This window comes from Schistocerca serialis, chromosome 4, assembly GCF_023864345.2.
Source record: "Schistocerca serialis cubense isolate TAMUIC-IGC-003099 chromosome 4, iqSchSeri2.2, whole genome shotgun sequence".
Taxonomy (NCBI): Eukaryota; Metazoa; Arthropoda; class Insecta; order Orthoptera; family Acrididae; genus Schistocerca; species Schistocerca serialis.
The window spans coordinates 230,598,005-230,886,362 of record NC_064641.1 but is presented as its reverse complement, the minus strand read 5'-3'; the positions used below and the strand labels follow the sequence as shown (position 1 = coordinate 230,886,362).

Sequence of the window (288,358 nt, the reverse complement as noted above, 5' to 3'; positions counted from 1 at the left end):
CAAAATTGATATTTGCACCTTTGTCTACTTGCACATTGTGAATTTCTTTTTGGTAGTAATTATATTGCAACATGATCAATCTGAAATTTTCCCAACTAATGGATGGATGATCGTCATGTTTTTTGTTTTTGAAGAGAGGTTGACATAATTTTTAGCTTGTTTTGTTGGCATAGTTCAATGAGTTTTTTATTATTATTATTGTTATTGTTTTTTCCATTATGATGAAGATCAGTCAAACTCAGGAATAATAGGTATTGTACAGTAGAGTAGTTTAAATTATGCCACTGGTCTTTAACACTTGTGGCATGGAAATGTACTTGGTGATCATGTAGTGAATAGTTTACTAATTAACTCATCATGGAACCACAGTAACACCACACTACACTACTACAAACCCAGTCCTATACAAGAAATTTCTTTTATGCTAATTTATGCATTTTATAAGACGAGCTTTTGTTGTTATAATTGTCTTAATTAACAACTAAAAATATTGGCATTGGACACATTATTAATTGTTAACATTTTGGCTGATGTAACAATTATTGTAATCAGAGAATGTAAACCCATGTCTATGGGAAGTCCGGGTACTGTGCAGGTGGTGTTTGGAGTCAACATGTATGGAATGTGCGCTGGCAGTTGGACTGCTGCGGCCGGGTGTCCTTGTGAAACTATCATTGCCATCACTGGTGCATGAATTGTGACCAGAATAGGGGAGCAGAGATAAAATATAATATATAATGGAAACTGATTAAGTCACTGCTGCTTGAATAATTTTTAAAAAAATGTAAAAAATAATTGAAAGAAAGTGGAAGGTACGCATATCCTTAGTGAACTTTAACTGGCACTAATATCAACAGACCTTTAAAGTCAATACACTTTTAGATTATCCTTTGTATTTAAATGTACATATCTCTTTTTCCTGTTACCGCTATTGTGCATAGAGCTCGGTATGACAATACTGGTTGCGGATCACCCCTCCTTTGTTCATGCAAATTCTTCTTGTCTGCTTCAATCCTCTTGATGCAGGATTCTCGATGCAGGTGAAATAATGAACAGATGTGGTTATTAATGCAGCTCATCTCGATAATAGCTTTTATAACACTTCTTTACTGTATGGTTAGAATACACATTTTTTAACAATGTTAATGCGGTGGAACGCTTCATACGTTCACCCACTACCACTTATAGAGATGAAGAGGTGAAGATGTAGAAATTAATCAATTGAAGGACATATCTCTACTTGTTTTGTCTGTATGCCAAGATTATCACTGGTACATAATAACTTATTATTTTTTTCATATATATAGATTACATACTGGTAAGACAGAGATTTAGGAACCAGGTTTTAAATTGTAAGACATTTCCAGGGGCAGATATGGATTCTGACCACAATCTATTGGTTATGAACTGCAGATTGAATCTGAAGAAACTGCAAAAAGGCGGGAATTTAAGGAGATGGGACCTGGATAAACTGAAAGAACCAGAGGTTGTACAGAGTTTCAGGGAGAGCATAAGGATATGGGTTTAGCGTGGTAGGGTTGCCGATTCCAATGATGCACGCTACACCACATGTAATAAACACTATTTTTATTTCTCGTAAGCACACATATACAGTTGTTTACATTCTGTATTCTCGGTACACGTCCGTACACTTTCACGCGCGACCACAGACTGGGGCAAAGAGCTTGCCAAAAACAAAGATATTACCCGCGACTTGGTCGATAGTCGCCACATTAGCCCCCCCCCCCCCCCCCCCCCCTAGAGTGTGGAGCACAAACATAAATATTGGGGCATACATGTAAAGGGAACACCCAGGGAGGAGGGAGAGGGTGTTTAATCAGAAACCATACCTTACATTACATTACATTAGTAATTGAAGTCTTTGAGCCAGCGAGGGGGGCGGATGGTCCTGCCTGACCGGGTGAATCCTCGTACAGCAGTTAAGGGATCTGGGGAGGGGATGGTGGGTTGTGAGGGGCCAGGATAGCGGATCTGAATGCCTGTGGCGGTACGTAGGACTTTGACCGTTGATGGGTCAGTACCAACAGGCAAGGGGACAGACTGGAGGAGATGAATGTGAGTTAAGTTGTCACTGGGGAAGCTGGCTTGTTCATAGAAGATGTACACATTACCCGGCTGCATAACAAAAAACACATTAGAGCTGCAAATAAGATCTGTGTTGACATTCACTACCACTTCCTTATACGGGTTGACAGAATCTCCACATGAGTCGTCATCGGTGACATCACACGCTCTGAGGTTGGTCCCTGATACATCACTGAATCCTAACAGGGGAGAGGCGAGGGGCTGCCTGTAGGAGGGTAAGTCATCACACGCATCACTCTGCATAGGAATGTCACACGCACCTGTAGCACTGTCACACGACTGGGAGTGGGGAACGTCACACGTGTGGGAATGGGCGTCGCTCATCCATGGACTGTCGGTAGATGCCTCATGCGAGGTGGGTGCAGCAGGGGATGGGGTCTGACTGGGTGGGGTATCGGGCAGTTCTCCCAGAGTCCATGCAGGTTTGAGGCGGCAGACGGATACCGTTTGAGGCGTGCTGTTAATGAGCACTTCGAACGTGTTGGTACGCCGTGATATGACTCTGTGCGGGCCCGTATATGGAGGTCTGAGTGCCGGTCGGATGGTGTCATCACGCACCATGACATGAGTGCACGACGCCAAGTCCTTATGCAGAAATACGGGAGGGGGCGTGTGTGGTCGAGGAGGCGGCACGCGGATGTTAGCAATTAGCTCCTTGACCTGCCCGACGAATGTCGAGTCGCAGATTTGATCTGGAGGAAGTGAAGGCTCGACTAACTCTGCTGGGAGTGTGAGGGGTTCTCCATACAGTACCTCTGCCAGGGATGCGCCAAGGTCCTCTTTGTACGCGGCCCGAACGCTTAACATTACCCATGGTAAGGCATCGGCCCACTCACCTCCGTGGCACATCAGGGCAGCTTTAAGCGTTCGGTGCCAGCGTTCCACAAGCCCATTGCTCTGGGGGTGGTATGCTGTAGTCCTAAATCGTTTCACCCCACACAGTTCACAAAGCTGTCGGAAGAGGGCAGACTCGAACTGGCGGCCCTGGTCGGTGGTGACAGAGACTGGGCAGCCGAAGCGCGAGATCCACATTAACAGCAGGGCTCGGGCCACTGCATCGGCTGTGATAGTAGTGAGAGGAATTACCTCTACCCAGCGGGTAAACCTGTCAATTGCGGACAGTATGTAACGGAAGGGGCCTGAGGGGGGTAAGGGCCCGACGATATCGATGTGTATGTGCTGGAATCTTCTTTTTGCCACATCGAACGTACCCATGGGGGGCTGTGCATGACGTCCTACTTTTGCACGCTGACAAGCCACACATGCTCGTGCCCAACTGCGACATTGTTTTATCACCCCGGGCCAAACAAAACGTTCAGATACCAGACGTGCGGAGGAGCGAATGCCAGGGTGTGCCAAGTCATGGATACTATTAAATATGTCCCGGCGGAGAGGTGCAGGAATCACCGGGCGTATGCGTCCTGTTGAAATGTCGCACCAGATGGGTGATGAAAACCCAGGAAGTGTCCGTAACTCTAGTTTGAGTCCTGTTTTGATATCGGAACGCAATGCTGCGAGTTCAGTATCCTCTGTCTGCAATTTAGGGAGCTCACTGAGGTCCAGTTGTGAAGATAAAACCGACACCCGAGACAGAAAATCAGCGACAACATTGTCTGCGCCTCTGACGTAACGTATGTCATTCATAAACTGACATATAAGGTCCATATGCCTAAAACGTCTCGGGGATGAGTCCTTACTTGGGTTACGGAAAGCGTAAACCAATGGCTCGTGGTCGGTAAATACCACGAGATGGCGACCTTCGATATCGTCTTGGAAATATTTGATAGCAGCGTAAATAGCAAACAGTTCCCGGTCGAAGGTCGACCATTTACGTTGGGAAGCGGTCAGTTTGTGGGAGAAAGATCTGAGCGGCTGTACAACAGAACCCACGGATTGCTGAAGTACTGCCCCCACTGCTGTATCACTTGCGTCTGTAGTAAGCGAGATGGGAGCATCAGGAATGGGGTGAGCAAGCGTAACAGCTGTCTGTAAGGCTGACTTTAGATTATCAAATGCGCGACGCATATCTGGAGTCCACGTGACCGCCCGAGACCCTGATGTGTTTTTTCCTGCGAGGGCACCCGTCAGTGGGGCTTGTATGTCGGCGGCGCGGGGAATATGTTTACGGTAGGCCCTGAAAATCTTTGGGCAAAGGCACCGTACTAATGGCCTCCACCCGTTCAGTTAGGGGGCGGATGCCGTCGCCAGAAACTCTGTGGCCCAGAAAAGTGACACTGGTGCGGCGGAGTTGTGACTTAGTATTGTTCACTGCGATACCGTTTGCTTTTAATAGTTGGAACACTGTATTTAAATGTTGTTCATGTTCCTCGAGGGAGGAAGAAAAAATTAACAAGTCGTCCAGGTACGCATATGCAAAGTCCAGTTTTCCAACCAGCGAGTCGATGAACCGTTGCCACGTCTGTGCAGCATTTTTAAGGCCGAATGGCATAAACAAATACTCGAACAACCCGAACGGGGTGATGATAGCGGTCTTTTCAACGTCCTCAGGTGCCATTGGCAGTTGGTGGTACGCCTTATGACAATCGACTACACTGAAAATTTGTGCCCCATGCAGCTGGGAAGCAAAGTCTTGAATATTTGGGATGGGATAATTATCTAAAATTGTTCTGGCGTTAAGCGCCCGTTAGTCACCGCAGAGGCGGAAAGTGTCATCTTTCTTGGGCACCAAATGAATGGGTGACGACCAACAACTAGAAGAAGGGCGGATAGTCTTATTATCTAAAAGTTCCTGAACAATAGCTTTAGCGTGTTTAAGTTTTTCCGGATTTAAACGCCTAGCCTTTGCACGTACCGGTGGGCCTTCTGTGGTATTTATTCTGTGGACAGTACCGTTATTGATCGCGAACACCGATGGGGATGCTGGACCAGCACCCGTTGCACTGGGACTAACCTGTAATGCACACGTGTGTGTGTCCAAGGCCGGCAGTTCAGCAGCAGTGGCGGTGATCCACTGGTAGTCCTTGTCGAAGAGCTCGGTGGGGTACCTGGTAGCGTCGCGGGTACAGCTTCCGTCCGGCAGTAGAAATGTCACGCGGCGTCGGCTGCAGGTGCGAGGAAGTGGTGCGGGAGTTGGGGGCGTGGCCGTGTGCGACAGCTGGGCGGTCTGCTTACGCGCGTCCGTGAGCTTGGCTTGCACGGCGGCGATGCGTAAGCGGAGGGCCCCATTGCTGTCCCGAAGTTCGTCGTTGTGTGATCTAAGAGAAAGCACTGCAACAGCAGTTTCCGCTAGCTCACACAGCAGAATGGCGCTTTCGGATGAGAGGGTAAGATATCTGAACCGGTGGTACGGTCTCCTGAGTTAAAGGTTAGTGTACCTCGTTGTAGGTTGGGTGACAGTGCGTGGGCTAAGAGAAAATCTACCCCAAGCACGGGTTCATCCACATCCGCGATAACGAAAGTCCACTGTAAGGGCGTATTAATGTCCTGCAGTTTAAGGCTTAAATTCGTTATTCCATGAGAGCGGATCAGGGAATTATTGGCGGCTCGAAGCGGGGGGCAAGGCTGAAGCTCGAATTTAATACCTGCGGACAAAGGTATCACACTAACCTCGGCCCCCGTGTCGACTAGAAATGAAAGGCAAGACACTGCATCTTTCACGTACAAGCGTCCTGGCACGTGAGGAGAAGAAGTATTTAGTGATAGGCGTCTGTGCGGTGCAACGCGGCCCGTAGCGCCTGAATTAGGTCGCGTTATTAGTTTGGGAACGCGCATGGAGAACGACATTTCTTAGCCGCGTCGCCAAAGCGGGAGTGGAAATAACACCAAGCGGGGCGGCGCGTGGCGTCGCCCGTCGCGCTGGTTGAGGTCGAAGCGGCAGTGGAGGGGGACTTGTTTGTAGTTCCCTCCGATGGCGACGCTGCAGTAGTGCTGGTAGGAGAGGAGTTACTGCGGCGGTTGCCAGGCGGCGTTGGCTCTGCGCGCATGCGTGGAGCGAGTCGTGCGCACTCTGTACTGCAGGATGGGAACTGCCGCGCAGGTGTGCCAACCCCTGAGGCCTGAGGGCACCCTGGGGGGGTATGCGGGGGGGGCAGAATGTTGTAAACCTGGTCTGCGATCTTCAGTTTGGCATCTAGTGGGGCCGAAGTTACATGTAGAAGGTGAAGTTGAACTTGCGGGGGAAGTTTCAGCAACCAGATGGTCCAAAGTGTAATGTCCGGCATGTGATGCGTGTCAATCATAGCGCGGAGATGACGCCAGAGTTGCGACATGGAACCTGGATCCCAGCGATTCCTGACTGATGAGGCGGATAGCTTCCTCTGTCGATGTGGATAGTCGCTCGAGGATGGTGCGTCGGGCGAACGCATATTTGTCCGTAGCGGGGGGCGAAGCCACAATGTCGCAGATCAGCTCCAGTTCGTCATGGAGGTGACACAGTAAGCATAGGAACTTCAAATTGTCGTCGGCGACGCCGTGTAGCTGCAGGACGTGGTCGACCAAGGCAAACCATGTGCGTGGGTGATCCTTGCGAAGGGGTGGTAGCTTCGGCCAACGGGTGGGAAAGTCTTGACATAAATGTTTATCAGAAACTGTCTCTCCCTATCCATAGTTCTGCAACATAATTGTCTCGGGTGCAGTAGCGGTGCACCAGCTTCCGCCACTGTCAGTGGCACGCGGCACGGTAGGCGCGGCTGGCTCGACCTTGGTCGAGAAATCAACTAATCGAGCGGTCGACGGAGTAACGCCGACGGGCGTAGAATGGACCGGCGCGGTAGAATCGACCGTAGTCGACCGATGTGCAGCGAACGACGGAATACAGTTTCCGGGCCCCTCCCCTACAGGTGCCTTAAAATAGTTAAAATCACCTAATGTTTGTGGAACACACGCGGCAGGAATGGCGTGTGCCGTCGGAAACACTCGTAAAGCGGACGCTGGTGGTGTAGGGGGGGTTGGTGCAAAATCCAGAGTTCCGGCAGAAATATGAACTCTCCTGTCTTGAGCGTCCGGCTCGATTTGTACAGTCACTGATTCGGGTGGAAAATTCACACTTGCACTTGGGAAACCAGTAAACATAGTCACTGGGGTTTGAGCACATTGCGTCGGCTGTTGAGCACTCGGAACACGTGGCTGTGGAATTGTATAAACACTGTCCTGTTGAGTACAGCTAGTCGATGTGTTCGGAACCTGCGTAGAACTATTGCGGACGCCCGGTGAATAATTGTAAAACCATGCCGAAGCGTCCGTTGGAACACTTAGTTGGCACGTGTTCGGTGTAGCAGGCGGCAAGCGATCCATTGTGTACTGCTCGATGGTATAAGATTTTGTTGTAGCACTCGCGAACAAAATTCGGGGTCACCAGTATGGGTTTAGCGTGGTAGGGGTGCCGATTCCAATGATGCACGCTACACCACATGTAATAAACACTATTTTTATTTCTCGTAAGCACACATATACAGTTGTTTACATTCTGTATTCTCGGTACACGTCCGTACACTTTCACGCGCGACCACAGACTGGGGCAAAGAGCTTGCCAAAAACAAAGATATTACCCGCGACTTGGTCGATAGTCGCCACAGGACAGGAATTGACAGGAATGGGGAAAAGAAATACAGTAGAAGCAGAATGGGTAGCTCTGAGGGATGAAGTAGTGAAGGCAGCAGAGGATCAAGTAGGTAAAAAGACGAGGGCTAATAGAAATCCTTGGGTAACAGAAGATATATTGAATTTAATTGATGAAAGGAGAAAATATAAAAATGCAGTAAATGAAGTAGGCAAAAAGCAATACAAACGTCTCAAAAATGAGATCGACAGGAAGTGCAAAATGGCTAAGCAGGGATGGCTAGAGGACAAATGTTAGGATGTAGAGGCTTGTCTCACTAGGGGTAAGATAGATACTGCCTACAGGAAAATCAAAGAGACCTTTGGAGAGAAGAGAACCACTTGTATGAATATCAAGAGCTCAGATGGCAACCCAGTTCTAAGCAAAGAAGGGAAGGCAGAATGGTGGAAGGAGTATATAGAGGGTTTATGCAAGGGCGATGTACTTGAGGACAATATTATGGAAATGGAAGAGGATGTAGATGAAGATGAAATGGGAGATAAGATACTGCGTGAAGAGTTTGACAGAGCACTGAAAGACCTGAGTCGAAACAAGGCCCTGGGAGTAGACAACATTCCATTAGAACTACTGATGGCCTTGGGAGAGCCAGTCATGACAAAACTCTACCATCTGGTGAGCAAGGTGTATGAGACAGGCGAAATACCCACAGACTTCAAGAAGAATATAATAATTCCAATCCCAAAGAAAGCAGGTGTGGACAGATGTGAAAATTACTGAACTATCAGTTTAATAAGTCACAGCTGCAAAATACTAACGCGAATTCTTTACAGACGAATGGAAAAACTGGTAGAAGCGGACCTCGGGGAAGATCAGTTTGGATTCCGTAGAAATGTTGGACCACGTGAAGAAGAGAAATTTGTTAACATCGAGTATAGATTTAAGTGTCAGGAAGTCGTTTCTGAAAGTATTTGTATGGAGTGTAGCCATGTATGGAAGTGAAACATGGGCGATAAATAGTTTGGACAAGAAGAGAATAGAAGGTTTAGAAATGTGGTGCTACAGAAGGATGCTGAAGATAAGGTGGGTAGATCACGTAACTAATGAGGAGGTATTGAATAGGATTGGGGAGAAGAGAAGTTTGTGGCACAACTTGACTAGAAGAAGGGATCGGTTGGTAGGACATGTTTTGAGGCATCAAGGGATCACAAATTTAGCATTGGAGGGCAGCGTGGAGGGTAAAAATCGTAGAGGGAGACCAAGAGATCAATACACTAAGCAGATTCAGAAGGATGTAGGTTGCAGTAGGTACTGGGAGATAAAGAAGCTTGCACAGGATAGAGTAGCATGGAGAGCTGCATCAAACCAGTCTCAGGACTGAAGACCACAACAACAACAAATGTAAAGAAAAGAATGAGAGAACAAAATAATAATATGATTCGTTATAATTCTGCCCTGCCCCCCCCTCCCCCCTCCTCGACTGCGGACTGACAACATACAGAGATTTAGTGGTTGATGACCCTGGCCGGTATCAGCATAGCCTTATATTTTGGCCATGGAAGTTATCCTTTATGGTTATCAATTTATATGGGCATGTCAGTTTCCCTTAACACATACATACATAAGTTTTCTTTCATAACAAAGTGCTTGCTGTAACCACATGCTCCCATTATTGTCAGTCAGTATATACACAGTGTTTAGCTTGTAAAGCATGTGTTCGCAGCTTGATGTCCATTACCATCCTAGCTCGCACTCACATGTTTAATACAAAGTTAGAGTGACTGTGTCGTGCATTCACGGTAGCCTTCACTGCACCAATATGTGAAGCTTGTGTCCAGCGGCTTGATCCTTTGTGAAATCTTCGATGGAGTGACAAATGGTTTCCATATCAGTGGCCTGAGGAATTTATTTCACCTCACCCCTCTCACTTATTCAGTGGGGACACCAGCCATACATCTGACATCCGTCGACAAGGTAAGTTTTTTGCCACTTTTATGGCAATGTCCAGCAGAGAAAATTCATGTTACATGAAGTATTGTCATTACTAGTTTATCAAGTGCACATTCACATATCTCACATGCACACTTAACACTTTGCAGGCAGGTTTAGTATTTTTTGCACTTTGTTTTTGAGCATCTTTCATACTGTTGCATCACACAAAATTTCTGTAGTGTCCTTTCCACATACTATACATATAATAAAATAAAATACAAATAGAACTACAAAAATAAACTGATCCTATTCACTTGCTGACATGCCATTATCATTGCTTATATACATTATAATCTGATTGTAATTTTGTTTTATTATATTTTGTTGAATTATAATTTTGTTACATTGTTCAATTCCAGTTATATAAGTACAGTTTTTACTCTCATTTGGTTTTACATTCTTTACATAACATTCATACAATAATAGATTCTGTTTTCCCTTATGTCATAAATTGACATACATTTCATTCCAGTTCACAGTGGCTTCTTGTTGAAGCATATTTATCAGCTTCAAAGCTGAAGTAAGCAATAGTCACTACAATATATTCTATGTGCTATGTGCTGCTCAAATAACTATGCATGGCCTCACGTCTCTAGCATTCTCCAGGAAGGAGGTTGAGGAAATTTCATGGAAAGGCATTTATGTGCTCAGTTAGGTCTTAGTACAAGTCTTAACTGTGATCCCAAGAACAAAATAGTTTGTTGCTTATAAACACAATGCAAACTTGACTATACCCACCATGTCAAATAATTATTCAGTGTTTAAAGTGCAACTCAGTATTTACTTATTATGTTCATTGTATAAGGAAACTATTTCATACACTAGGATATACAGAGTTGTATCATCAGTACTATATGTTATGTACAATGAGTGTAAAAAAGTGTTTATATAAGTATCAAACATGTATGAAAATTTCAATGAAAATCAGGCTTTTGACGCTTTCATGGGTATTCAATGCTCACCGTAGTTTGATTCCGACTCCCTGATTATTTAGTAGTGCTCAGCCTTACCTCAGCATTGTGATATGTGGCCCACACAACTGTTTTCTTCTACCGATACTTTCACTCTATCACATTCTCGTGTATCATAAACTTATAACTATATTTGTCTTGTGGTGCGGTCCTTCTTATGGCACCTGACACTCCACATCTTCTTCACTTTAGGATGTGTTGATGCATCATTCCCTGGAAGAAACAACACTAACTTACAACTAAATCTTCATAAATAACTATACAGTGACTCGATGGCTACTAATACCTCTTTCATATATTTAACCATGTACTCATTTACTTCAGTGTTCAGTCATGCTGTCACAGACTTGTTTAATGTCATATGTGCAACTCTACTTACCTTATAAATCTGAAAGATAAAGTGTATTATAAGCGTGGTGTGACCTCTTATTCAGTTTGCCACTTATATTTTACTTGCTTGTTTACTTCCAGCAAGAGTTTTCTGCTCCCTAAATTATAATTAGTGCGTGTACTTTCACTACTTAAATTTGTGGATATTGACAAGTAAAGATATAAGGTATATAGTAGCGTAATTTAAGTAAATATCTCATAGTTTAGGGGCCCTTTTCATGTACATAATCCCTTAGCTTATCTTTGTTTGTGAGTATTGTGTAGATAGTTGTAGTACAGACTCTCCCTTAATTTTCTTTGTCCCTGTTTATTCCACAGGCTTTACAAGTGCTAGTGTATGCTGTCGCTCATAGGATTTGTTTGCTTTGGGTGGTCCAACACTTTCATCCATGCCTAGCACACACGCACTTGTGATTTGTTGACTAGCTTTCTCTCCAATGTGCATGTGCTGCGTTGCTCTGTTACCACTAAAATCATGGCGAGTTGTGTATTGCATTGCATGCTAGCGTGCATTTCACAAGTTTGTTTATTCATTTACCACTGGAGTACGTGCAAGGCGAAGCATTGTATTTAAAGTATTGTTGTCTCTAGACACATAAAAGTAAAATTCTTCCTTATCATTTACACATTTGACATATAAGAAAAAATACAAACAAAAATTTTCCTTATCAACTAACAACATAAATTCCAGAACGTGATTTTCCAGCATCCTAAATCTAATATTATTATACATATATACAACTTAAGGGGTATACAGCCCTTCTTCAGTATACAAATGTTCTCAAGTCGTTATGTGGGTAAAGGCCCTTGTCTTTATCCATGTTTGTGTGCGCCAATCTGTTTGCTACTGCATAGGGGATTTTAGTAATTATGTATGGTCCAATCTACAGTAATTACCACTTATGGTTCAGTTTTCCCATTTTTGTGGATTTAGGATGTGTTATAAATAACACCTTTTGTCCTATACAAAATTGTGTTGTACGTTTCAGCTTTCTGTCATATATTCCTTTCCTGTATTTAGCCCAGGTTTCAAGGGTGATTACTGCTTGTTGTCGGTTTACTTCCCATGTCAAATTTGGATAAAACCCCAAGCTTTTGATGACTACCTCTGTCATCTTTATCAGGCATAAAACTGACTGTCGTGGACCGGTGAGGCTTCCACTTTTATAAGCAGTGGATGGCTTCTCATTGGCTGGATGATGTCACGGTGAAAACAGAGCATACCAAGGTGGCGGCCTCTATATCCATAGATTTTGTTTGTGTTGCTTGCAGTGCCATCCATCGCAACAGGTGGAGAACTGCGAGGAATTTAAAGTCTCCCTCTGCGCTCTTTCTTTATCAATTGCATGCTTCCATGCATTGCTGAGTGCATAACCAGAGTTTCTGTTGAAATTATTTTCACAGAGTCTAATTTCAACTACTTCCCTGATGACAGAGTCTGAATAGTTTGAAGCGTGAGCAAGTAGTCTTGTTTCATCGAATAGAATCTTATGTTTATTTAACAAACTGTGGTCAGCCACCTGTATTTCAGGTGACGCTGATGTTCCACCCAGCGATCGGCAGCAGTTCTTATAGACTGGCCCACATAATTTTTGCCACACTCGCAAGGAATGCTGTAAATTCCCAGTACTCTCAGGCCAAGATTATCTTTCACAGGTTGCAACATTTCCTTAATCTTCCTGGGTGGCCAGAAGACTGGACTGATTCCTTGCCGGCTCAGGACTCTGCCGATCTTGCTGGAAGTTGCACCGCAGAATGGGGGCCGTACGATGTGTTGGTCCTCTTGATCTGTTCGAACAGCGTCCTTCCTAGGTTTCTCCGCCAGAGTAGATCTGATATCACGATCAGAATATCCATTTTTTCTCAGTACCATCGTCAGATGGTTAACCTCAGAGCCGAGATGATCCTTGTCCGAAATAGTCCTTGCTCTGTGTACCAAGGTATTCAGCATAGCTCTCTTCTGAGCTGGGTGGTGAAAACTACATGTGTTTAGATATAAATCTGTATGCATCGGTTTTCTGTACACAGAATGTCCGAGACATCCATCTGATTTTCGCTCCATCAACACATCTAAGAAGGGTAACTTCCCATCCTTCTCCACCTCCACTGAAAATCTTATGTTCTGATGTATACTATTCAAATGATCAACAGACTGCTGCAGTGCCTCATTGCCATGTGGCCAGATTAAAAATGTATCGTCAACATACCTGAAGAAGCAGGATGGACGTAAGAGAGCACTGTTCAACGCTCGTTCTTCGAAATCCTCCATGAAGAAGTTACCTATGGCTGGTGACAGTGACGAACCCATGGCTGTTCCATCAGTCATTTCATAACATTTTCCACCATACAAAAAATAGGTGGTCATCAAAGTGTGTCGAAATAACTTCAGTATTTCAGGAGAGAAATGAGCAGCCAACAGTTTTAACGTATCTTCCACTGGTACCTTTGTAGGCTGATCATGATGTCATTCGGACCTATCCTCATCTGCTTTATGACGTCAACAAACATTTTTGAGTTATTAATATGATGACTACAGTGGCCGACAATAGGTGCTAATAATTTGGTTAAGTATTTTGCCAACCGATATGTGGGAGACCCAATAACACTAACAATGGGTCTCAACGGGATCCCATCCTTATGGACTTTGGGTAGACCATATAACCTGGGTGGCCTTGGTGCTCTTGGCCATAGATTCTTGACTAGTTCTTCTGGGAGGCCAGAGTTCTTCAGTAGCTCTCCTGTCTTCCTACTAAGTGCTGCTGTGGGATCCCGTTTAAGAATCTGGTACGTGGCATCTTCCAATAATAGGGCCACTTTCTTATGATTATCAGTAGCATTGAGGATAACTGCAGCATTCCCTTTGTTGGCTGGTAGTACAACTAACTCTTCATGACTTGATGACGCCACCATCTCAGTTCTCAGTAAGGGACTGAACTTTTCTCCAGCTCCACAAAAGCTATCAGTGGCCCAGATTATCAGTGGAGTAGAACAAGCAGTTCGGCACCTTCCTGAAGAGGCAGCAGATGAGGTAAGGCTTGCAACTAGTCAGATTTTAGCAACGGCCAAGCCTCCTAAGTCCAATGTAAGCAGAGTGGAGAAACTGGCATTGAAATCGTTGGGGAAGGATGAAGAGTTAGTTGTGCCATTGATTGTCTGGCTAAGGACAGCGCCAATGGTAGTATCGCTTGTGTCTGTGGTTATGAAAAGCTGCGCTTTGGGATGAGGATGCATGACGGTGCAGGCCTCGGCAAGAAGATTTTTGAGGGCAGTGAAAGAGTCAGTCATAGCAGGGGTCCATGGAATGGGCCGAGATCCAGAAGTGTTGGTGCCTGTCAAGGCATCTGTCAGTGGAGCCTGAATCTCCTCAGCCCGATGTAGATATCGGTGATAATAATTAACCACCCCAGAAAGTGCCGGTGCTCTTTGAATGACGAAGGTCTGGGTAGGTTTAGTATTGTTTGTACTTTCTCAGGAGGTGCTGAAATGCCATCGGCAGAGACCCGAAAACCAAGAAAAGTGACAGCGGGTTGATGTAGGTGCAATTTGTCCTGCTGCTGCGAGAGTGTTCATAACAGTTTGTGCATGTTGAATGTTGTCCTCGACGGAGGTGCTGAACACAAGAATGTCATCAAGATAAGCAAAGCAGAATTTTAGGTCGAATAGCACTTCGTTGATGAAGTGTTGCCAGGTCTGGGTTTTGTTTTCCAGACTGAAGGGCATGAATCAAAATTGAAATAACCTGATCAGGATGGTGATTGTTGTCTTCTCGATGTCTTCAGGTGCCATGGGGATCTGGTGGTAGGCCCATTGCAATCAATGACAGAGAACGTGGTCGCACCTGTGAGGGAGCTGTTAAAGTCAGCAATGTTGGGTATGGGGTAGGTGTCCATAATTGTTTGCGCATTTAGTCGACGGTAGTCTCCACACATGCGCCAGGACCCGTCTTTCTTGGGTGCCATATGTATGGGCATAGACCAGCTACTGGCAGAGGGTTCAATGACGCCGGAGCTTAGTAGTTCAGAAATCTGATTTTTAAGGTTGAAGAGGCGCTCGGGACAAAGTCGACGTGGTTTACTGGAGATCGGGGGACCTGGCGTGAGGCGAAGCTTTGTGAATCTTGCCGTTGATGATGATGAAAACGTTGCCGGTGGTACGGGAGGCGGTTTGTTTACAATGTGTGGTGGGCGGGGCAGGCGAGGCGTGGTCGTGGTGTTCGGAGCCACTCGGCGGATCTGATGGGAGCCGAGGTGGCAAAGTGTCCCAGAAGCCAACGTGACAAGATGGCCGCTGACCTGAAGCAGTGGCACCATGGTCAGGTGAGCTTGTGAGCCGTTAATGAGTCCATTGTCCGAGGTCGCAGCCTGTGGCAGCATGGTCGCAGGCGAAATGCTTGGCGCGAGTCCACTGTTTGTGTTGTCAGTGGCGGTCGCATGGTGGCACGCAGGAGCCAAAGTTGCATAGTTTAAGGTGGTGTCCGCGACGGGCGGGGTAGGAGCCGTCAATTCGGGAACACGTGACACTCATCACACATGCGCACTTGTGTCCGGCTGAGTGTCAAACGCTGCCGTGTTAGGAGGGTGTGGCCCTGTGGAACTGTCAGTACACGTTATGGCAGTCTTGATAGCACAGTTGCGAGGGGTAGCGGGAGGTAAACACACGGAGGCTCGATTACTGGGATTGCAAGCAGATTCGGCACACTTACTGACCTTGCTTTGTCCTTGCTGTAGTGTCTGTAATTTCTTTGCTGCATCGGAGAGCTGGAGCTGTGTTTCGTGGAGCCGGAGGGAGAGCTCGAAGTTTTCCTTGTGTAAGCGAGTGACGTGTTCAAGCTTGGCAAGGCACATATGCATGGTTTCTTGTAACGTCGTCAACAGAGATAAGCATGTACGGATGAGATGAGCCCGGACGAATGTGTCACGGGAGGAGGGCTGCTCGACGGAGCACAGGGGAAGTGAGTCTTGGACAGATGATGAAACAAGGTGTTTTGCACTAGGTCCGGTGAAAGTTTGTGGTGTCGCAAGAAGTCAATGCCTAGTATAGGTTTTTCAATTTCACATACTAAAAAAGTCCACTCGAGTTTGCAGTTTGCGGAGAGTGAGACGATGTGGGAAGCTGAACCTGAGCATTGTAGTTTAGAATTCATGGCTTGCAGTGAAGTATGATAAGGGTGGATGTTTGACGACGCTAAGAACGTAGGCAGCAACGAAACATCGGCGCCTGTGTCCACTAGGAAAAGGTTGTTGTTGTTGTGGTCTTCAGTCCTGAGACTGGTTTGATGCAGCTCTCCATGCTACTCTATCCTGTGCAAGCTTCTTCATCTCCCAGTACCTACTGCAACCTACATCTTTCTGAATCTGCTTAGTGTATTCATCTCTTGGTCTCCCTCTACAATTTTTACCCTCCACGCTGCCCTCCAATGCTAAATTTGTGATCCCTTGATGCCTCAAAACATGTCCTACCAACCGATCCCTTCTTCTAGTCAAGTTGTGCCACAAACTTCTCTTCTCCCCAATTCTATTCAATACCTCCTCATTAGTTATGTGATCTACCCACCTTACCTTCAGCATTCTTCTGTAGCACCGCATTTCGAAAGCTTCTATTCTCTTCTTGTACAAACTAGTTATCGTCCATGTTTCACTTCCATACATGGCTACACTCCATACAAATACTTTCAGAAACGACTTCCTGACACTTAAATCTATACTCGATGTTAACAAATTTCTCTTCTTCAGAAACGCTTTCCTTCCCATTGCCAGTCTACATTTTATATCCTCTCTACTTCGACCATCATCAGTTATTTTGCTCCCCAAATAGCAAAACTCCTTTACTACTTTAAGTGTCTCATTTCCTAATCTAATTCCCTCAGCATCACCCGATTTAATTTGACTACATTCCATTATCCTCATTTTGCTTTTGTTGATGTTCATCTTATATCCTCCTTTCAAGACACTGTCCATTCCGTTCAACTGCTCTTCCAAGTCCTTTGGTGTCTCTGACAGAATTACAATGTGATCGGCGAACCTCAAAGTTTTTACTTCTTCTCCATGAATTTTAATACCTACTCCGAATTTTTCTTTTGTTTCCTTTACTGCTTGCTCAATAAACAGATTGAATAACATCGGGGAGAGGCTACAACCCTGTCTCACTCCTTTCCCAACCACTGCCTCCCTTTCATACCCCTCGACTCTTATAACTGCCATCTGGTTTCTGTACAAATTGTAAATAGCCTTTCGCTCCCTGTATTTTACCCCTGCCACCTTCAGAATTTGAAAGAGAGTATTCCAGTTAACATTGTCAAAAGCTTTCTCTAAGTCTACAAATGCTAGAAACGTAGGTTTGCCTTTTCTTAATCTTTCTTCTAAGATAAGTCGTAAGGTTAGTATTGCCTCACGTGTTCCAACATTTCTACGGAATCCAAACTGATCTTCCCAGAGGTCTGCTTCTACCAGAGTTTCCATTCGTCTGTAAAGAATTCGCGTTATTATTTTGCAGCTGTGACTTATTAAACTGATAGTTTGGTAATTTTCACATCTGTCAACACCTGCTTTCTTTGGGATTGGAATTATTATATTCTTCTTGAAGTCTGTGGGTATTTCGCCTGTCTCATACATCTTGCTCACCAGATGGTAGAGTTTTGTCATGAATGGCTCTCTCAAGGCCATCAATAGTTCTAATGGAATGTTGTCTACTCCCGGGGCCTTATTTCGACTCAGGTCTTTCAGTGCTCTGTCAAACTCTTCACGCAGTATCTTATCTCCCATTTTGTCTTCATCTACATCCTCTTCCATTTCCATAATATTGTTCTCAAGTACATTGCCCTTGTATAAACCCTCTATATACTTCTTCCACCTTTCTGCCTTCCCTTCTTTGCTTAGAACTGGGTTGCCATCTGAGCTCTTGATATTCATGCAAGTGGTTCTCTTCTCTCCAAAGGTCTCTTTGATTTTCCTGTAGGCAGTATCTATCTTACCCCTAGTGAGACAAGCCTCTACATCCTTACATTTGTCCTCTAGCCATCCCTGCTTAGCCATTTTGCACTTCCTGTCGATCTCATTTTTGAGACATTTGTATTCCTTTTTGCCTGCCTCATTTACTGCATTTTTATATTTTCTCCTTTCATCAATTAAATTCAATATTTCTTCTGTTACCCAAGGATTTCTATTAGCCCTCATCTTTTTACCTACCTGATCGTCTGCTGCCTTCACTACTTCATCCCTCAGAGCTGCCCATTCTGCTTCTACTGTATTTCTTTCCCCCATTCCTGTCAATTGTTCCCTTATGCTCTCCCTGAAACTCTCTACAACCTCTGGTTCTTTCAGCTTATCCAGGTCCCATCTCCTTAAATTCCCACCTTTTTGCAGTTTCTTCAGTTTCAATCTGCAGTTCATAACCAATAGATTGTGGTCAGAATCCACATCTGCCCCTGGAAATGTCTTACAATTTAAAACCTGGTTCCTAATTCTCTGTCTTACCATTATATAATTTATCTGATACTTTTTAGTATCTCCAGGATTCTTCCAGGTATACAACCTTCTTTTATGATACTTGAACCAAGTATTAGCTATGATTAAGTTATGCTCTGTGCAAAATTCTACAAGGCGGCTTCCTCTTTCATTTCTTCCCCCCAATCCATATTCACCTACTATGTTTCCTTCTCTCCCTTTTCCTACTGACGAATTCCAGTCACCCATGACTATTAAATTTTAATCTCCCTTCACTACCTGAAAAATTTCGTTTATCTCATCATACATTTCATCAATTTCTTCATCATCTGTGGAGCTAGTTGGCATATAAACTTGTACTACTGTAGTAGGCATGGGCTTTGTGTCTATCTTGGCCACAATAATGCGTTCACTATGCTGTTTGTAGTAGCTAACCCGCACTCCTATTTTTTTATTCATTATTAAACCTACTCCTGCATTACCCCTATTTGATTTTGTATTTATAACCCTGTAATCACCTGACCAAAAGTCTTGTTCCTCCTGCCACCGAACTTCACTAATTCCCACTATATCTAACTTTAACCTATCCAGTTCCCTTTGTAAATTATCTAACCTACCTACCCGATTAAGGGATCTGACATTCCATGCTCTGATCCGTAGAACGCCAGTTTTCTTTCTCCTGATAACGACGTCCTCTTGAGGAAAAGGTATCCCGACAAAATGTCTTTAATGTAAAGTTGTCCACAATTATCCGGTTGTTCCCAGACAGAATGGAGCACTGAGGGGTGCCTGTCATGTTGTGCACAGGAGGTGGCACCTGGACCTACGTGCCATTGGCGTTTGGGAAGTAGCAGAGTGGTCTGCAGTTCCGTGCCACCTCACCAAACTGTGTGTGGAAGTAACAGTTCGGGTAGTGCGGGTGCATTTCCTGCGGAAAGTTTGTTGCCAGTGGCAGTGGGCAAGGTTCGGTGGCCGCAGCAGGTTTGGTTGCAGGAGAGGGCATGACTGTGGGCAGAGTCAGTGACATCCCAGTTGCTTGTTTACTGCTTTCCGGAGCGAGCGTAACAGTCGGCACAGTACGGCCCCGGCCGCGTCAGCCCACAGCGTGATGAGCCTGAACCTGAGACTTGTCAGGTAGGCAGTGGCTGGCGAAATAGAGCAGTGATGCATCGAGTAGCTTGTCAGCAATTGTCATTCTTTGCTCAACACATTCAGGAAACCTTTGAGCCAGAGCAAAGCAGATGTGAGGAGATAGTTTATCTGACCAGATGGCGAGGAGAGCTGTGTCAGAGAATAGATCGGCGCTGACCAGAGCAGGTAGCCGTCTCCAGAGCTGGGAAAGTTTGTTGTTGCCTAGTTGCTCAACGTGGAGCACTTGCCGTATTGCTCCCTCAGTTGAGTGTGCAAGCCGACGTAGAACTGTCTTTTTGGCTAGAGTGTACCAGGTAGATGAGTCCGGAGTGTCGACCAGGTCAGCAATCAAGTCCTCCTGGTCGTGCAGGTGGGTGATGAGGCACAGAAACCTGGTTGACTCGTCAAGTTTGTAATGGTTGAACACTTTGTCCACAATTTTGAACCAGGTTGTTGCTCTGTCGGGATTAAACGGTGGCAGCGTCGGTAAGCATTGTAGAATGTTCAGAAGAACAGGTTGAGTTGAGTTCGTTGGGGCACTGCCTGAATCAAGCTGTTGTTGCTGTAGTATTCCAGGAGAGTGTGCCTCCAGGGGATGTGGCATTCAGCTGTTTGGATCGTGGCGTGAAGGTGACATGTTGTGGTTGAGCGCGATCCATCGCGACGCAGAAGGCTGATGCGGGTCGGGTGAGACACCGTAATGTGTCGATTGCGGTTGTGGGGGCTCAACAGGTTGTGGGTGTGTTCAGATTGATGTGTCATGGAAGACCGACACGGATGAGGCACCAAGATGTGCTGAGAACAGAAGCGGAAGCTCGACTGGAGTTGGTGCGGGGGGCGACAGGTGAGAAAAAATTCAAAGTTTTAGAATGCGTGTTAGTCCGTGGAAAGCTCAACGTATGACCAGAGCCGGGGCCACCTGTTTTGCAGGGAGGCTGAGTAGGTGCAGGCTGTCCAGAACCACAGTGTGGGAAATGATGTTGAATGTGGAACAGAATGTGTGAATGTTCATTGTTCATAGTCACTCCACTCAAAACGGTGTGCGGATAAGGTGAATGTCATGGCACAAAACACTGAGGTGTAGCAGTGGGATGGAGGTGGAGGTCAGGCACAGATAACAAGTTATTGTTCCTGTTGCAGGCTGAGGTATCGAAGTAGGAAGGCATGTGCTGATGCTGAACTGAGGCAGGCGCGGGCGTGGTTGGATGCTGAGGAGGTAGACCAGTGAACAAAGGAGTTCCGGCCACATGGCAGGTATCCATGTGGCACTACATGGATTGCGGCGTGGTAAATCATTGTCCTGGCGGTAGTAGGTTGTCCAACAAAGCATTTGCAGAATTCGGCATTGGTCTTGCACTGCACGGAGATTCGTAAGAGGTAACTGCACAGTCAATGAGGGAGGGCACATGTGGCGGGAACAGAGGCATTTGATAGCCGAAGTCATGCGCACTCCTAACCTCACTTATTGTTGCAGGCTTGAAAACGTCCAGCAAAATCGGCGGAATCATCAAGTGAGAGGCATCGTGTTGCAGTCCTGGCTGATGTACACCACCCGCAACATGATGCATGTCGATCACAAAATCCGGCGTTAGGCGCTGGGCCGAAGTCATTGTTCAGATTCTGTGTTGATGTAATACACGCAAAAATAACCAACGCAGAGGTCGTGGACACAGTAAAACAGCGAAAACGGAAGATGTTACAACTCGGGGTCACCAGTGAGGAGGATTACTGGGTTGGTTGCACCAATAATCACACCAATTTAGCAATAGTTCATTTAACCTTAACACATACAAGGATCACAGAGAACTGAACTGAACATGGCGGAGCAGCCAAAGATAATGCTTAGAGTCTAAAGATGAATGGATATCAATGTTGGTGTCGATTTCATCGGTGCCACATATCTATTACTGCATCTATGGTGCATTTATCTTTCTGGAAGCCAAACTGATTCTTGTTGATTCTTTCATATTTCATCATAAAAGCAACGAGTCTCTGTGCATAAGCTATTTCAAATATTTTTGATATGACTGGTAAAGGAGTTATAGGCTTATAATTTTCTGGATTGTATTCATTCCCATTTTTATGTATTGGTTTTATCAGTGCTATTTTTAAGCACTTTGGAAAAGTCCCTCCCAGGAATGATGAATTGATTAGTTGTGTAAGAGGCTTCTTGAGTTCCTGCATACAGTGTTTAATTTCTATACTTGATATTCTGTCAATTCCAAGTGACTTTGTTTGTTTTAGGTTTTTTATTATCTTTAATGTTTCTTCTTCTTGTCACTGGGGAAAGTGCAATTGTTTTTCCCTGGGGATCAATAAATGTTTTCCAGGTGTTATTGTGTTTTTTATTATTTGTTTTTTTCTTTTAGTTGTTGATCTACTGTGGCAAAATAGTCATTCAGGAGATTTATGATTTTATTCTGCTCAGTTATAGTTTTTTTGCTGATCATGAACCGTATTTTGCTATGTTCCTGTGAATTGGGGGGGTTTGTGATTTGTATTTATAATAGACCAGCAAGCCTTGCTCTTATTAACAGTACTATTTAGGTACTTTTTCGCTTCTAGTCATTTTGCTGCTAGCAGTACTTAAGCATACATTCTTTTATATTTTCTGTAGTACTCTTTAAAGTTTTCATCAATGCTAGTTATATATATTCTGTGCATCATTTTTATCTTGTTACTAGAGACCAAAATGCCTTTTGCTATCCATTTTTTGTTTTTATTTGTGGTTTTGGCTCTGGTTTTTATTACTGCGCATGTAATTTGAGATGGTAGGAAAGTGTGTCAATAAAATGAGTCACTTTATGATCCACTGATGGAGAGTCTTTTTCCAGTATTTCCCATCCTTCTTTTTCAAGTTTTATCCTAAGGGCTGTTAAGTTTTGTTCATTTTAGCTTCTTTTTTCCCATATTTTTTGTGTCTTTTTATTTGTGGTGATATGATTTATGCATATTTTTATTGCATCATGGTCTGACAGGGCTGTTTCTATAACTTCACTTTTGTGCTGAAAGTCCCTTAAATTTGTGAAGATGTGATCTATTTGACTACAGGTGTTTGCAGTTATACATGTTTGAGTAGCTATAGCATTGTATAACCCATATGTTTTCATTGTGTTTAGGAGCTGTTCCTCTAAATTGTCTGGATGTGTTTGGAGGGGTACAATAATCTTATTAATGCTACGTGCATTGAGGACCAAGCGCACCTTGCTATCTGGCTTACTCATGGCCAAAATAGGTCTACAATAAGGGGAAAATGATGGTTGTATTATGCCGCATTCAAGCATCCTGTTAATCTTTTCTTACTGCTTTCTTCTTTATACATAGTACAGGGTTATGAGGTAGAACAAAAAGTTTTGTGAAGATATACTTTCATTTTGTAAATGAAATTCTGAGAATGATCCCTGGTCTTTTTTCAAATATATATATATAAGCAAGTATCAGTTCCCTAAGTTCCACTTGCTGTTCTTGAGACAAGCACTTTGATTCACTTACCTTTGTGCTTACTATGTCGATGTTTACTTCTAGTGCTGCTGACTGTTCATTATTTATGTGGTGACAAACATAACTATGGGATTTCCCAACTGAACTTCAAAGTCATGTCTAACTTCAGTTTTACATTGATTAGTACTTCCCCCAATTCTGATTAAACAATCACCTATTAATTCCTCTACTATCACAAAATTGCATTGTTCAGAAAACTGTCCTAATTGTATGGGAATTAAGGCTTGTATCTTGACTTCTTTCGATTTCTGACCAGTGGCAGTTTGTACTTTGTGATTTTGCACTGGCAGTGTGGGTATACGCCCACCTTTCTTCAATTCTTGAAAGAAACCCTGTGACATCAAATTAGTCATAGCACCTGTGTCAGGCACAATTGGTACATCAGGGTCAAAGAATTTGGCTTCAATAGCAGCTTGTACCTTGTACCCTGTTAAGTTTTTCTGTGTACCCTCATTACCTCGATACAGATCATCTCTCACATCCCTACCATGATCATACCTGATAAAGCAAGTGTCGATCAAGCTCGTGCCTCCACTCTTGTCCAGGGTCACAGAATGGGGGCCTACTGTGACTGGTTCAAGTTTTCCGGCATCAGGTGGCATCTGTCTCTGAGTTACTGAGTTAGGCACAACTTCCACTATGCGGACTGTTCATGTTTGATTATGCTAGTGTCCTGAGAGGCTCTCAATCTAAGTTCTCTTTGCCTCTGAGCATTGTTCAGCATATGTGCATTACTTTTGTGGCCAAATTCCACTGTCTGTTGGTTATTTGGTTGTCTAGTATTGTTTTGTGTTTGCCAAGTGATCAGCTGATTATTGCCGGTAGCTTGTGTTTGTACCTATTGCACAGGATGGTCATATGGTACTCACCAGTTGTAGTTGTTTTTGCTAAATTTTTGCCCATATCTTTTATATCCATCTTTGAACTTATGACTTTCTCCATTGCCATTGTGATTACCATTACCATTACCATTGGTCTGTGTGGGGTAAGGTTGCTTGCTATCCGTGTCCTGCTACAAATCCATTGTTTACTTGTTGGTCCATAAATCTCTGTGGTGCTATCAGCATATTAACAGTCTTGGGTTGTACTGGTCTCTCTTCGAATATTAAATCTATTGAGTCCAGTACAGATAGAAAGTATTCAGTGTCATGTCCCAGAATGGTAATGAGTTTTCCCTAATGTGGGCAGGGAGAGGGCTTGTTAAAATTTTCAGCACATATTCTTGAGGTACCAGGTTCATCCAGTGTCTGGTTTTATTCAAGTATTTTTCAAAATAGCCCCTTAGGCTTTTATACTTATTATTGAATGGAGCTGGGTTGAATACTTCACATCTGAGCTTCTCTTGTGCGGCCTCAGAGCAGTACTTATCCAGAAACGTTCCACCATGTCCGTAGTCCATAGCAGAACATCACCTCATGTGTATCCAACAACAAATCTAATTTTCTGGGCTCTGGTCCAAGTATGAGGTAAAACATTTCGAAATGCTCTATTAAAGACCACAGGGTGTATTCTTTTCCCTTCAGAGGTAAATACCAGAAATTGTTGATGCCTAAGTAATCCCTCATCCTCAAGTAATGTTAACAAACATGCCACACTGTCAGTGACAGGTACAACTGCTAGCAAGTTTGTTGCAATGTGTAACCTTCGCTATTTTCCTTCAATGGGCTAGCCCTGTATTGTGGGTAACCAGTGATGGTATCTAACTTCTCTAAAAGCATGCGTTTGTTTTCTGTCATATGTTGTTTTGGAATGTCATTAGTGTTAGCAACACTGCCTTGTAACCTTTCCTCTGCTTCCTTTAAACCTGAATCTGTTTTAGCTGGAAGTTGACTTTCTTTCCCTTTTAGAGCTTCTTCTACAGTATCTACATAAATTTTGCATTCTGACACTACCTTTTCAGCAAGGGTGTTGCCCTTATCCAGCATCCCGGCTTCACCTTTTTCAGTTATTTCCTTTACATCTCCACATAACTTATCTCTCTGTTTTTTGGGCAAATTCTGACTTTAAACTTAACTGGTCTACTCTTAGACTCAACTTGTGTATTTCTGTAGGCAGGTTTTCGCTGCATATGTCTTGCAGCTTGCTGACTGCATTCATCACATTTTTTACAGATGCATCCACTTGGGATTGTGTCTCCTGAATTTGAGAATATGCTTCCCTAACGTTTTATAGCTCATTTTCAAGTTGTTCCTGCAGGACATGTTGGTAATTATTTCTTGTTTTAGTTGTTTACTGAGCTCTGTGAACTTCCCAGATAATTCAGTGCATATAGTTTTGCTCACCTCACTCAACTGTTGACTAATACTATTCTTGAAATCATTAAATGCTTGATTTTGCTGTGTAAACTGTTCTGTTATTAGTTGCATGAGTTGTGTCAAATTGTGTCTCTTGCTAGTATTTACATTGCTTTTATGAACTGTTTCCTGTTCTTGCGCTCACGACATTGCGAGCAACTAATCAAAGGAATTTTTGCTGTCAGGTGCATCAGTTTCACTGTTTGAAAAAATGTTGCCAAGTGAGAACTGAGAAACTGTCTCATCAAACATCATAAAAGTGACATCATGATTACTTGCTTTACCAGTGTCATCATTTTTTAATAGTTGGATGCCAACCTGGTTGTTTTGGTAGCCATTGACCAGTTCACAAGTTGGCACATTATTTTAAACTAGTGCCAAGCTTGGATTTCTGACATCTTGGCATATTGCATTTTGTAATGTGTTTTCAACAACGGCCATTTCCTTTGACTCCATTGTGAACAATATTTAACAAAATTACGAAAACAAATTTCAAATAAGAAATTTTGTTTGTATTGGTACTTTTGAATCAAAGCAGTTTTATGTGCGTATTCATTAATGAACCTAATTATTCTCTGATACAGTTTTACAGAATTTGAGTGAATTATTTTGCACTTTAATGTTGACTTTATACAGATTTTTGTCTTTCTATAGAAATGCACATTCTGTAAAGTATATTAATTGGAAGGAAAAGAGATTATCTACTGCGAGAGGACAGTGCCAAGCATAACAGCTTCCTACCTTAACCGCTGAAATCAGCATTCCTGGCGCATGTCGTTTGCAGGCAGAATTTGATTTTAACTTACTCCAAGTTTTTATTGGTCCCAATCTCATGGACAGGGAACAAATGCAACAAAGGTCTCATTAGTTCCTCGTAACAATTTATCTGAAAAAAATTGTTTTATCTCAACAATTGAAAGATTTATACATATTCCGCTTGGCGCCATCCTGTCTCGGTCAACACTGAATTGTGGCTAGAATGGGGGGGAGGGGGGGGGGGTGTGGCAAAGATAAAATATAATGCATAATGGAAACTGATTAAATAATTGCTGCTTGAATAATTAAAAAAAGATTGGAAAGAATAATAAAAGAAATTGGAAGGTACACATATACTGAGTGAAATTTAACTGGTGCTAATGTCAACAGACCTTTAAAATTAATACATTTTTAGATTATCCTTCTTCATTTAAATGTGCATACTTCTTTTTCTGTTTCCATTGTTGTACCTAGATCTTTGTATGACAATACTGGTTCCAGATCACCCCTCCTCTGCTCATGCAAATTTTTCTTGTCTGCTTCGATCCTCTTGATGCAGGATTCTTGGCGCAGGCGATATGATGAACAGATGTGGTTATTAATAAACTTTATCTTGCTAATAACTTTTATAACACTTCTTTAATGTATGGTTAGAATGCAAATTTTTGAACAATGTTAATGCGGTGCAACTCCTCATATGTCCACCCGCTACCAGTTATAGAGACAAGGAGGTGAATATACAGAAAGTAATCAGTTGAAAAGCGTATCTCTTCTTGTATTGTTTGTATACCAAGATTATCACTGGTAAAAATTATAAATGTAAAGAATGAGGGAAAAAATGATAATAATATGATTCATTACAGGCACACACTGTGGTCAGCTGACCAGACATCAGGGATTGTTTACTCTCCTTGGTGAATGGAGGTGAGCAGCTGGCAGCCGGTCAGGCATGGGGCTCACACCTGCTGTGGGCTACCTGGGAGCACAGACAATGGGGAACATGGAAGCAGCAACTCCCCAGAGGTGGCCTATGATATCAAGCAAGGCTTTCTCGAGCAGCACAGTGGTGGATTAGTACACAGAGGGCATCAACATCCCATTTCCTCCAGTGGCAACAGGGAAGGGTTTCAATACTGCCTGGGCTGTTAGTGGCTCTTATCCAATGATGCAAGGGATTGTCTCACATCCATATTATACCTCCTCTATCGACTCTCTAATCTTCTTGATTTCTGAGTTTGAAACTCACGTTAAACACAGACTGTGCACACTTGCAGTCCTGTATTAGTTCCAGTTTTGCTGCCATACCAGCTTGTTCCTCACAGAGGACATTCTTTTTGATCACCCATAAAAAACAGACTCAGTCTGAATTTAACTCTCCTGTATGGCTACTGAATAGCAATGAGCTGCTCCATTTTCTACAAAACATCCACCTTTACATTGAGCAAAACAAATCCACAACAATCTGTTTCAACAATTAACCAAACAATGGAAAATCCAGAATGGAATGTAATAATATTATGAAAAGAAGAGCTGCTACTCACCATATAGGTGAGATGCTGGATCGCAGAGAGGCACAACAAAAAGACTGTCAGAAAGTTAGCTTTCTGACAGTCTTTTTGTTGTGTCTATCTGTGACTCAGCATCTCTGCTATATGGTGAGTAGCAACTATCCTTTTCGTAATGTTGTCAACAAATAATCAGATGGACACATACCTAGTTGCATGTACCTTACTAAGCCAACCATACCACTCCATGACAGTTGCAACTATGAGATGAAAAGGAGATCTTCTCAGGCCTAATGGTCTGACATGCCAGTGGTATGGGAAGATGTCACATCTGCCCACAATGACTTCAGCTTCTATGTGATGTCTCTGCCCCAGCATCAATGTACTTTGCCCACATTTGGGATGCGATGCCAGTTCCACCCAGTTCTGTATTTTTGCTGTGTGAATTGCTGAAATTGTTACTTTTGTGAGTGTGTGATTGAAAAGTATTCAATTAAAAAAATTCACTACCAGTGCTTCAAGAAACAAGAAGTGACTTCCTGTAAAATACTGTTGTAACAAGAGTTTAAAAAAAAACTTTGTTTTTCTAAACATATTTATCTCATTTTTCTGTTTTCCTTAATGTATTTATATGTTTCTAAGTTTAATCTGTGTTCACATTTACACCTGTTGTTTGAAAAGTTACCCAAGGCTGGGTAAATACTTGAATGTCAATTAATGCATTGTACTTAATAAAGTTACTGAATTTAGTGAAGCTGTAATAAAGATTCTTGAAGTTGTCAGTTAATTATCAGCATCTGCAGAAAATGAATTGGTGGGTGAACATATTGAACATATAATTGTTTATCTTGATATAACAATGAAGGACCTTAACAAGCAAATTGCTCACATTAATTCATGCCACATGATTCTGAGTTTCAATATAATTTATTTCTGTCTTGAAGTCATTGAGTAACAAAACAAGCTATGGTACAACTGAACTAAATTGGCACATTGTGTGCCTCCAAGAATCGATTACATATTTAAAAACCACATCGGCACAGATGCTACCTCAAAAGATTGAGCAAAAACTGACATACAACAGTGGTCCTGCATGGGCCTTATATGCATTTTAATACAATGTCAGTGATGTTTAAAACAGAAAATTAATGAAATACAATGAATTTTGACACATATTATAACAGAAAGTAACAAATATAAATCATAAGATAAAATGTCATTATGCAGCATATGAATCTCGCTATACAACAGTTTCATTCGTAATGAATATAGTCAGATACATTATGTAAATATATCAACATGTATTTTGTTTTAGTGGATTACATGAAAGATATTGAATATAATTTCTTCCTAGTTTGTTTCCTAGCTTCATTAAAAATGTCCTTCATTTTGGTAATAACAGTCTTTCGAGAAATAGTCTGCAACTTTCTTAAAGTAGTTTGTTTACATTATTTGCAATTATTGTTCCTGTTAATTACAATAATTATATTTCACAAAGACAGGCTACTGGTTTACCATTATATAATAAGACTTATATTTTAATTTAATTATTATTATTATAATATTTTTTTTTAAATTTCAAATATCATCAGATTTGAAATATATGGCCTAGACAATGACCGTAACCATATTTTAGTGATTGTAACTAAATATTATGTGAATATAATAGAGGGAAACATTCCACGTGGGAAAAATATATCTAAAAACAAAGATGATGTGACTTACCAAACGAAAGTGCTGGCAGGTCGATAGACACACAAACAAACACAAATATACACACAAAATTCAAGCTTTCACAACAAACGGTTGCTTCATCAGGAAAGAGGGAAGGAGAGGGAAAGACAAAATTATGTGGGTTTTAAGGGAGAGGGTGAGGAGTCATTCCAATCCTGGGAGCGGAAAGACTTACCTTAGGGGGAAAAAAGGACAGGTATACACTCGCACACACACACATATCCATCCGCACATACACAGACACAAGCAGGGTCTAAAAAATACTTTTTACTGGTTTATTTCAGCATAACAGTTCCCAAAGTGTGATATTACTTACATTGACTGTATCTGGCCAAGCTTAGGATTGTTATTGATATGTTATTAGCTTTTCAATTTATTAATGTGAGTACCTAAGGGTAACAAACTTTAAAGAAAAGGAAACGTCCAAGCTGTTATTTTTCATCTACCCTGAGATTAATGATTATTTACATTCACTTACACACTGCTGGACTCACATTGAGTGAATGGTCTGCAAAGATTGATTAATTAATTGTTTTCCTTTAATCAAATTTTGATGTTGTTCACAAATTGCAACACCTTATAAATTTTCATGCTAATTAAGGCCTTAGAAACATGGGCTTTCCCTAATGTACTTATGCCAACAATAAATAAATAAATAAGAAATCTGTTAGCTTAAGTTCTAGGATTTTGTTAATCTTGCCTTTCACTTTCTTGTGGTGATGTTTCCATAGAAACTTTAAAGTTTTATTGGTTTATACAGTATCTAACAGATAAGTGAAATTCCAGTTTTCATAGATTTAGCTTTAATTTTTTTAATGTAACTAAATATTTTCTTAAAAATTTTCATTCCCTATTTCACTCTCTTAGGGGTTGAATTTCCAAAAACAGGAAATTGTATTTTTCCCTAACAAAGTAGCCAAATACAAACTTTCATACATTTAGCTTTGAAAATACTTTCATAATCAAATAATTTCATAAAGCTTTTCATCTCCCATTTCACTCCCCATGGGGTTAAATTTCCAAGAACACTGAAACAATTTTTTTTTTTTTTTTTTTTTTAATTTCTTTCTGAGAAGTCAAATACCAATTTTCAATGAGATAGCTTTAAAAAAAGCTTTAGATGTCCTTTAATAATAACTTATGTTTAAAAAAACTTTCACCCATTATTTCACTCTCATAATCTAAATTTCCAAAAATGCTGAAACACGTATTTTCTTGTTTCTGACCGAGAAACCACATACAAATTTTTGAAGATCTGGCTTCAAAATTGCCTTATGTCAAACGTCAGTTCTTACCATTTTTGTCTTACACATAAAAATACTACCTTATTTGTTTCAAGACACACTAACCTAGAACTAGATATCACCATAATTTTTCATTGTAGACAGTGTCATGTACAAAAAATATTCTAAATATGACATTCTTGAAATTGTACACCTACACACAGTGTTTGTCACATGTTTTTTTCCAAACACATTAATTTAGGAAATAGTTGTCACAATAATTTTTATCACACACAATATGTTAAGTAGTTATTGAAATTATACATCTACACTCAGTTTTACCATGCATTGCCTGCTGATAGGATGTATGTGTGAATGGTAGTGTGTATGGTTGTTGTTGTCATCATTCGTAAAAGTCATAAAATTCAATTTATTTTACTTACTTTGCAATTCAATTTGTATGCAGAGACATGAAAACTCTTGAGGATCAATAGATATAAAATGACCTTGGTAACAGCATGAGTGAGTTGTCTGCCAGCCATATTTGGATCTTTGAGGAAGGCTGTGATGCTTGCATAGACCAGGTGTTTCAATCTTTATGAACAACATTCAGCCCTGTCTCCTGACTACAAGAAGCCAGTAAGTGTGACTGTGAATGGACGAATATCTCCCCGAAGTGTGTGTGTGTGTGTGTTTATTGTGGAGTAGTTTAGCCATTTTAAGTTTGCAAAGGCTTCCCTTCTATTTCCATATTCTTATTTTTGTCCATCAGACTCTACACATTTTGAAAATTGTTGCTGATATGTGTCACACTCTTTATCAGTTATGTGTGACACTTCCCGCACAACACTGTAAACATAGCTGGAGGGTTGTGAAAAGTGGCTGTTCTTTCAAACAGCCTCTGTTTCACATCTCAGACTTTATTTGCGGTATTTTTTTATGCAATTAGTAATCAATCAATATGTCCTCACAGAAGGGTAATAACACTGTATTTTAGTATCTGCATGAGTTAATTTTCTGGCTGGGAATAGTTTTTGTCTGCTCCGAGTCAGTGGTGGATACAGAAAAACTTCAAGGAGAGGGGCACTAAAGATATCTTGAGCTACCTTTATTTTTACCATAATAAAAAATAATCAAGTCACATGCAAAGTTTAAGAAAGTTTTATTTAAACTTATTATACACACAACAAGACAATGCCTGCCATCTGATGATATAAAAAAAGTGCAATTGTGGTTCTCTTCCTTAAATGATGAATTCTATGCACCTATTTTTCCTGGCAAATTGGTTAACTACATTGTCAATAGGACAATCGATGTCAGGGTGAGTGTACAACAGAGCCAAGCCATTAAGTCGATCCTCGATAACTCGATTCAGTTGAGCCGACTGACAAAATGAATGAATAGCGTGCGGGCTGACTGGCGGTGGTGGCAATGCGGGATGCTCCACAAGAGGGGGGGGGTCACACCCCATGCACTCCTCATATGTATCCGCCACTGCTCTGAGTTGAGGCTGACTGTAAATGTGTAAATGGATGGTATCCTACCACAAAGACAGCTTTTCAGAGAACTGCTGTGCTGGAGGTAAGGCTGTATAATAACCTCACCTCACATATGCCACACCAGCACTGCACCCCTCAGGAGCAACAAACTTGTGAAGGTACGCCACTGGTCATGCCAGCAGTGGTGAAGCTTATTTTCTGCGAGCCAGTCCATGGCATTGACAATCGAAGAAAGTGGTGTAGGTGACACCACGATGGCTTGGGCAGAACACTGGCTCCCATGACAGAGCAGCAGTAGATTTCTTTTACATCACACAGCATGCATTTGCTGCTGCAAACAGTGAAACTCATCTTGATTGGATGTGCGGTTGATGACATAAGTAATAATCGTAGAGTTGTGTCATTTTTGTGGGCAAACCTCTGACCGGCTGAATTTATGTTGTATAGATGATGGAGGGAGTGTGCGTAAGTGTTAATGTAAGATGATTCAATTGGTGCTGAAAAAGCATGGAGTCACTCTGATTTGATGAAGGCCTTTTTGGTGCAATCCTGATGGTGCTTCACAGCACTTACACTGGCAAATAAGTCAGATGGGTGCAGTGCTAAGTACGAAAATTCCATAATCGGAAGGGCACAGCGCACTGAGCAGGGAAGTTTGTTAGGACGATGACATGAGGTGCCAAACAAGAGAGTTTGATTCATTTGGGCTTTGGACCCTATACTATTAGTTTCCCTTTAGGTGTGGCAAGCATGGGTAGTTGCCAGCACTGTGAAGAGACATAAATTTCATGTGTTTGATACAGCACCATTTACTGCAGATGGCTGTTTCTTTTGGTAAGACTATTTGCAGCTTTGCAGTTAGAGAAGGTCAAGTGTTAGTTCATTGTCTGTGGAGGGCTTATTTTCAGCATTTTTGAGTTGAACAGACAATTATTGCTAGGACATTTTGTTGGTTCTCAATCGTAGTCAACTTCTGAATTCTATTTACAATGAGATTGTCTTATCCAAAATTTCTATCCATGGGAAGTAAGGAGATTCATTTGTATTCCTATCATATTTTTGCCAACTATAGTTTGTGATGTTTGTTATACGCAGAGTTTATTCTCACCCACTGTATTTCTTACTAACTGTTTGTGTTGTGTATTCTGATCTTTGGAGTAATAAAGACTTTCATTACCTGGTAACTAATGTTTGATTTCAGTAGTTTAAAACCTTTGATTCATTATTTTGGATGGGTTTTGTTGGGTCTCGCCCACTCATCTCATATAGAGGGTGCTAAGGGGCTGTGTTCTCAGAATGCTATACAACAATTCAAGCAAATAACATTAGTAGTTTTATTCCTATAAAGTGGATTGACAATACTTAACTTTAACGTACAAAGGTCGCAGCAATGGGTGACATGCAACATAATTCAGAGTACAAAATTTTTAAGGCTTTCGTGGCCACTTGTTGACAACCCGCCTATTGGCTTCTGTCTCGGGTTCTTCAGCCGATCCTTGGCTGTGTGCAATGTTCCTGCAAGTTTGACAGATGTCACTAATAACTGATCTGCGAGTGCCGGTCTACAACTGTGGTGCTTATAGTCACTATGGCTTGAAGGTGCTCCTGTTATGGTGCAGTCTTATTCCACAAACCACTGGCCAACATCGTTGCACCACCTTCTCTGGTCTTGTGTTCTTCATCTTCGTTCCTGCACTTGTGGTTATGTCAGAACAGGTTTAATATTTTGCTCATTGATCACCACTACTGGTGCAAGTTCACAGTTACTTACTGGGAGGGATAATCTCTAGTTAGGATAATCCTTGGGTTTAGATCTCAGTAGATGTCTGTAGGGTGTTTCTCTGTGCCAAAGATAAATTCTGGGGCAGAAAATGGTAGTAGGTGTGCACAGGTTATCATTACAACACCGCACTCTGCAAAGAATGAGGAGCCATTGGCAATGTCATGCCTGACGGTGCTTATAAGAGAAAAGGTATCGATCCTGAGCAGGTTAGTCCACTTACATTTTCTCTGTGCACCAGGAGTTTGAATAGCTAATAGTGGACACCCTCTTCAAAATCACAAGGACTTTTATTTCATAAAAAATACTCAAACAAACAAATGTTTATTAGACATTCCTAGAAAAAGTATCAACATAATAATATGGTACCTATGTCGAAGGTACACACATTTCAGAAAAAAGAAACTTTTTGCGAATGAGGAAATTTTATTATTTCAAATATATGTCCATGGAGGTTAAAAGGATACTTAGGTCATGTAACATGTGGCATGTGCCAGACAGTAAAATCAAATAACGGAAAATCCAGGATGAAATGTAACAGCATTCTGAAAAGGATAGTTGCTACCTCACCATATAGTGGAGATGCCGAGTTGTAGATAGGTGCAACAAAAAAGACTGTCTTTTTGTTGTGCCTATCTGTGACTCAGCATCTCCACTATATGGTGAGTAGCAACTACCCTTTTCATAATACTGTTTCATTCCATCCTGGATTTTCCACTGTCTGATTTTTCCTGATGGCTTTTCTTCCAGCCTGTAAGCTAGTGCTGTTTTCCTTTGCTACTATTTTCTAATGCATTTCTATACTCAGTGTTCTTCCTTCTTTCTTGTGTTTCTCTCACTTTCTGACAGTCTTTTTGTTGTGCTTATCTGCAGCCCAACATCTCCGCTATATGGTGAGAGGCAACTATTCTTTTCATAATATTGTTGGAGAATAAAATTATAAAGTTTAAAATTACACACCAGACTATACCCATTAATACCAAGAGTTTTATGTGATTTCATAGCCATAGGTTTTTATAGTCCACTGTGTAGAGGGACGGAAGGTGTGGCATACATCATCTTAATTTTAGAGTGCTGGTCAAAGTTAATGAGATTGTATCCTTGAAAAAGAGCTATGATCAAGAATATAGCATTTAAACTGGACAATGATTACTTCCAACATGTAGGAAGGTGTAAGAACCTGCTTTCAAATAATAGCACACAATTTACTGCCAATCAGTTTAAGGAGTTCCTTGCCTGGAAGTGCCTGGAAGAATATCTACCACATATTAATATCCAAATACCATCCGCTGGTCAAATCAGCTGAAAGGGTTATGCGTGAATTAGGAAGGTTGTGTCAGACCTATTGTGCAAACAAGCATTCTAAATGGGTAAAAATGATGATGGATTTTGAGAAAGTGAGAAATGAACTCCATTCAACAACCCAAGTTTCCCCAGTAGAAGTAATATGAAGACTGATAGAGGGAACCATTACAAAAATATATTGAATGGCAAAAAGTAACTATCAGAGACTAATACCAAAGAGCCATTAATCAGAGAAGAGGATGGAAAGAACATGAAGGGGTACCTTGATACAATATAGCATAGGATAGGAGCCTGGGTCCTAGTTAAGATCCACAAATGGAGTTCAAAGAATGAAAAGTTAACAAGTTCCACCAATTGTATGAAGGAACTTTTGTGATTAAAAAGATGTCACGCCCAAAAACAACAGTTTTAATTGATCCCATATCAGAGAAGGGGAAAGTTATAAGGTGCGCTAAGAGTTTTGTTAAAGGAATATTATCAAGTCAGTGGGACTTTAATTGGAGAGTAAACCTAGAAGTTATATGATGGGATGGTGCTCTGCAGAAGTGTGTGCTATGTTGGTGCTCAGTGAAAGGTGATTATATTTTGATTGCAGGTTTCATTTGTTCGGTGTGAGATAGACAAGGTTGTCCTTCACAACAGAGATTTCCTCCTCCTTGTTGAAACTGGATGTTGAAGGTGATATTTTGGGCAATAATTATTGGGATGGCTTCTTGAGCTCATAAGGTTTGTATACAACCATCCATTATAAAAGGCACATTTGTATTGGAGTAGTTAATCTATTATCAGTATTGCAATGCTTGGGTTAATACAACAGTAGCAAGGATAGATGGTTAAGATACTACACCCATCCTGTATTTACTGGTAAGAATCTTTTATGGGGTGAAGGATTTTTATTTTTCACAGAATTGGGTTTATACAGTTTTCTAGGGGGTGTAAGTTAGACTTACCATTCGGTTAGTTAAAAGCTTATTTAGTACAGGCTATGGTATACATATCATAGTGTAGTTGTTCACAAAGATAAATAGAGAGTAAGTGATGAACATGCAACACACTGTAAGCATTATAGGCTGGAACAATTAGTTAAGGGGTACCAATAAATAAATGGCAAAATTGATTAGATTTTATTCCTTAGCAGACATTGACCTGAGTTTATGTCAGTATTTAAAGACCTTAACACCTGTGATGAGTTACTGTTTTGGGGACGTTACTCTCCTATGTGAAGAGATCGTATGAATTTCTCCAGAGAGAAGTACAGTTGTTGAAATCATATTGTCGATACAATAATTACTCTCTAAGAATCTGAATAGATTAGTTACAGATTACCATGATTATTCAATTAAAGGTGTAGCAAATGTACAGTTAAGGATATGTTGGTTAATATTTCAGGGGTTTCATGAAACACCTGGGTCTGTAGCAGTTAGTACAATTGAATAATCATTGATAACTGGCATTCAGCTAAGGTTAAGCAGCGTTATCATCATCAGTTAAGATACTGAGACAACTCATAGTTTTTTAGCACTGAATTTTTATGTATGAGGTGCTTCTAGGACATCATGTGTTGGCGAAAGACATCCTTTTGATGAGTTTCAATCAGCACAAGTAGTCACTCAGAGTCTGCAGAGCTGTGGTTTGTGCTATGGAGCTCCTCCCTGACGAAGTTCCACAGTTTTTGTCAACACAGATCTAGAAATGCCGCACAGAGACAGGAATTTGTCAAACTAGATGTTCTTGTGAAATGACTAAGTTATAATATGAGCTGTAAACTGAGTCTGAACTGTAATCTGGTCAATAAACCAGATTGTGTGCAGAGTACATAGCCTGCTCTTCTTCATACTAAAAGTAACCTTACAGGAAGAATAGCTGGAAGAATTGGTGCTTCTATCTGGTACAATGTAGAAGCATACTTCATGAGAGCAGAAAACCTCACAAATTCCATTTCGTAATTTTTAATTTAAAAAGGTGCAATTTAGCAAAAAATGCTGGTACAGTTTTCCTTTAGCAGTGAACAAGCACATAAAGTCAATAAAATAGTTGAAGAATACACAAAAAGAATGTATTCTCTTTCTAGTTTAACAATGCTGTACGTCATTTATAAAGATAAAAGAATGTGCTCTTAAAGTCCCTGGAAGGTTGTTTATGCTAGTTCAGAACAATAATAGACTCAGCACCAACTTTTAAGGGGCCAACCAAGTCCTTTTTAAAACAATTTAGGAAAACCACAGGAAATCTAAATCTGGATGAGTGACGGGATTTGGAACCTGGTGCTCCCAAACGCCAGTCCAGTGTTTTACCACAGCAACCCCTCAATCGGTCTAGTTTACGCAAGATGAATGTGATTAATGTTGTAACTTTTTGTTTCACAAGTAGGATTTTATGATATACAGCCTGAATGCTTTGGCAAGTCACAGAAAGCAGTAGTGTTATTCATGTTTATTTCTAAGAGAATATGAATAGCGATGTCCTGTATTGTTATTTTCTCACAGAAGTTTGAAAATCCTGGAATGAAAAAATTGAATATGTAGCTAAATATGGTTTTATCATCTCAGTTGGTGCACATGAGTGTTGTAACTATATATTTTACTGTGATAGGAAATGTGTCTTTGAGTCATTAATTGAATACAAATATAGCTAATGGAGACCATATCAATTTAACACAAGATTTTAACAGTTTAGTGGAATCACCATCACAGCCAGACTAACTGATTTTTTTAACAAATTGGTAACATATGTAACCTCTGATTGCTATCCTTTTTTGAAACTGTCTGCTGGAGTAAATGTAATACACATACATTTTGTTGCTTAAGTAGGTGTAACGATTTCTGGCACCAATAAAAAGTAATTACTGAAGATGGTGGTCAATAAATCGTGTGCGTTTAAAATTCTCGACAAATAATGTCTACAGTAGGGTGTGTACAGCCTTAGTTAGGGCACTAAGTGATTTGTTGATGGTAGTTTGTACACTGTCAATATAACTAGTTTTTATGTTTCCAGATCCAGTATTGAGGCACAGCATCTGAGGAGCGTTTTAACACAATGTTCGCTAATATGTAGTGTCAAGCACTTAGCTTAAACTTTGTGTACAGTCACTATCATTTCTGTTCCTTTTTACTAGTTATGACAACAAAACTGCTCATACTGACCAGTTTAATTACTATAATTTCCATGTGGCATCCTAATACGCATAACACATCTGTTGAGAGATAACATCACATTTCTTGACATATTAGTTAACCACTTATTATCCTGTATTGAAGTTACATGTTATCATTTTTTTTGTATAGGCTCCTGTGTTCTGATGTAATACAGATACTGTTCTGAAACAATGGAAACCACTGGGATTTGATATATATCACTGAATACATCCAATAATTAGCTTCTTACTGGAAGCCGATCAGGTATTGTCCATAATATGTACCATATAACCAAGTACCGTGTAATGTGTCAGTCACATTCATGTATGAACCTCTCCCCCCCACCCCTCCCCCCACCCACCCCCCTCAGACTGCTGCCCTCCTTCCCTATTCTCCATTAAATTATTCACACTGCTTCTCACAGGACTTGTCATAGTGCTCAAAGTGCTACATGATCTTTGCATCAAAGTGCCTGGTGTAGTCCACATTTTTGTAATGGTGGGTGTGACCTAAATTATTGTCTATACACCCAACCATCCTTACATAATTGTCTTTAGCAACATCCTTCACCCCATAAAACCCAAATCCCAGTTGACATTGCTTGTCAAAAACAGAACACGGATCAAGCATGAAAACAGGAAGGTTTACTATGCTGTGAAAAAAAGAAGCAAAATAAAAACAGTGAATGATCTAAGGTCAAGGTATGCAACATCAAGCAAATTGTAAGAACCATGGTGTTGTGGTTGTGTGGTCATGGTGTTCGAATGCAAGGTGGGCAACAATCCGTGTTCAAATCTCCCTCATGCCCCCCCCCCCCCCCCCCCCCCCCGCTTTTTCACAAAATTATGAATTATCTGTTCAGTCACTGACATGACTGTTCTCCTTCTGCAGTCCTGGAAACTGTCATACTACAAATTTGTTATAGAATATGAGTCATGTGGTAAGAATACATTACCATCACAAGTAAATATGATGAACAGTGAGAGCCTGCGAGATGCCACAACGACCTCTCACAGAAATGAAAACAATAAATAAACGGGTGTGAACTATGTTACAACAAACGAAATCATGAGTCAAAACTTCCAAACTGGAACACAAGAGTCATAACATGTGGCAATTGTGTAGAATAAATAGGAGACATCTGGAAGACCCTTCCTTACACCTCACTGTTGCAGACAGACATTACACCATGACATGGACACAAATTTGAAAACAACAAACAGAACGTGAATGATCGAAAGGCCCATTCATAATTTTAAAAAAGGTCTTGAGGGAGAGTTGAAGATGGATCTCCTCCTTCACAGTCCAACACTGTGGCCACATAACTATGAAACTGTGGCCACTCAAGTTCGCTTGATGTTGCACATCATGAGTGTGGCCAACCGTCGTTTTTATTTTGCTTCTTTTTTTACAGTTCAGTACACCACCTTCCTGTTTTCATGCTTGATCTTTATTCAGTTTTTGACATGTTATCCACTGGGTCATCTTACCAATAAATCTGAGGGGTTGCAATGAGGAGTTTCCCTTGTTGATAATAATATGTTCTTTGACTTCGTGACCCTTTCCTTTCCTATATTCTCAGCACTTTAAGTGTTAAGAAATAAGTGTTAAGAAAATGCAATGGCGTCACTCAATGTTATCCTGGAAACAAGTAGCTGATGCAACATTACTGTCAAATACTGGGGTGTCACTACTCAGGTGGCCTTTGTCATCCCGAGTGCACTTTGATGAGACCAGAACAGATTCCAGAATATAACCCAGTCTGAGTCAGTCATGATGTGGCCCATGGAGTGCAGTAAGTGTGTGTTACTGGTTTGATTAAGGTGTTACAATTTGTCAGTCACAGCTGGGGAATGTGGACTTAAGATATCTTGCAATGTCTGAGTAGCACTCTGTGTATAGCTCTTGTGAATAAATTGGGGCAAGCCCCTGCTAGTTTTGTGTGTAAGCCACCATTTACAGAAGTGGTGATGAGGAGCAGATCTGTGGTGTGTGCATATCAGACTTTCAAGCGTTATTGTAATTAGGCAAGAGTAGGTTTTTCAACCATGGAGAAATTACAATTACTAAGACAAAGAGAACATGCTTATCAGGAGCTAATGACAGGCATATTATAGGTAGCACAAGAGTTAGCAAACACAGCAGGAACATTTCCCACACCACCCACGTTTATGACTTTTCCACCATTCAATGAAAGTGTGAAGAGTGGAACACTTATCAATAACAATTATCATTACATTTTGGACTGTCAAATTTCCAATACAGAAGGACTCAAGACAAAGTCCTTATCAGGAAATATTACACTGAAGTGCCAAAGAAACTGGTATAGGCATGCATCTTCAAATACAGAGATATGTAAACAGGCAGAATGCGGCACTGCAGTCGGCAACGCCTTCATAAGACAAGTGTCTGATACAGTTGTTAGATCAGTTACTGCCGCTACAATGGCAGGCTATCAAGATTTAAATAAGTTTGAACATGGTGTTATAGTCAGCACACAATCAACAGGACACAGCATCTCCCAGATAGTGATGAATTGGGGATTTTCCCGTCCAACCATTTCACGGGTATACCATGAATATAAGGAATCCAGTAAAACATCAAATTTCTGGCATTGGTGCGACCGGAAAGAGATCCTACAAGAATGGGACCAACGAGAACTGAAGAGAATTGTTCGAGACTGAAGTGCAACCCTTCTGCAAATTTCTACAGATTTCAATGCTGGGCCATCAACAAGTGTCAGCATGTGAACCATTCAACAAAACATCATCGATAATGGGCTTTCAGAGCTGAAGGACCATCCATGTACCCTTGATGACTGCATGACAGAAAGTATTATGCCTCGCCTGGGCCCGTCAAACCGACATTGGACTGTTGATTACTGGAAACATGTTGCCTGGTCAGACGAGTCTCGTTTCAAATTGTATCGAGCGGATGGATGTGTACAGGTATGGAGACAATTTCATGAATCCAAGGACCCTGCATATCAGCAGGGGACTGTTCAAGCTGGTGGAGGCTCTGTGAAATGAAATTAAATATTGTGTGGCGAGGGCCTCCTGCAGGTAGACCTGATCACCTGGTGCAAGTCTTTTGAGGTGGTGCTACTTCGGCAACATGCAGGTTGATGAAGATAAAATGATGACAATGATGTTGATTATAATGAAGACACAAACATCCACTCCCTGAGAAGAGAAAATCCCCGACCCAATTGGGAATCAAATCCGAGCCCCATGGCATGACAAGCCAGAGCGCTGTCCATTCAGCTATGGTGGTAAACGAGGCTCTGTAATGGTGTGGGGCATGTGCAGTTGGAGTGATATGCGACCCCTGACAATCTAGATACAACTCTGACAGGTAACAATATTATGAGAAGGAAAGTTGCTATTTATCTTACAGCAGAGATGCTGAGTCACAGAATCTCCGCTGTATGGTGAGTAGCAACTTTCCTTCTCATATTATTATTATTACATTCCATCCTGGATGTTTCCTTGTTTGACTCTGACAGGTAATACATACATAAGCATCCTGCCTGATCACCTGCATCCATTCCTGGCCATTGTGCATTCCGATGGACTTGGGCAATTCCAGCTGGACAATGCTACAGTCCACATGTCCAGAAATGCTACAGAGTGGCTCCAGGAATACTCTTCAGAGTTTAAACACTTCTGCTGGCCACCAAACTCCCCAAACATGAACACTATTGAGAATATCTGGGATGCCTTGCAACATGCTGGTCAGGAGAAATTTCTACCCCTTCGTACTCTATGGATTCATGGTATCAGTTCCCTCAAGAACAACTTCAGACGTTAATTGAGTCCCTGCCACGTCATGTTGTGGCACTTCTGTGTACTTGTGGGGCCTCTACTCTAATTTAGACAGGTGTACCAGTTTCTTTGGCTCTTCAGTGTAAATTGTATCACATAATGAAGATGCTGGAGCTGTTAATGAATTGTCAGAACTTGAGTTACCAGGAATGGTTTCTTCATTTCGAGAACACTTTTTGACAAAGAAACACATTGTTGCACCCAGGTTAGAATTTTGGCAGTGGAAAACAGGCCATATTACTCAAACTGGACTGCTGACTTTCAGGATTTAAGTAGGAATTGAAAATTTGTGTGTTTGTGCAGGCAGACACTGTCAGTGACATTATAGTGGGTCTTACCCCACATTTTGAAGTGAGGAATCACATACTGAGGAAACTGGACACTTCTACGAAAGAAACCAAGCGTGAAGCCTATGAAACTCCCCATGCAGCCAAGAGTTTGTTTATGATGGAAGAAGACGTAATGGCTGTCAGCTCTTCACCACTGATCATATAGAACATCTCACCAAATCCAGGAGGGCCCCCACCTGCTCCACAACCCAGGCGATCTCATAAAAAGCAACACCTGTGGTGACAGGTGACATCAGCAGCAGCTGCACCACTGCCCAGTTGTAAACATAGTTCCCTTCCCCCCATATGCACTCTGCATTTCCAACAGTATGCTGGAACATGTCACAGATGCATCAAAAAGTGCCAGCTGCCAAAAGTATGCATTTATAGCAATTCCAACGCAGATATGCCCCAACCTATGTAGATGTGTCAAGTGAGTGTTAAATAATCTTTAGAAGTACAATTTCTGAGGAAGCAATCCAGGAAGTGTACTTGAAGTGTTCTTTGGCAGATTCCTGTGAGATTTCTCTTTGATACAGCATCTTGTGTGTTCCCGCTAAACTGGTCTACTTACTTTAAGTTTTGTAGTCACAGCCTTTGCCGGTGTCTGGGCCATTTTGGGCCTGTGGAGTTCATCTTGATAGGACCTCTCCAGAGGACACTGCCTTGTTGAAGTACTGACTGTGCAGGTAGAGAGGCTTGCATGTTACATAAAGCTAAGGGATATGCCAGCTGTAATGTAGATACTGGCAGGTTTTCCCATGCTGGACAGGCTTCACCGGAGCACAGAGTACGTGAAGGAACTTGCCCCCCTTCTTGCAGAGCGTAGCGTTCCAAAGGATTGGAAAAGGGCACAGGTCATCCCCGTTTTCAAGAAGGGACGTCGAACAGATGTGCAGAACTATAGATCTATATCTCTAACGTCGATCAGATGTAGAATTTTGGAACAAGTATTATGTTCGAGTATAATGACTTTTCTGGAGACTAGAAATCTACTCTGTAGGAATCAGCATGGGTTTCAAAAAAGACGGTCGTGTGAAACCCAGCTCGCGCTATTCGCCCACGAGACTCAGAGGGCCATAGACACGGGTTCACAGGTAGATGCCGTGTTTCTTGACTTCCACAAGGCGTTCGATACAGTTCCCCACAGTCATTTAATGAACAAAGTAAGAGCATATGGACTATCAGACCAATTGTGTGATTGGATTGAAGAGTTCCTACATAACAGAACGCAGCATGTCATTCTCAATGGAGATAAGTCTTCTGAAGTAAGAGTGATTTCAGGTGTGCCGCAGGGGAGTGTCGTAGGACCACTGCTGTTCACAATATACACTCCTGGAAATGGAAAAAAGAACACATTGACACCGGTGTGTCAGACCCACCATACTTGCTCCGGACACTGCGAGAGGGCTGTACAAGCAATGATCACACGCACGGCACAGCGGACACACCAGGAACCGCGGTGTTGGCCGTCGAATGGCGCTAGCTGCGCAGCATTTGTGCACCGCCGCCATCAGTGTCAGCCAGTTTGCCGTGGCATACGGAGCTCCATCGCAGTCTTTAACACTGGTAGCATGCCGCGACAGCGTGGACGTGAACCGTATGTGCAGTTGACGGACTTTGCGCGAGGGCGTATAGTGGGCATGCGGGAGGCCGGGTGGACGTACCGCCGAATTGCTCAACACGTGGGGCGTGAGGTCTCCACAGTACATCGATGTTGTCGCCAGTGGTCGGCGGAAGGTGCACGTGCCCGTCGACCTGGGACCGGACCGCAGCGACGCACGGATGCACGCCAAGACCGTAGGATCCTACGCAGTGCCGTAGGGGACCGCACCGCCACTTCCCAGCAAATTAGGGACACTGTTGTTCCTGGGGTATCGGCGAGGACCATTCGCAACCGTCTCCATGAAGCTGGGCTACGGTCCCGCACAGCGTTAGGCCGTCTTCCGCTCACGCCCCAACATCGTGCAGCCCGCCTCCAGTGGTGTCGCGACAGGCGTGAATGGAGGGACGAATGGAGACGTGTCGTCTTCAGCGATGAGAGTCGCTTCTGCCTTGGTGCCAATGATGGTCGTATGCGTGTTTGGCGCCGTGCAGGTGAGCGCCACAATCAGGACTGCATACGACCGAGGCACACAGGGCCAACACCCGGCATCATGGTGTGGGGAGCGATCTCCTACACTGGCCATACACCACTGGTGATCGTCGAGGGGACACTGAATAGTGCACAGTACATCCAAACCGTCATCGAACCCATCGTTCTACCATTCCTAGACCGGCAAGGGAACTTGCTGTTCCAACAGGACAATGCACGTCCGCATGTATCCCGTGCCACCCAACGTGCTCTAGAAGGTGTAAGTCAACTACCCTGGCCAGCAAGATCTCCAGATCTGTCCCCCATTGAGCATGTTTGGGACTGGATGAAGCGTCGTCTCACGCGGTCTGCACGTCCAGCATGAACGCTGGTCCAACTGAGGCGCCAGGTGGAAATAGCATGGCAAGCCGTTCCACAGGACTACATCCAGCATCTCTACAATCGTCTCCATGTGAGAATAGCAGCCTGCATTGCTGCGAAAGGTGGATATACACTGTACTAGTGCCGACATTGTGCATGCTCTGTTGCCTGTGTCTACGTGCCTGTGGTTCTGTCAGTGTGATCATGTGATGTATCTGACCCCAGGAATGTGTCAATAAAGTTTCCCCTTCCTGGGACAATGAATTCACGGTGTTCTTATTTCAATTTCCAGGAGTGTACATAAATGACCTTGTGGATGATATCGGAAGTTCACTGAGGCTTTTTGCGGATGATGCTGTAGTATATCGAGAGGTTGTAACATTGGAAAATTGTACTGAAATGCAGGAGGATCTGCAGTGAATTTACGCATGGTGCAGGGAAAGGCAATTGAATCTCAATGTAGACAAGTGTAATGTGCTGCAAATACATAGAAAGATAGATCACTTATCATTTAGCTACAATATAGCAGGTCAGCAACTGGAAGCAGTTAATTCCATAAATTATCTGGGAGTAAGCATTAGGAGTGATTTAAAATGGAATGATCATATAAAGTTGATCATCAGTAAAGCAGATGCCAGACTGAGATTCATTGGAAGAATCCTAAGGAAATGCAATCCGAAAACAAAGTAAGTAGGTTACAGTACGCTTGTTCGCCCACTGCTTGAATACTGCTCAGCAGTGTGGAATCCGTACCAGATAGGGTTGATAGAAGAGATAGAGAAGATCCAACGGAGAGCAGCGCGCTTCGTTACAGGATCATTTAGTAATCACGTAAGCGTTACGGATATGATAGATAAACTCCAGTGGAAGACTCTGCAGGAGAGACGCTCAGTAGCTCGCTACAGGCTTTTGTTAAAGTTTTGAGAACATACCTTCACCGAGAAGTCAAGCAGTATATTGCTCCCTCCTACGTATATCTCGCGAAGAGACCATGAGGATAAAATCAGAGAGATTAGAGCCCACATAGAAGCATACCGACAATCCTTCTTTCCACAATCAATACGAGACTGGAATAGAAGGGAGAACCGATAGAGTTACTCAAGGTACCCTCTGCCACACGCCGTCAGGTGGCTTGCGGAGTATGAATATAGATGTAGATGTAGATGAAACAGATGCAGAGTGTCGCACAATGCTCCGTCTCTCCCATTTCCCCAGATACTCAACTCAAGGTGTGTTGCAATTTGTGAATTGGATGTTTGGTACATAAGAAGATGCGTTATTAGTGGAGCCTCAAGGATACTGTGGAACCTCCCTGAGTAATTAGCTTTGCATCACATGGGGCTCCATGGTTTTGACCTACTGAATCCCCAATTCTCATGGTACCAAAAGGGAGAACACAAAACAAAACAAAAACCCATGGCCTTGATGAGACCTCAACACCTTAGTATTAGGTTGGAACTAATTGAAGCTGTTTTCACAACTGGATTGGGCAATAGACCAGCCCAAGGAGTGGAAATTTCCTCTGACAAATTGAACCAGGTCAAGATCAAATGCATGGATACTAGCATATGCACTAGGGATAACGAGGTGTAAGTGCAGTAGCAAGCCGTGCTGCTGACATCAGAGTGAACCCAACCAGCATTCACTAGCCTGCAACTGCCACAACATATTGTCTTGCTATTATGTTTACAAGTGAAAACAATGCTCCGGGCTTGCAGCCGGATCACGTTGACATCTTGGCACGATATTTCGGCTAACAAACATGCAGCCATCTTCAGGTGAGTACGAGACTGAAGATTCCTGGTGCGTGTCGTTCTGTATATATCGAAAATTGGCGCGGCGGCCTGCGCAGTGGAGAAGGCTAATACCGCGCCCTCTATCTAATTTGGCGCGCTCTGCAGCAGAAGCAGGCCGCGCATACGTAGTGGTGTACCTACATTTGCGCTATCTGTCGTAAAGCGCCTCTGCGCAGCTGAGGCGCGGTAGTCGAAAGTATAAAATCAATTTTCGTCAGCCGTCGCACTAGATGCAGACCCATGTCTCTGTGAAGCAATTAAAGAAATTACAGGATCCCATGCTTTATCCATCTGAAAGCCGCCGTCTCGATTAATAAGATCTTTTGCCAATCGTATCTCCACGGACTCCCTGATAATGGATTCCCAAAAAGATCTAGTTGTCGCTAAAATTTTTGTTCCACAATAATCCATGGAGTGTCCCATCGAAATACAGTGTTCTGCTATGGCTGATTTGTTGGGCTGTAGTTGACGTGTGTGGCGCTCATGCTCCGCGCATCTTTCCCGTACTGTGCGAGTAGTTTGGCCAATGTAGGATTTGCCACATTGATAAGGGATCTTATAAATACCCGCCTTCCTCAGACCCAGATCATCCTTCACAGAGCCAAGCAAAGCCGATATTTTCGTAGGTGGTCGGAAGATCACTTTAACACAATGCTTCTTTAAAGTCCTTCCTATTTTAGAGGAGAGGTTACCCACATAGGAAAGAAACGCCCTGGACCTGACCACCTCTTTGTCTTCTCCTTCTTGTTTCTCTTTACATTTCTTCTTTGTTACAGCTGTGCGGATTTGGCGTGTAGAATATCCATTCTCCCTGAAGACGGATTGCAAATGTTCTAATTCTTTAGGAAGGCTGTCCTTATCAGAGATCACATGTGCCCGGTGCACCAGAGTACGCAGCAAACCCATGGTTTGTGCAGGGTGGTGGCAGCTTGTCGCCTGCAAATACAGATCTGTGTGTGTGGGCTTACGGTAGATGGAGTGCCCCAAAGATCCATCGGTTCTACGATTGACAAGGACATCCAGAAATGGCAGACATCTATCTTTTTCGACCTCCATGGTAAACTGAATATTCTTGTGAATGGAATTCAGATGTTTTAAGAATCCTGCCAGTTTTTCTTCTCCATGGGGCCAAACTACAAATGTGTCATCCACGTAATGCCAGAAGACTTTCGGTTTAAATTCAGCCGACTCTAGTGCCTTCTCCTCAAAGTCCTCCATAAAAAGGTTTGCTACCAAAGGGGACAAAGGACTGCCCATGGCAACATCGTCAACTTGTTCAAAATATTCATTATTGAATAAGAAATAAGTTATTAGTGAGTTTTGATGTCGTCTCTTTATTTACTAAGGTTCCATTGATGGATTCACTAGTACTCATTAGCAGAAGGTTCAAAGCCGACATAACAGCATTATTTCATCATTGCCTGTCCTCAACTTATTTCTTATTCAATAATGAATATTTTGAACAAGTTGACGGTGTTGCCATGGGCAGTCCTTTGTCCCCTCTGGTAGCAAACCTTTTTATGGAGGACTTTGAGGAGAAGGCACTCGAGTCGGCTGAATTTAAACCGAAAGTCTTCTGGCGTTACGTAGATGACACATTTGTAGTTTGGCCCCATGGAGAAGAAAAACTGGCAGGATTCTTAAAACATCTGAATTCCATTCACAAGAATATTCAATTTACCATGGAGGTCGAAAAAGATAGATGTCTGCCATTTCTGGATGTCCTTGTCAATCGTAGAACCGATGGATCTTTGGGGCACTCCGTCTACCGGAAGCCCACACACACAGATCTGTATTTGCAGGCGACAAGCTGCCACCACCCTGCACAAACCATGGGTTTGCTGCGTACTCTGGTGCACCGGGCACATGTGATCTCTGATAAGGACAGCCTTCCTAAAGAATTAGAACATTTGCAATCCGTCTTCAGGGAGAATGGATATTCTACACGCCAAATCCGCACAGCTGTAACAAAGAAGAAATGTAAAGAGAAACAAGAAGGAGAAGACAAAGAGGTGGTCAGGTCCAGGGCGTTTCTTCCCTATGTGGGTAGCCTCTCCTCTAAAATAGGAAGGACTTTAAAGAAGCATTGTGTTAAAGTGATCTTCCGACCACCTACGAAAATATCGGCTTTGCTTGGCTCTGTGAAGGATGATCTGGGTCTGAGGAAGGCGGGTATTTATAAGATCCCTTATCAATGTGGCAAATCCTACATTGGCCAAACTACTCGCAAAGTACGGGAAAGATGCGCGGAGCATGAGCGCCACACACGTCTACTACAGCCCAACAAATCAGCCATAGCAGAACACTGTATTTCGACGGGACACTCCATGGATTATTGTGGAACAAAAATTTTAGCGACAACTAGATCTTTTTGGGAATCCATTATCAGGGAGTCTGTGGAGATTGTTGTTGTTGTGGTCTTCAGTCCTGAGACTGGTTTGATGCAGCTCTCCATGCTACTCTATCCTGTGCAAGGTTCTTCATCTCCCAGTACCTACTGCAACCTACATCCTTCTGAATCTGCTTAGTGTATTCATCTCTTGGTCTCCCTCTACGATTTTTACCCTCCACGCTGCCCTCCAGTGCTAAATTTGTGATCCCTTGATGCCTCAAAACATGTCCTACCAACCGATCCCTTCTTCTAGTCACGTTGTGCCACAAACTTCTCTTCTCCCCAATCCTATTCAATACCTCCTCATTAGTTACGTGATCTACCCACCTTATCTTCAGCATTCTTCTGTAGCACCACATTTCGAAAGCTTCTATTCTCTTCTTGTCCAAACTGGTTATCGCCCATGGTTATCGCCCATGTTTCACTTCCTTACATGGCTACACTCCATACAAATACTTTCAGAAACGACTTCCTGACACTTAAATCTATACTCGATGTCAACAAATTTCTCTTCTTCAGAAACGATTTCCTTGCCATTGCCAGTCTACATTTTATATCCTCTCTACTTCGACCATCATCAGTTATTTTGCTCCCTAAATAGCAAAACTCCTTTACTACTTTAAGTGTCTCATTTCCTAATCTAATCCCCTCAGCATTACCCGATTTAATTTGACTACATTCCATTATCCTCGTTTTGCTTTTGTTGATGTTTATCTTATATCCTCCTTTCAAGACACTGTCCATTTCGTTCAACTGCTCTTCCAAGTCCTTTGCTGTCTCCGACAGAATTACAATGTCATCGGCGAACCTCAAAGTTTTTACTTCTTCTCCATGAATTTTAATACCTACTCCGAACTTTTCTTTTGTTTCCTTTACTGCTTGCTCAATATACAGATTGAATAACATCGGGGAGAGGCTACAACCCTGTCTCACTCCTTTCCCAACCACTGCTTCCCTTTCATGCCCCTCGACTCTTATAACTGCCATCTGGTTTCTGTACAAATTGTAAATAGCCTTTCGCTCCCTGTATTTTACCCCTGCCACCTTCAGAATTTGAAAGAGAGTATTCCAGTTAACATTGTCAAAAGCTTTCTCTAAGTCTACAAATGCTAGAAACGTAGGTTTGCCTTTTCTTAATCTTTCTTCTAAGATAAGTCGTAAGGTTAGTATTGCCTCACGTGTTCCAACATTTCTACGGAATCCAAACTGATCCTCCCCGAGGTCTGCTTCTACCAGTTTTTCCATTCGTCTGTAAAGAATTCGTGTTAGTATTTTGCAGCTGTGACTTATTAAACTGATAGTTCTGTAATTTTCACATCTGTCAACACCTGCTTTCTTTGGGATTGGAATTATTATATTCTTCTTGAAGTCTGTGGGTATTTCGCCTGTCTCATACATCTTGCTCACCAGATGGTAGAGTTTTGTCATGACTGGCTCTCCCAAGGCCATCAGTAGTTCTAATGGAATATTGTCTACTCCCGGGGCCTTGTTTCGACTCAGGTCTTTCAGTGCTCTGTCAAACTCTTCACACAGTATCTTATCTCCCATTTCATCTTCATCTACATCCTCTTCCATTTCCATAATATTGTCTTCAAGTACATCGCCCTTGTATAAACCCTCTATACACTCCTTCCACCTTTCTGCCTTCCTTTCTTTGCTTAGAACTGGGTTGCCATCTGAGCTCTTGATATTCATACAGGTGGTTCTCTTCTCTCCAAAGGCCTCTTTAATTTTCCTGTAGGCAGTATCTATCTTACCCCTAGTGAGACAAGCCTCTACATCCTTACATTTGTACTCTAGCCATCCCTGCTTAGCCATTTTGCACTTCCTGTCAATCTCATTTTTGAGACGTTTGTATTCCTTTTTGCCTGCTTCATTTACTGCATTTTTATATTTTCTCCTTTCATCAATTAAATTCAATATTTCTTCTGTTACCCAAGGATTTCTATTAGCCCTCGTCTTTTTACCTACCTGATCGTCTGCTGCCTTCACTACTTCATCCCTCAGAGCTGCCCATTCTTCTTCTACTGTATTTCTTTCCCCCATTCCTGTCAATTGTTCCCTTATGCTCTCCCTGAAACTCTGTACAACCTCTGGTTCTTTCAGTTTATCCAGGTCCCATCTCCTTAAATTCCCACCTTTTTGCAGTTTCTTCAGTTTCAATCTGCAGTTCATAACCAATAGATTGTGGTCAGAATCCACATCTGCCCCTGGAAATGTCTTACAATTTAAAACCTGGTTCCTAAATCTCTGTCTTACCATTATGTAATCTACCTGATACCTTTTAGTATCTCCAGGATTCTTCCAGGTATACAACCTTCTTTCATGATTCTTGAACCAAGTGTTAGCTATGATTAAGTTATGCTCTGTGCAAAATTCTACAGGGCGGCTTCCTCTTTCATTTCTTCCCCCCAATCCATATTCACCTACTATGTTTCCTTCTCTCCCTTTTCCTACTGACGAATTCCAGTCACCCATGACTATTAAATTTTCGTCTCCCTTCACTACCTGAATAATTTCTTTTATCTCGTCATACATTTCATCAATTTCTTCATCATCTGTGGAGCTAGTTGGCATATAAACTTGTACTACTGTAGTAGGCATGGGCTTTGTGTCTATCTTGGCCACAATAATGCGTTCACTATGCTGTTTGTAGTAGCTAACCCACACTCCTACTTTTTTATTCATTATTAAACCTACTCCGGCATTACCCTTATTTGATTTTGTATTTATAACCCTGTAATCACCTGACCAAAAGTCTTGTTCCTCCTGCCACCGGACTTCACTAATTCCCACTATATCTAACTTTAACCTATCCATTTCCCTTTTTAAATTTTCTAACCTACCTGCCCGATTAAGGGATCTGACATTCCACGCTCCGATCCGTAGAATGCCAGTTTTCTTTCTCCTGATAACGACGTCCTCTTGAGTAGTCCCCGCCCGGAGATCCGAATGGGGGACTATTTTACCTCCGGAATATTTTACCCAAGAGGACGCCATCATCATTTAATCATACAGTAAAGCTGCATGTCCTCGGGAAAAATTACGGCTGTAGTTTCCCCTTGCTTTCAGCCGTGGAGATACGACTGGCAAAAGATCTTATTAATCGAGACGGTGGCTTTCAGATGGATAAAGCATGGGATCCTGTAATTTCTTTAATCGCTTCACAGAGACATGGGTCTGCATCTAGTGCGACGGCTGACGAAAATTGATTTTATACTTTCGACTACCGCGCCTCAGCTGTGCAAAGGCGCTTTACGACAGATAGCGCAAATGTAGGTACACCACTACGCATGCGCGGTCCGCTTCTGCTGCAGAGCGCGCCAAATTAGATAGGGGGCGCGGTATTAGCCTTCTCCACTGCGCAGGCCGCCGCGCCTATTTTCGGTATATACAGAACGACGCGCACCAGTAATCTTCAGTCTCGTACTCGCCTGAAGATGGCTGCATGTTTGTTAGCCAAAATATCGTGCCAAGATGTCAACGTGATCCGGCTGCAAGCCCGAAATATGATGGACCAATCAATACGCCGGAAAACTTCAAGATACACGAAAACAATGCTGTTTACAGTAGTGTTAATTGTTATTAGTGACAGGCGACTTGATTACATAATACACCATAATTATCTGCATATTCAGGATTTTTTTTGGAGTAAGTCTGTAAGTGCCCGTCCAGTTAGCCGTGCGGTCTATCACACTGCTTTCCGGATGGGTAGGCGTGCTGGTCCCTGGCATGAATCCACCCGGCAGATTAGTGTTGAGGTCGAGTGTGCCAGCCAGTCTGTGGATAGTTTTTAAGGTGGTTTTCCGTCTGTCTGGGCGAATGCGGGCTGGTTCCCATTATTCCACCTCAGTTACACTATGTCAGCGATTGGTGCGCAAACACTGTCTCCATGTATGCGTACACCATAATTACTCTACCATGCAAACATTTGGGGTAACACTTGTCCGGTGTGAGACATTCCTGGGGTGAGAGGGAGTGTCCATTGGGGGCCAAACTGCACAATAATCCTGGGTTCGGTGTGGGGCGACGGTGGGGTGAGTGGACCGCTGTAGTCTGTTATGGAGTTGTGTACCACTGAGGGCTACGGCGGGTACGAAGACTCTCCGTCATTTCTAGGTCCCCAGTTCAATACAATACAATACAAGTCTGTAAGTGATAAATAATGGTTTGTTGTATGATCAACAGTTGTATTACCCACAGCAGACAAGTAAGTAAGTTAGGAATTAAGAGTCATACATGTCCTAGAAATGATGAGACAAAACAAAAATTTATACATACTAGTAAATGTGCAGATTTGTTTTCAGTTGAAAATGTGAAGTTTGCTCAATATAGCTTACTGATTCAGATTATGACAGATTTGAAAAGTGAACAATATTCTTTAAAAATACAAGTTGAAGACTGATACTGTTCCAACTCTAAATCTATCCACATCCAGTACTGAGTTAAGAGTGTAGTAATGAGCCTAATAATGAGAGAAATATTTGGGCACAAAAACCGGATCTACCCTAAAGTAGAACATAATTCACAAAGAAATATATTACCAATTAATGAAAAAATTTGCACTATAAAAACGTTAACCATGAAAACAAACACTGCTGTGAATGCGACAATGCATCCTTACACCAACCATTAGAAATTGTGGAAACAGAAATAAAAGACCCTGGGCTAAAGAATGCAAATTTACAGGATTGTTTCTCTCAATGTAGCACAGAGTTACTGAAATTAAAACCTGTTCAAAAAGTAATTCAGTGCTCTATTCTGAGTGCCAACAAGTAGCTATGAAAGGACTGTGTCCTAAGTGGTCATCTGAAGATATTGCAAAGGCTGTGACTCCATGTTGCCTATCTATGACCACTCTTTGCCAACCACCATTCCCCAAAGAAATGTCTTTGCTTTGGAGCCATATGTGACTAAAATGCTATCAGATAGTACATGCAAGAATGAGAAAAAATTTGATTTGTTACTTGCTAATATACTGGCAGAAACTTGGCATATGACTGTAGAACTGTTGTCTTCTGAGAAGCAAGACATTATTCTCTGCAGTAAAATGAATGAGACAACAAGGAAGTTGAAAAGATTGTGGGAGAAATTTTTGAGAAGTGCACCGAACATGAAGGGGAAAATGTTGAGCTGTTGCAGATGACTGAAGGATATGTTGCTTATAGAGTTAAAGGTAAACACCCTGAATTAGCATATTTGTGTTATAAATGTAAATGTTTCAGGAAAGAACTGGCAACAATCAATTTCAAGTGAATCTTAAATGAAGCAAACTGAAAGTTTTATCAAAATCACTTTGAAAATGGAAAGAAAACCCCAAAATCCCAGGGAAACTTCATTGACCTTAACTCAAAAGCTTTTGTATCATTAAAGGACATTATAAATGAGAAGTATCAATGAGTGGAGGCCTTTGATATAATGTGTTCTGTAAGAACATGCACCTTAATCAGAAGGAAAGCTATCCAAAAGGGAAACAGAGTGAACAAAGATAAAAACTGAAAAAAATGAAAAAGTTGTAACATCAACTTTCCATAATAGAAAGAGAGAACCTGTTAATACACTTAAGAGTTTAAAATGAAATTATAAGGGGTTCCTCCGTACCACAGATCTATATGGTCTTGGTCTGTGTGAGCCTCTTCACCCATAAAAAGCAGTACCCTCCAAGATGGCGAAAGAGGTTGTGTCCTTCACAGACTTTACATTGGCATATAAAAAAGTAGTTTAACTAATATGAAGCTTAATAATAATAACGACAACACATTAAAACATGGATATCTCGAGTACATCATACCTGTGTATAAGTTAAACGTGTGTGCCTTGTGCCTCTAAGCTTCAATACAGTGCGGTGAGGTGAAAAGATGCACGTTGACATCACAGCTCACAGCCTCCCTATGCATGACACCTACCTTGTATCCTAAGTGTCCAGGATCGAATCCTTATCTGGGGCACAAAGGAAAAAATTTCTCAACGAAGAAAATGAAACCAAAAGTAAAGAAAGGTTTCCTAAACATAAATGGAGAGAATTAAACATCTCATATCTCGCATCTCCTGTCCCACAGTGAAGGGGGCAAACAGACACCTTCTATCTCCAAGACAGGGAACAAGAGAACAATGGAGGAGTCTAATACTCCCACTTCTCAGGATAATCATAGCTAGAAAGAGTCAAGGCAAGAAATAGGGGAAACAGACCTGTAATATGGCAGTCTCAGTTTTCAGGATGGCAGTTATCCACTGGGGATATCCCCACTGGTCACCACCACCACCACCTTGGAGCAGGTGCTTGTTCACATGGCAGATGGCTCTCTTTGAGATTTGAAATGAGGGAAGGAGGGAGGGAATTATGGATGTCTAGGGCTCAAAAATTCAAGAGGGTCTATCTAGATAAAGGTGCTCTAATCTTTATCTGTGAGAGGTTACTTGTGGATACTCCTCCAAAGACTCTGTTCGAGAAAGTGCGGGTACATTACCATAAGGTCTCAACAGGAGAATGTAGGGTGGCCAGTCAAAAGGTTGCATCAGATGGCCAAATCCTTGTAGTGGAAGTCGGTGAAGAACTTCGAGGGCAATGCAAGAACAGGACCTCAAAACTGTACGTAGGGTTTTCCCAGGTACCTTCAGCATAATCAAAGACATTGGAAGCGACCTTGGTGGCTGCAGTGCTGCAACACTGTAACATGGTAAGAGGACAAATGCCAACTTGAGTTGCCTTCTGGGAAGATACGAGGTGGAGTGGCCTGATCTAGGAGCACTATTTACATTAAGGTGGCATTTCAGGCCTACGAGAAATTGGAGTAAGTTGGTTTATACTAGAGATCCAAAGACCTCCTGAAAACACATTTATGTCAAGAATGGAATTTCATTCATGCTGATGGTAGACTTTTGTTCCAGGCACTTTGTGACTATCAGGATGAAGCAACGAAGGGAAGGTGGCAAGAGGGAAACTGTACTGTCTCAGTTACCTTTCTTAGGAGAACAATGTTCCCCCTCCACACCAGAAGAACACAACTGTTCACATGTGAATAAACAACTCTTCACTGGTTTTGATGCTAGTGCACACAACCTGGTGTGAGGAAGCAATGACACCAACAGTAGAGGTGAGCCCCTCCTCAAATATTTACTCGAGAGTAACCGGAGATCCAGAAAAGGAACAGGAAAACTACCTTAAGGAACTTAAAGAGGAAAGAAATAACTGACATTGGTTTTGCGTCCATCTTAAAATGTGTAGCTATGTCAAACAATGGCATATGGTGTTAGATCCATCCTTATCTGAATCACGTTTGAGGTTGAAATGGATGTTAAATAGACCATCCTAGGAAAGCAGACTGGGACTCATATAGGAAATACCTAGACTCATGCCTACCAGGAGTCATAAGGAATCTACTAGCCTTGTAATTACCAACAAGTGAAACTATCATTCTGGAATGCATTCTGTCATGAATTGGAAGATAAAGCTACATGAGCCAGACTTCATAAAACCCTCACTAGAATACCAAACCAATCCAGGGGCACTCTAAAGAACGATGTTGAGTGTACATGTACAGCACAAGTCACTGGGTGTGCTCTGCAATACTCGCTTCCCTCAAATGCATTGTGGCAGATAATAGATACCAAGATTCAGTTCCTGGGAGGACTGATTAACAGGAAACCAAAGGGAGAACTCGGAATCTGGGAGACTGTGTTGATTTCAGAAAGATCCAGAGGGCTGTGGGAACATTTCAATAATTCAAATAATCAGGCCTTGACGGAATCTTTCCAGTTCCAGTGCAACAAACAGGAGAGGGACAATTAGATTCCTTCACAGACTGCAGCAGGAGTCATTCCTAGCACTTGGAGGATAGCAAAGGTTGTTTTCATTTCAAAGCCAAGGAGAATTTATCACACCAAGGCTAAGGATATGAGACCAATTAGTCAGCCCTCCTTTCTATTAATGACATTAGAAAACCTGGTAAATGTGGATGATAGGGAAAGGAGGTTCACCAAGGTTTCTTTAATTGTAGACCAACACACACATCAATCATGCAAATCATGAGGAACAGAACATATCATCTTGGTTGGGAAGGTGGAAAAAGAATTACACTTTCAGGAGACTGCTCTCTACATCTTCCAGGACATTGAAGGGGCTTTTAGCGATGTAACCTCTGAAACCATGGTTAGAGCTGCAGAAGAGCATGGCATTAGGTGGATTAAGATAATACTGAGTAAATGAAAGGTAGAAGTCACAATGTTGAATGAAGAAAACAGTGACCAACACCAGCAGATGGGTGTCTGTTAAGAGAAGTCCTGTCCACACTTCTGTGGAACCTACTGGTGAATGAACTCTTAAAAAGAGTTAAGTAGCAGAGGTTGCTTTTGCCAAGGATACACGAACGATCTAGTCATAGTAATAGTTGACAAATTTACTAGACCATTAGAGCAATTGCACTATGCTCACTTATCACCTTGAAAAGCTGGTGTGGGAAACAGGATCTAAGGATCACCCCAAGAAAACTGTTATACCATTTATGAGGAAGCATATTCAGGACACACACTGGGATCTCAAGTTCTTTGACAAAACTTTGCCAGTACAGGGGGCAGTGATGTATCTAGAGGCATTCCTAGACGTGAAACCTCACATAAAGAACGTAATGTTCCAAGACAAAAGGTGCTATTATGTGCACTACAAGGGCCTATGATAAAAACTTGGGTCTAAGCTGTAGGCACATTTACTGGATGCACACTATTATAATAGAACTTATGAAGTTATGGTGCAACAGCATGAAGGAATAAAATACTACAGAACATAGCTCTCAAGAAACCTGACAAAGAGCGGAGATTGGCCTGCCTAGTCACACCCGGTAGAATTAGCACACACCCTCTACTGGGATGAAGACTATGCAGGACATGCCCCCATTACATCTTTGGATTACAACAGAGGCAGCGGCAGGGGCATACAGGTTAAAGACTGGAAAACTTTAGGAAATCCAGAATCCCACACCACTACAGCGAATGTGGTAAATAAACGAATGGTCGGGGAAATGTTGGCTGACTAAACAACTCCCAGCTGCACCAATAGATCTTTCAAGGTAATAAGTGGAAGTATCGTGCAGTGTAAGAACAAACTTCAAACCACTCAAGAGAGAGTCTGATTTACTGATGAATCAAACACAGATGTGGTGCTGGGGCTGGTGCACAACCTAAATCAGAAAGAACAATCCCTAGGAAAGCTGACCATGGTGTTCCAAGTGGAAATATCTGCTATCCAAATGTGTGCTGTGGTTCTACCTCCCTAGGTGCTACAAGGATTGTGGCATTTATGTTCATTCAGACAGCCAAGTAGTTCTGAAATTTCTATCCGCCACTGCAACGAGATCAAACATTGTTGCATAATGCTATGAAACCCTTGTAAGTCCAGAAGAAAGCAATAGGTAAACCTGCTGTGGCTCCCTGGTTTCTCAAGAATTAGTGACAATGAACAAGCTGACAGGCTGGCCAGGAGAGGTGCGGCGATTCCATTTGCTGGATTGGAAACTATGCCAAACCACCATAAAGTGATGGTAAGAACAAAACTATGTAAGTGGATTAGGAGGCAGCATGCAGAATACTGGACAAGGATCCAGATCCAGAACCAGAAGCATGTCAAGCTGGTGATGTCGAACCCACATTTCATGAGAAGTTCCGTAATCCTGCGCTTGAACAGGAGACAGATTACACTCAGGGTAAGACTGATGACTGACCACGGAAACTTTAAAAAACACCCTACACTCAATCTGTATAGAGAAATCAGTCTGCAAGAGCAGACTATGCAATGAGGTGGATGAAATCACACCACATTCAATCTTCAAATGCAAAGCTTTGGAGGCCAAAAGACACAGAATATTAAGGTCATTAATTCCTGAAGAAATTATGTCTAATAAAGAACTACTATGAGTCCTCCTCTTACTCTTCAAAGGTACCAACTGGCTTTACCAGGGTTGCAGGGAGAGAAACTGCACAATAAACACAGTTTCAGTGCAAGCAACCATGAGCCAAGACCACTGCTGTTTCATCTTCCTGCACTAATAAATTAATCTTGCCAGAAAAATTTACATTTCTACTCATTTACAACAAAATAAATTGCCCAGTAAATTTTCTTATAATCGTTAACCCCAAAATGGACTATGTTTTTAGGTTGTTTCTTTCCACACTTACGGACTTAAATCTCATGAAATGAAGTGCACTGGGCAATCTGAAGGGCCTTGGGCCTCTTCAAAGACACACTGTGTGTGTGTGTGTGTGTGTGTGTGTGTGTGTGAGAGAGAGAGAGAGAGAGAGAGAGAGAGAGAGAGAGAGAGAGAGAGAGAGACTTAAATCTTCTCAAGTCGATTAGGGAATGCGATTGATTTTGAAGCACACATTCTTAAAGCAACAGTTGCTCCACACTTGCCTGTTGCTCCAGATTAAGATGAGTTAATACTGATTCACCATAATTAATGGACCACTCCACTTTTAACAGTACACAAACCTAATGGCATCTTACAAAAACTTTGTTGTCACTTTAAAGTCACGATCAATTCCAAAGCAGAAACCCCTCCTCTAATGACCCTAGATTATCTCTTTGCCAAATTAAGCAATGACACTTTATCCAGTAAAAATGACCTTGCAGAAGCATCCTTTGAGATTCCTTTGCATGCAGCATTGCAAGTTTACCTAGTGCTCAATATGCCATATACTACCTTTCGAAACCTCTTTGGCCCTCGCCACACCCAGCACTTTGTGGATCAATTACTATGTGGTTTTCCAAACTGAACCGCATACCTTGGTGACAGATGTGACTCAACTCCAGAGGACCAACTTTACAATCTCAAGCTTTTGTGCCAAAGGACAAGAGTGAAACCAGTACAAGTATTTGTTCATGCAGTGATCATTGACATATTTGCGGTTCAAAATTTCAGTTAATGGACATGCATCTACAAAGGCTGTCACCTATAAGTTTGTCTACCACTGCAGAGCCACTCCAATTGAAGGTTGCAGCCCCGTAGAATGTCTTTGTTGTGTCCCACCTCTGCACGCTCTTGGACATCTACCACCAGCGCATCTCATTGCCCAGACCTCTCCTTCCACGTGGTCAACCCAGCACAGGCTCGCAAGATCAGACAACACTAACCTGGATTTGTGCATCATTAATGATGTATCCTGTGACCCCCACTAATGGACTTAAGCAGAGCCACCGAAATCAACTTTGTTTCCTCCATACTGGCCAGTAGCTGGCTGTTTCTCCATCCCTGGAGGACCCTCCAAGCCTTGCAACTTCCATCAAGCTGTGTCCTACCCCAGTGTTTCGCAGTTACACCATTGGACATCATTCCACTGGCCTCTCCTGAGGCGACTCGTCCAGGCCATACAACACACACATTCTTCTACCATGGCAGTCACTGCTGCAATGGAAAGGGGACAGATGTTGGCGTAGCAACACCAGAACATTTTACTATGGAAATTTAGTTGGTGGTGCCACTAATCATGTGACACTTTTAATCAGGAGCACCCTACCATTCTGGCATATAAGCTGATCCACAGCTTGACCAAGTCATTTGTGATATGATCTGCAGAGCGCATGGGTGAGTGTACTACCGGTTGAGAGTATGGTGTAGAGAAAAGAGTCAACTGGGACATTGGGCTGCATTCTGTGGTGTTCCGCCAGATCAACAACAATGTGCCTGCAGATGACCTGATGAAAGGTCTCAGGAATCAATGATTCTCGAGACCCATACCTCTTCCAACTCATGTAAGCACGCTGTGGAGAGCTACCGAATATGACAACAGGACTGATGTGACAAATGCTGAAAGAAAATTGAATGCCAGTCAGTACATGGCAAATCCTACTGTCACAGCCCTCATGATCTGGGCAGTAACAGCGTAACATTCAGCAGCATAATGCAGGACCACATACTGAAGTCCACACCATAGACATCTTAAGGAATGTACAGGTCCTTGACTGGGATACAATGGAAGCTGTACTCTTTCATACTACCTTCCAGAAAGTAAGTAATCTTTATAAACTGACATAACCTGTTTCAGACATGCCTATAAATTCTTCAAGGAGCCATTTGGAGGCTTTTTGTTGGCATGCCAATGGGGTATCATCTTGCTGATACTGATGATGGCCATCAGTTCCAAATGGAAAGGAAGTTCAATCATTTAATATCAGTTATTGTTATTTGATGAACATCTCCCACAAAGTTTGATAAATATCAGACTGGTGCTTCATTTTGTAACACTTTGTTTCTGTCAGTGTACTATACAGGGTGTTACAAAAAGGTATGGCCAAACTTTCAGGAAACATTCCTCACACACAAATAAAGAAAAGATGTTATGTAGACATGTGTCCATAAATGCTTAATTTCCATGTTAGAGATCATTTTAGTTTCGTCAGTATGTACTGTACTTCCTCGATTCACCACCAGTTGGCCCAATTGAAGGAAGGTAATGTTGACTTCGGTGCTTGTGTTGACATGCGACTCATTGCTCTACAGTACTAGCACAAGCACATCAGTACGTAGCATCAACAGGTTAGTGTTCATCATGAACGTGGTTTTGCAGTCAGTGCAATGTTTACAAATGTGGAGTTGGCAGATGCCCATTTGATGTATGGATTAACACGGGGCAATAGCCGTGGCTCGGTACATTTGTATCGAGACAGATTTCCAGAACGAAGGTGTCCCGACAGGAAGACGTTCGAAGCAATTGATCAGCATCTTAGGGATCATGGAACATTCCAGCCTATGACCGCGACTGGGGAAGACCTAGAACAACGAGGACACCTGCAATGGACGAGGCAATTCTTCGTGCAGTTGACGATAACCCTAATGTCAGCGTCAGAGAAGTTTCTGCTGTACACGGTAACGTTGACCACGTCGCTGTATGGAGAGTGCTACGGGAGAACCAGTTGTATCCGTACCATGTACAGCGTGTGCAGGCACTATCAGCAGCTGATTGGCCTCCACGGGTACACTTCTGCGAATGGTTCATCCAACAATGTGTCAATCCTCATTTCAGTGCACATGTTCTCTTTACGGATGAGGCTTCATTCCAACGTGATCAAATTGTAAATTTTCACAATCAACATGTGTGGGCTGACGAGAATCCGCACGCAATTGTGCAGTCACGTCATCAACACAGATTTTCTGTGAACGTTTGGGCAGGCATTGTTGGTGATGTATTGATTGGGCCCCATGTTCTTCCACCTACGCTCAATGGAGCACGTTATCATGATTTCATACGGGATACTCTACCTGTGCTGCTAGAACATGTGCCTTTACAAGTAAGACACAAAATGTGGTTCATGCACGATGGAGCTCCTGCACATTTCAGTCGAAGTGTTCGTACGCTTCTCATCAACAGAATTGGTGACCGATTGATTGGTACAGGTGGACCAATTCCATGGCCTCCACGCTCTCCTGACCACAACCCTTTTGACTTTCATTTATGGGGGCATTTGAAAGCTCTTGTCTACGCAACCCCGGTACCAAATGTAGAGACTCTTTGTGCTCGTGTTGTGGACGGCTGTGATACAATGCCATTCTCCAGCGCTGCATCAGCGCATCAGGGATTCCATGCGACGGAGGATGGATGCACGTATCCTCGCTAACGGAGGACATTATGAACATTTCCTGTAACAAAGTGTTTGAAGTCATGCTGGTACGTTCTGTTGCTGTGTGTTTCCATTCCATGATTAATGTGATTTGAAGAGAAGTAATAAAATGACCTCTAACATGAAAAGTAAGCGTTTCCGGACACATGTCCACATAACATATTATCTTTCTTTGTGTGTGAGGAATGTTTCCTGAAAGTTTGGCCGTACCTTTTTGTAACACCGTGTATATTACAAATTGCCGTGTCTTACACCAGCACTATGTGATAAATGCTATATTGCTCGAGAACTGTGGTTCAACTTCAAATTAATGTACTTTATTTTTGGAGTGACTTTCAACTTGAAACAACATAATGAACTTGTTGGTACAAAGTACTGACATAATAGCTCAAGTTCTTCCCTGACCCTGCAGTCCCATATCACAGTACTTTGGCTGCAAAAAACAATGACCACCCAGATACTAAGGGAATGACTAACCCTAGTTCACACAGCATGCTTGGAAGACAATATAAAGAATATACATGTGCTAGAGAGGCAGAAGACTGAATCAATTCCTTGTGCTAGAAATTGGAAACCCACCCACTCTATACAAGTTTGACTGGAAATAAACATCAAATAAATCATCAGGCTCATCAGTTGTTCATACAATGGTGTCATTGTTGCTCGATGTAAATGGATGAATAACTGCTGTTATACTAAAAGGTTTTGTATATTCATTTCTTGGCCAAATATGTGGATTTAGATGCCTGCTCTTCACAAATAAATAGAGAACAATCTAGAAGCACAGTGTCTATGGAGTTCAAGGTTTAGGGAAGTCTTGTACTTTGAGGGACACCACTTCATAAAGTTGCCAGTCTGATTCAAAGGCAGACAGTCCACACAACTAACCATCATTCACAAATAACAACACATAGTTTTGAATTCAGTGGATAGAGAAGCAATGGAAATGAGTTACCTGTTGAGCTGAAGTGTGCTTTCCATGTAACAGAGTAAAGGGGCTCAAGTAAAATGCCTTTTCAACATCTGCACTGCATAATGCATGAAAGTAGTGACAATATTATGTTGTACTCACTTTGGCCTCACACACACACACACACACACACACACACACACACACACACACACACACACACCTGTCTGGCCGCAGAGGCCGGACTGCGCACAACTGTTCTTGATGACAGTAGTGGTCCAAAGGAGGTGGAGTTAAGGGGGAGACAGCAAGGTAGGGGTGGGGAAGGTGTAGGGACATGGCTGGGTGCAATTGAGAGGTTTTGGGGGGGGGGGGGGGGGGCAGGAGAGAAGTAGAGGAGGTGAAGAAGACTTATGAGTGCACTGCTGGAATAGAAGACTGTGTAGTGCTGGAGTAAGAGCAGTGAAAGGGATAGGTGGGTGAAGAAAAGGGACTAGCCAAGGTTGAGGTCATGGGGGTTACAAGAAGTATATAAGGTGTGAGAGAAAAGTAATGGGACTGACAACAATGTGGGCAATTTGGCAACGCTGTGTTGTTCTACTTGCGTACATCAGTGAATTCAAACCTTCCAGATGCTACATTTGAGTTTCAGCTCCGTACAGCCATCATGCAACTTTTGAGAGCTGAGAGCCCCATGCAAAAAGTTGTGTTCTTGTGTGTTACTCAAAATTGTGCTGCTCCATTTTCATAACATTATGCCATCAACTTTTGTGTTAAACTTCGGGTAAGTATCACTTTCAAAAAGTTAAAGCAGGCTTATGGGAAACATTCCTCATCAAGAGGGCAACATTTTTCGCTGTCACGATAATTTCTGGAAGGTCGAGAGCATATTGCAAGACGAATTTCACTCAAGGAGACCTTCAACTTTCAAAACCGACAAAAATGTCGAATGTGTGCATGCTCTTGTGAGATCAGACTGCTGTTTAACAAAGATGATGACGGGTGGTCTGTTGACAAACACTTTCACTGTAAATCAAATTATGACCAAGTTTTGCACTCGCACAAGATTTGTACCAGAATGCCATCGTAAAACCTCACAACTGAGTAGAAGGGCAATTGAAAAAAACATGCATTTATCATCTTGAGAGTACTGACAATGACCACAAATGGTCTGGTTGCGTGATCAGAGATGATGTGTTTTTTTTTTTTTTTTTTTTTTTTTTTTTTTTTTTTTTTTTTTTACAATTCCGAGGCAAAGCATCAAAGTGAGGAGTGGCACACCGAGACATCTCCTTGACTGAATAAAGTTCGAATGACCAAATCAAAGCTCAAAACAATGCTGATTTACTTTTTAGATAGTAGGAGTATTGTGCATCAATAATTTGTTCCTCCAGGGCAAACTGCCAACCAAGTGTTTTACAAGATGGTCTTGAAAGGCTAAGGAAAAGGAAGAATCGAGAGAGACCGGACATTGGAGACAAATGGAAGCTGTATCATGACAGCACCCCATACCACATGGACACTTCCATCACAGAATTTTTTTACCTCAAAAGGCATTCCTGTTGTCCCACAGCCCCCTTTAGTTTCCAATAATAATAATAATGCAATGTCATTGTCAACCCATTTTACTACACCATACAAAAAGTACTGGAACCACTATTAGTCAAATGTGTTCATTGAAACCCCTGCATCTATAAACAGAGGTTTCAGAATGAGATTTTGTCCACTGTCACATGCCCATTTTTTTTTTTTGGTCCAACTTCACAGTTCTTTCTATATCTCCTTCTCTAAGAGCATCACCTGTCTTCATAAGCTTGCAGCCAATTTTCACATATCCCACTTACTGATGCCAATCACGTATCTCTGTGTACTCTTACTTCCCTCTAGACAGTCTCTTGTAACACTTACCCAGGAGTTTAAAATATAGATACTGAAAGGCCTCTTAACAGCTGTCTTGTTGACTGCTCATTTTTGAAAAGAAGGTGGTAAGATGTTGATGGTGTCTCAGGACCCATTCAACATTCAGGTGGAGTGATGTGTAAAAAAAAAAAAAAAATATGCGGTTTTCGAATCAGTGTGCACTGGCCAGGATTTGAAATCTGCATTTCTGTGAACTTTCTCCAACTTTTATCTTTGAGTTAAATATTCTCATCAACTTATTACTTTATTTACAATAAATAATTAATTTTATAGAAATGTGCACTAAATTTTAAGCATTCAGATTTGCTATCATACCTCACTGTTCCTTACAATGGAGGTCATGTAAATATTCGCTTATTGCCCTTTGCTTTCTCCGCACTTGGCACCAAACTCGTAACACAACCCATAGACAAAGACAAAATTGAGGAACATACAATGGAGATTGACCAGGAAAGACCTACGCAAGTCCAGTGAAGGTACAGAAAACCAGCAAACTGAGGGCAGTGATCTGAAATTTAACATGGATGGGAACAGAGAGAAATGAAACAGAAAAGATTATAATATTTCAATTACTAAATTCCACTTGCATATGAGCAAAGGATCTGACTGTGGAATCATACATCTATCATCTTTCCCTTTGAAGTTTTTCAGCCATTTTTAAAACTAGTGTTTGATGTAGATTGGTTGGTTGGTTTGGGGAACGGGACCAGACAGCTTGGTCATCGGTCTCATCGGATTAGGGAAGGATGGGGAAGGAAGTTGGCCGTGCCCTTTCAGAGGAACCATCCCGGCATTTGCCTGGACTGATTTAGGGAAATCACGGAAAACCTAAATCAGGATGGCCGGACGCAGGATTGATCCGTCGTCCTTCCGAATGCGAGTCCAGTGTCTAACCACTGCGCCACCTCGCTCGGTGTTTGATGTAGAAATCTAACATTAACATAATGAGGAAAAAAGAGAGTTAACCCTAGTGTAACTAAAATACTCTCTCTTATCCCCGAGATACACATTTTATCGATTTAACAGCATGCTTCCTTAATAAAGGAAATTGGAAATTCATTACACCGTCATTAGCTCAGTAGCAAGGAAGCGCCTAAAAAGTTTTTTGTTAGTGTGCTGTGTAAATTTTGAAGTGAAAAATCAACTAGGAACCATATTAAAAAAAAAAAAAAAAAAGGAAATCAGCACCAGCTAAGGGAACAGAAATACAACCATAACCCGTACAATTGAGACAGTGTTGCCAGAAGCACAGCTACTGTGTTTCATGCAAGACAGCTGTAAACCAAATTAATGTAAACCATTTAACTGACAATGAATAATACTTGCAAAAGCAACAAATTATGGTTTAGCAAAATTCAAAGACAATAAAACAGGAACTCTTAAGTCATTATGCTGCAAGATCTGCAGAAGTATAGTGCAGAGCAGTGAATATTCATATTATACGCAATTATAGATGACAACTGCGGTATAAACAAGTTTCAATGAGAATTCTGCCCTGGTGGACTAAGAATTGACCCTTTATCTCAGAATATCACAGTCTCTTAGATTGCACCAAGAGAAGAATTATCTATAAGGCATTAGTGAAAACAGTAAATGTTTTCACTTATAGAATAAGCTGCTATACATTAATGAAGAACATTAAATCAGCCAACTGCTAACTTCTGTGCAGAAATTATTCTCAAATAATTTAAACAAATCAACAAACGATCATTGATAAATAGCTGAAATTTATTAATTTAATAATGCATTTGTACAAATGACTTATCATACTGGAGAAACTATAATACAATGGCTATCAACCCTCATCGGATCCTGTTGTTTTCGTCTTGAAGAAATCTTGAATGATTTCTCTAAGATACTTTGAAGAACAGTACAGGAATTACTATTTACTTGGAGAGCTTTCACAGAATGATCTCAACAACCTGATCACTGATTATGTTCAAAGATAGCAACAATAAATAGAACACTTAAAATTACTACTTAAAAGAAGCAAGTGTTCCAAACAGCAAAGATAATGGGCATGCACTCTTAAACAAACATACTATTTCACATCGCAAAATTGTAGCAAAAAAGAGCAACACAATGTGGAATAAAAAGAATTCATTTAACTGAAATTTAAGCAACCGAAAGTATAATACAAAAAACAATTAATTTTCTGAATACCCCAAATGAACAAAGATAATAACCATGACATGCATGAATACCTGCAGCACACAGCTGCCTACAAACAATTACACAATGAATTCCACACTATGCTGCTCTTGCCAAGAATCAGTACATTAAATGTCAAACCTACTCTCAACTATTTTCACTGAATGTCATGTAACAGACCTTTTGCACAAATACCAGCAGAATCATACTTAAAAAATATATTAAACAGTAAGGCACTACGTGCACACTACCATACAGGAACATCAATAACATTTTGTGTCTACTGGTAACATAATACATACCAATGACAGAAATAAAAACTACTGCATCCATAAAATGCTAACACATCTGGAAACACACAAAGCAATATTTATTCCATGGCATGATTGTTCAACGCAGTTTTTTTTAGACGTATGTTTCTGAAATGGGTACAGGCAATAAATATATCAAGGACCAAGAATGCTGAGAAAAAGTGATATTTCTTTTAAATCTTTAGTACAGGATAGTTTCTTACTGTTTGTGCTACTTTTAATGACATAATCAGTATCAGATATGAAATCTCTGTAAGCCCATCAAAGAATTTTTAATGGGTAAAAAAGTCCTTTCTTTTTTTAAATATTTACAGCATTGCAAATATCTTAAAAATTTAATGCCACTGAAATACCCTTTCCAATCAAGTTGGGCATTGTTAAAGTGTTTCTGGACAGTCATTTTAATACATGGGTGGAGGGGAGATTAGGACACAATATATGTCCTTACTGCCCTATTAACATCACAACCTTGTGCCTGCTACAAATATATTTTATACTCCACCAGCAATACACTTTAAATTACATCATTTCTTTCAATAAAAATAAACAAAAATAAAAACATTAAAAATTTGAGATCTCACTTCAATTTGATTGTTGAACTTATATTGCAAGATATATGAACTGTACATAAATTAACATATGTATGCATGTATGAGATTTAGATCATTCTCACTGAAAAATCCTTCTCATTATTATACTCACAGAACTAACTATACAGTGTAGTAGGGTTACCAAAAATTTTCAATGTGTGATTTACAAAACTCTATGTAAGAGATCTCATGATCCATACACTGAATGTATATTTCAAAAATCTCTCTGTCCCATTACTGATCAATAAAAAAGAACAAAAAACAACAACAGGCATATCTGTCCCAAAAGGGCAACGTTTGCCTCCTCATGGACATGCAGGAAGTACAGAAAGTATTGGAAACAAGAAATTTCAGATTTCTCTTATTACCAGCAATTAAGGAGCTACTGTTTTTTAAACAAAACAAACATTATAAAAGTAATAATACAAGTAACAATAAAAAGTAAGAATTCTGCAGCACTTTTAAATGCACAGTACTACACAAAGTAAAAGGAGCAATACAGGAGTGAACACTGATACAAAATTTGCAACCTCATGTCCTCCCAATATATTTCTTCATGCAATTTTGCCTGGGTGTAGGGGTGGGGGTAGTAAAAAAGACAAAGCTCTTCAGAAGCCAAGAGTTGTCTTCATGCTTTGTTCATAGCACAAGCATATGCTGTAACGCAAATTACTGCATTTTTTCCAGGTACATTCCACAGAAAATGCAAGGCAATTTTTTGTTGAATGGAATGAAGTCTGCAATTTTAATCTGTGATTGTTCAAGTCACTAGAAAACAGGGAAATTGTTTCTAAAATAAATTTTCTAAGAGAGAATGTGCCAGATATACCTGGCTATGGGTTGCTGGGTAGGATGTCCTATGGATTGGGAATGCAGTTCTATATCTACTGCTCTGAACTCCAAAATCTACTTTCTTTCTTTATCACCTAACTATACAAATTTTCTTTGAATAAATTCAAATGTGATAAATGAAAACAAAAAGTATTTTACTATTACCGCCTTCTTCCTTTACAAAGGAAAAAGCATGGGCAAAGTACTGCAGCTTATATTACACAATATTTCATACCTGACTTTTACAAGATCAGCCTGACTGATGCAGTTAATGTAGATTTATAATAGCAGGAAATATTCATTTTTTTCAATTTTTATTAATGTCTCAGAAAGGTAAGATAACACTTCCTGTTTTTTTTTGTTTGTTTTGTTCATTTTGTAAAATAAAATTAACAAATTCTATTCATTTTGATGCACCAAAGTCCATTCTGTTTCATTAATTTAATTTACTAATAGTTTAAGAAGTATAGTTTCTTTCTTGCACTTTGAACATTACAGATATTTACTATTTGTTCAGATGCTTTATTATGCAACAAATCTCAGTGTTCTAATATTACACCTTTAATGTCTGCACAAAGAAAAAAAGAAACAAAACACAGCCTTGCTAAGCCAATAATTCATAGTTTACAAAGTTCACAGTGCCTCCCCCTTCCCTTCCCTGATAAACTAATTTCATTCATTGACTATTTACAACTACTGAAATATCACCACACGCAGATGGTGTCCACAGCAAGATAAACGTGAAATAGGCAGTGCTGTTTTTCCTTCCTCAGCTTTGGGATCAGTATGGTTCAAAGTCTGTTAAATAAAATAATGTAGGGTTGTGGAGGGAGGGGATGGCGCAGGTTCCACACATTGTACATTTTTATTTATACAACTACACTACACACAGGACACAGTGGATATTAGGATGCACCTGGTAATTCTCTATCTTTATACTGTAATATAATGCACCGTACGGGAACTGTACACATGAACAGTTTTCACAAAACACGTCGCGGTTACTGTGCAACCGGGATTTAATACTTTTCCCCCATCAAAAAGCTTGCCACATACTTCCAAACTTTCATGAAAGTATATGTTGCTTTTATCGTACGAAAATTGGGACACAACAAAATTTAAGTACATTTTACTACACTGGTACTACTACAACTGTTCCACAAACTTAGTAAGCTTGTCCTGAGGAGTCATTGGTGGTACTTCATTGGAGTCACTTGGACCCTGACCATTTGCACCAGCAACTGGGGAAGGGTGGTGTGTGACAGGCCCGTGTCCCTGTGTAAGCATCATTTCTCCCCCCGTTAGTTCATGAGCCGGAGAGTGTGTTGGCTGTGAATGGTGGTGGTGAGGTGAAGGCACAGGGCCACCACCACGAGGAGATGGCACTGGTTGATTTCGAGGTGATGGGACTGGCCGCGGACTAGGGTTCGGCTGAGGGGAACGAATCGGTGGAGGGGATCGCACAGCCTGCATCAACTGCACAGCTCCACCTGGTGGGCCCATAACACCTTGTGGTGATGGTGCTGGTGGAGGTGTGGGTTTCAAAGGGGGCTGCTGCTGTTGCTGTTGTTGCTGCTGCTGTTGCTGATACTGTGCTGGCTGTTGTTCGGGCACTGTGGGGAAGCCGGCACCCGCATATGCACCAACTAAATGCTGTTGCCGAGGCCTCTGCTGCTGTTGTCCATAAACAGGTGCAGGAGGCTGTGAAAAAGATTGATGTCTCTGCATGGCCAGTAACTGCTGCTGCTGCTGTTGTTGTTGCTGCTGCTGCTGCTGTTGTTGTTGCTGCTGCTGCTGTTGCTGCTTGTACCAATGGTGCGGTGTGGCTGGCGTTGTTTGGCCAAGCATGGCTTGCATCTGCTGCATTCGACCTGCAGCTGCTACCTGCTGCTGCTGTTGTTGTTGTTGTTGCTGCTGCTGCTGCTGTTGGGACATTAGATGCTGCAACTGCTGTTGCTGTCCAGTTGCAAGAACACCAGTATTTGCCCCAGTAACTGCTGCCTGTTGCTGAGCAGCTGCAGCTTGTGCTGCAGCAGCTTGTTGCTGCTGCTGGTTTTGGTATGCCTGCCGTTGTTTTATGAATGCTGCCATCAGCTGTGGATTGCTTTTGAGAATCTGGAGGATCTGTTGCTGCTGCTCTGGAGTGTTTGGTGACTTAAGTGTTTGCAACAGTTGCTGGAGGGCCTGCTTTTGTAAACCAGTTCCAGGTCCCCCAGCTGCACCCTGTGTTGCCACACCAGGAGCACTACGAATACCTAAGTGCCCCCCTGGACCAAGACCAGCCAACTGGGGTGCCTGAGGTGTGACTTGAACAACTTGTTGAGGCTGCTGCTGCTGCTGCTGGATCAACTGAGGTGATGGCTGCCTCAATCCTGGATTCTGTGGCAATCCTTGAGCCGCATATCTGAAAACCAAGTAAGAATTTCTTATTTCATTGTCTTAATGAACAGCTAGCTTCAAGAAAATAAAACTCACTTTTATGCAACTCTCTCCCTGTTTCAGTATTGATGTCACTCTATGGCACAACATTTCTCTCATTTACATAACCTTTCTGCTGTGTGATGGTTCATGATGAAACAACCAAATAGTGGAACAGGTTGGATCATCCTGATAAGCAACACTAAATATTACATTACTATTTTAGCTATTTGTTTTTGTCATACAGGATAGCCAAAATAGAACAGGTCTGCATAAACAGTTATAAGCCTGAAACAAAGTAAGTTACCCAAATCAATGAAAATGATAACTGTCCTTTAGGTAATAAATTATAAACGGCCAGTGGAATTACTGCAGCACTGTGTATAGTCTGTGAGAGACCCATATCACATTACCGTGTGTGTTTGAGCTTACTGACACTCAACGCTAAGGTTATCAGTGTCGCATCGTGTATGCCTAAGAAATGGCAGTTATCATCATCATCATCATCATCATCATCATCATCTTGTACAGTTTCCAGCCACTGGCTGGGTCTGTCGGGAACACAAGCCTCTCCATCGTGTTCTGTCTTTCCACCATTCCCCCTCTTCCACCTTGGTCCAGTTCTCTCCTCTTCTCGTCACACATTCCTTCACTCCCTTCACCCATCTATCTCTTGGTCTTCCTCTGGGCCCGTTCCCCTCCAGTTGCAGATCAAACATCCTCTTTGGAATTCTTCCCTCATCCATTCTCTTCATGTGTCCATACCACTGCAGTCTTGATTTTTCTATCCTGTCCTGTACTGGTTCCTCCTTTAGTCTTTCCCTCACATACACATTTCGCAATCTGTCTCGTCTTGTTACACTCAACCTGCTTCTCTGGAACTTCATTTCACTAGCCTGTATTCTACTTTTGTCGCTTTTGTGCATTACCCATGTCTCACTTCCGTACGCCAATATGGGGACAAAGTAGGTTCGGTATATAATTCCCTTGGATTTCTGTGGCACCTCCTTGCTCCAAATAAGCCCCCTAATGCATTTGTAGAACTGCCCTGCTTTTCTGCACCTTTCATTTATTTCCATTGCGTTTCCCCCCTTACTTTCAATCATGCTTCCCAGGTACTTGAAGTTCTCTACCACTTGTAGTTTTCCCCTCCACAAGTTATATCCACATTTGGCCTATTCTTCTTCCTTGTTGTGACAATTATTTCACTTTTCTTTGCAGAGAAATGCATTCCATATTGTGCTGCCGTTGCCTCCCATACATCTAACTGCTCTTGCACCTCCTTCTCGCAATTTCCCCATAACATCAGGTCATCGGCAAAAAGCACTGCTTTCATTTTATGATCTCCAATTGCATCTGAAACTTGCTGTAGGATTTCATCCATAACAATAATAAACAATAAAGGCGAAAGTGCACTTCCCTGTCGCAGCCCATTTTCCAGCTTGAACCATGCAGTACGTTCCCTCCCCACTTTCACACAACTCTCACTTCCCTCATACATTTTTCTGACTTTTCGTGTTATCTCTTCATCTATCCCTTTTGCGTTCAGCACATCCCAGAGCTTGTCCCTACAGATACTGTCATACGCCTTCTCAATATCTAAAAAGGCCATGATTAAGTCCTTCCCGTACTCATAGTGCCTTTCCTGCAGTTGCCTTACCACAAATATGAGGTCCGTTGTTGATCTTCCCGGTCTGAAACCATACTGCTCCTCTTGCAGTCTACTTTCAATACTGCTTCTTATTCTCTTCTCCAGGATCTTTTCATAGATTTTTCCACAGTGGCATAGCAGGGTGATTCCTCTGTAGTTCTCACATCTCCTTTTATCCTCTTTCTTGAAGATCGGGACTATAATTCCTTTCTTCCAATCCTCAGGAATTCTGTTCTCCTTCCACACCACCCTCAGCACTCTGTATAGCCACTGGGTTCCTACTTCTCCTGCTGCTCGTATCATATCCACTGTTACTTCGTCCCAACCTGGTGCCTTGCCCCCTTTCATCCTCTTTATGGCTTCTTCCACTTCATTCCAAGTTAGATCATCAATTTCCCCACTATTATAATCGTCTGCTGCCTTAGGCTCTCCAACGCTGTTAGTTACCCGCTTGGCGGCATTCAACAGATCTTCAAAGTACTCCTTCCAAATCTTTTTGAGCTCATGCATTTCCTCCACAACTCTTCCATTATTATCCATGATCTTCAGGCACTCGCTTCTGTCGTTCCTCTTATTTCTTACCATGGTGTAAAGTACTTTTTTGTTCCCTTCACTGTCCTCTTCTAACATTCTTGTCCATTTTTCCATCCACTTCTTCTTCTCCGCCCTTACTATGGTCTGTGCTGCTTTCTTGCTTTCCTTATATTTTACCCTAGCTTCCTCTGTTCGGGTCTGCAACCATTCTCTGAAGGCTTTGTTCTTTCGAAGTGCTGCCTCTTTACATATGTTGTTCCACCATGGGGTTTCCTTACTTCTCCTCTTTGTGCTAGTTCTTCCGCACACAGTCTCAGCTGCCTCAACTAGAGCCCTCTTAAAATCTCCCCATTCTTCTTCCACTGTTCTCTGATCTTCCTTTGGCAGCTTCTTCCTGATCAGTGTCTGGTACTGGGTCCTCCATTCATCCTCTTTCAGCGTCCATGTCTTCAACCTTTTCTCCCGTATATCTGTTGCCCTCCTATCTTTTTTCTCTCTCAGGGTGGCTACCAACAGCCGATGGTCACTGTCTAAGGCCTCAGATGGAATGACCTTAACATCTGTGAGGCTGCTCATCATCTGCCTATCCACTAGTACATAGTCTACTACTGAAGTTTGGGACCAGTCTCCACTGTACCAAGTTATTTTGTGGCTACTTCTCTTCTTGTACCAGGAATTTGCGATCGCCAGCCCATTCCTCTTGCAGAATTCCAGCAACAATTTTCCTTCTCTATTTCGGTTCCCCCAGCCCTCTGGTCCCATTATTTCCTCGAATCCTTTCCTGTCTGTGCCAACATGTGCATTGAGGTCCCCTATTATAATCTGATTACCTCCATTTAGCTGATTTTGCATGTCATCTTCAAATTCCTCCTTCTCCTTTTTTGTACACCCCACCTGTGGGGCATATGCTTGGATGATTTCAATGCTTTTTCCTTTTACTCGTACTCTGGCTTTTATCATTCGATCATTGATACCTTCCAATGGCAGTTATAGTGTTTTTTTATTTTCTGTTGCAGTTCTTCCAGTCAGTGGGGATTATTTGAGAATACTTGGCCCTTCTACTTGCCACATAAGTAAAAATTACAGGAAGAGAGACTGGTTGAAATTGGAGATCTGAGATTTTACTGCCTTTGCCCGGTGTCCCTCTCACTGAACAATCAAGTACATGTAATAAACAAAAAAACTGACTCCATGTGATGGTTTATCTGTACATTAATTCCCAATGGTTACTGTGTACCCTGCTGGCAATACCTGAGTTTTTATGAGACAAAAGTTTTATGGATGAGTTTTAGAGAAGTAAGAACAAAATAAAGAAGCAATGTATTCAAAGAATTAGGGAAGCTATAGCACTTAACAAATATCTTACACAAACTTTCTATGAGTTTGTATAGATTATTATTTAACAAGCAAACAACATGTGGAACTACCAAAAAGAGGTTGAGTAAATACCGTTATGTTTTAAGAACGCTTCGAGTCTAGCATGACAATGAAACTGTACCATGTATTTGCCATGCAAGTGATCATAGCCTGAATGATAATATCTTGTTACATGGTGGTGTAATGCTGTGGGGGAAAAAAACGCAAGTTTTGCAAAATAATGGTATTTCTTCACCTTCAGCAGAAATGTCAAAACTGCCAATAGACACATTTAAAATTACATAGACTATCCTATTTTCCGTGAGAACGTATCTGGATTGCCCGAGACTGTCACATACCACTTTCGTTCGACTACAAGAAACTTTTATGTTCACAATTAGTATGGCTGACTGTGGTGGTAGACAGACATACATCAGGGTTTGTGCACCATCAGTATGAAAGCATGTGTCATAAATAGACCTTGTGCAAAATAGCAGGGCCACCCTATGAAGCAGCTCTTGTAGAGCACACAGGTCCGAGTTCATTGACCTGTTGTGTGTGTAGTGGGAGGTGAAAGATTTTAATGACTGTGTATTCAGCCAGGACACAGGCTGTCGCACACACCCTCGCTTTCAAACAAAAATGATGTGAGGAGCTAATTGAAATGAAAAACAAATACAATTCTTTTCTGGGAAAAACAATCACAGATGATGAGACTTCACATTATCGATACAAACCGATCACAAAATGACAAAAATGCAAAATAGGTCTCTGATTGTTCACCAAGACTGAAGAAGGTGGGAATGTGATGCACAAGTTCAACAACATCTCTAAGAAGGTGTGAATATGACACACAGGTTGAATATCATCCCAAAGAAAGACTTTTTTTTTAACAATTTTACATGATTAATAGAATGCCATTCACATCAGTTGTAATAATTATTTAATCAATCCACGACAGGTTTTGGGATGTTAAAATCCCAGCTACAGGTGTGTGTAGTAAAATCTGTAACATACTGAAGTAGAGGAGTGGGGAAACATAGTCCAACATCCCTGGAAAAAACAGGAGAATAAACTTAGGAAACAAAGTGACTCACATACTGTACTTGTTCAATATGCATAACAAACCCTCAGGCCACTCAGTGTGAAGTCTCCAAGTTACTGCATTTTGGGTGGACAGAGAGAGAGAGAGAGAGAGAGAGAGAGAGAGAGAGAGAGAGAAGGAAAAAAGAAAAAAAAGAAGAGAAGAGAGCCTAATAATGAAACAGGCCCTAAAAAAGGAATGAACAGAAGGGTAAGACAAAATTAAAAGGAACCAAAACCAAACATTGTGCCCACACTGTCCACCATCGAGCACACTACGGAAGCTGCTAGGATTGAGCAGAGGACCATGAACAGTGCACGAGAGGAAATTAACTGACATTGGTATTAGCAAAGATATGGTAAATCAGAACTAACTTGTCTGAGCTATTGCAATGTGTTGATTAAAAGGATAATAAAAGATAAACAAGCTGTAGTAGACCGTCAAGTTAGGTAACTCACAGACATGTACAAATATGTGATGTATTAAGCAACAAGGCAAATGGTACATACACAAAATGGATGAACAGGGGATAAAAAACTGCAATAAACAATGATAAAATAAAATGGTAATAAAAATTATACTAAGCAAATCATCATAACATATGTAGGATACACAACAGGCTAAAGTGATGTAAAATCAAATGTTTAAAAGCCATTATTCAAAAACAAAGTCTAAAATGTAATTCTAATCAGAGTTGCTGAAGGTAGTGGTCATGTGTGTGAGGTGTTCTTGCTTATTTGTGTGTGTGTTTGTGAGTGTGTGTGTGTGTGTGTGTGTGTGTGTGTGTGTACCGAAATCTAATGTTTGCTCACTTAGTGTATATAGTGGATTCTGCTATTCTGGTTGAAATCCCACACATTGCCAAGTGTTTACCAGAGTAGTTGTGATGACTGCCAATGCTTTTATCTTGGACAAATAGTGTGTATATTCGTTATTTGGTTCAAAGAACATCAGGCCTTACTTAATTCAAGATCTGCATTAACTAACCACCTCAGAGCATATAAACACTCTATCCCAGACATAAATAATAACTTGTATCCTCCATCTACAGCTGAAAGGTCGTGTCCTCAATTTACGGAAAATTGAAATTTTATGTAATTTGAACCAAAAATCACTATGTACACTAAATGAACAAGCGATGTTGTAACTTGTGTTTTCGTTAAATAATATATTACATGTTCAGGCCTATTTTTCTAAGCACCCATTCGTCTGTTTTGCCTCTTAACCTCCTTTCCATATCATTACTCCTTCGTATAAAGCAAAGCACTCAGCCTGATCATGTTGTTTGTTATTTTGCTGCTCACACTGCTACACTTACATTTTAGATTTTTTTTCAAATTATAGTTTTAATACATTTTATTTTATGTCACTTGAGCCCATAACGTATCCTACATATGTTACGACAACTTACTTGGTATTTTGTTACTACTACTTTTTATCATGGTTTATCCCCTGTTCATTCATTTTGTGTGTGTACCATTGCCTTGTTACCTAATACATCACACATTTTTACATGTCTGTGAGTTACCTACCTTGATGGTCAATCACAGCTTGTTTAATGGTTAAAATGGCTCTAAGCACTATGGGACTTAACATCTGAGGTCATCAGTTCCCTAGACTTAGAACTACTTAAACCTAACTAACCTAATGACATCACACACATCCATGCCTGAGGCAGGATTCGAACCTGTGACCGTAGCAGCTGTGCGGTTCTGGACTGAAGCACCTAGAACTGCTTGGTCACAGCAGCCCTAAGTTTTATTATCCTTTTAATTAAAAGTACTGTAACCACTACGATCAGTCTGCCCTGATTTACCATATCTTTGTTAATACCAATTTCAGTCTACTTTCTCACACACAATGTTTGTACCTGCACCCCTGCGCATCTCTAGACCTACAATGTGGCATTCTGCTCTGTCCTTCCTGCTGTCCATAGCGCGGCTGCTCGATGGTGGACAATGTGAGTACAAGTTTGGTTTTGGTTCCTATTTCTTTCATCCTGCCCTTCTGAATGTTACATTTTTAGGTTGTCATGTCCTCTGCTCTTATTTTTTTCTAGTCCTGCCCAAGATGCAGTGGCTTGGAGCGTTTGCTATGGTTTTTCCAGATATGTTGTTAGATTTCTCTCCCCCTCTTCTGTATGTTACAGTTTCTTTTCATACAACATGAAATGGGATTTTAACTTCCCGAAACTGCTCATGGATTGAATAAACTGTTGTTAAAACTGAAGCATGTCATTCTATTAATCACACCTCTCAGTTGGGGATGTCCTACAAGTCAAATTTTGTGAAGTTTCACATGGCTGTACGAATGGTCTGCATATTGCACTGGCTGTACGAATGGTCTGCATATTGCACTGAAGTGGAACGAACCTGAAGCATTTGAAGCACCATCTTCACTCTTCTCTATTTTTTTATTACTCTAGTTTCCCAACTTTTTGGACAGACGAGGTATAATAAGCTTTACAATTGGACACACACACACACACACACACACACACACACACACACACACACACACACACACCTCAAATACAGTTAACCTTTATGAACCGTTTCAAAATATTAGCAACACGCCATCAATACATTTCTGTTCAATTTATTATCATCATCATCATCCTCCATCATCATCATCATCATCATCATCATCATCATCATCACAACAACAACTACTACTACTACTACTACTACTACTACAACTACATAACAATTGGATTTGCTGTTACTTGCCTCTGCAAACAACTATTTATTTAAGCAATATTATAATTTGTACTGGTATAATAATAATAATAATAATAATAATAACAGGTTTCAGCTATAAAATGAACATTACATTGCTTGAGTAAAGAAATTCATAACAGAAAACATTAACCATACATTTGGGATTTAAGTTTGTTGATGCAGCAGTATTATTTCATTACGAATAAAAAAATTATATATAAAAAAAATAAAATACCTTGGAGTCCACTGATCCATAGGCATAAGGTGAGTAGCGGGGTTAGGACCCATTTGACCCATAGCTCTTTGTATCTGAGGAGGTGGCATAACTTGAGCCATTGCCTGAGTGACAACACCTGGAGGATTTCCTTTCCCATACCCCACTTGAGCATGAGGTGCCTGTTGTCTTGCAGCCTCTTCTTGGACCTATAGTTAGAACACACCTTCAAGTAACAATCTTTTTATACTTAAAATATATACCCGTAACCTAAACAAAAAGTTAATTTGCATTTGATTTGGTATACATCATGGATAACTTCGAGCAGCAGAAACAAAAAGTGACATAGGTATGCAAATTAGAAGTTTTCTATTTTTTAATAATAAAAAAAGAAAGGATGAAGAAAATTGGGGTTATTCATTATAGCTTACCTGTTTTACAACCTGCAGGACATTGGCATTGGGAGTCTGTGCACCTGGTTTCAAACCAATGCCTGGTTGATGTGGAGGCTGCAAACCAACTACCATGCCAGCACCTGATGTTGCTGGCCCAAGAACACCCACTGGACTAACTGCTGAACCTGCACCACCAGCACCAAGCACCCCTGCTGCCCCTGAACTACCTGGTAGTGGACCAACAGGTAATGTTGTCCTAGTGTTCATTGCTGCCATGCGCCTTCGTAGCAGATGTGCTTGCTGCAATCTTTGCTGGAGTTGCTGCTGCTTCAGCTTATGTTTGATGTTCAAACAGAATGGCACCGGACATTTTGTTTCCTGTGAAGATTAATTAGAAGTACTATAGTATTTAAAGATATTTAACTTCCGTTTCTTTCATAATAATGTAAAAAGTTTGTCTTGAGAATCAAATACAATAAAAATCTCAGTAACTGGTCAATTTAAGAGAGAGAAATAATTTATACTAATGACAAAACATTACTCCTCATGAATGTGCTGTAAGACTTGTTTGTATTGTTGAAGCTTTCTACTGTAGTTCTCTGAACTTGTGTTGATGTATATTGGAGTTTTCAACTTTAGGTAAAAGAAACATGCACAAGAAAGATTTTTCCATTAGTATTTGTGAAAATGTTTTCAGCAGCAGAGGCAAATTACATGTGTGTTGGCTTCAAAATTAATACCTGTGTCAAAATGTTCCAAACAAGCATTTATACAGGTACTGCCAAATGTGCATTTTTACAGGTTTGTTGACATACTGTCTAAAGAGCTCAAAACTTGGCAGAAAAAAGATTTTTTATACAACGCAAACCTGTGAATTGTTTAAAATGCCCTCCACCCTCTCTCTTACATCCCCACAATACCATATTTTGTATCAATATCTCACATTTTCCCAATAATCTCCAAGTATGCTTTACTATGCTTCACTCTCAATTAATGAAAAAGGAACAGCAAGTAGAAGAATCTTTTCTATTATTATTATTATTATTATTATTATTATTATTATTGACTATTATAGCTATTATTCAGAACTACAGATCACTGTGGCAAGTGTTTCAGTTAATTAGTAGTAGGCTGAAAATGGGGAAAATATGCCGGGAAGGGGGTGTGGGGTGAGGATATACTAAGAAGAATAGATTCCTTGGTGACCCATACAATGTAAGGTGTGTCAGGAATAAGTTTACATTTAAGAATAAACTAGAGAAAGAAATTGAAAACAAAAGCAAATAATTAGTGATTCCATGGCTTGTAGTGAGAGTACATAAAGGAGGAACTGGAGCAAAAGTGGGGAGGAAAGGGGGATGAGAGATACAGGAAACAACTGATTTGGAAAGTCATAAAAGTATACATCTATCACTCAGTGAACAACCTGCGGCCCGTGGGTCACGTCCAGCTCTCAATTAGTTTCAGTCTGGTTCACAGAAGAAATTCCAGGCCAACTTAAAAGGAATATACTCTCAAAAGCAAGTTCTTTTAGGCATAATTTGTTGGCCTGCTGTGTCAGGTAAGGGGTGCCCTTCATATAATGGTGTTACCCCATAAACACTAACATGAAGGATGCTACAGTTTTGAGTAGACTAGGACTGCTATCATGTCCTGTGACAAGATGGCCCACAATCTTAAGTACGTATGTGAATCAGGCCCACAGGTCACCAAGAGTTGTCCATGACTGGTCTATAATAACCTGTAACAAAATACCATCTTTCTTTAATTATTAAAGAAGTTTCCCCAAAACATTGTACTTATGGACCTGGTTGTTTGCTAATACAAGGAAATGATGGATACAATGAAAGTGTTAAAGCTGCATCATGTGTTTGTAGGAGAAGTGTAGTGCTAATCTGCACCTGATGGTAAATCCTGAGCTTTCTACCATCACGGCTCATGCCGTTGGGCCACAGGTATCTATCTAGTCCTGCCACTAGACGTCACATTCAGCGAGTCGTTTAAAGAGTGAGCTACTGTACAGCAGCCATGTTTCTGCCTTGGCAGCAGCACATATGTACATATGGTAGCAGAATGCCAAACTATACTGATATAACTCTTGCACTGAGGCAAGAAATTCCAGAAAATGTGCTAGTAAACAAGTTGCGAGCTATTATATGCTTACTGGATTAACAACATATCTCCCTAGCACAATTTATACTAATAGTACATGGAGTTAAAGATAGTGTAAAAGATGTAATGTTGTGGGGGTATCCCTTCAGAAGTCATCTATTGGATTCTAGTACGTAAAAAATTCAAAAGGTTGGACTGTATTCACACAAAGATCTGATGGTCAGCTGGAAATGCATTTTCTCCTGGGTATCCTATACAACCTCTATTTACTGTTAATGCCCACTAATGTCTTCGTTCTGTGGAGAAATGCACTAGTATTATCAATGAAACTTCCTGGCACATTAATCTGGTCCGAATCTATGACAAAACTTTCATTTCAGCGGGAACTCTGCTGCAGCCAAAATTTATTCTGGATTATTACTGATTAAGTCATTTCCCATGACTGTACCAAATTTTAATTTATTTCATGTGAGCCATCACTAAACATAAAATTACATTATTTTCATTAGAAAATTATGGTTCAATATTTGTTTATTATGAATTTCACTTGGGGGTGGTGGTGGGAGAGAGAGAGAGAGAGAGAGAGAGAGAGAGAGAGAGAGAGAGAGAGAGAGAGAGAAGCTGTAATGATGGTTTGGACCTGTGACTCTTCTTTCATGAGACTTCAGTCTTACTCATTCAGCTAGGATTGTGCAAAGTCTTTTGTACTTACGAGTGCTCGGGAATTATTTCATTTTTAGAGGCATCTTTCTTGAGTATTTCTTTTTTAAAACTGTCATACTGTATTAGGATAACTAACATCTACTCTATTAATATACGGGAGAAAACTGAACAGGACCAGTCCCAAACACACACATATTGCACAACAAATACGGCACTAACTCAAATATACTGCATCTGCATTGCAGTCATTTTCACAACTGGAAATGAACAATTTGCCGAGTGTGACGTTTAGGGGAAGCCCTAGGTACTTGGCAGCATGACATCATAAGCCATGACCCTATAAATCTCAGGATTTAACGTCAAGTAATACTCACAGGAGCAATGAATCCCCATACCAAAATTATTGTAATTAATAAAATGTTGTACCTTTGCTATTCTGTTCTTTTTGTGTTAGATGCTTCTTGTGACTGACCTGGCCAGTCACAAGTAGTATATAAAAGTAATGGGACAACAATTAATTATCATTAATTAATTTGTAGACTTGGGTTTTCCTGATAACATATCTCACTAGATTTAATTTTAACTATTTCCATATTGTCGCAAATTTAACAGAACCAATTGCAGACCACATCCTGCTTCAATGGAATATTATTTAAAAAATGTATTTACCTGGCAATGCTTTGCATGGTAACAGCAAAGTGCAATAAGCTGTTTGCATATGGGGCAGCCACCATTTGTCTTCCTTTTACATATCTTTGTATGCTGCACAACTCTCTTCATCTTCTGACAGCTGGGCAGGCGACAGTTGGCATCACGGCACTGGCATGCATGTACTAATGATTGGATGCAACGCTGTATTGAAAGTTTTCGCGCCTCCTGTAAAGTTAAATTGTTATGTCTTATGTCTCAAATGTTAATGCAAACAGAATGAAACTGTTTTCCTTGCACACACAATTCTTCCATGTGACTGAAAACTATATCTGTGCCCAACTATTTCGGCCACTCTACAGCTACATTGTGGAAATTCAGTGTGGAGTGTCCTTCCCACCCATCCCACCCCCTCCAACCAAAGTATTACCTTCACAGCTCAAGAAAATATTTAATTGTTTATCTCTGCTCTTCACTGAGCCTCTTAATCAACTAACACATGGCAATATTAAGCTTACAAATCAAATATCACTTACAAATTTATATCAAAGGTAAATATACCATAATCCAGTGCTAGGCTTTTTTTGATGTTTCACCTACTCCCTACTAAATAACGAAAAAAAAAATTTACGTTATCATGAAAAAGAGTCACAATAAAACTGATAGTTGAGGAAATTTCTCTCACTGTTCAATGCAGAGTTTCGAAAGTATCAAATAACTTTCATAAATTTCTTCAATAAATAGTGATAAAAAGCACCATTTTACAGCAAAAAAGTGACGAGCAACAGATAACACCAACAACAGGTTAAAATGTTGAGCTTCCAGTTTCAGTACCTATTTATTATTAAAAATTGCTTCTACGTGATAAACAGCTACCTTTATTGACATCTCTGTTTGTACTCTATCCAGGATTTTCAATCATAATTTTTTTTTTTTAGTTCCGTGACACAGTGATACAGGACACAGACGACCCCAAGTTTAGGAAAATACAATACACTCAGGAAGATCACACTAGAAATTGTATGGAGTGAACCTCATGCTTATTCTCAAACACTGATGGCCACTGCTGTATTTAAAAGAAAAAGTAAAGCATGGAAAATGTAAGTGAAGATTGTGTGGATGGTTGATTATTGGCAAAGGATAAACCACCCACTCTGAGCAATCACCACATTTGGAACACCCCCCCCCCCCCCCCCCCCCACACACACACACACACTAGTGTTGGTTTCATGTTAAATGAATGATTTGAACCCTGAATCATAACAATGTGAAACCCGTCACTTTACATTCACATTACACAGCCACATGTAAACAATGCTACATGCTGACAATTTACAAGTATTTTTAAGTTTTTTTTAGATCCACCACTGTAATAACTGGAAGTAGGTAGTGATCAGATTTAAAAATTGCTTTATATTGCCATTTCAAAAACAAATTGCTTCTCACTACTAATCAAAGTTGATATTTAGCCAATTCCGAGTTCCAACATTCTTGTCTGTCACAATAGATCAGAATCCTGTTCTTTTGCTCAGATGGAAAAAAAAAAAAAAAATCTATGTATCAGTGATTCTTGCTACGAAGTGAACAAAATGAATGTGTGTCACTATCATACCACATTTGCTGTTTCCTACACTGCTATTGAGTTTCTTCCATTCTGTCTTGGTCAGTCAAGTCTGAATCATCATGTCACAAACTACACTATTGTCAAAGTCCTCAATCTCAACAGTTATCTATGAATTAGTCATTCAGTCTATCCTCTCAAATCGAAAGTCCTCCCCTCACACTCTCACTGCTCAGTGTGCCCAATATCCTTGATGAAACATTGGGGCTCAGAAATTGTTGACAATATTAAAACTGTAAACTAATACTGAAGTACAAAAGCAGGTTACCAGCCTCAAATCACCTTTGCATTATCTCCATACAGTAACAACACACACAAAACCCAAACAAAATGCACTATTTTGGATGCCGAAGCAGGTTTCTAAACATGTGTCACACAGAATTTCTTTTTCCCTTACTTTGGTATGTAGTGAGAAGAATATGACATAAGAAGAACTGCAGGAACATAATATGCGTAGGTAAGTGGTATCATTCAGAGCCCTGAGAGTAACTCCAAATAAGAATAAATGCAAATTAAGTCTGAATTTGAACACATTATTACAGAGTAACATCATAGCCATGTTGAAAAGATGTAAAAATGTGAATGTTGTGCAGGGAAGTGCAATAATTATGAGGCTCTAACAATGAATAGTATTAATAATTTGTAAATTTAACTTTTGTGTCCCAATTGAATAAAAAAAACAGTGAAATCTCATGGTAGTTTTCTGTGGTCAATAAAAAAGTATACAGTAGATGCTGAGCAAGGAATAAGTAAACCTTCCCAGAAAAAGCATTTTAACCAATTGTGTTACAAACGATTACAGGTAAACTCTCAGTCTCCATCAGTCAGACCCATGTGTGTGTGTGTACGTGCGCGAGTGTATACCTGTCCCTTTTTCCCCCTAAGGTAAGTCTTTCTGCTCCCGGGATTGGAATGACTCCTTACCCTCTCCCTTAAAACCCACATCCTTTCGTCTTCCCCTCTCCTTCCCTCTTTCCTGATGAGGCAACAGTTTGTTGCGAAAGCTTGAATTTTGTGTGTATGTTTGTGTGTCTGTCGACCTGCCAGCACTTTCGTTCGGTAAGTCACCTCATCTTTGTTTTTATATATATATCAATATAATGGAAGGAAACATTCCACGTGGGAAAAATTATATATAAAAACAAAGATGAGGTGACTTACCGAACAAAAGCGCTGGCAGGTCGATAGACACACAAACAAACACAAACATACACACAAAATTCAAGCTTTCGCAACAGACTGTGGCCTCATCAGGAAAGAGGGAAGGAGAGGGGAAGACGAAAGGAAGTGGGTTTTAAGGGAGAGGGTAAGGAGTCATTCCAATCCCGGGAGCGGAAAGACTTACCTTAGGGGGAAAAAAGGACAGGTATACACTCGTTAAATATGTCTGCTTGTGTCTGTATGTGTGGATGGACATGTGCGTGTGTGCGAGTGTATACCTGTCCTTTTTTCCCCCTAAGGTAAGTCTTTCCGCTCCCGGGATTGGAATGACTCCTTACCCTCTCCCTTAAAACCCACTTCCTTTCGTCTTCCCCTCTCCTTCCCTCTTTCCTGATGAGGCAACAGTCTGTTGCGAAAGCTTGAATTTTGTGTGTATGTTTGTGTTTGTTTGTGTGTCTATCGACCTGCCAGCGCTTTTGTTCGGTAAGTCACCTCATCTTTGTTTTTATATATGGTCTTTAAATATGTCTGCTTGTGTCTGTATGTGTGGATGGATATGTGCGTGTGTGCGAGTGTATACCTGTCCTTTTTTCCCCCTAAGGTAAGTCTTTCCGCTCCCGGGATTGGAATGACTCCTTACCCTCTCCTTTAAAACCCACTTCCTTTCGTCTTCCCCTCTCCTTCCCTCTTTCCTGATGAGGCAACAGTTTGTTGCGAAAGCTTGAATTTTGTGTGTATGTTTGTGTTTGTTTGTGTGTCTGTCGACCTGCCAGCACTTTCATTTGGTAAGTCACATCATCTTTGTTTTTAGATATATATTTCCTACGTGGAATGTTTCCCTCTATATATATATATATATATATATATATATATATATATATATATATATATGCCATCTTCGGCTCTTTGGACAACCCTTGATTAAAATGAACTATTTTAACACTCAAATCAAAAACATGCAAAACTGTTATCTGACTATTCTTATCATGCTCATGCATCTGAAGCAATGAAGGTCACGTGAGACGGGAGTCAATGATGATGCAAGTAGACACTGTAGACTCCGATACTTCATTTTTACACGAAGTGTCCTTTTACAATAAATTCCAAGTGACTTCTTACTGTACATCACTTGAGATGTAGGTATGCAAAAGGCTTTCATGCGTGTTCATTAAATGAAATGAAATGATCGTATGGCATTGTTGGCCGGGATGTCCCATTCGGGTTTGGCCGCCAAGTGCAAGTCTTATTTCAGTCGGCACCATATTGGGCGACTTGTGGCCGATGATGAGGATGAAATGATGATAAGGACAACACAACACCCAGTCCATGAGCGGAGAAAATCTCCAACCCAGCTGGGAATCGAAACTGAGCCCACTGCATTGGAGGCAAGCACATTACCACCCAGCTAAGCAGGCGGACATGGGTGTTCATGAAATCACTCAAACCCAATTATATAAGATACAAAAAAATTCAATCTGAAATGACATTTCAATGAAGGACATGAAAAAGAAACTCAGTACTAAGATCTGTGCAGTTCCACAGCCTCTCAGAGAGGTTACTGAGTACTACATATTCTTATTTAAAACAAGGATTTCTCAATACTACAACCACCACAGTTCGAATAAAAGATATCTGCTTAAGGCTGTTTACAGTGAATAATATCTACAATTTTTTCTGAGATAGTAGCACATTAATGTGCCTTATAAAAAACTGCTGACAAGTATTTAACACTCATACTTTCAATACATAATTTAGAGATCTGTGGCAACAGAATTAAGTGGTTTGCTGATTGTTTTCCCACCTAAAGACAAAGAGAATTTAGAAATTTATTTAGTGTTAAATTCGCTGGACAGAACCAAACTTACGTCATGGTGCTCTCTACAGGGACTGTTTCACTTACTTTGTTTCCATGAGAAGAAATTGTTTTTTGTTTAGCTTTCTGGTTTTACCCTTAATTTCATGTAAGAAGAAGAATCACACCAAGAGAAAAAGAGGCAAGAGCCTGGAAGACACACAGTTATGTTAAGACTCATTTTGTCATTAGTGTAACCACTTTAAACAATCAACAATATCATGAAAAGTGTAAATTGCTACTCACCATCTGAGGACACAGTGACTTGCAGACAGGCATAATGAAAATGCTGCAATACATTGTAGCTTTTGGCCAAAAGACCTTTTTCCGAAAGTTAAAATGTATAGTAGTCTTTTTGTTGTGCCTGTCTGCGACTCAACGTCCCCTCTACATGATGAGCAGCAATCACCTTTTTATAATATTCTTGCTATTCCACCCTGGACTTCCATTGTTTGCTTTAAGTATTCAGTGTCATAACAAAGAAAAAAAGGCCAACATTCTTTTCTTCAGTAAAATAAATTCAAGAAAGTAAAAAGAATTCTATCAGCTTTCTCTCCGTTCATAAATAACAGTTGAACAACTTTCCTTACTGGGGAGCAGAGGTGGCGGGGAAGTTTGAAAACATTAAGTTTTAAGTATCAACATTCACAATGCTACTTGTATTTACAGGTGCATTGTTTTGTTTAACACAGCAAAGAAAGCTTTTGCAGGAAGGCTCCCTCGGAATTTTTTACAAAAAACTAAGCTAGTATGTAATTGTACCTGAGGATTAGCTTGCTTCTGATCTGAAGGAGAGGAGCCATCATCCAAGTCCAAGCCAAGTTTCTCCATCCTATGAGGATGCCCATCTTTCTCATAGCACTGAACACACAGGTCAAAATCCTACGGAGAATAACAGAATTAGGCATGACGAAACTATCTGTTATAAAAAACAACAACTCTGTGCAATATAATGAAGCACTTACGTCACAAACAGTGCAATGGTAACGCGTTTCTACATGACCCTTGCAATTATTGCAAGTATATACAAATCTGTCCTGTCCTTGGTTATGGAGTTCATAAAGCATTGACATAGATGAAAACTTGGCTCTCCTCAATGATGAAAATTCATAATGGCGTTCACGTGCCATTGTTAAGAATGCATCTCTTCCATCCATAAGATCACAGTTTATAAATGGATCAGGATCCTGAATGGGCTGCAACATGAAAACAGAACAAAATTAGATATACCGATGTCTGAAATAAATGAACTCTCATATACAAAAATAAACAAATAAATAAATAAATCTGCTACTTACTGCCAAGCTGGCAGCAGATTGCGCAGAGTGCAGCCTGATTACGAAGAAAACTTCTTTATGCTTTTCCATTGTAGCAAAAATTTTTGCTGAAAGATCATTTCCGGTCTGCGGTGTATTTGACTTTTTACTGTTTTTTCGCTGATTGGCTTTAGATTTATTCGATTTTTTAGCCTTTTTTTGACCTTTCTTTTTGCCATCAGGTCCTGTTTCACTTTCTTCTTGCAGTGAAAATATCTGAAACACCAAATGGAGAATAAGATGTAATAAACACTTTAATACAGATACAGCGGAATTTCAACAACAGAATTATTAGCCCCCCCCCCCCCCCCCAAACACACATCCTACACCATTTTATTTCATCTGATGTGCAATGCATTTACACTTACAGCATTGGCAGCAGCCTCTGCAGCTTCTGCTTGTTTGCGCTTTTCCTCTTCTTCTTGATCAAGTTCTTTTATACTCTCCTCCAAAACATTTGGCCAGAAATCACCTTCAAAATATGGCAGTTCAGCTGCTGAAATTAATTTATCTTCCACTGCTTGCTTCAGAATATCCTGGAAAATAAATGCTGGATCAAAATTATTTTCTATATATCTACACATTATAGAAATCAGTTCTGGAGGCTAAGATTAAATGTAATTTACAATTCTAATCGAACACTAGAATTCCATTTTCAGGGGCTAATATGCGAAGCATCATTGAAGATAGATTATTCCTGGCAGCAAAAACTATGACATGAAGTAATGTAAAACAAATACGTTAGTGCTAGAGTAATAACTTTTGCTGTGCACCTATTTGTTACATCGCTGATGCATAAAATGATATTGAACTGCATACGAACTTTTTTTTAAAGATTATTGTTCAAAACTTTTTTTAAAAAATATGAACTAATATACTGAAATAAATTACTATCAACTGTGGTTTATACTAACTACTGGACATTATTAAATCTCCAGTGTATACATACGTTCAGACCTTTTGCTCTATCTTGTTCCTTCCCAAAATCCAGTATGAGAACCGAAAGTTGCAGTAATGTATATTGGAAAACAAAAACTTTCATAGCCACAAATGTCACAGTTAATAAAATATTCTGCGACATTATGGCATGCTTGGATGGAATTTCCCGAATCTAAGCCGCACAGAAATCTGAGACTCAAAATTCAAGAGAAGAGAAACGTTTTAGGCCGCACCTCCAAATCAAAACAAAGTTGGTCCATTGTAATATGAGAGACAATTTAGGTCAAATGAATGACGGTACAACCATAGTAGTTTGGTTCGAGTCGTAAGCTTAGCAGTTAAGCTTTACCAGGTAGCCGTTGCTATGCGTCAGGCGCTCCGTCCATATTTATACGGGTACCCTTCCTTTTTCACGTGCTTCGTCTGGTTTGAATTGATTGCTTATTTTTCTTTGATCTGATAAGTGCCGTTCTCTTTGTTATAGGTATTTACATCACTCAATCCTGAAAATGCATTACTGTACTGTGTCATGCATTGTTTGTCGCTTTCTGATAATGAGTGTTTACGACCTGTCGCCGCTTGCGGCATGGCTTGCTTTTGTGCGCACTACCGCCGCTTACAGTTTAAAGAAAAAAAGGAGAGGAATTGTCTCATTAGCGAAACAATGGCAAGAGACTGCTATTTGTTGTTACTTACACTGCCGCTTTCTTTAATAATGATCAACAAGAACCAAATAATAGACTGCGTATGATAGAAGATGTTCTGAATGAAAGTTTGGCAAAAATTTTTCTCCGTTTGAAAATCTTTGCAGACAATTAGAGTCATCTTAGATTTAAAAATCTAATCAATTGCCGTGCTTCATTTCTGACTGTATCACTATTTGGCATAAGAATAATATGAATATAAACATGGCATGATATGTATATTCTTCCGCGTTTGCTGTTGTCTCACTCTAGTTTCGTAGTTTATTAGGCAGACAGGATTTAAATGAGATAGCAGCAAACATGAAAGAATACATGGCAAAATGTTTATATTCATTATTATTATGGTGAAGAGAATACTGCATGTGATTCACAATTTATGAAAGTTCCTATTAGCAACCATCTCTTCTCACAGGTAGGAAAAAATTCAGAATGCAGAGTTGGCCATTTTGACAAACATCCCAAACAGTCTTGCCAGTCGGATTTTCGTAGTGCATTGAAATGCTGCTACATTCGAAGATGAACAATACGGAATTTGTATTTACTTCGATGGATAATGTATGAAAATGCAGTGGTCGAAACTCAGGGCGGAGAAAAAAAAGCTCGTCTTCCACCTTTTCTTTAAATTTATTTACTGACGCAACGGTTTTGGTACCAGTATTTATCTTTGTGCCTGCGAAGCACTACATATATTCGACAACAGAAGTTAGTTGTGGCGGCACCTACCAACATTTTTCAGAACTTCCGCTTTGCCCTTGATTCTAAGCCGCAGGCGGTTTTTTGGATTACAAAAACCGGAAAAAAAGTGTGGCTTAGATTCGAGTAAATACGGTAGAAGAAGCCCAACAGACTTCATTTGAAGATTTGTAGTACAAGTCTGTATTGTTAAGAATAAAGTTGGAACATGTGTTAACTAATACAAATAGGAGAAACTGAATACCAAAATGAATACAGTAAGAATATTTAAAGCATTTAACTAATCAGAATACCAAAGAAGGCAGCAAACATAATATAGGTGCAAAACGGATAACAGCAAAGGCGGTAAATAATACAAGCAGGATTACAGTAACTATTCTTTAACATTTGTTAAAGTAAGGAATACACACACACACGCGGGCGCGCACGCACACACACACACACAGAGAGAGAGAGAGAGAGAGAGAGAGAGAGAGAGAGAGAATTTTTTCGACAAAAATCCCAGAATTTGAATATAACGCAACTTCTTCACTTCTCTCAGGGAGGTGGGGTGCAGTGCAACAGATGCGGCATTCTTTATTAAATGAGAATCGAGCACCTTTCCTTTCTACCAAATAAAGACAATTCTCCCAGGAAAATTAATTGGCTTCAAGCAAATTTTCTGCAGATATCCTTCACTATCATTTTTAGTGCAACCATCTTATTCGATTCGATTCTCTCTCTCTCTCTCTCTCTCTCCAGAAGAATTATTTGAAAATTCGGGTAATAATTTGGAACCAACTTCACTCATACTGTGTAGCTAAATTTGTCAGTACACCAGAATTTGACTATTTCTTGAACTTGTTAACCAAAATATGTAGGTGACAATATTTAACATTTTATGTCTACCAGACTTACAGTCTATTAATATTTAGAAGACAATGAACTACAGATCTATTCCAAATGAAGCAAACAGATAGCACACATGTGTGAATGATAGCAAACAACTGTGTGCTTGAACATTTAAAATAATATCACTTGAAGGCAAATTATGTCATACAATACGAGAATTAATAAAAAGATATAAAGATCTTATTTATTCACATGACAGCAAACCTTTTCTATTCTTAAGGCACCCATCTTTCAAATTGTCAATATGTTCACTTTAGGGACAAAGAGAGTGGTACACACTACAAAAATATGCACTATGTGACTCCCATAAACGACTTTTATTTGGCTTCGGTATATACTAAGAAGCAACTGCTCAAAAATGTGCCATCTGCGCATGACTGTAATGAGTTGAAGATACTCATTGATTGCAACAAGACGAGGTTAAAACTGATTTGAGATAGTAAGTGTCACTGTTTGATGAAAGTATTGATGATGATGGCTGCTGCAATGTGATTATGCCGATAGCAGCAACTAATGTACTTTTTCCAAGTAAACAAGGTGCTAACTTGGCAGCACATCGGATTCACATACATTTATTTGTTTGCCGTCCACGTCACAGTTTCATTTATGGTGAGATATACTATTGTACTAATAACACATCTCTTTCCAGTAAAAGATAAATGCATATATTGAAACAAAAAGTAAGGCTTAGAAATAATCATATTTCTGTTACAAAATCAAGCTTATGGCTGTATGCACTACCAGGTTCACAATGGAACACTACAACTTTAAATCCTTCATTGAACATGAGCACTTTTCCATTTCCCATTCACCTGAATCGAAATGAAGTGCTTGTTTATTCTTTAAGGTACTGTCAAACAGGGTGATTTCGGACAGTTTTGTTGTTATTTTGATTGCAACTTTCATATATATTCTTAGATTAAAGTGATTGTTATGGAAGTGGTAGGGTATATGTGTAACGAATAAAATATCCCAGAACCAGAAAGTATATGTGTAGGTATATATATCTGAGGCTGTTAAATAAAGTGTCGAAAGCCACCTCATGGATTGGGGTGATTTCGGACACGTGTTTTTTAAATCTCTGTCCGAAGTTACAGTATTAGAGGGCGAATTCAGATAGTTACTGCGTTTTTTAAAAATTCTACATGCTTTTTATTTGATTTTGGTGACATTTTGCACATTTTAAGGTAGCCCTTTGTTACGAATAAGTGATATGGAATGATATAATGAATTTTATATATTACCGATAAGTTTTTATTTAGCAAGAATTTAAATAAAATTTTTTTACAGTTCTTCACTGAAATATTAGAAACAGACAGAAACAAACAAAGTAATTTAACTAAAAGGTCAAAATAATTTTTCTCACTCATCATTCTAAATGAAGTTGCAAGAACTTTAAATAGACGATTGTCTTCGAGTCTAAAGCACATCTTCTCAAAAAATGAACATTCCTCTTTTCTCAACTGGTGAGGGAAGTATTCTCGAAATTTGCAATTTTTGTATTCTCTCTTCATCGGGGACATTAGGAAACAACAAATATGTTTTTACTGTTCTCGTGTAGGTGCAAGAATTTCACACTTACTTCCATAGCACCAACATTTGTGGCCACTCCAACATACTGCCTTGTTTGCTCCTTGTTTCCATGTTTATATTTGTTCTCGGCAACAAGAAAAGCCTCTTCTTTCGGCAGTAAAACTTCTTTGGATGATGTGTTGTTTTCACTTTCATTATCCCTAGAAGCACTGTCACTTGTTTCAGCTCTATTTACGTTTCCTTGAAAATCTCGGCCAGTGATTGATTTTCCACGTTGAATGTCTAGTTTGCGGCAGCGAGAGCTACCAAGCTTATTTGGAGGATAACGAATTTCTTTGAGCATTTCTTCAAAAGTGGAAGACCGTGCGTCTGCGTTGCTTTGCTGGCTCTCCTCATTATCAGGCAATTTTCGTAAGACATAATCTGGATCAAAAGGGATTAGGCCCGTGGAGCGAAATACACCCTTTATGTTTTCCTTGGAGTTTGCTGAAATCTTAGTCACTGTATGTTTCAGAACAGATGGGAAGACATCCTTGGAAATGGTCCCACGAGTGTGTTTCTTCCTATCAGTTAATACAGCTTGCCACGCTGCTTTCATTGGCCTGAAGAAACTTACATCGAGCGGTTGGAGGAGGTGTGTGCTATTGGGGGGAAGGAGAATGAATGAAATATTGTTCCGCTCACACTCTTCAATAACACATAAAGACATGTGACTCGATAAGTTGTCTCCAATCATGACTGTTGACCCGTTTTGCCTCTTCAAATAGGACAAAGCGATTGTAAAGAACCAGTCTTCAAATACTGGCAGGTCAAACCATCGACTTCCGTTCCTATTGAAACGGGTTCCTTGTGGTCCACCTTCTTGCCACGTGTCCCACAAATGCTCTGATTTGTAAAGGATGTAGGAAGGAAGCAGTTTACCATCAGCACTAGCTGCGATCATTATTGAGACACTAGATTTTGATGAGTCCATCACTTTTTCAGCATGCTTACTCCCTCGTTTCGTAATTATCTGCTGCTTGCCTGGATCATCTGACATGTTGGTTTCATCATAGTTGATCACGTTGCTAGGTGGGAGATTTTCCAGCTTTTCCTCAATATTGGAGAAAAACATCTTAACAGTCTTTTTGTTCGCTTCTGCACGAGCTCGTTTAATATTTTCGCTTAAGCGAAAGGAAACATCTTCTGACTGTCGTTTGAGGCATAACTGCACCCATTCTTCTCCTGGCAAATTATTATGAAATTTCTTCTCTTTTCGGCCAGATTTATCAAGGTAGCCTTTAACTTAATATCTAATATCCACTTTAGTGAAGGGAAATCCCCAATGTGCAGCCCTCAAGATACCTTGCTTCAACATTTCTTCTTCTTCTTTATTTAGCACTGGCTGTCCACCCATTTTTTTCAGATGTACTTCCTGCACTTTATTCTGTAGGGTTGATTTAGGTATACCATTCAAATCACACATTTTTCTGTATGATAATTTACCACTCTGAATATCACGAACAGCTTCCTAAAAGTTCCGGGTCATAACTGCACCGTACTGTAGCACCTCTCCTGCTCTTATAAGTTCTTGGCATTGTCCGAAATCACCCCACACAGTACACAGTTTTACAAAAACCGTCGTTATTTTATAACCTTGCACGAGAAACTCGACAAACTTTTACAGAAATTGTCTCAATGCTGTTAGCTACTGAGTGGGTCAACAATTACGGTTACAATAACTTCCCGCTCGGCGCAACAATAGAAAGTTTCCACTTTACGATAATGCACGGATTTTTAACACTGAGACTTTGTCAATTCACCTAGGGAAACAATTGACGCAAAATAAAAGTTGTGGAAAGCTATAAATGCAATCTTGTGCTTAAAATAACTGGCGCATGGAAGTTAAAATAAGTAACTCTTGTTTTCTATGCAGTGGCAAAGAGCAAATAAGCCATACTGTCCAAATTCGCCCTGGTGTCTGTTTGAAGGTACTTAAATTACCATATTTATTCAACTATAAGACGAGGTTTTCCCCCAAATTCGCTATTCAAAATTTCTGGATGATATTACATTCACATTTATAGCATTGTATAAACTTCAATGAAGAGTCATCTTATGTTTGCATGTGACACTTTGATAAGATGTCACGAGGAGAGTTGACAATTTTGGAAGGGTGAATGGGGTGTAGTGGCACCAGCTTGGCCAGATTTGAAAAAGGTAGTGGGGAGCGAACGTTAAACTTCGTCATGCTGCCAACCATGGGGACGTGTCCTGCTTTCACTGCTTTGTGTTTTTTAACCATCTACCACATTTCGCCTGAATCTAAATGCAGTCAGAACTAAACTGACTTTACAATGGACAAATACTCAACAATAGCATACATCTTTACAGGAAACAAATTAATTCTAATAAAAATATGTTTACACAGAACACTTGTGACATGGCACAATAACTTAAACATGAGGTTCAACAACAGCACTTAAGCAACTATTGCTTGACATCAAAGGGCAGTTTATTGTACAGAGTTATCCCTATTGTATGTGGCCTGTGGTCTGCAGCCTTTTTATTACTTGTAATTATGTGAATTCTTCCTTCCATACGATTTGTAGTTAGTAAATTACTGTTCACTATATTATGTTCTGAATTTAGTTTTCAAAAACATGATTGACTGTGTGATGAACACAGCGTAGGTAATAAGTATTTTATATTTTCAGAAAGTATCTCTCTTGTTTATCTTAACTACCATTCTTGTTGTCCTTTTCTGTAGTCTAAAATGTCCATCTGCGTAGACTTCTGGTGTTCCAACCCAGATCTGGATACCATAATGCAGATGCAATTTTACCAATCAGAAATATATTTTCTTTGGGGTATCATACTTCAGTAAACACATATTTGTACTGACTTTCTTACAAATATGTTCCGTATGCTCCTTCCATAACAGGTATTTGTACACAATTGTAAGTTGAACAATAATGGAAATTCCTGAATGGTGCACCATGGAAAATAAGGGAAAGGCAGCTACTCATCTATAGCAGATTGATGAAAAGTACATAGCAGAAGACAACAGAAAACATTATTCACAACAGCTTTTGACCACTAGCTCCTTTTCCAGCAACAGTGCACATTATCACGCACACAACCGCTCACACACCCAAAAATCACAGCAAATTAAGTAGGAATTGCATTGCTGTTATCTTCGCTTTATATACAAATAGCTTACTTGCTGCATGAAAAATCCAGGATGGAATGTAACATAAAACATTGTTATTTGCTGTATGTATGATAAATTGACAGAATAATGTAGCTGATTTCACTACTATTGGCAGCAATACTTTTGACTTTTTGGAGTTCAATTAAATCATTTAAATACACAAGGAAAGTAAGTGTCATAATATGCTTCACTGAGACTCAACACATTGAATTACCCTGCACACTGCTTTAATTTTTAGCAACTGATCATTCATTCTGTTACTTTAACACACTGTTTCCTGTTTACTAAATACCAGGAACAAGTTTTAAGGCTACTCCTCTCATACTGTTTTATTCTAATTTATGTAACAAAATGGTATGATTTGCAGTATCAAAAGATTTAGTCATATCCCTCAAAGTGACTGTTACTTTGTGTCCTTTATATCATTAGATTAAAATTTTATGTATGGAAGTTGCTTCTGCTGTTACGGTAGATTTCTCTTTCTAAAGCCACATGTATGAGGTTCATTCAAGTGAAACCTGGTCAGTGCCTTTGCCTGACACGTAAGGTGGCACCATGTAACTGTGGTTATGGTAGTGCCATCAGTTGGTAGAGAGACTGATGCATGTGCACCGTTTGATGTTGCGTAGCGCCAGTGTGGTTTCATGGCAAAGAAAAGTTGGTCACACAAGTTATCGTCCACTATCAAACATGCAGGCAAGTAAGCAGGAACAACGAGGAGTGATTCGATTTTTGGCAGCGGAGGGAGTTGGAGGCCATGAAATGTATTGACAGATGAAGGCTGTGTACAGTGAGTACAGTCCGAGTCGTTCAAGTGTTACAGAATGGTGCAAACAATTCCTTGAGGGACGCAAATCACTGGAAGATGATGCTCGTCCTGGACAGGCTCATCGTGTCATCACACTGGAAATGGTTGCGCAAGTGAATGCTTTAGTCTTGGACAACCACAGAATCACCGTGGACGAGATCTATTGGTTATTGGGTATTAGCATGGGCATCACCCACACCGTAATGCATCAACACTTGAAATTTCAAAAAATCTGTACACAGTGGGTTCCCCAACAACTATATGCCGAATAGCGCAATACTTGAATGGTGGTGTCTTTGAGTCATCTGCACTGTTATCACGAGGAGGAATATGGCTTTCTGTCGCGTATTGTCACAGGTGACAAAAACATGGTGTCACCATTTTGCAGCAAGTGTCAGAGGAAGCAGTGGATACATGCGACTTCACCAACTCCAAAGAAATCAAAGGCCTTGCACACCAGTTCTGGTACGGTCATGACGTCGTCCTTTTTTGGCCACAAGGGCCCACTGCTTGTCGAGTTCCTGGTATGGAGAACCACCATCAAGCGTTATCAAGCCACTTTACAGAACCTTAGATGAGCCATCAAGCCGAAATGCCAAGGCATGTTGTCCAATGGCATTATCCTCCTGCACGATAATGCCCGCCCACACCTGGCCAATATGGTGAAGACGACATTGCAACAGTTTCGCTGGGAAATGCTGGAACATCTACCGTACAGACCTGACCTTTCACCATGTGACTTTCATGTGTTTGGATCTCTAAAACTCGATGCACAAGTCGCCGAAGTGGCATCAAATCGAAAGACTTGCACCCGACGAATGGTCTACCCAACGGAAGACCCTAGTCACATTTATTTATCTCTAAAACATGCTATTCGCAGACATCAACTCGCAACGGATGACAAAGTGTGTGACTAGGTCCAGGCTTGCCTATTAACTTCTTCAAGAATGGAATAAACCGGCTAGTGTCGCAATGGGATAAATGTGCCAACAGTTTTGGCGACTATTTTTGAGTTAATAAAATTGTTAACGTTACTTTACACTAGTGACCGAGTTTCATTTGAATGTCCCTTATAGATTGTTCAAAGGATTTTACTTGATGCACTATGCCTAGCCCTGATTTGATATTACTTTCACTGTCAAGTTCTGAAGTTAATTATATTTGTCCTAACTTTTCTGTGTCATTTGTGTGTTCATTTTTATGCATCGGTAGAATTTCAGTAATTTTCAGGAGATCATGGAGTTCTCCACGGCAGAGGGAGGTATTTATTAGGTACGTCAGAGGTATAATTAATTCTCTTCTGCATTCCTTTAGCAGCTTGGGTGAAATGTTATTCCATTTGCAAGATATTTTGGCTTGATATTTTGAGATAACTGATATGATGTCTCTCTCAGGATTACCGGGAAAAATGAGTGCCTAGTGATCAAATCAGATGCCCAGTCATGTACTTCATTTGTGTCAATTTTGCTTAACTTTTCCGTGAATTTATTACACACTTTACTGTGCTGTTTATTATTTAATTATTTTCTCTTAACTTTAAGCTTTGATGTTCAAGATACTGCTTTTCCCCCCACTTTCTTTACTAATTATTTCCCAAGCTATTTTACTCACTCAATGAGAGTTGTTTACTTGCTGAGCTTCATGGTTAGTCAAGGAGTGTTTGTATTTTTTCCCCGGGTAATTTGCATTTTCATAAAAAATACTGTAAATTAGTATCTCTAAAGCATAAATAACAATCTTCCATTTTCTCTCACAGTTAGATGATTTCAGGAATTACTTTAAAGTTTTGTTGAATAGTTTATACAACTTTTCTCATTTATCATTCATCAAGACCTACAGGGTAATAAATCTAAGCTTCTAAGTCACCGCAACAAAAATACATGGCCATTTATGTCATATATTCTGACGCTCACAAATCCGCCATCAAAACCGACAGGGCACTCCCCATTGGTCAAGAATCATGAAATTTGGCAAGATAAAAAGATTTTCACAATACGGGTTAAGAGAAAAAGTTAAAAGTGTTTATTTGTAATTATACCAGGCCGGGAAAACATTATTTGTTGACTGTCTGTCTGTATGTCCCTCCATCTATTAAGAGTCCTTTTCTCAGGAACGGATAGACATATTACCACAAAATTTAAGTCATCCACTGAGATCGATAGTCCTTTGGTGGTATAAAAATGTTAAGCTTCCAAGTCAATGCAATCAAAAGATACAGCCATTTATGTCACATATTTTGACACTAGCACACTCAATTCATTAAAACCTACAGGGTAATTCCCCTTGGTGTAGAATCATGAAATTTAGTAAGAAGGAAATGGAAAGGTTCAGAAAATTGTTAATTTACAACTGTATCATATAAAAATAAAATACCACTGTTGTTCGTTATCAGACTTTAAACTTGAAATTAACATTCTCAAAAGACTTTGAATCCATCCCAGAATGATAACTGTCTATATGCATAATTACATTTGTAAGGAACCCTACGTGCATGAGTCCTACTGGCACCTAACCATTTCCCCTTTCCCCACATGAACATGACACACTTCTATACAAGTTCCCATCCCAACTCTCATGCTGCGTATTGATACTGAAGATTGAGTACAACGAAAGTTGGGGTAGATTGTTTTCAAAAATCATAAATTTCAGTGGAAAAAGAAGGGTTGTGGAATACTGGAAGAAAAACACTTTGTTAGGCTGCTACATGCACACGAATCAGAAAGACTTTCAGTTTCGATGACACTGGGATCTTTTCCAATTCAGTTCCATCAGAAATCTATTCTTAACAAAGTAGAAATATGTGATGGAAGTAAAATGAGCACAGAAAAATTGACAGGTCTACATCAATAATTGGAAAGTGTCAAATTGGGATATCTAAGAACATGTGAATACCATTTTATACTTCAGCTTTAATAACAGTGTCTGGATGACTGCAGAAATTTGTGGTAGATTATTAGAAGATTAGATACCAAGACTAGGTGAATCGAAAAGATTATTCTTGTTACTCCACATGTGACGGCAACTTCATTTACTAGAAGTATTTATGATGTGTTCGTCCACCTATTTTAAGTGTACAGATACCGGCTCCTCTGGACCTGGGTATAATTCAATCAGTGAAAACAAAACACAAAATGGTTACTGTGCAGGGCTGAATTCATTCCTCGAGCGAAGGGCAGTATCGTATGCCAAACAGGTAGCACTAAGCTGTTGTGCAAATTCAGGCTTTGGTACAACATTATCTGCAATTGAAGCCAATTTCTGTACAGAAGAATGGAAAGTCATTACAGATGTTATTACTAGTGACACATTTCAGGACTATGCCTCATGACAACAGCTTGACTTTCAAACCCCAAACTCATGTTAAGTGATTTGCATGATACTCTTGTGAAGGAACAAACTAAAATAAATTATGGTGGATTATGATGATGATGATGATGAGGAGGAGGAGGAAGAGGAGGAGGATTCACCTGCAAGAAGTTTGTCCATACCTGTGTAAGGATTTGATACAACATGTGGAATTTTTCATAGTCCTGGAACATCAATCAGCTGCAGTGACAATACCCGCTGGTAGAATACATTGGAAAAAAGAAGCAAACTAACTTTATTGGCTTTTATTTATTTACTTTTTGCTATGAAACCAAGGTCATTACTAAGGAATTTTCTTTAACTTTCTTTCTGTGTTAAACTCTTCATTTGAATGCTTTCTTTAAATCATGATACAAATAGGGAATTTTACAGAAACTATACATTGAAAACAACCTTGATATCAAGCTAAACAACTTTAGTTTCCAGCAAGATAGCTTGTGATCAAGAATTACTTACATCATCTAAAGAGTTTGAAATTACATTCTGATCACGTCTTTGATTTAAGTGTGGTAAGCCGCCACTTATGGAAAACACTCATTTAAAGCAAACTATATTGTGCAACAGAATTAAAGGATTAATTTTTGAAACCTCTTAATTATCTTCCATTCCGATGCATGAGATTGAAATTTGGCTCAATGGTGCCTAGAACGTGGCAGCCTGCAATGTCACCCTCAGGCTCAATGATGATTTAAACACAGAAAGGTGTTGACACGTGGAAAAAAAGGCCAGACCTCTCAAGTTTAAGTGATGTAAAGCGTATTACTGATGCCATTTTGGCACAAATTTCATCACAATTTTGTCCAACGCCACCATGGAAGTGTCACATGCGAAGGTCTTCACACCCCTCTTACCTACATTTCACTGCTTCTTTTGATGCCTCTGCAATGGACGTCAGCATGTGACACCCAGAGTTGAAATCACACAGTTTTCTTATGGGTGGCCACGGAAAACATTTCAAACAAACTACCACTCAGAATCTAAATGAAAGAGCCTCAGGGAGTGGCTTAAAAGGCATCATCAATGAAACCACCCCTTTCTTGGGATGTTGATTATTCCCCAAACATTCCATGGCCGACAGTTCGCAGTACAATGAGCACTAGAAAGACATTCTTAACAACCTTTGACATTGCTGACACACTCGGACATTTCAGTCCTCCTCTGTGGACACTGTGAGGTTGCGTTCCTATTAAATGTGATCATACACCTTTGGATTGCAGCGTGAGCACAATTTTTGCTCTCTTGTACAGGTTTGAGTCACTAGAGACCGTTCACAACCATTCAACAAAATCTGAAAATGATCCAAAGTAGCAAAGGATTCCTATCCTTTACAGTGCACGGGTTTCACGTCCTCCTGTGGTGTTCACAGAGAAGTGAAACATTGACACATTTGAGAATAAGACAGCAAAGCGTTCCTCTAAGAACCCCAGTTTGGCAAAACCCTCAGTGGTAGCTATCTGCATTTACTGAGAACTTTAAAAATCTACCTTTACAGACAAAACTTGCAAAGTAGCCTAAGGTGTCTGCAGAGAGGCAACCACTTGATACGCACCTCTGAGAAAAATTGCCTGTCTGCAGATGTGTAAGAGTATTTTGCAGATTTTCCCTGTAAAAGTCACATTTATGGGCGCACTGTGAATTGTCACTTTCTACCATGAACTGTGTGGGAATCGATGTCCCAAGGAAAAGGGTGATTTCACTGATGCCCTTTATGCCACATCGAGGCCTTTTCATTTTGATTCCGAGCAGCAATGTGTCTGAAATGTTTTGCTGTCACTCATAAGGGACCTGCGTGATTTCAACATTGGACATTGCAGTTTTAACCTCCATCGCACAGGCATCGAAAGAAAGGTTAAATGTGGGTAAGAATGCCTGTGACAACCTTTCTATCATGTGACATGTCCACAGTGGTGGCGGGTAGAACTGTGATGAAATTTAGTGCTAATTTGACTTCAATAACTTTACATGTCACATGCACTTCTCAGCTCTCATCCTTTTTTTCCATATGTATCAACATCCTGCTGTCTGAAGCATTGCTGTGCCTGAGGGTGACTTAAGAGGACACAATGCTTTTGGACTATTACAGAGTAAGGTTGAAGGCACCTTTGAGCCAAATTTCAAGCTTGTGCATCAGAACATGGGACAATTACATGGTTTTGAAAAAGTGGTGCTTTAATTATGTTGCGCAGGATATAGGAGGCCCAGTAATTCATTAAAATGGGGGTTTCCTGTAACTTCTATGTCAGAGCTGGAGTACTACCTCAGCAGACAAGGACGGAAATAGAAAATGGGTCATATTTTTCCTGAACGCTACCTCAGCTTGAAAAAAAACAAACAGAAATTAGGTCATATGCATGCTGCTCCATTAAGTGATGACCACCTGCTCAGGGTACTGCAGGCCAATTTTGTGGAACGGGATGTGTTCAAGAAAGACAAGAGGCATAATCGATGACATACAGTGCTCACAGAAGCTCGTCTCGATGACATTGTATACCGCCTGGAAAATTCCCTTAAAAAGTCTCTTTGCACATCTTTCGCAGCAAATACAAATATTGTGCACCTCTGTACAAAGAGGTGCCAAGCTGCTTGGGCTACAGCATTATAAAATATCAATAGTACAGGAACTTTGACCTGGTGATCCTGTGCACAGGATTAAGTTCTGCAAATGAGTTTTAAAACAAGTACATGACAGTGAAATGGATCCTTACCTCATTCTGTTTTCAGACGAGGCTTGGTTCCATTTACACGGGTATGTTAATTCCCAAAAATGTCGACATTGGAGTGCAGACAGACCAGTTGTGTTTCATGGGGAATCCCTTCATGATCAGAAAATATGGGTGTGGCATGCAGTTAGTGGTGTCAGAATAATAGGCCCACTTTTTTTAATGACACAGTTACACATGGAAAATATGTGCAAAACATTATGCAAAATTTTTTCAACAATATTTGGCAAGGGCACATACGGCCAATGTTTCTTTGCACGCAATTCACAATGTGTTCAGTGAAAGAGTGATTAGTAACAATATCTGGCCTGCTAGAAGTCTTGATTTAACTCTGTGCGATTTTTATTTGTAGGGTATAGTGAAGGACAAAGAGTACACAATAAATCCTTACACGATAGAGGAACTCAACGATAATATCCATGATCAATTAATTCAATATCTCAGAGACAATTACACTGCGTGATTAATAAGTTCTTGAGAAGATGTCAGAAATGCATGGAAAATAATGGCAGGCAATCCCAACATCTCCTTGTGTGACATGGGTGCCTACAAAATGTATTTGCTTATATTTTAAATGTAGCCATGTTGTACCGCAGCAGTAGACAGCAACATGACATCTGACTGCCAGGCAACTGAGTGCTTGCTGCCCAGCATCTACTGTGCTGCACAGGCGGTCATCAGATAAATGGAACACCCAGTATAAGGGGCAATCAAACAGAAATGAGACAGATGGAAAAAAAAAACCAGTAAGTAAACTGTTTATTATTTCAAAGCATATTACCGTATTTTAAAATACAGTTAAATCTGCTTATAGAAATAGTGAGCAGCCAACTAATTGGCTGTTTACTATTTCTACAAGAACTATTAATACATTTATCCCACAATTAGACAAGATGGTCAGTGCCTTCAAGGAAAGTACAAGAGTCCAATCCCTACACTGATTAAGGAACTGCAATCTTTTTTGGGGTCCTCAAATTACTACAGAAAATTCGCAAAAGGTTTTGCTGACATAACACACCACGTAGTTTCTAAGGAAAGGTGTGAAATTCATATGGACAGAAGGGTGTCAGGGTGCATTTGGAGAATTGAAGAGTGATTTTGATATCCCCCCAACTCTACTACTTGCAGACTTTTGAAGGAATTAATCCTTTCACATGATGCATTTAATCATGCTTTGGGATGTGTTTTACACCAGGAGATTAATAGTGAAGAGCACCCTGTAGCCTACACATGGAGACAGCTGAATAGAGCGCAGAAGAACCATCCAACACAAAAACGTATGTTCAGCCTCATTTAGAGTGTCATGTATTTTAGATTTTATCTCTGAAGAATCAGGGAAGGGGGGGGGGGGGGATTCAAGCAGTGAGCGACCACGCATCTTTGAAGTGGTTATTTGGACTGACAGCCCAGCATGCTGACAAAACGGACCCTGAGACAGCAAATTTGACTATGAAGTGGCACCCAAGCCAGGAAGAAGCACAGGAATGCAGGGATATTAAACAGTAAAGTAACAGTGGTGAAAGTTCTGAGTCATGGTCTTGCACAGGGTCAGGAAGCACAGAACACTGACAGTTACTGTGAACATTACAGAATACAATCAAAATTTCACACTTGTGACAGACTGTTGTGGAAGGAAATGAGACTAGGGGCACGGGCAGTAGTACCAGCGAAGTTTACGGAAGAGATTTTACAGAAAGCACAGGACCACAAGTTATCTCGTAATGAAGGGTCAGAGCAATGAACCAGGGAGTGGATGAGGGATACTGGAGGAGAGGAATAAAAGTGGATTTAGATCAATATGTGAGGAAATCCACACAGTGTACACTGCAATCTGACTTGAATCACAAGCGAGTGCCATTGCAACTTTTATTGTGGTTTGTCCTGAGTTTTTATTTGAAAAAATAATAATAAAAAGCTTGTCAAATTTATTTTCAATAGAAGTAACAACAAAATCAAGTAAGGCCAAACAAAAGAGGCTCAAATCTGAACTTACAAAAACACAGAACATTGTAACCATTCCTTTTTACTCATACAGTAAGGCTTTTATAACTTTCTGCTGAAATTTAATGAGCATAAAATAATTACCTTATAATCAAGGACTATCCTCTCTATTATGCCTTTATCCAACATCTTCTTGTACCATTCTTGAAGTCTCTTCGGTTTAGGTATCTTTTGTTCAGCTGGATGACAATGAAATATATAATCATCCCCTTCTGATGGTGGGCATGCCCAGATATGGGCCATGGTATATCTAGCAAGATTAAAAAAAAAAATCATACATTTAGTAAAGGTACATATATACTACAAAATGGACGAGAATTCTGTATGCCGTTCATACATACATACTTGGTATTCATATGGCCAAGAAATTGTAAATTAAAGGAACTTCTACAGACCATTTATTTTCTGACTGAACTCGCTATTAAAGAAACAATTAGTTTCATACAAATGGGATCTACTCAGGCAATTATTAACCCAATAATCCACCCAGTGGCGGGCAGCAGAAATCAGAGAGAGGAGGAGGGCGTGGGGGTATGCACATATTTATATCTTCAGTTACCTACCAAATAGTGGCAAGCAGCCAGTCGTATGCAATTTCATTCTACTTATTATACATTCCATATAGCTAACAATACTCACAGGATGTCAGATCAAAGACGAATTCCATTTACTGTCAATCTATACAGCAGTTTCAATTAATTCCCATCATTACAACACTGAGACTAAATAATAATAATAACAACAACAACAACACATCAAACGTTGTACATCAATCGCACATAATAGTTTCATCTAACACTAACACAACTAATGAATGTGGTTGCGAAACTATTTCATCAGAATTATTGTCCGCCCCGGTAGCTGAGTGGTCAGCGTGACAGACTGTCAATCCTAAGGGCCCGGGTTCGATTCCCGGCTGGGTCGGAAATTTTCTCCGCTCAGGGACTGGGTGTTGTGTTGTCCTAATCATCATCATTTCATCCCCATCGACGCGCAGGTCGCCGAAGTGGCGTCAAATCGAAAGACCTGCACCAGGCGAACGGTCTACCCGATGGGAGGCCCTAGCCACACAACATTCCATTACATTCCATCAGAATTATTGACACGCTCTTTTGTGACATATGTTTCAGCTTCCAAACATGAATACTGATGTGCATTGCTAATGAAGATAAAAGAGGATGCAACACAAGTTGACAGCCTGGTTAACTGCCTGTTCACAGTGATATCAAACATTATAATATGAAATGTGTTAAATATATCCTACAGTTGATTTTTAAAAGGTGGTTTTGCACCTGTATAGTTCAACAATGGACTCATACTGTCTTAGAAATGTAAAATAAATTCTAAGTGGTCCACCAAAAAATTCCACAGATATTAGAAAACAGCTTTAATAAAATGATGGCAGATTTGGATTTTCTCACATACATGAATGAGAACTTAACACACTTCAAACCAATTAAATGATGAAGACAGCTGTGCTACAGAACATAAGACATGGAAATATTCCTATTCTTGAACAAATGAATACTCGAATAAGAGAACAATCATCGTTGTTAATCCCTCTGTAGAACCAACACAATAACGTAAAATATGCAATTATAGGCACAAAGTGTGTTGCAGCACACCTGATTACAGAATGGGAATTTATTGTAATGGTACACCCAACAATAATTTCATGCGAAGTTTTAACACCCAAAAATATATTTGAGATTATTTAGAGATAGACAGAGTTTTAATATTCAGAACCTTGAATAACATCAGAAAAAGCCTGACTGAATACAATGATCACCAAATAGGAAGGATGAGGGTTTTGATTAGATAATAACAGTAACTGGGACTGGTGATAAAAGATGACTGGACAGCAAAGTTGAAACAACTGGACAGCACAAGTTGGAACACAGGATAATGGTAGATTTCAACCAGCATAGAAATAATAGTATCTTGTAAATACTTTTGGAGTAAAAGCGACCACTTGCTGTGAAATACACACACACACACACACACACACACACACACACACAGAGAGAGAGAGAGAGAGAGAGAGAGAGAGAGAGAGAGAGACCACATCTATGATGCTATATTGTGCTGGCTGGGAATAGTGCCAGTGCTGTAGTTCAGCAAGTGAACTGGTTGTGGTGAGGGTAGTGTCGGGTGGAAGGAAACGATGACGGGTGGCAGGGAGAAGGATTGTGGTGGATAGCTAGTGGCTCAGAGGGAGACAGCTGTTTTTCTGGCTAGGAATGCAGAAGGAAAGGGTGCCAGGTAAACTACCTAGGTGTGTGATGGACGCAGTGTTGCAGGAGCTGGTGAGGAGCAGCACACGCTGATGGTGACTTGAATTGGGAGAGGGTGATAGGATGGAGAGAGGGGTAACTGTTGGGTATAGGGTGCAAGAACAATGTGTTACCTGAGATCGAGGCTTGTATGACTATGAGAGAAGAGGATGTGCTTTAAGGATAACTTCCATCTGCGTAGTTCAGAGAAGCTGATAGTGGAGGGGAAGATCCAGATGGCCTGGGTTGTGAAGCAGCCACAGAAATTTAGCATTTTGTGCTCAGCTGCATGTTGCACCACTGGATGGCCAACATTGTTTTTGGCAACAGTTAAACAGTTATACAGTGGCCATTCCCCCCCCCCCCCCCAAGCGGATAGCTGGTTGTCAGTTATGCTCACACAGACTATAACAACTTTGCTGAAAACATTGCATAGCTTTTTATGTCAGTATGACTACCAACCAGTTGTTTACCCGTACAAATGGCCACTGTCAAACTACTTCCAAGAACAAAAATGTTCATCCTGTCGCTCAACATCCTCAAGGTCAATGGCTGCTTCACAACCTGAGCCATCTGGATCCTTCTCTCCACCACTAGTTTCTCTGAACTAGACAGGTGGGCATTATCCCTACATACATTCTCTGCTCCCATAATATTCCTGGTCTCAATCTCACATAACCCACTGTTTCACCACTCTCCACCCCACAGTTTCCCATTCCCTCCCAGTTCATGTCATGTCATTTTCAGTGTGTGCCACTGACACCAGCTCCTACAACCCTGCATCCCATGCCTAGCTTGTTTACCTGCTACCTTCCCAAATTCCTAGGAGGCAAGCCTGCTGCCTCCCTCTGAGCCACCTCCCTTCCCTCTCCCTGCCTCCCACTCCATCTAATCACCCCACCTGACACTACCCCCACCATGACCTGTCCATCTGCTGAATTGCAGCAGTAGCACTGTTAAGTCTAGCTGGCACCATGTAGGGGCATAGGCATGTTTATAGGGGCATAGGCATATTTATGCATGTGTGCACGTTTTCTGTGAGTATTTCACTCTATCTCATAAAAGCATTATTCCAAAGGCTAACAAATTTTCTTTCTTTTTGTGTGTGGCTAATAACAGCTCAATGTTTCTGTTTTTCATTGTGTGGGCTCCTTTAATCCATACGTATTTACAATATACTACAACTTTTCTATAATAATAACAGTATCTTTTTTCAGAATCATGAAAGGACATTGGATTAAAAATGAAAACTTGTGCTAGAGAAAGCTTTTGTGATAGTCTAGCAGCAATGGTTCTTGTAATAACAGAGCCAGAAAATTACATACCTGAAGTTATACACTTATTTAGTTAGAAGGTTAAGTCCCAGTTTTGCAGTTTAACTAGTCCATGCAACAGTAAGTACATACACCAACTTTTGTATTACTAGTTGAAGAGAAAATAAGTTGACAAAATTAAGCAAAGAAATGAATCAATCAACTTGAAGACAACAAAGAATTAAGAGTATTGCAGTAAACATGGTGCAGAGAAGCTCACATGTAAGTCGCAAAACTTGTGGAATTTATCACAGAATTCGAGAGATTATTAAATTTAGAGGTCTTATCTCTGTCTGACACGATCACTGAAAATTTGTGTGTTGGCAAATAGCATATTACTCCCCCAACTGTTAACACCAGCTCTTCAAAACTGAAGCAATTACTTCTCCATTAAGTAGCACATCAACTGGCCTCATGAAGCTGGGTTCTTCCTGTCCCATCACAGAAAAATTCTCGAGAGTAATGGAAATCTAACCTGGATAACCCATATGACAGACACATTTATTTGGCAAAAATGTGAATGTGAATTTTAAGTGTCAATTTTAATTTCCAAGGTAATTCATATGTAATATAGAAACAAAGATTTAAGAAAAGAAATAAATTGAAAAGAAAATCAATTTTCCGAACAAAACCATATCACTTCATGGAGGGTGTGTCCAGTGTTTCACAAAATGCTAATCACATACAAGCATATGGAAACGTTTCAGAAATGTGGCAGAAAATGTAGCTGTGGAATGTTCAACAAATATTTACATCCAAATATACTTACAGGAAGTTTTTAGGGGCTTAACAATGAATATAAGTACTTTTCAGCAATGAATGCAACACTGTAATGAGGTTGCCACGGGTAATCATGGTATAAGTTTAAGTGTTGGCCCATGGACAGCTGTAATTCTCAACAGCACCCAGTATGCCAAGGATCAGGGCCCAGACTGGAAGGTTTTAACATTATAGAATCCAAAAAGGCCTAATAGGAGCTAAATAGGATTTTCACAGAACAAGTAGGGGCTAAAGGACTTTCGCAATAAAACCCTGTTTTTAACAGAAAAACATAAATAAATTTATACAGGGCACTAAAATCAAGAATCTATATGCACAATGACGCTGATCTTTACAATTCAATAATGTGTCAGCAAGCTGCTGCATCAATGATACTCAAGTCTAATTATTTTTATAGTCTACATCTACATTTACATCTACACTCTGAAAACCACCTTGAGGTGCATGGCAGAGGGTACGTCTCATTGTACCAGTTGTTAAGGTTTTTTTCCTGTTCCATTCATGTGTGGAGCACAGGAAAAATAATTGTTTGAATATGTCTGTGCACGCAGTAATTATTCTAATCTTATCCTTACAATCCCTATGTGAATGATACATAGGGGGTTGTTGCATATTCCTGGAGTAATCATTTAATGCTGGTTCTTGAAACTTTGTTAACAGACTTCGTCGGGATAGTTTACATCGAGTCTTCCAATTCTGTTTCCTCAATATTTCTGACACCCTCCCATGGATTAAACAAACCTGCGACCATATGTGTTGCCCTTCTCTGTGTACATTCAATATTCCCTTTTAGTCCTATCTGGTACGGGTCCCACATGCTTGAGCAATATTCTAGAACTAGCCACATGAGGGATTTGTAAGCAATCTCCTTTGTAGAGTGATTCCACTTACCCAGTATTCTACCAGTAAACCAAAGACTACCACCTGCTTTACCCACAACAGAACCTGTGGGACAATTCTATTTCATATCCCTACCAAATATTACACCCAGGTATTTTTATGAGTTGGTCGATTCCAACAGTGACTCACTGATATTTTAATCATACGATACAACATTTATTCATTTTGGACAACAGGAACAGCAAGGGTCCCAACACACTTCCCTGGGGCACACTCAAAGTTACTTCTACACCTGTCAATGACTCTCCATCCAAGGTAACATGCTTTAACCTCTCTACCAAAAAGTCCTATCCAGTCACAAATTTCACTTGATTCCCATATGACTGTACTTTTGACAATAAGCGTAGATGTGGTACTAAGTCAAATTCTTTTCAGAAATCAACAAATACGGCATCTACCCGAATGCCTTGATCCAAGTCTTTCAGTACGTCATGTGAGGAAAGTGAAAGTTGGGTTTCACATGATGCTTTAGAAATATATGCCAGTTGGCATGGAGGAGGTCATTTTCTTCAGAGATACTTCATTATATTTGAGCTCCCAAAAACGATTTAAGATTCTACAAAAAATCGATGTCAAAGATACTGGACGACAGTTTTATGGGTCACTTCTACTACCCTTCTTGTATATGGGTGTGACCCATGCCTTTTTGCAAGAACTGGGCATCATTTATTGTTTGAGGGATCTACGACAGATTATAATTAGAAGAGGGGCTACCTCAACTGCAAATTGAGTATAGAATCTGATGGGGATTATAGCGGGCCCTGGAGATTTGTTCAATTTTAACGATTTCAGCTGTTTCTCAACACCACTGACATTAATACTTATTGCATTCATATTTTCATTGGTACAAGGATTAGGTTGGGGTAGTTCCCATGGGTGTTTCTTTGTAAAGAACATCTGAAAACAGAGTTAAGCATTTCAGCTGATACTTTGCTACCCTCAATTTCAGTTCCTGCCTCATTCACTAGAAACTGGACACTAACTTTGGTATCACTAACAGCCTTTACATACACACGACCAATTCGGAAGGTAAAAGAAGTGTAGCCCGCACTGAAATCAACACTGCGTATGATGCAGATCTGTAGCATTTTTGCTTTGAGAATATGACCACATGCCGTTGTTGGACAACAGATATATATGTTAACCATTTGACTGCTGTGGATGAGTTAATCTGCCATGCTCTGCCACACCCCACGTGGGTTTTTGTTTAAGCACTACTGCTACATTTCACACACAGCAATGCATGAGCTAAAATCAACCAAACACAAAACTTATGCAATGCATTTTTACCTCTGCAAAATTCTTTAAAATCCCAGGCAATTCTTTATATAATTTGATGCAGCACAGTAACTAAGACAAATACTGAAAAGAAAGGGCCCTCTACCAAGTGAAGATGTCAAACTGTAAGATATGCAAAAGTCATTCTTTAATTTATTTTTTAACCAAACAGTATTCTTAAAATCAGATGTTAAATATTTCGTAGTGGCCAGAATGCCATCTCTTCAGCACAGGTAGCACCATTGGGCGAGCACTACAGCGACAAAGCTCCGCTCAGTATGGAATTCAGACAGCGCATCTGTTAAATGTAATTTTGTCATTACTAAACAGAAATTGTCGAAAATTAGTCTTTTCCAGCAGTGGATCGGGGAAGACCCAAATTTCACAACTGACAGCCAAGTAATTTGTTGCCATGTCTGTTAAAAATAAATAAGTAAACACAGGATTCCTCTTCTCCTTGGATCTTCAAATCAAAATTTAAAATTTATTTCCTGACTTGCCATATGTGATCCAACTAAAGCTGACATTTTACACGATCATGTTCTCATTTTTTAGTTACTGCTATCTTCTTAGTATTCGTTTCTTTTAAATTTAAGTAAACCACAACACAAAGATCCCACAGCTCTTATTATGAGCATCAATAGGAAGAATAAACATGGATTCAACTGTCATTTCCGTTATGACAAATACTGCAGGAGACAGCTTTAATCTCGATTTTTTATCAGCAGCTGCAGTATACCAGATGGGTCAACACTGCACAAAAATTCTTTAAAACAGATGAACTGTATTGAGGGTCACTGGCAATTGCGGAGATGAAATATGCGCCACTGACCTCTTGTGCTATAGACAGATCTTTCTCACCTTACAAAAATGTACTGAGAAACAGCAGAAAAAGCTCCCTTTTCCAAAACTTAGAAATGTGGTAAAAAAGAACATAATTGTAGCATCAGTAAACATCTCAATTGTTCATGCAGTTTTTCAAGTACTGATATAAGTAGTAGTTAATTGTTGACTTTTCCATAATGAATTAGAGTAACTGTGTAAAAAAAGAAAAAAAATTAATTTTTCTATATTTTTCTATGTTAATATTAGTGTTCATTGTATTTTCCATTAAAAGACTACAAGACAAACAGTTTGTTTGCACCTAAAAATCGCTATTCCAAGAAAATGAAGGACTAAACTCCATTCTATAAAACATAAAAATCTGGACCCCACTGATGGAATCATTCAGTATCATCACCAGGTAATAACAAATGATATGAACTTCTTGTGTTCTGCATGAGAAGTGTGACTGAAAATTTTCTTCTCAAATGTTAGATGATTACCCCATCGGGACTCAGCGGTAAAATGCTGGACTACAAATCCAAAGGTCTTGAGCATGATCTCCAGTCAATCCTAGGATTTTTATGTCACTTGTTACTTCTTTCACCACTGGCAATGTTCGTTGGTGTGAAAAATGCTGAGCTGCACCACAGTTCGGAACCCACATTACACAGTAGCCCCCCCCCCCCCCCCCCAATAAAGTGCTAGATAAGTTAGCTCAAAACATCAGAGGAAGGGACTCGCATACCACCCCTACCGGCATACCACGCCTACTACAGCACTGTGGTGTTCAAAGCCATCTTCTTATTGATGGCTGCTTTACTCTACTAGATGATTAGCCACACTTTGAAACAGTTAAAAACATAAAAGTTGCTAAACTTGCTAAAGAAATTTTTTCTAATCTCAGTAAGTAAAATGGAACAATTTTATTGAATTCTGTGACAGGTAATGGGACCTAAACTTACTTCATAGTTGCCTTCTTGGACATAAAGGGAACAATTATTGTGGACTTCTTGGATCAAAGTGAATATGCATGTGTAACTACAATTCTGAGCTAAAATTATAGAGAAATTTGCAAATTTTCAAAGATAGGTTTATTTGGAACACTTGGCCTGCACTGTCAAAACATTTACTGACAGACAAATGTTCCATTTTCATTCTTTCTTTAGAAAAATAAATAAATAAATACAGCAACAAAGAACTAACATAATTATAACTGCAAACCTCCTCCACATGAAAATAGTATGAAAGACTACTTGTTATGAACATTTACCTCCTTTAAGGGAAATAATGCATCATTTTAAAAGGGATGGGATTAACATCAAAACAAAAAGTCTTAACACAAGCATCAGGAATCACAGCTATAAGTTACAAAATAGACACAAGTACAATTATAATGAACCATTACTGATTGAAGAGCTGTAAACTCACCCCAACTGCTTGACGTAATCCAGGTATCCCAAGAGTATTTCATGATATACCGCAGTTCGAAACTGACGTGGCCGAAAGAAATGAACGGAGTCCAAATACGCTATGTACACTCGGCGTGTATTTGGGCTTGGGCACTCTGAACCATATTCCTGGACATGCATGCCGAAAAAGCACACATCCACTCCATCCACTTCCTCAAAAGCAAAAAGTGCTTTTGCACGGTAAGGAAACTGTTCTGGTAGCTCCCCAGCATCCACAAATCTAAAAATAAAGGTCGCAATCAAACAAAACTTAAAAATACATTGAATGCACCATTTCAGGCAACATCCTAACAGATTTTTATGTTCAAGAAATTAAACTGAGTACCTACACAATATCAGTCACCTGATATCAAGAAACATTCTTTTTCTTACTGCACATACAAGTATCAACACAGAGCACAAAGGAAATACTGTGGACATAGTTCCTAGATACGTAACCTAAATTTTCACCTACCAAGTGTGTGTATGTGTGTGTGTGTGTGTGTGTGTGTGGGGGGGGGGGGGGGGGGGTTACAAGAAGGTAAGCAGGGTGTATACACGGTCATGTACAAAAATTTTTCCAGAAACTGCATATCTTTGTATTAAAGAGGCATAAATACAAATTCCACTAAATAAAGCATGGTGCTTCCAGAGCATTGAAATTGAGACTGCGATGCACTTTTTGCTAGCCAATCATGTCAAGTTATCTTGCCAGGCGATGACACCCGATATTCAGAGCATAGGATGTGATGCAGACACCCAACAGCAACACAACTGTTGATTAGCACAAAAACACAAATATTGAAAGCAAAGTAGGCAGTGAAATAGAGAGGAAGAAGCAGCAGATCAACCCATGGTATGTAATGTATAATCAAAAATCTGTTCCAACATGTCTTATGTCAAGGAAGACCTTTATCCAACCGGCAGTACCGCAAGAAGGTTGAGCTGAGGTCTACCGCCTATATTTATGTTGGACACGCTACAAATACAAACCAGACCCCAAAGAGGGAATCTCACATGGGCAGCAACTACTTGGAGAGCACAGAATACATTAAGTATGGGAGATGCAAAATGAAAAGTAAATGTGGTTAAGTGGGGTTATTCTAAAGATGACCAGAGTGAATGTGGAGAAACTAGGACCACTGAACATTTGCTGATGTGTCAATGGATGGAATTTGTTTGTGCAGCAAAATATCAATTTTTGTGCAATGATAAGGCCATTAAAGCTGCAGAGTTTTGGAACAAGAGCATTTAGATGTTCTTGCCCAGAAAAAGAAAGGTAAATATGTAAGTAAGTATACATATAGGGAAACTGAATGGTTTAAATTAATATTCATACAGTATAGTTATACCAAAAAACCTAAGCTTTAACATATAATATTAATCATTGAACTTTTTTGCTGTTATTTCTCTGACTATTTGGTTAGGCAGAATCCTAAGGGCAAAGCTTAAATTGCAGCAGCTGAATATTTCTGACAAGCCGATTATAAATTTCATTGCTGCACACCGAACATTTCATGGGTTTATCTTGCTGAATAAAACAGAAAAGACAATTACATATGAAACTGCTCAAGAACAAACCTTGCACTTTCTTCAGATGGATAATGATACTCACTGCCATTTTTATTGCACAATTTATAATCTATGAGAGAACTAAAATAAATATGAAAATCTAACCTCGAAGCTTGGCCTTTTTTTTTTTCAGCGTGTTACCCTTAAAGATATATCAAACGCAAATGCACCAGTAAAATTTTTAATAATGGCATAAATGGTTAGATCTTCGGGCCCAAAATTTTTCAAAGTGGCTGCTCCTCAAAGTGTTAAGTTTTGAAAGAGATTCACGTGCTCCGTGATTTAAGAAATTCATCGGACATTCACACAAGTAACACAATTCACCTTGCGTACAAGGATATTTACTTCGAAAATAACGTTTCTCAAATCACCATTTGCAGTATTTTCCCATGACCTGTCTAAAATGTGAACAGTTGTAACGTCACACTAATTGAAAGCAGTTTGTTGTCACAAAGTATTGTATAATGTTCATCCTAAAGCCTTCGACACATTTTGTTGTCGGCAGGGGTGTGTGTGTGTGTGTGTGTGTGTGTGTGTGTGTGTGTGTGTGTGTGTGCGCGCGCGCGCGCACGCACTGTCTATTGTAGTTGTAAATGTCTCATTTCTTCACAAATGATGTTTTATTTTGGTGGTGTTCTCTCATTTATGTTTTATTGTTGCAGTTTCATTGTGCAGTAGCAAGCTGAGTAAAGCTCTTTGTTAGAGTATCAGTTCTTACCAATCAAAACTACAAAAATTTAACTGAAAATTAAAACAATGAAAAATTCTTGGACTTCTAAAAAATTCTTGGGATTTTCCTGCGCTTATTCCACATGAAAAAAAATCCCGAGTTTTTTCAGATTTCCAGCAGCATACACAACCTGTCAAGAGACATGAGTTGGACTGTTTGCGATCCATTTGTGATCCACAGGTAGTAAGGAGCCACCAAACTGTTCCAACTTATGAGAATGCATCTTTGTTCTGAAACGACGTGGTTATGATAAATGAGAACACATACATGTGGATTACTGTTGAAGATTCATTGGCGCCATGTGTCCACATTATCTTTGCATAATTATGGGAGGCACAGGCTTAATTATTTACAGAATAGTCAGTTATCTATCAATTCTTATGCTCACCTTGCAAAACAACATTGTACGCACACACATTTTATAATACAAATCAATACTGAGTGCACACTAATTAATTTAACATGTTTTAATGCATAGATAAATGCTACACACTTCAATGACAATTGCTGGTACTGTCCATCATTTAGTTCTGCAGTATTACAGTTGATGTAGTTCACTGAATTATCATTTCCAATTTTTAGAATTGGAACAATACTTACATGCATGCAAGCAACATCATGAAACAATTTCTTGGATTTAAGTGAAAATGACGAGGTTATGAATGTTGCACTACACATATGTATTATCTAAGAAAGAAATCTTTCAATTCAAAACCAATATTCACTGAAGAGTACACAGATGTGTGGAGTGACTGATGTATGTAGGCAATGAGTTAATATGTTGCAAAATAAAGAAGCTGTGTTCTCAACTATGAGAAATTCTGTTACTTCTAACATACCTGTTGCGCATTCCTGGTTTGACTTCGACAATTTTGTCAGAACTAGAAACCACTCTTATGAAGACTTCACCAGCTCCAGCTTCTTTCTTTTTAAGGTAGTTATTAACTCTTGTCTCAATATATGTACCCAATTTGGTAGCTGGTAATCTTTTAGCATTGAATTTATTCTCTTTCCTTTTCAGGCCTTTCTTTTTCAAACAATTGTCACAACAAAACCTAAAATGAAATACAAACATTTTATTTGCCATTTTAACTTTAACAGTAATTAGAGCAATGGAAACTCCAGGTTGGAATATCAACAATACAAGGAAAAAGGTAGATTGCTGCTCACCATAAAAATGGCACAATGAGTTGCGGACAGACACAACAAGAAGATTGTTACACATTCAATTTCCAGCCAAAGCCTTCTTCAGAAGCCACATTAAATCTCACAACCACCAACAGTACCTGCATCTGTATTTCAACAGCTGTCATCCCTTCCACACAAAAAACCAAAAAACTCCCACTCAGCTTGGCTGGAATATCTGTAGTGACAAGAACTCCCTTGCCCAGAATGTTGAGGGTCTTATCAAAGCCTTCACACTCAGGCACTACCCCCCCCCCCCCCCACCCCCCACCCCCCACCCCAGATCTGTTCCGCAAACAGACCTCCCGTGCCATTTCCCCCCACACCATCAATCCTCCCACCACCCCAAGGACCAAGGAACCAGCCACAAAAGAGTGCCCCCTTTGTCATCCAATACCACCCCAGACTGGAACAACTGAGCTAAATCCTTCATTAGGGCTTCGATTATCCATCACCATGCCTTAATGAGGGACATCCAAGATACTTCCTAGGCCATCTAAATTCGTGTTCTGTGGCCCACCCAACCTCCACATCCTATTCATCCTTATACTACTCCCAATTCCAACCCCATGCCACAGGGATTATCTCTCTGTGGAAGACCCAGGTGCAAGACCTGTGCGATCCACCCACCCAGCAGTTCCAATTCCAACGCCATCACTGGTTTATCCTAACCCCAACAGAGGCTGGGCTGCCTGTGAAAGCGGCCACATCATATACCAGATCTGCTGCAATAATTGCACAGCTTTTTATATTTATGTGACTACCAACCATTTGTCCATCGGGATGAAAACCCATTGCCAAACTGTGGCCACGAGCATAGCACACCACCCTGTGGCACAACATGCAGCTGAACGTAGGCTTGATTTAAATGGCTGCCTAACTACCCGAAACGTATAGATCCTTTCCCCCACCACCAGATTTTCTCTGAACTGTGAAGATGGAAGTTATCCTTGCAACATATTCTCCACTCCTGAAATTAGCCTGTCATCAACCTACAGTAAGCAGCTATACCCACACCTTCCACTCAATAGTTTTCATGCCCTCTGTCCTATCACCTCCTCCCTATTCACACCCACTCAACCTGTGCGTGTGCCGCCCATTCCCAATGCACCCACCCATCTTTCCCTTTCCCTGCTCCTCTCCTTTACAGTTCCCCATTCCCCTCCCCCCTTCCTACCCCACAGCCTCCCGATGCTGCACCAGCTGGCAGTCCTGTCATACCTCCTCCTAGTCCCTGCAAATTCTGCTGGACAGTGCTCTTCTCTCCCCCCAACCTGCTATCCATTCCCCTTTCCCATCCCCTCCAGACTGCTGCTTCCACTCTACATAACAGTTACATCCGTTCTGAGATGCCGGAGATGGCAGTCATGTGTGCATGAGGTGTGATTGCTTCTGTAAATCTGTGGTTCTTTTTTTCTGTAGAAGGCTTTGGCTGAAAGCTAATGTACAAGTGTCTTCATTGTGCCTCTCTGCAAATCAACGTGTCATCTTTACAATAAGTAGCACTCTGTTGTTCCCTTATATTGTTTAACAACAATCCTGTTAACAATTTAACACACTTTGAAAGTGACTACCTACTGCATGCAAAATTCTTTTTGAGAACAAGGAAGAGAAAAGCAAATACTAAATGTCTTACCCTTGTGGCCATATCTGGTCCAAATGAAGAACACATATCTGATGCAGCTTCCGTCCACAATCAGTACATTCTACAAAAGGTTCCAATTCAAGGTGATCATTCTTCATCTCCTTGAACTGATCCTTTTTGATCACACTGTAAGCAAATATAAGAGACAAAATTGTTAAGGCTTTCGTGGCCACTTGTTGACAAACTGCTTCTGTCTCGGGTTCTTCAGCCGACGTTCATCTAATGATTTTTCTGATGTTTCGCCAGCACGAGTGGCTGGCATCGTCAAAGCTTCACCCTCCATTGCCGGTGGTGAACTGGAGCCGAGCTCGCGGGCGCAGACTATATGTACCTGGCGCGCCAACGTCCGAGGGCTTCTCCGCGGTCATTTCCGGTGCGGTTCTCCTCTTGCTACCTGCGACGGTCGTTTGCTCCAGTACGGGAAGCCAGGGTCCGTTGACCTTAAGGCTTTTCTCTTTCTTGTTCAAACTGTTCGCGTGTTTTTGTATTTCTACAGCTTCTCTGAACAAGCGCGTGTGATAGTGCTTCTCTACAGCCAGGACTTCCGTGTCGGCGAATTTTATTACGTGGTCGGTCTCATTGAGTGCGTGCTCTGCCACGGCCGATTTCTCCACCTGCCCCAACCTGCAATGTCGCTTATGCTCGTTGATCCTGGTGTTGATGGATCGTCCAGTCATTCCGACATAAACTTTTCAGCATGTGCATGGTATACTGTATATTCCCGACATTGCAAGTGGGTCTCTTTTCTCCTTCGCCGATCTAAGACACTCTTTGATCTTCCTTGTCGGTTTGAAAATCGTCTTTACGCCATGTTAGCGCAATATACGGCCGATTCTGTCCGTCACTCTGGGAATGTATGGCAGAAAGGCCGTACCCGACATTTCTTTTTCTGGTTCCTTACTTCGCCGAGTGTTTGGCTCTGTTACACTTCTAATATAATTTTTGGAGTACCCATTGCTCCTCAGGACAGTTTCCAGGTGTTGCATTTCTCGTTTGAGGTGTTGAGGCTCACATATTCGTCCTGCTCTCGTTACGAGCGTACTAACCATGCCTCTTTTCTGGCTCGGGTGGTGGTTTGACAGTTTGTGCAGGTATCGGTCCATGTGTGTCGGTTTTCGATACACCCTGTGTCCCAGGTTTTCGCCGTCCCTTGTGACCAGCACATCTAGAAATGGCAGTTTCTTGTCCTTTTCTACCTCCATGGTAAATGTTATGTTGGCATGGAGGCTGTTCATGCTGTCCATGCCAACATAACATTTACCATGGAGGTAGAAAAGGACAAGAAACTGCCATTTCTAGATGTGCTGGTCACAAGGGACGGCGAAAACCTGGGACACAGGGTGTATCGAAAACCGACACACACGGACCGATACCTGCACAAACTGTCAAACCACCACCCGAGCCAGAAAAGAGGCATGGTTAGTACGCTCGTAACGAGAGCAGGACGAATATGTGAGCCTCAACACCTCAAACGAGAAATGCAACACCTGGAAACTGTCCTGAGGAGCAATGGGTACTCCAAAAATTATATTAGAAGTGTAACAGAGCCAAACACTCGGCGAAGTAAGGAACCAGAAAAAGAAATGTAGGGTACGGCCTTTCTGCCATACATTCCCAGAGTGACGGACAGAATCGGCCGTATATTGCGCAAACATGGCGTAAAGACGATTTTCAAACCGACTAGGAAGATCAAAGAATGTCTTAGATCGGCGAAGGAGAAAAGAGACCCACTTGCAATGTCGGGAATATACCGTATACCATGCACATGCGGAAAAGTTTATGTCGGAATGACTGGACGATCCATCAACACCAGGATCAACGAGCATAAGCGACATTGTAGGTTGGGGCAGGTGGAGAAATCAGCCGTGGAAGAGCACGCACTCAATGAGACCGACCACGTAATAAAATTCGCCGACACGGAAGTCCTGGCTGTAGAGAAGCACTATCACACGCACTTGTTCAGAGAAGCTGTAGAAATACAAAAACACGCGAACAGTTTGAACAAGAAAGAGGAAAGCCTTAAGGTCAACGGATCCTGGCTTCCCGTACTGGAGCGAACGACCGTCACAGGTAGCAAGAGGAGAACCGCACCGGAAATGACCGCGGAGAAGCCCTCGGACGTTGGCGCGCCAGGTACATATAGTCTGCGCCCGCGAGCTCGGCTCCAGTTCACCACCGGCAATGGAGGGTGAAGCTTTGACGATGCCAGCCACTTGTGCTGGCGAAACGTCAGAAAAATCACTAGATGAACGTCGGCCGAAGAACCCGAGACAGAAGCCAATAGGCAGTTTGTCAAATATAAGAGAATTTTTGAAAGACAGCAAATGTTACATGTCCTTAATTTAATAACACAGATCACCTAGAATTTTTAAATTTTTATATCTATGACAAAACAATCTGATCAACATCCATGTTAACTGAAGTACAAGTATAATTACCAGCAAGAGATTTATGTTGGTATTAATCACATGTTTAGTTTGTATTACAGAAATGAAGTCATTCCCTCAAACAACAATAAATCACATACTTTATTTCTCATAATACTTTTTTCTTTCACGTGACAAATTCATACAGGTTAAACACTTAAGGAAATTCACTGCAAACAATATATATATATATATATATATATATATATATATATATATATATATATATATATATATATATATATATACACACACCCCTATGTCACATAAATTTTTCAGTGTGTTTATGACTACGAATCACTCACTTTAAGGAGAGTGTCAGGTTGGTGGAAGACGAGAGAAGATCTTCCAATAAATGTCTGAAGACTTTGTACGACTTCAGATAATATTCACTTACTTCAAGTTGCTTTCAATATTAGCTTTAAATTAAGTGTGCAAAGAGTTCCATCACTGAACATATCAATAAATTTAAACCATTTAAAATTCAATTATAAATAAATAAACAAACAATGATTTGTCTGAATGCAAGTGAAGTTTTCAGTCTGGTTTGTGTGGCTCTAGAAGACTCAATGCCTCTACTATTCAGTGCGTTCTTAATGCAATACTAACCAAGACCACTCTTTGATTTATTTGTCAAATAATCAATAAGATGTTGATTATTGTTATCACAGCTGTAATCAGCTAAGAAGATTATATAAACACCTCTGTAGAGTTGGTATGCTGATCAGCCTCAACTCAAAACACTGTGACCACCTCTTTGGGCCTCTCCAATTCATGAATATCTGTGTAATGTATTCAAATCATCTGATAAAGACTTGGTAATAAGTTGAAACCGGTAATGATACCACTTAAGTGATGTAAGAATGATATATCATATTTACACAACTGTAAGAAAGGTTTTTCCCCCCAAATTCATCATTAGAAAAATACAAGGTTGTCTTACACTCACAGATTAGGTAACTGCTGCCAAGGCCAACCTTTCTAACATTGTGCAATAGATTAACAGATATATTAATTAGATAATCTTACATTTACAGATGAGGACTGAGGACATGTGCCAATTTAATTTAAAGGCTTCGAAAAGCTAGGTGGGTGTAACACCAGCTTGGCCAAGCACTAGGACAAATGTGGAGAGGGGGCTTGTGAATGAAAAGCAAATTTCATTGTGCTGCCTGTCATGGGAATTTATACCACATACCATGGCTTTTTATGAACATCTACCAGATCTGTAGGACAGCTTGCCTGAATCCTTTGCTATTTGGAACTGAATCGACTTTAAAAGTGGACAAACCGTCAACAACAGTATACATTCCCACAGGAAAAAACTAATGCTAATGAAAATATGTTCACACAGAATGTCTGAAACACAGCAGAACAAATGAAACATGAGCTTCAAAAACTGCATTAAAGTTACTACTGCTCTAAGCACTACTGATTTCCGAGGGTGGCTACAGTGTAACAATGACGATTCAGCTGCAGGAAGCCAGGAGGACAATGTATTGTTGTCTTTCAGTCTGCTAATACTGTCACTGCTGTAGGAACTGTAAAGGGTGAAGCAACCGATAATAATTGCAAATTACAGCTACAGGTCTGTTTAAAAATGTGGATCAATGAGTTGGCAGTTCACACCGACAATATGTCATATGACGCTAATTTTATGTTAATGCCTTGTTGTCATTAAGAGGTGCAAGGAGGGGTGGGGGTGGGGGGGGGGGGGGGGAGACTGTGCAGCAGGAAGAATTTGGCGATACAGTTGTAAATTTTAGTTGGTGGTGCCATTAAAAACAACAAATTAAAGAACGCCAGTTCTACACACCAAACTTCCAGGTGACTGAAGCAGGGAAGGTTTTCATAAAATGGAGCAGCAGATTATTCAATATGTGCAAGAAAAACACAACGAAGGTTTTCCATTTACTTGAGAAATAACAAATGGAAGGTATTAGAGATGAATTGAAACTTAAACATCTTCAACATTTCGCGGCCCTGTCAGCAACTGTATAAATATTAATTTTAATTTTAATAACGAACAGCCTCAGTTGCACCGTTTACCTAGAACTTACCTACGTTTCAGTCGGGATAACCCAACCCTCTTCAGAACAACAGTATCTACCGTTTGTCCATAGTGGACATCATCAAGCTAAAACCACGAATCCATAAATTATCATCAGACTGTAAAACTTATCTGGCACTGCCTCGGCCCCACTTCGCGACCGCGATGCGGCAGCCACGAGTGCTGTACTGGAACTGACCGTAGCATCATGAGGCCTGCCTAGGCGGACACAATACCTTGCGTCTGTGCATAAACTGTATGATAGTAACTTGTTGGGACAAGACGTGAACTTAACTTGTTGCGACAAGACGTGAACTTAACTCAAGTTAAGTTCACGTCTTGTCCCAACAAGTTACTATCATACAGTTTATGCACAGGCGCAAGGTATTGTGTCAGCCTAGGCAGGCCTCATGATGCTACGGTAAGTTCCATTGCAGTACTCATGGCTGCTGCATCGCGGTCGCAAAGTGGGGCCGAGGCAGTGCCAGATAAGTTTTAAAATCTGATGATAATTTATGGATTTGTAGTTTTAGCTTGATGATGTCCACTATGGACAAACGGTAGATACTGTTATTCTGAAGAAGGTTGGGTTATCCCGACTGAAACCTAGGTAAGTTCTAGGTAAACTGTGCAACTGAGGCTGTTTATTATTAAAATTAAAACTGAAGTGAAACTCCTCAACTGCATGCACCACAGAAATCAAAATGGGTAATGGCAGATGCAAGGGGTTTACATTACGATGCAGAACAACGTTACTCAGCGACTTCCTGCAGTGTCCGACAGAAAGCTACTTGTGTAACAGCGCCGTATAATCAATCTATAGACACAGCATGACTATTTGCTAGGCCATATGGGTGATGTCCATCAAATGCCTGTTATTCCAATATGGCATCAAATGTTACTGTCAATGTGTAGGATGTTAAAACATGTTCCTGTAAAAAATTGTGGCAATGAAAAGGCCAGAAAACAAGAATGTTGTGTGCTCTAACTAACAGGTGGAAGGTAGTTCCCATCACGTGATTCTTTGCAGGAAAATGATGCCTGATGGACTTATCATTAGATGCCAAGGAAAGGGATGGATAAAAATGACCTAATACTAGATTGATTTAAGGTCATTTAGAACAGAATACCAGGCTCTTTGCATAACGGAAGGAAAATGCTGGTGCTGGATTCCTTCAGGGATCACCTCACCCAAGGGTTTAAAGATGTGATAGATAACAACACAGGCCTGGTAACAATTCCTGGTGGCATGATCTCACAACTTCAAGTAAAAGGATGTTGTTGTGGGCAGACTTTTTAAAAGGTTCACCTGTGGAAGCTTTACAGTGAACGGCTTCAAGGAGACGATGCCCTCACTCCAGGGTTAAAGTTAAAGAAAACCTCAATATCTACACTGAGCCAGTGACTCCTTACTGCAGAATGGCGGGCGCAGAAAGTCAAGTGAATCTATAAAGGGCATTCAAAAAGAAACGAGCCAGATGCATAATTACAAAAACCAGTACCTGTATGTTAGAAGAATTGACCCTGGCTGTTAAGATACTTGTCCCATTGTGACACAAGGTAGTGAATGGCCGTCTCATAAAATTCCCGGGGCTGCGATGTTAACCAGTTCTACACATAAAGCCAGACGTTTTTGGAAACCCAGAATCTACTATGTAGGAATCAACATGGATTCCGGAAACAGTGATCGTGTGAGACCCAACTCGCTTTATTTGTTCACGAGACCCAGAAAATATTAGATACAGGCTCCCAGGTAGATGCCATTTTCCTTGACTTCCGGAAGGCGTTTGATACAGTTTCGCACTGTCGCCTGATAAAGTAAGAGCCTACGGAATATCAGACCAGCTGTGTGGCTGGATTGAAGAGTTTTTAGCAAACAGAACACAGCATGTTGTTACCAATGGAGAGACGTCTACAGACGTTAAAGTAACCTCTGGCCTGCCACAGGGGAGTGTTATGGGACCATTGCTTTTCACAATATATATAAATGACCTAGTAGATAGTGTCGGAAGTTCCATGCGGCTTTTCGCGGATGATGCTGTAGTATACAGAGAAGTTGCAGCATTAGAAAATTGTAGTGAAATGCAGGAAGATCTGCAGCGGATAGGCACTTGGTGCAGGGAGTGGCAACTGACCCTTAACATAGACAAATGTAATGTATTGCGAATACATAGAAAGAAGGATCCTTTATTGTATGATTATATGATAGAAACACTGGTAACAGTTACTTCTGTAAAATATCTGGGAGTATGCGTGCGGAACGATTTGAAGTGGAATGATCATATAAAATTAATTGTTGGTAAGGCGGGTACCAGGGTGAGATTCGTTGGGAGAGTCCTTAGAAAATGTAGTCCATCAACAAAGGAGGTGGCTTACAAGACACTCGTTCAACCTATACTTGAGTATTGCTCATCAGTGTGGGATCCGTACCAGATCGGGTTGACAGAGAAGATAGAGAAGATCCAAAGAAGAGCGGCGCGTTTCGTCACAGGGTTATCTGGTAACCGTGATAGCGTTACGGAGATGTTTAACAAACTCAAGTGGCAGACTCTGCAAGAGAGGCGCTCTGCATCACGGTGTAGCTTGCTCGCCAGGTTTCGAGAGGGCGCGTTTCTGGATGAGGTATTGAATATATTGCTTCCCCCTACTTATACCTCCCGAGGAGATCACGAATGTAAAATTAGAGAGATTAGAGCGCGCACGGAGGCTTTCAGACAGTCGTTCTTCCCGCGAACCATACGCGACTGGAACAGGAAAGGGAGGTAATGACAGTGGCACGTAAAGTGCCCTCCGCAACACACCGTTGGGTGGCTTGCGGAGTATAAATGTAGATGTAGATCCAAGGTGAATCGTTTGCCCCTATGCTGACCTCCTTTGACCAAGATGGCCCCCTTCTGATTCACTTCCTGCAGCACGGGACAACAATGAATGCCCAGCATTACTTGCAAACCTTGACCACCCTTCGCCAAGCTATCAAATCAAAACAACCAGGTAATCTCACCTGTGGGGTCATTCCGCTCCTTGACAATGCAAAGCCTCATGGCCAACACAGTCTAGGCACTCCCGCAGAAATTCAAATGGGAGGTTCTCAGCCACCCTCCATACAGTTAGGTGCTCTCTCCCTGTGATTACACCATTTTTGGTCCCCTTAAAAACGCTCTGATGGCCAACGATTCACCTCTGATGATGATGGTCAGCTGTACGTGCAGAACTGGCTAACATTGGAGACCCAGGAATTTTGAGACAGCCATTCACTGCCTTGTGTCACAGTGGGTCAAGTGTCAGCCAGGTTCAATACTTCTAACATACAGGTACTGGTTTCTTTTTGAATGCCCCTTATATTACAAAAAAATCAAACCTTGCTGCAAATTCAAAGCTATGGATGGCTCAGAAGATGACATATTAACAGGAAGTAAGAAATGCCAATAAGCCTACACACGAAGATGTTAATACCAGTGATGACAATAATGCTAGAGGTGGTGGTGGTGGTGGTGGTGGTGGACTATCAATAAACAGCTCAAGTTTCGGATAGGTATACTGTTAACTTTTTTAGGCATAGCTTTAACCCAATTACAAACTGTTTTATTGATGTAGTCAAAATGTTAAAATTTTCTCAAAGAAGTTCTTAAAAAATGGGGGGTCGTCTTAAAAAGTCGCGTAAATACAGTATTGAGTTTTAAAATGAATTTAATGGTTTTAAAGTTCTGTAGCGTTTATTACATGACACATGCAGTTACAAATATTATATCCAATGAAAGAGCAATTCAAATAGTTTTTCTTACAAGTATTTAATGTGAGGAACATTTTTCACATGGCAAACGTCGGGTCAACAGGCAAGTTCTTCCCAAACCTTGATCAGTGTGTCTGGAGCAATTGTTGCAATTACTTCATTTGATTCAATCCTGTTTCTTTAGTCACTAGATCAGCTGTTAGCAGAGGCACATACACACAATCCTTTATAAATCTCCAAAGGTAAAAAACCCATTGTGTCAGATCGGGAGGACGAGGAGACCATGCAAGGAAGCTCTGTCACCAGAGTCCTTGAAGCCAATACAGCAGTCATGCACAATGTCTTTTAACCAATTGCGTACCGCGTTATGCCAGTGAGGTGCCACACCATCTTGCTGTCAGATAAAGGTTTCTGTGGTTCAGTTTCTTCCGACCGAGGAAGTTAAGCGCATCAACATAAGAAACACCAGTTACAGTTGCTTTACCATAAAAGAAAGGTTCATAAACTTTTCACCTGGATGTGGCATAAAACATTCTTCTTTCTCTATTAATAGTGAAGGCATATTTGGCACTAAGGCAGACTTATTTTCACATTATTTTGAGCACAAATGTGATGTTATATGCATTCCTGGAACCCAAAGAAGCCACATACAGAACCAACTAAAAGTTTATGTAATGGGAAAAGAAAAGTTCTATAATGGGACAGAAAATCTAATGGGCAGTACGGAACTGCTTAGTCTTAACAGCAGATTACCCTGAAGAGGATGGCAGAGATACTAACTGTTCAACTTCAACATACAAATCAACCAATGTTCTCTTCAAGTTTAAGAAGACAATCAAATGGACTTCGACAATTACACAATCCAAAGTCACCATCATTCAACAGCAGAAGTCAGAATCTGGATTACTCATTGAGCAACCCTCAGTTTTGGAATGGTTCTTGGATTTGAAGTACATGTCTCATTGCTGTAAGTCAAAACTAGTAATATAGATGGACTGAAAATTTAGCTTTGAAAACTACAGTTAGTCAAGTAGTGATATGCTTGAAGAAATGGGTCTGGCTGTCAAAAGGACAATGTGTGAAATCTTCAGCTACTCCTCCTCCTACCACCACCACCACCACCACCACCACCACAGCAGAATCTTATTGAAAGTCCTCTTACATAACCACAAAGAAATTCTTGTCATATGTAAAACCTATCAGTAGCAGCAAAGTTTGTGTCTAGACGCTTGACAATGTTATGGCAACAGAAATTGAGGGCAACAAATAAATTGTTAAGGATTACGGTCTAAGTTAAATTCTTGCACAGCTGCATAGATGGGGGATATGGATATTAGTGTCGGAGGTGTAAAGGAACAGCTGAAATTCGCTAAAATTGAACAAACTCCCATGGAAAAATTAAATCTCTATCAGGTTCTATACTGATTCTGTGGCTGAGTAAGCATCTCTTAACTATAGTATACTGTAACGCAGAATCATGGAACAAGAAACTAAGCCCAGTAGTTGGAAGAAATCACTGGTCACACCAACGTGCAAGAAGGGCAGCAGAAATGTTCTACAAAACTATCACCCAATATCATTGGCTTTAATTTGCTGTAGAATCTTAGAACATATTGTGAGCTAACACTTAATGAGCTATCCCAAACAGATCATCATCCTCCACGCCATACAGGATGGATTGAAAAAACTTCTCTCCTTTGAAACCCAACTCACATTTTGCTCACTCCTGAAAGCCATGGCAATTAAATCTGTGCAGATTTCTTGGCTTCAGAAACGTATTTTAGTCAATGCCACATGAGTATTTCTTAATGAAAGTGCAATCATATGAAATATCAAACAAAATGTATGCCTGGATTAAGAATTTCTTGCAAGGGATGATGCAGCATATTATCTTGGATGGAGAGTCATTAACTGATCAAGCAATTTAAGGTGTAGTACAGGAAAAATGTGCTAGAACTTTGCTGCTCTTATTGTATATAAACGAATTGGAAGACAATATTAATAGTAATTTCTGCCTTTTAGTAGCTAACACAATTATATAATGTGAAGTATGATGGGCATTCATTAAGTACTGCTCCTCCCCCCCCCCCCCCCCCTGCTATTTCTGGTTGGAAAAATGTGAAATTTGCTGTGGGACATTGTGGAATACTCCCACTCCAGCCACAATGGTTTCATAAATTCACACACGCGGCAGCAATACACATGGCCATCAAAACCGCTTCTGTAACAGACACACATTCTACGTAGAGAGCTGTCATTGAGTTTCTTTTGCTGGAAAATTGAACATCACAGATGTTAACAGGCACTTGCAGAAAGTCTATCAAGACTTGGCAGTAAACAAAAGCATGGTGAGTCATTGAGTGAGGTGTCAGTCATCCATCGCAATATCATCGCACAAACCTGTCTGATCTCCATCATGCCGGCTGGCCACACACAACTGTGACTCCTGCAATGCTGGAACATACATACACTCTCATTCGAGATGACTGACAGCTCACAAACAAACACCTTGCTGCTTAACTGGGGATCTCTGTTGGTAATGCTGACATAATCATCCAACAGTTGGGGTACATGAAGGTGCATATCTGCGCAGAATTGCTTGCTCATTACGATGCTACTTGTGACAATTTTTTGCCGAACATCATCACAAAATGGTTCAAATGGCTCTGAACACTATGGGACTTAACATCTATGGTCATCAGTCCCCTAGAACTTAGAACTACTTAAACCTAACTAACCTAAGGACATCACACAACACCCAGTCATCACGAGGCAGAGAAAATCCCTGACCCCGCCGGGAATCGAACCCGGGAACCCGGGCGTGGGAAGCGAGAACGCTACCGCACGACCACGAGCTGCGGACGAACATCATCACAGGCTATCAAACATGGTTCACCACTTCGAATCCGAAACAAATAGCAATCCATGGAATAGCGCCACACCACTTCTCCCCCAAAGAAAGAGAAGAAGGTAAAGTCATGGTGACAGTCTTCTGTAACTCTGAAGCGGTTCCTCTATTTGATGTCCTTCCTCATGGTGCAATGATCAACTCTGAAGTTTATTGTGTTATCCTCAAGAGACTGAAGAAATAACTTCAGCACGCTTGTCACCAAAAAAATGCAAACCAACTTCCCCTTCCCCCTTGATAATGCACGGCTTCACACAAGTCTGTGCACCTGAGAGAAGCTCACGAAACTTCACTGGACTGTTATTCCTCATCTGACCTAAAGCCCAGATCTCGCACCTTCCGATTTCCATCTATTTGTCTGAGTGAAGGATGCACTCTATGCGGGAAACAGTACATTGATGATGGGGAGGTTACTGATGCAGCAAGATGTTGGCTCTGATGTCGACCAGTAGAGTGGTACCACGCGGGCATACAGACCTTCCTATTAAAGTGAGTAAGGTGGCGTAAGACTGTTGCACTGAACGGACATTATGTTGAAAAATAGGGTTTTGTAGACAGAAGAGTGGGGAATAATGTGGTGTATTGGAATCCTGAATAAAACCAACTGCTTTCAGGGAAAAAATGTGCTGCATTAGTTACTGAACATCCTTCGTATTATCTGAAAAGGCTGCACAAACATTCAGTCAAATCTTAATGAGATTTAAAAGTACTGCAAAGACTGGTGCATTCCTTTAAATGTTCAGAAATGGAAAATTTTGTACTTCACAGAACACAGAGTGCCATACGACTGCAATATCAATGAGTCACAACTGGGAAATCAATCACCCCCTGCAAACACATGGGTGTAACAATTTGTAGGAATATCAAATGAAATGATACCATAGGCTCAGTCATAGACAAAGCGGTTGGTAGGTTTCAAACTTCAGCTCATTGGTGGGATAATGGGAAACTATTGCTTACAAAGCATTCATGCACAGGAGACATTGGACATGTACAAAGAAGACCAGTACATATAGCCAAAGGTTTGCTTGGCCCATGAGAGACGATCACAGATATGCTGGAAACCTTACGTGTCTGATTCTTGAAGATGGACACCAAATATCCTGTGAAAGACTACTGACGGAATTTGAAGAAGCCATATTAAGCGAGGAATGTAAGACTCTTCAACCTCACGTGTATCACTCCTGCAAGGATTGTGAAGACTAGATTAGTCTAATTACAGTAGCTGCGCTCAACAGACAAATGGAATGGGAAGAACCCCAACAAGTGCCACCATAGTAAGTACCCTTTGCCATGTAATTCAGTAATTTGCAGAATAATGATAAACATCTACACTAAATTTTGGCTGTGTTTTGCACTGCAGCCTACAGAGTCTATCTCATCCTTCTTCAGCATTTTGTTCCTTATGTTAACGACTTCTTAAAAACACAGCCTCCCTCACTAATGGCAGCTACTTTTCGAGATAAACATTTCATTTGTCTGCTACATCAGAGGCTTGGCTTCATTTGTTGGAACTGTATAAGTACCACAGAACAATAGTGAGAATAAATGGCTTCTGACAGATTTAGATGACTGATCTAAATCTATTAACGCAATTGTGAAGTTCCTTCATTTGCTTCATTAAGAGGTTAAGCTGAAACTGCTACTGTATTAAAGTTTTTCTGGGTGCTGCCAATATGAACTTCTTTTCAGCTATCACATTTGACTTCAGTCATCTCACTGTCCCGTGAGGCTCAGGCTCTTATACATCATCACCATAGAGAGCCTTGGTACTGTTGTTGTCAATGGCATTTCCTGTAGGCAATTATAACAACTCTCCTCATTTTCCACTCCATGACAATTTCAGAGCAGCTACTTCAACAATTCAGCTCCAATTGTGAAGCTTAAACACTTTAATCCAGTTTTGAACTTTTTTAAGAGCTTAGTTGTATCTTACATGTTAATTACAAAGAACTCGCCACTCCTTGTATGAGGGGTAGTCATTAGTTTCAATCATCACCTCTAAGAAATGAAGTCATGTAATTAACTGTTTGTTTACAGGTACATGCCTGCAGTTCTGGTGCATGCCAAAATCCCTATGCCACAGTACTTTAGCACACAACTAGAGGAGCAAAAACAAAATGGCACAGCCCACTGGTGAAGTGGGGTATACTGCAGTAATTCTGCTGCAACATTACACACTTTACGCACTGAGATGGAAGTAAACAGAAACACTGCACCATCATGTGACACAGTGGTTAGGCAGTGTGGTTGTTTTTAGTGTCTCCAGATAATTCTGAATGATAAAGATCAAAATGGTACACTATCTCTCTCTGGGAAGAATCGGAAATCTCAAGAGAAGTTAAAGGCCTGTTTTTCGAACCAGAGCATCATATTTGAGGAAATAGTGGAAAAAGCGAAAATTAATAATGGATCAGTTTTAAACATATTGCACAAGATCTTGAAATGACAAAAGTCACTGCCTGCCGAACTGAGGCAGCAACAGAAATGTTTCAACTGTGTCAGGGCTAGTTCAGGTGACTTCTTTAGCAACCTTACCCCTATGGACTGCTGGGTGTCTTCTTACGATGCCGAGGTAGAGGAACAAAGTCAGCAGTGGATTAATGTTAAGATACAGGAACAGAGTCAGCAGTGGATTCAAGCTGAGGGACAGGAACACAGTCAGCAGTGGATTTATTACCACAAAAAAGCGAAGACCAAACCCTCATCGGGCAAGGTGAAGCCTAGTGTTACATGGGATTGCCATAGTTTGGTGCTGACAGACTAAGCTCATAAGGGGAAAACTGTCACAGGAACACAGCTCTGAAGTCTTCTGAAGTGGTTACAGAAGGCTGACAAGATTACGCACAACAAGAAGTTGCCAAAGAGAGATTTTTGCTCCATTCCAATACATCCTTTACAGAAAACAATCTCAAATGTTGTTTCTTTTGGAATACCCAATTAATGTCCCATATATCTCCCCCCCCCCCCCCCCCCCAAGTATTCTCCTTATTCAGATGAAGAAACCATAGTTTGGCAGGTTTTCCAAGAAAGACAATGCCATTTTTGAGCTGGAACTTTTCCTGAACAGCCACAATGCAGATTTCAACTATCAAATTCTCAGCCAAATCACCCATCATTGGGAAAAAATGTGTTGGATTGAATGGTGAATGTATGGAGAAGGAATAACACCATCACCAAATTTCATGGTCACAGCATAATTTTTTTAAAGGAACACTTAAACTTTATGACTATCCTAATATAATTTATGACTATCTTAATATAATTGAGGCATTTAGCAGTTGATGGCACATAAAAGATAGTGTGTCAATGTCCTAGTGCTGCAGTGCCAGCCCAAATTTTTTTACTCCAAAGAAACTACTCTGAAAATTAGGTGACAGTTTCAATCTTCTTCATGTGCTGCTTTGTCACCCAATGCCTCAACTATAGTACGTCTTTCCATTGGTGTATTTCACTGAAGACTTTCCAAAATCAAATATATTTAATACTCACGTTTGAGACTGGGTTGGATCATCGCCGAGGGTGACGGTGTCTCCAGGGATGTCGTTGAAGCACTTCTGACAAAAGGTGTATCTGTCAGAAAGAAGGCCACACGTCTTTATGCTGCTTGTCCAATATATGATAAACATTTCCCAGCAGGCAGCAAACAACAAGCAGGCAGAGGAAGATGCGAGGGGAAAAAGCAATGGAGGCACAATTAGCAGCAGGCAAGGGTTAGTTAAAAGCTATCCAAAAGCAATACTACGTGTAAGTGGAATAATGTAAAATTATAAAACCAGCTGGTCTGATATTATAAAAGCAGATCATTGTAGGGCAGAAATTAGCAAAAGCAAATAATCTGTTAACTAGCTATACCTCAACTTTAATGCTAACTAGGAATTCTAACTTCAATAAAAACAAGCAAATAATTCTTTTCACACTTCAATACAGATTAACTGGATGTTCTCATTTTTATTTTTGTACAACTATATAGATAAAGTTAGACAGATAACCTCTTATTACAGAATTCTCACTTTTAATGAGCATTTCATAGGCCTGAGGAATGAGGTGGTCAACTGTCACCAAACAGGTCTAATAGCTTCCACTGACATTCTTGCTGTGTGAGCTGTGATCCCGTTGTGCTGAAACCAAACTCGCCTGATAGAATTGTGTTTTCATTTTCGTTCAGATAGGAAGAATTCAGTGATCATTTGTCTATGTAACGTTCCAAAGTTAAAGATACAGTGTTTCCATTATTGTCTTGGAAAAAGTATGGACCACTAGCACCTGTACTGGTTACAACACATGAGTCACCTTGCGACTACGTAACTGTCTCTCACACATTAGTTTTAGATATCGATTCGCCCAATAATGACAGTTCTGCTGATTTACCATGCCATCCAAATGAAAATGAACTCCATCACTCATAAACAAAATAATGTTGACATTTTGATCAAGCATGGCCTCCATTTCTTGAGCAAAATTCTGCCGCTGTACATAATCTCTAGGGTTCAACTGTTGCACCATGGCCATTTCTTAGGCGAGAAATCCTAGATTAATGTGCAAAATATACCTTACTGAACGATTACTGAGGCACATTTCAGCAGAATGTCCCCTAAGAGATCGTCCAGGACTACCGAGTATGGCTTGCGAACTCTTTTCATGGCTTGCGAACTCTTTTAACATTTTCTGCAGTGCATACTGAGTGAGGAGCCCCTGGCAGTTTTCCATTCATCACTGTTCCTCATAAATGAAACTATCCAGACCAAAGTAAAATGGTGATACTAGTGGGAACACAATCATATCTCACAATACTGAAATGGTGGCAAAACTCATGCTGAACTGCGACGACAGACTCATTATTATGCAAAAAACCCTGTATATCTGACACATTAATAAGGCCCAGAAAAGAAGAAAACTAATGATTTGGCAGAAGCTGATGATTAACCATGATGTCAATAACAGACTACTTTAAAAACCACCTTTGTGTGGAATACTGAAATACACAGGCTACAGAAGTGTAAGATTCTCGTGATCTGAAAAGTAAAAATATACGTCAGCTTTTGAAGTCCTCAAAGTGTTTGTTTTTAAAAATGTTTCACGGAATGAGAGATGGTGACAATCCAGTAAGTATAAATGTTATGTGTGAGATGATCCAACAAATTGCCTCAAGATTGGTGTTAAGCACTTCAGTGAATCAAAGAGCTATAAGTTGAGAGAAAGAGGCTGTGGAAACGGAGAGTGTCTATTATTGGTGGTGCGGAAGGGAGATAGGAAGCAGGAATACTTTGCCTCAGCTGATTCAAGGTTCTTAACCTGGGAATCTTTTGAATGGTGATGAAATTAGGTTGCTTTATAGTTTACACCCAGCAAAAATTTATGCTGTAAGGAGGGAAAAATGTCACAGTGACAAAAAAGCAAAGAAAGACTTATGGCACTGGCGTGTCAACAGTGGTGGGATTGAAAAGTTGCCACCATTAATAATAGGCAAATTCAAAACTTCAAGATTTTAAGAATGTAAAGGCACTGCCCTGAGAAGATAGGTCCTATATGAAGAAAGTTTGGACTTATTACTGTCAAATGTTCTCCATATTCAAAGTTAACATTTATGTGATCATTAATGTTGTCTTTCTCCCAGTTACCCAAAAAGCCACCAGCATTGTTCAGTCTTTAAAGAGTTAAAGATAAAGTTGCTGTTGCACAAAGGTCTATTTCATTCATTAAAGAAAAAAATTTAAGAATAAAACTGTACATTTTGCAGCTTTTGCACATACAGGGCAATTCAGCTGCCACTATCTATGGGTTTTCTGCAAACCGCAATACCTTAAAAAATCATGTATGTAATTTTCATATTCTCTCGCTTGCTATGTGCAAGCTATTAGTCCTCTAGGAAAAGTGAACAGGGCCTTTTTGTAGGAAATTTAACAGAGTCAAATTTTGTGCTGGGATATGTTTTCACTGGAGGCCATGGTTTTTGAATTATTCAAGAAAAACACTTTTGAAGGTCACTTTTGTATGTTTTCCTTAAATAATTTGGAAAGTATGGCCTCTAACAAAAATGCATCCCGCTACAAAATTTAATTACTTTAAATTTTCTACAAAAAGGTCGTTTCATTATTTCTGTAAAAGTAAAAGTTTGCACATAGCAAAAGAGAGAACATGAAAATTTTGTGTGTGGTTTTTGCACACGTTGCGAGTAGGGATAACTGAATCACTCTGTATCTGTTGTTGTTCCCTGGAATTTTGTGACACAGCTGGCAATAGTGAACTGTTTCATAAAGCCTGACTGTGGTGCAACATCAGTCGTTCCACAAAGGATGGAATGCTATAGGAGATGGTGTGTAAAGCTTGTCATTTCAGGACTTATTTCCCGTGCTATTGGCATCTCAAGTTTCACATACCAGATGGATATCACTGAACAATGTGATGCAATAGTGCATAAACAAGCTGAAGTAGGTTTCGATGGTGGTGGCAAAAGCAATGATAACGATGAAATGGAGGAGGAAGAGATACCAGCACCAAGTTTTGATGCAGTAATGTGGGAAATTGACACTTGGGAACTATCTTTTCTCTTTCAGTGTGGAGAGTTCAATTCCTACATACACTAACTAGATGTAGTGTCAACTCTTGTATGTACACTGACTGGGGGGAGAGGGGGGGGATATTCTCCACAGTTCTGAGGCAACTGAAGACCCTAAAAGCTGGAAACATTTTTGCTTTGTCATCTAACACAGACAGCCTAACAATTGACTAGGTAGCAAAAGACACCTCCAGCATCTCGGGCCGGAATGCCGTCATCAGTTGTGCCACAAATTCCTTGCCTCCCCAGTTCTGTTTAATGCCTCCTCATTAGTTATGTGATGCACCTATCTAATCTTCAGCATTCTTCTGCAGCACCACACTTCAAAACCTTCTATTCTCTCCTCATCTTAGCTGTTTATCATTCATGTTTCACTTTCATACATGACTATATTCCGAACAAATACCTTCAGATAAAGACTTCATAATAAAGTCTATATTAGATGCTACCAAATTCCGCTTCTTCAGAAACCCTTTTCTTGTCATTGCCAGTGTACATTTTATATCCTTTCTACTTCAGCCAGCACCTGTTATTTTGCTGGTCAAATAGCAAAACCTATCTACTACTTCAAGTGTCTCGTTTCCCAATCTAATTCCCTCAGCACCATCTGATTTGACTATATTCGATTATCCTAATCTTGTTTTTGTTGTTATTCATCTTATATCCTCCTTTCAAGATGCTGTCCATTCGGTTCAACTACTGTTCCCAGTTCTTTGCTGTCTCTGACAGAATTACGTCATCGGCAAACCTCAAAGTTTGGAAAGGTCATGACAACATCTACAGAATGTCATGATAACATCTACAGAAAGCAATGCTCTCAAATATACGTCATTTTATGTAACTAGTCAATATCATCCATCATCATCAACTGCTAGCCCAAACATTCTTCTTATTTTTGTTCTTCTCCCGACAAATAACCAGCTTTTACAATTTGAAGTCAGATATATGTCTTGTCTACATTTTAGTGTCATACATATGTATGTAATGCGTGTCCAGCTCACTTTCTGACTTCTGTTACATTCGAATGTAGATATCCACACTTTCAAATATATTTTACTAGAAAATCAGAGAGGTACCATTACACCAGGAGAAACTGAAACAAAATATAATTCTGGATTCTTGGTGAAATGCATGCTGTATCAATGTATAAACGATATGTAAAAATTACGTTAGGCCAAATTAAAGGTCAGTACAATTAATAAAATTGCTTACTGTCGCACTATTTACATTTACCTGTACATCATTTTTTAAAGAACCTTGAAAATGGTAAATGTGCGTATTCACTGAACTTATTCCATTTTTATTTCTTTCTACTATGAATTTCTTCACCTTACTAGTACAAATCTAATGTTACGACATAGTGGATGTCTACATCTACTGAAGAGTGCAGGGGAAAGTGAGTGAGCAGGTACCAAGCTTGGGGTGTGAGGAGGAAACTGTACAGATGGCTCAAACTATACACATCAACACTGCAATGAAACTTTTTCCAACAATTATGTATTAAGGACTTGAACGGTCATGATTGAGAGGATTATTTACAATTTTTAATGTAAACACACCTGTAGGCAATACTACACCCATACAATTAGAACTTTCCTTTAAAATATCAACACCAATTAGGTTAAAGACATACACAGTTGAAGCATGCATGCAAACACACACACACACACACACACACACACACACACACACACACACACACTACACGAAGCACCATAATTAAATCACTTTCCATCAAATAAATTTAAGAAATATATGTACACAAGATCCAAAAACTTCCTATAGTTATTATGGAAGCTACTTGAATCCGCATACAAAGACTACAAATAGAACTTCTCAATGTTGTCAAAAAACAGAGTAACTGTATCGCGTACAAATATAATAGTAGCTTCTTTAACTGCAATGGTGAATTCAACTCATTACAAACTGAAAAACAGTAAATAGCATGCACACATACTTTAAACTGGAGAATATGTTGCATAGCACAGAATTAATGCCCCCTTAGTTATAACTGAGAGCTGAATTAAAAAACACACACTCTCAAGCCTATGAATAAAATCTTTTGCGTGTAGCTGGGGAACTAAAGGCTACAAAATAACATTAGTAGTTGTTTCATAGCAAAAATGCTTATAACTCTAACACAAACTGCCAACCCATTTTTCAATGGAGAAAGTTAAAACTGTGATATGTTACTATAAGTCAACCAATATTATTAATGGTTAGCAATCATCATGAATTAGAAAGCCACTTGTACAACAAAATCTGACTACTATAGTCATTACAATAATAAAGAACTCTCAGTTCCAAACAAATTAATTTAGAGGAGGACAGATATATCATTCCCAGTACTTGCACCCCCCCCCCCCCCCCTCCCCTCCCAATCACTGTCCAGAGTAAAATCTCTGTTCTAATTGGCAGTAAAAGCAGAGAAAACTGTTTAGAGTTTAACACTTTGAAAGGTGACAGTTCCATATGCATGAGCAGTTCAATGAAACTGTATTACATTTAATGAGTCTGAAACTGACGTGACAGATTGTGTGCAAATTAATATGTTCCAACTAAATAGTGCTTATAAAAGAAAAAAATATTTTTATAGTGACTATGTTGTTCTGCCAAACACAAATAAATTTTCAAATTTCTCTTACAACTTACAGTATTATGTCTATACTCTTACCTGTTCTGATATGAATAGTATTTTGCATCTCTTGGTATAGTACACAATTGTTTGCCAAAACAGCAAAGCACTTGAGGATTGAAAGTATATTTGTGACCGCAACAATAGCCCAATGCTTGCATGACAGGATCAATTTCTTGCTCAAATACTTCTGATAACTGCAAGAAGAAACACAAAACACATTACCTTCTGGAGTAACCAAAACTGCATTATTGATGTTTGATACATACGAAAACCAATTATTTGTCTCAGCAGCAAAAATGCTCTTACTGCAAGCCAACAAATAAAAAGCGTCCCAAACACCACACATTCACAATTCATACAAAATATTCACAGCTGATTCCATAAAAGCAAACTATGTACTTCCCCCTTCAATTTTTTAGCACTCTTCAATTTTTTAGCACTCCAAGATCATTCCTATATTAACAGGAGCATATACTTTCAAATTTCAGACTTTTCCTTTTCACTGATTTGTGACACCCCTCTCTATTTCCTAAACTTTCCTGCTAGATTTCCAGATATAATAGAAGCATACTTTATCTTAAGCTGAGTCTATATGAAACTTACATCGTAGAAAAATTTAGAGAATCACTCTGAATTGCGTGATGTCCTAAATAAATCTCTGTTAATAGATTGCTTACTGTGTTTATTTCCAAAAATCGATATTTATGCCACACTATTAACTTCTCACAAAACTATTTGACAATGACTATCCATTAACTTTCTCCCTTCTTAATGCTTTAAGATGGAAGTAATTATTTAAAAACCAGAAGTCTCTGTTCTTGTGTCATTATTGTCATTGCAACAATAGCCCTATGTCAATCAACATGGCGCCTTTCAAAATTATTTTCTAGTATTTATAAACCCACAGTCATGCAAATAGTACCATGAGTGGTTTCAATTTTTTTAGAATGTCATTGTCAAACATTCTGAATTCATTACAAAGTACTCATCAACTGAAAAGTCACACACACGGGACTGCAACTGATTTTGACTTCTTAGTAAAAGCATCATCACATTCAAAATATCTGATGAGTTACCAAGAAGTCGAGATTACATATAGTCATTGAGTTCCCGTTTAATGAGTATGCCTGGTCTGTGTGGTACATTATTACTCATGCGCCCCATTTTTGTTTGGGCTTCCCGCACCAACCTTCAAGTCACTATGTTACAGTTAGTCAATACACAAATGGAACATATCTAAAATAATAAGCACATCACATCCTCTATACCCATCACTTATTTCTAAACAAACAACACAGTTTCTAATGGCTTTACAGCAATATTAAAAATACAGAACTCTATGATAAGAGCAAGGATAACATATGACATTATTTCAAATACAGTTAGAAGACAATTTTTGATAATATTATGCATTGGCCTAAAACTAAGCTAAATTCAACAACGCACTATATCTCACACTACAACTGTGATTTACAAACAGATCTGGATTTTAGCCAAAAAGTACATAATATTTGTAAAATTCGGGTGTCAATTGTTTATCCTCTTTAGTGATCTTTTACTAAATTTATGGTTTCACTTATCCCCTTCACCAACTAGGGGAAAAACTAATGTTGCAATGACTTTCTTGGAGCAAACCACTAAAGTGTTCACAGTAGAAATCTTCTGGGTATTAACATTGCTGATGACCATTCTAGCACTAACAAAGTGAAGAAGATAAATCATTTTAAATAAAAATGCCTTTACACATTCTGGAAACCTCTTCAAAATTTTCAAATCAGAAATAATAGTGTTGTATGTGTCAGTAATCTGAAGACCTACCTTAGTGCAATATCTATAAACTCTAGATGTCTTCCTATTATATAGCCAAGCATTGTCAAACATCAGCCAGACATCATCTACATATTCCCAGGGATCTGAATATTGCCCAGTATCCAGTTTCCGTTTCACAGTGGACAAGTCCATTGCCTTCTTTACAATATCAAAATAGTCAGGAATCCCCAACGCTTGTGGATCAACAGGCTGACGAAATGGGAGAGACTCAGGGTCTTGTCTGTATAGTTTCTCTAGTGTTGGCATTAGGGCTTGTCGAAGTTCATCTGGCTTGAACACTGGAAAAGCAAAGTAATGCATATATATATATATATATATATATATCCAAAATAAAATTTGTATCAACAATCAATCAATCAATCTCTCTCTCTCTCTCTCTCTCTCTCTCTCTCTCTCTCTCTCTCTGCCAAGTAATGTTTACATGATGAACTCACAGCACTTTTTCTTTTTATCTGTTGCACCACTTGCACCTCCGCCCTGACTAGGCTCAGGAACAGTTGGTTTAATATCAGCTGCTGCATTTTCAATACTGGATGACGACATCGGCGTTACTGGCTCTTCCTTTGTTACAACTTCCTCTGAAATAATATGAGTGCAAATTAATATTATCCAAAATTGGGAACCAAAGGTTACCAGTACAAAATTAGAACTAAGCAGCTCTACAATATAACAATGAAAACGTCACAGAGAATTAAAGCATATATCTGCTACTAAACAATTTGGTTCTGAACACAACCAAAACACATTATAAAGAAATGAAATACAGAAGGCTACTAAATGATATTTTCTTCATAATTGTTAACTTCCTCATGTATCTTTAAGCTCTGTAATGCAACTAATAATTTGTCACTCAGTAATGACACTGCGAGAAAAACAAGATTTCTTCTCTCTTATCTCTTCCGCATTTGCACAAGTGCATTAATTCTATTGCCTTTAAATTAAAATTCTTTAGTTTACTTGTCTCCTTTAGTTATGATTACTATTCCTGTAACTTGCAAATATATGTATATGTGAACCTGAATTCTCTGCCTGATACTACTATCCATACTAACCTAAACTGTTACCTACACTCTTTTTTAGTTTTCTTTTTCAAATTATTTTTAACTTAGGTCATAAATATTTTGGCCTTTTGGCACATTCGAATATAAATAGTAACTTCCATGTCATTCCTAATTATTACAATGAACTGACAAATCACAAACTGTTCCAAAATTATCTATTGATTGATACACTAGATACAAGTAAAATCACAAGAAGATCCAGGCACATCACATGATTTCCATACTGAGGAAGGGGTACCAATTTACCATCTGGAAGTAAGCTAACTATCCTACAAATCACTCTGCCACCACAACCAAGATGTTGACGGCAGCAGGTGGCAAGAGGGGGAGAGGGGTTGCGAAGCAATATCACCTTCTAGCCAATAGTTTACATACTTTTATCTCCTTTCCCATTTTATTATTGACTACTAAATAAACCAACAGCTAATTCCAAAATCAACGGGTAGCATGTTTATGCACCACTGTCACACTTGCCGACACTTTATCACAACACATCATACTAAAATATGTATTTTGGTGAGATCTTTAACCCAGATAACCCTGATGTCCTTCTGGAAGGACAATGTCATTTAAGTGTTGAAATTATTTATTTCTGTGGATAATGCATTGTTGCAACTGACAGTGGCGCATCTTTAAATGAAGCCCGGTGAGTCAGGAATGCACTACCACAGTCATTTAGACACTATCGTTTACAGTCATTGAGAAATTGTCTCTTGAAAATAAGTCCAATTTTAGTGTGTATTACAACTGAAAGTTTTTGTCAACTGTAATTCGGTGATGTTTTGAACCATCCATACAGAAGGATTTCAGAGTAATATGTTGTCATTTTACACTAATAGAAAACGATATACACTATTGGTTCTTTTTGGACATTCAAACAAATGATGATCAAACACAAAATAGTGGTGTGGATGTAACATTACACCATCCTATAAATTCAACTGATGCCGTAATCAATCAAAATTCGGACGCTGAAGAAAATCCAAGTGTAGATAAATTACCAGCAAGTCAACACAACGCTATTGCACTTTGTGATTTGGACATTTCCGCCATCTCAATGTTGTGAATACGGCACAAAAACAATCCTTAACCTCTGATGTGGTTCCACGATCCTCCCGCAAAACAGCAGCAGCAGCAACAGCAGCAACAAAAACAAACAAAAAACCAGGAAGGCTATCCAAGAAAACATTTCAAAACTTCAATAAATATAATTTGATAAGTGGAGAAATAGGTATTATGATGCCTGATTGGCCTCTAATGTGCACAGTTGACATGAAGAAAGGGCGAACACCAATTTGATAATGAAGTGCTTCAAATAATAACCACTTACACAAATCAGTATGCAGCCAAAAGAAATAGGCCAAGTGATTGTTCAGAAAATAAGATGTTGGCATTTATTGCAATACTTCTGCAAAGCAGTTATGTAACTGTCTTTCGCAGAAAAATGCAGTGGCAATCAGATATGTCTGCTTGTGTCTGTTACGTGCGGATGGATATGTGTGTGTGTGTGTGTGTGTGTGTGTGCGCGCGCGCGCGAGTGTATACCTGTCCCTTTTTCCCCCCAAGGTAAGTCTTTCCGCCCCCGGGATTGGAATGACTCCTTATCCTCTCCCTTAAAACCCACATCCTTTCGTCTTTCCCTCTCCTGCCCTCTTTCCTGATGAAGCAACCATGGGTTGCGAAAGCTTGAATTTTGTGTGTGGGTTTGTGTGTCTATCAACATACCAACGCTTTCGTTTGGTGGGAAACATTCCACGCGGGAAAAATATATTTTAAAACAAAGATGATGTGGCGGCGAATTGAAATTAGAAATTAGCGGAGATTGAGGCCTGGTAGATAACGAGAAGTTATCCAGGCAGAAATACACATCTTTGCTATCTCGTTAAGAGTGGCTGAGCGTTTAGAAGATGGAAAAAAGATACCAATTCCTTCCAAGTTGCTGAGGAAGACCAGCACTTGCTTACTGGCTTTCAAGTCACTTTCAACAAACAAATTTAACTGATGTGCAGAGCAGTGAATAAAGTGAGAATTTTCATACATTTCTTTGTCATTTTAACTTCACTTCTGTGGACACTCCAAACACAAGTACATGTAGCACTGAGCTATCAGTCTCTTATGTGTCTCATGTACTTTCATTCTGTTTAGCTCACTGAGAACAGCTAGTTTCATTGTCTGCACTGCAACGTTTTGGCCATACAAAGGAAATAAAATCGTTCATTAATATTTCCCAGCAACTCATAGTGAATTATTAGGACAAGCTGTGACAAATTTGCAGTCATTGGTTTTATCAACTTCAACAGTAAGATAATTTGTCTTTGATAGATCATTCCTGATGAGATTGAAGCATATCACATAAAATGATTCCAGGAGTTCATTTTGAATTGTTTGGAAAGACCTAAGAACATCCAGTTCCTTGTCATCCCCACGCCGCCCCCAATGTGTTGCTTCAAGACAATATCAATTTCTGACAGAGCAATGATTCCTCAAAAAATTCCTGGGTTATAATTTTCTGTGTCGTCATGGTCCTGTAAGGTAATCTTTAATTTGCCAGAAAATTTAATGCAGTCTATCAGTTAACTCAGTGTAAACTAGTTCTTTGACATGTTTTCTTTGTAAGTCTTCATATATACTGTCCACTTTCCCTAGCACTGATTCAATAAATTTAAATGTTTTTCTCTTGAATTATGTTTTTTTCACCTTTGCATAAAAATTCTTGTAGTACGTGATACCATTCTCAGATGAAGTGCTGTCACTACAAATTGTAACAATCTTAACACCCCTTAGCTGCATTTTACATTGTTCTCTTAAGACTGTGTACATACCCTAGCCTGGATTTACACTATTTTTGTTCTTGACTGATGTTTTGATCAGGTTATCAGGTTTGTCCAGATCAAGTTCCTCCATCTTTAGTTCATGCCCCCCCCCCCCCCCAAAAAAAAAAACCCTCACTAGAATTCAGGCACAATACATCCACAAAAAGAAACTGGCTAGTAATGCACTACATCCAGTGAACACCGTCAGCAATAAGGAAACTAAAGTTACAGGAAATACACTCCTGGAAATGGAAAAAAGAACACATTGACACCGGTGTGTCAGACCCACCATACTTGCTCCGGACACTGCGAGAGGGCTGTACAAGCAGTGATCACACGCACGGCACAGCGGACACACCACGAACCGCGGTGTTGGCCGTCGAATGGCGCTAGCTGCGCAGCATTTGTGCACCGCCGCCGTCAGTGTCAGCCAGTTTGCCGTGGCATACGGAGCTCCATCGCAGTCTTTAACACTGGTAGCATGCCGCGACAGCGTGGACGTGAACCGTATATGCAGTTGACGGACTTTCAGCGAGGGCGTATAGTGGGCATGCGGGAGGCCGGGTGGACGTACCGCCGAATTGCTCAACACGTGGGGCGTGAGGTCTCCACAGTACATCGATGTTGTCGCCAGTGGTCGGCGGAAGGTGCACGTGCCCGTCGACCTGGGACCGGACCGCAGCGACGCACGGATGCACGCCAAGACCGTAGGATCCTACGCAGTGCCGTAGGGGACCGCACCGCCACTTCCCAGCAAATTATGGACACTGTTGCTCCTGGGTTATCGGCGAGGACCATTCGCAACCGTCTCCATGAAGCTGGGCTACGGTCCCGCACAGCGTTAGGCCGTCTTCCGCTCACGCCCCAACATCGTGCAGCCCGCCTCCAGTGGTGTCGCGACAGGCGTGAATGGAGGGACGAATGGAGACGTGTCGTCTTCAGCGATGAGAGTCGCTTCTGCCTTGGTGCCAATGATGGTCGTATGCGTGTTTGGCGCCGTGCAGGTGAGCGCCACAATCAGGACTGCATACGACCGAGGCACACAGGGCCAACACCCGGCATCATGGTGTGGGGAGCGATCTCCTACACTGACCGTACACCACTGGTGATCGTCGAGGGGACACTGAATAGTGCACGGTACATCCAAACCGTCATCGAACCCATCGTTCTACCATTCCTAGACCGGCAAGGGAACTTGCTGCTCCAACAGGACAATGCACGTCCGCATGTATCCCGTGCCACCCAACGTGCTCTAGAAGGTGCAAGTCAACTACCCTGGGCAGCAAGATCTCCGGATCTGTCCCCCATTGAGCATGTTTGGGACTGGATGAAGCGTCATCTCACGCGGTCTGCACGTCCAGCACGAACGCTGGTCCAACTGAGGCGCCAGGTGGAAATGGCATGGCAAGCCGTTCCACAGGACTACATCCAGCATCTGTACGATCGTCTCCATGGGAGAATAGCAGCCTGCATTGCTGCGAAAGGTGGATATACACTGTACGAGTGCCGACATTGTGCATGCTCTGTTGCCTGTGTCTATGTGCCTGTGGTTCTGTCAGTGTGATCATGTGATGTATCTGACCCCAGGAATGTGTCAATAAAGTTTCCCCTTCCTGGGACAATGAATTCACGGTGTTCTTATTTCAATTTCCAGGAGTGTATTTCATGCACTTATTTTTTCTAAGCATTGTGAAACTCTTGCTAGGTGGTCACACGTCCATTGTCCTATTGTAATGCACTCTGGCGAGACATTTACACACTTATTTCTACAGTAGATAAATTGCCAATGCCATAAACAAATAACTATTTAAAACACTATCAAAAGAATAACATTAAACAACGATTAATGGTGCATCAAAGCATAATACAGATATCCTGAGACAGGGATTCACTACTGAAGTTTCAGTCACTCTGTTTCCCTTTTGATGTAAGCAATGGAAAGCAAATAATCATGTGTAGGGTGGTAGGATACCATTAGACTGAACGAACGGAGCCTTTGGGAGGCCCATAATAGATGTACTCCACAGAAGCCATGCCCCCCATACCACTACTACATACAGTTAACCAGCACGGCCTTAATACTAGCTACACACGTTTTTTAAAAAAATCACTCAGTATAAACAGCTCCAAAAATGCCGACTTTCATTGTTTAAATTAGTGCAAGAAATATTGGAAAGACGTGCTGATAATTTAGATTTGTAAACACTGAGAAATTCATTTTAATATATATTTGAACTACAAGCCATGCCTGGGCAGCTCATTAAAATTATGAGTAAACAACTCTAAACACCTTCCTCCTACACAAAAGAAGACTGATGAAATTGTTAATAAATATATTATGCAGTCTGTATCGCACTGGGGTGTACAAGAAGAGAAAAAAAGTAACTAATGTGATAGCATGGTAACATTATAGTTTGTAGGTCAATATTACAGTACACTAACCTTTAACAAGGACATTACTTTCTGATGTAGTGTTGCAGTCATCCATTGGTTCAGTCTTAATCTCTGTCTTGATGCTGTCTATATTAATACCTTTCCCACCTCCACCGTCATGTTGATCGTTCAAATCATTCTCTTGCTTTATTTCCGATTTAATATCATTTTCTCCATCTGCATGCATATTATCCAGCTTTCCTTTTGTAGCTGGAGGTGGTGAATCCACATCCTTAAGAAATAAGAAACATTTTCATGTTATCTGTTTCTCTGAGAAACTATTACTTTTAAAAAATGCATGTGATATGGGAAATTAAAACTGACAAGAGTAACAAATATGAAAATGTTTATCATTTAAACAGAATGGGCAACTTGAATAAATGAACCAAGTTGTAGCTATTGCTAACATAGTTTATGACCACAGGTAATATGGGAGATCAACAATGGCACAATGCTTCCATACACTCTTAGGGGTTGCAGATAAAACAGATTCCATGTCATCCCTTAGCCGTAACGCTAAATCCGGACCTCAGACTCGGCTCAGCTTGGTGGGAAAGAATGGTGGGCACTGTAAAGTGTTGCCTACGGAAGGTATTGGGACTCGCAAAGCTCACTGAGGAACAACCGAACACCACCTTGATCAGTATTGAAGCCGCGAAGAACAATGTGTTTATTGATTGTAGTTACCGTCGGATCTATGTCAACCGACTGTTCAAACTGCTCCCAGAATCGCGCCCATGTCTCGATATCGCCTGAAAAAGGCTCAAGTTTGATCGGCAGAAGTTTTACTGAAGCTGTGGGAACAGTAATTGTTACAGATTGTACTGGCGGATTGTCGGGAATCTTTATGTCTGCTACCGATATCGCAAGCTGTTTCTCTATTTTGTGAGACAATCGAGAAATTGTGAGTTTCGCGGTGTCTATATAATCTTCGCATTTAAGAACATCATCTTCGTATTCATCATCGGCCAACAACTCGTGAATATCCTCATCTAATTTAACGAGGCGGTCCAGAACGCTTCCCAATCTGTCATTGTAATATTTATAATCCGCGATTTCCGATGTGTCGGACAACCTTGCAACTTCCGCTACGAGTCGCGTAATGTTTGCTCTTTCTCTCATACGTTTTCTCTTTGGAGAGTGTAATTGTGCTTCTGGTTTGTGGTCTGTCATGTCCACTCCGTCCGATTACTCAAAAGTTTAAAGCAGTGTCGGCTAGTGATCAGCTGGTCCTAGTAAGGCGTTATCTTTGGATCGCTAGTCGAAGTAGTTCAACTGATGGTCGCTAGATGGCAGCACTAGTCATAAACAATCTACAGGCGTAGCGTAGGATCTGATAATTCGTTAAATCGCTAATCGAACAGCTACAATAGCAGTACACAGCGGCAATAATGTAATCAGTTGCCTTTACAAATGGCATTACAAAACATGTTGCGTGATAATTCAATTGAACTTAGGTGTGTATGCAGGCAGTTTTTGTCGAAGAGCTTGTTGCGTGGTGTGACAAATCGCTGCAGTAAACCCCGTCGTAGTATTGCCGCGTGACGTGCGTCCAGAATTCGTGTTTCACAACGGCAATCGTGGAAATTGTCTCGGCAAAGTCTATCCCGGGTTTCGGCACCAAAATTCTTATGTCGTGAATCCCAGTAGAGCAGCGATTAGCAGTCTAACAACACTTTATTTCATAGTCACAGAACATACAATACAACAAGTCAAAGATACATTGTCCTAAGAGTAAACAAACAGTCCCTCACTTGCCCGAAGTACATCACTCTGTGACACAGCTACTTCTTTTTTGTCACTGTTATTCGCTTAAATTACTCCATTTACAGTAGTTCTTGACACACAGCATGGATTACAGACCCTCTACATGCTGTATGGCCTATTCACATATGCATTTAATATGACCCATTCATACCTCGAATTTTATTATTGTCATCTACATTACTTTTTATAGTGTATAGTATATCATTTTGAGTGACTCTGTAACAGACACCTCGCACCCAATAATGCTTGCAGGGAGTTTTCCTAGGTGGGAGGCTGGACTGACATGCTCTCTGTCTTGGATGCCAACTGAGGAGCTAGTCAAGTGAGAAGTAGCACCTCCAAGGCAAAGAAAGCCGACAATGGCCAGGAATGCAGTGTGCTGACCCCAAGCCCCTCCATATCATAATACAATGATGTCATTTGCAGAGGATGACATAGCAGACAACTGGTCCAACTGGCCCATCAGAGTAAGAACATGGAGCTTTGCTTTACTTTGCCTTGACTTTTGTAAACAAAATGTTGTCCACATTAAAATTGTTTATGGTCAGTTGGTAGAACCAAATTCAAATTAATCTAATACAATATTCTGTTCAAGATTAACTGACATCGGTAGAAAAACATTAAGAATAATTAGTGAGTGGTAATGGAATATGGTTAACTGTACTACCTGCACTGTTTTCATGAAGTCGTCACATTGCTGTGATGAGCTTTTACAAGAACATTTGTATTTTGAAAGCACAGGATGAATCTCATTTTGTCTAAATTCAAATATACGTGGGTGAATTAAAGGAGACCAACTACCCAAAAAACAGGCACAACTAGAGTGCAGCACATGGAAACAAAACATACAATCATAGCAAATCTCAAGCTTCTAGAACTAGCAGGTCACTTGTATTTAAAGGACAGATGCCAGTTAGAAAAACAGTAAATTAAGACTATAATAGTGTTAAAGTGAAGGAAATGTCAGTATATAACCAAGAATTGATAGAATACATAAAGTGGAAAATAGGAACATTATTATAACTTTAGGATACAACTGATGAGATTTAACAATACACTTCCTGCAAAGTGTCAATCTCTCTTCAGGTAACCTGTCCCCCTAAAAAAAGTATTTACTTATATATACATTCTTTTACATGCACCTCATTTCTTAAACTAGACATAAATTCTGAGCTTAAGATTAAAAATATTGTGTTTTTGGAAGGCTCCGCTCCAGCCATCCACTCTATGATGACCGGAAGCATGAATTGCACACACACCATTCTTATAAGTAAGAAATTATAGCTACCATTCATGTCATACTCATTTAATCCTGAACAGCAGTATAATATTTATCATTGTTTTATGCTTCTGAATAACAATACTGTACATACCTCATTGAGAGAAGCTGCAATGGCTGCCATTTGGCTGGACAAACCACTTGTCGTGGGACGTGACTGAGCAGCTCGCTCTGCTGCAGGCATTCCCTTTCCTAGACTTGCTAACTGCTGTTGGGTCATTGATGGTGTAACAACAGATCCTGTTGTAGATCCAGGGGCACTTTGGGGAACAAGCTGTGGAACTTGTGCTGTAGGACAAGGCAAAGCTGCTGAGCTAACAGTCTGAGAAAGACCTGGGGAGGGACCTGAAACTGAAACACTGTCTGAACCTTGGCCTGCTGCAGATGGGACAACAGAAACTCTTGGAGCAGCTGCTGCATTTGAGAATTGGGTCTGGAGAGTGAACTGGGAGGTAGCCGATGGAGGTGTCTGTGCACCAGGAGTTGTGTTGCCACCTGCAACTCTTGCTTTCACCTGATCTGAGAACTGTGCAGTGGGAGATACTGCCAGGCCATTGTTGAACTGACTAGTTGTCACTGCTGCAGTTGCACTTGTTGGCGGTACAAATGAAGCTGTACTCGACAAATTTGATGTTACGGAAGTTCCTGTGGGGCTAGGACCAGGTGGTCCTACGACCAACTGTTGCTGTTGTGGTGGTTGAGGTGGCTGTTGTGGCTGCTGCTGCTGCTGCTGCTGCTGTGTGGGTTGTGCTGGGAACTGCAGACGAGTTGGCTGTTGAAGTCCTGTTAATGTTCCTCCATGAGGGACACCTAAAAATGAAAAAGGAATTTTTTATCCACCAGAAAATGAAACTTCTATGTAACAAAGTTTTTGAACTTGAGCTCTAGTATGATATTTGAAAAATATAATATTCTTCTGTGTTAGAGGAAAAGGGAAATTAAGATACAATACATAGATAAAGAGGGTAGAAAGAAATTTTTGTTTGTTTCTGCAACAATAGTAGGACTGACAAAGGTGAGAGCTTCACTTCAACATATGAAAAGTTAAAACATTAACTATTGGGATAACCAAACATGTACTCAATGAAATCAGCAACCATTATAAAGCCAGCAACCAAATGCGTAAGGTTATGAAGGCCATATTTGAAAGGGTTTATTCTGCAACTTAAGGCCATGCATTATATGTTCTGCCACATACAGCATTTACGAGCACCATATGGACTATTTGAACAGAGACTTTTGTGGGAGGCTCAGTCTTAGCAGCTCACCTGGTGCTGCAGCTGTGGGTCGTATTTGTACATTTGATGGCACTGTTGGGGCCGTCGGCCTCAGTTGAGGTTGTGGCTGTTGCTGTTGCTGCTGTGGTTGCGGTTGCTGCTGCTGCTGTTGCCGCTGCAGTTCCTGTTGCTGCTGTTCTTTACGTCGCTGTCTTTTCTCCTCTGCACAAAATTTATAAGAAATCATTTCCAATTCATTGTGCCCAGACTAAAAGTATTCTGTTTATACAGTGTAATTAGTAATGTAAACTTTGCTGATATTTAATCACAGAAAGAATTTCCATTTTGCTAACAAGCGGAAGACCTTAGACATGGTCAATCAATTTGGCTTGTATTTGGTAGAAAGGAAGATGCAAAGCACCCCCAGTTTTTGAGAAAACCACCCCTCAAGTTCATGACTCTGTAATGAATCTTACCTCCTCTGAACTTTTGTACTTCAACTGAAATGTTCGAGTCTATATTCGTTCAACCTGACTTGAGTTAATTTTTACACTTAAATTATATATTACACATCTAAAGACAATTTTGCACATCTCAGCAACACTTTTTTCTGGTAACATAATTTCATATTTCATACCAATCCATTTGTAGTCGAATTAAGTCAGGTGATGCTGAAGGAATTAGATTAGGAAATGAGACACTTAAAGTCGTAGATGAGTTTTGCCATTTGGGGAGCAAAATAACTGATGATGGTCGAAGTAGAGAGGATACAAAATGTAGACTGGCAACGGCAAGGAAAGCATTTCTGAAGAAGATAAGTTTTTTAACATTAAGTATAGATTTAAGTGTCAGGAAGTCATTTCTGAAAGTATTTGTATGGAGTGTAGCCATGTATGGAAGTGAAACATAGACGATAAACAGTTTGGACAAGAAGAGAATAGAAGCTTTCGAAATGTGGTGCTACAGAAGAATGCTGAAGATTAGATGGTAGATCACATAACTAATGAGGAGCTATTGAATAGAATTGGGGAGAAGAGAAATTTCTGGCACAACTTGACTAAAAGAAGGGATTGGTTGGTAGGACATGTTCCGAGGCATCAAGGGATCGCCAGCTTAGTATTGGAGGGCAGCATGGAGGGTAAAAATCGTAGAGGGAGACCAAGAGATGAGTACACTAAGCAGATTCAGGTTGTAGTAGGTACTGGGAGATGATGAAGCTTGCACAGAATAGGGTAGCATGGAGAGTTGCATCAAACCAGTCTCTGGACTGAAGATCACAACAACAACCAATCCGTTTAGCAACACTGATCTTGAACCATCAAAATTAATACTCAACAAATGTTAACTCTGAGTCAAAAACCAATTGCAGTGAAACTAATATTATTAAGTTTTAATTTTCACATAAACAAAGCTTCTGTTTTCATTTTTAATGTCTCTAATTTTATTATTGATAATTCAGTCAACAACTATATAGACAGGAAGTTGATAGTTTTTATACTGTGAAAATCTGCAACCTTCATTATCAATTATTAGGTGCATAAATCTTTATATATATAATTATTCTCAAAAAACATTATGTAAATAATACCTGACAAGTAATTTTAATGAAGACAGTCATAACAAAACTAATTTGAATCATATACTGTTGTAGAAGGATCTGGAAGCTGTGTACGAAATACTTATAGAAATTTTAGGCACCATATGTGGCTTAACAGTTTCAGTTATTATCGAGATAGGTTAATGTATCTACCAAGTTCTTTGTGTTGTGTTGAAATGTTGTGCAATGCATTTATATAACAAGTGGTGGTGTAGAAAGTGTCAAGAATTCATTAATAAATACCAATGATGTCAAAAAGCAACAACATTCCAGGGGTGGGGTGGAGTGGGGTGGGGTGGTGTGTTGAGCCAATATCTTAGAATCTTTCATTTTAGGTTGTACACAACTGACCTGCCAACAAATATGAGCCAAACTGGTTGACCGTGTAGGAGGCTTTGCCCTTGTAAGGGTGCTGTTATAGTCAAGAGAGGGGGATAAATGGACCACCATCTATCACCAGTGATTGAGTTATCCAAATTATGAGCTATAAGATTAAAATTGCATTTTCAAGTACAAACTGGGTGTGTTATGAAGGAAACTATTTACTTACCATAACTAGTGCAGCGGTTGTACACTAAATAATATGTTAAAGCAAGCACTTGATGCTGAAAGGCTACGCAGGAATAAACAAAGTTGTTTACATTTCAACAAGAGTCGTGGCACAAACTGATACCCTTCAGCATATTTTAATGTAATCTCTGGTAGCACAGGTATAGTTAGTTGGTTTAAAAGAGGGGGCAAGGAACCAAACTACGAGGTCACCAATCCCTTGTTCCTTATAAAACAATGCCACAAGTGTGAGAATAACACAGACGAGGCATACAACACAAAACGGAAAGAAAGGAAAAACCACAAGAACGAAGGAAAGGCAAAGAACACTAAAAGGAAAACAAGAAAGCAGATTACAGTGGCTGGCTGACCACGAGAATAAATAGAAGCCAGCCACTCTGCAACACATTGAAACCTTCACCCTAAAAGCACTAGAGTGGAGGACACAGAGGGACAAATGAAATGCGCTAAAACTTAGATCAAATGATATAAAACCCACCCTCACAAATGAAATGTAGAACTAAATCAGCCAGTGAGGCTTTGTCAGATGAAATTAGTGGCAAGAGGTAACCATGGGTCGCCCAAGCGTGGCCAATGCGGAACCGGCAGGGGACAACTGATTCCCTGTGAGAGGCCCACATGGAAGACTTCCACATATTTGTAGTCTTCTTAATGACACGCAGTTCGTTGTGTGTACTGTTATGCCATTCCATCTCCCAAAGCAAAAATACCCTACGACGTAGGACAGAACGCAGGTCAGGTTCAGAGGTTCCCATCTCCAGAAGCGGTTTCCGTGTAGCCTGTTTGGCCAGCCTGTCGGCAAGTTTGTTGCCTGGGATGCCGACGTGTCCTACGGTCCACACAAACACCACTGAACGATGGGACCAGTCCAGGGCATAGATGGACTCCTGGATGGACCCAACCAAAGGATGGCGAGGGGTAGCACTGGGTGATAGCCTGTAGGCTGCTCAAGGAGTCAGTACTAAGAAGAAACGATTCCTCGGGGCACAAACAGATATACTGAAGGCAAGAGATATGGCCCCCAGCTCTTCAGTGAATACACTGCAGCCAGTGGGCAAGCAATGCTGTTAAATGTGTCCTCCATGGACATATGCGAAGCCGATGTGAGCGTCAGCCATCAAGCCGTCGGTGTAAACCACTTCATGGTTTCAGTACTTGTCAAGAATCAAGAGGAAGTGGCAGGGGAGAGCCATGGGGTTAACTGAGTCCTTAGGGCCACGTGAAAGGTCCAGGCAAAGCGGCCTAGGTGTACACCACAGAGGTGTATGTGAATGGACCTCAAAAGTATAGGTGTTAAGGCAAGGACTCCAGTTCGGAAAGAAAGGATCGGACACAAACTGCAACTGGAAGCCCTGACCTGGGCCGCCGATGCGGGAGATGAACCGCCATGGGTGTGAAAAGGAGACGGTGATTTGGATGCGTAGGAGAACTACGAACGTGTGCTACATAACTGGCCAGCAGTTGTGCACACCTAACCTGCAATGGAGGCACTCCGGCTTCCACAAGGACACTGGTCACCGTACTCATCCTAGGAGCTCCTGTCACTAGCCAAACGCCACAGTGGTGCACTGGGTAGAGTAAACACAATGCTGAGGGTGCCGCTGAACCATAAACCAGACTCCCATAGTCAACGTGGGATTGAACAAGGGCTCAGTAGAGCTGCAGAAGCGTAGAGCGATCTGCACCCTAGGCAGTGGAGGGTATTGAGGTGCTGCTAACACTTCCGCTTAAGCTGATGAATGTGAGGAAGCCAAGTCAATTGGGCATCAAAAACCAGTCCTAAGAATCGATACGTCTCCACTACAGTGAGTAGATCGTCATTAAGGTAAAGTTCTGGTTGTGAATGAATGGTATGACACCAACAAAAGTGCATAACACATGACTTTGTGGTGGAAAACTGGAAACCATGGGCTATAGCCCATGACTGTGCCTTGTGGATGGCTCCCTGTAGGCACCAGACCATTAATGGTCACTAAAAATAGAGACACACTCAATACAGAGCCCTGCGGGGCCCCATTCTCCTGGATATGGGTGGAACTATGGGAGGCACCAACTTGGAGATGGAGAGTATGAGGCAACGGGAAATTCTGGATAAAAATCGGGAGTGGGCCTCCCACTCGTATAATGTGGCAAGGATATGATGTCGCCAGGTCGTGTCATATGCTTTTCGTAAATCAAAAAAGACAGCAACCAGGTGTTGGCATCTGGAAAAGGCTGTTCGGATGGCAGACTCTAGGGACACAAGATTATCAGTGGTAGAGTGACCCTGGCAGAAGCCAGACATGGAGCCAGTAGGCCACGTGACTCCAGAACCCAACCCAACCGCCGACACACCACACGTTCCAGCAGCTTACAAAGAACATTGGTGAGGCTGATGGACTGACAGCTATTCACATAAAGTGGGTTTTTACTGGATTTGAGCACCGGAATGATGATGCTCTCCTGCCATTGCGATGGAAAGACATCCGGTTGAAGATGACGAGGAGATGTCACTTTTACAGTGTGTATACATGGACAAGGAAAAAAATCCCTGACTTTTCCCGGATTTCCCGGTTGAAAAACATTTTCTCCCAGATGAAAATACACTTTTTCCGTGTTAAGTGACAGTATACTTTTCCTCGGCACTGTAAAACTTATCAGTCCTTTGATTGTTTATGGTTTTATACACAGACGTAGAATTACCCGGCAATTTAGAAAATGGAACTCAGGGGACAAACACGTTTCGGAAAGATCTTTGATGTACAGCAACATGTATGCTACGTATTTCCTGTTACGAAAGTATAAACTCGAATTCCACCAAACGCCGCATGTTACTTTCCGAAGCATTGAAATTGAGATTGCAACGCGCTTTCGAAAGCCAGGCACAGCTCATGTCACGTGATCTCGCCAGCTGAAGACAGCATAGGACGCGTGATGTAGTCAGCCAATAGCAAGATCACTCTTAAGTAGCGCGAACTCACAAATAAGGAAAGTTAATTGGTTTAATGGTTTAAATGGCTCTGAGCACTATGGGACTTGAGGAAAGTTAACTGTTTAAATTAATATACACATTGTTGCTACAAGAAAAGGTAAGTTTCCACATATAATATTAGTCTCGAAGATTAATGAGCTGCAAGAGAAGCTAAGCTTCCACATATTATGCTCATCTCTTTTCCGCATGTTACACTTTAAGATACATCACATAAATGTGTCAGTAAAATTTTTAATAACGACGTAAATGTCTGATCTTCTGGGCTCAAAATTCTTCTAGATGGTCGTCCCCAAAGAGTTGATTTTTAAATGAGAGTCAAACGCTCTGTGATTTAAGAAATTCATGGTACATTCTCGCACATAGTTCATCTTGCATAAAGGGAAATTAATTTTCAAAGTAACGCTTTTCAAACCACCATTTGCAATATTTTCCTGTGACCTGTTAGAAATAGGTTCGGCTCAGCAGTTGCCAGAGAGTGCCAGATAACAGGTGTCACTGCACTTGCGCAGCTACGATAACGCAGGAAGGCCGTATGTTCGTACGTGTAAAACATTAAAAGATCTTGCATTAAAACGAATCTAATGTAAACAGCTGTCACGTAACTCCCATCGGAGGCAATTTGATATTAAGAAGCATTGCATAGTCTTGCTAAAGCCTTTGACACACTTTGCTGTTGGCAGACGCTTGTATGTGCATTTCCTTTGTGACTTAAGTTTTATTTTCGTTTTTTTCCCCTCTCGTTCATGTTTTGTTCCTGGAGTATTATTCTGCAGAAGCGGGATACAGTAATATTCTTTGTTAGAGTATTGGTTCTTACCAGTCAAAACCCCAAAAATTAAACTCAAAACTAAAACAATGAAAAATTCCTGGAATTCTAAAAAATTCCCAGGTTTTTCCCGGTTTTCTCCCGGATAAAAAAATTCCCGGGTTTTTCCCGGATCTCCCGGTTGTCCCGGGTCGTATACACCCTGTTTTAGTCAGATGAGAGATGAAACTTCCTGGCAGATTAAAACTGTGTGCCCGACCGAGACTCGAACTCGGGACCTTTGCCTTTCGCGGGCAAGGTCCCCAGTTCGAGTCTCGGTCGGGCACACAGTTTTAATCTGCCAGGAAGTTTCATATCAGCGCACACTCCGCTGCAGAGTGAAAATCTCATTCTGGAAGCAGATGAGAGATGTTTAATCATCTGACTGTGGATCCGATCTGGTCCAGAAGCTGTGTTGGGTCAATGAGCAAGGGCACTGAGGAGTGCCCACTCTGTAAATGGGGCATTATAGGATTCACTGTGGCATGTAGTAAACGAGAGGACTTTCTCTTCCAGCCACCGTTTGAGAGTGCAAAAGGCTGGGGATGGGGGGGGGGGGGGGGGGGGGGGCAGTCGTTCTCAGACACAGAAGACGAGCATAGTGCTCAGCAAAGTACTCGGCAATCGCATTCGCACAGGTAGATAACGCGCCATTTATGGTAACACCAGGAACACCTGTTGGGGTCTGGTACCCGAAAACATGTTTGATCTTTGCCCAGGCTTGGGAAGGTGACGTATGGCATTCAATGGTCAAAACATATCTCTCCCAACACTCCTCCTTCTGTCGTTTGATAAGTTGGCGAATGCGAGCACGGAGCTGTTTAAAGGCTATGAGGTGCTCCAGGGAAGGTTGCCGCTTATGCCGCTGTAGAGCTCGCCGACGCTCTAATTGCCTCAGCGACTTCCAGCGACGACCAAGGGACTGTCTTTCACCGGGGGCACCCTAAAGAGCGAGGGATCGTGTTTTCTGTCACAGAAACGATTGTTATAGTCACCTACTCAACCATCACACAGATGTTCCTGTGCGGGGGAGATTCAAAGGTGACAGCAGAGGTGAAAGTTTGCCAGTCCGCCTTGTTCAAAGCCCACCTGGGCAGGCGTCCATGGGCTGGACGCCTGAGCAGTGACAGGAAGATGGGGAAGTGGTCACTACCACACAGGCCATCATGTGCTCTACAGTGGCTAGATGGGAGAAGTCCTGGGCTGCAAACTGATAAATCAATGGCCGAGTAACTACCTCGAGCCACACTGAAATGTGTGGCTGCCCCAGTATTTAAGAGGCAGAGATCGAACTGAGACAGTAAAGTTTTGACATCTCTGCCGCGGCCAGTAAGCACGGTGCCACCCTACAGGGGGTTATGGGAGTTTAAATCTCCCAAAAGTAGGGAAGGTTTAGGGATTTGATCAATCAGTGCAGTTAATACATTCAGGGATACTACAACATCTGGAGGAAGACATACATTGCAGACAGTTATTTCCTGTGTCATCCTAATTCTGACAGCCACAGCTTCAAGAGGGTTTTGAAGGGGCATAGGATCACTACAGACTGAGTTTAGGACATAAATGCAAATTCCACCTTTACAGTCGTTACGGTTCCTGTAGTATCCCTTATAGCCACAGAGGGCAGGGACCCACATTCTGGGAACCAGATTTGCTGGAGGGCAATGCAGAAAGCAGGTGACAGTTGCCGTAGCTCAGCCAGGTAGTGGAAAAAACCGCCGCAATTTCACTGGAGGATGACGTCATCATGAGACTGGGAAGACATGGAACATTCAATGAGACAGTTTACACCTCAGGGTCACTTGCTGCCACTGATTTTTTGCCTGAGCAGCCTATATCCATTTTGCCTGAGGGTCCAACGAGATCTAGGTCCTCAGCGGATGCCAGAATCTCCACCTCATCCGCAGATGTAGAGCTTGGAGGTAGCGGTGGTGTGGGAGCCACCGCAATTACCTTGGTCTTGGGGACCTTCTATTTGGGTTTCTCTCGCTGTTCCTTGGCTTTCCCTGGCTGAGAGGACTTCACTGATTCAGTCTCCGGGACTGAGGATGAGCATGAAGCCCTGCGACCAGCTGTTTTTGGGCTCTTCTGCCACTGGCGGGTGTCATGTTTCCCACTAGCAGAAACCTGGGAAGGGAGTGACCCATGGGACCCCTTCCTAGCAAGAGCAGCTGAAGAAGTTGTACGCTTCTCCGGCTTAGAAGTGGGGATGGACATCCCTGACGGTTGGGTGAGGGGGGGGGGGGGGTGTTACTCCTAAAGTAGATGGTGCAGGAGCAACAGGGAGGGAAGTGCCCCCCACCATCAAGGGGGCAGGTGTAGTCTTCTGGCTCTAAGAAGTGACTGGGTTGGCGGAGCTGATGGGGCTAGAACTGTTGTAGCGGTGGCATAAGACAATGTCATGCGTACAGGATGTAGGCTTAAAATTTCCTCTTAGCGTCAGTGTAGGTAAGTTGGTCCAGGGTCTTGTACTCCACGATTTTCCTTTCTTTCTGAAGAATCCTGCAGTCTGCTGAGCAAGGCGAATGGTACTCTCCACTGTTGACACAGATAGAAGGTGGGGCACATGGAGTATTGGGATGTGAAGGGCGTCCGCAATCTCGACATGTGACGCTGGAAGTACAGCGGGAAGACATATGACCAAACTTCCAACATTTAAAGTAGTGCATTGGGGGAGGGATATATGGTTTTACATCACAGCAGTAGAGCATCATCTTGACCTTCTCGGGTAACGTATCACCCTCAAAGGCCAAGATGAAGGCACCGGTGGCAACCTGATTATCTCTCGGACCACGGTGGACGTGGTGAATGAAACATACACCTCGCTGTTCTAAAATGGTGTGCAGCTCATAACGGACTGCAAAAGAAGGTCCCTGAGAAATATGATACCCTGGACCATATTTAAGCTCTCATGGGGTGTGATGGTTACAGAAATATCCCCCAGCTTGTCACAAGCGAGTAATGACCATGACTGGGCAGAGGATGCTGTTTTGATCAAGACTGACCCAGATCTCATTTTGGACAAGCCTCTCCAAACTTGTCCTCTAAACGCTCATCAAAAAAACTGAGGCTTCATCGTCATGAAAGTTTCCCCATCAGTTCTCGAACATAAAAGGTACTGGGGCGAATAAGAGCTGCTGCCATCCTTAGCCTGACGTTCCTCCCATGGTATGGCAGGGAGGGGATCGATTTGGGGTCGTACTTGTGTGCATTGAATTGAGCTCGTGAATGCTTAGAGACTGCTGGTGTTTGACTACCAGCAAGAGACGATGTACTACACTTCATCGTGCGTCATCCACCCTGATGCCACCCACTCCGACCAGGGACTCTCCCCAAGGGCACCACCCAGCTGCAGCAAAGGCCAGCTGGCAGGATGGTCATTGCAGGGAGTCCTGATGCCCCAGGGGGATGGGCATTTACCCCTTGGCATATGTCGGGAGTTAACGGTGCAGGCATCATCAGAGCGATCCCTGTGTGGTCAGGGGGCTACAACCAATCAACAGGGTAAAAGGTGGCCCCACCACAACGGACTGCCTACCATGCTGGATATCAGGTGCAACCAAGCAAACAAGTCCATTTTTGTCAGTGTAGAAAACAATACTGCACAGTTGATGGAAAAATACGCGCCCAGGAGGGTGACCTCACCCATCACCTGGAGAATGAGTGGAAGTGCAGATCCACGTCGACAAAAGATGCCATAGGTCTCAGTGCATGATGGACATGATGCACCTTGTAAAGCGACCATCCCCAATCGGCTCGCTCTTCGGGAAAATTTTGAGAAATTGAGGTCAAATCCTACAGGGGACCATCACATAAAGGCCGAAACATGTGATACTCCTTTTGGTCGCCTCTTACGACAGGTAGGAATACCTCAGGCCTATCCTAACCCCCGGACCCGCAGGGGGAGAGCATAGTTAGTTATCACACGGTATTCCCAAGACATCAGATGATATATGCTGGGCAATTAGAAGCAGTTATTGTTTATGGTCCCATTCCCAACAGTCGTAACCTGGTTCGATGTGCATGCAGAGGGCGACACCTGCAGCACCTGCCGGTAATTATATATTTATATGTGCATACTTGGGCCTCCGATTTCAGTCGTCAAATGTTATTTCAGACTTTATGTTGTTTCCTTGTGTTCCTATAGAGAAAACAAGCGGTGATCAGAGAGGGTAGTATCTTTCTGTGTTCTTAATCCTGAGGATTTATAGCCGTTCAGCACTACTTTGGAGGTTCTTCTTCAGTTGCTCACCCAACAACAGCAGTGTACTGCAGCCGTATTGGATGATTGTTGGCTACACTGAACCAGACCACTAGTGGATCACCCGCCACCATTCACTGGCCTTGCCCCCCCTCCTGATGAAGCCACCAAAGACTGGGACACTTACAAGAAGTGGCTTCGCCAACATTTCATTTCATATCATTCCACGTGGTCAACAAGGAGATCTGTAAGGCTTTTTTCTTATCATGGATGTCACCTCGTATATATCAATTACTGTGCTAGTTAAATCCTCTACAGGAACCAGCATTCTTTCATTTGACGAAATGTGTCTTTTCTGTCCTCCTCCTACCAAAACCATATACATGGAGCTCTTCCAATGTCATCTGCAGCTGCAGCAACTGTAACAAGCTTGTAAGGCCAAGCTTCATGGCCACAGTCATAAATGACACTTTATCACAGCTAAGTCTCAGGAGTCATATGTGGACACCATGGTCAACAACGCAATCATTCCTTCGGCCCCTAAAAAGGTAGTCTGTCAATATGCCCTTCAGTCTGAGGACTCTATGTTGGAATAAGTTTTGAATACTGCACAGTTGTTCCAGTTTTCTCGAGCCACTGGCTGCCAGTTAAAGGTTTGGAATGATGTAGCCATTGTTGACAACGTATGCTCTCGGCATGTGGAGCCTTGCACGCTGGAGGAGGAGGAAGTGGCCACAGTACAAACAGGTTCATCAAGTCGCTGCAAGCAAAGAAGTCATCAGCAGCACAAACAACAAATGCTTCTTTCAATGTGTCCCACTTGTTTCATACAGCACGAAAAGGCGGCCTGTCCCAGGTGGAGGACCACTTGCCACAAAGGTAGAAAGAAAGGTCACATAGCAGCATTATGTCTCCTCAAAGGAATCAATGGACCTGGATATTCAAGCCATTTTGTCAATGCCCCCCATCCCCGCATTACGTCATTGGGAGTGATTCAACTGATTTCCACAAGTGAGTGGGCTATGCCCCCAGTGACAGTAAAGAAATTGTAGTCAGCTTTGGCTTTGTAGGGACTTCAGGTCCCCTCCCTGGCCAAGAGAAATTGTTCACTATGTTGGGTGAGGGTTATTTCTTTTCAAATATTGACTTGCCCCAAGCCTACCAACCAATTCCGTTGCACGAGTTATCAAAAAGGTTGTTTTAGGCCTCCACTAGTATTAGCATTTAATGTTTGGGTTTGCTAGTGCACCAGCCATCTTACAACATTTTTTGGAGCAGATCACGACAGTTGTTCCCCGCAGCATTAACTTTCTTAATGATACTGCCATGATGGGTGTAACCACGAAGGATCACCTACGCAACCCCTGTTCTTTGTTTAATGTTCTAGAGGGTGTTGGCCTCAAATGTGATTTCACCAAGTCTCAGGTTTTTAAGCCTTCCATTGTTTATTTGGGTATTGAAATTTCTCAGCAGGGTGTGCACCACACGGAACTGCACATCGCCAAAATTACAGCTTTGTCCCTTCCATTACATTTACAAGAACTGCAGGCATTCCATGACAAAGTGGTACGCTATCACAAGTTTAGTTCCAGATCAGCTACTGTCACCTGTGCCATGCACCTGTTGCTTTGGAAAAATACTCCTCCTGTTAGGTCTACAGCCTGTGAGCATGTTCTCGTGCAAGTGGAAGTCAGTCTTCATTCGGTACTGTGTCTATCAACATTTCAACCCAGCAAGTGTATGGTCCTGGCCGAAGACATGTCTGAGTACTGGGTGGAGGTGGTCGTGGCCCATGCCCATTCCGATTGCTTCAAACAGCCTCTTGCCCCTGCATCACAAACACTCAACTCTGCTCAACAAAATTATTCTCAGATGGAAAAAGAAGCCCTCACTATCATCTATGCTGTGAAGAAATTTCATGTGTTCTTGTATGGTGCAAAATTTCATTTAATAACCAACCATATGCCCTTGGTTTCCCTGCTTATCCCATACGCATCCTTCCGGGATCTTCAGTGTTGGGCTCTGTTCTTGTGCTGGTACAACTATGAAATCTACTTTTCAAAATACTTCACAACATACAAACACAGATGCTGTCCCTTGGCTACACATGGACCCTGACCCTTTGTTTGGACAAAGCAGCTGCTTTGTTTTCAACTGGATACAGAGGCGAAGCACACGGCAGATAGTTTTTCTATCCACAATTTCCATATTGTTTCTGGTGTGGCAGGGGATCCAATGCTCCGGCAGGTCGTGAGCAAGATACAACGGGGTGGCCCGACCATCTGACGGGCCAGGCATCTCAATTATTACGCATTGCGCCCCATTGTCTCTCCCCATTGGATGGTGTTATTCTCTTGTTGACAGGTGGATTTACCCACCACATCACGATTCCAGCAGCAGCAGAGAGGTCCACTGTTTAATGAGTCCACATTGCACTTGTTGGTTCTTTCTAGACCCTTCCTGTATGTTGGCAACTGATGTTTTCTTTATGTCGTTCGTCATCCACCAGCAACAGCAGATGTGACAGTCACGACCCTCCAAAGATGTTCTCCATCAAAGGCTTGCCTTGCAATTTGGTTTCGGACAACGGTTCTCAGTTCATTGTACAATTGTTCACGGACTTCTGTACCCACAATACCTTTTGCCATGTGTCAGCACCTCCTTTCCAATCACAGTCGAACGGACATTTAAGAAACAGATGTGAAAATACATGGCAGATTCTCCCACTTTTTCTTAAGCTCATACAGAACAACAACGATTGGGGCAAAGAGTCCTGCCGGGCAACTGCATGGCCGTCAATCGCTGATGCTGCTCAACCTCTTACTGCCCAGCAGGTGTCCCCCAGCAGCGCCAATTTCATGGAAGTTCACGCCCAACATAATTGTATGGAGAGTGTCCCACTGGATTCCAACTGTTGTCCGAACCCGGTGCGGACACCATGTCTTCATAGTTTGCACCAACATCAGCTCCCAGCACACCACCAGAACCAGTTTTGCCTGAGGATGGGCACAGAGCCCGCTCTGCAGGCTTTGGATTCAACACCGCCCACTCATCCACTGCCACCCTCTCATCCGGTGACGCCCTTTCATCCAGCACCCCCTGCTTACTCTTCTTCACCAGCCTGGCCCTCTGCCCCAGTGGTTGGGGCTTCATCTGCACCAACAGCAGTTCTGCTTCTTATGGTTCTGCTTCCTGCAGCCGGTGCTGGCCCCTCCCTCTGCACTGCCAGTAGCAGGGTTAACAGCAGTTCACTGTCTCCAGGACCTCTCCTCGCCACTTCACCATCATTGCTACCAGCACTGGTGCCCTCCATTGTGGACCCCGACTTCAGAATAGCCTCTCTTCCATTGTCAGACCTGTCTACCGGGCACACAGGATGATGGGATTACATCATCTCAGCAGTTGCAGCACTGTGAACCGACACACTTGATGTCCCCCCCCCCCCCGCCCCCCCCCCCCCACCTTTCCCTAGGCAAGGGAGCAGGAGTGTATTTTTACAACTGGTTACTGCACATACTGTGGTCATAAATCAGAGCATGGACGCTATCGCCAACAGCACTCACCTGGTCTGCTGTGCACACACACTGCAACACAAATGGCGCGTGCTGGGAACTGTATCTTTATACATGCAAAATCGGGCCACCAAGCTCGGTTGTCAAATATATTCCAGTCATGTGATTACTCTTAATGTACTCCAGTCCCATTGCCACTCCATGATGCAATAAAACTTAGTTATTCAAGACTGTATGTTTCCTTGTATTCCTGATGAGGGCAATTACAATCAATTCCTTGAGTTTTGGAGGTTGTGGAGGTCATCAAAAGATTACATTTTAGCTTACTTTATATGAACTCTTCAAGCTAAATCTCTGATGGCAGGATTTCATGACCACACAAAGACTCAGATAAATGGCAAACAAAATTAACTAGAAAATATAAGTTACTGCTAAAAATGGATCAACGGTAGCTACTTCTGGAATGGGCTTACTAATGTGCTATGTGCTCTGGATGCAAAACTATTCTGATTTTACTTCTAGCAATTGTTTCCCTACCTCCATTAAATGGAATGTAGTGAACATGAACAGTAGAACTCTCCACTTAATTTATATATTAAAATATTTTACATTTGCAGTTACCCACTTTGGTACCTTCTAAACATAAAAACTCAAAAGGAAATTATCTTTGCAGCAACTGCTATAGCTACTTGCACCTAAATTCACAGGATACTCAATGATGATGATGAAACATGAAGGTAAGCTGTGGTCCGAAATATTTAATTTGTCATCACTCTTATATGTATTAATACAATACTCTGCAATACACAAATGCACATTTGTTCCGTGTAGAGTTTAGTTTTTTCGACTTGGCAGTCACAATCACAATAGTTATGAAGAGGGAAAGTACTTACCTAGTTCCTTCTGAATCTTGTATATCTTTTCAGCCAATAGGTGATAGTACTCAGACTAAAAAAAAAAAAAAAAATTATTACTATGGCATTAAAATACAGAAAAAAGAACAATATGAATTACTCTACATATCAGAGACTTTATTGGTTTTGAAATTGATTTTTATGTAATAACTAAATTACAACAAATTTTACTGCTATTTCAATTTAACCACAGCATGTAAAATTAATGTTTACATTTTTTTCCCCAAGGTAACATAAAACAAGCATATTTTGACACAAACTAGTTGCACAAATGTGTTTCCAATACATTACATGTTACAAAATTTCTTTCACTGTTCTTAATATGTTAAGGCTGTATTAGAATAAAACGATATGAACACAATTCCACTTACCCTAGAATTAGCCATTTCATACATATCTCCTTCTACTTTTCGAGCATATGCTACAAGGTTGTACATCCTCTTGTCCAACATAGCTTGTGGATCAGGAGTTGGAAAAATTGCCTGGACACTGAAAAGTAAGAAATACAAAAATGGAAATGAATCAAGGAGTGAGAGAAAGGCAGAAGGAGAAGAAAGGGAGGGGAGGGGGGGGGGGGGGATGTACACAACCATTTCATTTCTTAAAACAAAAGAGGAAAAGAACAGAAAATACAGGAAAAGAACAGAAAATACAATGTTTTATATAAGCCAAAACAACTGCTACTACTCTTAACCAACCATGATGTCATTTGAAATCTAATTATAAAATGAAAAAAAAGGAAATAAAAGAGTAAAAAGAGACAAGCAAACAAAACCAAGCAATCCCAACAAATGCAAGTCTCTTCAAAAATACTGCAAAAGGTGGTTAAAGTCTGTTATTGCAGATTTCCATCTCCTGTGCTTATTTAAATTACAACAAACAGACAAGGACAAAAAAATTATTTTATGGGCGAATTCATATTTTAATTTAGTTTCCATTTTCTGAGTGCCTGTCTTGCAATTACATTACATTTAATAGGCATAACATATGGAACACGTATGTTAATCTTATCAAAACCTATTCAAGAAAAAATAATTCTTCAACCAAATAATGTTGAAAGTTTTTCAAATGAAAGCACTGTTATAATTACTTAATACCCTTTTGACAGATTATGTTGTTGATCTGTCAATACTTCAGTACAGTGTGAAAGTAGCCACTCTGAGCCCACATCATCAGAATATGGAAGCTAACCCACCTTCAGCGCAATAGAAGCAAATTGCGAGTGATCAAGTCTCATTGCCCGCAAACATCTGAAACCATTTTCCTGCTGGTAGGGAAAGTTTCTTTACCATTAAGTAGTGACAGTATTTGTATCCTACAATACCAAAACATGACATTCCAGATATATGTGATTTATTTTTCGCCACTTCAGCAGTGATAAAATATATCATCATCTTCCATCTTCACCACCTCATCCTCATCCACAACCCCATCCTCCTTCTATTCCCAGTGTTGTACCAAGAGCCTATGGATGTGACCACAGAGTTGAACGGATCTTTTGCCATAAGAGTTATCAGCCAGTTTAAAGCTGCAACCAAATGTTGCCTTTCCCTCTACCTGAAGTATTAGTCTTTTCATATGGCTGAAAATTTTGCTCATTTTCCTCACACAAAATTGCTTTTTCCCCAATAACGAAACCACCATTAAGCAGTCTTACATTGAAAATAGAATCTTCTGAAAAGTAAGTATACAGTGTACACTCAAACTCTGTAACATGTTCTTTTAGAACCACAGCCTCATTAGTAACAAAATTTATCCCATCATTAGAAAGTGGATGTAACATATTCAGTGGCTGCATATGAAAACATTCAAATGCCATCATAGCAGAATTCCTCGACTTCTTCAAAATATTCTGCAACATAGCGACCGTTGAAAACAAAGAGTGACAGTATGTTAATACTAGATAATGATGAACCTTCTTCTCTAATCTTCTCTTCCCTTTTCTCTTCTCTCTCAAAAACCCTTAAAACAAATGCCTTCTCATTCTGGTATCCAGCAAATCGCTTCTTAGGCAGTCTTTAACTTTGAAAGTTCCTTCCAAAAAAATTTGTGAGTACATTTTAGCAAGTGTGGCTAGCACCAGACAGGGCTTAAGTGATCTTCAATTACTGCATTTGAAGTGCTGGCACACGTGTTCAAATATTAGGAAGTGTTTTAAAGTTTAATAATAACCTAAAAAAGATAAAGTTACACAGTTAATTTTCTGTTTGTTTGTAGGCACCTGCCCAAAAGAACTGGCAACACAGATTTCCACACCACAGTATGTCTGCTACAAGAGCCAAATCAACATGACACAGCCCCTCTCCAATTTATCAATGGGCTGTACAGTTTTGTTTTAGCTCCTCTAGTAAAGCGCTACAGTACTGTGGGGCACAGATTTCAATCTGTACCAGGACTGCAGACATCTACACACTAACAAACAAACAAATTAAATAGAACACTTCATTTTTTCAAGGGGATCATTAAAATTTAATGACCATCCCTCATATTCACTTTGGATGTCAACAGAACAGAATAGAAAGGCACCATGATGTGGTGGTGTGTTCACAAAAGATGGAATATGAAGATAACATCACTTCGATCAGTGGAACACTGAAGGATGAAAGTGAGGTTACGAAGGAGTGCTAGTCTCACAATAAAGTCAGCATATAGTACAAACATTAAGGAACTAGCAATTGTGGTGCAGCATTACTGGCAAATACCAAAAAGACTCATAACGGATATTCTTGATAATGAAATACTTCTCTGTGCACTCTGCAATGCAGAAAACAAGAGTGTCTCTATGTGCTCAGGTTTAAATCGGCGCCACAGAGAATTGTGAAAGTCTCTTTGTGGAAACAATGAGGCCACTTACCAACAATTAGGAAACACATTAAAACAAAAGTGCACTTTCATTAAATTATATTTAAGTAAGTATTACAATACAAAACCATTAACTGTGTGATTTTTTTGAAAATCTTCAGGGTGAACTGTTTCCACTACTGCTTTACTCAAATTGTTTACAAATGAATCACTATCATGAAAATAATTTTCACTCATTCATTCCTCTAAAGGTTCTACAATCTCATCCTCAGAAAGGACTGTGCATAAAGAACTAGCCATTTCAACTTGACCGTAATAATTACAACCTCTCTCTCAACACACCTACTGCAGTTCAACAACAAGTTAACACAGGCCTCCCTAGATGGCAATACTATGCAGCACTGATGCCTAGTCAGAATGTGAACGTTATGAAAAATTGTATCAAATGAGGCTCATTGGAGTGGAAAACAAAATTTGCAATGTCAAGTGCCACTCACTGTTGCAATGGAAAGGATTCATGTTCTGTTCTAAGTAGGATGCTGGTTGTAGACCTGCTTTCTAGAAATGAAAACACTTAACAACTAGCAAGCATTGGATTAATCAAATGTCTACAAATTTCGTTTTTCTGAAATGTTTGTACGACACTTAATCTTTCAGTTTCTCAGTTATATGTAGATTTCTACTAACATGCAACTAAGTCTGTCTGCAAAACAAAACCTCTTTTAAGTGGTGAGCAATGATCTATATTTCATAATACTGGTGTTATTCCAACCAAGACTTTCCACTGTTTGACTCCAACCAGTCTGTAAATATTTATTTCTTCCAAATTAGCATATCTCTTGCAAATTTTCATGCCCAATCGTGAAACTCTACTGAAGATTCTCATCCACTTATCTCCGTCAAACACTTAATGTGTTATAAACACCATCATACTAGTCACAGGCATAATAAATTGCTCAAAGCAGTTTTTTTCTGATATGCTAGCTGTTCTGAATGAATGTTACAGCAACAACTTCCCAGTCTCAACAAATGTTCAACTTCCAGTAACTTAATGTCGATTAACAATCATGACCTTCCGTCACAACACTGAACACATACATCTACATCTACATCATGCAAGCCACCTTAATGTGTGTTGCAGGATACCAACATCATTTCCCTCCTTCCCTATTTCATTTGTGAATGGTGTATGGGAAGGGGGTGATAAATTGCCATATGAACTGTAGCTTCTCTTATTTTTTCACTGTGGTCATTTCACGAAATGTGTAAGAGGAAGTAAAGTGTTTCCCCATTCCTCTTGGAAGGTAAGCACTTGGAATCTGATCAGTGAACTCTGTGAAGCATAATCTCTCTCTTGCAGCATCAGCCACTGGAGTCTACTGGGCACCGCTATAATGCTTTAGGACTTCACTAAATGATACCATGACATTAACATGCCTCTTTTCATGGGATCTTATCTCTCTCTTTATAATCCAACATACCAGGTGTCCCACACTAATAAATAATACTTCAAAATAGGTTGAACAAAACTTTTGTAAGCTGCTACTTTTGTAACTGAATAATATTTCTTTACACTCTTCTAGTGAATATCAGCTTATCATCTGAAATGACAACAATGTAGAAAGGATAGATTGCTACTCACCATATAGAAGAGGAGGCATTGAGTTGCACACAGGTACAATGAAAAAGAATGGTACAAATGTTCACATCTTCTGTATCCCCACTGCATACCCCCCAGCCAAACTGCTGCTCACCTCAGACACAATTGCATTCGGGCCTTGGTGTCCAGAGAAAACAGTGGCCATGTGTATGTGAAATTTGTAGCATTCTTTTTCATTGTGCTTATCCGTGACTCAATGTCTCTTCTATGTAGTGAATAGCAATCTACTGTTCCCTATTATTTTTAGTCCATGCTGGTCATTCTATTATTTGAAACAGACTATCATCCACTTTTATTACAACTAGCTGTGTATGTGAAGACTTCACTTTGGATTGCTCTGGATGGTTAGTCCAAAGTATTTCACTGTTTTCCTGATTCCAGTGATTTATGACCAACAGTGTAATCATACAGTAATCAATCTCTTCGACTATTAATGTGTGATATGTTACAATTATTTACATCCATGATGAACTGCCAGATCCTTCACTGAAATCACCCACAGATCTAACTACTTTTCACTGCTTTCTTGTGATGTTGCAAATTTCCTAAGAACACTGTCACCTGCAAACAGCCTCACACATTTTCCTACATTATCACTTGTTAACAGTAATGATACTGTAACACTCCTCTGGGGTACTAAAAAATTACTATTGCAAATGTAAATGAAGACAGCAGTCAGTCACAGAATCTGTAATTTGTTATAAATTTACATTTAGACTATAACATAGTCATCATCAGTGCATTACCAGAACAGACATATAGGCACAACATAGGAACAGTCACATATTTATGCTCTGACACAGTTATGTCTATATGGCTCTTCTGGTAATGCACTGATGATAACTACATCACAGTTGAAATCTAGATCTGCGGTAAATTACGGATTTTGCGATTGACTGCTGTCTCCCTTTACATCTTAATATTCAATGGTCACTGTAAATCACCAGTATCCGATGGATTTCAATTTAGTACAATTACATTTGTTAGTATCATTCCTTAGAGGTGGTGGTTCTACCAGTTAAGAATTCCTTAATTTAATCAAAAATCTGGTCTGACATTCAGTAAGCTCCTATTTCGTTCAATAACTGGCAGTGCAGAGCTGTATTGGATGCCCTAGAGAAGTAAAAAATTATGGCTACCTTGGACGCCGTCATCTATGACACTCCTGGGTGATGCTCTGGAACTCATGTATACATATACATCCTGAATTATGCAAAATCTCTATGGAGTCCTTCTTAATTAGTATCAAGGAGATTCCTGTTCTCTAAAAGTTTCTTAGTGTGTGAGTGTAATACTACAACACACTGACATTAGTTATATAAGCTTATCCTTATGTGCAGCTTTCTGCCGATCCATCCTGAAAACGAGAATGATCTGTACTTCTTTCCAGCTGTTTGGTACCCAGAGATTTCCAATACACTGCTTCTAGTAAGGGATTAAGTTTTTCCACATAATCTGTGTAGAATCTCGCATGTATCTCATCCAGTAGAGATGACTTTTCATTATTAGGCTATTTTGTTTTATTTTCTGTTCTATCTACAATGGGCACTGAGTAAGTAATATAAGATATTTTTTCTGAAAACAGGTTGGTTTTATTCGAGATTCCAATACACCATATTATTCCCTACCCCTTTGGCTACAAAACCCTGTTTTTCAAACACTCCCTGTTCAATGCAAAAACCTTACGCCATCTTACTGGAGGGGCCTGTATGCCCACCTAGTACCACTCTACTGGTTGCTTTTGGAGCCGACATCATGCTGCATCAATAACATCCCCATCATCAAGATATTGCTTTCCATGGAATGCATCCTTCATTTGGCCAAACAAATAGAAGTCAGAATGTGTGAGATCCAGGCTATAGGGTGGATGAGTAAGAACAGTCCATTGAAGTTTTGTGAGCTCCTCTCAGGTGTGCAGACTTGTGTGAGGCCTTGCGTTGTCATGGAGAAGGAGCAGTAACTTTGCATTTTTGTGGTGACAAATGCACTGAACTCATTTCTTCAATTTCCTGAAGGTAGCATCATGATCATTGATCATTGCACCATGAGGGAGGACTTCAAACAGAATAACCCCTTCAGAATCCCAGAAGACGGTCGCCATTACTTTCACCAGCTGATGGTGCAGCTTTGAACTTTTCCTTCGGAGGAGAGGTGGTGGGACACCACTCCACGGACTGCTGTTCTTTTTCCTGTTCAAAGTGATGAACATGTGTTTCATCAACAGCGATGATGATCGACAAAAAATTGTCACGGTCAGCCTCATAATGTGCAAGCAGTTCTGCATAGGTGGTCCTTTGTTGCTGTTTATGATCTTCTCTCAGGCACCAATGAACCCAGTGGGCACACACCATTGAGTACCCCAACTGGTGGACAAGTGCATCAGCAGTACCAACACACACATCCAGTTGAGCAGCAAGTTGTGTGTGGCCAGCTGGCTCGTGAGAGATTGGACAGGTTTGCACGACATTGCTGCAATGATGACAGATTCCTCAGCCATGACTCATCATGCTTTTGTTCACTGCCGATTCTCTGTAGACAATCAGCAATTGCCTATGAATATCTGCGATGCTCTTGTTTTCCGCCAAAAGAAACTCAATGACAGCTCTCTGTTTGAACAGAACCTCCTTTACAGACGGCATTTTGAAGGTTAAGGCCCACAACCAATTTCACATTTCTTCCCCCCCCCCCCCCCCCCCCCCAAAAAAAAAGTTTGCCAAGGAAAAAAATCTCTTGCATACTTATTGAAGGCCCCTTGTATATTCTTCCAATATCTACACCAGTTCCTACAGCTCTGACCTCATTACAGGCACTATCTTTGTTCTTGACTTACAAACTGCCCAGTGTTACTCTTCCCAATTCCTCTTTCCTCTCCTTGTTTATTCATTATAATGCTTTCAATTCTGTAAGGCTTCTAGACATTTACTTCCTCCATTTTCGTCACTGTTGACCATTTTATTATATTCACTGTCTTCTGCTGCTTGTGTCTGCATTCCACTAACCATACGCGAACAATGGGAAGTTCACGATAGAACAAGAACATTATGAAAAGGGGGGGGGGGGGGGGGGGATAGCAGGCCAGGGGTGGACCACAAAGAAGGAGTAGTTCTCTCATGACTCAGTACCACCCAGGACTGGAGCAACTGAATCACATTTTCCACCAGGGTTTTGACTGCGTCTCATCACCCGTGAGATGAGATACATCCTACTAACTAACCTCCCCACCAGTCCAATACAGATATTACATCGCTCACCACACCTAGGCAATATCCTTGTCCAATCCTACTATACCCCTATTCTCAACTCCTCGTCTCATATCCCTACAATAGCCCTAGACACAAGATTGTCCCATACATCCTCCCACTACCACTCATTCCTGTCCTGTCACAAGCATCTCCTATTCCATCAAAGGCAGGGCTACCTGTGAAAGCCGCCATGTTATCTACAAACTAAGCTGCAATCATTGTGCTGCTTTCAACATGAGCTGCCTATCTGCATATAAGGCCACTAACAAACTGTGATCAAGAGACAGCTGGACCACCCAGTTGCTGAACATGCTGCCCAACATGACATGCCCACTTCAATATTGCTTCACAGCCTGTGCCATCTGATCCTTCATACCAACACTAGCTTTACTGATTAACTCAGGTAGGAATTATTCCTAAACATATCCTTTGTTCCCATAATTCACTAAACATATCCTTTGTTCCCATAATTCACCTAGTCTCAACCTTCGCTAGTCCCTGTCCTCCACCTACATATCCTCTTACCTTCTCCCACTGCAGTACTGCATGCACCTTCTATTCCACCAACGTGCCTACAGTGTTTTCCCCTTCATTACTTCTCTCCTCTCCTATCCTCTCCTCTCTCCCTCTTCCACTACCCTTCCCAGTACAGCCACCAGACTCTACAGCTTGCAGCCCTATCCTATCACTACTTTGTCCCTGTACACTCTCACAGGGAGCACAAGTTAATCCACCCCAGCTTTGCTATCTCTCCACCCCACATCACCTCCATAGCCCCATCAACCACCTAGGTTGCTGGTCTTGTCTGCCTCAATTGTGTGTGTGTGTGTGTGTGTGTGTGTGTGTGTGTGTGTGTTGCTTCAATGAACATTTGTGTGTTTTCTATTTCCAAAGAAGGAAATTTTTGTCAGATAGCTTAAATGTTCAGCAGTCTTTTCATTGTACTTCTGTGTGTCTCAACACCTCTTCTAAATGATAAGTAGGAATCTATGGTTTCAGAATATTATTGTTATTTCATCCTGGAACTTCTATTGATTATTCTAACTGTGACTGCACTATCCTCTCAGCCTTTGCCTTTCAACAGTGACAGAAAAGTTGAGTTTAAAACTTCAGAATAATCCATACTTTGTTCAGTGCCCCCCTTTTATCGTTATTACTTCACTTGTGACAATGGAAAGTCCAAAATGAAATAACAATAAGTTTTCTAATTGGAAAAACAACATGCTCAATGTAAACATAATATGTAAATTTCTAATTTTTTTTTTTTTTTTTTTTGTACTTGTCTATCGAATGAACAGTACTACAAAAGATAAAGGAGACAGAAGAAATGTATTAACAATAAAATTACTCACAGCTTGTGCACCAAATGATTTCGCAAATCAGGGGTGACAGACTGATGCCACTCTTTGGTCCCTTGTACAGGTGTTGCAGTGACTTGACCTGGTGGGAAGACAGCTGGCAGCTGCAAATTTGCAAGTCGGCTCTCTGCAGCGAGCTGCTGAAACATTGTAAAATACATTTACTGCAAGTGAACACACACACACACACACACACACACACAAAATGGCTCCTTGCAAGTTTCTTCATCTCTGCATAACTACACAATCTACAAGCACTTCAACTGGTTGACTGAAGTAAAGCATTGGTTTCCCTCTACAATTTCTGCTACCCACGCTTCCCTTCACTGCTAAACAACTATTCCTTGATGTTCTAGGATGTGTCCTATCAACCTATCCATTCTTTTAGGGAAGTTGTGCCATGATTTTTCTTTCTCCTCAATTAGATGAAGTACCTCTTCATTAATTATCTAACAGGCTCAACTAATCTTAAACATTTTTCAGCAGAATCACATTTTAAAAGCTTCTATTCTCTTCTTGACTGCGTTTTTGTCAATCACATTCCACTTCCATACAGGGCTCCATTCGAGACAAATGCCTTCAGAAAATACATCGCAACAGTTAAGTTTATATCAGATGTTAAATTACTTCTCTTTTTCAGAAACTGCTTCCTTGTTACTGACAGCCCGCATTTTATATCCCTGTATTTCGGCCACTGTCAGTTACTTTGCTGACCAAAAACCAAACTAATTTAATATTTTTTTGTATTGCATTTCCTAATATAATTCACTCAGAAGTGCCTGATGTAATGTGACTACATTCCATTACTCTTATTTTACTTTTGCCGATATTCAACTTATATATGTCCTATCCTCTCCATTCAACTGGTCCTCCAAGATCTCTGCCCTTTATGACAGAATTATAACCTGGATTGGTAAGCCAGTCCAGCCTTTATTTCCACTCCAAGAACTTCAAATTCCTTTTCAAAGTTTGCTACTTGCTCATTGTACAGATCGAATAACATGGGGGCTGACTGTAACCCTGTCCCACCCGCTTTTTAATTACTGCTCCCCTTTCATGTCCTTCATCTCATACAATTGCAGTCTGTTTTATGTACAAGTTGCACTTTCCACACATTGCATTTTATCCCGAATAGCTTCAGAATACCAGAAGAGGTTTTGCAGTCAACATGTCAAATGCTTTTTCCAAAATCTAAAAATCGTATAAATGAGGATTTATCTCTCTTCAATCTATATTCTGTGTTAAATTGTACAGTCATTATTCCCTCGTGTTTCCTATATTTCTCCGCAGCCAAAATGATTTTCCACAAGGTCACAGTCTAGTGCTCTCTCTATTTTTCTTTGAGTAATTAGTGTTAATATTTTGTTAACTGGAGCTAAGTCTAGAAGGGAGATGGAATGTGAGGATATGTTACAGAACAAATTTCCAACTCCAGCGTTCAGGGAAACTTTTCTTTCAGGCTGCTCCAAAGCTGTCGCATGGGGTTTGAGCACCTGCAGCATCCATCAGCTGCATCACATCCTGACTCATTCTGTCATGTTCATGAGTTCTTCACCAGGCAAATGCCCAGCAACCGGACTGACAGCCCAATGGCTGTTGGCCCAGCCTGTAGTGCTGTGTGGGATGGTCGAACTGATCCATTTAGTGTATCATGTACTCGGCTCTCTTTGAGCAGTGCAGTAGCATGTTCAGTAACTTCTCATCACAGAGGTGGACAGTTCTGTAATCATTCATGTGTTCAACAAGCTAGTGGTGGTCATTCATCTATAAAAAGCCAAGTGGTGAACAAACATTAGTTGATAAACATGTATGGTCCCATGTGATACTCCTGCCTTTAATGATGAGAGACATACCAGTGGTGTGGATAGCAATAACTAGTAACAGATGGATACATGGGACAGGTATTATAGTGGAATTATTGTAGGGGTCCATGCCTCTGAACAGGGATAATGACCTGGCAATGTCATATGGTTAGGCAATAACGTTTCTGAGGTTAGGACAACAAGAAAGCAACAGTAGCTGGTGCAGTAAGGTTATCAGAAAACACAATCTCAATGCATTGCTTGACTTGGAAAATTATACTCTGGGACAAGTTTTGTATGAAGGTGTATGACGCCTAAGTGGTACAGAATGATGAGGGTGGAAGTTCAGTGATGTTCCTGAGGTATCAGCTATTTTTTGGAGCATCTGAAGAAGAGACAGCCTTAGACTTTCTTGAAGCAGGTATTGAAACGAGATCATCTCTGCCTGATATCCTTCCCACAACTCCTAATGTCAACTCCTTAATCTCGATAAAATCATTGACACACCGTTTTACATTCCTGGACCATTATACCTACCTCAAGGTTTCTGTCCTTGCAACAGTCCCTCTGTGCATGCTGTAACAGCAGACTGTTCCAGATCGAATGTCTGCCTGTGTGCAGAGATAGGCAGGGGTGGATAAACAGTGTGTGTGTGTGTGTGTGTGTGTGTGTGTGTGTGTGGAGGGGGGGGGGGGGCGTTCCTTAAGGAGCCAAGTGCCCACAGGCAGTGGTGAGCATACAATTTGCTAACAACCAGCCGACATTTGCACACGACAATACTGGCTAATGAGATGAACACGATTTACAAAATACGATCATAACACGATGCGTTCAACGGAAAAATGCAACAAAATGAAGAAGTACTAACACTTCACTACATCTGTGGAACATGAAATTTCTTTTTATTCACAGCTTGGGACATACTCTGGGTCAAAACCTCTGTTTCCGCAAGATACAGTAATTTTACCCGTGTCAATCATGAAGTTATGATACTTCTGCAATTACATTCATGATAGAAAAAATATGTTCACAATGAAATGCTAATCCAAAGACTTGCTGCCAGATGCATTTCTGTTAGCTTTGAAAACTCTTTTACATATATACCACAATACTAGTATAACTGCTACAATACCTATACTAGGGCAGAGTGCAATTTTGAAAATCAGTCACCTTTAATTGCATTTCCAAATGTACTGTATATGGTGCAACTGAAAATGGAGTGCTAAATAACTTCATTTTCTAAATTACACACGTCCTGAATCTTTGTCTAAAAATTCTGACGAAGCTGCACAAAATTTTGCTACTAAACCCAACAACTTGCTGGAAGGTAACTGCAGCAATAAAACACGGTTCAGTTTCCTGTAACAAACTGCCTATTAAACAGACACAGTTGGCCCATATTTAAAAGTCATTTATGTGACATGTCTGTGAGAGGCTGCACACATGACAACACAGTGCAATAAGGAACCTGGTGGATAGCTTACCAACCAAAACCTGCTGTGCCAGCTGTGATGCCAGTGTCCCATGGTGCAGGGATGGAACAGCCAGGTCTACAGCAAGTCTTGAGGGAACTGAAAGGCTGCTACACTACACGTCATTTGAATCCTCTCATCCAGTCCACAGATTGGAGCCATTTCTCCCACATTTTCTTTCATCCTTCCACTTTCCTGGGCTTCACCACAGGCAGCAAAAAAATGACCACCCTCCCCAATAGTGAATTCTGATTATTTACTGTTCTTTTCTTCCCTCACCTTCTTCCCTGTCCAATCCCCTCCCTAGTACAGTGTTTTTATTCACAGCACTGGTTATTTCAAACTTACTGTCTCTTACACATTCTGGAATTGAACGGGGAAACACTACTTCACACACAGGCATCCACTCCTGCAAACTGGGCTGTAGCCTTTTTATTAATTACAAAATGCTCGCACACTTAAAGAAATGACTGTCAACAGTTCTTCTGAACAGCATTTTTACAACTACTGATTATGATGGGAAAAAATGTGGCTTCAGCAATCACTACACATCTTTACTGTCAAGCTGTGTAGGCAGATATGAATCTTTACAGAATATTGTTAAAACACAGTTCCCAAACTTTTTCCTGTCATTTGCTCAAACAGCTCTCAATGAGCTGCAGGAAAGGAAAGGCCAAACACTTCAGTCAAGAGAGTTGGTCAACAGTTCCTGTGCCACTTGTCCTCCCTAAACACAACATAAATAGGGCTTTAATAAACCTGGCTGACATCTATCCCCAATTTTCCTAACGACATTCTCCTCTACCTGTTGCACAATCTAATCACCACAATGTTCATGTTTTTCTTGTGTGGACAAACCACAAGACCAGTGCTGGCTTCTTGAGAATTATTCACTTTCACTCTTAAAGAATGTAGAACACATCCATTTTATACCGTAGGTGCACTTTTTGTTACATTGTGGGCCATGAAATGGAATATGCTCTAGAAATGATAGAAAAAAGTATTGTATTTCAAGGCTGAATAGAGAATCTCCAGGCATTGCTACCTTCTCAATCACTATTGGGTGCAATGCAGTGCAAAATACAGTCATTGAGTTACAAATTCAATTTGATTAACATGGCTGTACACAAGGAAGGTCTTGGTTCGGTCAAGGTTGTTAAAGTGCCTGTTCAACTGGCCAATTTCAGTGTGGTGTTAATCAGATTTCACTTTGACAAATACTGGGAAGGGTTACGCTTTACACAAATCACCCAAAAATTGAATGTTTCAACACACATTTGTTCAATGTTACTCTATCCATTATTGATCTTGATGAACTACGCTGTTGTTCAAATGGAGATTGTTGATCAATAATGAACCAGCTCTGGCTGACCACAGTCACCCTCAAATACCTTTACGTAGGTTAAAATGAAATTACATCATTGAAAATTAAAAAATAAAAGGCATGATAATCATATAATAACTCTATTCATATGAAGGGTATAAGGTTCTGTAAGCAAACCCTGCATTATAGACAGCACCGAAAACTTATAGCAGTGCTTTTTTAAATTTCTTTCCTGCTTCTTTACTTTGATGAGTATTCCATACAATTTTATCTGTTGTTATTTTTCTTTATTGAAGATTTATAATTTTGAGTGTTAGCTTAACATACTACTACATGAATAAAAATATTTCTAGTGTATATCAGCTTTCTTTTCCAAACTCACCAGACACACAAGACTTCACTGTATGAGCATATAGCTTCAGGTCATTCACTAAAAAGTCGTGTCAACCATAACCATAATAACGATATAAAAAGATGTACTCTGCTTATATAAATGAAATATGGTTAACATGATCAACAGCTATTCAGCTTCAAAAATATATCAAGTGTATAACAATTAATATTTTGAAATACACCTGGTTTCATGTACCTCCAATAAAATTTAGTTCTGTAGACTCAACCGATCTTCCAACTCACCGTACCATTTATAGAAAAATTACAATGTAAAGAAGAAAGGAAAGTTCAAGCAGAACGTAAACATTTTAGAAGTACAGGAAGTCACTCACCAAACAGCAGAGCCTTTGACAGGCACACACAAAAGAGAATGAAAACTTACAAGTTTTCAGAATACATGCCTTGTTGAGCTGGAGTACACACACCTGTGCCTCTACACTGTGCAAACTGGACACAAGATTCCATACAGGTGCCAACCCTCCCTCCCACATCACTCCTAGCCAGAAAAAGGGCTGCCTTCCTCAAAGCTGCTAGCCACCCACCCCCAACCCGTCCTTCTAGTTCTCACCTCTCTTTCTACCACCCACCCCACCACACACAACAACCACCCATCCCACCATACACAACAACCAGAACTTATTGTGAAAGCTAGTACGTTTTCTTTCACTTTCATGTGTGCCTGTTGAAGACTTAAACGTTTCAGCTATTCAATGAGTAGTCTCCTTAATTAGAAAGTATTTACAAAAATGAAAATTTTGCAATCTTAAATTTCTGTAGACACAAATGGCTCCTCATATCTTCTCACACTATTCCCACACCTGAGCCATGTCTAGGCCTTCTATCTGGTAGGACCCAATCTAACAACTATCTAAGTCTAACCATTTTTGACACTGTGTGTTGTACAGTAGCTGCACCAAAATTTTTTTTGCCCTAGAAAAGTATGAAGTGCAGAGAGAAGATACAAACATACAATGCAGTACAAGAAACTGTAATAATTAAATTAAATACACAGCAAAGAATAAAATGTAAATGCTCCACAACTCACTGCTGCTGATGTTTGTGGCTCAGCACCTCCAAGCCCAAACAAGGAATTTTGCATATTTGCAACTGTCTGCTGAATGGTAGCGACTGCAGCCTGAGCTGCAGCTGAAACTGGGCCTTGTGTCGGTGGTGGCTGCTGTGAGGTAGGGTCTGATGATAGTGGGAGGGACACATTAGGTGCCACAACAGTTTGAGCTGCACTCTGACCTTGAACTGCAAATACAAATTTGGTGGTTGTCTTTAGAAAACACAGTATAGCAATAAATTCAATAATTCAATTTATATCAAGTTATTTATAAAGTTGTATATCTAAAAACAAAGATGATGTGACTTACCAAACGAAAGCGTTGGCACGTCGATAGACACACAAACAAACACAAACATACACACAAAATACTAGCTTTCGCAACCAACGGTTGCTTCGTCAGGAAAGAGGGAAGGAGAGGGAAAGACGAAAGGATTTGGGTTTTAAGGGAGAGGGTAAGGAGTCATTCCAATCCCGGGAGCGGAAAGACTTACCTTAGGGGGAAAAAGGGACGGGTATACACTCGCACACACACACACACACATATTCATCCACACATATACAGACACAAGCAGACATATGTATATGTGTGGATGGATATGTGTGTGTGTGCGCGCACGAGTGTATACCCGTCCCTTTTTCCGCCTAAGGTAAGTCTTTCCGCTCCCGGGATTGGAATGACTCCTTACCCTCTCCCTTAAAACCCAAATCCTTTCGTCTTTCCCTCTTTCCTGATGAAGGAACCGTTGGTTGCGAAAGCTAGTATTTTGTGTGTATGTATGTGTTTGTTTGTGTGTCTATCGACGTGCCAGCGCTTTCGTTTGGTAAGTCACATCATCTTTGTTTTTAGATATATTTTTCCCATGTGGAATGTTTCCCTCTATTAATTCATATTTATAAAGTTGCTTTAATACAATCAATGCAAGGTAAGAGGTACCTCTCATAACTTTATAACCTTTTCCAAGAAATATAAGAGTGTATAAATTATTTTCATTATGTATTACATAAGCAGGTAAAGCTTACAAGAAACTGTTACTGATCTTATACACCATACTGGTAAAACAAATATCTTTTATGCAAGGTAAAAGATGTCTTAAATAAGTTTCTCAATGATCAGTTTTTATTTGAGTAAACAGTGTTTCCATCCATCACAAAGTTGATGACCTTAAATATTACAAGATTTGATAATTATATAACTTATTATACAAACTTCTTCCTTTCGAAACATCTCACCTTGCGTGTGAGGAGGTGCGGCAACTCTAACTGCACCACCCACCACATTAGGCTGAGCTGGCCCAACACCAAGACCAGGAGCGACCATGCGGTGTCCTCTGTTCACCACATTACTAGGGGTTAAAAGGCCACCTGGTGCAGCAGTTGTGGGACACTGAATACCAAGGGCATCATATGCTCTTCTCATATCAGATGCCGTTGGTTGATTGCTGGGAGCCTGATTAGATACGACTAAAAAACAAAAACAATAATACCAGAAGGCAAAATTAACACAACACTATGCGTCATTTAATGACTTATTTATTTACTTACTATTTTGCTGATGCCGTATTTTATCAGCCTGTTTCAGTGGCAAACATACAGGGCAGTCTGTCCGAGTGCAGTGCTTCCAGTGTGAGATTATCTGCCGCGAAGAGGAACAGTGTGCAACTGAACAAGACTTTCCTGCCTGGCACGTAGTCATGTGGTTTAACACATTTTTCATTGTCTTGCAGTGTGGTAATGTACACTGTGAATAGAGAGAAAATATATGCTCAGTAACAAACCCAGTGAGAAGTCAACTAATGTCAAACAAAGCATTCTCTCTCCAATTCCCTTGAATGTTTCCTTGTGGTCTTATACCTTGAATCTGCTGTCCAGTCCTCCAACTGCATTAATCGAACCCTATTAATACCATAAATGAAGACACTTTCAGAATAGCATGAGCTACTGGGAAAATAAAAATGGCTTTCTGACATCGTTTAATCAATAATGCTCGTCTACTCATAATATAATTAGCACTCGCACAAGTTTAATCCACAGTACACAGGATCAATCTCATAACATTCACCACGTAAATTTCCCATAGTAGGCATTAATGAATATCTTAATTATCAGCACGCTTGCAGAAAGAAAGTAGAAAGTTTACAACATGCCCTTTTGAACACTAAATGTGTGCATTTTTTTTTTAATACAGTAACTCAGTGAGTTAATTTTTTTGTATCGTATTACAATAGTGATCAATTGATTACACGTATTATTTTATAATTTCACTTTAGTGATTCAGCATCAAAAACTGTGGTAGTATGAATCTCTCACATGGCCCTATTGTGAACTGCTATTTTGGTGGGAAATGTATTCCACAATGTAGAAACGAAGAGTTTTTCTCCGACTTCACAAGTATTGATTTCACAACAAACAGAAACTGATTTTTGTAGCAGTTTTTATACACTTGGAACAATGTATTACCACAAGATGCTGGACACATTCTGAGATAGTAAGTCATATTCCCAAAAGCTTTGTAAAACTAGTAAGTTGATGGCAAGTACGTTTACAAGGTCCACATCAGAAACACTAATTTTGTCATAAATATACTTCCCAAACCTCTTTGAGAAACTACTTTGGTGGTAAGCAGACTTCCCAAGAAACTTCAAAACAATGTTATTTGTTGGGATTTATACTTCCCATGGCTCTAAAAGCTGTATTTCACAACAAGCAGGAACCACCACTCATGCAGCAGACTACCACTAGATGCAAGGAGAATACAAAAGTTTTAAGACATATTCTCATATATGCAGTAAATAAATAAGTTTAGTGGCAGGTTTGCCCCCCATGGCCCACGAACTGGTTAACATAACTAAATTATTTAGTTTTACTGGTGTCATACTGTACAACACAGAACACTCATGTTTTAAAGTATTTGTTGCATGTACAGAAATAAAAAAATTAAACTGTTGTCCTACTGTCACTAACTACCTCACTTCTACTTTAATTAAAAAAGATATCCAACTTACTAAATGTCCTTAAAAGACAGGAATTCATTTTTTTCCCTGAAAGCATAATTCATTTTATGAGCAATTCCATGTCAAATCAACAAGTGCTACAACCTGACCCTCTCAGATTTTTTTGAAATTAAGTATGCATATATTACTCAAAAATCATGACACAAATTAATTTTTTCACATTTTTCTGATGAAAAGTTACCGAGTAATGGACCTTCAAAAATTGAAAAGACGACAAATTTTTGATTCTTGGAACAATGTTGTTTTCTTTACAGCTTGTGTTCTAATTAAGCTAGAACAATAAAATTTACTTCACTGGAAAGCTCATATATATATATATAAACAAAGATGATGTGACTTACCAAATGAAAGTGCTGGCAGGTCGACAGACACACAAACAAACACAAACATACACACAAAATTCTAGCTTTCGCAACAAACTGTTGCCTCATCAGGAAAGAAGGAAGGAGAGGGAAAGACGAAAGGATGTGGGTTTTAAGGGAGAGGGTAAGGAGTCATTCCAATCCCGGGAGCGGAAAGACTTACCTTAGGGGGAAAAAAGGACGGGTATACACTCGCACGCACACACACACATATCCATCCACACATATACACACACAAGCAGACATATTTAAAGACAAAGAGTTTGGGCAGAGATGTCAGTCGAGGCAGAAGTGCAGAGGCAAAGATGTTGTTGAATGACAGGTGAGGTATGAGTGGCGGCAACTTGAAATTAGCGGAGATTATGGCCTGGTGGATAACGGGAAGAGAGGATATATTGAAGAGCAAGTTCCCATCTCCGGAGTTCAGATAGGTTGGTGTTAGTGGGAAGTATCCAGATAACCCGGACGGTGTAACACTGTGCCAAGATGTGCTGGCCGTGCACCACTTCCCACTAACACCAACCTATCCGAACTCCGGAGATGGGAACTTGCTCTTCAATATATCCTCTCTTCCCGTTATCCACCAGGCCTCAATCTCCGCTAATTTCAAGTTGCCGCCACTCATACCTCACCTGTCATTCAACAACATCTTTGCCTCTGCACTTCTGCCTCGACTGACATCTCTGCCCAAACTCTTTGTCTTTAAATATGTCTGCTTGTGTCTGTATATGTGTGGATGGATATGTGTGTGTGTGCGCGCGAGTGTATACCCATCCTTTTTTCCCCCTAAGGTAAGTCTTACCGCTCCCGGGATTGGAATGACTCCTTACCCTCTCCCTTAAAACCCACATCCTTTCGTCTTTCCCTCTCCTTCCCTCTTTCCTGATGAGGCAACAGTTTGTTGCGAAAGCTAGAATTTTGTGTGTATGTTTGTGTTTGTTTGTGTGTCTGTCGACCTGCCAGCACTTTCATTTGGTAAGTCACATCATCTTTGTTTTTAGATATATATTTCCTACGTGGAATGTTTCCCTCTATTATAACCATATATATAGACACACACACACACACACACACACACACACACACACACACACAAAATGTTAAAAAAAGTTGAATTTATCGAATTTTGAAAAACTGTATTTTTAAAATTCTCAAAAAAAATATATGTGAAAGATACACTTTACAGCTACATATTCTGAAAGTTTCAACTTGGGACGAGCATGTGATCACTATCAAAAGCAATTTTACGTTAAGGGTGGTGATTTAAAAATTCGTAAAAACTAATTTATTTTAGATAGTAGGCCTACTTCTCACCAAGTTTCAACTTGGGATGAGCATGGGATCACTATCAAAAGCAATTTTACATTACGGGTGGTGCTTTAAAAATTCGTAAAAACTAATTTATTTTAGATAGTAAGCCTACTTCTCACCAGCTGTATGTTGTTGTAAACTGTGGAAATTAAATATAACTTATAATTGACAAAAGAACATATGTTTTATGCTTCTGTAATTAATAAATACAAAATGAAAACTTAAAAAAATAAATAAATAAATAAACACAGAAAGATGCATACCTGAGATCACACCTAAATTCAGTTAGTAATTACTATTATTTACAAATAGACGCCCTATTAGTGCACTTCTTCATACTTTGTACTAATCAGTCTGTTGCACATCAACATTTCTGTATATGGATAACTTATATGTTCGCCTTATAGCAGTTTGAGGGTTCACAACTGCCACTACTTCCCTACTGCTTATGGAAAAAATGTCTGGATGACTCAGAAATGTAAAAGATGGTGACGGTTCATGGGGATGCAAGAAACTAACTCTGTTTTCATCCTTCTGATTTTTTTCAAGAGCCCATTGTAATCACAAGCAACATATCCTTTTATGTCTTTGAATGGCATTGTATCACTGTCAGAAACTGTCACCAGTTCAATTTTAGTGCCATCAGAGTTTGAATACACTTTTGTTATTATTTTGTCCTTGCTAAAAGGAATAAAAGTGTGAAGTTTTTGTGTCCCTACAATTTTGCAGCATTTCTCAAATCTCTCCATAAGTTTCATTTCTTCATTTTTGTGATCTTCTTTAGTAGCATACTTGAAGTTTGTTGCTTCTATGTTATCCTTGGCAAACATAAAAAGTTGTTTTGGTGTCATTATTTGATCACTGTATGGCCGTTGCAGACTTGCTCGAGCTGCAAGTCGTTTAACTGTTCCACCAACACCATCACTAGCTCCCTTCCCATGCGAGGTGGCTGAAAAATGCCATTCAGCTTCAGTTTGGAAATCATCTTCATGATGGCACAGGTTGATAAAGTTCTTCCTATTTTTACAATGAGATGCTGCTCCATCAGAGAAATAATATATTTTTCTTGGTTTTCTACCGAATTTAACACCATCAAGTATGATTGGAACAAATGCACAGCAACAGTGTCATGTGTTAGGCATTCTGATATGATTGCAAGACTTGTATGCTCAAGTTTGTTCCCATCCTTGTAATAAGCAACAATAGGATGAATCGTTGCTTGCATGTTTGTCCAGTGATAGCCTTGAACTTCGTCATGGATGACAAAGGAGTAATTCTCAGAAAAGTCACAGATCGCTAAGACCTCGCCTTCTTTAAGTTCTTTCTCAGTCTCTTTTGGAAGGTTGATTGTTGACTAGCAACAAATGAATGTCGTGTAAGCGATTTTAATTTATCAAAAAAAAAAAAAAAAAAAAAAAAAAAAAAAAAAAAAAAAAAAAAAACAATCAATAAAGTTGTCAGATGATTTTATGATTGTTTCTAGAGACGTGTGATCAACAGAAACCGATCAACGGAAACCCATTACTGATTAAGTTATATTATCAATATCATTAGTATTCAACAAATCTTGTAAATATGTCTTAAATGTTTCTGGGCCAGTGCAGAATTTACATTCACCAAAATGACAAGCAGGTAATAACAGATTACATACAACTCTTGCAATGCAGTCTTAGTAAGTTTTTATTGGATTATCTTCACCCTTTGTCAGCTGAGCAGTCAGCATGAGTTTGAAGTTTTGATGGGTAGTACACACACAGACACTATGTGTACCACTACTTCCAGCTAAAACACAATTTTTGGGACGTAGGTCTGCAAACTTCGAAAATCCAATGTGGAGCTCTGGATGGTTGTCTTTAAATTCTTTCAAATTACTTAAAACTAGCCGTTTTTGTACTTGCAGTTTTCCTCCGTTATCTCTCACAAGCACAAAATCTTTTTTCCCATGCATTGCCCCCGCTTATCTCATCAGAACAATAAAAGTCTCTAACAAAATCAGCAGTTGTTTGATCAAAAGTCTTGCCAGGTTTTGGGTTTGGTGAAGACAAAATTCCCCTGGCCTTCACCATATCATTTACTCTTCGATCCATGTAATTTGTTACGTTAAATTCATCTTGAAGCTTCTTAACACTTCAGCTTTTAGGTAAAATGGTAAGAATTTCCACCTGTTTACTTCAAGATGTACATGAACGAAATTTATCTTTTAGCTGACTGATCCTCTCAGATTCTGCATGATCATGTACCTCTTCTTCTTTTCCGGAAGGAAGCAATAATATTCCTTAGGATATTTTGCTTCACACAGTCGTTTCTTCTTAATTGGCGATTCACCAACGGACTGCAAAGAAGCATTCAACCTTTCTAAGGCCTCACTTGCTGCAACGTCTTTTACGTCACTATCACATAAAACCTTTTCACATTCTTGTTTCACAACAGAATACAGTAGATCATCATCATTTTCTGTGCTAGACGTATCACAAATTTCTACTCGTGCAATTTTTTCACGGCAGTTGTCACACACTTTTTGATTTACAGTTAAGAAAGGTTTTCTTGCTATCATCCATTGTGAAACAGGCCGTAAGTTTTTCTTGTGGATATTGTGGCCTTTTCATTAAATGGATTACAGCACAAAGCTGAAATTTACATTTCTCAAGTGAACAAACTAATTTAAAAAAATGTTTTTGAAGTTGAATGCCCCAGCTTTCTATATTCAATACTACACAATATTACTTCTTTATACTTTCACTTCCTGTAAAAAAATATTTCATTATGTTAATAGTACGCAAACATTAACTGGTTGTAGGCATACAAACTTACAGACTCTTGTGAGGTTTGTACAAAAGCACCTATAAGCTAAATTCAAAACACATTTCAGAGTTAATCACATAATTTCACTACAGCTGCCTCACAACAAAAGAATGTGTGGGTCACTTTCAACACAATAGGTGAAAATTGCTGACAATATTAACCAGAGATAAAATACTGAATAGATTGCAGATAGTAACACCAAAGAATCATTTTATGTATAATCTTTAAAATGAGAGATAGCTTCCTTTTTTTCTTTTTTTCCGAGGTTTTACAGCGATTAATAAATAGTTAGCACTAAAGTTTAATAAGCAGTTATTCATTTCAAGTACAATTTGTGGACCATGTAACAAAATTTAACACTGTAATATTTTTATGTGTAGCAAAATAATAGAAATTCACCTATCTGAATGTGATTTTGGAGAATCGTGGTAAACATAAAATTGCTTTTGATAGTGATCCCATGCTCATCCCAAGTTGAAACTTTCAGAATATGTAGATGTAAAGCGTACCTTTCACATATATTTTTTTGAGAATTTCAAAAATACAGTTTTTCAAAATTCGATAAATTCAACACTGTTGTTTTTCTAAACTATGTGTGTGTGTGTGTGTGTGTGTGTGTGTGTGTGTGTGTGTGTGTGTGTGGTGTGTACTAATGATGTTTGGTATCATATAAAAGCTCATTAAAAGAGTTTTCCAATGAAATAAATTTTATTGTTCTAGCTTAATTAGAACACGAGTTATAAGGAAAACAACATTGCTCCGCGAGCGAAAAATTTGTCATTTTTTTCAATTTTTGAAAGTCAATTACTCGGTAACTTTTTATCAGAAAAATGTGAAAAAATAATTTGTGGTACTATTTATGAAACTATAGGCATACTTAATTTCATTTAAATCCAAGAGGGTAAGGTTGAAAACGACGGTTTCATTTGTTGATTTGACGCGGAATGACCCTTATTTATAAATTTACAAAACAGACTGCATTCATCAGAGATCTGTGGTATTCTCAACTAATGAATCCTTGAAACTTCCTGGCAGATTAAAACTGTGTGCCCGACCGAGACTCGAACTCAGGACCTTTGCCTTTCGCGGGCAAGTGCTCTACCATCTGAGCTACCGAAGCACGACTCACGCCCGGTTCTCACAGCTTTACTTTTGCCAGTATCTTGTCTCCTACCTTCCAAACTTTACAGAAGCTCTCCTGCGAACCTAGCAATCCTGAAAGAAAGGATATTGCGGAGACATGGTTTGGCCAGAGCCTGGGGGATGTTTCCAGAATGAGATTTTCACTCTGCAGCGGAGTGTGCGCTGATATGAAACTTCCTGGCAGACTAAAACTGTGTGCCGGACCGAGACTCGAACTCGGGACCTTTGCCTTTCGCGGGCAAGTGCTCTACCAACTGAGCTACCCAAGCACAACTCAAGCCCCGTTCTCACAGCTTTACTTCTGCCAGTACCTCGTCTCCTACCTTCCAAACTTTACAGAAGCTCTCCTGCGAACCCTGCAGGAGACGAGATACTGGCAGAAGTAAAGCTGTGAGGACCGGGCATGAGTCGTGCTTCGGTAGCTCAGATGGTAGAGCACTTGCCCGCGTAAGGCAAAGGTCCCGAGTTCGAGTCTCGTTTGGGCACACAGTTTTAATCTGCCAGGAAGTTTCATATCAGCGCACACTCCGCTGCAGAGTGAAAATCTCATTCTGGAATGAATCCTTGTGGATGTCGTGGAACCAAAGCGACTGAAAATATGGCTGATTGCCACTTTTTAGGGATATTTTCCACAAATGAATGAAGAATAAACTGAAATAATTAACGAACAAAAGCAGCAGAATTTACTTTGCAAAAAATTAAAACAATGGCATTTAGAAGTGAAGCTACCAACTGGTATTGGGAGAACACTAGGGTGCTATTAAAATCCTTGCCACCCCTCTCCCAGTGCAAATTTGATGTTACTACGTGGAAACTCAGCTTAAAAATTAAATTTAACACAAAATTACCATACACAAACACATTATTATTTTATGTCGACCACAATTACACCTTCTTTCGAGCATCTTTATGCTATCAACCTACAAATAACAGCATTAAAACAGTCACTAAACATGTTTCTCTTCCTAAAATATTAAACACGGTTCTGAAAAGCAACATCAGCTGAAACAGTGGAATTTAATCTAGGGTGCTGACACAGTTTACAACATAGGTCCAACAAATATAAACTACAATAGTCAATGGCAAAAACATAAAAAAATGCCACAAAACAGGCACAGAAGGTGGACAATACACACAGAAGGTTGTAACAAAAATTACAAAGAGAAAATAAGAAATAGGGTGAGGCAAATGTATGTAGGGAGAGAGAAAACTGTACAACCATGCATCCTTTGTTACTTCAAAAGAAGCATTCCATGTTCCCCAATTCCAATCTCCAATGTGGACAGAGAATGGATGACTGCTACACAAAATGCTTGTTCATTAACTTTTAAAAATTTAAGTCATATTAAATTACACTAGGCTACTGTCTATTGTGCAAAACCTTGAACAAAAAGTGGGAAAAATTAACATAGCATTTATTGAATAGATAGTAAGTACCTGACTTCCCTGCCACGTTTCTCCATTAGAGAGACTCTCCCTTCGCTGGCATTTGTGCGCGTGCAGCAGCAAAACAAGCTGTTGCTGAATGAGCTTCCTTTTTTCAGGATCGGCAGTGGAGGTCGTGGTGGGAGTGGCTGTAGCTTGACCCTGGGTAGGTGGTGCTCCCTGACTCTGGGTTGCTGTTTGAGGACCAGGCTGGCTCCCACTTGGTGCTCCAGACTGTGGCTGAGCCGGAGATGGTGCAGGAGGCTGCGCTTGAGGTGCAATGCCTCCTTCTGTTCCAGTCACTCCTACAACAGCTGGACCACCTGCAATACCATCTTATTTACACACTTCAAATTCACAACGAAGCAACATAATTTAATAACAAATTATGAACCTCAAAGGTGTGCACAGAGTAACTGATCCAGAATCTCATTTGCAAAGCAATAGGGTAGTCTTTCAGTAGTTTACAAGTTGAGACAATGGATATATGGAGGAATTTATCATCGGTTGGTAAAAATAAAGTATCTCAGAGAGCAGATGTTTCAATCTCAACAGATGAACTTTTTAATATAATATCAAACAGTATATCCCTAATAATCTTAACTGTATGTCTCCATGTACTGTTGTTCTAATGGGCACACACATTAAAAAACCATGCTTCACTTGGTTCCTCAACAGAAACTATTTACACGATGCATAGAATACAGCAACTGGACATTTCAGTACTGGAAATAATATCAATTGGATGACTGTAGGAAAGAACAAATAAATAAAAAATTAAATAAAATTGTGTGTCTCTAGATTTTTCTGTTCCTGGGACAGATGTCTGTGTTAACATGCGTCAACCACGTAAGAGCATAGCGTTACAGTACATGGGGAACAATGTACGTCAACAGCTGGCAGTAACTTTAAAGAGTGAAGCATGTGTACACAGCTTTAAAAGTACACCAAAGGCTTTCAATGCCATTTGTTACCACAAAATTGCAACAAGCAGGTTCTTAGTATTACAATGTTCTTGCAGAATGAATGTGTCAAGAAACAGTTACAATGAAATGGCAGCAAAGAACATATTATGCTACAACAAAATCCACAGAAGGAAAAGTTCATACTCTCCATGAACAATATCACTGTAATTACCAGTCCCAGTGAGACTCATTATCTGAATCTTTGACAGTTAACAACAACAGTGTCATTTAAGTGTGAATCCCTAATGTGGGTATAACTGTCTTTTTCTTCTTTCCTACTTAGAAAATAACAAGCACATACTGAATTAGATATAGTAATGACTATTTAAATGTTTTACGTAACTGAAGCTGAAATCACAAATTCAAGAATATAATTATACCATCCCATCATAAAATGTTTATTAGGGGCCCTTTTTAGATAAGCTTATATCCAGCAGTATTATGTCATGTGGTACTACAATTACATGAATGGTAACATGTCGGCAGAATAATTTTAATATTTCACCTAATACACATAAGACTGAAGATATTTTCCAAAAGAGATAGTATGAAGAATAAATAAAATCAGTGGCATAGAACAAACGAATTATTATTGGTTATCCAGGTGTCAACTAGGGCATAACTAGTTCACACTACCATAGTGACCAAAGAAAAACTATGTACTCTGCATGCAACATAAACACCAACTGTTTATCGACAGTAACAATTTGCATGAAAACATAAATTAATAATTGTTATGGTTCAGAACTGTAACATGAAATATGATAAACCAAAACCCAGATGTTGCTGAACAACATTTCTGAATTTTCTTTTCAGCTACATCTCATCAAGCCCCACATTTAACTATCAAATACTGCCTCTAATTATAAGACAAACTTTCTTCTAAAACACATACCAAATATTTTTCAAAATAATGTACTTATAAGGAATAAAAGTCATTAAGGCGTATAGACCATTGTGAGGTAATGTATACAAGAGCTAGCTGTCAAATTAATATGTCCCGTTTCCCTGGACAATGTTTTATAATAACTGACACACAAAAAATTATCAGTATCTATGTGCATACCTAAAGAGCTACCTGGAGATGCCCCAAAGCGGGTACCCTGGATCGACGGCATGTTGGGGATCATAGTAGATCTTGGCTGAGGAGTAACTACTCCAACAGGTGGTGGAACACTGACAGCCTGTGGCCCTGCTGCAGCCCCACCTGGAGGAGCATATCCATAAGGGCTGCCAGCATTAAGAGCTTGACCCATCTGGCTGATTGTGGAGATATTTGGATTCTGTAATAAAAGAGTATTTTAAACTGAAATACTTATGGCATAATTAAACAATGGAAGCTCCCAGGCTGGAATATCAACAATGTACAGAAAAGAAAGAGTGCTACTTATTGTAAAGATGACACACTGTAGACAAACACACCTACAAAACACTTAGACCATAGCTTTCAGCCACAGCCTTCATCAGAAGGCCAGAGTCAGTGGTCATGCACATGAGGTGTTCCTGCTTATGTGAAGGAATTTGTGTATGCTTTTTTCTGACGAAGGCTGTGGCCGAAAGCTAGTTGTGCCCGTCTGCAACTTAATGTGTTGACTTTACAGTAAGTAATGATCTATCTTTCCCTTACATTGTGTGTACTTACGGCTTAATATCTTATATCAAGACAAAATTACATTACAACAAATATTGTTTGGATATTAAAGTTCTACAAACTTAATGGTGCAGTAGCACCAGCATGGTCAAACACGAAAAGGGTAGTGACAACCAGGCAGCAAATTTCGTCATATTGCCAACCAAGCAAATGCATCTCACATACCATGGTCTTTACAAAGCCCTACCATTTTTAAACTTCAGTTCACCTTCATCTAAACATAGTCAGAACTCAAGTGATTTTACAAATGGATAAATACTCAGTATTAGAACACATTTCTACAGGAGAAAATTGTTTCTAAAATAAATAAGTATGCACAGAACACTCAAAATATGGCACAATAAATGAAACACCAGTCTAAACAATGGCGCTAAAGCAGCTACTGCTCAACAGCACAGTCCACCTTCAAGGTTGGCAACAAATGATGTTAGCCCGGAGTGGTCCAATTTCTTTCAATTTGGCACTAAGGAGCGAGAGGATAACATACTACTGTTATTCAGTTTGCTAATTTTGTAAGAACAGTAAATCATGGAAATTAATAATGGATGTAAGTAACAGCTATGACTCTGTTGAGAAACATAGATCTACAAGTTCACAATTGGTTCATGAACACAATATGAAAACTAATTTTAAGTTAATGGTTATTCATGACAAAGATACCACAAATAACTGCAGCAGATAAAGAACAATTTAAAAATTGCCAGCTTCACATGTCAAAAGTTTCAGGGTACCAGGGGAAGTTTTATTAAATGGAGCAGCAAGTTTTTTAGTATGTGTGAAACTAATTAAGGCTTCCTAATTATTCAAGAAATTACCTAAATGATGCTGCTAGTGATTAAGAAGAATTGAATTTTTGAAGTGAATGTGTCGCAGAATTCAAAGCAAGCACGATATGGCACACGACTTCTGATGGAATTAAAAACCATGGGTCAACCAGGTATGGCTGATACCAAGATGGCACAGGATGGTAGATTCCTGTCAAGAAGGTGGAGGGAAGAATGCTACATGCTGGTAGCCACTTTGATCACATGACTTTTATTAGACAGGGTAGAGCACCCAAGAGTTAGCCCATAAATGGGCAAAAAGAAATTTGACGCAAAGCCGAAAAACCACCCGCAGATGGGTCATGGAGAATGAGGCGGGAGTGGGGGGAGGGTTCTCCCCCCCCCCCCCCCCGCCCCCCCAACCAGATGATCAGAAAGCTCATTACCCGGGATACCCTAGGGGCTGGGAACCCAAAGGAAATCACCTGAACAAGCAGCAAGGTCAAGATCGGCAACAGGGTTTTGGATGGTAGAGAGCAAGGGGGTGGTGAGATTAACACTGGGTGAAAGCCTGAAGGCCATTCATCAAGTCCATACATAACAAAACTCTGGTGAGGGGAGGGACCATTTAATAAAGCAGAGGGCCCAATAATGGCCATCAGTTCTGCAGTAAACATCCCACACATGGCAGGCAAGAGACGGTGTTCTGTGCTAACAGAAGATGAGAAGACATATCCCATATGATCGGCTGATTTAGAGCCATTGGTGTAAGAAAATAATACCACCCGAAACTCCTGTAAGAGTGAGCATAATAAACAATGGAAATCCATCAGAGTGACGGAGGCTTTCGCACCCCACAAGAGACCCATCTGAACCCGAGGCTGAGGAACTAACCAAGAGAGAATGAATGGGAGAGAATGTGGGGAACAGAGGGGAAGACGGAAATTGCGGCAGAGAGAAGGGAGGCACAGCCCAACTGGTAAACCCACCCAAGGGAGGGCAGCAGAAGGGTGACGTCTCAAAGCTGCGAAAAGAATACAATAGAAGGGGTGAGCAAGGAAACAGCGGATAAATATGGCATTGGAAATCAGGAGCTGAGACCAACAAACCGAAAGGGAGGACGTATCCCAGCATCACCCAGATGACTATCGACAAGGCTAGCACGAAAGGCACCGGTGACAAACGGATACCACACAATGGTGGGACCAAGTCCAAGATGAGCAGTATGGAAGGGCAGCTGAGCCATAAACTTGACAACGATAGTTCACACGTGAACTGAGGCGCAATAACTGTGAAGAAGAGTCAAACGATCTGTGCCATAAGAGGTGTGAGCAAGGAAGGGTAGGACATTGAGTTTATGAAAACATCCAACCTCTTAAAGATGGATATGGGGCAACCAAATAAGATTGCTGTCAAAAAGAAGACCCAAGAAATGTGACTGGGGGACCATGGTCAGGTGTTGAGCGTTGAGGTAGAGTTCAGGATCAGGAAGGATGTATTGCAGTGACAGAAATGCATCACCCATCTTTTTGGGGGGGGGGGGGGGGGGGGGGGGGGAAGATGAAAACCATGTGGGAGCATCCACGTGGAGGCATGCTGGATGGTACCCTGGAGGTGTCACTTCACAAGGGCCACCAACTGAGAACTAGCCCAGATACAGAAATTATTGACATACAGAGCAGGAGTGACCACTGGTTCGACAGACACAACAAGTCCATTAATAGCAATATGGAAAAGAACGACACTTAACCCTTTCATAGATAAAATTCATTTTTTACAGATTTTTAAAATATTAAGGTGATAACGTTTTCTTTTCAGTCCCATTATTATCACCACCAAAATATTTTTTAAGTTCTCCATTTTTTCACAACAGGAAGTGGGACACATATGTCCCATGAACCAACGCGAGATACCTTTTCTGCTGACTGACTGATTTTGTAATTTTTTTTTTTTTTTTTTTTTTTTTTTTTTTTTTTTTTTTTTTTTTTTTTTTTAGCCATAAACTGGATTTTGTTGAGAATAAAATAACTACAAATTATACATGCATTCTTTTTATTTGTGTAGAGCTAGTGTAAAAAATATTCATTACATTTCAGTTTTCATGATACATGACCAATACTTACAAAACTTTACATTCCATGAAACTTGGAAAAACATGGTGTGGCACAAAGTGGTACACCACAAGCAGTGCAAACAACTTTTGTTCTCAGAACGAGATTTTCACTCTGCAGCGGAGTGTGCGCTGATATGAAACTTCATGGCAGATTAAAACTGTGTGCCAGACCGAAACTCGAACTCGGGACCTTTGCCTTTCGCGGGCAAGTGCTCTACCAACTGAGCTACCCAAGCACGACTCGCGCCCCATCCCCACAGCGTTACTTCTGCCAGTATCTCGTCTCCTACCTTCCAAACTTTACAGAAGCTCTTCTGCGAACCTTGCAGAACTAGCACCCCTGCCTTTGCAGTGCAGTCCCGATTTTTTCTCAGGTTCAGTACAGTCGTCCCCAGACGGCAGCACCGTGCAGAGCTGGGTAACATATATCCCAACACTCGAACTGGGACATATATGACCCATCAACCACGAAAGGGTTAATACAGAGCCCAGTGGAATGCCATTCTCCTGCGTCTGAGGAGAGCTGAGAATGGTTTCAACCCAAACTCTGAATAACCAGTGGGACAGGAACTGGCGAATTAAAATCAAGAGGGGAGCTCCACAGATCCAACTAATGGAGTAAGTAAGATGTGATGGTGCCACACCATGTCACAGATCTTATGAAGATTGAAAAAAATTGCAACAGGATGTCAGCTCTGGGAAACGACCTGCCACACTGCAATTTCCAATTGAAGCAGATGACTGAGCAGAGACCATCCCTCCAAAAGGCCAAACTGGTAGGAAGGCAAGAGGTCCCAAGATTCGAGACCCCAACTGAGCTGGAAAACCCCTACTTGTTCAAATGACTTGCAGGGGACTTTGGTTAGGCTGATTGGCTGAAACTATCAAGTTACAGCGGTTCCTTACCAGACGTAAGACAGGAACCACAATACTGTTCCTCAACTGAAAGGGGAAAAATGCTTTGGAGCCAAATACACTTATACACCCACAGGAGCTATTGTCATGGAGGCCTGAGGTGTTGAAGCAATTGGTTACGGATGGACTCAAGGCCAGGGGCTGAATTATGGGAACAAGAAAGGGACAGAAGTAGCTCCCATTCAGTAAAAGATTAACCGTACGATTCCACCTGACAAGAGGCAAAAGGTAAGCGGAAAGCTTCAGCTTGCTGTTTCCAGAGGAGGACAGCGGCTGGATAGGAGGTTGACATTGATGCCATTACAAAATGTGTCACCAGGTGTACCACGAGAACCGATGGATAAATACAAAGGCCACCCAAAAGGACACTGCCTGGCATGGATGACTGCAGTTTGCAAACTTGTAGGGTGTGGAGCATAGCCCACACCCGTGAAGAAGAGACAGAAGAACCTAGGGAGGAGATAAGTGTTCCCAACACACCCACTTGCATGAAGAAATTTAAAGATAATAAGAGCGGCGGATGACTAGCACCATCTAAAGCATTGCAAGGCCCGACAGCAATCACAGATGGCAAATGTAATGGCCGTGCTCTATCACAGTGACAAATGGAGCCCGTCGAGCAGTGAATGGCAATGTCAGTGCAAATAATTGTACTGGACACATCACAGATGATTTCATCAATACAACCTGGCAAAGAGGAGGTAAAAAGAACCTGGGAGGTATGTAGACTCCAATCTGCACAATCCTGGGAGATATATAGAAACCAATCTGCACAATGAAAAGATCAATGGGGTAACCTGGCCATTGGGAAGTGACCAAGAGAATCAATGGGACCACTATTACAGATGTCACCATGTGGCAATCACTGTAATGAAAGAAGAAGGGGAGGAGAAGTGAGCCAAAGATCAATGGCAGAGAAACTGCTATAAGTGACACTAAAACAGCTAGGGGAACTATTATTAAGAAAAATTATTATTAAGACTAGACGAAAAAGCACTGCCCTGCAAGGGATGATGGACATTAAAATCCCCAAGGCTGAGGAAAAAAGGAGGGAGCTGCTGAAGGAGGGCAGTTACGACAATAGGCATGGATGCTCTTCAGGAGGGAGACACGAGACTGCAAACTGTGACTGCACTGCCCAAGTGTACCCAGACAGCAAGCACTTCGAACACAGTATGAAGAGCGATCCATGTACTAACAACATCCGTATGGGCCAATGTGCAAACACCACCGGAAACTCTCAAAGGGCCAAGCCAGTTACAACAGAAAGCATGGAACTGGGATGGTGAGTGAGCATCAGTAAATGAGATTCCTCGAGAACTACACAAGCTGCAGGGTAAAAGGAAATTAGGGATTGCAACTCTGAAAAATGACAGTAATAGCCTTTACAATTCCACTGAATATGCACGAATGCGGATCCAAACTGGAGGCAAATAGGCTGAAGCCATTCACACCTCCAGGTTACCATCCACCACAAACAAGGACACGGTGTCTTCCATAAACAAGACACCACACTCAGGTTGTGAGGGGGGCAGTCGGCACCTCTGATGGCACCAGAGGGGCCTTGTCCCGGGATTTATGTTTCTATTTACTTGTTGTTCTGTTTCTTCTTCTTAGATCGAGGAATGCAGGGCACGGAGAGAGAACAGGCTTCAGCGAGGTCTGCAACTGAGAGTGAGCGAGCAACACCTTGGGGCGCATGGACTGTGAGACCTGCAGCCGACTTGTGGGAGCAGGCCTTTGGTCTGCGAGACACCTGTGTGTGTGTGTGTGTGTGTGTGTGTGTGTGTGTGTGTGTGTGTGTGAGGGGGGGGGGGGGGGCGTGCCCCATCATTGATAGGCACCAAAGAAGGGAGGGGCTTCTCTGGCCAGGTAGGGGGAGCAGCAGCTGGAGGGGAGAGCATGGGAACTGAAAAGGAAGGGGGCTGGAGAGTGGGGCAGGACTAGGGTAAGGATGAGGGAGGAGGTTAGACAGTCATATTTTTGACATGCCTCAGTGTAGCATAAATCATCAAGGGACTTATACTCTTGTATCTTCCTTTCCCTTCTTATAAATTAGGCAATCCGAAGAGCACAAAGAGTGATGGTCATGACAATTAACACACAGGTGATGGAACGCAGAAGCTCCACTCATGGACTGGGCGTCCACATTCACTGCATAGGGGTACCCATACAACAGGAAGAAGTGCCAGAAACATAAACACGAAAAAGATATCATGGATGGTGGGCTGTCTGGCTTCACATTACAATGATAAATCATAACCTTGACCTCCTTCAGGACAGCACCTCCCTCAAACACTAGTATAAACTAGTATCAATGCGATTGTCCTTCACCCTTTCATATCATGCCAAACAAAATGAAAACCCCCATCGCTCCAGACTGGCTCGGAGTTACTCATCAGTTTGAAGGATGAAGTCCCTACGAAAAATGACACTCTTCACCATTTCATAGACTGGTGAGGAGTAATGGGAACCCAGACGTCGTCAAGACGGTCACAGACATAAAGAGCTGCAGATTGGACAGCAGAAGTAGTTTAGGTCAACAGCAAACCAGACTGCATCTTAATGAGTGACTCTCCTTTAGCAAACTTATGTTTGACAGTTTCCACAGAAAATAACAGTTTAGTGGCGGTCAAAGTGTTATGGCAGTCCTGGTTCTGAATACATAGCAGGGAAAGGGTTTCACTTCAAGCCTGTGAGCCTGGCATTCCTCCCAGGGTAAGCCGGAGACGGGAAGGTTGCAGGGTCATAAGAAGTAGCATTGAAAGATCCATTGCCAAACAGGACCAATGCATTTCATACACGTGTCCACACTGACACCACTCACTCTGATCAGGGGCCTTTCCCATGGGTGCCATCCAGCCACAGCAAGGGCCGTATGGCAAGGCAGCCACTGCCAGGAGTTTTGATGCTCCAGAATGACAAGCAACCTCTGCTAGACACACATCAGGAGGCAACAGCTCAGTTATTAGGTGTGTGATCCCTGTGCTGTCAGTGGACTCAACCAAAAGGGTAAATAATGACTCCTTTCTCGCTACATAGCATTGAAGGACAAAGGAAGAAAGATTGGGTTTAACATCTTGTCTACATCGAGGTCACAGAGAAGGCACACAAGTTCGGATTGCGTCAAGGAATGGGAAGGAAATTGGCCGTGCCTTTTCAAAAGAACCATCCCAGCCTTTGCCTGGAGAAATTTAGGAAAGTCACTGAAAGCCTGAATCTGGATACCAGACACAGGGATTGAACTGTCATCGTTGTCATCGTCCGAATGTGAATCCGGAGTACTAACCACTGAGCCACATCCCTGGGGTGCTGCAGGACAATGGCATCGAGGAAAACATGAAAAAGGCAGAAAGGCCACATGCCGAAGACATTATGTAACACGTTCTTTCCCAGTTGGCTCAAACCACGGAGAAAAAAATTTACAAGGTGAGGTAAAACCCCAATGGGGAACCAAAAACAACAAAATGGAAAGTTGACAAAGAAAAATCATAATGAACAAAAACTGGAAGAAATACAAGAAACCAGTTGGATAGCCAGGTTGACATAAGTAACAACACTAAGATAGGGGAAGGGCAGGGCAGAGGGGAAGAAGTGAGGATAGGGACAGAGGGAGGGAGGGAGGGAGGAGCACAGGGAAGGAAATGCAATTCGAGAAGGAAGAAAGGGCTGGAATAACTCAGTGCCCCATGTGCACCACGCATGAACTCACGAAAGAGCCATGAGTCGTGGTGGGGGGGGATTTGCAGTGAATGGTATGTAGATAAGGTATTGAAATTCTATTTAAAATTGAGAACAGAAGAATTTCCCATTTCATTCACGAGTCATTGGGTTGCACGTGATGAGCCAATTCACATCCTTGCGAATCATGAATCACGTGGTCATAACAACTGTCATATGTAAAAAATGATTCAAGATGTCAAAACGAGGTTTTTTTAATTTTTTATTTTGTTTATAGATAGTATGCAATGAGGTACATATGTGGTACGATAAATACTTGAAACCTTTTTATTCACTGAGATATGGAAGTAACCCATCCACAGCAATGTGGTCAGCAGCTCAGAATACATTCAGATGTCCACGGCACTGTAGGAAAACCCAAACTATGTGGGTATACACGTCCACAACACGTGGAGAATGGCGTAGAAGACGTAAAAGGGTGAGTAGCGAAATGATGTTGCGAAATGTGTTCTTAAATGTTAAAAAATGTGGAGATTCAAAGTTCAAATATTCTTAGCTATCAACCAAACTGATTTAAAATTTTGTTCAATTTATCCATCTATAATTGACAAAACAGAGAAAATTCTGGTCCTATGTAAAACCGCTAATTGGGTCTTTCATACAGTCGCTCACCGCCAAGTCAGGTGTGGTAGCTGAAGAGAGCAAAAAATTAAAGCTGAAGTTTTAAATTTCGAGTTTAAGAAATCGTTCACACAGGAGAATCATACAAACATATCACTGTTTGACCGTTGAAGTGACTCCCTTACGGACAACATAATAATAAGCATCCCTGGGTGTAAAGAAATAACTGGAAAAGTTGAAAACAAGTAAGTTGCCAAGTCTGGATGGAATCCCAGCTCGGTTCTACAAAGAGTACTCTACAGCATTGATACCTTACATAGCTTGCAGTTATCATGAAATCTCTCCCCCAGCGCTAGGTCCCAAGCGACTGGAAAAAGAGCAATGGATTCCTATATATAAGGAGGTTTAAGAACGGATCCACAAAATTACAGATCAATATCCCTAACATCAGTCTGCTGCAGAATCATCCGCAGTTCAAATAGAACAAATTTTATTGAGACCAAAGGCTGATCTCCAGGAATCCGCACGGTTTTAGAAAGCATCGTTCTGCAAAATTCAGCTTACCCTTTTCTCCTATCATATTGTGAACTATGGACGAAGGGCAGCAGGCAGATTCCATACTTCTAGATTTCCAGAAAGCATTTGACATGGTGCCCACTGCAGACTGTTAACACAGGTACAAGTGCATGGAATAAGTTCCCGGATATGTGAGTGGCTCAAGACTACTTAAGCAACAGAACCCATTGTGTCGTCCTCAACGGTGAGCATTCATCAGATACAAGGGCATCTTCAATCTCTCCTGAAGAACTCCATGGAAGTGTGATAGGATTACTGTTATTCTCTATGTACATAAATGATCTGACAGACAGGGTAGGCAGAAAAATTTGCGGTTGTCTGCTGGTGATGCTGTGGTGTACAGCAAGGTGTCCAAGTTACGCTGTAGGAGGATACAAGACGATTTAGACAAAATTTATAGTTGGTGTGATGAATGGCAGCTAGCTCTAAATGTAGAAAACTGCAAGTTATATACAGGGCTATTACAAATGATTGAAGCGATTTCATAAATTCACTGTAGCTCCATTCATTGAGATATGGTCACGACACACTACAGATACGTAGAAAAACTCAAAGTTTTGTTCGGCTGAAGCCGCACCTCAGGTTTCTGCCGCCAGAGCGCTCGAGAGCGCAGTGAGACAAAATGGCGACAGGAGCCGAGAAAGCGTATGTCGTGCCTGAAATGCACTACCATCAGTCAGTCATAACAGTGCAACGACACTTCAGGACGAAGTTCAACAAAGATCCACTAACTGCTAACTCCATTCGGCGATGGTATGCGTAGTTTAAAGCTTCTGGATGCCTCTGTAAGGGGAAATCAACGGGTCGGCCTGCAGTGAGCGAAGAAACGGTTGAACGCGTGCGGGCAAGTTTCACGCGTAGCCCGCGGAAGTCGACGAATAAAGCAAGCAGGGAGCTAAACGTACCACAGCTGACGGTTTGGAAAATCTTACGGAAAAGGCTAAAGCAGAAGCCTTACCATTTACAATTGCTACAAGCCCTGACACCCGATGACAAAGTCAAACGCTTTGAATTTTCAGCACGGTTGCAACAGCTCATGGAAGAGGATGCGTTCAGTGCGAAACTTGTTTTCAGTGATGAAGCAACATTTTTTCTTAATGGTGAAGTGAACAGACACAATGTGCAAATCTGGGCAGTAGAGAATCCTCACGCATTCGTGCAGCAAATTTGCAATTCACCAAAAGTTAACATGTTTTGTGCAATCTCACGGTTTAAAGTTTACGGCCCCTTTTTCTTCTGCGAAAAAAACGTTACAGGACACGTGTAACTGGACATGCTGGAAAATTGGCTCATGCCACAACTGGAGACCGACAGCGCTGACTTCATCTTTCAACAGGATGGTGCTCCACCGCACTTCCATCATGATGTTCGGCATTTCTTAAACAGGAGATTGGAAAACCGATGGATCGTTCGTGGTGGAGATCATGATCAGCAATTCATGTCATGGCCTCCATGCTCTCCGGACTTAACCCCATGAGATTTCTTTCTGTGGGGTTATGTGAAAGATTCAGTGTTTAAACCTCCTCTACCAAGAAACATGCCAGAACTGCGAGCTCGCATCAACGATGCTTTCGAACTCATTGATGGGGACATGCTGCGCCGAGTGTGGGAGGAACTTGATTATCGGCTTGATGTCTGCCGAATCACTAAAGGGGCACATATCGAACATTTGTGAATGCCTAAAAAAACTTTTTTGAGTTTTTGTATGTGTGTGCAAAGCATTGTGAAAATATCTCAAATAATAAAGTTATTGTAGAGCTGTGAAATCGCTTCAATCATTTGTAATAACCCTGTAGATGAGTATGAAAAACAAACCCGTAATGTTCGCATACAGAATTAGTAGTGTCCTGATTAATAGTCATGTATTTTAAATATCTAGGTGTTAAGTTTGGAAGCAAAATTGGAACAGGCATATGATTGCAGTATGGAAGGTGAATTGTCAACTTTGGTTTATTGGGAGAAGTTAGGGAAAGTATGGTTCATCCGTAAGGAGACCACATGTAGGATGCTAGTGCAACCTGTTCTTGAGTATTGTTCAAATGTTTAGGATCTGCACAAGGTTGGATTAAAGGAAGACAACGAACCATTTAGAGGCGGGCTGGTAGATTTGTTACCGGTAGGTTCAAACAACACCGAAGTGTCATTGAGATACTTCAGGAACTCAAATGGGACTCCCTGGAGAGAGGGCAATATTCTGTCCGAGGGAAACTACTGACAAAATTTAGAGAACTGGCATGTAAAGCTAACTGCAGAACAATTCTGCTGCCACCAACACACATTTTGTGTAAGGAGCACAAAGGTAAGAGAAATTAAGGCTCACACGGACGCTTATGGACGGGCATTTTTTCCTCCCTTCGTCTGCATGTGGAACAACAACGGAAATGACTTATAGTGGTACAAGCACTCTCCATCACACACCCTACGGTGGCTTGCAGAGTATATATGAAGATGCAGATGTAGAAGCAAATAAGTACGAGTTTCACGAAATTTCACAGTACTAAGTTTTCAAAGTTGTGTCTTGATGTTGGGCTGTTATAGATTCATAGGCAACATTTCCCCCGTCATGAACAACAGACCGTAATCTCGTAGAATCGGGTGTACGGCCGGTGGTCCACGTCTTCCCAACACGATATTTCGATGTCGTAGCTCGGCGTCTTCATCAGGGAACAATGAAGATGCCGAGTTACGACATCGGAATATCGTGTTGGGAAGACACGGACCACCGGCAGTACACCCGATTCTACGAGATAACAACAAATCACCGGGATAGTCTTAGAAATTATAACAGACTGTACTGTTGCCCTCTTCAAAGGGCACAAATGTTTCCCCAATTTGTTCTCCACTTCTCAACAAACCTTTCCTTCTTGTCCTTTTCTATAATAATTATAATCTCATTTAGCTATCTTCTTTTGATTTTTTAGTCTCTTCTTCTTCTTTTTCCTCACCAAGGTTCCGCAAGCTCTCACATTTCTTAATTTTTGCTGCCTTTCTTTAACAATAGCAATAATGTTCTAGACCTGTTGAGCCAAGGTTACAACAATGAAGAATACTCAATAAATCCAACCAAGGCTCCATTTTGCCATATTTATTATAAAGTGAATGCTGGTAACACATGTTGCGTGCAATCATAGATGTTAATATGGCAGAACAGCTGATTTGTGTAGCCAATGATGTAAGAATTTTAATCATGTTGGGCACCACAGCTGATACTAATATTAATAATTAATGAAAACCACCTCCAGCTGTATTATTTACACATTCACTATGTTACAACATAATTAATGAAAACCACCTCCAGTTGTATTATTACGCATTCACTGTGTTACAACTATCAGTCGTCAGAATGTTTATGATTAGTGGCGGCACAATAACCAGCCGCTATGGGATGTCCAGTATTGCTGGGTTTCAGCCCTCACTGACCAACACCTCTCCAACCAATTACTCGTAATCTAGCCTCCCATGTCAAAGACGTCAATCACTTCCTTCACCGACTTTTCACCATACCCACGCCTTTACCTCCAGGATCCCTACTTGTTGCTGTTGACGCCACCTTCCTTTACACCAACATCCCTTATTCCCACTATCTTACCACTACTGAACACTAGCTCTCCCAGTGACCTTCAGACTTCAAACCCACTGTCTCATTCATCATACACCTTAATAACTTCATCCTAACCCACAACTACTCGTCCTTTGAAGGGAAGATATAAAAAAATTTGTGGCACAGCCATGGGCACCTGCATGGCGTCCTCCTATGCCAACCTTTTTATGGGCTTTCTAGAGAAAACATTCCTAGCCTCCCAAGATGCCAAACACCCAGTCTGGTTCAGGTTCAATGATGATATCTTCATGATCTGGACTATCTTCGTTCCTTCACAACTTCAACACCTTCTCCCTCTTTCACTTTGCATGGTTCTTCTCAATCCAGAGTGCCGCCTTCCTAGATGCTGACAACCTACTCTCTAATGATTGCATCTGCACCTCTGTCCGCATTAAACCCACCAACCACCAACAATTATCTGGATACCGACCTTTCAAACAAAACAAAAATCACTCCCATCCCCATACCTGCTGTGACAAGAGCTCCCTTGCTCAGTATGTTGAGGGCCTCGCCAAAACCTTCAGAAACAGGCACTATCCCTCAACCTAGTCTGTAAAGAAATCTCCCATGCCATTTCCCCCTCACACCCACAAGTCTCCCACCACCCCCAAGAACCAGCCACAAAGCAGTGTATTCTTTGCCACCCAGTACCACCCGAAATAGGAACAACTAAACCAAATCCTTCACCAGGGCTTTGATTAGTTATCATCACGATCTGAAATGAGGGACAGCCTACCCAAAATACTTCCCAACCCTCCTAAAGGGGTGTTCCATTGCCCACCCAATCTCCACAATATCCTAGTTCATCCCTAAGCCACTCCCAATACCAACCCTTGGGACCAGGATCATATACCTGTGGAAGATCCAGGTGCGAGACCACCTCTATCCACCCACCCACAAAGCACTTCCTGTCACAGGCTTATTCTACCCCATCAGAAGCCAGGCCACCTGTGAAAGCAGTGATGTTATTTACCAGCTCTTCTGCAATCATTGCAGAGTTTTATAATGGTATGTTACCAACCAGCTGGTCATCAGGCTGAACGGGCACAGCCAATCTGTGGCCAAGAGCAAAGTAGACCACTCTGTGGCACAACATGCAGCTGAATGGAACATTTCTTATATCAATAGTTGCTTCACTTCCCAAGCCCTCTGGATCCTCCCCTCCACCAGCTTTTCTGAATTGTGCAGATAGGCTTATCTGTACAACGCATTCTATACTCCCATAATTATCCTGGCCATATGGTAACATACTGTTCCAGCACCCTCCATCCAACATTTTCCACCCCCTCTATCCCATCACCTCCTCCCATTCTCGTCTCCCACCCTCTACCAATGCACCCACCCATCTTTTCCCAGTCCTCTCCTTCTTCACTTCATTTTCCCCACCTGGATGCTCCATTATATGCTAACACTGCACCTGTTGGCACTCCAGTCCCTCCACACTCCACCAGACAGTGTTCGTCTCTCTCCCCAACCATACACTACTATCCCCTCCCCTCCTCTGCCTTAGCCCCTCCAGACTGCTGCTTGAAACCTACATGGTAGTTTCATTCTGGCCCGAGATACTGGAGTTGGCAGTCATCTTATTCCCACAAGGAATTTCCATTGTTTGAAATCATCGCATTGGTTATATGACCCTCCCTTCACTTTCTCCTTTCGTTGTATACAGGTATTTCTTTAATTGATATATATATAGCACTTTTGACTATCTGTGTTTAAACATTATTAATGATTGTGTCTCAAGCACAGAATCTAGTTTGTGGTGACCGATTGATCTGTAATGCAGAAACGGAAACATCAATGTGCAGCAAAAGCAAATGCTGTTCATTGGCTATCCTCCCACTAGCTGCCTTCAACCTGACATGGAGACATGTTGCCAACATCTGGTACATAACATGGAAGAAATAAGTGCAGCAAGGTGACAATCCTTCACAACATTTAGTCTTCCTTTTGGTCATGTTAAAAATGACTTCATCAAAACATTGAACAGAAAATTGGATTTTTCAACCATTTTGTTACCACCCCCCTATCATTTCACTCAGTCCTTGCAATACAGCACAAACCATTTTAAAACTTCTGGTTCAATAACACACTCAGCAACAAATTACATCAGACAAAACAATCAATTTTTATTTATGTCAATGACTCGCAAAACGCTCACCTGCATCCGTGGTCCACCTATTCCAACTGTGTGCACCTGGTGTGGTGATTGTCCCCTTGCAACAAGATGGCTTTGTTGTTGCTGCTGCTGTTGCTGTGGTTGTTGTTGTAAGCCTACAGTTCGTGACACAACAAGCGGCCCATTCTGGACAGGATTATGAACAGCACTTGTCATTATCATGCCACCTCCACTATTCATTCCCATGCTGATCCCTGTCATTGTTTGTGTTGAAGCTATGCTGGAGGGCAAACTGCTCAAGCTAACTACTAATGAGTTTACACCCTTGCTCACAGATACATTTGGTGCAGACTGTAAATTGGGGCTCTTACTGCCAAGTGCTCCAGCAGTGAGCCCCATGGAGTTGACCACCAATCCTTTGTTTCCCTGAAAGCACAAAATATTTTCATATACTGATACACAGAAACATAGTAACAATGTTTAAGAATGCTGATAATGAATTTCCTCCAATGGCTGCCTTAAAAGAGCTAGTCTTCTATAATGACCAACAACTGACATAACAAACATAACAAAACTTGACAAACACATGGCACAAAATTCAATTAAGTTAGAGAAATATTTGGTTACACTGAAAAGAGAAATATTTAGTTATATTGCAACACTTCAAAAGATATAAATGACGCCTTCCTCACAAACAGATGAAATCTTATGACCCTCTGTAACTTAACAGCGCCAAACAATTCCTATAATCACAACTGCCTGCATTGCTGATTTTGTTCTATACATCCACCTACCCTAATGCCCCTTCTTACAACATTTTCAACTTTCACTGAAGTAACTGCTATCTATGTAACAACCCACACTTTTTACCAACTGATATGCAAATATATTATAACCTTTCGTGCAGTCTTGTAATACTGTGTTTGTATTAAAATACAGTTTTGATAGCTTTTCTGTTCAATCCACAAGTAACTCAATCTCTACAAAGAATAGCGTTTGGAGGAGTAAGTTGGGGATACATTTCATGAAAAGATCTCACTGCATTGAAAAAATCATTTGTTTTAATGATTACCACCCCAACTCACTTATCACATCCATAACGTTCTCTCCCCTATTTCGTGATAATTAGAAAATGAGCTGCTGTTATGTGAACTTTTCAATGTCCTCTGTCAATCCTTTCTGGCAAGGAACCCATATATGAACCAATACTCCAGATGAGGATGAGCATGTACAATGTAGGCAGCTTCGTTAGTGGATTTCTGCCTTACCCGCATTTTCTATGTGATGGTTTAAATCTCACATACTATTGAATCTAGTCTAAATAATCAGTGTGTCATGAATTATGCTGCCTCAAGTCATTAATACTTGTCTTATTATGCTCAACTGTCAATGTAAGATTATATCTCTTAATAAGTAGAGTGACAGAATTTTCAATTGTTTAAATTCAGTCAGTAACTATTTGAAATACTGAAAATCAAATTTATGTTGCTCGAGGAATCTGCTATATAGGTAACCTGCAACTGGAAATGTGCACTTTTTTAGCCATTAAATAAGACAGATGCAAGTCAACAAAGGAAGGTCCACTGAATAAATTCTTTTATCGTGTGCATTTCATCCTGCAGACTCAAGCGCACCAATTGTGGGTTAATGTAAAGCCTATACGGCAATTGTTTGGATACTTTGCACCTAGTAACACTACAGAGCTCTGACTTCCTTTAAGATTGCAGATCCTTTTTATCAGTGATACACAAAAAGGCATCACCAGACTGAGTGTGTGTCGTCACAATAAAACAGTGTTTTCCCCTTCCCTTTTCAATATATTTAAAGCTGATGAAGTAACACAATCCGCAAGAGACCACTTTACCAACTTTCCTCACAAATGCAATAAGCAAATGACAATTCTAGAAACCTTATCAATGTAGCACACATCTTGTCCATTTACAAGACAGTAACAAGACTAAAATGGAACACACATTACTAACAATTGACGATTTCACTGTAATAAAATTTTGTATAACAACATATAAGAAAAACCATTATGTACCTGCTGCTGCTGTTGCTGCTGCAGAAGGTGATGCTGCTGCTGTTGCTGCTGCACTAGTTGCTGTTGCTGCTGAGACTGCTGTGACTGTTGCTGTTGTGGTTGTTGAGTTTGTTGCGGTGGTTGTTGCTGTTGCTGCTGCTGTGTCTGTTGTTGCTGTTGCTGCTGTGCTGCTACATGTTGACGAGCCCCTTCAGCTGTTGTCCCAGCACCTTGTTGAGACTGTTCAACAGTCCCATTCTGGAGTGCTGTGCCTGCTTGACCTCCAGAACCTGGCCCTGGACCTGGCGGAGGCTGCTTAGCACTTTCCATAGATGTACTCCACGAGCCAGTTGACAGGAGATCATCCGGAAGATCATTCTCCAAGGCAAACATTGTAGTGTTTGTAAACAAGTCTGTGATAGAAAAAAAAGCCTATCTGAAATACAACACTCAAAATATATTGGTGATGTTTCATTTCGATAACTTTATAGTGGCCAATAGCATTGTTTAAAATTATCCATCAATTCATTTATCTATTTTTTGCAAGGGAAAAAAATTAAAGTACAATGTATTGAACAATACCAGAAACTCCAATATTACAATATAAGCTAGCTATCATCATCATCATCATCATAAAAATCATCATCACTACCACCACCAAATTTTTAGCAACTTATAGGTATTTATGAAGACTAGCTATTCAGAACAAATGGAACTTTCATACCAAAGTGAAATAATCATGCCATGAAATGAGATCCCTTCTGTGCGACTTTTGCCTGCCAGACCTAAAACAGCTTTTTGTCTACCAACCGCCCCCCCCCCCCTTTTCCACATTTCTGTAAACAGAGGGTATATACTGATATACTGGCAGCCAACACACAATATCCTGTTGCAAAGTATAACATGACAGCTGTGACCTCGGTGCCTGTTTCACCTCATGTACCATTTGGCTTCTATATCTTTTACTCTTCAACCTTTCTATCCCCCTTCCACACCTGTTAATCAAGTATAACACACTTAGCTTTCCACTCTGCCTCCTGCATGACTTTTTCCTCTTCCTTCAGTAATCTCTGTCTTGCATAGTGTCCTATCTTCCACCTTCAAACTCTCAGGTTTCAAATCTTGTACAATGCAGGCACCAATAATCACTCTTTCCTTCACACCCCATCCAGTAAGTTTCCCCTGACCTGGGTTTCTCTTTCTGTAACTCTCCCCATTTCCTAAACCTTAACAGTCTTCTCCTTCATCCCTCTTTCTCTCCTTTTGAACCTTCTACCAGATGGAAACACTGGCTCTGAAGGCTTGCACATTTCCATATCCTTTCTGCATCTGCATCTACATCCATACTCCGCAAGCCACCTGATGGTGTGTGGCGGAGGGTACCCTGAGTACCTCTATCGGTTCTCCCTTCTATTCCAGTCTCGTATTGTTTGTGGAAAGAAGGATTGTCGGTATGCTTCTATGTGGGCTCTAATCTCTCTGATTTTATCCTCATGGTCTCTTCGCGAGATATACGTAGGAGGGAGCAATATACTGCTTGACTTCTCGGTGAAGGTATGTTCTCGAAACTTTAACAAAAGCCCTTAGCAAGCTACTGAGCGTCTCTCCTGCAGAGTCTTCCACTGGAGTTTATCTATCATCTCCGTAACGCTTACGCGATTACTAAATGATCCTGTAACAAAGCGCGCTGCTCTCCATTGGATCTTCTCTATCTCTTCTATCAACCCTATCTGGTACGGATTCCACACTGCTGAGCAGTATTCAAGCAGTGGGCGAACAAGCGTACTGTAACCTACTTCCTTTGTTTTCGGATTGCATTTCCTTAGGATTCTTCCAATGAATCTCAGTCTGGCATCTGCTTTACTGATGATCAGCTTTATATGATCATTCCATTTTAAATCACTCCTAATGCGTACTCCCAGATAATTTATGGAATTAACTGCTTCCAGTTGCTGACTTGCTATTTTGTAGCACATTACACTTGTCCACATTGAGATTCAATTGCCATTCCCTGCACCATGCGTCAATTCACTGCAGATCCTCCTGCATTTCAGTACAATTTTCCATTGTTACAACCTCTCAATACACCACGGCATCATCTGCAAAAAGCCTCAGTGAACTTCCGATGTCATCCACAAGGTCATTTATGTACACTGTGAATAGCAATGGTCCTATGACACTCCCCTGTGGCACACCTGAAATCACTCTTACTTCGGAAGACTTCTCTCCATTGAGAATGATATGCTGCGTTCTGTTATCTAGGAACTCTTCAATCCAATCACACAATTGGTCTGATAGTCCATATGCTCTTACTTTGTTCATTAAACGACTGTGGGGAACTGTATCGAACGCCTTGTGGAAGTCAAGAAACACTGCATCTACCTGTGGACCCGTGTATATGGCCCTCTGAGTCTCGTGGACGAATAGCGCGAGCTGGGTTTCACACAACCGTCTTTTTCGAAACCCATGCTGATTCCTACAGAGTAGATTTCTAGTCTCCAGAAAAGTCATCATACTCGAACATAATACGTGTTCCAAAATTCTACAACTGATCGACGTTAGAGATATAGGTCTATAGTTCTGCACATCTGTTCGATGTCCCTTCTTGAAAACGGGGATGACCTGTGCCCTTTTCCAATCCGTTGGAACGCTTCGCTCTTCTAGAGACCTACAGTACACCGCTGCAAGAAGGGGGGCAAGTTCCTTCGCGTACTCTGTGTGAAATCGAACTGGTATCCCATCAGGTCCAGCGGCTTTTCCTCTTTTGAGCGATTTTAATTGTTTCTCTATCCCTCTGTTGTCTATTTCGGTATCTACCATTTTGTCATCTGTGCGAAAATCCAGAGAAGTAACTAGAGTGCAGTCTTCCTCTGTGAAACAGCTTTGGAAAAAGACATTTAGTATTTCAGCCTTTAGTCTGTCATCCTCTGTTTCAGTACCATTTTGGTCACAGAGTGTCTGGACATTTTGTTTTGATCCACCTATCGCTTTGACATAAGACCAAAATTTCTTAGGTTTTTCGGTCAAGTCAGTACATAGAACTTTACTTTCGAATTCATTGAACGTCTCTCGCGCAGCCCTCTCACACTACATTTCGCTTCGCGTAATTTTTGTTTGTCTGCAAGGCTTTGGGTATGTTTATGTTTGCTGTGAAGTTCCCTTTGCTTCCGCAGCAGTTTTTTAACTCGGTTGTTGTACCACGGTGGCTCTTTTCCATCTCTTACAATCTTGCTTGGCACATACTCATCTAACGCATATTGTACGATGGTTTTGAACTTTGTCCATTGATCTTCAACACTATCTGTACTTGAGACAAAACGTTTGTTTTGAGCCGTCAGGTACTCTGTAATCTGCTTTTTGTCACTTTTGCTAAACAGAAAAATCTTCCTACCTTTTTTTAATATTTCTATTTATGGCTGAAATCATTGATGCAGTAACCACTTTATGATCACTGATTCCCTGTTCTGCGTTAACTGTTTCAAATAGTTCGGGTCTGTTTGTCACCAGAAGGTCTAATATGTTATCGCCACGAGTCGGTTCTCTGTTTAACTGCTCAAGGTAGTTTTCAGATAAAGCACTTAAAAAAATTTCACTGGATTCTTTGTCCCTGCCACCCATTATGAACGTTTGAGTCTCCCAGTCTATATCTGGCAAATTAAAATCTCCACACAGAACTATAACATGGTGGGGAAATCTACTCGAAATATTTTCCAAATTATCCGTCAGGTGCTCAGCCACAATGAGCCAGGGGGCCTATAGAGACATCCAATTACCATGTCTGAGCCTGCTTTAACCGTGACCTTCACCCAAATTATTTCACATTTCGGATCTCCGCCAATTTCCTTCGATACTATTGCACTTCTTATCGCTATAAACACGCCTCCCCCTTCACTGTCCAGCCTATCTCTGCGGTATACATTAAAATCTGAGTTTAGGATTTCATTACTGTTTACGTCTGTTTTCAGCCAACTTTCTGTCCCTAGTACTACATGGGCACTGTGACCGTTTATTAATGAGGGCAGTTCTGGGACCTTTCTATAGACGCTCCTGCAGTTTACTATTAGCACATTAATATTGTAACTCCCTGTTGCATTTTGCCTACTCCTACCTTGTCGCGTCTCAGGAGGCGTCTTGTCGGGCCTAGGGAGGGAATTCTCTAACCTAAAAAACCCACATGCGCACTCCACACGTACTCCGCTACCCTTGTAGCCGCTTCCGGCGTGTAGTGCACGCCTGACCTATTCAGGGGGACCCTACATTTCTCCACCCGATCGGAGGCCGAGAAATTTGCACCCCAGATCTCCGCAGAATCGTCTGAGCCTCTGGTTTAAGCCTTCCACTCGGCTCCAAACCAGAGGACCGCGATCGGTTCTGGGAATGATACTACAAATAGTTAGCTCAGATTCCACCCCGCGAGTGAGGCTTTCCGCTTTCACCAATTCCGCCAACCGCCTGTACGAACTGAGGATGACCTCTGAACCCAGATGGCAGGAGTCATTGCATGTTTCTGTCTGCTGCCTGATGATCACATTTTTATCCATATCCAACTATATTACATTTTCAACTAGCTTTCTATGGCAATTACTAAAGAATATTATAGATGTTCATATTTTAAAGTGAACCAAAAAAAATGGTTAAACAGTAAGGGACAGTTTTCATGTTGGCACTTTTCATGACCTTCAAATCTACAGTTACATCATATGGTATGAAAGAACTAAATCCAGTGACAAGATGCCCAAAAAAGTTGAAGAAAAATGTTCACGAGTCAAATGACAGTGATGATGACATTGAGTGTGGTTCCAGTGACATCCTCTGGTCAATCAAGTACTTCTCACTCAACTCTCGCTGTAAAGAAACACATGATAAAGCACAACAGTGACTAGTTGCGTTCTTTTTCTCAGTAATATATGAGGATCATACTTAAGGAATCTCAACAAATAATAGTGAATACCTTACCAGCTGACAAATTGGTCTTTACCTAATCAAGAAAACTATCATCCACCTTTGTCCACTCTACTAATGCTGTTTCAACTACGGAGTGTAATGATTGATCCAGATATCACCCACAGTCAGCACAAAAAGTCTTGCAGATAGTGACAGAAGATGTCACACACTATGTTGAAACATTCTTCCAAATGTGGTTTCCATCAGTAGTCAGAAATCTCTCCATCCATCATTCACACAGCTGTCATCTGCACTTCCTCGTGCAGGATGCTGTATACTCACTCACAATGCCTAAAGCTCCATCCACCTCACACATATTTATTTGGTAACCTTGCATTCATCACAGTAGATGCTTTCAACAGTTGTGATGGCCTTGCTTGTCAGCAGTAGTGCTTCTACGGCCACACAAACTTATTAACCCAAAATAAAACAGTTTTTGGTTCGGGGTAATTTTACAAAAGTCAACCAACCAAATTTTGACTGGTACAACAGTCCAAACTATCAAACTAAAATATTTAATAACAGTACACAGCAGTTGCTACAATGACCACTTCTGATGTCTGCTAACAGCTAACTGCCTACAGTGTCTGATTCAAACTTTGTTTATAATCATTAAAAGAGTCATGCATAACAATGACACAACCCAACAACATTCTGTCATTTTAAAGAATTTACCAGATTTATCCGACAACCCTTGTACTTCACCACTGCCAATGCACTGATGCACATGGAGATTTTTGAACCAGTTCACCTAAAGATGGCACAAAAACCATCTTTAAATACTAAAATCTAAAAGTTAAATCAATTTTTTCCAAAATTACTCAACAGTAATTCAAGAAGAGTATGTATGTAGATGTAAGATTATTATAGAATCTAGAGCTTATCAGTGAGACCAAGACAAGTACTGGCACATGTTCTGCGTACTTTAAGACATATGAGTGGTCCTTCGCAACCACCATATACAGTAGAAACTAATGAACACTTGACTACCTACTTAAATACATTCTCACAACCCCTTCATAATATCAGGCACTACAATGTGACTTCATCACATACATTTCATCAGTCCCCATCAAACATGATAATGAAGTCATGGATATCAACAATACCAATATCTATATTTTATAGTACAAGGTGCATTTAAGTTATAACACTTCGTTTCTTTTTTCTCAGGACTGGAAACAGAGAGAAACATATGTTTTGTTTTAAAATAAGCATGCACTTGTTGTGACTGCTTGACAGAGATGGCAGCACAGTACGACACACGGAAAACTACCAGCAGCGGTAGAAGGGAGGGCCGTTCTTGGAGATGTTCAATTCAATGATGACAGAAGTTAGTTAGTTGGTTGCGAGTTCCATTGATAAACTGCACGATAAGGTAGCCATTATGATGTGGAATGTGTCAAGTGCACCATAAATGCACATATGACATACAATATAGAGTTAAAAATTAATATTTCTATTATTTACCCCATTCCCTTAAATGGCACAAAATGCATATACTATACTCATAGATTTATTTATTCCTACTCAAGAATTTATCTATGGTATAGAAGGAGTTGTCATGGAGATAGGATTTCAATCTATTTTTGAAGCTATTACTGCTGTCAGTCAGACATTTTATTTCATCTGGTAATTTGTTGAAAATTTTTATAGCAGCATATTTTAACCCTTTCTGTGGCAAAGATAGGTTGAGTAAAGGATAGTGTAAGTCTTTCTTTTTTTCTGGTATTATAATCATGAATGTCACTGTTGTTTTTAAACATGAGACAACAAACCACAACCATCTTGGTCTAGCAGCAGCCGCTCTAATGACATGCTCAACTGAACGGAAAAAGTTGTTTTGGACTATTACCGAATGAGCGTGGAACGTATTTCCCCAATAGTTGCCAGTGGTCACACCAGACTCCTACAGCAACATTCACAGCGGCCATGGAATCCCAGTGTCACAACTGTGCAAAATTTGTACGGCTGCAAGGAGATGCAACCAAAAGTAGCACAAGTTTCGCCGTTTTTGGTGACAAGTTTGTGGGAAAAAATATTTTAGGTGTTTTAACTTGAATAAACCCGTAATGATCCCACTGCCTATTTCCAATACATGCTTTACGACATTATGGAACACCGAATGCCTCTAAAACTTTAAGAACTGAATATATCATCTGTTTGGAACTGACAAAGTCCTAACAGACGTTAGCGGTCACGGTGCAGTCATTCAATGTATGTGCTATCTGGGGGCAAACTTCATTTTGAAAAATAAAGTACACTCCAAATATCCATTGCTGTTTTATAACTCACTGCATTGTCACATCTCTTAAAACAGTTCTGAACCAATTCATTCTCTGGTCCACAGCTTCCAGATGAGTTATTGGCTTGGATTTTGCCAATGTCTACCTTTTCACAGCAATAAATCTGTACTAGGAAAAATTCTCATAAATTCGATCTGAGGTTTCTGCTAATAAGTTTCTTCTTACATTGACTTTATACTGATTAATAAATTTTAGAATGTTAAAATTTCAGGTCATTATCTATGATTACATTTCCTTATGAAAACATCAACATTCATCTCCTCTAGTTCATAGGACTATGGTTGGCTTTCACATACAAAATGACAACACTGTAACACTTGCACCAACTGTTGTTAGTGATGGCAATGAAGAAGACACCAACAACTGTTCCAACACACTTCTACGAGGATTGCCCAGGAAGTAAAGTAAGACTTTTTCCTCAACTGAAAACAAAGGTACAAATGCGAAACGTTACATATGTATTATTTGAAGTCTCCTGAGTGAGCACGCCAAGTTTCCGTCACTTTCAACAGATAGCGTAGCTGCAGGACAGTTTCAAAATACCCATACTGTAAAAAAAGAATATTATGGAAATTCAACAGAAGCCTCTGAAACTGGATGGAAAGCATGTATCACGACCCCAGGAAAGGAAACGGATAAGGGGTCAAACAGTAGCATCATGGAATGTGAGGACAATGCTTCAGCCTGGAAAAATGAAAGAAATAGCCAATGAACTTTTAAAATTCAAATATGATATCGTAGGGCTACAGGAAATAAGATGGCAAGGGAATGGGCAGATAGATAAACCTGAGTACTCGTTGGTATATAGTGGACCAGAAGAAAGAACAGGCCAACTTGGAACAGGGTTTATAATAGCTAGGGAAGTTAGGAAAAGCGTTCTAGAATTTGAACCCATGAATGAAAGGATGTGCAGACTCAGACCAAGAGGGAAATTTAGGAATATATCAATAGTTAATGCACATGCACCAACAGAGGAGAAAGCGGATATAATTAAAGAACAGTTCTATGAAGACTTGGAAAAAGTATGCTGCACAGTACCTAAATATGACCTGATGCTAGTAACAGGAGATTTTAATGCAAAAATAGGAAGGAATGAACATCCAAACGGAGTTTCTGGAAAATATTCACTACATGAAGAAAACAACGAGAACAGAGACTTACTATGTCAATTTGCAGCAAGGAATAATATGATTATTAAAAGAACCTGCTTTCCACACAAAAGGATCCATCTGGGTACTTGGAAGTCTACAACCAATGGAGTAGTCAATCAGATTGACTATATTTTAGTGATTGCACGCCACTCCACATCAGTTACCGATGTACGGAGTTGCAGAGGACCAAACTGTCATTCAGACCACTTTGTGATAAAAGAGAGAGAAACTGTCACTAACAAATGGCAACAGAATAGGAACGATGATGAAATGGAATACAGACAAACTGAACATGCCTGATGAAGTAAAAAAAATACTAAGTAACACTAAGCAGAAAGTTGAGCAATGAAGAGACTGCAGCAGGAGTAGATGAAAGGTGGAACAGGATTGAAAAAGCCATTAAGGATGCTGCAGAGGAAATAATAGGCATAAGAAGGAACATAACAACCCAGGAATGGTTTGATGAAGATTGCAGGTCAGCAATAGAGGAAAAGAACAGGGCAAGAACAAAAGTGCTACAGAGAGAAATCAGAAATAATGTGGAACAATATAGAGAATTAAGGAGAAGTGCTAACAGACTGCAAGAGAAAGAAAAGAGAGTGGAATAAGAAGAAATTTCAAGAACTAGAAGAATTAAAGGAACAGAGTGAAATAAAGTTCTATCATGCCATAGGAAAAATGGAGAATAGATTCCAACCAAAAACAATGGCCTGTTCCAGTAAAGATGGGAAAATTATAAGGGAAGAAGAACAGATATTGGGAGGATGGGCAGAGTATTTCAAAGATACACTAAGCATCAGCCTAGAAGATGAAGAGACAGCCGCACAAGAGGAATGAGTGGAGCTGGAAGTAGACAATGAAACCAATGAGGCAAGAAAGCCAACACTGCAAGAGGTCTCCCAGGCTGTGCACAAGTCAAAAAACAATCGAGCCCCTGGGGAAGACAGCATAATTGCTGAATTAATAAAAACTGGTGGTGAGGCTGTAATAAAGGAACTGCACACATTAATATCAGATATATGAGAAACAGAAACTATGCCAGATAATTGGAAAATTGGAATAATAATCCCCATTCATCAGAAAGGGGACAGAACAGCATGTGAAAACTATAGAGGTATGACACTCCTAAGCACAGCTTATAAGATCTTCACAAGTATATAAAGTGAAAGGATAAAGAAGTGTGCAGAAGGCATACTAGGGGAATATCAGTGTAGCTTTCGACCAGACAGAGGAACAACTGATCAAATATTTGTGATAAGACAAATGATGGGAAAGTTCTATGAATATGATATAGATCTGCATTTCCTATTCATCGACTTGAAACAATCCTTTGACAGCATAAATTGGCAAGAACTATATGTGCTAAATTAATAAGACTAATCAGAATGACAATGACAGAGACAAGAGCAAAAGTAAAGGTCCTTAGCAGAACAAGTGAAAGCTTTGACTTTAATAAAGGTGTGAAGCAAGGGGATAGTCTCTCCACTGTCCTATTCAATACACCCCTGCATAGTGTAGTAAATAAAATCAACAAAAGAGGCAACATATTTATGAAAACTAGCCAGATATGTGCATACGCTGATGAAATTGCCATAGTACGAAGAAATACCAATACACTCCTAGAAACGTACCGAGCAATGGAAACAGAAGCCTTAAAACTTGGCCTCACAGTAAATAAAAACAAAGCAAAATATATGATAATGTCACAATCTGAGGCCAGAAGAACCCCTAAAAACCTAAACATCAACGGGAAATGCTTCAAAGGAGTGTCCTCTTTTAACTACTTGGGAGCCCTAATAACAAAAGGTAACAGTATTGAAAAGGCTATAAGGGAAAGAACACAAGCAGGAAACAGAACTTACTTTGCAAATATGCAATTTTTCAAAAATAGCCTTGTTACAAAAAGAACTAAACTGCTAATATATAATTCCCTAGTCTGCCCAGTTATGATATACAGGTCAGTCCGCCCAGTTATCGTCTACAGGTCAGAGGTATGGACGTTGACAGAACACAGTAAAAAATGCACAAAGAACCACTAAGTGGAAAATACTACGCAAAATTTATGGGCCAATAAAGGAGGAAGAAGGCTGGAGAATATGCTACAACGCCAAATTACAAGAGTTAATACAAGGCAGGGACATAGTAAAATTTGTGAAATCACAGCGAATACGGTGGCTAGGACACTTGGAGAGAATGGAAGCAATGGAGAATGGAGATGGATCGACGAGGTAATAATGGATATCACCAGTATGGGAGTCCAGGTGTGGAAAAGAGCAGCAAATAACTGAGAAGTGTGGAGGAAGATTGTTGAAGAAGCCAAGGCTCACCAAGGGCTGTAGCGCTACTGAAGAAGGGAGACCATCCATGGCTGTCGCACCCGACATGTTGCAGCAAGACATGTTGCAGCAAGACATTTTGAGGACGATGAGAAGATGACACACACAGTGAAGCACTGGCTCTGCCACCAGGACAAGGATTGGTATCGACAGGGCATACACACCTTTGTTTCGCGCTAGAGGAAGGCAATAGAACGGGATGGAGATTACATAGAAAAATAGGGTGTGTAGATAAAACTCCATTCTTTTGTGTGTATAATTCTCATTATGCTCAATATAGAATTGTTGAAGAAAAAAATGCTGTGCATTACTTTCTGGGCAACCCTCGGACAACAGTGTGCAGAAAAATTACATGACTGGACTTAGAGAAATTTTCGAATATGACTGCCATTAAATGCAATGCCAGCAGTTTCTAAGCAGGAAGACATCAATTAATTTGAAACAAATCTTTTGGTTTAACGTGGAAACAAGGTTTCTTTGTGATAAGGGTTTTAGCTTCTTCATACAAGTACTGGATTCCATGATCTTATGAACTTTTAAGTTGTCAAAGAATTAGATTTGTTTCACATCTACGAGGAGGATAACTGAGTCACTCATGTCTACAATGATGCAATTCCCAGCTTATAGACATTAATCACAACAGGCAAAGGATATGCATGTGCCAAACTGGCACTAGTTATTAAATGAAACACTTAAAATATTTAGTTACATTACAGTTTATTAATTCATAGTATTTTGATTTCTCTTGGCTCTCTTGTGTATTTTAATGCCCCCAACATTAAAACTTGAGCCACATGTTGTGCTGTTCACTACACTCAGCTTCTGAAGTACCAACAGTCATAGGCATGAACAGGAAAGACCACATACAGAAATATTACAACATATTTATTAATGAAGCAAAATGGAGAGAAAGCAAGGCAGAGAAACTACATTTCAAATTTCTCAGAGTTTCTCATGGATGTATGGGGATAAAATAGATCATCAAAATCAACAGCAGAAAGGTCCTTATATTCACAGATGAAACAACAAACAGCTGATCCATTATGAGAACAGCATATCAGTTTGACATGCCAGATTATTGAGTGAAAGCTTTTTTGTTCAATTACTGATCGGTCTTAAGCCATCCCCCACCCGTTTCTTTCACTAGATATGGCTTCCACCTCCGCATGTTCTGTGGACGGAAAAGAAAACTTACGATGTGCTTCAGAATCATTTAACAAGCACCTTGAAAATTTAACTGAATTAAGGAAGAACACACCACCTCCAATAACGCATTCACCTTATTCAGAAAACCACAACACAATATGCATTAGAGGATATATATATTCATTGGCCTTACTTCTCAGCTTCTACATTGTTGAATGTTTTATTGTAAATGCAGGGAATGAATTGCATTTCTCGCACAAAAAGAAGAAAGTACATACTTCTGAGATAGATGCAGCTAAACAGAAAATGCACTGGAGACAAAGATTTTTTTAAACATATGAACATGCCAAAGAGGCCAAAGAACCAACATAAAATGTTTACAACACTTTCGTGGCCCTATATCTTCATGTAAAAGGATTCCCAAATCTGCAATACTGAGTTCAAATTCTTATGTCTATTGTAGTTTGCACCATGCTAATTATATGTGACGTTACACGATATGTGCGGCACTACATCTCAAATTATACACTCAAATACAAGGTTTATGCTAAACACAGATCTGTATAATTTTGGTAAACATTTTTGGAAAGCAGTGATCAATAAATTGTTATATTTTGACTAAAGTTCAGTCTTGATCACGTCATGTATGTTTTAATGATACAGGTGACCGGTTTCGGGTCTTTTTACAAAACCATCATCAGACCCTGGCTCCTTTAGGATGGTAGGCGGAGCTCTCCTCGCTGCTACGCAGTCAACTGATCAGTTGACTGCGTAGCAGCGAGGAGAGCTCCGCCTACCATCCTAAAGGAGCCAGGGTCTGATGATGGTTTTGTAAAAAGATCCGAAACCGGTCACCTGTATCATTAAAACATACATGACGTGATCAAGACTGAACTTCAGTCAAAATATAACAGATCTGTATGGAAAAAAACCGAATTCTAATCCTCCAAAATAAAGAGAGAAAAACATATGTTACTCAACGAATGAACAGCCATTAATTAACTACACAACATACTAAAAGGAGATGTGAAAAACTTTTTGTTAGGCAATGTGCAAAATTGAAAAAAATTAGAACTGTGGATAAACTAGCTCAATTATAAGCTAAATCAATATGTGGATTTAATGTCATGTTGAAGCTAAACTAGAAAAGAAGGATTACAGCTGAAGAATAACTAGATAAATGTTCCTTCTTCCCACAATAGAAGGTCACATGTTACAGTAGTAACATACATTGAAATGCCAAAGAAACTGGTATAGGCATGCATATTTAAATACAGAGATACGTAAACAGGCAGAATACGGCACTGCAATCGGCAACGCCTACATAAGACAACAAGTGTTTGCCACAGTTGTCACAATGGTTACTGCTGCTAAAAAGGCAGGTTATCAAAATTTAAGCAAGTTTGAACAAGCAAAGGGACACAGCACCTCCGAGGTAGTGCTGAAGTGAGAATTTTCCCGTATAACCATTTTGCGAGTGTACTGTGAATATCAGGAATTTGGTAAAATTTCAAATCTCTGACATCGCTGCAGCCAGAAAAAGATCCTGCAACAATGGGGCCAACGACGACAGTAGAGAATTGTTCAATGTGACAGAAGTGAAACCCTTCTGCAAATTGCTGTAGATTTCAATGCTGGGCCATTAACAAGTGTCAGCGTGCAAACCATTCAACGAAACATCATCGATATAGACTTTAGGAGCTGAAGGCCCACTCGTCTTCTATTGACGACTGCATGACACAAAGCTTTATGCCTCGCCTGGATCTGTCAACACCGACACTGGACTGTTGACGAATGGAAACATGTTGTCTGGTTGGTCAAGTCTCATTTCAAACTGTATCAAGCCAATGGATGTGTACGAGTATGGAGACAACCTCGTGAATCCATGGACACTGTATGTCAGCAGAGGACTGTTCAAGCTGGCAGGGTCTCTGTAATAGTATGGGGGATATGCAGTTGGAGTGATATGGGACCCCTGATATACCTAGATACCGATGACACGTACATAAGCAGCCTGTCTGATCATCTGAATCCATTCACGTCCATTGTGCATTTCGACGCACTTGGGCAATTCCAGCAGGACAATGTGACACCCCATACGCCAAGAATAGCTACAAAGTGGCTCCAGGAACACTCTTCTGAGTTTAAACACTTCCACTAACTCCCCATATATGAACATTAATGAGCATATCTTGGATGCCTTGCAACATGCTGTTCAGAAGAGATCTCCATCCCTTCGTACTCTTACGGATGTATGGACAGCCCTGCAGAATTCATGGTGTCACTTCCATCCAGCACTAGTTCAGACATTAGTTGAGCCCATACCGTGTCATGTTGTGGCACTTCTAGGCGCTCGCAGGGGCCTACACGATATTAGGAAAGTGTACCGGTTTCTTTGGCTCTTCAGTGTATGTAATCTGTTGTTATAGCCCCAAACAAGTTCCTCATGTTTTCCTACCCAGCAAGTGTCTGCATACTCTAGCTATCAACCTCCAACCTGTTGAATCACTGAGATCTGAATGTGTAAGAAAAAAGCCACAGCAGGGTGGTGGTGGTGGTGCTGGTGGTGGTGGTGGGTGGAGGGGAAGTTTTTTTCGTATTTTACAGAATTACTGAAAACAGAAATTTGGGATCTAGGCACAGATCTGAACCTTCCTCTTCTTGAATACACATCCAGCACACACTGATGAGACAAATATCACAGCCATTGCCCATCATGAGAATGAATGCCACCTGGTGGCACTGCAGGCACATGATGAGGTAAGTGAAATATATAAGCACCGCAGTGACAAATGGGAAATGCTAGTGGTGATACAGGCCACAAATTGGAAAATCCACTGACATAAGTGACTTCGGCAAATGGCAGATTGAGACCCAAATTTCATCCAGTGTATGCTATGTTCAAATATCTTACGGGAACGCAGCCGGGTGATATCAACAACAACCGATATTTCAAAGGAGAATCCTGACATTTTAAAGGGAATTCCCTTGCACAGCACTTACTTGCCACAGTTATCCTTGAAAATGGCAGAGTGCTCCTGTTGAAATATTGTCAGTTGTTGACAACATAACCCGGCTGCGTTCTCAAAAGTTACTTATTAGTTGAATGTTGTACATACTGAAAACTTGTGTTTCACATTGTTTACCTCTTTGGATAAGAAATGTATCGCTGCTTGCAGAGATTGGATAAAGGCTGCAGCAGTAGAGTAAGATTGCACTGTGCGTTGTCATGATCAAAATACTGTTCCGATGTTTGCCAAAATTGAGCATCATATTAATTCTCCTGCAACCAACTGTATGAAGGAATGTACTTGCCTAGCTGTTGTTCATGAAAGAATCCATTATACTCATCGACAGTAAGATTTTATTTCCAATGAATTGTTTCAGCTTAATTTAATGATTGCTTCAAAAAGTCTGGCAATTTCTTATGACTGGCTAGACGTTGCTTCATAATCCCAACCTGACTATGAATTTCGTTCTGTAACTGCCCGACACAAGGTGAAGTTTGAATGCTTCCATGGATTGGCGTCTAATACTACATCACAACGTTCTGTGATAAATCTCATGGCGAAAGCTTTTGACAACACAGCTTTAGCCACATTAGGGAAAGGTTTAAATTTTGTGCTGATGCTCAAGTATTTGTCAGCAATTGATTTTATTAGCTCTGCTGAACAAGCTGTTTTTAAACTACCTCCTGACTTTGCAGAGGCGGCAAGGAGGGAGGCACGTCATGTGTTGACCGGGACACTTCCATCGAAGAGTAACATCACAGCAGTTGAGAGGGCTGCTTTACATTCACTTTTGAGTTGGTCTTGATACTGTTATTTTACCTGCAGACAAGGACAATGCTACCGTTCTTTTGGGCAAGCAGGATTATGTTCAGAAGATGCAGTGTTTACTGTCTTGACTCAGCATATCACAGGACTAGTGCTGACATCACAATAAACACTAATAGACTGAAGTAAGATTTAACAGCCTCCTGAAGAAAAGTTTCCTGTCACAGCAGACTATCAAGAGTCTTAATTCTCATTGTGCTGCTCCCACTAGGTTATATGGCCTTCCTAAATTCCACAAGGAAGGGGCTCCTCTTCATCCGATAGCGAATAACATTGGTCCTGTGACATATCATGTAGCAAAATACCTTGCTACTCTATTGGGCCCTGTAGCACGTCAGTGTAAGGATCACATTAAGAAGTCAGTGGATTTCTTACATCAATTAGGGGAAATGCGATTGCATGACTCCTATTCTAACAAATTTTGATGTTCTCTCTCTCTCTCTCTCTCTCTCTCTCTCTCTCTCTCCACTCGCATTCCTCTGTCCAATTTCTTTTTTTCCTTCTTTTTTTAAAAAAATGGTAGACTGAGGTTCGATTTGATGGTGAATTAATGAACCATTTCGACATGTGTTGACTCCTATTCACTTTTTATTCGAGGACCAGTACTATGAGCACACAGATACATTTACAGTGGGAAGACAGCCCTCATTCATTATTGCCAATTTGTTAACAAAACATGCCTTGAAGCAGATGGCTTTGACATCTTGTGTTATTTATCTGGCCTCCTGACCATGAGAATCTAAATGATTTTTTCGAACACTTGAATTCAATCCACCCGAATATTTGTTTACTGTGGAGCTGGAAAAGGATATGTTGGTCAGCAGGAAGGTAGAAGGTATGTTAGGACATTCCATTTACAGAAAGCCTACTCACACTGACTTGTATTTAGAGGCTGATAGTTGTCACCACTTAGTTCATCATGAAGGGGTACTTCATACCTTGGTTCAGAAGATCCATGTCACCTTGGAGCCTTACAGTTTGTCAGATGAGTTAACCCATCTTCACGTCACCTTTTGTCAGAAATGTTATAGTGACAGACAGATCAGATGTGCGTTTCGTTATCAACCAACTGTGAACTGCACGAGTGATGATAATACTGAGGAGGTACCAAAAATCTACAATTTTCTCACCTTACACAGGGAACATTTCGAACAGGACTGGTCGGATTTGGGAGAAAAATGATGTGAAATGTGTTTTTGACCACCTTCTAAAGATCAGGGTCATTTTAGGTTCTCTAATGGGTGATCTTGGTTTGCATAAGGCAGTTGTTTAGCATATTCTTTGCAGCTGTGGCATGTCATATATCAGTCAGCCTATCTGGACTGTGGAGGATTGGTGTACTGAACTTCAGTGTCACACTTGCTTACAACAGCCGAGCAAATCCGCCATTGCAGAACATATGTCTTTGCACCAGTCATCCTATGAAATGTAACAACATGGAGATTCTGCCATGAATCTCTAGCTATCTGGATAGTGTTGTTATGGAAGCAACTGAAATTAAATAAGAAAATAACCTTTGTAAATAGAATGGTGAGTTTTGTTTAAATCCTGCCCTTCTCCTTGTCAAAAAACAGGACAGAGTTAATACTACCTCACCCATTTATTATTAATTTCACTATTGATAACTTCTAACGTCAGTCATCTTCGGTTTGTGTGAGGGCGCTTGTGTTTTATGGTGTGCACGTATGTTATCTTTCCGGAGTTTCTCTACAATCCGAAATTTTAAATTCCCATATGGCTCAGCTCCTGGAAACTGGCATCTCAAAAACATTGAAGTTGGTCAGCTGTACAGACACTAGAGGACAGTGAAACTACAAGTTATGCCTTGAAAATGGCAGGGTGTATTCTTGTCGAAATATTGGCTGTTGTCAGCGATGTCACCCGGGGCTGCAAGCTATATGAAATGGCAGATTGTTATGGCTCAGCTCCTGGAAACTGGCATCTCAAAAACATTGAAGTTGGTCAGCTGTACAGACACTAGAGGACAGTGAAACTACAAGTGTTGGACATCCACACACCAACACAGAACATGAAGATCTGAAGCTAGCCCACTCTGTAAAGCAGGACAGGTGGCAATCTGTAGCAGGTCTGATGACAGAATACACTGTTGGTGCAGGCACATCATTCAGTGTAGATGTTGAACATGACTCCACAGCAGATGTCCCCATGTTCCTATACTGACCAAATGAAGTTGCCAATTACGATTGGAGTGCACAAAAAACCACTGAGATTGGATCGTGGATCAACGGAACTCAATCTCAGGTAAATCAAGTTTCTTGTTACATCGAGTTGATTGTTGTGTCCAGACATGGAACTCAATGAAACACATCCGGCACATGATATGCCACAACTCAGCTGTCAATTACTTTCTTAAATTTTTCTGCTTTTATTTTTATGTACTTGCATAAGTAATTGACGCCCATCGTCATCACAGCATGTAATAGTTAGGTATAAATGTAGATGCCACAACCTGGAAGTGCTTTTCATTATGAACAACATAGTCAATTCTGAGGTGAAAAGTTGAACAATAAACTAACTGCGTAGTGTGTACATAGATTGTTCCCATGATCTAGTAATGGCTCTTCCAATTACAGCCTGAGAATTCTTATGACTGCTTGTAGCAGACAGGTGGAGGAGATGTACAAGGTATGCTGCTTGTCCATGAAGAGCAAGGTTTACTTTGTTAATTTTGTATGACAACACAATATAAGTGACTATTATTTCAAAGGAATTTTGCATGGAATGGAAATGATTTATACCTCACCACTTTACAGTACAGTGGCATATTTACTGAAAGGTTCGCTAGATGTTGCTTTATGATGTCTGAGGACTTTACTTGATTTTTAGATTAGAAAAACTAAGCACAGTCATTACTGACTGCATCTAACCTTTCTTACTGACATAAGAAGCATTAAAATAACACTTAACACATGTCACTGTAAGGAAATGACTGTTCATCAAATGGTCACAATAATGCATTCGTGAGCAAGCTTTAAAATTTAAAGACAGCTTGGTAAAGGAAACCTACCATTTTCTAATGTCTTTCACCAATGGAATTACTTCCAGATATGTCATTGTTTACTCATGAAACAGTGTAGTCCCTCAATAGTTTTAAGGTTGCAGTGTAGACAGTAAAATGAAAAATATTTAGTATTGTATTTTCAGGTGCACCAAATATTGCATTTTCATATTAGTGACTAGTAACAAAATTCTGCTCCAGTAACACGAAGGTGTTGAAGCATCATAGATTTGTTACTGTGATAATTAAAAATGGTTACTAAACTGCATACAAATACAACTGCGAATGTCTATGTCTGGGCTGACATTTTGTTGAAAACAACTTTATGCAATAGTCTCAGGTTCACAAATTAGTACTAAAAAAGCATCTGCATCTTAAGCTGCTAAGGATTTCAAACCCAATATTGTCATTTGTAAGTAAACATAAAAAATAAAAAAATAAAGCACTTCAGTGGTGTACTCATCTATGTAATCCAACATTTAATATTCAAAACTATTTGAAAATACTGACAATCATTACATTCGCCAACTAATGACAGGAAATGTACACAAGTGTAGCATATCATGACATAAAACTATCTTGGCATTTGTCATAGCAGCTGCTCAGCACATGCAATGTGTATTCTTTTCACCAAAATAAAAATCAATTTATCAGGTGCACAACCATTTTTGTTTTCATGAAATAGCTTGGCATTTCCTGATTAACTGAGTATATTAAAAATAATAATAATAATAATAATGAGCTAATGGGCGATAAGTGGAACCAAATAATGGAATGAGTAACGTAATTGAATGAGAAAATTAAGTGTTCAGCTGTTACTGAAGATCATTAACATGATATTGAAACTATAAGTGTACATTATTGTAATTCTATTACTAGCATTTCACCCAGGATTTTTGGCATAATTCAGTAATCATGCGTCCACTGACCACATTGACATGGTGACTAACACAACGAAATCTCATTTGGTATAAACAAGGTATGAATCCTCAGCCAGCTATCAAAATATTGGTTTATGTGGATTCACAGAGACACATTAAGCAAATACTGGGGTGTTTCCCTTGACAAGAACAGGGTTAATTTTCTCTTCTATCCTTTTCAATGAGAGTTTGAATAGCTCTAATAATCACCTTAATGGGATGTTTCTTTCAATTCAATATCAATTGAAAGTATTAAGAAACATCTATCCTTTAGGTGTTACTTCATAATCATTATGTGCTATATAAAATAACTTGTGAGACAGGCAGTGGAGAGGTAATGAAACACACAAAGTACTGCCAATAATTCTAGTAGACTAAAATCCAACTTCAAATGAGGCCATTTCCAGAAGCTTGCGCAAGTGAAACAGATATTGTATGGATGGGAGAGGTCTGACATACTTCCTCAAGCACACGGTTCTCCTCAGAGTCACAGGAAAAACAGCCTTTTCTTTACAAAATAAAATTGTGTGAACAAATGCTTATGGAATCTCACAACTTTTAAACCTCACACTTGTGGTATGTCTCTCATGGTTGAAACCTTAAGTAAAAATGTTATAATATTTGAACAAGAAGGTGAATGAATACTTACCAATGTTGAGACAGGGGTAACTTGTACAGAGCTGACATACAAATTAAGACATGGTCACATTTATGGATATCAGTATGTTTGAACAATGTGTCCATTCTGTAGGAGGAACAAGGAAGTCCACCAAATATCTTTATGAATACAGACAAGCATTAAATATAAAAGGAAAAAGCAGTAACAACAACACCAGAGCCAAGATTCAGACGCTACACATGTAAAAAGAGTGTCATCTACAACCTACGCAAAGAAACTCATTGTGATCAATGGAAAGAAACAGGCACGTGAACACAAAAAGATGAGAAAAGCACTGGAGAAAAATAGAAATTTAAGGGTTGCAGGAGCCAAAGGAAAAACTGGAAGGAAACTATCACGAAGAAATATGAAAGAGCAACAAGCAATTGTTTGTCTCTAGAGCAGCAACAAACTGAATAAAAATTGGGCAAACAGTGATAATGTGAAACACCATTGATAATACGCTGTGTGTACATTAAATTAATAACCTATCTGGTTCCTTTCATCGCATTATGCACTACCAAAATGATCGTTTTGTGTGCTCAAATTGGTAGCATTATCTTTGTGGAAGCAATTCACACACCACACACATCACCACCACCACCACCACCACCACCACCCTTGATGTGGGCTCTGGATTAATTTCTGCAATCCTATCGTTCTTACTCCGGAAACTGGAATTGTTATATTTCTGTAACCAGCAAATCCTACTGGGTCTAATTTATGTGTATCAGCACTAATTCTTGTTACAACTGTCTTCTATATTTCAAATACAAACAATTTTATTATCACCCACTTTGATTTAAAAACCTGGCACTTGCAGCGCACCATAAACACCAGAATCCTTTCCCATGTAATAATGATATGAATGGGTATCCAAATACATGATAACTATTCTGCCACCCATGAAAGGTGCTATCCTAGTGAATAACAAACTGTGGAATTAGAAAGGGATTCACAATAACCTCAACTGAGTAATCATTAAACCATTTCAACAAAATGACCGAAAAGCACCACATAAATCTAATACAGATCACCAAGACCAACTGTGGAACCAAAAATATGTTGGATGTAATTCCAGACTTTCAGTGAACTAATTCCCTTCACATATATCACCCTAACCAACATATGAAAGAGCTGCAACAATTTATTAACATGAATTCAGTTTTACGGCTAAAAAAATTATGTAAGTTAACACTAGTGATTGAATGATATTAATATGATGGCCTGAATGCCAACTTACCTGCTGAACAATTGCATATATCAGAACTGGAAGAAAATTGACATCTAGAATAAAGTTTCTATCGAAATTCTCAAGAATCACAGAACATGCAAGAAAAAGCATACACCAGGATCAACCAATATAAACTGTAGCCACATTGATTCCTCCTTAGTTCAAATGGCTCTGAGCACTATGCAACTTAACTTCCGAGGCCATCAGTCGCCTAGAACTTAGAACTAATTAAACCTAACTAACCTACGGACATCACACACATCCATGCCCCAGGCAGGATTCGAACCTGCGACCGTAGCAGTCGCTCGGCCCCAGATTGTAGCGCCTAGAACCGCACGGCCACTCCAGCCGGCTCCTCCTTAGTCACTCTCTCATCACTCAATAATTTGTAACCTGTGTAGCTTCATATTCTCTGATTCATCATGCATTATGGGTTTTGAATTTGCTGTGGATACCACGATACAATGCACTGTTAAGTACTAAACACAAAATTTTCGTTTCATAAACGCTTTGTTACCAATAAATAAATTTTTGTCAGCCCTGTCACCATAGTGTCTGCCTAAACTTGGTCCACAATATAATGTTCCAGTAAAACCTCCATCTAATGATGAACCTGCAGTGGCTCAAAAACTAGTTAATAGTATAATAAATTTTATTTAAAATCCAAAAAAGTGACTGTTTGCACATTTATACCCAGATAAACAGCCACGAATTTATTTTTTCTGAAGTTCACTTATTATAGCTACACATTTATTGGTTTAGTACACAAGTTATGTAATGATTTCCAAACATTTTTAAGTACGCTGAAAATTTACACTTATCACTAAGACAAAGAACATAAAATCAAAAACAAAGTGCATGCAAATTAATTAGAATTACACCCAAGTTACAACTGGCTATCAATGTCAGTGGATACTTGACATTTATCAATGTTACACAAGGCATAAACTTCAAAATCCTAAATGCTGATCACTTCAATTCTGTAATAACAAAAACCTGAACTTTGTGAATGATAACAATTAAAAAGGGCAAAATATGATAAAGTCAAGCTTTACGTATGAGCATAACAAGAAAATGGAAACAGAAATAAACTGACATTAACTTATAGCAAATTATGCCAAACTGACACAGTAAATACAAGGTTAAAAAAAAAAATAACAAACTGTAATTTCAATTGCCAGTGACATGTCTATAATTTACAAGCATTCCAAAAAAATATTGTGGAAACATTCATACATATGCACATATGTACTCTAGGGCTACAACAATAAACTTGGGTCAACTGTGTTAATGCTTTACTTCAAAACATTTATTAATGAACTACAGGACAAATAGAAGTTGAAGCTATATTATGCAACACAAAAACGAACACACACATTGGAAATGCAAAGAAATATTTAAAACTTTAGCTTTTGTTGCACTTGCTGATAAAGACAGTTAGCTCTACAGATCTCTTAAGATAGCATTGAAGCACCTTTGCCAATGCTATTTGAAAAGCTATGGCAAAGAAACTGGATATTTCACACACTCAACTGCCCTTTTCAGAAAGTTTAAAAATTAAAACCATGGGACTTATTTTGACACTGAAATCAGCTTTTCTAAAGTTGACTAACATAAACACTATGGTGTCATTCGACAATAAATTAATGTGTACACTGAATAACATACAACACATAAACATGCAATACATGCAATGTTTTTGTACTTCACAGTAAGCAAGTGCAGATGTACACAGATAGACAATGCACTCCCCCCTCCCCTTTCCTCCTGCCACCACATGTGTGTGTCTATAAACATTACCTCTATACCTTCTTGTTTCAAAAATTAATTATGAGTAAACCTACTCTCTGCTGAACTGTACAATATTTAGGGCCTAAAAGTATGCAAGAATGTGAAGTTGTACATCCTTTTTGTGTCCTGTCTCAGCTAATCTTTACTTATGCCTTTGTTCCAGACAGATGAGATAACATTAATTTTGGATATTTGTAACAGATGATGATGACCACCAGCAACCAGGAACTGGGTGAAACCTATACTTACATTGAGTAAGAATACAAAAATAATGGACATTTTCATTCACCATACTGACAGACAAGCACAGAAATGTTCACTGCAAATTAAATATCACCATATCCCAGCACTGTTAGTGTTTGTTTACTTGCTCACTGTGACCACAAGAACCAAACCCCATCCAAAACGGATTACTCAGAGCCTTCACTGAATCATTACAATTATGGAAAGCAATTGTGGTATGTACACTGTAAAATAATGACACTGCAACTATCCTCGTTTCCTCCCCCTTCTTCTTTGCCTTTCAGTACCATACTCTTCAGTGATAGAAGTCTGATCAAAGCAGTCACTGCCCATAAATTAAACTTCCCCAATTTGTATACCAATACAATGCATCATTACATGCTCCTGTCAATTTAACTCAAATATATAGATTTAAGTACTCATTAATTACGAAGCCAAACAGTAATCTTTACAGATGTGATGCAAACAGCACAAGACACCAGTCACTTATATCTAGCCGACAACATTAAATGGGAAGGGTGGAATGGCTCCATTCCACATCATTCCTTGTGACACTCAAGTATTTGTGAAACACATTCTCAACATAAAGGTTGCAAAGTAAAAACATGCTGCTTACAGCCAAAACAGTGCACATATATTTACTTTCACTAAATCAATTAAACAATTGATTTCTCTACCCAGCCACAAAGAATGCACAGTGCCATTAATAGTGGAACAGCAGAGTGCAGAAGGTAAGCCAATGAGACTCAAATTTCATTACTGAAATATGAAACAGGCTACTGTAATGTCAACTGCATCATCATAACAGTAGTGATAAAAAAAAAGCCATCAAATTTCAGTATTAGATGGGAATCTGAACACTCAAGTGTCAAATACTATGGACAAGTATGATTAAAAAACTGAAGATTGGCTATGTGCAATTTAATAGAAGATACTAGGCTACACCTATTACAGGATGGTTTTCCTTAGCTAAGCATTCAGCATGAAATGGTATGCTGGCTCCATAAATAATAAATATGATTAATCATAAGAAAAACTTGAATTTTATATGTTCCCGGATGTCTGCACCACATCTGGTCTCAATTCACAATAAAAATCCACTAGATCTTACACAACTAAACAACTGCTCAGCAGAGAGAAGTAGTCATAGGCAGAGGAAACCAGGAACTGGATGAAACCTATACTTATAATGATTAAGAATACAAAGATAATGGACTTCTCATTCACCATATTGACAGACAAGCACAGAAATGTTCACTGCAAATTAAATATCATCATATCCCAGCGCTATTAGCATTGGTTTACTTGCTCACTGTGACCACAAGAACCAAACCCCATCCACGCACATAAAAGGAAAGAGAAGAAATTACACAAATATCTGTCATAATGCTCAGTTATTGTCACAAAAGAAGTAGCTTTAACACGTACTGGTAATTGCTGTCACACTACATCACCATCCCAAAAAAACTACCTAAAGGTTAAAAGATCAGTTGTGCGCATCTTATAGTAGACACAAGGCATTTTTGGTTAGAAAGCTACCACAACCATATTATGTAAGTGAATCAACAGTGATATTTTATCATCTTCCACCTCATTAGGACATTTATGAATAGGACGGATACAGGAACTGGGACTAAATGAGTTATTACTTCTCTTCTGCGTGTTCCATTGCTGTTGCTGTTGCGGTTGTTGTGTTCCCCTGCCACCATTGTTCCCCAGAGGTGTAGCCAAGCCGAAGTTGTAAGCATGGTGCATCATTAAAGGCGCCAACGGTACTGTGGAATTGGATGGCACGTCACAAAGATTAAGAGAGTTCATAAAAAGGATACAAAACAAAAGACTTTTCTGTTCATATCAATTCCCACTTTTGACTGAAAAAGTTGAGAGAAAAAAGTATTTAATGGGACAGAAAAAAATTAAATGCTTCTGCTACGCAGTAAACCCTTAATGATGTTTGAAAAATAAGCCAACCACACCTACACTTACAAATACCTCACACCATATAATACAAGGTTGATAAGAATGTAAACAAACCCAAGTACAAATATGATATAAAAGTAGGCATAAAATATTTTTCTTCAATGTTTTTCGTACCTACATTCTCAATAAGTGACTAAACATCACCATAAATGTGACACCATAACATCAGCAAAAACTGATAAAACAACTGTCAATCAGTTGCAACGTTCTTGTAAAAAAGAAAAATGGTGATCTCCATTTTAAGTCGATATGGTAATATTTCAGTTACTAAAATTTTTATCAATTACATCATGCAATGTAAAAAGTAACACAAACCACCACTTTAAAAAATTCAATTTCAATCTACAAAAAGCAGTCCATGCACATGCTGCTATCATGCTATTACTGAGAAAAGTGAAACGTGAATGATGTAATGTCATGCGAAGTGGACAACAGTTATTTGTTTACATCACAGAAACGAGGGCAACGAACTTTCCATTAACACGAAAAAAATCCGATAAAACTTCACCTTTCCTGACCAATGAAAGTTACCGTTTTCTAAACACGTGAAGCTTATTGTTAACAGTTTAAAGCAAAGTGAACGCACATTATTTTCATTACTCTCTCTCAGGTTACACTTTGTTTAGTTTGCCATGGTCAATTACTATTCAATCATTGTTTACTAACAAATCGGACAGTTGCACTAAAATCACAGAATACGGCCTAAAAAATAAACTACTTAAAAAACTGCACGATGTAAACAAATTACTGTTTTAATTACTGGTAATGACAAGTAAATGTAAGTTAAACACACATTGAGAAGGGTTTCCTTGTGACAAAAGAAGCCGTCACACTGCCCTTTAATAACCATCATACACGCTTCAGTTCCTCGAGAGAAATCAAATATATACATAACAAATAACTGGACACTTACTTCATCATCCACAGACACTGTCCACTGAAACTTACTTTGAATACAAAAGTCCTAGCACACTTGGCCATTATGTCAAATAACATGTTATATGATGCATTCTGAGATTCGTTCTTTACTACTAATTTATAAATATCTAATATTTTTTCTTTGTTTTAAAAGAAACGACGGACGTACCGGACGAGTCAGAAGGCCCTTGGAAGGAGTCAGTCATTTTCTGCCGCTTGTTTGGCGGCCCGTCGACGAGATGATCGGCCATATCTCCCTGTTTACCAAGCCGTGTCTACTAGCCTACACAGTATCGTATTTAATGGAATTTGAATCCACGACGCACGGTTCTGCTTGTTCCCGACAACATAAATAACACCTCAGAAATATCACTGGAATAGTTCGACGAACACTGCATCCCTCAAGGCACATATTAATACTCCAGAGTCAACTACTGAGCTTAATGAAGCCCCAAATTGGCGGATGAGCCTACACAGTCCCACTCTCCATCTTCCGACGGAACTGCACAATGATCCAAAAGTAAATCACCCACAATTTTTCAACATCATACGTCTTTTAACATTTATGGACCAAGTGCGGCGGCACAAAACACTTCACGTCTCTAATACAACGCACTAGCGTCCATTATTAGAAGGAAAATGACGGTAATTTGAAGAATAATATCCAAATTTCCACACGATCCCAGTAACTCAAAATGGCGGCTGTTGATGAAAAGTTTTTCTACGCTTGTCAGAAAATTTCCGACTATTAATGAGAACTCGGGTCTGCCATTGGTCGATGTGCACCATGTGATCGCCAGGAGGGCAGCTATTGGCTTCAGCTCCTCACGACCGCCATCGTGACGTCATGTCAGGAGCCGATGATGCCCGAAGTGTAATTGGTGTTGTAGAAGAATCGGGGACCGCGCAAAATGTTTAGTTCTGTGAAGTATTAAAGGAGTTGATTTAAGCACTGTGCATCACTAAGAAAATATAAGACATAGGGACTACTGTTGTGTCTGTTTTAACATGCGAGTCTGTTGTAAATATTTATTATGAGAAGTTTTAACATGTCGTGCATCGGGAAGAATTACAAACGAAAGTGAAAAATGTTATTTTCATGTTAGCTACAGTTACGTGTGTATCTTGATATATTGTGATTTTGATATAGTAAAGTATATTAATTTTTATTGTTCATGTTTTGCCATTTTGTTGTTATATTTACGTAACCTGACAGTTTTAGTTACACAGCGTTTTATCGTGTAAGCTGTATAATGTAACAACAGATACGGTCTCCTCAGAAAACTGTTATTTCTTTCTACTGCAGCAGCATAGCATTGTTTGACGCAGAAAGCAGTGGTTGAAATACGGTGCCCAACAGAGTGAAGCGCAAAACTTTCTTGTTATGTAGTCCCAAGTAGTACTATAATTTCGGTGTGAAAATTCTGTCGTAGAAATGTTTAAACAGGAGCTTTGCAATATGACTCTCTTAAGATCATAGCAAATACAGGTTTCGTGATTTTATCGTAAGTGTGCAAGAAATTTTTTTTTGTCTGCTGAGGCTAATAATACCTGTTGGCAAGGCTGTGGCTATGAAACGACTATGCTGCCACTTCTTTAATATTCTCTACAGAAAATCTGGTGGCGTGTACTGAAGCCAAAGGTTTTAATTACTTTTTTGTTCTCAGCATTTAACACTTGTTACAAATAGGCATTAGGAAAATATTTTAGGATACATTTCAAGGAGAAGTTCTGTAACATAGGAGGGTAAGAAAAATTTCAGTGCATTCTGTTTCAAGCTGTGATGATGTAGCTTTTTATTTCATACAGAAACCACAATAAACTTCAGATCAGTTTACCAGTGTGCTCAGTATTCAGTTACTAAATCTAATGGCTCCTTAAAGCAGTGTGTACTATGCATACATTTCTTGGGTCAAGAGAAATGTTCAGTGCAAGTCATCGACCTTGACCAGTGACTTAATGTTAATGGCTGCCATAAACATAATGAACACATTAAAGCCAATACCAATCACATTAGTACAAGTTTAAATGCCAACTTATTCTGTAAATCATGAAGAGACTGAAGAAATGAATTATGAGATGAGAGAACTATTCATGATAGACTGCTGTGTGCTGTAAATCAACCTAATATTACGTACAATGTGACACTTTTCAACTAATGTCATCTGTTGTATGCATTACGTACAATGTGACACTTTTCAACTAATGTCATCTGTTGTATGCTACAGTGCACTTCCCTTCACCCACCTGTAGCCTTCTGTCACCTCACCCTTCCCTCCAGATAGCTGCTTCCACTTTGTCTGATTGTTGCATTCTATTCCACGCTACCAGAGTTGGTGGTCATGTGTGTGTAAGATGTGCTTGCATGTGTGAATGAATATGTGTGTGTTTTTTTTTTTCTGAAGAAGGCTTTTTCCAAAAGCTGATGTGTAAGTGTCATTGTGACGCCTGTCTGCAACTCACCATGTCATCTGTATGGTAAGTGACAATTTATCTTTTCGTTATGTTGTTGATATTCGAACCGGAAGTTTCTGTTGTTTGAGATCGTTCTCTCTCACAGACAGCAAAGGACTTTGAAAAGCAGTTGAATGGGGTGTATAGTGTCTTGAGAAAGAGCTTATAAGATGAACATCAACAAAAGTAAAACAATGATAATGGAACGTAGGTGAATTAAATCGGCTGATGCTGATGCAATTCAGACTGTAGGAAATGCAATACTAAAAATTGTACATAAGTTTTGCTATTTGGACAGCAAATTAACTGATGACAAGCAAATTATAGAGGATATAAAATGCAGACTGGCAGTAGCCAGAAAAACATTTATGAAACAAAGACATTTCTGAAGATTGAATCCTAATTTAAATGTTAGGCAGTCATTTCTGAAGGTTTTTGTCTAGAGTCTAGCCTGGTACTGAAGTGAAATGTAAACAACAAGCAGGTCAGACAAAAAACAATAGATTTTAGGATGTTATAGTATCAAAGAATGCTGGAGATTAGATGGATGACTAATGAGGAGGCACTGAATCAGATTTCGGGAAAAAAAAAAAAAAAAAATTGATAGGACCCATCCTGCAGCATGAAAGAGTAGTATGTTTGGTAGTGGAAGGAGATAGAAATTGTAGAGGAAGACCAAAATGGAGAATACAGTAAACAGGATCAAAGGGATGTAGGTTGTGGCAGTTATGCAGGGATGTAGTAGTTTTCAGAGGATAGCTTAGCATAGAGAGCAGTATCAAACCAGTCTTTCAGACTGAAGACCCCAACAACATCTGCCTCCTGCTTTCCTTCATGAAGAAAGTTATAATGACCTCAACATGAGAGTTGAAACTTTAGCTTTTCACTCTTCCTTCATTCAGACTTGAGAACAGTCTTGAAATACTTCAGCTTCTTAACTGGAATACCAATTTCATGCAAGCAAATGACATGAGTAGTACAAGTTGTTAATAAAGGACAATGGCATAATGTACAAAGAAGTGCACTCAGAATAGATGAGACTGACGTGTACAGAAATTAAAATAAATGTCCTTGTATGATGATTGATGGTGCGCTGTGTGAGATAAAATGCTGTATGAAGTACAAATAGAGAACATGTACTGGGTGTAAGAAAAGGAGCAGGTACTCGGTGGAAATGTATGGTTCTTCTTTACAACAAATGGGAATTGTCCCACAGCATACTAAAATGTGGAATAAAAGCATTCAGAGCACTATCTGTCCAATCCATGTGATTTCAAAAATTTCCAATAGGTCTTTTTCGGAGTAAATGTTTATGAGGACAGAGTGATGACGTAACTAAAAACATGGCTGCAACAATTATTGAAGAAATAAAGAATTGCAATGTGGGCATAACCAAGGGCAGAAATCAAAATCTTTGGCTTATCAGAACGTAAGAAGCCAGCTTCAAAAGAGAGGAACTTGTGGCATCACAACAGGAAATCCAAAGCTATTGTGTGTGACAGAACATGATTTGAATGAGACATGAATTGAACAGATGCAAGCTACTGTCAAATTACTGTTGGGCATATTACAAGAAAAAAGGAGATTGTGCATATAAGCAAGAAATTGAACAAGGTTCCAGTCCTTAAACTTAAGTGGATAATGAGTTTAGCAATTCTAGCTCTGTACCTTAATAATAGACTTGTAAACATACAAGAAAGTTGTTCTGACACAATACAAGCACCAACAAAAAATTTTGTCATCGTCGTCATGCCGTTAGAGTACTAATAAGTCATAGTAGAAATTACAAGAAGTCATGGTGTGGTGATCTTCTTCATGCAGTTAGCGCACTAATAAGTCATAGTAGAAATTACCAAGAAGTCGTGGTGTGTTGGTTCTAGTATTGATTCTGTACAGAATAGCACTAATCAATGACACCTACAGTCACTGATATCCAGCTTTTTTTCCCACACACTCTGACATTCCCAACAAAACATGGACGTGTTGCAACAGCTATGGATTACTTCTTTTTAAATCCAACTGTCTTTCATGAAATTGATGTGAGTCCATAATAAATGGATCATCTGACCATGGCTTCTGTCATCATTCCAATCAATCAACTTTAGCTACAAACGGAAGATTTCAGTTTCATGGACTCATAAATACATACTCAACCATCGTTTTCAAAGAGGACACACAATAGACAAAGTTAATTTTCCCTGAAAAATGTAGCTACAACACATTTCCTTATTCATTCATCCATCCAGGGATCGCCACGAAATAGGCTTTGTCATCATCGTACAGTGAGCTCAGAAGATACATAAGCACAGAATATATAAGTATGCTTTTATGAGGATAGAACATGTGTTCAGCTGTGGCCTTAATGAAGGAACCATTTGCCTGAAATGATTTTGGAAAACCTAAATCAGGATGGCTGGACAGAGCAAACTCCAGCCTCCCGAATATGAGGTCAGTGTCTTGACAGCTGCACTGCCTCATTCAGGTGGTCCCTGTTGTACAGCATTCTATGTTTTACACACAATTTGCTCCAGGTAACTTATATGGAAAATGTAGTTTTGCACTTTATTGCTACTCATATTGGGAACACTAGCTGATGACTCTTGGACCGCTAAAATGTTGCTAAGCCTCTTGCACTAACTCCATTTCATTTGGAAAACTGATTTCAAGTCTGTCTGCAGCTATGCCCCACGCACATCTTCATTTCCTACCCTCAATTTGCCTGAAAAACTGAATCATCAGCTTCCCTCGCTTACCCCCCCTGAGTGGAAAGATGATGAGCTCAGGAGAATGTCAAGACATTACTGTCATGCACTAGGTCATGGCACAAGATTTTCTTGTAAAAGCATTACATTGTGATCATGTAATAGGTTGTTGTAGTTATCCCCTTTCATTACTAACAACTACTCTGCGTCCTCTAAGTAATCTTTAATTGTGTAGTATGCATTACTATTAAGAATATTTTAACTGCCATTCTAAGCAGATTTCATTTTCGGGTCAGTTTGTTATACAGTTTTGTTCCCTGGTAGAAAATGCTAAATTGGGTGTGTTTTGTTTTTATTTGGTAAATGTAAATCCAGAGTGGTCCGTTTTCCGAGATTATGTGTAGAAATATTATTGAAATGCTTAGTAACAATAATATGGAAAAGATAGACTGCTGCCCACCACATAGAGCAGGCATTGAGTCCCAGGCAGGCACAATCAAAGACTGCTAAAATATGTAAGCTTTCAGACAAAGCTCTTCTTCCGAAGCAGAAAACACATTCACACAAAGCCACTGTGTCTGTTTTGCTGAGATCCGACTGATATGCACAACAGATTGATGGATGTACTCACTTCGTGCTATAGGGGTAGACAGCTTTTAAATACTTCTTTAATATGAACCTGACTGCTACTTGTAATTATTGTTCTTACCATCCTTTTGTGGCCAATGTTTTGTGCCTTTGGACCACAGAAAAAATCCCATAGCTAATAACTGAGTGTAGGAATAATATGTCCCCACAATACACTAGCTATTGCAAACAACCCTACTTTCATTTGCAATAAAACTAGAACCAATACAAGTGAAATCAATAGGAAGTATGACCAAAATATAGAATGAAAGTATTTATTACTAGGTTAATCCCATAAGTAAGGTCTCATTTTTTTTATAAGTACATAGGCCTGTTTATTTCTACAGTGATGTACATCAGTTTACAGCTTGAATATTTAGCTATTTTTCAACATACTCACCATTTTTGTTGATGCATTTTTCTAGATGCTGTGGCAGTTTTTGTATGCCCATGTCATACCAGCTCACCCCGCCATGCTCTTCATAAAGTTATGAACCTCTTCTTTCACCTCGTCATCGGAGCTGAATCACTTTCCAGCCAAATGTTCTTTTAACCTACAGAACAGGTGTTAGTCACTGGGCGTCAAGTCAAAACTGTAGGGTGGGTGGGTGATTATGTTCCACTGAAACTGTTGCAGGAGAACAACAGTTTGCCGAGTGATGTGTGGGTGAGCACTGTCGTGGAGAATGTGTATGCCCTTGCTCAATACTCCTCTTCTCTGGTTCTGAATTGTCCGTTTGAGTTTTTTCAGAGTCTCACAGTACCTGTCAGCATTAATCATGGTCCCAGCAATTCAGCTCCAACGATGAGGTGAAAGAAGAGGTTCATAACTTTCTTAACAGCATGGCGGCGAGCTGGTGTGACAAAGGCATACAAAAACTGCCACAGCATCTACCAAAATGCATCGACAGAAATGGTGATTATGTCGAAAAATTGCTAAATGCTCAAGCTGTAAACTGATGTAAATGATTGTAGAAATAAACAGGTCTATGTACTTATAAAAAATAGGAGACCGTACTTTTTGGGATTACCCTTGTATTTGATGGAGAAAACCAGCTGTAATCAATACTTAAAGCAAAACCATAGTATTCTTCACCAAGTTGTCAAAAAGCATAAGCCATGCATCACACACATGAATTGAAGAAAAACAGTTATGCAAATGGTGCCCAACTACAAGGTGACAGTAGCTGTGTGACGTGATGATAAAATCAAATCATTGGCCACAATATTCAATGAAACAGTAGCAGATAGTACTGGGATGGAAAGTAGACCATTGAGAGATCTGTTGGATTTACTTAGACAAGATTTGCAGTCTACACCAGTTTTGCCATCTTAGCTGTTAAGAGGTATTAAAAAAATCATCTGTTCTTCTGCTCATGATGGTACTGTACTCAAACTACTAATATTAAGTGTTGTAGTACATAAAGTTAAGGGAAGGCTACCACTCACCTATAGAGGATCGATGCGTGGAGCACAGTAATGCATAGCAGATAATAGCATTCACACTAGATTTTTTCTAGTAATTGTACACATATTCACACCTAATGCACAATGAGTCCACCCTTAGGCATAGAAATGAGTGTGTGGTTGTCTGTGTGGCTGTGAATGTGTTTATTGTTGTGTTGGTAGTTCCTCCCTTGATTTCCTTTGTAACCAGTTGATGAGTCTGGCAATACTTTCTGTAAGACTGAAATTTGCATTGTTAATGGCTGTTTGTAGAAACGGAGGTAAGTGTTTCATTTTAATTCTGTTCCCATCTCCTTCCAACTTCTGACAGAATATATGAGAAGGTAACTTGTAATGGACTATTGAATCATGATTCTTCAAAAACCCTGTGAGAAACTCATTAGCCTTCCTTAAAAGTTACTCTTTAGTGAAAGCAATATGTGATTGCACAAACTCAATTCTGATAGAAATAAACATTAAAATTGCCATGTTGAAATTTTCTGTGTCCATTTCAAGTGTTTTGAGTGAATTTGTCATCAAACTTTGCAAGGAATTTTTTTTATTCAAAAAATATGATATTAAATGTGTCTCCAGTGTATGGATGAAGTTGTATGTCAACAACATAAAATAGATGCTACCACCAGAATAAAACATAATTTCATAATGGGTAAACCTTAAATATGGTGTCCTGCAAGGTTTGGTACTTACTTCACTCTAGATCTTGACCTACATAAATTATATACCCAAGACAGTCACGAACTGTTCCAAACCTGTGATGTTTGCTGCTGATCCAGTGACCTAAACACAGACAGCATAATAGTGGAACCTACTTATAAAGAGTTCAAAACAAAGAGCTTAATTCAAAATCTTACAAAAATTGTATAATTGATTGCAAATAAAGCTGACTAACAGATTTCACAAGTAAGTATCAATGGGCACGTGCAATATTACTAAATACCATACGTGACATTGTTAGTCAGCCACATAAATGACAAACCAAGGTCACACCATCATGTTGAAAGGCAATATTCCACATACATCACATTTGGAAATTTCTCCCATTTTGTTGACCTACAGATAGGGCAGCTAGCATACATTGTGTGTATTTATTCAATTGTTTCCTACTGCGTAAACTTATGGGGCAGCACAGTTATGGTCAAAAAAGGCATTTGTTATAATCAAAAAGAATGCCATGTATGTTGGGTAACCAAATTTCTTGCAGAATCCTGTTCTCAAATCCAGGAATTCTTACTCACGATACACTCAACTCCCTAGTGGTATTTGTGCTAAGATGAGTGAATTTAGGTTGTACTGTGAAATACACAACCACAGTCTAGAAATAAAAATAATTTCCCAGTAGATTACATGTCCCCTCTGTATTCAGGTGCAGAAACAGATTGTCTGTTGATATGTGACAGAAAACTGGAAATACCCCAGATATACAAAACCAAAGTGAAGAGTTCCTTATTAGCCACTGCTTTTGTAATTTAATACAATGTTTAGACTCTTGGATGTACTTAATGTTTAACAATGACATCCATGCTAAAAAAATTTAACTTTTTCGGAACAGTGTGCATTATTCTGCTCTGAAGTAAGTAAACTTAAACATGTACTTCTGCTTGTGTCTGTGTATGTGCGGATGGATATGTGTGTGTGTGCGAGTGTATACCTGTCCTTTTTTCCCCCTAAGGTAAGTCTTTCCGCTCCCGGGATTGGAATGACTCCTTACCCTCTCCCTTAAAACCACCATCCTTTCGTCTTTCCCTCTCCTTCCCTCTTTCCTGATGAAGCAACCATTTGTTGCGAAAGCTAGAATTTTGTGTGTATGTTTGTGTTTGTTTGTGTGTCTATCGACCTGCCAGCGCTTTTGTTTGGTAAGTCTCATCATCTTTGTTTTTAGATATAAACAAATACTGACTATGAAAGAGTAAATTAAAACAGCAACTTAGTTTCATAAGTGAAAGTTATTTTCTAAATAGCTTCAATCCTGCTAATATACACATTAATAAAATAATCTACTAATAATTTTGGTAACTATTTTATGTCAGTAGTTGCTGAATTAACCTGTAGTTATTGTTTCTGCCACTTAATGTATAATTTAACTTACTCTACATCCCTGATGGCTCTGCTCATTCATGATGGAAATTATGGAACATGTATGGGTAAGGTAGACTTTACTTAAATAGGTATCTGTCTTGGTTATTCTTTGGCTCAATGCTAGATTTCAGAAGATACATATGTTACATATGAATCTCCTTGAATCATGATCAGGTTTAGTTCAGCCCCATTTGTTGCATAAAATTCGTATTTTAGGCATACAAACACATTGCTGCAAAGTTTTTGAAGACAATGGCTTCACAGGGAAGTAAAGTTCTTGAAAAAGTCGAACTTGCTGTACATTCATTTATTACCACGTCAGTATCAATTTGAAACACGAATACTGATATACTGTCCTGGATAAAGTGTTACGTGACATGTATAAATGCAGAGCTTCAGGGGTTAATCAACAAAATGTGGTGAACACAGTGGGTTTGATTGAGGTAACACTTCTCTCATGGCATATAGAGTGTGGTCTACGTATAAATGTTTCTGGCAAGAGGTTACTAGCATGGCTGGTTTCCAGAAGCATTCTGTGTAACCAGAGGGCTGTCAACAGTCCTTGTGATTCCCAGTATTTTCACTAGGCTGTTTGTAGGCTAAATTTTTTTCAAAGTCAAAGCTACCTAATAACTTTAGACACAGTTTCTATAATCAGTGGACAAACAAAAATGCACCTTGGACTGTACAAAGAGTAGCAGTCATAATATAAAATATCCTGGCAGATTAAAACTGTGTGCCCGACCGAGACTCGAACTCGGGACCTTTGCCTTTCGCGGGCAAGTGCTCTACCATATGAGCTACCGAAGCACGACTCACGCCCGGTACTCACAGCTTTACTTCTGCCAGTATCTCGTCTCCTACCTTCCAAACTTTAGAGCAGTTGCCTGCGAAAGGCAAAGGTCCCGAGTTTGAGTCGCGGTCGGGCACACAGTTTTAATCTGCCAGGAAGTTTCATATCAGCGCACACTCCGCTGCAGAGTGAAAATCTCATTCCGGAAGTCATAATATATTCGGACTTTTACAACAATATGTAACAAACATATTAAAGAAGAAAGATAAATTTCTCATATTGCTTCAGGATATCGAGGAATTTTGCAATAAAATATAACAAATATGTTAAATAGGAAAGCCCGTGTGAGGTTGATAGATCCTCCATCGGGCGCCTCCCCAGGTGGCGGATAGGGGAAAGCCTCGCAGATATGGGTGGCACCGAGGAAATCAAATACTCGGGGTGGACCAAAACTATCACATCCTCGAGGATAAGTACCCGGAGTAAAAACCGGCGAAACGAAGAAAACTAACACAAAAGCCCAGACACGTCTGTGTGGTAACCACCGGTACTCTGGCCAGCGTCTGTCACCAATGGTGCGGCTGATGCGAGCTCCAGGAACTGAAAATCCCTGGTTCTACCAAACTGGCGCAAGCCAGACGAATTACAAGCATAATGGCAAGTACACCTAAAAACAACATTACCCCAGGTGGACGATCCACCCGTCGCAAGACGGCAGCCAGGCACTCGGATTCTGGGGGACCTGGAGATGTACTAAAGGGCGAGTCGGAGCGCTCTGGCAAACTACCCAAGAAAACACACACATACTTTGGCACCTTCAACATACAGACACTAATACAAACGGGAAAATTACACAATCTAACAACGGAACTCACCAGTCAAAAGATCTCGATCCTAGCGCTACGAGAAACAAGATACACGGATTCAGACACAATAGACTACGGAAACTACAGATTCTTCAATAGTGGAACCAACAGGAAAATCGGCAAAGGAGGAGCACTCCTCGGCATGGCCTTCGCAGTAAACAAAAACATCCTAGACTCAGTAAAAGAAGTCAACGCGATCAACAACAGGCTCATGACCATGCGAATCAAACACGCCAACAAGAACTACACCCTCATCAACGTACATGCCCCCTCGAACGCAGACAACAAGGACAAACCAGAAGAAACAGACAAATTCTGGGACAAAATCGAAACCACCCTGGCAAAAATACCCCAAGACAACGCGAAAATTCTACTAGGCGACTTCAACGCACAAATCGGCAGAGAAAAACGCTACAGAAAAACAGTAGGAAATTTCCCTGCACACAAATTCACCAACAAAAACGGCACCAGACTGATCGAACTCTGCCAGCAAAACAACCTCAAAATCATGTCAACCTCCCTGATGAAAAAGCCCAAGAAACAAAAGACATGGCGATCACCAGTCCACTCACTAGGCGAATTCCAGATAGATCACGTGGCAATCTCCTATGAATACCAGAAAGAAATCCACGACGTCCAAGTGAGAAAAGGCGCCAACATAGATTCGGACCACTACCTAACAAGAATCAAAATCAAACTCACACCAAGAAGACAACACAAAAAGAAATTGACCTCACCGAAATTTGATACAAGAAAGATCAGAGAATCGAACATCACAGAACACTGGGAAAAACAAGAGGCGGAAGATTGGACCAGCTTTAAACAAAAAATTGTGTACACAGCCAAAGAACTGATCCCGCTGACTAGAAAACCCAGGCACCCTTGGTGGAACACTACCTGCGAAATCGCCCTACAAAATCGAAGAACAGCTTTCACAAACTACAACAGCAACAAAACACAAGAAACACAGGACAACTTCTATGAAATTCGAAGACAAACATCGAAAACAATAAGACAAGAGAAACGCAAATACATAAACGATCAGCTAAACTCCATCGAAGAAGACTTCAGAAATTTCAACACACGGGATTTCTACAGGACGTTCGCCAACCAAGTCAAAGGATACTCACCACAGAACCTCTGCTTCAGAAAAGAAGACGGAAAACTGGCACTTACCAACAAAGAAAACTGTGAAGAGCTCACGAAGTACTTTTCAAAATTACTAAATTGCCCGGAACCTAACTCAACCTTCGAACCCTGAGAACCGGCCAACGCACCGGAAGACTCACCATCACCAACAAAAGAAGAAATCCTCCACTGCATAAAGAAACTGAAAAACAACAAGGCAGCCGGTGAAGACGGAATAACGGCAGAACTGCTGAAGAACCTAGGACCAAACTCGCTAAACGAAATCACACAAATCATACAGAACACCTGGACAACCGAAATCATACCTGACGACTGGAAGACCGCACTCATTCACCCGCTACACAAGAAAGGTGACAGGACAGACACAAACAATTATAGAGGAATTTCCCTGCTACCGGTCATCTACAAAATTCTATCAACCTGCCTTCTCACCAGAACGCAAGGACAACTGGAACCCGCCATCTCGGAATACCAAGCGGGTTTCAGACCCAACAGAGCCTGCCCCGAACAAATCTTCAACCTGAAATCAATCATAAAATCCCACATGACAAGCCCCAAAAAAATCATCTGCACTTTCGTCGACTTCAAAAAGGCTTACGACTCGATCGACAGAAAGTCCCTCATCCAAATCCTCAGAGAAAAAGGCCTAGACCAAAAGACCCGAATACTAATCGAACAGACACTAACCAATACAAAATCCAAAGTCAAATTCATGGGTGAAATCTCGGACCCCTTTGAAATCCACACTGGCCTAAGACAAGGAGATGGACTATCCCCGCTATTGTTCAACATCGTCCTGGACAAAGTAATGAGCGAATGGGAAGCTGAAGTCAGGAGACAAAACACCTGGAGACCAGTCACATTAGGAAGGAAAAGACTGGAAATCCCTTACCTAGCATTCGCAGACGACCTAGCGATACTGACCTATGACCCAACATCAGCAAAAACACAGATCGAAATCCTGAAAGAATGCGCCGAGAAAGTCGGCCTACAAATCTCTTTTGAAAAAACGCAAGTCCTAACAAGAGAAGGCGACGACATCACAACCAAGTACGGCAAAATTAAAGGGGTCACACACTTCAGATACCTAGGCGAAATCATCGAACCGACCGGAACAGAGAAACTGGCTTACGAAGACAGACAACAGAAGACACGGAAATCACTAGGCATGGTACGAAACGTCTACAACAAACAATGCATTTCCAGAAACACCAAGATCAGACACTATAACACAGTGATCAAACCCGCCGTACTGTATGCCAGCGAAACACTAGCACTCAACAGGAAAATCAAAATTGAAGAAATCAAAAAAGAAGAACGCAAAATCATGAGGAAAATTTTAGGAGGAAGACCCACACCAGATGGCTACAGACTACAGAAGAACTCGACAGTAGAAGCATATTCGAACATCGAGAACGATATGAGAAAAAGGCGCCTTAAATTCTACGGACATTTAGATAGACTCCCTGAAACAAGACTCACCAAGAAAATTCTAGAACACATCAAGACACTTACAGTCTCGACACCCTGGATGGAAGGAGTCCGAAAAGACCTACAAGCAATTGGCACCACAAACACCACAGACAGAAGCACCTTCCGAAAACACATAGACAATTGGGAAGTAAAGTCAGAAGCGCTAAAACAGCGGACCAAACAAGAATGGTCTGAGGAGAGAAAAGAGGCCCTCTCCAAGAGAATGAAGGAGTACTGGAAGGACAAGAAGAACAAGCCTCCAAAGTCATAAGCTTAACGATTTCCTTTTAGGGAAAATTCGCCAACAATAATAATAATAATAATAAATAGGAAAGATGAGCTTCTCATATTGCCTCAGGGTATTGAGGACTTTTACCACAAAACATAACAAACATGTTAATTAAGAAAGATGAGCTTCCCATATTGCTTCAGGATATTGAAAAATTTAAATATAATTCTACAGGTATGTTATGCATAACAAAATCATATGTAAGCCACAGAAACTGAACAGTCACATGTAAATTAATACAGGATAGTATCACATTACTGTATGCATAATTTACAGAAAAGGGGCATTTGTGGCTTAACATACTGAATTGAAATGAAAATTAAGTCGTAGACCATACACATAATTACATACGGCATTTAACAGCCCTTTAAGTGCAGTAATTCAGTACTATATTTGGAAACATAAAATATAGGAATTCTCTACAGGATCCCGTCAGCAAATATTTTAAATTTCACCCGATAATTAGAGAGAAGATTAATAAGACTTGGTAGAAGTAACTGGGAAGTCACTGTATGTGTAGATTTCTCTGTTGATCTCATGACGCGATAGAAGCCAATTAGAGTTGCTGCTGTGCAACAATAATTGATATTTTATTTCTAAATCCAGCAGTCTTTCATTAAATAAATAAGAAAAGAAATATGAGACCCATAATAAATGTTTCACCTTTATGGCAATGGTCAAGTGACAGCTGTAAGGTAACACCAACAATAAAGTGTAATTGTGTAGGGAAAAGTGTGATTTCATGTAATTGTAAATGCCGAATCTGTTACATTTTGCAGAGATAATTAATTGAATGAACAATGGGATGCGTTTTAGGAAGGAGACACTGTAAATGGGAAATTTAATTCTTCCCTAAAAATATTCTTACAACACTTTTTCAGTTTTCTTTTAGAATGGGACAGTTGTAATTACAGTGGAACAATGCAATGGAACAACTGCAATGAAAGCCAAGAAAAAATGTGGCTAAAATCTGGAATGAAAAATATCTGTGCTAGTTAGAGCTGAATTTAATGCAGAGGACTAGCTCTAATTGAGCTTTAAAAATGCACTGCAACCCATGTCACAAAATTCTTCACTGTATCATCAAAAAAGCAAAATACATGTACTACATATAAAAAATTTATAGAACAATGTGAAGTCAATTTGTAATACCAGCAAGCACAAAATTAATAAATTTGGTAAGGCAAATGATGTTGAATTCTTCCTAACAGCAGCTCGAAAAAGCAGTGACCAAATAGGCCATCAACAGAAAATTTGTTACACTAAGTTATAGAAACATTGTATACTCCATTACTAGGCACCATGTTTGCCAAAACAACAGTTAGAGAGATAAAAAAAAACACTGAATAGTAGTGAATCCATTGATCGTGATTATTTTTCAGGCAAAGCACTAAAATATTGTGCCAATTTGGCAGTACTGTCTGTGAGTTTTCTTTGTTTCTGGTGGATGATGCAGGTGCATTTCCTGAAACTCTCCACCACACACAGTAAAGCTGCAATGAAAGACTAAAATATGTGGTAGTAGGATCTATTTATAAAAGTGGAGATAGGCAAATGACCTCTCATTATAAACCCATTCAACCCCCCACCCTCCTCCTCCTTGAGTTATCAAAAACTTTAGAGAAGGTGGCTTACACTCAGTTACTGAACCAAATTTTTGAGAATAACCTTTCGACAATTTAATTTGGCCTCAATAAAGGCTTGTACACCAAAAAAGCTGTAGGTAGGTAGTGTAAAAATTCAGTTCTGGTAGAATTAAACGAGAGAAATTCCATGTTAGGATTTTCTGTGAACTTGCCAAAGGCTTTGACTGATGATCCAGAAGGTTCAGTGTGGTGCAAACATGGAAGCAAACTGGCTTGTCACAGAGATGCACTCGTGCTTCCTACATCCAATTAAATAGAGTTTGAAAAGGTCAAATTGTAGCCTTCTGAGTGGCAGTATGGTCTTTTTGGAGATTGCTGCTTAAGTTGGACATGCTGCATCAGTTGCACAATGATGCCGATATCAGTGGTTACATGAACATTCTCATGCCCATAGATGAGGTTCTGGATATCCTTGCAGCACAGACACCTGCCAGGATTGTCGTATTGTAGTGGCAGCAGTTGCAGATTGTACTGCTACCACAGCACAGGCAAGAGGGCTTGTGAGCCCAGACGTGTCCACACTAACAGTTGCAAATTGGTAATTGACAGTGGAACTATGAGCTTGCATACCTCTAGTCCATCTTCCACCCACACCACAGCACTGATGTGCGTGGCTCAACTGGTGCCATCAGAGGATCACTTGGAAGATGGAATGGCATGCTGTGGTCATCAGTGATGAAAGCAAATTTCTGCCTGCATGCAAATAATGGTCATTTGCACATGCAAAATAGACCTCGTGAGTACTGTCTTGTACAGTGCATTCGTCCGAGACACACTGTCCCCATCCCTGGCCTTATGGTCTGGGGTATGATAAACCACAACTTTCATTCACCTCTGGTGTTTCTGTAGAGGCCGCTAACCACCACTTGGTGGGTGCAGCATGTTGTTAGCCCTGTTTTGTAGCCGTTCTTGTAACAGGAATGTGATGCATTGTTCCAACAGGATAATGCTCGCTCACACACTACCTGTGAAACTCAACATACTTTACAAGACACTCAGTAACTTCCTTGGCCAGCACATTTCCCAGACATGTCTCCATTCGAGTGCCTGTGGGATATGAAGGGATGAGAAGTTACTCATGCAACTCACAACTTGCAAGTATTACAGAACTACGTGGACAGTTTGAGAAGGTATGAAATAACATATGCCAGGACAGTATTTGCCATCTGTATGATTGAGTGGATGCCAGAGTTAGCACTTGCATTGCTGCCTGTGGAGTGTACACCATGTACTAATATGGGTGTTTCAACATGGGTCAATACCGATTACCTCAGAACTGCTTGTGCTATTGATCCGTAAACATTAATCATTTCATGTACTCCATATACACAGTTGCAACAATAAATCTTGAGTGAATTGGAATCATCTAAAAAGGTGTACTAATTATGTTCTTGTTATTTATTTATTTTTCTTCCTGCAGTGTAGGCATTGATTTTGTCCATATATAATCTAACTGTGATGTATGTAAAATTATGCATTAACAGGCAGAGTAGCCACTGAAGACTACATATATCCAAAGCAATCTAAAAGTAATTCCTGTAATTATCCATTCGGTAGTTCAGCATTAGTCATAATTTGTTGTTCGTATTTTTTTACAGAAATAGCCTACAGTGACAGATTCGGTCTTGTTAATGTATGACTTGACTCAGTCCATACTTCTGAAGACCCTCAATCATGACAGGATTTACAGAACACAGTGTATGAATGAGAGAAAATGTGAAAAGGATGTGGGCATGTGAAGGGAAGGAATGAGACGAGTATTCTTAGGAAGATGCATGAGATGAAGATGTAAGGTAAAAGACCAGACAGAAGGACGATGGACTATTGGCTAAAATGATTCGAAGAAACCATTCGAAAGAGAGAAGATGGGCCATAATACTGAGACAGGGAGATGGTGTGAAGATTGGAGAAGATGGAGAGGGTTGTGTCCTGAGCAGATCACCAGGGAAATACAATATATTTAATTCGCAACTAAGTTAGCTACTCTGTTAACTATAATCTATCATAAATCATTCAAACAAAAAACCTTGCCCAGTAGGTGGAAGGAAGCACAGGTCACATCCAATATCCTTGACATCCATATGGTGCAGAATCTTAGAATATATTCTGAGCCCAAACATAATGATGTGTCTCAAACTGAGCAATGTCCTCCATGCCAACCAGCATGGATTTCAAACAAATAGATGAAGTGATACACAACACAAACTTTTCTCATGACATCCTGAAAGCCATGGATCAAGAACGTCAGGTAGATGCGGTAGTCCTCAATTTCTGAATAGCAGTTGACTCAGAACAACACCTATGCTTATTATCATAAGTATGATCAAAAGGAATATCAGATGAAATTTGTGACTTGAATGAGGATTTCTTGGTAGGGAGGACACAGCATGTTATCTTGGGTGGAGAGTCATCAACAAATATACTAGGATATTCCCATTACAGAATTCTGGAACTTGTCGAGAGGCTGATTAGATAATATTCTGAATTGGAACCCATGTCCGGAAATGTACCATTTCCATGCCACAACTATTTGGAAATATGTTGATAATGTGACCACATATACAAATAATTTATTAGGCATAACCCAACCCAGTTCTAAGCAAAGAAGGGAAAGCAGAAAGGTGGAAGGAGTATGTAGAGGGCCTATACAAGGGCGATGTACTTGAGGACAATATTGTGGAAATGGAAGAGCATGTAGATGAGGATGAAATGGGAGATATGATACTGTGTGAATAGTTTGACAGAGCACTGAAAGACCTGAGTCGAAACAAGGCCCCAGGAGTAGACAACATTCCATTAGAACTACTGACAGCCTTGGGAGAGCCAGTCCTGACAAAACTCTACCATCTGGTGAGAAAGATATATGACGCAGGCGAAATACCCTCAGACTTCAAGAAGAATATAATTATTCCAATCCCAAAGAAAGCACGTGTTGACAGATGTGAAAATTACCAAACTATCAGTTTAATAAGTCACTGCTGCAAAATACTAACGCAAATTCTTTACAGATGAATGGAAAAACTGATAGAAGCTGACCTCGGGGATGATCAGTTTGGATTCTGTAGAAATATTGGAACACGTGAGGCAATACTGACCCTATGACTTATCTTAGAAGCTAGATTAAGGAAAGACAAACCTACGTTTCTAGCATTTGTAGACTTAGAAAAAGCTTTTGACATTGTTTACTGGAATACTCTCTTTCAAATCTGAAGGTGGCAGGGGTAAAATACAGGGAGCAAAAGGCTATTTACAATTTGTACAGAAACCAGATGGCAGTTATACGAGTCGAGGGACATGAAAGGGAAGTAGTGGTTGGGAGCCTTTTCCCGATGTTATTCAATCTGTATATTGAGCAAGCAGTAAAGGAAACAAAAGAAAGATATGGAGTAGGTATTAAAATCCATGGAGAAGAAATAAAAACTTTGAGATTTGCTGATGACATTGTAATTCTGTCAGAGATGGTACAGGACTTGGAAGAGCAGTTGAACAGAATGGATAATGTCTTGAAAGGAGTATATAAGATGAAAATCAACAAAAGCAAACGAGGATAATGGAATGTAGTCAAATTAAGTCGGGTGATGCTGAGGGAATTAGATTAGGAAATGAGACACTTTAAGTAGTAAAAGAGTTCTGCTATTTGGGGAGCAAAATAACTGATGATGGTCGAAGTAGAGAGGATATAAAATGTAGACTGGCAACAGCAAGGAAAACGTTTCTGAAGAAGAGAAATTTGTTAACATCGAGTATAGATTTAAGTGTTAGGAAATCTTTTCTGAAAGTATTTGTATGGAGTGTAGCCATGTATGGAAGTGAAACATGGGCGTTAAATAGTTTGCACAAGAAGAGAATAGAAGCTTTCGAAATGTGGTGTTACAGAAGATTAGATGGGTAGATCACATAACTAATGAGGAGGTATTGAATAGGATTAGGTAGAAGAGAAGTTTGTGGCACAACTTGACTAGAAGGAGGGATCGGTTGGTAGGACGTGTTCTGAGGCATCAAGGGATCACCAATTTAGTATTGGGGGGCAGCGTGGAGGGTAAAAATCGTAGAGGGAGACCAAGAGATGAATACACTAAGCAGATTCAGAAGTATGTAGGTTTCAGTAGGTACTGGGAGATGAAGAAGCTTGCACAGGATAGAGTAGCATGGAGAGCTGCATCAAACCAGTCTCAGGACTGAAGACCACAACATCAACAACAACAACAACCCAGTAGATCACTTGTTTTACAATTCCACACGTTAACAACCAAAGAAACAAAAATGAAACTTAATCAGTTTCCACAAACTATTTACAGTACGGCTTCTTCCACTTTGGGTGTGCTGCCTACCTTTGGAGCTCCAAAGTCACACCTGATGACAGTGAAGTTATGCCTTTCTTAAACCTGTTGCATAATTGTGGTGGAAAGGGTATGTGATTGAGTCAGACATTGTGGATAATGATCTTGATAAAGGCAACAAGCCGCTCTTCCATTACAGTGAGCTTCTCCATACAGCAGGATCATGTTGGTGTATCCTGCAAACGTGTACTCAGCCACATTGCTCAGACACTTACATACACCAGAGTGAAGCTTGAACCAGGTCGGAGAGGTAGGATAGACATCAAATGACTTCTGCCAATCCAATGTAAACATCCCTCCCCCCCTCCACACACACACACACACACACACACACACACACACACACACCATAAGTACCCTGTTGCATACCTATCTAGCGAACATGTTATGAAATGGCCGTAGCATGGAAATGGTATTTTTATGGACATGGACTGCAATTCAGAATATTGGCTACTCACTTCCCTCTACAGGTTCTAGAAGTTTGTAATAGTATTTTCTGAACAGCTTGTAGAAGTAACTTGGGGGAAGTGTGTTGGGTCCCTTGCTTTTCATGTTGTGTATTAATGACTGTGCAGACAATATTAATAGTTACCTCAGACTTTTTGCAGATGATACAGTTTTCTGCTGTGAGATACCTTCTGAACAAAGCTGCACAAATATTCAGACACTGATAAAATTTCAAAGTGGTGCAGAGATTGGCAACTTGCTGTAAATGTCCAGAAATGTAAAATTGTACACTTCACAAAACAAAACAAAAAAGTGGTATCCTTTGAATATAATACTCATGAGTCACAAGTGAGTACTCTTAACTCAATCACTGTGCAACCCTTCCTAAAATATTGCTCAAGTGTTGACACATGTTGAGTGTCAGAGAGATGTTGAAAGAACTGAACTGACAGATTCTTGAAGATAGATGGAAACTATACCGAGAAAGCCTCTTGACAAAGTTTCAAGAACTGGCCTTAAATGATGACTCTAGGAATATGCTACAGTCCCGTACTAATCACTCCCGCGGGGATCATAAGGAAAAAATTAGATTAATTACAGCACACACAGAGATGTTTAAATGATCATTCTTCCCGCACTCCACAAAAAGCCCTAATGATGATGACAATGACATATTAATGAATGAACAGAAACATTTTAAACACCACTCATCAAGAAATTATAATTTTTTTTAATATGTGTAGAACCTCATCAGACAAAAGACTAGTCATTCTCAGGAGACATCATGCTAATACTGTACAACACCAACTGTAGCCTTTATAATGGCCTCAATTTGGCAAGAAAGAGACTTCCCGAGTTTCTTTACACATTCCATATCCGGATGATTGATGGTTACATCCCACAGAGTACCAGCTAGTAGGGATATCGATTGCTATCTTGCTCACACTGTTTCAACTTGTTCCAAACATTTTCTGGGGATTAAGATCAGGTGATTTAGCGGGTCAGTCAAGGTGTAATGCAGTGTCTAAGTGATTAGCAAGTCAGAAATGTATGCATGCAGTACTGTGAAAATGGCTCTTGTCATCTTGGAAAACAGGAGTGGCCACAGCATTTTCATCATGAAGCTGTGGCAATACCTGGTCACTGAGGATGTTGAAATAAATATCCTGGTGCGGTTTTGCAGCTTCGTGAAGTCCTGAACCACACCCTCTACACACCATAGATTAAATGTCTGATTGTGCACTCGCCATGTTGCATCACTGGAAAAGAGGCACAATCGTAACTTGGATGACACCACATGCTTCCAGTCAACTGCTTTGCAGACTGTGTGTTGTTTGGTTCATCAAAGAAGTGCAGCTTTGCACTACTATGAGTGTCTTTTGTGAGGTACCTGACTCCATATGTCCGTTACATGTAGTTGTGTTTGCAGTGTTTGGCCAGAAGCTGGTTGAAATGAACATGCATTTACCGACAGTAGCAATTCCTGTCCGATTTGAAACCAATTATCGTTTACAAAGCATAATGTTTGTCTGGGGTCCCTGTTGTTTAGAATCTTTTTATGTTGGCTGGTCTTATGCTGTGTTACCAGATAGTGAGTGGTACACCATTCCTTGTCGACATATTGGACAGTTCACACTGACATGTATGAGAAATTAGGCAACTTACCAGTACTTCCAAACAATAACTCCTTTCTCTCATATCTACACACAAATCCATCTTCCTGCACTGATTCTGTACAAATGGCTGACACATACCCTCAACTTCATTGCCGTGATTTAAGTTAGCAGCGAAGGGTCAACTGTCCACATGGCACTAGTTCTACACCACCTACAGTGCTGTAAAACAACCACTGTGGTCTTATAAGTGGAATGGCTAAGATTAGATCAGGTGAGCTCATATACGTTGAATGGCAACTAGCGTAGTTACTGGTGATGTGGTTGTACTGACAGGTAGCTGCTGGCAAAGTTTTTTTTAGAATTCAGCTTGTTATAGGAACAGTTTTTTTAGCTTTGGGATTGTGTGCTCTTTTGTTTTACAAGTTTTGAATAAATTATTGGTGAAAATACTAGAAATGAAAGTTGATTTGTGTAAGGCCATTCCCAACAATTGCCGTCATTGTTATCAGATAACTAATAGATTAAAGTAAATCATAAACATTATTGAGGCATTTTTACGTATCCTCTCTACATGTTAGCAGTCGTATAGATGTTCATAAGGGGTTTGGCAAACTCACATCCTGTTTTAATGTGACTATGCTGTATTGTGTGGCTCATCGCCATGCAACTGAAGGAACTGACGCTATTGACTCCAGAGTGTAAATCTAAACAAATTATTTTTAATTCAACTACATTCCTTTAACCTTGTTTTTCTTTTGTTAATGTTTGTCTTATATCCCCCTTTCAAGACTGTCCATTCTGTTCAGCTGCACTTTGCAATGTTATCAGACAACCTCGAAGTTCTTATTCCTTCTCCCTGAACTTTAATTCCTTCTCTCCAATATTTATTTGGTGTCCTTTACTGTGTACTAAATGTACAGATTGAATAATACTGGGGATAGGCTGCAACCATGTCTCACTCCCTACTCAACCACTGCTTCCTTTCCACGTCCTTCTACTCTTATATCTGTCGTCTGGTTTCTGTACAAGTTGTAAATAGCCTTTCATCACCTATGTTTTCCCCTTTCTACCTTCAGAATTTCAAAGAATGTATTCCAGTCAGTGTTGTCAAGAGTTTTCTCTAAGTCTACAAAACCTATAAAACTAGATTTGCATTTCTTTAACCTATCTTCTAAGATAAGTCATAGGGTCAGTACTGCCTCACATAGTCCAACATTTCTACGCAACCAAACTAATCTTTCCAGAGTTTGGCTCCTATCAGTTTGACAATTCTATAGTAAATAATTTGTGTCAAGTTTTGTAACTGTGCCATATTAAACTGGTACTTTGGTAATATTCATACCTGTCAGCCCCTAGTTTCTTTGTTCTGGAATTATTACATTTCTCTCAAAGTCTGAAGGTATTTCCCCTGTCTCATGTATCTTGTAAAACCAGTGGAATAGTTTCGTCATGGCTAGTTGTCCATGTCCAAACGATATCAGCAATTCTAAGGGAATGTCATCTGCCAAATACTTCATATCAAATCTCCCATGTCATCTTCATGTACATCCTCTTTGATTTCTATAATACTGCCTTCAATTTTATTGCTGTGTATAGCCCCTTGGTAATTTCCTCCCACCTTTTAGCTTTGCCTTATTTGCTTAGTACTGGTTTTCCATCTGAACTCTTGATAATCATACAGTTGCTTCTCTTTTCTATGAAGGCCTCTTTAATTTTACTGTAAGTGGTAACAATCTTCCCCCTAGTCATATATGTTTCCTTAGACTTACTTTTGTCCTCTAGCCATTCTTGTTTAGCCATTTTGCACTTCCTTTCAATCCCATTTTTAGAGATTTATATTCCCTTTCGCCCACTCCTTTGCTGCATTTTTATACTTTCTCTTTTTACCAGTTGAATTCAGTATCTCCTGTGACATCCAAGGATTTCTACTAGGTCTTGTCTTTTTATCCATTTTATCCTCCACTGCCTTCACTATTTCATCTCTTGAAGTTACCCATTCATCTTCTACTGTATTCCTTTCCCCTGTTTCAGTCAATTGGTACTTAATGCTCCCTCTGAAACTCTCAGTTAACCTCTGGTTCTCTTAACTTACCCAGGCCCTATGTTCTTAATTTCCTACCTTCTGCAAATTATTCAGTTTCAATATACAGTTTATAACCAGTAAATTGTGGTCAAGAATCCACATCTTTCCATGGAAATGTCTTGCAATTTAAAACCTGGTTCCGAAGTCTCTGTCTTACCATTATATAATCAATCTGAAGCCTTTCAGTGTCTACAGATCTCTTCCACTACAACGTCCTTTCATGATTCTGAAACTAAGTGTTAGTGATAATTAATTTATGCTCTGTGCCAAATTCTACCACATGACTTCCTCTTTCATTTGTTTCCCCCCAATCAATATTCTCCCACTAATTTTCCTTCTCTTCATCTTCCTACTGTCGAATTCCAATCACTAATCACAATTAAAATTTTATATTTCTTAACCATCTGAATAATATATTTTATCTCATCAGACTTTCTTTCAGTCATATATGGAGCTAGTTTGCATTTAAACTTGTACCACTGTAGTGGGTGTTGGCTTTGTGTCTATCTTGCCTATGATACCGGTAATGTGAAGTACAGTGGCAACAGAGTGACCTGTAAAAATCAGAGTCATAAAACCAGTAGTTCAAGAAAGCTAAGGTTTTGATAAAATGGGCTTATAAAATATGGGTTAACCTTATTGCCCTTCTTATTTGACTTACACACTTAAGAAGCAGATAAGAACTGAAAGCAAATTTCAGCAGGAAACAGGTACCAATGTTGAGGTAATGAAAACTTAAATCAAATATTGAATAAAGTAAACACTTTGAAAGTAATGAACATTTATTAGGCAGGACAATAACAAAACCATAACATCAACATTGGTGAAGAAATGTTTGAAATAATGAATTTTCCATCTAAGAATTAAAAAATACACACCATAACTGTAACAAGTGAGACCTCAACATTATGAAGCAACGTTAAGAAAATTTTCTACAGTGAAAGAAATCATCTGGTATCTGAATAGTCAAATAGCTTTTATGAAGAAATTTCTCAAGCTGTGAAAATTAGACAAGGCAGTTAAAAGCATTATAGAAGAAACTGGACGTTTCAGACAGTTTGAATAAAGGCATTAGACAGAATAGGTTATGAAAGAACACTTAACTGAAAGGAAGAGATGGGTAGGTACATTTATCAAGACATCCAGGAATTGATTAACTTGTACTAATAGGATGAGCTGAATATGAGAACATTCTTGAGTACAATAATCTTGGTCTTCCTGCATTGTCAAATTAAATTGAAAAGATTTCACCTATAATCTGTTCCAAAAAACACAGTCAGGGACCATGAGTTGTTCTTGACAAACATGGTGGAGGTTTTAATTGAAACTGTAAGGTTTTACTCTAATTTGACTTAGCAAGAAGAGCAAGTTTTATACAGGAATGAGAGGAAGATGAAAAGGTGTAAAACAAATTACTTAATTTGTTTTCTACATCGGGCATGCAAAAATGAGGAAGTTAATCCAAGCTACAGTTCATGGGATTTCAACAGTTCTAATTTCAATACTTTGTTTAAAATGGAGTGTCATAAGATAGAGAAACAAAAATGGCTTGATGGGGTTAAAAAAATGGACGAACAATAAAAAAATAAATTAAAAAAAAACACCTGAAAATAAGTACCATCCAAAAAATGAAGGAGAGCAAAATATAGACCTGAAAATTGGTTATTTTAAATATCCGAGGTTTGAACGACAAGGAATTAGTATTTAATGACTTTTCATCAGAAAATAAATTTGATTTATTGTGTTCAAGTGAACATTGGGCCACTGAAGATGAAATTCCAGTTTGTAAGTTCGAAAATTATGGTTTATCAAACAGTTACCACAGAAGAGTTCACAAGAAAGGCGGTGCAGCAATCTATGTTGCTAGATCAATTGATTGCTCCGTTAGTAACTCAGATCTATATTATTTATGTGAAGAACTGAATTTTGAAGCCACTGGTATAGTCATAAGTAGTATGAAGGTAATAGTAGTATCATTGTATAGGTCTCCCAATGGTATTAGCACTGTATTCTCAGAGAAATTGGATGTCCTTTTATGTGCTCTCACTGAGAACAGATTTATCAACTATGACATTATAATAGGTGATGATCTTAATTCTGATTCTGACATGTCAACTAATAAGCGCAGTGTTAGTGATTTGAAAAACCTATTACGTCAGTTCACTCTACAGTGTGTTAACTATAAACCTACTAGGGAGCAATTGTTAAATTTAAATGTACCCAACTCAATGTGATGTAACAATGTTCCCCTTTTCTGACTAGAAATCAGTGTCCTTAACATATGCTAACAGGATCAGCTCAGTCAGTCTTAGTGGTGAGAACGACGGTTCAATCCTGTGTCCGGCCATTCTGATTTAGGTTTTCCGTGATTTCCCTAAATCGCTCCAGGCAAATGCCAGGATGGTTCCTTTGAAAGGACATGGACGAATTCCTTCCCCATCCTTCCCTAATCTGATGAGACCGATATGACCTCGCTGTCTGGTGTCTTCCCCGAAACAATCCAATCCAAATCTTAGTGGTGACATGGCCAGTTCAAAAATGGTGATCACCAGGCCAAATGCCAATGGAAAAATTGGCAAGTTCAGGAAAATCCTTGCAGATAGAGATTGGTTCTGCCAGAGAAATGATGGTAATCCTTGTCTGCCAAAAAATGAGTCAGCTATGATAAATTTTGAATGTTTCTTTAACTCATTTCTGCAAATATGTAATGATAGTATTCCCATCAGAAAATGTGAAGTAACAGACAGAGATTGTAAAAAGTTGTCAAAAAAGAAAAATTCTTGGTACAATAAAAACACTGTCTGGTATGAAAGATCTGTAATGGTGCTGTTAGAAATATACAATAATATACTTATTCTGAAAATGCTTTCCGGGCGGGAAGGCGTGCTGGCCCCTGGCACAAATCCACCCGGCAGATTAGTGTCGAGGTCTGGTGTGCTGGCCAGTCTGTGGATGGTTTTTAAGGCAGTTTTCCACCTGCCTCAACGAATGCAGGCTTGTTCCCCTTATTCCGCCTCAGTTACATTATGTCAGCAATTGCTGCTCAAACACTGTCTCCACGTATGCATACACCATAATTACTCTACCATGCAAACATTGGGGTTACACTCATCTGGAATGAGATGTTCCAGGGGGGCTCCCCTGGGTTCGGTGTGGAGCGGTGGTGGAGTGAGAGGACTGCTATAGCCTGTTGTGGAGTTGTGAACCACTGAGGGCTACAGTGGGGACAAAGCCTCTATGTCATTTGTAGGTCCCCAGTTCCATACAGTACAACACAAAGTCTGAAAAAGCAAAATATTTGTATGTAAGGTGGGGAAATGATTATAAAAAAAAGCAGTTATTGGAGTGAAAAGGTCACACAATACCTAGTATATTGCGACTTCTAACACTAAATACAGACCTGCTTGGAATCTTATAAATAATGTTGCCAAAGATTAACATAAGGTAAAAATCAATATCTCTCCACAAGAGTTTAATGATTATTTTAAGCAATGGCATCAGTAAACCTGATACAAGTCCATCAGAACTCTTAGAAAAAAAATTATCATGGGACACCCTTCAACAATATTCTCACTTTCTCTGCGGTTATGCCTAGTACTGTTTTAAAAATAGTAAGGAACTTGAAGTAATCAGACAATGCTGATATTTAGGATGTCTTGCAATTTGCTGAAGAAAGCCATTGATTCAATTGTTTATCCACTGATTCACTGCATAAATAAACGTTTATCAGAGGGATACTTTCCAGAGGAGCTTAAATGATCTAGGGTGGTTCCTGTGTATAAAAATGGTGATGAAGATAACCCTGCAGGTTTCAGAAAATATCAATAGTTCCAGTCATGATTTACAATCAGTTGTCTGCTCATTTTGAAAACTTGGAATATTGAATGTAGCACAATAGGGATTTAGAAAAAAAAAATTGACAACAATAGACGCAATAAACTCAGTAATTAAATATGTTCTTAAAGTGTTTGAGGAGAGGGGATTCACTCATGCCACTTTCTGTGACCTGAGTAAAGCATTTGACTGTGTAGGACATGACACACTTCTACAGAAACTCCATTTTTATGGCATCAGGGATAACAGTCTAAAACTACTAAAGTGTTACCTCCAAAATTGTAGGCAAGTTGTATGTACTGGCACAGAAAAGTCTAGGAAGAAACAAAGGTGGGAGTTCCCAGTGTTGGGACCATTTTTGTTTTTGGTAATGATCAATGACCTACCCTCTACAATAAGTTCCAATACAGTGCTTTTTGCAGATGACACTACCTTCTTAAACTGTAACAATGATCTAAAGAAGTTAAAAGATTCTATTGACAATACACTTGCTCAAGCATCGTATTGGTTCAGGTGAAACGGATTTGTCCTGAACGACAACAAAACACAAAAAATGGTATTTAGTCCAAAGGAAAAAAGTCCTTTTAATGATTCCTGTTATATAAAGTTCTTGGGGTTATGACAAATTGTCCTGGGAGCAACACATGAAATACATTATTGGTAAATTATGCAGAGTAATTTACTAAGACGTCTTATGAAATGTGTACCAACAGCTTGTATTAAAACATCTTATTTTGCATTTTTTCAAAGTATTATGTCATATGGACGTATTCGCTGGGGAAACTCAAGCCATGTTCAAAACATATTACTTCTGCAACAGAAAGCAATCAGAATCATTACCAGTTCTAAGTAAAAATCACATTGTAAGCCAGTGTTTTCTGAATGTAAAATAATGACTGTTATAAATCTATATATATACCAAGTGTTAACCTATACAAAAAGGAATCTGCATGAAGTAAAATGTAGAAATAATATTTATGGTCACAACATAACAAAAAATAACTCCATACATATATCATACCGTAGATTATCAAAGTCAATCAATAGCTATGAGCTAGTGGGTCATAAACTATTTAATAAGCTTCTACAGATGGTACAAGACCTCCCAGAGTGTGAATTTAGGAAAACATTAAACAAATGGTCTGTTGCCAACCACTTCTATGATTTAAAAGAATTTTTTAATTGAAACGTGGAACTGTAACCTAACAACTGACATGGCCATACACTTCTGTCTGCTAATGTAATGATTATGTTATATACACATAAAAAATTGTCTATTGCTTTAAAGACCTAATGGTGATAAAATTATCTTATATTATTTTGTCTGAATCAAGGCTTGCCAAACATGGCAACAGGAAGTGAACCATTGATAACACCCAATAGTCACAACAGTCCATAGGAAAAGTGGCTGAAGCTCACTATAAAACTAGTGTCTAGCATTCCTTGAGCAATGCTGATAATGGGCAAGCGTTCTGCCAATAAAGTATCATGCATGATTGCCACAATTACCAGGATTTTCGTGCAGGAACTCTTCAAACTATCATATGCACCCAAAAAAATAATATTCCTACAATTGTTTTCAATGTGAAATACATAGTCACTATGAGTAATACTCTTGTGCATGAATAAGGAGTAAAGCACACCAGTGTACTACACACTTCAATATGGTGTTGGACACGGCACTTTATTTATAATGCAGAGCCACCTGTGAAAGAAGTGACACCTGCGTCGCAATCACTGTGCAGCATTCTAGATGGGTTTAGCTGCCTATCAATTGTCTGTTCACAGGCATGCCCATTGTCAGACTATACTCTAGGTCAAATAATGTAATTCAGTAGTTGTATTACTATTCATGCCATTTGGATCTACTCCAGTTCTATGTTCCCTGTTCTCTGTTTGCCCCTCAGTCCTTCTCTATCCTTTCTGTTTCTTTTATTCCATTCAGCTTTCACTTTAAGTATAGAGGAGCTGTTACTTATCTGTATCATGAACAACTGCAGCAGGATTGATGTATTCACAAATTTTGAAATATCTCAAGCTTTCAGAATTTTTAAAAAAAATAATATTTATCAGTTGATGGAGGAGTTCTGTATTATATCTAACTTCTGCACGTCTTCTGTACAGTAATGTGGTCTACAGTGAGACAGATGGAAAAAATCACCCCAAACCCAGTTTTAAAATGTATTAAGTTGCAGAAAAATTTTCAAGCAAAAGACTGCCAGCTGTCAAAATTTTTGTTAAAGTAAATGATGAACTTTTGGTAACAGATTAAACGAGAGCAGCAAATGTCTGTGACAGGATTGTAGTAGTTGGTAGAGGGAGACTATATGGGACAGGTCTTGCATCTAAGTCTATTACAGATATATCAGCAATGGTGTGAGAGGTTGTGAGCAGGGATGGAATAGGTTGAGTGGGTGACAGAATATCACTGAGGGAGGGTGATGAGGACATTATTCATTTCTGATCATGACAAGAGGTAGTCAAAACTCTGATGGTAAATGTGATTCTCTTGCTCCAATCCTGGGTGGTACTGACTCACGAATGAGGTGCTCCTTTGTAGCCAGTCTATCTGTCTAGGACACTCAGAATGGGGGTGTTGGAGTGGTAGAGGAGATGAGTGTGGAACAGGATTGGTTGACAGGTGAAGATGAGGAGCACAATAGGTTATTGTAATCCATACCAACTGGAGACAGGGGCATTTCATGCTAAGTGGAGCCCAGGGCAACAAAAAAGGTTGAAAAAGACATGAAAGTGAACAAACACACAAAATGATAATGCAGAATTAAATCAAAACAAAAATAGATACAGGAAGAAAGACAAGAAGTAAGGCAGAGGTAGTTTCTATTCAGACTGGTTGACACTCAGAACACAGTAACTAGTGGAGACTCAAAGCATATATTTCAAGTCTGAAAGTGTTGCTGTTATGTGAGGAATGCAAATTGCCCAAATGGTGAAACATAGAGCAGTACCTCACAGTCATATTCAACAGTATGCTCACTGTTTGGCTGATACTTGTAAAAACTCTACAAGGCGTTTATTTTGGCATGTGCTTTGCACACCATGCTGAGCAACTGCTTCCCTAGCTCATATTTCATTCATCAACAAGTGCAGGTCACAAATTTGCTCAAAATAGTACAGAAACATTTGCTTGCAAAATGGTCAGTTTGCCTTTTAACTTGGTGTTCTGTAATTTTAAATAAGAATTGGAATTTAAATCTTCTGAATTTTCTTAAGTCTTAATAACTATACAGACTTGGTGAGCCTGTGTTGTGGAAGAGTGGCAAATGCATTTTAGTATTGACGTTTGAAGGAAATCCATCAACTATTCAAGAATTTTTTTTCTTGTGTATGTAAAATCCAGTAAATATTTAGTGATTCAATGTTACAAATAGTTTTATTCATTTTATGTAGAGAAAGTAAAATGAAGATTGTGTCATTCATTTGAAAGCCTTGTGTTTTTGTTGTGCGGAAGGCAGGGCCACTTGTGAAAGTAACCAAGTGAACTACCAATTTTGCTAAATGTTATGGCATAGAGACAAGTGTTGGCATGCCAGTTGGGAACAATAGAGAAGAGATGGCTGTGAGAAGAAGTCAGTCATTCACATACTGACTGACTCCTCTCCAAGATGACAATGCGACACCAGTGGCCCCTATGTGAAGAGGACATAAGCACCGCAACCAACTGGTCATGGCTCAGTTCAATAGTAGCTTCAACACTAGTGAGTTAGTTTGAAGTGTCAACACTCATTGCTTTGCTTGTACTGTCTGTCTAGCACAGACATGTGAATGTTTAAAATGAAGAATATTGCTTATTTTGTGTGTCGCCCTTTTTCTTGTGACACTTCCATGTAATTGTCAAAGTCATGATGTGTCATTTTTTAAAATAAAACTCATTAATACGACTTGTTTGATTTGATTGTCTAGCAAACCGAGTACAAAGGATTCCTAGACACCTCATATTTGACGACGAGCATGGAGACATAACATTTGGCGACGAGATGTAAGAAGAACCTAGAGCCTGGCTGCCAAATTTTGTTTTGCTCTGGGTTTTTGTGTTTTGGTGGTGCCTTAATTCTAACTTGTCATTTCTTTGCAAGGGTGTTTTTACTTGTTTTAACAGTGTCTTACAGTGTTTTTCCTAGTCAGTGTTTTCAGGTGGGCATTGCAGAAATTTCTTTGCTTGTGTGCTTATTTTTATTGCTTGCATTGTCTGTTTATTCGATTATTCTATTCCAAAATGAGCAACCCACCTCTCCCAACCGCTGCTCAGGCAGCTCAGCTGCTAGCAATAGATACAACGCAGCTAACACGGGTGTTTCAGTTTCAGATGCAGCAGATAGCCATGTTGCTAAACACGGTACAGCAGCTACTAGCCGATCAAGTCACAAATGCAGTGCCACAGGTAACAACTGTAGCTCCAAGTGCCATAACGCCTTTTCGCCAGTTTAATGAAAAAGAAGAGGAATGGCTCCGGTGGTTGCACCAGTGTGAAGTCCACGTAATTTCTCACACGGTACCAGGTACTGTGAAACGATCAGGTTGTAGATTCGCTAACTAATTGTTATGACCAACAAGTGAATGTGGTGGCAGCTAGGCACCAATTCTTTCATTGCAAAAAAGGTCAGACCAAACTTATCGCGAGTGGGTAACAGATTTGCAGGGTATGATGAGGAAATGCAAATTCAAATGTTCTTGTGGTGCTTTATATTCAGATGTTATGTTGCGTGATGTGATTGTGTACAATGTGCCTGATGTCAGACTTAGAGAACAGACTTTGAAACAGTCAGATCCATCATTTCAGCTGCTGATAAATCTGAGCAGCTACCAATTTGTCAGATTGAGTTGTTCCTTGCACACAACTGGCCCAGTAAGCAGCAACAACCTGCACATGCCACACTGCATAAACAGCTCTCTAAACAGGCGAACAGAATTAAGTCAGGCTCTCGGTGCTATTCATAGCACAAATGCCAAGTTTGCCTTTCCAGACAAGCACAGTATTACACTTGTGGCACGAAAGGCCACATAAAATCCGTATGTTTGCAATGGAACAAAAATAAAAATTCTGCCCACTCACTAAAATCTAGTCACAGGGCACATGTAATCAGTGCAGTGTATTCAAAGTAGTAAAACTAACAAGCGAACAGTTTCTTCAATGCTACGCTAGTCCAACAAACTTTTTGTTCATTTGCATCTTAGTGGAAAACATGTTAAATTGAAGTTGGACACTGGTGCCTCTGTTACATTGCTGAATCGTAACACATATGAACTGTTGGGTCCCCTATGCACGCCTAAAACAGTCATGCACCTGACTGCTTATAATTGGCAAGACATTCCTGTTCTTGAAAGATGCACTTTGCTTGCCATGCATCGCTCACATACGTGAACTCTAACTTTCACTATGCTACAGTCATGCAATTTTCAGAAAATACCTGGCCTTGATTTGTTTGGCTTTCAAATTCGTGACAAAGTGTTGTCAGTGACTGCATTCAATGCAAAAGCCAGTGTATATAGCTCACTGAAAGAAATCCCTGACCTGTTTTTTGAAGGTTTAGACAAGGCTAACAACTTTGTGGTACATATTACTGTGAAAGACAATGCTCAGCCAAAATTTGGCCAGTCCAGAACTGTTCCCTTTGCATTACATGCCAAAGTCATTTCTGAAATTAAAGAACTGCAACATAGCAGAGCTATTGTGCCCCTACAAGCTAGTCAGTGGACAAATTCACTAGTTTTGCTTCCCAAACCTTCAGGTCACATCTGCCTCCATGTTGACATTAAGTCTACAGTCAACCCACAAACTGTGATTGATACTATCCATTGTCATGCTCAGAGGATCTCATGGACAGATTAGGCACTGGTCATTACTTTTCAAAAATTGATTTGTGCAACATGTACCTTTAAATGCCACCAGATGAAGAATCTCAAACCTTGTGTGTTGTGAACACGGATTTGGGCTTGTTTGAATATTTGCATTTGCCTTTTGGCAGTGCTTCTGCACCCGCCATTTTCCAATGGTATCTGGAACAGCTGACTGCTCAAGTACCAAACTGTTCAAACTATTTGGACAATATAGTCATAGCAGGTTGTACACCTAAAGAACACATTGCAAATTTGTGTGCTTTGTTTCATGTGATATCTGACACAGGACTTAAGTGTAGACTGGACAAGCGTGATTTTTTTTTTTTTTTTTTTTTAACCTGAGTTGCTGTATCTTGGTCATGTCAAAAACAGTCAAGATGTACATCCTCTTTAGTCACATTTGTTATCCATACGTGACCTGCCAGTTCCTCACAATATTACAGAATTGCAGTCAGACTTTGGGAAAATGACCTATTGTATTCGGCTCCCACCGAATGCTGCACAAATCGCAGTTCCATTGCATTGCTTGCATTAGAAGAACGTCCCCTTTGTTTGGACAGATGAGCACCAAGAAGCTTTTCAAGAACTTAAAGATACATTGGTCAGTGATTGCTGCTTGGTTCACTTTGATCCTGACAAACAAGTTGTTTTGCATGTTGACTATTCCTCTTGCGGAACCGGTGCAGTGCTTTTGTGCAGGTTTGGTGATAAAGATAGGCCTATTGCTTTCGCATCAAAAGTATTGTCCAAAGCTCAGTGTAGCTATGCACAAGTAGAGAAAGAGGCATTGGTTATTGTTTATAGCGTCTCCAAATTCCACTGCTATGGCAGAAAATTGTACTTAGTAACGGATCACAAGCCATTGTAGTCCTTGTTTCATTTGATGACACCAGTTCCTGTACGAACTGCCAAAAAATTGCAAAAATGGGCTTTGTAGTTGTCTCAATACCAGTATGAGATTGTGTATTGTCCAACAGCTCAACATGGTAATGTGGATGCACTTTCACGTCTTCCAATTGGTCCTCATGACACCGCGGGACAATCCCATGGAGATGGAGCCTTCACCTCCGCCGCCTCCTCTTGTCCTACTGATAGAACTGGACCCATCCATGATGCAGCAGCTGACGCCTTCTACATCTATATATGGACCTCTGGAGGTGGACGGGTACCATTCTGGGTGTTTTCTGGGGGATGTTTCCATCAGAGCTTAAGCCGCAAAGCGGGTACGACCAGAACTCTGACGTCCCCTGCAGCCACAGGTTCCAGTCCATCTCAGCATCCATGCTTCTGCCTCCCCTCCTATTGTCGAGCCCCATATATGATGGCAGTCCATTGCTTTGGGGGAACGGGGGGAGATGAATGTTACAGCATAAAGCCAAGCTCCGGCACACTAGTCGGGAACGATAGAGAAGAGACATCTGTGAGAAGACATCAGCCTTTAGCATGCTGACCAACCCATCTCCAGGATGACAATGTGACAGCAGTAGTATCTATGTGATGAGGACATAAGCACCGCACCTGACTGGTCATGGACCAGTTCAATAGTAGCTTCAAGATTAGTGACTTGGATAGAAGCATCAACACTCATTGCTTCGCTTGTACTGTCTATCTAGCACAGACTTCTGATTGTTTAAACTGACGAATATTGCTTTTTCATATATTGCCCTTTGTTTGTGACACTTCTGTGTAATTGTCAAAGTTAAGTATTGTTGTTGTTTTGGTCTTCGTTTGATGCAGCTCTCCATGCTACTCTATCCTGTGCACACTTCTTCATCTCCCAGTACCTACTGCAATCTACATCCTTTTGAATCTGTTTAGTGTACTCATCCCTTGATCTCTGTCTACGATTTTTACCCTCCATGGTGCCCTCCAATACTAAATTGGTGATCCCTCGATGCCTCAGAATATGCCCTACCAACCGATCCCTTCTTCTAGTCAAGTTGTGCCACAAATTTCTCTTCCCTCCAATTCTATTCAATACCTCTTCATTAGTTATGTGATCTACCCGTCTAATCTTCAGCATTCTTCTGTAGCACCACGTTTCGATAGCTTCTATTCTCTTCTTGTCTAAACTATTTATCGTCCACATTTCACTTCCATACACGGCTACACTCCATACAAATACTTTCAGAAACGACTTCCTGACACTTAAATCTATACTCAATGTTAACAGATTTCCCTTCTTCAGAAACGCTTTCCTTGCCATTGCCAATCTACATATAATATCCTCTCTACTTCAACCATCATCAGTTATTTTGCTCCCCAAATAGCAAAAGTCATTTACTACTTTAAGTGTCTCATTTCCTAATCTAATTCTGGCAGCATCACCCGATTTAACTCGACTACATTCCATTATCCTTGTTTTGCTTTTGTTGATGTTCATCTTATATACTCCTTTCAAGACGTTATCCATTCTGTTCAATTGCTCTTCCAAGTCCTGTACCGTCTCTGACTGAATTACAATGTCATTGGCAAACCTCAAAGTTTTTATTTCTTCTCCATGGATTTTAATACCTACTCCATATTTTTCTTTTGTTTCCTTTACTGCTTGCTCAATATACAGATTGAATAACATCGGGGATAGGCTACAACCCTGTCTCACTCCCTTCCCAACCACTGCTTCCCTTTCATGCCCTTTGACTCTTATAACTGCCATCTAGTTTCTGTACACATTATAAATAGCCTTTCGTTCCCTGTATTTTACCCCTGCCACCTTCAGAATTTGAAAGAGAGTATTCCAGTCAACATTGACAAAAGCTTTCTCTAAGTCTACAAATGCTAGAAACGTAGGTTTGCCTTTCCTTAATCTATTTTCTAAGGTAAGTCGTAGGGTCAGTATTGCCTCACGTGTTCCAACATTTTTACGGAATCCAAACTGATCTTCCCCGAGGTCGGCTTCTACCAGTTTTTCCATTCGTCTGTAAAGAATTCGTGCTAGTATTTTGCAGCCGTGGCTTATTAAACTGATAGTTCGGTAATTTTCCCATCTGTCAGCACCTGCTTTCTTTGGGATTGGAATAATTATATCGTTCTTGAAGTTTGAGGGCATTTTGCTTGTCTCATACATCTTGCTCACTAAATGGTAGAGTTTTGTCAGGACTGGCTCTCCCAAGGCTGTCATTAGTTCTAATGGGATGTTGTCTACTCCAGGGGCCTTGTTTCGACTTAGGTCGTTCAGTGTTCTGTCAAACTCTTCACACAGTATCATATCTCCTATTTCATCTTCATCTACATTTTCTTCCATTTCTATAATATTGTCCTCAAGAACATCACCCTTGTATAGACCCTCTATATACTCCTTCCATCTTTCTGCTTTCCTTTCTTTGCTTAGAACTGTGTTTCCATCTGAGCTCTTGATATTCGTGCAAGTCGCCCTCTTTTCTCCAAAGGTCTCTTTAATTTTCCTGTAGGCAGTATCTATCTTACCCTTAGTGATATGTGCCTCTACATCCTTACATTGTCCTCTAGCCATCCCTGCTTAGCCATATTGCACTTCCTGTCGATCTCATTTTTGAGACGTTTGTATTCCTTTTTGCCTGCTTCAATTACTGCATTTTTATATTTTCTCCTTTCATCAATTAAATTCAATATCTCTTCTGTTACCCAAGGATTTCTATTAGCCTTCGTCTTTTTACCTACTTGATCCTCTGCTACCTTCACTATTTCGTCTCTCAAAGCTACCCATTCTTCTTCTTCTGTATTTCTTTCCCCCATTCTTGTCAATCGTTCCCTAATGCTCTCCCTGAAGTTCTCTACAACCTCTGGTTCTTTCAGTTTATCCAGATCCCATCTCCTCAATTTCCCACCTTTTTGCAGTTTCTTCAGTTTTAATCTACAGTTCATAACCAATAGATTATGGTCAGAGTCCACATCTGCCCCTGGAAATGTCTTATAATTTAAAACTTGATTCCTGAATCTCTGTCTTACCATTATATAATCTATCCGATACCTTCCAGTATCTCCAGACTTCTTCCATGTATACAACCTTCTTTTATGATTCTTGAACCAAGTGTTGGCTTTGATTAAGTTATGCTCTGTGCAAAATTCTACCAGGCGGCTTCCTCTTTCATTCCTTACTCCCATTCCATATTCACCTACTACGTTTTCTTCTCTTCCTTTTCCAACTGTCGAATCCCAGCCATCCATGACTATTAAATTTTCGTCTCCCTTCACTATCTGAATAATTTCTTTTATCTCATCATACATTCATCAATCTCTTCATCATCTGCGGAGCTAGTTGGCATATAAACTTGTACTATTGTGGTAGGCATGGGCTTCGTATCTGTCTTGGCCAGAATAATGCATTCACTATGCTGTTTGTAGTAGCTTACCCGCATTCCTATTTTCCTATTCATTATTAAACCTACTCATGCATTACCCCTATTTGATTTTGTATTTATAACCCTGTATTCACCTGACCAGAAATCTAGTTCCTCCTGCCACCGAACTTCACTAATTCCCACTATATCCAACTTTAACCTATCCATTTCCCTTTTTAAATTTTCTAACCTACCTGCGCAATTAAGGGGATCTGACATTCCACGGTCCGATCCGTAGAATGCCAGTTTTCTTTCTCCTGATAACAACATCCTCCTGAGTAGTCCCCACCTGGAGATCCAAATTGGGGACTATTTTACCTTCGGAATAGTTTACCCAAGAGGACACCATCATCATTTATCCATACAGTAAAGGTGCATGCCCTCGGGAAAAATTACATCCGTAGTTTCCCCTTGCTGTCAGCTGTTCGCAGTACCAGCACAGTATGGCCGTTTTGGTTAGTGTTACAAAGTCAGATCAGTCAATCATCCAGACTGTTGACCCTGCAACTACTGAAAAGGCTGCTGCCCCTCTTCAGCAACCACACATTTGTCTGGCCTCTCAACAGATACCCCTCTGTTGTGGTCGCTCCTACGGTATGGCTATCTGTGTCGCTGAGGTACGCAAGCCTCCCCACCAATGGCAAGGTCCATGGTTCATGGGGGGCAGTTAAGTATTATCATTTACTTTTTTGTAATAAAACTCATTAATACGACTTGTTTGATTTGATTGTCTAGTAAACAGAGCATGAAGGATTCCTAGACATGTTTGACGATGAGCATGGAGACTTAATACTAAATGTGTAACGTTCTGTGTGGATGTGGCCACTAACAAGCTGGCTGTCTGCAAGAATTCCCACCATCAACATGTGTTCAAGAGACACCTGGATCATCCAGTTGCTGCATTCACAGCACAAGTTAGTGTGCTCAACGTCAACAACTGCTTCACAGTCCATGCCATCTGATTCTTCTCATTAACATCAGCTTTTCTGAACTGTTCAGATGGAAACTTTTCCTGCAACATATTCTTATGTGCTGTCTGAGGTCTTCCGAACATAAAACTGCTCCATTGGTTCCCGGGTGTCACTTGGATAATGTTGTGAAAGCTGCACAATATTTCAATGAGACAGCTTATCATCATCTTCAGCTTCTTACTGATATATTGCTCAAGTGACTCACCAACATATAGGCTGCCTCACTATAAATGTGCAGGCACCAAAGGGTGAGGCTATAACATCATTGTTGACAAATCATAGGATACATCTCGTTGAAATATTGTGCAGTTGCCATAACATTATCCAATGGAATGCCCATGAATCAGTGAAGCAAGATGTTTTTAGATTCCGTAACTCTTCTGCCCTTAGCCTTCACTAGACTCTGATCTCCTATGCCAGTATCTCCCACCTCCCCTTCCCCCCCCCCCTCCCCCCCCCCCAATCCCACTTCATCCTCACCCATGCCTTTTATCCCCTCAGTATACCTACTTCATCCTTTCCTCTTCTCTGCTTCTCTTCTTCCCCTCCCCCCATCACAGCCTCCCAATGCTGCATCTAGTAGCCCAGCGTACTTTACCAGCACATCCCCTACAGGCATCACTACAGCAAATTCCCTGACTTCTACACTGCTAACCCACCCTCTCCCCATTTTATGCTTCTTCTGAAACCCCCACCATGGTCAACATAGCCCTTATACTTTAAAAAATCCTCAACACAACAATTTACCCAAGGAATAAAAGTATCTTGTAGGATGGAAAGGAAACATTAACTGTCAGGCAGGAAAAGTTTTGATTTAGGTACTGTACCTCATCACAAGGCACACTGCAGAATATTGAAGTATCAAAATATCAAAGTAAATGCATTATAAGAAGAGGATAGTTACATCTAGCAGCAAAATAAAAACCATGTGGAATGTAGCGAATGATGATGAGCAGGTAGCTTAAGAGTAAGTGATACTCTGTTAACTCACAGTTACAATGTGGCAAAAAAAAACTTACAAGGACAGTTTGAAGACAGCTGTTAGATTATACTAAAATTACATTGATTCATATTTTAGTTTGTATTTGGCAGCCATTTCAGTAAGTTACACTATATTTTCACGTTATTGGCCAAGACAGAAAAGTGCAGTATCAGCCAGTAATTCACTTTGGATGGTAAACTGTGTGATGATGTGATGAACATGAAACTGGATGCAGTTTATTGTAACCCTTCACTATGAATGACAAAAGTGGATCATTTGTTCAGTAAATGTAAATTTGATCAACATCCATAATTTATCAGGGTACCCAGCAGATGTGATTACCAAAGATATAGTTGAAAAAAATCTGTGACATGATTTTCTATGATCATTGAACAAAAAAGCGATAAGTAGTAGAGGCCGTTGATGTGTCAATGAGAAAGACAATTATAATTTTGTACTATCAGTAGTAGATGAAAAAATTGTCAGCACAAAGGATGCTGTGATTGATGACAATGAACAAAAAGGAAAGTAGCTTTGAGCTTTGAAATGTTATTGGAGGGACTGAAAGAAGATTTGAGGGACTTTTCACATTGAAGTATCACCATTAATGAGAACTGAGTTCATTATTATATCCTGGAAGTCAAAATAATAAATAATGTGTTGCTTTTGGTGAATTCACTCACTGACAGCGAAAAAAAAAAAGAAAAGAAAAAGAAAAAGAGAGAGAGAGAGAGAGAGAGAGAGAGAGAGAGAGAGAGAGAGAGAAGGAACATTTGGTGCAAAAGAAAGCACTCTTTCACCTTAGGTATTTGGCTGGAGTATTTGCTGCAAAACTATGTTAACAGTTCTCTGAATTGCTTCCATACCCTCCTGTAATAAGTTTTGACTCTCTGCAGTTAATTCTCATTCTCAAACCCGAAAAAATAGCTTATTGGTGAAAACTTCTCCTCAAATGATCACGTCATTGTCAGGACAGAATTGTATGACCTTAATCATTCATATTTTTTGGATGAGTTATAAAATCGCTGGGATATTGGGAAAACTTATCCCTAAAATGGATGATTGTGGAAAATAATTCGTTTTTGAAAATAAATGGTGTCATCATTTCTAATATGGGTATTTTATTGGACTACCTTTATAATAACAAGCTCTTTATATTTGTTACTGCTAAGGTGATGATGTCAGGCGCCTACATCACTGTGTTGGAATACTTTGACAACAGTTTTTGTAAGTAATTTCAGTAACATGAATATGACACTTTCACCGCACACAAGAAAAGTAATGTTTATCCTAAAATCTTTAAACCTGAAAAATTCCCCTGCTTATGATGAAACATAAACAAAGTTAATTCAAAAGTTGTATCCTGAACTTACTAACATCTTAAGTTATTTCTTTAAAGGTCTTCTATCATAGAAACATTTCCTTAGTGGTTGTGGTACACTGAAATTAATACTCTTTGTAAGAAGTGGAATAAATAAATATGATTAAACTTCCAACAATTTTCACTTTTGCTGACATTGACAGATATATTAGGAAATATAATGTACAAGTAGTTTCTTGACCACTGACTCCTAACAACACGTTGTCGAATACATTAAATGAATTCGCGATAGCGAGTAACCACTATCATTAGCTGTAGAATGGAATGACGACAATGAAAATTTGTGCCGGGCCAGGACTCAAACCAGGATTTCCCACTCATCATGAGCCATCGCCTGACCATTTGGCTATATCCATGCACGACTCACAGCTAGACCCAAACTTCCATATGTTGTCAACCATGTGTCTACGACCTGTACTTATACATCCATTATGTATGTTCCAATACAGGTCAGACGTATTTCAAATTTGCTTGTCCAGTATCGGCAGACAAATACATGCATGCATGCAAGCATGTCCAAAGGAACTTTGCATCATAATCAGAATAACACAGGCACTGCAATATCATATTTGTCTGGCGATACTGGGCAAGCAACTTTCAAATACAATGTCTGACCTGTACGGGAATATACATAATGGATGTACAAGCACAGGTTGTAGGCGAGTGGTTGATGACATTTGGTAGTTTGGGTCTGGCCACGAGTAGTGCATGGATCGCCAAATGATAAGGTGACCACTCATGTTAAGTGGGAAATCTGGGTTCGAGTCCCAGTCCGGCACAAATTTTCATTGTCGTCATTCCATTCTACAGCTGACTGTAGTCCTTATTCACAATTGCAAATTCATTTAATGTTTTTATAATGGCTGTAGTTACTGCAGTGCCTGCTTCTTTGGACATGCATGAATGTCCAAAGGAACTTTGCATCATAATCAGAATAACACAGGCAATGCAATATCGTATTGTACATGTTGTTCAAGTCACAGTTGGTGTTACTAAAGGGCTCCAATGTTAAGTAGGTTACACATAAAATGAAATTGTACTTATTTCATCAGACAATAAATTTCTGGCTGTCAGAATACTTTGTGAAACAATTTTGTTGTGTAAATTTCAACATTCTAATAAGTAAATTCTGATGGTATGAATACCTGTAAAGTGGTTCTAGTTAGGTAATAAAGGACGTCAAAATAGAAGACGTCATTATTAAGTTATTAGTCATAGACAAATTGGGAACCAGTCATATTTGGTGTTCCACATGTTGGCATCTTAGGGAACTTCCTTTTTTTTTATTTGCTAGTTGCTAAGTTTGTTTCATTTATAGTCAACACTGTCACTGAGATACACAGCAAATCAAGAATATTTTTAGAAAAATATGCCAATGAGATATTCATGATTATTATAGCTTCAAGGGAATTCACTGTCAGCGAACTTTGCAAAAATTTACTGATGCAGTTCAAAGCTGCAAGAGTTTCCATCCGCCATCTGTGTCCATGATGGAATGTAACAATATTATGAAAAGGATAAATGCTACTCACCATACAGCAGAGATGCTGTATTGCAGATAGGCACAACAAAAAGACTGCCAGAAAGTGAGCTTTCAACCAAAAAGGCCTATATTGAAAATAGACAAAACATACACATACACACAAGACCATAGTCTCTTGTAGCTGAAGTCGGACTACGAGCAGCAGTGCATGATGGGAGAGGCAAGTGGGTGGTGGAGATAAGGAGGAGGCTGGGGCAGGAAGGGGGAGGGACAGCAGGGTAGGGATGAGGTACGATAAATTACTGTTTGTTGGAGCATACATGGATGAGGTTGAGAGAGGGTAGGGCAGCTATGTGCACTTGGGAAGCTAGACAGAGGGTGGTTGGAGGGGGCGGGGGGCTGGAAAAGTAGCAAAGTAAAAAGACAGAGGGTGTGTTGGTGGAATAGAGGGCTGTGTAATGCTGGGAAGGGAACAGGAAAGGGGCTGAAGGTTAGGGATAATGAGTAACCAAGGTTGACGCCAGGAGGGTTATGGGAACATAGGATATATTGCAGCAAGAGTTATCACCTGTGCATTTCAGAAAAGTTGCTGTTAGTGGGGAGGATCCAGATGGTACAGGCTATGAAGCAGTCACTGAAATGACTCTGATATTTTGTGGTAGTTCTGTATATATCAAAACACTCAGCAACCAGCTGTATAAAAAAAAATTAATTTCTTAACCGGTTTCAGGCACTTAGGCCCCTTCTTCAGAAGGTTATTACTACTGCATTATTTCAACAGTAAGATGCCTGCAGCATATTGCTGTGGTCATGAGGTTCACAATGCCTGTACAGAAATGGTATAAGGAAGCCAAACAACAAGTGCAGACATCACGCCAGAACTTTCGTATTAATTTTTAAATATGTTTAATATTTTAAACTTATTCCACATGCCTAAGGACCATTTCACTTTGGAAGAAACATTATGTATCCTTTTTTTTTCCACATTTTTGGGAATCTCTTCGCTATGCGTCTACTGAATGAACAGTATACCAAATCTAATCTCAATATATAAAGGGCAGTCAAATGAAAATGTTACAGATGGAAAAAAGTAAGTGAACACTTTATTACGAAGTTTGGTTAGAAAAGTTCTTGAAACGGAATTTAAAAAAAAGTACTTACATCACTGAAACTTTTTTTATTTTTCAATGTAGTCTCCTTGTAGATTAGTGCCCTTGGTCCAGTGATGTTCCAGTGCCTTGACCCTGTCTTGAAAATGAGTTTCCTGCAGGCCTGCAAAAGTTGTCAACTCCAGCTATCAAATCTTCGTTTGAAGTGAATCTTCATCCACCAAGAAAAATTTTCAATTTCAGGAAGAGATGGAAGTCTGACGGAGCCATATCACATGAATAAGGTGGGTGTGGCAACAATTTATACCTTAGTTTGTGTAATTTTGCCATGGCGACAGCACATGTGTGCAGGCATGCATTGTCTAGTTGGAAGATGACTTTCTTCCTTGCTAAACCTGACTTTTTTTGCATATCTTTCATTGCAGTTTGTCCAGGAGGTTATCATAGTATTCTTCAGTAATTGTTTGCCCAGTGGGGAGATAATCTACAAACAGAATCCCCTTCGCATCCCAGAACATTGACGCCATGACCTTTCCTGCTGAAGGAATTGTCTTTGCTTTCTTTGGTGGCGGAGGATCAGCATGTTTCCACTGATTTTATTGTTGTTTTGTCTCTATGGTATAGTAGTGCACTGAAGTTTCATGTGTGGTCACAAAGCAGCGCAAAAAATCTTGTTCGTTTCTCCTAAAATGAGCCAAACATTGTTCCGATATGTCCATTCTCATGCGTTTTTGATCCATTTTCAAGAGTCGTGGCACCCAACTAGCAGATAATTTTTTTCATTTCTAATTCTTCAGTTAAAATGAGATATACCCTTTCAGATGACGTTTAGCAAGCATGAGCAATTTCAACTGGTAATCCTCCATGACCCTTTTGTGCACTTTCGAAATGTTTCCTGGAGTAGCGACACATCTTGGCTGACCCTGTGTGGTTCATCATCTAAGTTCTACTGACCAAATTTAAATTCATTTGTCCAGTTGCAACAGTTGAATATGAAGGAGCAGAGTCCCCCAGTGAATTCTGGAAATCAGATTGAATGTCCTTTGCTTTCATACCTTTCTTTACGAAGCACTTAATCAAAGCTTGAACATCGAATTTTTCCATCTTTGCAAATCACTACTCGGGAACAACAACAAACTCATGACACTGCCACAGCTCTCTTCCAAGAGCACTGACGTAGCATGTGTTTACGTTGTGCTAGTGCTGACCTCTTGTGGTAGTTCTGGGAACTTTTAAAATTATCTTCATATTTCAAAAGTAACCATCACAATTATTAATACATTTATCCCACTGTGAGACAAGATGGTCAATACCTTCATGGAAAAATGTTTGCATTTGCCTACAGAACTATGATCATGCCCAGGTGAGCACCTCTTGGTCTGAAGTAAATATATGCCCACAAATGTCTTTCTTCAGGGCTCCAAAAAATATAGAAATCACATGGATAGAGATCAGGACTGTATGTAGGATGTGTAAGGGCTTCCCAGTGAAACTTCTACAGCGTAGTAGAAACAATGTTGGCACTAGTAGTACACCAACTAAAAAATAAAACTTCAGTAGGACTTGATGAAATCCCAGTCTGCGTAATTAAAGAATGTATAGACTCCATAAAGGGCCCATTAACAGACATAATTAATGAATCTTTCGAATCTGGATACTTTCCAGAGTACCTAAAACAAGCAAAAGTTATACCTATCCTTAAAAACAGAGATGTGGAAAATGTAGAGAATTACAGGCCGATTTCTATACTGTCTATCATTTCTAAAATAATAGAAATACTAGTCAAAAAGAGACTGCTAAATTACCTGAATAAATATAACCTTCTTTCCAATGACCAATTGGGTTTTAGGCCCGGAAAAGGCACAGTTCACTAAAGCAATTTTAGAAGCTCTGGACAAAGGTGAAAATGTAAGTGGTATCTTTTTAGACTTGTTCAAGGCCTTTGATACAGTTGACCACAAAATCTTACTTCATAAATTAGGGCGAATAGGAATAAGAGGTGTGACAAAGAAGTGGTTCAAATCATACTTGGAAAACAGAGTTCAACGAGTTGAGATATCACAAGTTTCAAACAATTCCCTTGTAAAACACCTGTCTGACCCAGAACATGTGAATATAGGCATCCCACAGGGAAGTGTATTAGGTCCAATATTGTTTCTTATATACATTAACGACTTCCCACAAAGTATCAGACATGGAGAAAAAATACTTTTTGCTGATGACAGCAACATAGTAATAACAGGTGAAAATCCAACACAGCTGTCAGAAAGAGCAAACGAGGCTCTCAATGATGTCCACAACTGGTCATTAAAAAATAAAGTAACCCTAAATGTAAAGAAAACTAACTATATTAACCTCCAATTGAATGAAAAACACATTGCCACGAGAATTAAAGTTAATAATAATGAATTAGAATGTGTAACACGTACCAAATTCTTAGGGATGAATGTAGACAGCCAATTGAAATGGACAAACCATGTCAATATTTTGGCAAAGAAATTATCCACAGCATGCTATGCTCTTAGAATCCTTGCACCGGTATGCAATAATACCTGTCTTAAAATAACATATTACAGATATCTACACTCAGTCCTCAGCTATGGGATCATGTTTTGGGGAACAAGTGCCAGTAACGTATAAACTGCGTTCAAAGTACAAAAAAGAACCATAAGGATAGTAACAAACAGCACCAACAGGGCCCACTGTCTAGAATTATTTAGAAAGCTAGGCATTCTAACTGTTTCTTGTGAGTATATCTTTCAGAACATAATGTTCATTAAGAAAAATCTCAACATGTACAACACAAACAGCCTAATACATGACCATGAAACAAGAGCCTGTCACCACCTCCATCTAGATAGAAAGAACAAGGCAAAGACGCAAAAAAGTATATTTTATAATGGGATAAAACTGTACAACAAATTACCACAGGAAATCAAAGAAATAAATGAGTCCCTCACTTTCAGACAAAAGCTTAAAACCTTCTTAGTAAGTAAAAGTTGTTATACTGTAAAAGAATATTTAACATAGATGTAGATTATTAGCAACATATGACATTATCACCAAAATATTATGTAATTATAAATGTGTGTATGACTAGTTATAAAAACTACACAAAATATGAGAAATCTGTTTCATTGTAAATGTAAATGTGTGCTCATGTATTATAAACTGACGACATCCATACAATATTTATTGTTCCATGGATGAATAAATAAATAAATAAATAAACATGATGAGATGGATAGCAGAGGGTACACCCCACTGTATCAGTTAATTCAGGAGGACGGCCATCCTGATTTAGGTTTTCTGTGATTTCCCTAAATTGCCAGGCAAATGCTGGGATGGTTCCTGTGAAAGGGCATGGCTAACTTCCTTCCCCGTCCTTCCTTAATCCAATGAGACTGATGACCTCGCTGTCTGGTCTCCTTCCCCAAACAACCAAGCAAACCAAACCACTGTACCTGTTGATAGGGTTCTTCCTGCTCCATTCACATATGGAGTGCAGGAAGAATGATTGTCTGAATGCCTCTGTGTGCAGTAATTATTCTAGTCTTATCCCCACAATCCATGTGGAGTGATATGTAGGGAGTTGTAGTATGTTCTTAGAGTAATCATTTAAAGCTGGTTTTTGAAACTTTGTTAATAGACTTTCTCAGGATAGGTTTGCCTATCTTCAAGAATCTTCCAGTTCAGTTCCTTCAGTATCTTTATGACACTCTCCCATGGATTAAACAAACCTGTGAGTTCCCTTCTCTGTACATGTTCAATATCATGTGTGAGTCCTATCTGGTACATGTCCCACACACCTGAACAATATCCTAGGATAGACTGCATGAGTGGTTTATAAGCAATCACCTTCGTAGTCTGATTGAACTTCCCCAGTATTTTACCAATAAACCAAAGTTTACCATCTACTTTACCCATGATGGAACCTATGTGGCCATTCCATTTCATATCCCTAAAATGTGTTACACCTAGGTATTTATATGAATTGACCAATTCCAACAGTGATTCATTGATATCATTGTCATAGGATACGACAATTTTTCAATTTTGTGAAGTGCTGTTGGAAGTCCTATAATTTCTACATGCATTTTCATTATCGCAGGAACTTTTTATCAAGATTTTGTTAAAACAGGATACCATTTGAATACATTTGAGTACAGTATACATTTTCTAATGCCTTAGCTTTCATATACAAGGCACACCTGAAGCAAGTCACTTTGCACTATATAAAAATAGATTGAAGAAAAGCTAGTAAAGTGTCAGAAACTTTTTTGTAAGCATTGAATTGTATTTTACTCCATCAGACTACAGTAAACTTGCAGCATTGCAACTTTACATGAAACTGCCAGTGTTTGTTTTCTCAATGAAGCAGGTTAAGGACTGATCTCACATGTTTTCCATCCAGAGCTGCTAATAAAATATTCAATAGATGTCTGTTCTGGCTGTCGCTTGTTTAACCTAGGATAAAACATACTGTGTTACAAGGTATTTTTCATTTTATCAGCTACTTTTTGTTGTTGTGGGGAGACTGAAGGTACAACTTTGTAAGGTATTCTCACCAGCTGCACGTTGCAGATGCTCTTCTTGCTTAACAAAAAAAATCATTTCCATTTTCTTGAAATCCACGGCTGCATAATTCTGCCCTCCTCTTATTTCCCTTTTGCCAAAGTATAATTTCTTATTCTTGACTTGTTACAGACATGTTGGTGGTATGATTTTATTATGTTTTTGATCAGTTTCAAATGATACATCAAAAGCACTACACTTTGTAGTAACCCCATCAGTACTGATCTGTTCAACAATAGCATACACTCTGCACTCACTTTGTTGTTCAACATGTTGAATGTGGGCAAATAAGAAGATTCATACCAACTGTCGTGTTACGTATCACTCTGGTAGAATGGTGTGTAACCTTTCATTTATCTTACCAGCAAATGGTGCTTGCAAACTATAAAATGATGTAATGATTTACAGTTTAGAAGAATGCAACTGTTGTGGATTTTTGGTATGTTTTTGTCATGTGGCAGGTCATCTCGAAGGATGATGTATGTCTTTGAGGTGGGTCGATGATTGCATAGCCTCTCAAGTGGAAGTACACTCCTGGAAATGGAAAAAAGAACACATTGACACCGGTGTGTCAGACCCACCATACTTGCTCCGGACACTGCAAGAGGGCTGTACAAGCAATGATCACACGCACGGCACAGCGGACACACCAGGAACCGCGGTGTTGGCCGTTGAATGGCGCTAGCTGCGCAGCATTTGTGCACCGCCGCCGTCAGTGTCAGCCAGTTTGCCGTGGCATACGGAGCTCCATCGCAGTCTTTAACACTGGTAGCATGCCGCGACAGCGTGGACGTGAACCGTATGTGCAGTTGACGGACTTTGAGCGAGGGCGTATAGTGGGCATGCGGGAGGCCGGGTGGACGTACCACCGAATTGCTCAACACGTGGGGCGTGAGGTCTCCACAGTACATCGATGTTGTCGCCAGTGGTCGGCGGAAGGTGCACGTGCCCGTCGACCTGGGACCGGACCGCAGCGACGCACGGATGCACGCCAAGACCGTAGGATCCTACGCAGTGCCGTAGGGGACCGCACCGCCACTTCCCAGCAAATTATGGACACTGTTGCTCCTGGGTTATCGGCGAGGACCATTCGCAACCGTCTCCATGAAGCTGGGCTACGGTCCCGCACACCGTTAGGCCGTCTTCCGCTCACGCCCCAACATCGTGCAGCCCGCCTCCAGTGGTGTCGCGACAGGCGTGAATGGAGGGACGAATGGAGACGTGTCATCTTCAGCGATGAGAGTCGCTTCTGCCTTGGTGCCAATGATGGTCGTATGCGTGTTTGGCGCCGTGCAGGTGAGCGCCACAATCAGGACTGCATACGACCGAGGCACACAGGGCCAACACCCGGCATCATGGTGTGGGGAGCGATCTCCTACACTGGCCGTACACCACTGGTGATCGTCGAGGGGACACTGAATAGTGCACGGTACATCCAAACCGTCATAGAACCCATCGTTCTACCATTCCTAGACCGGCAAGGGAACTTGCTGTTCCAACAGGACAATGCACGTCCGCATGTATCCCGTGCCACCCAACGTGCTCTAGAAGGTGTAAGTCAACTACCCTGGCCAGCAAGATCTCCGGATCTGTCCCCCATTGAGCATGTTTAGGACTGGATGAAGTGTCGTCTCACGCGGTCTGCACGTCCAGCACGAACGCTGGTCCAACTGAGGCGCCAGGTGGAAATGGCATGGCAAGCCGTTCCACAGGACTACATCCAGCATCTGTACGATCGTCTCCATGGGAGAATAGCAGCCTGCATTGCTGCGAAAGGTGGATATACACTGTACTAGTGCTGACATTGTGCATGCTCTGTTGCCTGTGTCTATGTGCCTGTGGTTCTGTCAGTGTGATCATGTGATGTATCTGACCCCAGGAATGTGTCAATAAAGTTTCCCCGTCCTGGGACAA

At 40.3% G+C, this 288,358-nt stretch overlaps 1 protein-coding gene across 1 annotated transcript; it reads right to left on the bottom strand.

Moving 5' to 3' along the window:
• Nucleotides 1–67,217: 67,217 nt before the first annotated feature.
• Nucleotides 67,218–238,593, bottom strand: LOC126473473 (histone acetyltransferase p300). The gene is made up of 31 exons (XM_050100549.1): nucleotides 238,073–238,593; nucleotides 236,655–236,780; nucleotides 211,443–211,834; nucleotides 209,441–209,824; nucleotides 194,424–194,640; nucleotides 192,405–192,715; nucleotides 183,881–184,076; nucleotides 183,569–183,799; nucleotides 182,315–182,523; nucleotides 176,273–176,418; nucleotides 167,588–167,705; nucleotides 167,196–167,250; nucleotides 152,698–152,868; nucleotides 151,524–152,239; nucleotides 148,393–148,615; nucleotides 142,511–142,654; nucleotides 142,065–142,354; nucleotides 140,283–140,440; nucleotides 134,542–134,622; nucleotides 119,927–120,061; nucleotides 117,945–118,160; nucleotides 114,784–115,044; nucleotides 106,071–106,236; nucleotides 89,507–89,674; nucleotides 89,121–89,354; nucleotides 88,788–89,018; nucleotides 88,585–88,704; nucleotides 83,210–83,416; nucleotides 79,802–80,143; nucleotides 79,392–79,579; nucleotides 67,218–71,797 (listed from the first exon to the last, which is right to left on the bottom strand). The coding sequence occupies exons 1-31, from the start codon at nucleotides 238,152–238,154 to the stop codon at nucleotides 70,540–70,542; spliced, it is 7,776 nt and encodes a 2,591-aa protein (XP_049956506.1). The 5' UTR covers nucleotides 238,155–238,593; the 3' UTR covers nucleotides 67,218–70,539.
• Nucleotides 238,594–288,358: the final 49,765 nt, after the last annotated feature.

Bases quoted from the DNA above. Each gene is read 5' to 3' on its own strand.
- LOC126473473 (XM_050100549.1), bottom strand. From the start codon at position 238,154: ATGGCCGATCATCTCGTCGACGGGCCGCCAAACAAGCGGCAGAAAATG. The intron at 120,062-134,541 runs GTGAGTATTAAA...ATTTGCTTACAG, and splicing joins GATCCAACCCAGTCTCAAAC to TGTGATCAAAAAGGATCAGT. The intron at 106,237-114,783 runs GTGAGTTTACAG...TAATCTTGCTAG, and splicing joins GATTACGTCAAGCAGTTGGG to ATATACCATGGCCCATATCT.